The sequence below is a fragment of the Carcharhinus amblyrhynchos genome, chromosome 10 (genome assembly GCF_965287045.1).
Source record: "Carcharhinus amblyrhynchos chromosome 10, sCarAmb.v2.hapA, whole genome shotgun sequence".
NCBI classification, from domain to species: Eukaryota; Metazoa; Chordata; class Chondrichthyes; order Carcharhiniformes; family Carcharhinidae; genus Carcharhinus; species Carcharhinus amblyrhynchos.
Window position 1 is genome coordinate 76,394,458 of NC_137333.1, and position 263,971 is coordinate 76,658,428.

Genomic DNA, 263,971 nt, shown 5'->3' on the forward strand with positions numbered 1-263,971 from the left:
CACCTTAGATATATTTGTTAAAGATTATACATTATTGTGGTTGTTTTGTTTTCATTTGCAATTGATAAAAGTTATTGCTAATTTTCTTTCCATGCATGTTAACTATATTCTTAATTAAACTTTGTTTGATTAAAAACTCCCTAGTGGGCCATTTGAATCATACCTGAAGTGAATTATGTCACGCTTACCCTAGCTAAATTCAAGCTACAAAATTTATGATCCAGGCGGGCTTCATAAAACTTTAGAGTTTCTGACGTGAACCATAATGAAGAACAATGACGAGAACTGCCCAGAGAACTGAGGCAGTCCTTCTACTGTGCCTGCCTTTGCACTCACACTCCTGCACTGCATTGACTTGCCAAATGTGCCTTCTGCTCGACAATAAGCAATAAGATCATAGGATATAGAATTAGATCATTTGGCCCATTGAATCTGCTCTGCCAGTCAATCATGGCTGATAAGTTTCTCAACTCCATTCTCCCACCTTTTCGCCACAATCAAGAACCTATGTATCTGTGCCTTAAATATAATTAATGACCTGGCCTGCACAGCCTTCTGCGGCAATGAATTCCATAGATACACCACCTTCTGGCTGATGTAGTTCTTTCTCATCTTGGTTCTAAAAGGTCGTCCTTTTACTCTGAGGCTGTGCCTTTGGGTCCTTGTCGCTCCCTCTAAAAGAAACACCTTCCCAGGTCCACTCTGTCAACGCTTTACAGTATTCTGCAAGCTTCAATGAGATGGGTGGCCATGTCTCTCAGAGATAAAAATATGGTAGGAATGTGGTATGGAGGCAGGCTTGGGTTTCAGAAGTCAGAAATGAGCCTTTTCACATTTCCCAAGTCTGAGATGAAAGTCCAGGTCAAAGTGTCACATTTGTATCCCACACTTGTATAGGATAAAAAGAAATGGGAACTTCCGCAAAAAAGTCCTAAAAAATAACAATCATGTTGAGGATTTCCCAACACTACATATGATCCTGATAGTTGAGTTTTTTTGATTATAAAGAAATTTATGCTTTTATTTTACAGAATGCCTTGTTTAAAACCATAACTAAAAAATAGCTTTAGATTTCCCTCTGTTCCTCCCTCCCCTTCCAAGAATGTATTGGAAATGTGGACACTGTGAAAACGCTATTTGCTTTCTCCCGTTCACTTCGCTATGCTGCTCTGTAAAATTTTCCAGTTCGTCAAAGCACATTTTTGGAGAAGTTAGGAGTATTTTGAGATTCTACTTTCAGCAAGACTACATATTAAAAGACAATACTTTATTCAGCTACAAACATGCTTTAGATGTTATATATAATTATTTTACACAAAATTACTTTGGAGCTATATTTGCTGAAGGGGCTATTATTTTTACCACATGTAAAAAACTCTCAAATTTGGATATTTATATTTGCTTGATTTTCTGTTGACATTTGAATTCTGAAAAAGTGACATTCTTTTGTATAATTTTCTGATGCTCGGAAGAGCAAACTCATGAATATTTTGAAGTGTTTCCCACTATAAATAATTTGAAGTGGCCCTTTCACTTGATCGTACTCTCCAATTCCAGGAGCTGTTTATATTATACACTTCTTAAAAGTATTGGATGTCTGAGTATCTTGAAAAATTATGACTTTGTTATTTAACTAAAGTTAATACAATGGCATTGTCACTCAGTATCAACTTTTATGCCAAGTTTTTCTGCAGTAATCACAGAACTAGTGATTGTTGAGATTGCATCAGTTGCTGGGCATTTTAAGTTTGTTTATGCAGGAGCCACTACATCAGATGCTACAATTCATAGAAATCATAGAACCCTACAGTACAGAAAGAGGCCCTTCAGCCCATCAAGTCTGCACCAAACACAATCCCACCCAGGCCCTACCCCCATATCCTTACCTGTTATACCCACTAATCCCTCTAACTACACATCCCTGGACACTAAGGGGCAATTTCTTAGCATGGCCAATCAACCTAACCCACACATCTTTGGACTGTGGGAGCAAACTGGAGTACCTGGAGGAAACCCACACAAACACGAGGAGAACGTGCAAACTCCACACAGACAGTGACCCGAGCCGGGAATCAAACCCAGGACCCTGGAGCTGTGAAGCAGCAGTGCTAACCATTGTGCTACCGCGCTGCCTGGTATGAATACGTATCACTTGAATTATGTTTGGAATTCTTAGCAGCTCATATTGATGTAATCTAAATTTATATTAATTCCAATATAATTTTCTGTATCTTGCTTTAAAGAATGGACCGGATTCTCCAACCACACTGGCAGCCAGGATTCTCTGGTCCCACTGCAGTGAATGGAGATTTGGCAGAGTGCCAAATTCTCCATTCTAGCTGGTAGCAAGCGGCAGGGTGTGCGAGACTGGAGAATTCCAATCTATACATTTAGATCGAATACTCTCTAACGCATTATAGTTTGGAAAGTTCCTTTGTTGCCAAGATGAAAATGACCTAAAACTCTGAAATCAGTAAACCAAATTAATACAGGTTTGATGGCCAAAATCTGACACTCTTGGGACCTAGACTGTTCCAGATTTTGGATTTTCCCAGATTTTGGATTATCTGCTGAATCAGATGACAACAGGCAGCTGATAAAAATAAACATTTTAATTTCAATTTTCTGAACTGGCTTGAAATTGTTCCATCTTTTATTTCTGAGGTTGGCAATCCCTCCTGAACACCTGCATTAACCCAGGATTTATTTTCAGTGAGACGAGTTTAATCCCCATATTCAATATCCAGGTTTCAGGTTGATGGTGCCAGAAAATGCTCTTCAAGGGTTACAATGATTTTGGTAAGCTCCATTTAACCATATAATGGCTGGAATTCTCCGGCTGTTCATGCTGGTGGAATTGTCTGGTCCTGCCAGCAACGCACTCCTGCCTGCGGGATTCCCACCAGCTGGGATGACATCAATGGGAATTCCCATTGACAGCAGTGGGACCAGAGAATCCTGCCTCTAGCAAACAGTACACCACCTCCTGCTGGCAGGAAACACACTGCTGGGAGACTGGAGAATCTCACCCATTGTATTTCAAAGAACTTAAAATTATTTGTTTTTTTTGTCTCCATTGACCATGTTCTATGGGCTGACATAAAGATGCCTAGTTTTTGGATAAATTTGGATTTTGGACAGCCAGATTTGGGGCACTGTACCTGTATTGCTATTTAATGCATTTAATTACACCAGTGTTAATTTTAGCACACCAATTAATGAGCTCCCATTAAATTCTGTCAGTTCCTATTGCAGCAGAATAGTAAATGAAGAAGATACAACACTAAACTTCATTTTGTCTGTTCACGAATCTCAACACATACCTTCTTATTAAATACAATTCAACAACAAATAAAGCTGCCCATTCCTCATGTTAAACGGGTTGTATGTAGCTTTGTGAAAAGGAATAACATTTAAGTTTTTAAGCATCAGTGCCAAATTAGCTACATACATTTTTGATAAAATGCAGGTGAAAGGGAACACAGTTTTAAAATACACAAAAACATCCAGTGTCAGACTTGTCTCAATGATAGAACTCTTTGAATTAGAAGATTTGACTCTAAAGATCTGAGCCCTTAATTCGGCTGATACTGCAGTACAGTACTGGGAATGCCACTTTAAACAGGAATCATTTTTCAGATGAAACGTCAAACAGAAACATCATTTACAATCTCAAGGGTGCCAAAATGATCCAACTGCACTGTCTGAAGATATGGCTAGTTTACCAATGGCGAATTGTTACTCCTCAACCAATACCACAGTTCCCCACAAATGTCATCATCACTAAAATCAAGTAGAAATCCTGGAACGGACAAGACTTTGCACCTTTCTGCTATTCGGCTCACCATAAAAAACCCCGGAAAAGTTTGCACCTCATTGAATGTTACATTAACTGGGACTTTAACAATGTAATGGCAGCACGGCGGCACAGTTGTTACCACTGCTGCCTCACAGCGCCAGGGACCCAAATTCAATTCTGGCCTCGGGTGACTGTCTGTGTGGAGTTTGCATGTTCTCCCCATGTCTGTGTAGGTTTCCTCTGGGTGCTCCAGTTCCCTCCCAGAGTCCAAAGATGTGCAGGTTAGAGGCCATGCTAAATTGCCTCTTAGTGTCAGGGGGATTAGCATGGTAAATAAGTAGGGTTATGGGGTTAGGGCCTGGGTGGGATTGTTGTCGGTGCAGGCTCGATGGGCCAAATGGCTTCCTTCTGCACTGCAGGGATTCTATAAATCTATATAATATGTTCACAATTACTCTGAAAAGCCACACTGACTCTGGAAATAAATTTGGTATATGTGGAACGTGAAATTTTTCTGTTACGACACAAAAAAAATCACATCTTTAATTTTTTTAAACTGGATTTACAATATTTCAGCTTGTACTTTTCTGATTTATTTACTGAGGATGATGCTGTACATCGTCCACCCATAATCACCCTCGGAAAGGTGATGGTGAGTCATCGTGTTGAATGCAACATAGTGGCTTACTAGGCTATTTCAGAGGACAGTTAAGAGCCAACAATGCTGCTGTGGGTCTGGAGTCACATATAGACCAGACTGTGTAAGGACAGCAGATTTCCTAAAGGACATAACTGAACCACATGTTTTTTACAACAAGGTAGTTTCATTGTTACCATTATTGATATTAACTTTTTATTTCTAATTTGTTCAAATTAGAATTCTCCAGCTGCTAAGGAGAGATTTGAACTCAGGTCTCTAAATCATTTGTCCAGGCCTCTGGATTACTAGCCCAGTAACATAACAATTATACTACTATACTCTTAAATCCAGTTTGCCTAGCCCAATCGTTATTTTGTTCTCTGTGAAATGTGACTATAAGTAAGGCTAATGAGAGCATTTTACTACTTGGTTTGGTCTCTGTGAAAATACTTCAATTCGATTGGCTGCTTATCCCTTGTGTTGATACATCTATTGCTGGATGCTTGAAAGACACCTTGACTCGGCACCAGATTCAAACTGATGTCAGCAAGGGTAAAATCCATGCTATAAAGATTGCTAAATCTTTTTGGGAAGCTTTCTTCGAGATCAGCGCTGAACACTGTCACTTTGCCACTGACCACGAAATCAGGACCATTATCTTTGATGTCAATTCATTTAATGTTTGGATGCATTCAATAGCTGCTTATGGTTGGTGAGCAGTGCACTATGGTTTGATGTTGGTAAAGGCAGTAATGAAAAATTTTCTTTCAATGTGCGCTGCAAACGTTTGAATGTGCAGATTTACATTGCTGCCGTATTAATGAATGGCCCTTCTTTAAACAGGTGGTGAAGTATAAAAGTTTAGTGAATTGTAGTCTGGTGGAGGTGTACAGCAACTCATTTCTGTCTCAAAGGAATTCAGCAAACCCAAACTCTCACGCTCAGGCATTCGATTGCCTTCATCTCCAAGGTGGTAGCCAACACTGTTAGTGCTTGTTGGATTGACAGGTTCAGATAATACTGGCTCTTTGCTCTTGCTTGCTGATTTCAGACTAGAAAAAAAAGCACATTCAATGTCAGATATAACCTAAGAATTCATGCTTCGTTCATGCATTCAGTCAAAAAAAACCATTGTATAATGCCTATGAGATATCAAATTCCTGATATCTGTATGTAAATGTCTCACCAAAATACTGAAGGAAAATGATTAAATAACTGTAAAATAGCGGGATCAGAAAAAATGTGTCAGAATCCAAGTGAAAGCAGAACTTTTGTGCCCTGATCAAAGCAAGTACCTCTGCCTTCCAGTTCACTTGTTATTTCTTCACTTACACAATTTTATTCAAGTTAACAATAGTCTTGCTGCTATGCTTCCAATAAGAAAACAATGGGTGTATTTTTCCATTTGTCTGACTAAGTGTCAAGTCAAGTGGGAAAAGTGGTGCGCTGCCCTCAGTACTGGACTGAATGCAATGTAGATTTTGTGCACAGGTTTCTGCAATGAGATTTGAATCTACACCATCCCAGATGCTGCCTAAGCTGGAAGGCCTGAGCTATCAAGAAAGATTGGATAGGCGGGGCTTTTTGCTTTGGAGCAATGAAGGTTGAAAGGGGACTGATAGAGATGTATAAAATTATGAGGGGCAGAGATAGGGCGGATATGAAAACACTTTTTCCATGAGTACATGGGTCAATAACCAGGGAGCAAAGATTTAAGGCAAGAGGTAGAAAGGCGAAGAGGGAAGTTGAGGAGGAACATTTTCACCCAGAGGATGGTGGGAGTCTCAAACTCACTGCCTGAAAAGATGGTTGAGTCAGAAACTACATTAACATTTAAAAAGTATTTAGATATTCACCTGTGCTGCCATAACCTTCAGGGTTATGGGCCAAGTGCTGGAAAATGGGATCAGTGTAGTCAGATGTTTGTTGACTAATGTGAGGGAGGAAATTGAACCAGCGATAGTGAAGCAAAGGAGTCAGGATGAGTGACTTGGAGTGAACCATGGTTTTTGCATATTCCTTAAGGTGATGAAGCTTATCACTAAGATAATGTTTGAACTTAAATAATTCCATTATATCCTGTCATAGATTCTTTGATACTCCATGGGAGGCTTCTACGTAAATGGCCTTCCTTTTGAAGAGTATTGCGGTATTTCTAATTTTGTGGTATGCAGCACTACTCTGGGCCAAAGTGCCTTTGAACAAAAGTTGGTTGTAGAGAAAAGTGTACCTCTTCCTAAGGATCAGGAAGTTAGGAGTAAGAAAGGAAATTAGCAGAAGTTATATATACATGAAGCCAACACACTTATGTATAAGTTATCTGGAAATGCCATTAAATTGAATATTGTAAATGTGGTGCTTTTGTCCAAAGAACAGATTGCAGGATATGATCACAACATCATGAGATGGGGTTAAAAGTGTATGTTTGGTCAAGGACATTTTTCAGTCCTGGAAGATTGGTATGATTCCGTTTGCTCCCTGCCTCTGATCTCACTGAAATTTCTCTAGTGGACCTAATTAGAGAATAGAAATATGGAATTTCTTTTTTTGTATGTCATTCTATTTGATATGTCTCTATTGGGATCATGAATGAACAAATGTCATCTTACATAATACAATGCATCGCTATACATTTGAGTTAGATTGGCTTAGTAGCTATTGTGCCTGGTTTGACTTCAAGCACACACAATCTAAGCTGACATGTCAGCAGAGTACTAAGGAAGGGTTGTAAAGTTGGAGGTGTTGTCCTTCAGATGATCCACACAATTAGATACAAAATAACCTCCGATATGATTCCAGAAAGACTAGGGAGTCCTCCTGGGGATTCTAGACAATATTCTTCCTTCAAAAACAGCACCAAAGCAGACTATCTGGCTATTCAATTGTCTGCTATTTATACAGCCTTGCTGTCAAAACATTGACTACCGCATTTACCACAGTTATTGTATTTGAAAATCTATGTGCTGACATGAAACACTTGGAGGAGTTTTTAAAAACAAGCACTTTCTTACTTATAATGGATTGCTTTGCATAAACATAGTTTTCCTCATTTCTCATTCTCCTGTTTATGTGCTGTCCTTTATTTCTTTGCATAAATTGGTTTAGAAAAAAAATCAATGACAGAATAACCTGTTAGGATATCCTTTATTTCATGTTTAGTTCCTATTAATGGCACAACTCTAGCCAAAACATGAAAGTAAAGATGTTTAAATCATTTTACTAATGGTACAAGGCCATTATGGTTCAATGGTAATGTGCACAAGGCCTTTTTTATTACACCAGAGACCAATGTGCAGAATTACGTTCTGAAATGCATGCTTCCTTCAACTACAAAAAAGAATAGTGGGGGGAACCCTTCCAGCCCACTACACTGCTTTTGTAGTGCAGCAGGCCAAAAGACTCGAGTGGAGACTGTGTAGTAGGTTCCCCACTGGGCACCACAGCTTCCGCGAGTCTTCTGGTGCCATTAGCAGAGCTGCATAATTTATATTAATACACATTTAAATGTATTTAACATAAGATTAGCGGGCCCAGGACTGAAATCTCTAGGGTCGCTAGCGTCTCTCCCCCCCCCCTGTCAGGAGTGGTTTATTGCAGCGAGATTTACTATAGCTCCTCATTTGTGGGGCGTTAGCAGCCCGATCCCACTAATGTGAAGGGGCAGCAATTGAGGTTCCCCCCCCGCAAGACGGTGGGAGCAGGGGGTGTCCATGGGACATTGTCACCTTTCCCATCTCTAATTTCCCATCTCTATATTTGACTGCTTTACACTCTTCCGTTGTCTCTGCACAAAAAGGCCCATTTTTGTCAATTGGTAGCAGTTACAGCTGTTAAAAAAAAACTCGACAAGCTGGATCTATTTCTGTTTTGCAAAACCTCACTCACTGTACTGTCTGGAGACAATACACATCTCTTTAATCTGTGGTCAGTGCTCCTTCCACTCACATTGTCGGCCACTTTAAGACTTGAACAGCAGGTTAGGTGTAAAGATTCGCATTCTAATCAGTAATCTGTAAACTCTCTGTGCTTTATATGCTCTGTCTGAGGCCAGAAGTCTCTATTCACCTGATGAAGGGACTAACCCCGAAAGCTTGTGAGTTTACTATCAAATAAATCGGTTGGACTTAAACCTGGTGTTGTCGGACTTTTTACATTGTCACCTTAGCAGTGCCAGTGCCAAAAGAAAAGTGGCAATGCCCGGTGCACCTTGATACTGTCCACTGAAGGGGGTGGGTGCAATGGGGGTAGGGCCTCTAGAGGGAGATCTATAAGAATGGGGGGTCCCACTACCATTCTGCAGTCAGCGGTATCAGAGAGAGGGAGGCCAGTGATCAGGGTGGGGGTCAGTAGAGGTCAGTCTGCTGGGGGGGGTTTTATGTTTGCTGGTGTGGGGTGAGGAGAGGGGGTTGGAGATCAAGGCAGACTGGGAGGGCCAATGATGAGGGGCCGGGGGGCTAGCCAGCGATTGGGAAGCTGGCAGTACGGGACCATTGCGCATGCACTGATCTCGGCACTGACAGATCGGCGCATGTGCAGTAGCCCACTGAGCCCTACACTGCCAGCCTCTCCAGTGGGAATAAGCCCCACTCACTGAATTTCAGCATGAGGCACAATTACGCTGAGGCACTCTGTAGTGCACAGTGTGGGAGATTCATTGTGAAACTCCCGCTGAAAAAAATCAGTGGGGTTTATTCCAGCTTTTATGCGAATTCGACACTTAGAATTTTCTGGGAGAATCTCCTCCTAGGTCTTTTGACCATATACTATGTCTTTGTTGTTAGGAATCACTTCTGAACCATTTAACATTAAGTTTCTAACCTCTCTTTCATTTTTTTTGAAAAAAATCCTTACACCAATTTCCCATCTCTACATTTGACTGCTTTACACTCTTCTGTTGTCTCTGCACAAAAAGGCCCATTTTTGTCAATCGGTAGTAGCTACAGCTGTTAAAAAAAAACTCGACAAGCTGGATCTATTTCTGTTTTGCAAATAAAGTAAGGAAAAATGCTTTGGGAAACAGGAAAATTGCAGGAAGGATTTCACAAGAAAAACCTGCTGATATTTTTATTCTAAGTTTTGCAACCTAATCAAGTTAGAATGAATCACAAAGCTACCAGATAAGTAATGGGATACTCTTAAGCAGCAAAGGTTTACTAAGGAATTATGCTGCTACAGCAAATTTACTTGGCTATCACTATTTGAGATGATGTTTATGCAGCACAAGATTAGTCATACTTTTAAAAAGCACAACAAGGATTTCTCACTTAACCATTTTCCCACAAATTCAGTGCAAGCAAACATACTGTTAAATTGCATGTATTCTTGCTCTGGCCTATTTCAGTTGTTGAACCATGTGGTCGAGTTTCCTGTTATAGATACTGCATTTAACAATGATGTTGTACATGATGTTCATTTACCCAAAAGACTGTGAATGCTGTGATTTGCTATCCATCCACATTGGTCGATCCAATTCTTCTGATGCTAGAACCATTCCACTATCTGTCTGATAATCCTGAAAAAAAACCCAGTAAATTCACATCAGATTACTAATTAACTTTGTTATTGGCTATATTGTCTAATAGATCCTTCTACTGACTAAAGCTCAGAGGAACAGATGGATGCTGAAGTACTTATTCATTAATCCCTGAAGGTGGCAGAACAGGTGAATAGGATAGCTAAGAAGGTGTATGGACACTTGATTTCACCAGTCATGGCATAGAGTATAAGAGCAAGGAGGTAATGTTGGAATTGTACAGAATGTTGGTAAGGCCACAGGTGGAGTACTGTGTGCAGTTCTGGTCACCTCACTATAGGAAATATGTGATAGGACTAGAGGGGGTACAAAGGAGGTTCATCTGGGATGGAGGATTGGAGCTATAAGGAGAGATTAGATAGGCTTAGGTTGTTTTCTTTAGAGCAGAGAAAGCTGAGGGGGGACGTGATTAAGGTCTGTAAGATTGAGGGGTATGGACAGGGTGAACAGGAAGCAGCTGATTGAGGAATCATTCACAAAAGGGCATAATTTTATGGTGAGGGGCAGGAGGTTCAGAGGGGATTTGGGAAAAAAAACACAGAGGGTGGTGGTAATCTGAAATGCATTGCCTGCGAAAGTAGTTGAGGCCAGAAACCTTACAACATTTGCAAAGTATTTTTTAGAAATATCATAACATTCAAGGATATCAAAAAAAGTGCAGGAAAGTGAGATTAGCACACCCTTAGTGGTAGATATTGTTGGTGCAGACTAGATGGGCCAAAGGGCTATGTTGAATAAAAAGCATATTGAATAAAACTTCTTGAAAGACCCTACACTTCTTTCTCTGCTTCTCTAATTGTTCCTGAATGATTGCAGAGACTTGTATCAGCCAGCAGTCTAGTGTTGATCACTCTGGCTGAAGAGCATCCTGATATCAATGCTAAAATCATCGTTTATCGTTGAGTCCTACCTCTTTATCCTGCTTCCCAGATTGGTTTATTACTATGATTACCTCCTGTATTCTAAAGTAAAAAACCCAAATCACTCCAATCTTTATTCATAAATCAGACTGAAGCCAGGGGCTGGATTTTCCCAGCCCTGATCAGACAGGAACAGAGTGGCGACTGAAAAAAAAATGGCCACTGAGTCATGGAGTCAGAAGTCCCGCCTCTGTTTCAGCTCTGTCCCATTTTCCCAAAGGGTAGGCAGGGATTGGGCCCCATTACGTGGCTGCTTTTATTATAGACATCATTTATCTATTTTTGGACTATCCATCTCCAAAAAGTGAATTAATTTTCACTGAGGTTCAGCAGTTGATAGATCAATGGCTATCTAGAAACATGGAAACTAGGCCCTTCAAGCCTCCCTTGCCATTCAACATGATTATGGATGATCCTCTATCTCAATGCCATATTCCCATTTCCCCTGCCATACTCCTTGATGCCATTACAATCTAAAAAAATCTATCTCTTTCTTAAATATATTCAATGGTTTGGCCTCCACAATCTTCAGTAGTAGAGAATTCCACAGGTTCGCTACCCTTCAAGTGAAGAATCTTTTCCTCATCTCAGTTCTAAATGGTCTACCCTATCTCCTGAGTCCGTGTTCCCTGGTCTACACTGGTTCAACACAACAGCTGTTGATGATCTTGAAGCTATAAACAGGGGTTCTATTGCTAAAGCAAAATGGAATGGAAACAAAGGGTGCCCTTGATGGGTTCCTCTGGATTGGAGAAGTATTCTCAGCATAGAGAGTTAGTGTGCACACTTGTGGTAGGGGAGGTATAGAGAAATAAGTGAAAATTTATTAAATTGATTTTGTACAAAACCAACGGCCCCCCCCCCCCCAGCCCCCCACCGCATCTAGAGCGATAACAACTTCAGGACCGCAGAACCGTTGAGGCGATTGGGGAATGTATATTGTCAAGAAGACAATGTATTTTTAAAAGTAACTGGCGGTCCTGTTAACAAAGTCAGTTTGATGATCAGAAATACCAGGAAAACAGGGCTCCAAATGGCACCTCATTACCTTAGTTAACAGCTCTGCATCTGCCATTAAAAGAGAGTTAGATCATTATGGACAACATTCTACAGCATCAGCTCTCTCAATTCGCCTGTTGCCTTCTCACACCTTCTCCCCATAATTCTGCACATTCTTTTCAGATAACAGTCTAACTCCCTTTTGAATGTTTCAGTTAAACCTGCCTCCATCACACTTTCCGGCACCACACACTGCATGAAAAACATTCTTCATGTTGTTTTATCATCTTTTCCCAGTTATGTTAAATCTGTGCTCTTTCATTCTAAATCCTCTCAGAAGTGGGAACGGTTTATCCCTTTCTACTCTGTCCAGTCCCCTAATGTTTTTGAATACTTCAAATCTCCTCTTAGCCTTCTCTTCTTCAAGGAAAACATTCCAATCTACCTTCATAACTGAAGTTCTTCATCCCTGGAACCATTCTCAAGAACCTTTTCTGCACCCTCTCTGGTGCTTTCATATTCTTTGGAAAATGGTGTAACCAGAACTGGATGCAATACTCCAGCTGAGGCCATATACATGTTCAACATAACATCTTGTATCCAAGCACCTATTACTGGCATAAGGTATTGTATACTTTATGAACTACTCTCTCAACCTGTCCTGCCACCTTTAATAACTTACGCATATAAACACCCTGACTCCTCTTCTCATGCACACTGTAGAATTGTACCCTTTATTTTGTTTTGTTATTCTGTGTTCTTCCTACCAAAATGAATGACTTCACATTGTTTATATTGAACTTCATCTGCCACTTCTTCACCCATTCCACAAACTTGTCCACGACTTCTTTAAATTCTGCGCCACCACCTCACAGTTCAATGTTTCCAAGGGCTGATTCTCCAGCCGTGCACAGCCCAAGACTGGAAATTCCTGCCCAAGCTCAACGGACCTTCGAATGGTCTACCAAATTTTATTTCCTACCCACTACAGTTCCCGCGGAGGATGACACAGGAGAATTTCGACCCAAATTTCATATGATCTGCAAATTTTGAAATTGTACACCAAAGTCTAGGTCACTAGCATGTTAGGAAAAGCAAGAGTCCCAACACTAACCTCTATGGAACTCCACTAGAAACCTTCCTCCAGCCCGCAAAACATCAGTTAAGCACTACTCTCTGTTGCCTGTCACACAGCCAATTTTGCATCTGTGTTGCTACTGTTTTACTTTTTATTCTATGAGCTATAACGTTGCTTACGAGTCTGTTTTGTGGTACTGCATCAAATGCCTTTTGGAAGTCCAATTAGCAACATTACCTTCATCAGCCCTCTCTGTTACTCCTCAAAAAATCCAGCAAGTTATTTAAGCTTAATAAATCTTGGCACTCTGACTAACCCACATTTATCCATGTGGCTATCTGTTTTAATTAAGAACTAAGAACTTTAATGGTTTGGGGGGAGCTTCACTTTCTTGGTGTCATCTGGCAATGGACAGAGCAGTGGACAAAACCATTTGGACTCCATCTGAGCACCAGGATGATTACAACTGGAAACTGGTGATGAACCTTTAGAAACTGAGGCCAGTGGAGTTGAACAACATCAGTCTGCACAGGAAGGTGGAGTGTCAGGCATCAGGAGCTGGAAGAGAGGGTCAAGAATATGAGGAGGAGACACCAACCTGAACACAGGATCTATGACAGAGGCAAAAACACCTGTCGATGACTGAGAACCAATAACAAGGGAGACTAACTCTCTAGGAAGATGGGCACTGACATCTGTGCCTTTGTCAGCTGCGGGCCCATACAGTGCATCGCAAGAGGCTGTACAATGGTGCATCAACCAGGCAACTGATATTTATTTACTTATTTATTAGTGTCACTAGTCAGTTTATATTATCACTGCAATGAAGTTACTATGAAAATTCCCTAGTTGCCACACTTTTGTGCCTGTTCGGGTACACGGAGGGAGAATTTAGCACAGCCAATGCACCTAACCAGCACATCTTTGGATTATAGGATTATAGGAGGAATCCAGAACACCCGGAGGAAATCCACGTAGACACAGGGAGGATGTGCAAACTCCACACAGACAGTGACGCAAGCTGGGAATTGAACCCGGGTTGCTGGTGCTGTGAGGCAGCAGTGCTGACCACTGTGCCATCGTGCTGCCCACTTTTTACTGACAGCAAATCAGAATCACAACAAATGGAACATTGAGGGATCAGGCAACCCTGGATCCAGTACCTGGAGCAGTAAGGTCATGCCCTGAAATACTCCCAGGCGCCAAGAAGCTGGGAAGGGAGAGGTGCCCCTGCTGCACAATGAGCTGCATTCTGCCACTCACCTGGAATAGGACCTCCTGTCTCTCCCAATTGTTATATACCAGTGCCTTCCCGGATACCTTTTCTTCATTCTTTCATGGGATGTGGATGTAATTGTTAGGCTCTTGAACATCAAGGCTTCAGTCACTAATACATAGATAATTGTTGTCCATCCCTAACTGCTCTTGAGAAGGTGGTAGTGAACTGCTTTCTTGAACTGTTGCAGTCCATGGTGTAGATGCACCCATTGTGCTGTTAGGTAGGGAATTCCAAGATTTTGACCCAGTGACAGTAAAGGATCCCCAATATAATTCCAGGTCAGAATGGTGAGTAGCTTGGAGAGATGATGATCCCAAGCATCTGCTGTCTTTGTCTTTCTGGATGATAAAGGTTGCAGGTTTGGAAGGTGCTGTCGAAGGAACATTCAAAGTGCATCTTATAGATACTGCTGTCACTCTGCATCAATAGCAGAGTAAGTGATTGTTTAGTTAGATGGATAGCATGCCAATCATGAAGATACTTTGTCCTGGGTGGTTTCTGCTTCTTGAATGTTGTTGGAGCCGCACCCATCTGGAGCTGAGATAATAATTTTGTCAGAGTGCCTTGATTCCACATCCAGTCAAAAACTGCTCTAATATCACTCTCACATCAGCTTTTCCTGTCCGCATTTGGATCAAGGCTGTAATGAGGTCCGGATCTAAGTGGCCCTGAGGGAACCCAAACTGAGCATCAGTGAGCAGGTTATTGCTGTGTGAATGTCGCTTCATAGCACTGTCAACAACCATTTCCATCACTTTGCTAATGGTTAAGAGGCTAATGAGGTGATAATTTGCCAGACTGGATTTGTCCTGCTTTTTGTGGACAACACATACATGGGTAATCTTCCATCATGTTGGATACATGCTAATGATGTAGCTGTACTGGGACAAGCTTTGGTACAATTTTGGGCAGCACAGTAGCACAGTGGTTAGCACTGCTGCTTCACAGCTCCTGGGACCTGAGTTTGATTCCCGGTTTGGGTCACTGTCTGTGTGGAGTTTGCACATTCTCCTCATATCTGCGTGGGTTTCCTCTGGGTGCTATGGTTTCCTCCCACAGTCCAAAGATGTGCGGGTTAGGTTGATTGTCCATGCTAAAAATTGCCCTTAGTGTCCTGAGATGCGTAGGATAGAGGGATTAGTGGGTAGATATGTAGGGATATGGGAGTAGGGCCTCGGTGGGATTGTGGTCAGTGCAGACTCGATGGGCCAAATGGCGTCTTTCTGTACTGTAGGGATTCTATGATTCTACAATCTTTCTCCTTTAGGATAAGCAGTAGCTCAGGGATAGCTGCCATGGGTGTCTGAAACTTGTCTCCATTACTTCCCCTATTATGGGGAAATGGGCAGGAAACAAGTCTCCATCTCAATTAATGACTCACCCTCAAGAAAATCCGAAACTCAGTCAGGTTCCCACAGGAGGCAAGTTTCTGACACAAAAACAGACAGTAGTCATGATGTGGAGATGCCGGCGTTGGACTGGGGTAAACACAGGAAGAAGTCTCACAACACCAGGTTAAAGTCCAACAAGTTTATTTGATAATAAACCCACAAGCTTTCGGGGTTTGCCCCTTCGTCAGATGAGTAGAGAGTTCTGGTCTCAAACAGAGCATATAAAGGCACACACAGTTTACTGAATACTGATTAGCAGTTAAAGTCCAACAAGTTTACTTGATAGTAAACCCATAAGCTTTCGGGATTTGCCCTTTCTTCAGGTGAGTGGAGAGTTCTGGTCTCTAATCAGTATTCAGTAAACCATGTGTGCCTTTATATGCTCTGTTTGAGACCAGAACTCTCCACTCACCTGACGAAGGGGCAAACCCCGAAAGCTTGTGGGTTTACTATCAAATAAACTTGTTGGACTTTAACCTGGTGTTGTGAGACTTCTTACAAAAAGAGAACCCATTCATATTTCCCATCGCTAATGAGAAAAGAGTCATGGTTTTTCTCCACGCTGCCTTTAGTGAATGTGTGTCTCCCTTGTTTCTTGGCAAACAAGATGGGATGTAATATTGAAGTGCCTAGTTCTAGTCACTGACTAGGACACTGTACAGCGTGATTATATCTTCCTCAGACATGCAATATTTCAGGATTGTTCAATCATTTATTTTACACGAGAAACTTAGGGCATTGGTAAAATTTGGTCCTAAGCTTTTCTTGTAAAATTCGGGTGAAGGTGGGTCCGCTGCCTCTCTGCCTGAGATCAGTGAGGGGGGGGAAGGGGGTTCTCTGCCACTCTGCCTGAGTTCAGTGGAGGGGAAGGGGGATCCACTGCTACTCTGCCTGAGATCAGTGGGGGGGAAGGGAGTCTGTTGACACTCTGTCTGAGATCGTGGGGGGGGGGAAAGGAGACAGAGGGGAGTGGCCGTGATCGGTCTGAGGGTTGGGGGGGATAAGGGGGTCAGGAATGGGACAATATCTGAGGGGCCAGGGGGGAGGCATTATCCGGCCCAGGAGGGATGTGGCAGGGGAACAACATTCTAACTTTTTTGCTGCACACGAGCAGTTGGAGGCGCCGATCGGAGCTGCAGTGTTTCGGGTGCATTAAGCCCACAGACCTGTGCAGCGTGATTCGGAAACTTTAATATTTTTGCAGGCAGAGTGTGAATGGGGGTGCCTGAGAATGGGTCTAAAAGTTGGATCTGAAACACTCTCACTTTCAAATCCGCCCAGCACTTAGAATCAAAATGGTAAAATAGGACCCTTAATTTCAAGCGTTGGATTTTAAAAGCAAAATGGATTTCTATTAAAGGGAGACCACATGCTGCCATAATTTGCTGAACATATATTCAAGACAGACATAAGCAACATTACCAAGAATCATTGGAAGCGATTGCCTGTGAGTCTCCTGAATGATATCTAAATGCTGCCGCCAGTGGTAAAATCAGTGCATTTCCCATTGGTGCAGGCAGCGCTACTGTGGCAGGCTATAAGTGAAGTAAATGCAATGACACCTGCTTTAGTCTTAGTGACTGACCAGTTCAGATAGGTGTCCAAATATGGCCATCAAAGGACAAAGCTGCAAGTCAATATCTAGAGCTTTAGAGAAAGTGTCAAAGAAGGATGACTAGAAATCAGCTAGCTTCAAACACGATCTGAACATGTAGAGCTGGTTTGCAGGGACCAGTGAACAGCTATCTCATGTGTTGTTTGTGTTTAAAACAAACTTGTTGATTCTGGCCTTGGTGAAGTGAATTCTGTGCAGACATTAAATTGAATGAAGCTTAACTGAGCACAGAAGGATATGGAGTTGACCAAAGTAGGGCTTCCTCTCACCAGTCACCTGCAAGATCAAGTCCAAGTTCTGCTTCCTAGTCATTTCTGATCTTGTGAAGAGGAGAGGGACCTGAGGATAGCATGAGATCAGATAATCTTGAGATAAGACGTCTATGAGTTTGGGACAATGACAAGATCCTTTCTAACAATGTAATTAGAGGTTACTGAGGAAAGGATGAGCAATGAAAGCTAACAAAACCACTGGCATGAAAATAGCAGTAAAGACTAGATTGGGACAGATAACATTTGGCTGCAAACTCATTGAAATTGGCAAAGATCCTATCTACAAACAGCTCAGCAGAATGTTTAAGTCCCCCCTCCCTCCACAAGACAAACTCTGGTCAAGCTTGGAAGGCTAAGTGGTTGTTACAAATAGGACCCAAGAGAGAAATAGTAAATTTAAAATGTTAATGAAACTGTTTCCATATTTTTAAAGTAGAAATCACAATGGAGTTTGAATGGGCTTACCTTGCATTAAGGTGATCTTTCTCTATACCCTAGCTATGACTGTAATAGTACATTCTGCACTCTCTTGTTTCTTTCTCTATGAATGGTATATTTTGTCTTTATAGTGCGCAAGAAACAATATTTTTAATTGTATGTTAATACATGTGATAATAATAAAGCAAATCAAAATCAAATCATTCTCTGGCTGTAAATTGAATATCCATAAGACACCAATTTATACTCGGATCATGACACCATATTAAAACCTTTTGAATACTGACTGCCCAATAATAATGCGAGCCCTCAAACCTATCTCCCTCTCTGAAGTATTGCTCTACAGCTTCTAGATGTCTAGTCTACCCAGGTATCAGTCTGTTTATCATAACAGCAACAAATTTTGGTAAAAAGATAGGAGGACATTGAAAAATAAATATGAACCTGGGCAGAATGTTCCTTTTCATAGATTGAATTTTGCCAGCTAAGGAAAGAAAATACTTATCCCAACACTGGAAATCCACTCTAATTTTGGTGACCAGGTTTATAAAGTTTGTTTTATGAAGAGAATGTTATGTTCACACTTAAGTTGTGGAGGTGGGGTGGGGGGTGGTGGTGGGATGGTGGATTTGCTTGGCAATATTGATTGGGAAACATTCATTTCTGTCGATATTCAATTTATAGCCAGAAAATGATTTGATTTATTGTTATCACATGTATTAACATACAATTAAAAATATTGTTTCTTGCGCACTATGCAGAAAAATATACCGTTCATAAAGAAAGAAACAAGAGAGTGCAGAATGTCGTGTTACAGTCATAGCAAGGGTAGAGAGAAAGATCAACTTAATGCAAGGTAAGTCCATTCAAAAGTCTGACAGCAGCAGGGAAGAAGCTGTTCTTGCGTCGGTTGGTACGTGATCTCAAGCTTTTGTACCTTTTCCCGAAGGAAGAAGTGGAAGAGAGAATGTTGGGGGTGTGTGAGGTCCTTAATTATGCTGACTGCTTTGCCAAGACAGTGGAAAGTTTGACAGAATCAATGGATGGGAAGCTGGTTTGCATGATGAATTGGTATACATTCACGACCTTTTGTAGTTCCTTGCGGTCTTGAGTAGAGCAGGAGCCATACCAAGCTGTGATACAATCAGAAAGAATGCTTTCTATGGTGCATCTGTAAAAGTTGGTGAGAGTCAAAGCTAGCATGCAAATTTCCTTAGTTTTCTGAGAAAGTGGAGGCATTGATGGGCTTTCTTAACTATAGTGTTCGCATGGACACCAGGACAGGTTGTTGGTGGTCTGGACATCTAAAAACTTGAAGCTCTCGATCTTTTCTACTTCATCCCCATTGATGTAGACAGGGGCATGTTCTCCTTTATGCTTCCTGAAGTTTGTGACAATCTCCTTCAATTTGTTGACATTAAGGGAGAGATTATTGTTGCCACACCAGTTCACCAGATTCTCTATCTCATTCCTGTACTCTGTCTCATCATTATTTGAGATCCGACCCACTAGGGTGGTGTCGTCAGCAAACTTGAAAATTGATTTGGAGGAGAATTTGGCTACACAATCATAGGTGTATAAGGAGTATAGTAGGGGGTCTGAGAACACAGCCTTGTGAGGCACCTGTTTTGAGGATGATCGTGGAGGGGGTGTTGTTGCCTTTCCTTACTGATTGTGGTCTGTGAGTTAAGAAGTTCAGGATCCAATCGCAAATAAAGGCCCAGGCCACGGAGTTTGGAGATGAGTTTTGTGGGAATAATAGTGTTGAAGGCTAAGCTGTAGTCAATAAATAGGAGTCTGTCATCTGTATCCTTGTTATCTAGGTGTTTCAGGGTTGAGTGCAAGGCCAGAGAAATAGCGTCTGCTGTGGAGCTGTTGCGGTGGTAGGCAAACTGCAGTGGATCCAGGTAGTCTGGGAGGCTGGAATTAATTCATGCCATGATTAACCTTTCAAAGCACTTCATAATGATGGATGTTATGAACCACCGAATGATAATCATTAAGGCATGCGGCCTGGCTTTTCTTAGGTACTTGGATGATGGTCATCTTCTTGAAACAGACAGGGACCTCAGATTGTTGTAAAGAGAGGTTGAAGATGTCTGTGAATACCCCTGCCAGCTGATCCGCACAGGATCTGAGTGCACGTCCAGGTACCCCATCCGCGCCAGTTGCTTTCCATAGGTTGACCTTCAAGAAAGCTGCTCTGACATCTGAATGGTGACCCCAGATACAGATTCATCCAGGGTTTTCAGAATGGAGGGCATGTTCTCGCTGACCTCTTGCTCAAAACGGGCATAGAATGCATTGAGCTCATCAGGGAAGGGTGCTTTGGAGCTGGTGATTTTACATGCCTTCATCTTGTAGCCTGTTATGTCTTGCAGACCTTGCCATAGTTGGGGATCGTGTGGCTAGCCTGGGACTCTAGCTTGGTCTGGTATTGTCTTTTGGCATCTTTGATGGATCTCCTTAGATCATATCTGGCCAATGAGCCAAAGGTGCTGAGAATATTCGTTATATCATTATAAGGTTAATAATATTATAGGAAGTCATCAGCATATAAGGACACAGGATGTTCCACACCAGCTCGGTGGATATCCTTTAACAGTGTTGATGGCTTTGAGGCTACGAACAGAGGTTCTAACGCCAAAGCAAAATGGAACGAAACAAAGGGCATCCTTGATGGGTTCCTCAGGACAGGAGAAATACTCTCAGTATAGAGTTAGTGTGCACACTTGTGGTAGAGAAGGTATAGGAAAATAAATGAAAATTTATTTAATAGCGTACCAAAACCAAATTTACCCCAAATTATAAACAAATACTCCAACTCCACCCTGTCAAACTACACCCCCGCCCCCTGCATTTAGAGTAACGACAGCTTCAGGGCCAGTCAGGTGGTTGGGGAATGTATAATGTCAAGAAGGCGGCGTATTTTTAAATATAATTGGTCCCCTTTAACAAAGTCAGTTTGATCATCAGATATACCAGGAAAACATGGCTCCAAACGGCACTCTAATACCTTAGCTAACAGCTTTACATCTGCATTTAAAAGAGAGATAGGCCAATATGAGCCACATTTCACAGGGTTCCTGTCTTTATTGAGTATAAGTGAGATGGAAGTTTTAATAAGTGTTGGAGATTGAGAACCTTGAGACAATGGGCCTGGTTTTACCATTTACATTCTCAGTGTTGAATCTGGGCGCAATTCAGATCCGACTTGGAAATCTGTTTTCAGGCGCCCCCATATGCACTCAACCTGAAAAAAATGCGAGTCTGAATTGCACGTGGGCGGGGCTTATCACATCTGAAACGCTTCTGGTTTGATTGGAGCTTTGAACTGCGTACGCGTGGTGAAAAAAAAATTGAAAAACGCATTCTCTCACATCATTCCCAGGCTGCAAAAAGCAGATAAAGCAGCCTGGGACAAAAAAACAGGAACGATGGTCCTCCACAGACATTACTCCATGACCACAATGTAACTGTCCCCCTTATCCACTTATCCCCCCACTACCCAGACCAATCGTGAATCTCTGCCCCCCTTTCCCCCCATTGATCACCTGCAGAGTGGCAGCAGACCAGCCCTGACCCACCGTCCCCGGCCCCCAACCAGAGATCCATCTAGCCTCCCCACAACCAGAGAATGATCGGGCCTCCCTCCCGCCACCCCCTTCCACCCCAGAGAATGATTGGGCCGACCAACCCCCCAGAGAATGATTGGGCCTTCCCCCACCATCAGAGAATGATCAGGTCCCACCCCACCACCCTCCCATCCCTACCAAGCAGAGAGCGATCTGGCCTCCTTCTGCTGTCCCCACCCCCGCACCAGGCAATGATCTGGCCTTCCTCTGCCCCCTCCCCCACCCACCAGAGAACGATAGGGCCTCCCTCCTCTCTTCCCCCTCCAGCAGAGAAGAGGGATCAAGTCCCTTGCGCCAGGTGGAGGAAACGCCAAGGGTCAACACAACTCATTTGAGTCATAAATGTGAAGAGAGCTTTGGATATGCCGGAAGGGGCGTCTTTGGACCTGGGCAGTCCAGCCTTGGATCTATTACACAGTTTAGATCACCCCTGAATATAAGATAGCAGATGTCTAGATTGGAAGGGGAGGATAGAAGCAATGTAGTATACTTTGTATCATTCCAGTTAGGGGCATAGGGATTCACTAACACTATGGTATGCCACTAACTCTTGTGTAACGTCATCCAGGATCTGAGATTATGTTCAGGGCAAAAACTGTATTTTTTCAGAAATCAAAACTGCCGTCCCACTAGCTTTGTTGTTAAAGTTTGAATGAAGCATCTGGCCAACCTATGCTTTATGTAAATCTGTTGTGATCATTAACACGGACGGTCGTCTCCTGAAGAAATGCAATATTAGTGTTAAGGTTCTTGAGATGTGAAAACATTTTGGAACATTTTATCGGGCCATTCAACCCCCTAACATTCCATGTAACTAGTCTGAGCTAGTCATATGTATAAAAAGATTTTATTAAAGGATCAGTAAAATGAACGGAAAGGAAAACTAGGCTGAGAGGGTCCATTCCAAAATGGGAATGACCAAATACAAAAAGATCCCTGGTTTCCATCTACATAAAAAAAATCCCTCCCACTACTCTCCATCCCCAGAACAATCACCACACATCCAAACTGTTGGAACAAAAACTAAACAGTGTGATAATAAACCTTTGACTACATAAAACCACAAATCAAATCCTAAGCTCGCCATTATGAACAAGACAAGCAACAAGTATTCAATCTTACATAGCACCCGATAAACAACTTCATTAATGGGACATGCCCCGACATATGAACTATGTTCCATAATTCACCATTGAAAAGTTGCTTGTTATATTCACATCGTGAGATCTCTATTGTAGTCAAAGAGTTGAACATACCCTTAATTTTGATCATTATAAATGACCAATATAAACCAATTATTATCCTCTTGGTTAGCTCAGTAATTAAACTAGGTACGCTATGCTAAATTATGCATTTCTGTTTAATCCAGGGTAGCCTAATGTTCTGTCCATAACTGAACAAGGCAGTCCAAAATGCCTTCACAGGAACAAAGATAGACAACATTAAATAGCCATAAAAATATAAATTCTAAAAGACCAGCGCTCCCCATAGCCAGAAAACATCCGAGATGAAACACTGGTCCACAAATCCACATTAGCAGGTCTGTCTTTAGCCACCCAAGTGTAAACAGTAAAGTCCAGGTATTTGAAAAAAAGCACAATTTTAGTCATGATTCCCATAAAATCCATTGAGGTATCAAATAGTTACCAAGTATTAAGTATGCTGCTGAAGAAGGAAAGAATCCGTCTCGTGTGTCAAAGACATGGTGATCTCCATTAAGTATTAGTAGACACACGCAGGGTAAATCCCGAAGTTTATTCCTTTCTTCTACAGCATGGATTTGATGTTATTTAATGCTGCTCACCTCCTTGCCAGATATACTCATGTCCTGGTAAAACCTGACTGGATAGTCTTGCTAAGTGACATGGTGGTGCTCCTTTGCTCATCAAAGAATGAGCTCTTTCTCGTTGTAGTGATGGAACCGTACTACAATGGCTCAGGCAGGGTTGCCCTGGTGAGGTTTCGGTCAAAGTGTACAGTGGGTGTTGCCTAGCTCAGGGAGTTTGGGGAAAGTCTCCTCACCCACTACCTCTTAAATCTGACATGAACTCTGTTGGGGTTCAGCCCTCTGTCTCCCCTGGTAGCCCAACAATACGTAAGTTTTGTCATTTTGACTGGTTTTACGAGTCATCAACTTTAACCCGCAGTGACATGCTGTCTTTAATCATTGCAGTCAGCTTGAACTCTCGTGTACAGATCCTGTTGCTGTGGTCCAAGAGGGCTATCTCAATGTTGGTGAGGGTGTTGGTATGAGAATTCACAGCTAGACAACTGGTGTCATTGATGGATTGAATTGGATCCATCCAATGAACCTCTCAATTCTAGAACCAAACTTCATCAGGATTTGTTAGGCTCAGTGATAAGAATTTCATTCAGAAATTCAATTTGTCAAAGAAATAGGGGAGCTGGTCACTATTTTAACTGAAGCGGAATGTCCCTTACTTTCTCTGCCTATATGCTTTAATTTCTTAGGCATCCTTGGATAAACCTGAGTGTTTAAGTTAGCTTTTGAGGTAACAAATAAAAATATATTGGTGTAGTGAAAATGAATTTGCAAAACATCATCGGGAGAAACACCTCATCTGGTTCCTCTATATCACTCAACTGGGGAACCCTAATATGGCCCTGGGAAGGAGGGGAAAGGTGTGAAATAGACTGACAGAGGCCCTGCCAACCATGATGGGGTGAATCCTCCACTAAGGAAAATGGAAGCACCAATGTGGAAGGTTTCATCATCTGATCAGATGCAATGGAAATGGAGGAACTGGGAGTATGGAATACAGTCTGAGAGGAAGTCAGATGTGAGAAAACCAATATAAAGAACAAAGAACAATACAGCACAGGAACAGGCCTTTTGGCCTTCCAAGCCTGTGCCAATCATGACACCTGTCTAAACTAAAACTGAATGCACTTATGGAGTCTGTACCCTTCCATTCCCATCCTATTCATGTATTCATCTAAATGCCCCTTAAATGCCACTATCATATCTGCTCCCACCACCACTCTGGGCAGCACATTGCAGACATTCACCATCCTCTTATAAAAGACTTGCCTCGCACATCTCTGTAATCTTTTCCCCATTTATCCTAAACCTATGTCCCCTTATACTTAACTTTTCTGCCCTAGGAAAGAGCATCTGACTATCCACTCTGTCCATGCCACTCATTTCTATTGTTCCTCACTTCTGAGGAAGAGTCATCATCGACCCAAAATGTTGGCCAGATTTCTCTGGTCTCCCACACCTCGTTGGCCCTGCCAGTGAGAATGGAAAATCTGGCATTCAGCCAAATCTCTGTTCATTGCGGTGGGGCTGGAAAATCCCAGCTGCAGGCAAGGTCAGAGAATTCCCGCCATTAATTCGGTTCTCTCCACAGATGCTGCTTGACTTGCTGAATATTTGCTGCATTTTCAGTCTCTTTTAACATCATTTTTCAATGTGATGATAGACATCTATTTGTAACAATCCTGCAATTGTTCCCAAATATCTCTCTATGGATTCACTGGGTCGAACACTATTGACATCAGTGGGACTTGATGATTCCATTGTAAAATACGCCATTGAGGGCGGATGGGGGCGGGGGGTGAAGGGAGGGAATCCTGCCCACAAGCTATTCACCAGAGAATTAGAAACCATCCCCATGAAAGAAAAAGAAAATGAACTTAATATGAACTGGCACAATTATGATGAATAATTTCAAAGATTGCATCTGGATAAAGGCCTTCTTACATTTTCTTTCCTATTTTAATCTTCAGACAGTATTATCCAGACTGAACAATATTAACGAAAGGGTGGGGAGGGGCATGTGAAAATTAAAAGTTGCCTAAAGACATGTTGCTGTTTCCCTCCCCTTCCTCCCTGTTCTATCACACTGTGTGCAGCTCTTTTGATTAACATTTCTTTGTCATCAACCTGCCCTCCTGGGATATTGTTATGTCTGGCTCAGTTCCTTCCCACTGTCATTTTAGATCTTTCATTTTTGTACCTTTTGATAATTTTGACTGCAGACTCTATTTGCTCAACAATTTTGACTGAAGTGGATTAATTTTTGAGAGTAAAACTTACACCTTACTGCCAAGAATGAATTGTTTTTAATACTTGGCATAATGCTTATTGTGAATAAGTACGGAAATCAAATCTACCCCAACACGATTAGTCACACTTGACTCAAGTAGTGAACAAAAGAAAGCATCATTTATTTCAGAAGAACTCTTGGAGTTTAAGCTGAAAGAGTTACATCCTTTCCTGTTAGATTAAAATTAACTTTCAAAGCATGGGAAGAATCCAAAAATGTTGGGAGACTGTATTGGCTCTCATTCCCTGAGAAATCTTGCTCTCTATTTCATCATTATCATAAAACTTAAGGTGTTCAAAAATTCAAAAGGCAGAGGCAAAGATTTAATGGGAAACCAAAAGTATTTTGTGAAGTTTGTTGTAACACAGTTGATAACATCTGTCCATTGTAATGTGGGGAAGGATGCCTGCAAAGCTGTATTGTAACTCAAATTTTGAAATAGAGCCAAAGCTATCAAATCGACAAAGCTTGACAATCTCAATTCATAAGAAAACTTACATCTGCTAAAGTTGTAAGCTCAAGTGGTAACTCTTCAAACGTCTTTACATTCTGTGGTTGTTTCTTCATACAAGTATTAATATATCTGCGGAGACAGGAATACGTTACATGTTGAAATTGGGCCACATGTCAGAATTTAAGTCAAGGCAAAAAGCATTTCCTAGTTCATAACTGTTTACAATAATGGAAACATGAAAATGATTTAAATATGAGCAAAATTTTAAACTTTAAAAAAGAGGGGGGGGGCACGGTGAAACAGTGGTTAGCAGTGCTGCCTCACAGCGCTAGGGACCCGGGTTTGATTCCTGGCTTGGGTCACTGTGTGGAGTATGCATGTTCTCCCTGTGTCTGTGTGGGTTTCCTCCCACAGACAGAAAGATGTACTAGTTAGGTCATTGGCCATGCTAAATTCTCTTTTGGTGTGCTCAAACAGGCACCGGAGTGTGGCAACAAGGGGATTTTCACAGTAACTTCATTGCAATGTTAATGCCAGCCTACTTGTGACACTAACAAATAAACTTAAATCATATCATTAGATTCTGTTTAATGCTCTTTAATGACTTTAATGTTCTATGCAGAATACTGAATGACATCAGTACAGATACCTAAGAAGAATGGCTAAAATTGCATAGAGCATAAACATGTGTGAAAGCTGCATACTTCTGAGATTGACTAAATTCTACTGTATTGTTTGGTAGCAATTGTCAAGTCAAATCAAATGTAAATCCATACATCTAACTATATAGCTTAAAGAACAGCAAGACCATGGTTTAAACTGCATCCACAGCCCCTCCCGATCAACACGAACAGTGAATGGGAGAGACTAAAATTGGCCTAGTCCATTTATTGATCCTGAATCTGGGCCAATTCCACCCAGCAACATCTTTTCTCCACTGACTTTGAAGTCAGCCTAGACTCCTGAGGCAAGTCTGGGCCCTGTGACATCATTGGCACTAAATGTGATTCTTATGGCTCAAATGGTTCCCCACCCGCAGTCAAAACTGCCACAGAAATTCTGGCAGGAAGCAGCAGAGTGGCCAGACAAACCTGCGGGAAGTAATATTTTTGGATCTTCAGTAAGAATCCATGGCCCTACCATACCTCTTTCTCTCACTCTCCAAACCAACATTAATTTGGCGCAGCCTTCACATCATACTTGCTGTCTTCAAATGGATGGCATATTTTGAATATTAAAGTAAGACTGGTCAGTTAAAAGCAGTTGGGCTTTGTATCCTTCAGAGCTTCAAGCTATCCACGCACTGCAGCTGCCATTCTATTAAAATCTCCCCCTCCCTTGTAGTAAGTACTGAGTCACTTAGATTGCTCTACTTATGAATTATATGAAGACATCAGGTAGATGGCCAAAGAGAATAAGTTAGCTCTTAAATTGATGAACGATGAAGGAAGGCTAGCACAGGTTATATTTTAAAAATCTTGTAGCAAACCAAGTAAAATTTGCATGCAGTTGAAATGGATCTGCATTTGTCTGATTTTAAGATATTTTGAGGATGAAGCTCGGTGGCACAGTGGTTCGTACTGCTGCCTCACAGCACCAGGGACTTGGAGCCAATTCCTGCCTTGGGTTACTGTCTGTGCGGAGCCTGCACGTTCTCCCTGTGTCTGCGTGGGTTTCCTCTGGGTGCCCTAGTTTCCTCCCACAGTCCGTAAGATGTGCTGGTTAGGTGAATTAGCCATGCTAAATTCATCCTCAGTGTACTCGAACAAGTGCCCAAATGTGGCAACGAGAGGAATTTCATAGTAACTTCATTGCAGTGTTAATGTAAGTCTACTTGTGACATTAATAAATTTAAAAAAACTAGGCTTAATTATAGCACAATTGAAGAGACTGCAAACCTAAGCCCTATCCACAGCCAGCTTAATTTTCTTGTCCGGTGACTTTGATTTTGTTTAGGAATTCAGATTCATTGAGAGATTTTGCAATTGATGGAGAATATTACAGTAAATCTCATGGAATTGAACTCATATTGGGTGATTTTGCAAAATGCTCTCAGTAAGCTATCTCAATAATTACAATGGTCGTTGTATTGTTAATCTTTTTGGTAAAGGTGACTTTGGGCAATATTTAGTTTCAGTGATGCTTCTGTGTGGGAAGCCCAATACTATTTAAGTTGCACTCAGGCACATAATTGGCCAGTGCAAGTCTCCCACTGCAATTGAGATCCTCAGAGGGTTGGAAATCTCATCTCCAGAGAATAGACACTGGAGCCTTGGAGACAGACGAGTATTAGTGGAATGCAGTCATGGGGTTGGGATAGTCTGCCTTTTTCACAATCTAGAACAGGGATTAGAAGGGGTTTCCTAAAAGACGGAGAACATGCACCACATCCATGAATGGATGTGGTGCATGTTCTCTGTCTTTTAGGGAACCCCTTGTACATGCAGATTACAAAAAGATGCAAGAACTATACAGCAGTTATAATGGGGGACTTCAATTGTATCAATATAGGTAGGGGTAGTAACAGTGTAGGGAGAGGTCAGATGCAAGGACAAGGGTAAATGTCAGTGGCACCCCAACTCCCCACTGATTGCTTCTTCTATTAGGCATGGAATTCCTGTCAGTTACAGAGATCTCCCGACAAAACCATTTGTTAAGTGGCCTTTGGGAGCCACGGGAGACCCATGTGAGTTTTGTTAAATTCCTGAGCCACCACAAAATTCAGATGGGCATGGGATAATTGACTGTAAGTGGTTTGCCTATGACCTGATTGGCATCCTGCCACCAGCGGGCGGGATTTCCATAGCTGGCTCTTCCCACTCCCAATTAAACTGGGCGGGACAATTTTCCCGAAGCTGGGAATCAGTTACGGGTCTTCCTGCCTGAGTCTCCCAGCTCGTACCCCACCCCCGCATCGTGCCTGCTCCCCTGCGCTTCCATACATTCAGCCCCCTTTCAGTAAATACTTACAATTTTACAGATGAAGGATAACACATCTTACCCAATGCTTCCTGTATGTTCAGAAGTGAATTTTGACTTCTTCATTTCTTCTCTCAAGCAAGAATCTGGTGACGTTGGGACTGAAAAACAGAAACCATTCGTTCCCAGCATGGTACTCAGTGGGATGTAGTCCTTTCCATCCTACAAATGAGAACATTTCCTTTGTTATAAATGCAAAAACAAAAATGCTTATATTTAAAAGTAGTGAAAGATTTTGCTCCTTGCTGCTAATAATGGCATATGCCGAACTTAGCCAGGAGTAGAATCTGTTAACTTCAATCTAGGGCTGTATAAAAACGCAAGATTTCCTCTCATCCTTATATGAAGCAAGATCATAAATGAATTCTTCATAAATTTCTTTATAAATGGCAGGAGAAATATTCCCTCAATGTTGTGTAATCCCTGCCTCAGAATAAATACCTTTTATTGGACCAATGTGACATTTCCATTACTCCCAAGCTGGGAAACTGTGAGGCAGCAGTGCTAATCACTGTGCTACTGTGCCGCCCCAAAGCTGTAACATAAATTTGCACACTGAAATAAAACTGATACATTAAAAGAGTTATGCAAATCACAGAAGGAGGCCATTGACCAATCGTGTATGTACCAACTCTGCAAACAAGCATCTTGGCTTAGTGCCATTCCACTGCCTTTTCCCATTCTATTGAAATAATCATCGAATGTCCTCTTGAATGCCTCGATTGAACCTGCCTCCACCACACTTCCAGGTGGTACATTTCAGACCCAACCACTCATTGGCTGGAACTCTATCACCTCGCCTGCCATGGAATCAGCGCGGGCAAGGATCCGACGACAGAAATCTCCGTTACCCTCAATGGGAATTTCCGGTTTCATCCGAGTGAGGCCGTAAAATCCTGCCCAATGTCTGAAAAGGCTTTTTCTCACATCAGACCTGCTTCTTTTTAAAATCACTTTAAATCTGAGCCCTCTCATTCTTGATCATTTTACAAGTGGGAACAGTTGGTTTTAAACATAAATTATCCATAAATATTTGATTTTCAAATATGGTAACTTTATATCAAAGACATGTGATTAACTATTATACTAATGTTTGCTGTTACTAAGGGGCATAACTATAAGGTTCATGGTGGGAGATATAGGAGGGATGTCCGAGGTAGGTTCTTTGCTCAGAGAGTGGTTAGGGTGTGGAATGGACTGCCTGCTGTGATAGTGGAGTCCGACATTTTAGGAACTTGCAAGCAGTTATTGGATAGGCACATGGAGCACACCAGAATGATAGGAAGTGGACAGCTTGATCTTGGTTTCCGACAAAGCTCGGCACAACATCAAGGGTCGAAGCTATACTGTGCTGTACTGTTCTATGTTCTATATGTTTCCTTAAATTATATTTTTCTGGCATCTACATTATATATATTACACAAAATATAGATAATCCACTTGTCTGGATAAACTAGAGTTGCAAGAAAATTATTGTAATTAAAATCACCAAAAATAGTGACATGCAAATCACTTTTTTATAACAATTTGAATCTGAAACTTAATAATGAACATTTCAATTAAAACTTTTTAACATGATATGTAATTGTGAAAGATATGCAGTGCGTTGGCAGAAGACAAGTACCTGTTGAGCATTTGCTTGCAATAAATCTCCAAGCCTTTCCACAAGTTCAATGAAAGTAGGTCGTTCTTTGGGATTAACATGCCAGCAGTCAAGTAATGTTTGATAACTAAAATAGACCCAACAAATAATTAGAAATGTTAATTTATATTTTTAATGACAATGTAAAATAAATTCTAGATGCAACAGTACGGCCTGAAATCAAAATAATTCTATGCAGTTGATTCTTTACAGATCACTTTTGATTTGCTGGAGAAAGAAGTTTTTTAATATTAATTAATGTCCCCAGATTTTGATGTTATTAAAAGATTGGAGAAAATCTGTACACACCACTACGCAGGAACTCAAGTCAACCATTCAGCATGTTCTGCTATTCAGTTATATCCTGGTTAATCCATACCTCAACTCCGTTTACCTAACTATGCTTCAGATCACTTTCCTGACAAAAATATATTGCAGTTTTGAATTATTCAATTGACTTAGGGCTGGATTTTGGCTTTAGAAGTGGACAGTATGAGTCAGGAAATTTCACGAGATGGGGTGGTGTGGCAGGTGTGGGATTCAGTTGGGCCAACTTACCTCAGAGGCAGAACATAGGTGGTCATGGGGCCAGGCAGGTGCCAAGGTGAGCTGGTGAGAAGGCCTGTCTTAGTTCTCTAAGACTTTACACCTCTTGTTTCAGGAGCTTTTGACCCTCTAGCCTTCACCACTCACACGTCTTCACCCACCACCATACCCTCCAAGTCAACTCAATGCCAAGTTCCCACACACCAACCACCAAGGCCCCTCATACCTCCCCATGCCACCTCCATTAAGTGTTCATGCAGCATCCATATCATGCAGGCCTCAGAAGCCATATGCAGATGGAAAAAATAAATGTCTAACAATCTAATAAAGTCTCATACCTACATTTGATAGTGAAAATAACCCAATTTATAAAATCCATTCAAAGCTTTAAAATTTTCAAGCATAAATTTATTTAATGAAAACAAGCTTCTATTAAGACATCACATCAAGAAACCTCATACTTTAATATCATCCTTAAATTGCTAATCAAACTTCCTTAGAATTAGAATTTAGAATCCCCTGTTGAGATAATTGTAACTTTTGAAACTGAGATAAGCAGTCATAATGATATAATAATAGCCTTTGGGGAAATGTCAATAAATACTTTGAGTAAAATGAAATGATCAGAAGTTATTTTTTAATCCAGCACCAAATGGCCTGTCAGTGTTAGATTGATAATATTATCAAATAAATAGGTTGGACTAAAACCTGGTGTTGTCAGACTTTTTACTGTGTTTACGCCAGTCCAACGCCGGCATACCCACATCAGTGTTAGATTGAACAGAGTTTAGGGTGATGCGCACTAAGAAGTGCCCCGAAATGAAGGCTTCTGATCTTGTGTCACCTGCTGCTTCAGTTCAGAAAAGCCATAATGGTTTCTCCACTCAGGCCACTGAGTAAACAACAGTCAGTCTCAGAAAACCAGCATGGATTCTGATCTGCTTTTTAAAAAAAGGATCCTGACACTTCCTGGCAGCTTTCCTTCCCAACTCTCACAGAACAGGTTAAAATGAAAGACTGTGGGAAGAGACCAGGATGTTGACAGCTATTTTTCCCAAGCAATCTGAACTGCCCATCTGCCCATTTCCATTAGATAGGCAGGGATAAAATTCTCACTACAGTCTTTAGTTCAACTGTTAACTGCATTAGACACATTATTCTGTGTAAGACAGTTTCTGCTGTTCTCAGCCATAGCTGTCTTGTACGTAATTTTATATCTATGTATCCTCATTCTATATAGATTTTTAAAAATAATTGCATTAATTAAAAAACACCTTTCACCTACATCAGGTTTCCCAACGCATTTTGCAGCCAATCAAATGATAATGTAGGGATATGGCAACTAATTTGTGCTCACAAAACTCCTAGAAAAAATAGCAATGACCTTATAATATCCATGGCCAGCAAACCATGGATAATTCCCCTCTTCATAAGAGCACCATGGGATCTTTTATGTCCACTTTTTAGGACAAACAGGGCCTCAGTTTAACATCTCATTCAGAAGATAGCAGCTGATAGTGCAAACTTCCTCAGTACTGCACTGGAATGTCAGTCAAAATTGTTGTGCTCCAGTTCTGGTGTGGAACACAAACATACAACTTCCTTATTCAGATGCTCAAGTGCTATCAACTGAGACACAGTTAACACACAAGTAGTGGAAATTATCTCCAAATTTGATGAAATGAGAAGTGTGGATTGGCACAGGCTGCTCTCTGGTAAGGATGTAAATGGAAAGTGGGAGGCCTTCAAAGAGAAATTTTGAGAGTGCAGAGTTTGTATGTTCCTGTCAGGATTAAATAGGAATAAGGAACCTTGGCTCTCGAGGGAGATTGTAACACTGATTAAGAGGAAAAGAGAGTTGTATGTGATGTACAGGCAGCAAGGAACAGATCAGATGCTCGAGGAGTATAAAAAATGCAAGAAGATACTTAAGAGGGAAATCAGGAGGGCTAAGAAGACATGAGGTTGCTTTAGCAGACAGAGTGAAGGAAAATCCAAAGAGCTTCTATAGGTATGTAAGGAGCAAAAGGATAGTGAGGGATAAAATTGGTCCTCTTGAAGACCAGAGTGGTAGACTGTGTATGGAACCAAAAGAGATGGGGGAGATACTAAATGGTTTTTTTGCATCTGTATTTACTGAGGAAATGGACATGGAGTCTACAGAAATAGGGCAGATAGCCAGGGAGGTCATGGAACCTTTACAGATCACAGGGGAGGAGGTGCTGGCTGTCTTGAGGCAAATCAGAGTGGATAAATCCCGAAGACCGGACATGGTATTCCTACAGACCTTGAGGGAGGCTAGTGTTGAACTTGCAGGGGCCCTGGCAGACATATTTAAAATGTCAGTATTCACAGGGGAGGTGCTGGATGATTACAGGATGGCTCATGATGTTCCAATGTTTAAAAAAGGTTCCAAAAGAAATCCAGGAAATTATAAGCCAGTAAGTTTGACATCAGTGGTGGGCAAGTTATTGGAAGTGATAAGGTATAGGATCTACAAATATTTGGATAGACAGGGACTTATTAGGGAGAGTCAACATGGCTTTGTGCGTGGTAGGTCATGTTTGACCAATCTATTAGAGTTTTTCGAGGAGGTTACCAGGAAAGTGGATGAAGGGAAGGCAGTGGATGGACTTCAGTAAGGCCTTTGTTAAGGTCCCTCATAGGAGGTAAGTTAGGAAGGTTCAGTCACTAGGTATACATGGGGAGGTAGTAAATTGGATTAGGCACTGGATCAATGGAAGAAGCCAGAAAGTGGTTGTGGAAGATTGCTTCTCTGATTGGAGGCCTGTGACTAGTGATGTGCCGCAGGGATCGGTGTTGGGTCCATTGTTGTTTGTCATCTATATCAATGATCTGGATGATAATGTGGTAAATTGGATCAGCAAATTTGCTGATGATACAAAGATTGGAGGTGTAGTGGACTGTGAGGAAGGTTTTCAAAGCTTGCAGAGGGATTTGGACCAACTAGAAAAATGGGCTGAAAAATGGCAAATGGAATTTAAAGTAGTAAGAAGTCTCACAACACCAGGTTTAAGTTCAACCAGTTTATTTGATAGTAAACCCACAACATCACAAATGAAATTTAACGCAGACAAGTGTGAGGTATTGCACTTTGGAAGGACAAACCAAAGTAGAACATACAGGGTAAATGGTAGGATTCTGAAGAGTGCAGTTGAACAAAGGGATCTGGGAATACAGGTACAGAATTCCCTAAAAGTGACGTCACAGGTGGATAGGGTCATAAAGAGTGCTTTTGGTACACTGGCTTTTGTAAATCAGAGTAGTGAGTATAAAAGTTGGAGTGTTACGGTAAGACTATATAAGGCATTGGTGAGGCTGAATTTAGAGTATTGTGTACAGTTTGGTTACCTAGTTACAGGAAGGATGTAAAAAAGATTGAGAGTGGAGAGAAGGTTCACAAGGATGTTGCCTGGACTTGAGAAGCTGAGTTACAGAGAAAGGTTGAATAGGTTAGGACTTTATTCCCTGGAGCGTAGAAGAATGAGGGAAGATTTGACAGAGGTGTACAAGATTTTCTAAGTTACAGATACAGTGAACGCAAGCAGGCTCTTTCCACTGAGGCGAGAGGAGAAAAAATCCAGAGGGCATGGGTTACAGGTGAAAGGAAAAAAGTTTAAAGGGAATATTAGGGGGGATTCTTCACACAGAGAGTGGTGGGAGTGTGGAATGAGCTGCTGGATAAAGCGGTAAATGCGGGGTCACTTTTAACATTTATGAGAAACTTAAGAGGAGTGTGGAGGGATGTGATCCAAGTGCAGGTCAGTGGGACTAGGCAAAAAATGGTTCGGCACAGACAAGAAGGACTAAAAGGCCTGTTTCTGAGCTGTAATTTTCTATGGTTCTATGGCACAACCATTCATAATTAGAGACATGACTATCAAATCACCCCATATAACAATAGGGTTTTAATGAAATAATACCAATTTTTCAAACTGTGGAAGAAATTCATTTTGCTAATAACTCATTTAGCAAATAGATACTGATCATTATTGTTTACCAATAATATCCTTTTTAAGTGCTATGAAAGCACATTACAATCAAGATTATTTTTATTAGTGTTACATCAGTGTAATGACAATGTGTTATTGTTCTATATATGTTTAAGGGAACTGTTTACAGATTCAGCTCTATTCTGCAGGCAGTCAGTGGGCCCGATTTTGCCATCAAGTTGCGCCTGAACTTTGGTAAAGTTGGACATGAGGTGAGTAGCGTGTTCCGTGACCGCATCCGCACATGCATTTAAATTGACTTAATGGCTGCACACCCAAACTTACCAGCATTTCCCTCTCTACCACATGTTCACACGTCTAGATTTGGCGCGAAAAAGACATGGTCCACAAAGGTACGATTCGGGCGCTCCAGCTTCTGAGGTAAGTTCAGAGCTTCTGGCGGCTCTCTGACTCAGATTGGTGGTGGGGGGAGTGGGGGGAGGTGGCTCTCTGGTAGGTGGGGAATGGAGGTGGGTCAGATGGTTCTCTGGCAGGCGGGTGGGGGGGGTGCAAGGCAGGGGGTGTCTGCTGCCACTCTGCTTGCAATTGGTGGGGGGGAGGGTGTTTGGACTTTAAACTGGTGTTGTGGAATTTATCTCTGCATGCGATCAGTGGGGGGGGGAAGGGGAGATCTGCTGCCATTCTGTGTGTGATTGGTAGGCCGGAATGGGGGCCGGGGGCCACGATCGGTCTGGGTGGCGGTGGGGTGGGGAGATAAGGGGGTCAGAACATAAGAAATAGGAGCAGGAGTAGGCCATCTGGCCCCTCGAGCCTGCCCCGCCATTCAATAAGATCATGGCTGATCTGTCGTGGCTCAGTCCCACATTCCCGCCCTCTCCCCATAACCCTTAATCCCCTCGCTTATCAAAAACCTGTCAACCCGCGTCTTAAAAATATTTAGCGAGGCAGCCTCCACCACCTCAACGGGCAGAGAATTCCAGAGATTCACCACCCTTTGAGTGAAGAAGTTTCTCCTCAACTCCGTTCTAAACCGCCCCCCCTTTATCTTGAGGCTGTGCCCTCTAGTCCTACTGTCCTTTCTGAGCGGGAAGAGTCTCTCCACCTCTATCCTATCCATCCCATTCATCATCTTATACGTCTCAATGAGATCTCCCCTCATTCTTCTAAACTCTAACGAGTACAAGCCTAGTTTATTCAGCCTCTCCTCATAGTTCAACCCCCTCAACTCCGGAATCAGCCTAGTAAACCTCCTCTGCACTCCCTCCAAGGCCAAAATATCCTTGCGTAAGTGCGGCGACCAAAACTGCACACAGTACTCCAGCTGCAGCCTCACCAGTGCCCTGTACAGCTGCAGCAAGACCTCCCTACTTTTATATTCAATCCCCCTCACTATGAAGGCCAGCATCCCATTAGCCTTCCTGACCACCTGCTGCACCTGCAAGCTGGGTTTTTGCGACTCATGCACAAGGACCCCGAGGTCCCTCTGCACCGTCACATGCTGCAGTTTTTCGCCACGTAAGTAATAGTCCTTCCTACCATTATTCCTACCAAAGTGGACCACCTCACATTTGCCAACATTAAATTCCATTTGCCAGTTCCTGGCCCATTCGCCCAGCCTATCTAGATCCTTCTGCAGACTCTCCACACCCTCCGCACAATTTGCCGTTCCACCAATCTTGGTGTCATCAGCAAATTTCAACACCATACACTCGGTTCCCTCCTCCAGATCATCTATATAAATGGTAAATAGCTGAGGCCCCAGCAGCGACCCCTGGGGCACTCCACTAGACACCAACCGCCAATCCGAATAGCACCCATTGACCCCCACTCTCTGCCTCCTATTTGACAGCCAATCCTCTATCCACGCTAACACCCTACCCCCAACTCCATGTCCCCTGACCTTCTGTAATAACCTCTTGTGAGGCACTTGTCAAACGCCTTCTGAAAATCAAGAAACACCACATCCACCGGCTCTCCTCTATCCACCGCCCTAGACACATCCTCATAGAACTCCAATAAATTTGTCAGACACGACTTCCCCTTAACGAAACCGTGCTACATCTGCTCTACCAAACAATTCTCCTCAAGATGCCTCGCTATTTTCTCCTTGATCACGGATTCTAACATTTTTCCTACAACAGACATTAAACTAACCGGCCTATAATTCCCTGCCTTTTGCCTGCCACCCTTCTTAAACAACGGCGTAACATTAGCCGTTTTCCAATCTTCCGGCACTTCCCCGGAATCCAGCGACGTTTGGAAAATAATCACCAAGGCAGTTATGTTGTGGGGATGGGGCAATGTCTGTCGGAGCCGGGAGAGGCATTATCTGGCTTGGGAGCGGTGTGAGAGGGGAGCATTTTTCTATTTTATGTGCAGTTGGAGGTGCCAATCGGAGCAGCAGGACTTCAGGTGCATTAAGGTCCATCCACGGGCTTCTGCAGTGCGATTCAGAATCGCTGCTTTTTTTCAGGTAGAGTGTGTGTGAGGGCGCCTCAGATTGCGTCTAAAAGTCAGATCTGAAACACTCCCAGTTTCAATTCCACCCAGCACTTAGAATTAAAATGGTAAAATAGGACTCAATGTGTCTGGAAAACATTTAGCTTAGATGCTGGGAGAGCAGGATAATTACTAATTTTAGCCATGCACTGTTTACTTAGGATAGAGCCGCTGGGTTTTTATTTATAGATAGAGGTTTTTCCCCATTGTTTTGATTAAAGGAATGGAAGATGGGTTGAGGTAAGCAGGGTCATGTGATGATGTGGTTAATGGAAGGAGCTAGATCTGTAGCAGGGAAACAGCTTTTCAGTTCTGGCTGGGAATTGTTCAAAGACAGAGGTTTTCTAAAAGCTGCTGAAATTCATTCCCTTTCTCTGAAAGCTTCAAGAATTTCTACACTTATAGCAAGTATATTTGTGGTTGCTAACTGTATTTAACATGGCTTTTGAGTCTGTAAGAATCGCTTATTTGGAATTAAAATAGATGCAAGTTAGAAATTAAGGTGGTTTTCTTCCATTTTTAAATACTGTTCAACTTTTAGTAGTTTAGTTGACCCATTTGTTAGAGTTATATTTAAATTGTGTTATTAAATAAAGGTTGTTTTACTATAAACTAATTTGTTAGTGGATTTACTCCTGGAATGAAAAACCTATCCTCACTTTTATGCCAAAATAGAAAAATTGTTGCTGTCTAATCAGTCTTCCTAATGTAATTTTGGGTTCTGATCCATGATTCTAACATTAATTGCACACATACACATGTATAATGTGTGCTCAAACAGTAAGTTAACTGTCTTATCTCTACCTTAGCCAATTGTTAATTCATTGGAACCATTCAGTTTAAGGCCTCTTGGATTCAGATAAACTACAGTGAGTAGGAAAGGTTGAAGTTCTACTCTGAATCAGAGGTTTTATTATGCAATGCTCAGGATGTGAGATGGGCCTTGGTCTTTTTACTCTGTTCTATCAGTCAACTTACATTTCCGGAGTTGAATATTCAGGAGCTCGCATCCTTGTGCCCTCTTTTAACCTTCGGCAAAATTCCTCATCAATCTGAACTCCTGGGTATGGTGATGCTCCTGAATCCAACATGCAGATAAATCCATATTTTAAGTATAGATACACAGAGGTAACATTTAATTATGTCACTTTTCCCATGAATGCAGTGTTGAGTTGAGTTCTGTTTGCCACAATTACCTTTGGGCCGAATGTTTTATTTTGAGTGTCAGATCTAACAACTTCCGAAAATGGATTTTCAGTTAAATCGGTAGGTGGGGTGCCACAAATGTCAACATTTCTCCTCACCATTATCACCCATCAAGAAAATGTGTAGATGTTTGGGATGTTTAGTGCAATGATCATTGCAATGGTATTACTGAATTTCAAGGATCCAATATAGAAAATGACAAATAATGCTTTCTCATGGCTGGGTGCAGATATGTACCACCCAAAGTCCTCTTGCATTATCCATTTTGTTCATGGTTCAAACAGAGACCAGTTGAATTCCTAATTGCTGGGATCAACTCACGAGCAATCTTTTCTAAAGATTACGTGGGCTGAAGAAAACTTTTCATGTTCCAATATTTTTGTCATGACCCCATTCCCTTCAGGTTAATCTCAGATAAATTAGAAGAGTCAGTATTGGGCAGTCCCTGAAATATCAAAACCTTGAATCTTAAAGGTGGTCAACAGCCATGATGGGGCCATTTCCTCTCCTACAATGGTTGTGTTCTTCAGTGGCTCTGAACCACTGGTCAGAAGATGGTTAGTGGACACCCAGCAGGGCTGAGGCATTCCTAGGAATGGAAGTTCCCAGTCCTTCACGCTCCGCTGAAGGAGGCCACATCAAAGATAGATCAACATTCTGAATTAAACAAGACTGTAGGAAAATGAGAGGTGCAACCTGCGATCTGGCATATTTAGCTTCTGTCTTAGTTGTTGGATCTTTGCACATTCTGAACCAACTTGCTTTTGGAATGTGCTGCAAGACTTATCAGTACCATCAAGTTCATATAAAAGCAGAATACATAGAATTGACATAATAGTTGTGCCATGGAAATGTTTTTGATAGAATGTGATTGGTTGCCATAATTTTTGCAACTAACAAAATTTGTAAATTAAGTAACAGATATGGTTCTGGGATGTAGAGCGTATTTTGGTCTGGGATCATCATCAATTCTGATACACCTCAAATTTTTAACAGACGGATTTTATAATGAGTTGTGCATTCAGTACAGATCAAATTAAAATTAGAAACTTCTAGTAACACGCTACTAGCATCTGTAAAAAGAAAGCACTGGCTAACATTTGAAGAACAGGCCCCTTTTATGGCCGCTCCTTCTTTGGTTTAGTAATTTTCCCCATGGTTCTGTTTTGGAAATTTTTCCACATTAAAGGTATTTTATAAATAGATTTGTTACTATTCAAACCACTACATCTACATCCGTGGTGTCAATATGTCTTTTCCCTCTGGGTATTTTATGGACTTACTGCATATTTATGCCATGGGTACATTCCTTATCCGCTGCCCTCTGCTCCCATCTTGTGAATGACGTTAGCCTTAATAATGGCTGCCACTCGCCCAGAAAACTGGCTTGTCCCTATTTCCTTCTTGCTTCCTCCATCGCTAATTGGATAGCAAATGCGACTCGTGGCCAGTTAAGCACTTCGTGCATCAAAATTTCACACATGCATGTTTCCAGTGCAGTGTCAGAGCCCGGGAGTCATCACAATGTAAATGTTCTGGCTCAGGAATTACAATCCAACTCTTTATGCCTATATTTATGTTCTATCATCTTCACACGTTTGATTTTATTTTAATATCAGTATCTCTTGTACTATCATATATCCTGTATGTCAATCAAACATGTGCAGCCCTGAAGTATCCTGTATTTCAATGTCAGTGATAGATGTAATTATTATGACATACCTAAGGAAAATATTTCCCACAGCAAAACTCCATAAGACCAGACATCACTTTGAGTATTGTAAATTTTGTCAAATATGGATTCGGGGGCCATCCATTTGAGTGGGAGCCTTGCCTACAAATAGTGATCAACAACAGTTATTCACATGACTGGCTCATTATTTAAGTTCATTTTTAATTCTCAAGTTACAAGCAATGTAATTAAATAAACTTACATCTCCCTTTCGTACATAATCAGGATCTTTATAAATATCTCGTGCAAGTCCAAAATCACAGATCTTAACTACATTGTTCTCAGATAAAAGGACATTTCTTGCTGCCAGATCTCGATGGATACACTGTAATAAAAGAGTTGCACTCTTAAAACTCATTTCCTCAATCTTTGCCACGAATTTCCTGACATCATTATTTATACTGAAGCTTTTTTAGTAAAACCTCTTCCTTAACGATACAAAAAAATAATAATTTAACTTTTTTCCTGGGGAAATAAGTAGGAAGTCTGCTTGGGTTCCTTAGAACATGCGTAAGAAATGTATTTGTTTTCAGAAATCGCAGCTTGAAAGCAAGTCATTAAATGTAATAATCATTCAGTGCAGGTCTGGGTGTGAGGAAGAGCTGGGCGTCACACGTCCAGCCACACACACTGCACCTAAATGGTTGGAACAAGTGTTTCAGCTTGGTTTACATAAATGTTCCAAATTGGCAAAAGGACAACAGGTAAGAAAACAAACGCAAAAATTTGCACTGTGGTCTTTCCATTGCATTTTCATAGTATTTCAAAACAAAGCCCAAGATCTTACACACACACACACACACACACACACACACAGTCACACAAAGTTAATCGATGGACATAAGATGATACAGCAGATACTGAAAGAAACATGGCATTCACTCCATCAGCTATTCATTTCTTGATATAATTGTACCAACAAAATTAGGAGGTAAAAAGCTACATTTACAGATTTGTTCCGAATGACTGAGAGTGTAGGCACATGGTAATAAATTATTCCTCTGTTTTAAGTATAGTAAGATTTCAGTAGTGAGAGTTATAAATGCTGTAAACGTAAATGATCAGTATTGTTCCATCTGAAATTTTCATTGGATTTTTTTTCAATGTATATTTGCAACTTTTCTGTTTTTAATTTTATAGTTCTGTTAAAATAGTACCACGTTGATTAATTGATGCAGTTCTTATAAATTGAGGTGATTAATATACTGTAGGCTGCTATTAATGTTCATATTTTCAATAACTTATAACCTATAAAAATGTATATTTTCATGACAGAGTTTTTAAAATTAATATACATTTTTATCAACTAACTGATTAATCATAAAAGGCAGGTTTGGTTAGTGAAAGGAATCCCTTAAATTTTGTAATTTATACTTTATCACCTCAGTTATGCTGTAGAAAATAGATTTGCTTCTATGGCAGTTAGTGCCACTGTATTGAGTACCAATCACAACTCCTTAGGTATTAATCTATGCAAGTATGCAGCAAGATCTGGACAACATTCAAGTTAAGGCTGATAAATGGCAGATAGCACTTAAGAAGGAGGAAGTGACAAAGTGATATTGTCACTGGAATAGTAAACCAGAGACCCACCAGGGCAGATGGTGAAATTTGAATCCAATAAAAATCTGGAATTAAAAGTCTAACAGTTGTCATGAAACCATTGTTGATTGTTGTACAAACCCTGATTCACTAATACCCTTTAGATAAGGAAATTTGCTGTCTTCATCTGGTCTGGCTTGATGTGACTCCAGATCCATAACCATGTGGTTGACTCTTAAATGCCCCTGAAATTGGTAATAAATACTCCAGTAATGCCCACATCTCGTAAATGAATAAAAAAATCTTGTGCCAGACAAGTGCCATGCAATGATCATTTCCCCCTTCAGAGGGAATCTAACCATCTCTCCATGACATTCAATGGCATTAGTATTGCTGAATTCCCCACTATTGACATTCTGGAAATTTCTATTCACCAAAAGCTTAACTCAACCAGCCACGTAAATGCCATAGTTACAAAAACAGGTCAGAGGTGAGAGTAACTCACCTCTCCTAATCCCATCAACCATCCAGAAGGCACAATCAAGAGTGCAATGGAATACCCTCTACTTGCCTGGACAGACCAATTCCAACAATACTCAAGAAGTTCAACTCTATCAGAGCAAAGAACACCACTTGATCTGCATCCCATTCAACATTGGCATTCAGTGGCATTAGTTTGCGCCATCTGCAAGATGCAATAAATACATCAAGCAACTCACCAAACCTTCAACAGCTTATAAATCTGTGACCTCTGCCATCTATATGATAGGGGCAGCAGATGTATGTGAACACATACCATTCTAACTTGGAAATATACCGCTGTTTCTTCATTATTGCTGGATCACAAACCTAGAATTCTCTCCCCAACATCCAGGTATGCCTACGCCAGTTAGACTTCAGGGGTTCAATAAGGTGGCTGAGCACCACTTTCCCAAAAGTAATTAGGGATGGGTAACAAATGCATCTCTTGCCAGCAATGTTCACAGCCCATGAACAAACAAAAAACCAACAAGCTCTAGAACTGTTGGGATTTGTTGTCTATTTGCTTCCTTTCGAAATGAAATACCCAGATATCATATATAATATTGAAATAATATTTTTAAGCATCAGTTACATGAATGTGTTCAAAACCTTTCTCTTTCCACTGACATAGATAGCATCTGTAATATAATTGAAGATGCTGCCCAATTGATTGCTTATCAGAACAAGGTAGCTTCACAAAACTGTAACATAGTTGAAAACCAATCTGTTAAATTCAAAATTATAATTAAAATGAAATACTGAATGAATATTCATTATGTCACTCTGGACTTTGCTGTATTTGACAGGTCTGCACATTAATGTGACAGATTGCTGGGAGATGAGTAGTGATTTCTAATCTCAATGAACCAGAGTTTCAGAATTTCACAAACCTTTCTTGATGCCAGGAATTCCATGCCTCGGGCTACCTGGAAACTGTAACTGATCAGGTCCTCCATGGTAATTGGTTGTTTGTACAAGTCATCAGCATCTACCAATTATTTTAAAAAAGAGTGCACTGTTAATTTTGAATTGTTACTGCAATTAATGTTTCAGTAATAAAGCAATAACCATATAAGGTGCCTTAGGATTTAACTCTTTGGTGCTGATGTAAATTTTCTGTCAATGAAGGAAATGGAAGAAATCTGTATTAGCAGTTATCTGTATATTAACAGACTGTAATCCAACAGGAAAGCCTCACCAATTCCATTGAATACCATTGTTCCTTTGAACCAGGATGTGACCAAAAATAATTCAGGAAAAATGTTCTAATGAAGGGATATGCCTGAAACATTAGCTTTTTTCTCTTTTCTCTACAGATACATCCTGGTCTGTTGGATTTTTTGTTTTTTGTTTCAGATTTTAAGTATCTGCGGTATTTGATTTTTTTGGCTTGCAATAATGTTGGTTTGGGTGATCCAGTGGGGAAGACAAGTGGCTATTGGCCATAAACAACTGAAACAGACTTTTGGTGTATTCCCCTGCTTATCATGATGGTCCAAAACAACTAAATCCTTCCTAGCCATTCAGGAAGGACAAACATGGAATCAAAAGATGGAATCACAGGAGGTATAAATAGTTGCAAATTGACTGAATTGTACAAATACAGTGGAAGCGGGATTTTCACTCCTCGGGGAAAGGAAGTCCATTCTCAGAGAGCTGCTGGCCAGTCAGAAGCCAGCAGTTCTCCAGCACTTCAAGCATGTGGCACTGGATCACTTGGGTACGTGATGGGGGCCAGGCCAAGTGCCAAGCTGACAGTTCCCAATGACAGGAATGGCCTGGGGTTTAAGAGTCCATGCTGGAAGATAATCTTGGTGGGGGTGTAAGCCTTTGGAGGCTCTTTGATGAGTCCAGAGGCCCATGAAGGAGGGATTTCCTCCTGTTTGTAAGCACCCCCGAACCAGCCTATTTACTTGACATCTACCTTCCCATCACTGGCTAATTGCAGAATGTGGCCCTTAAGTGAAATTCATTGAATCACTCGTATAATTGCAGTGGGGGCAGGTATGGATGGGAAAGTGACAGTCGTGCTGCCAGTAGGATTAAAGAACCCCTCTCCCCATCCTGTTCCCCAAACCCCATCACCTTCAAATCCACAGGCAGTGGAGTATTAAACCATGTCAATATGTCCAAAATAAAATAGGTGATTAAGATCTGAAGTAATTCACCTCCATGTTAAGGCTAGGAGGTGCTGAACAGTAAGGTAAGTTCCTCGAGCTAGCATTGATTTTTATTGAAATGGTTTCGGAGGGGTGGGATTAAAGTGACCAAAAGTTTAGGATTATGCCTGAAATCCATCTTTCATATAATCAGCCTAAGCAGTATGTATTTAACCAACTGGACCCACACCACTCTGCCTCAGGCTTGCACATGAAGGTGAGCAGTAATTAACAATGTTGGGCACTAATTAATTAGCCTGGCAATCAATATCAAATATTTCATTGAGATAGAATTTGATATGCTCTTCTGTGATACCTATTGTCATCAGAGTTTGAGCGTTCATTGGATCTTTGTTGTTTTTTGATTCAAATGGTACAGTTTATGCTCAAACATGAGTCTGCTCAATAGCTATAGAGATTTGAAATGGATATGTGATTTGAGAAGGATAAATTATTCTGTATATTTGGTGGACTCAATGAGGAGATATATTCAGATCTGAATTTTTCCCAGTATATTGCCATCATTGACCAGCTGTTGCTTTGGTTAGAGTAGTAACATTTCAGATCATCTGGTGGAGCGCCAGCCCGACTAGGCAGCATTGAAGCTACAACTACTGCTGATGTTCACTTACTCCCTGTAACACCCTTTCACCAATTAGTGGCAAAATAATAAGGTGAGGTTTCCTCCCTAGTGTTCTGAAAACCTAGAGACAATCTGATAAGAACTATAATTGTCATTCAGAACACACCATGTATTTTTATTCCTTTCCAAACTTGAAAGGTGTGCCTCCTCCTATTAAGAATATCCCACGGATGTTTATTACATAGATAATCAGCAAGGACATCAAAGATACTCAGTCCGGAGTAAAAATAACTTTGAAGGCTGTAAATCAGGAAGAAATCAGGAAGGAATCTGATCTTACCCTCCTCTTCCTCTTCAACATCAGTTAGAGTTTTATCTTCATCAAACCCAGAGCTGGTGGAGCTCTCAGAACTGGTGACACTAGCCAGCCTTTTCTTTTTACCCTCCATGGAGGCCTTTTCTTGAACTGGGTCTGACTGCAGCATAGTTTCCTATGCACAGATAGAACACAGGAAGAAATCTTACAGAACTTATAAAAACAAAACCATGTTTTGAAAATACACAGCAACTCCTTGCTAAAGTAAACGTCATACATTTAATTGTGTTTTGCCTGCCTCCATCCTCTCTCAACCATAGTTGTTCATAGTGCAGCCAAGGGAAACAATAAATGGAGGACTAACTCCTTCAGAGATGACAGTGCTAAACTAACTGAAGAGAGTTCATGTTAGGAAAGAAAATTCAATTTCGAGAAAGTGAATACTAGATACAAGGGACTGCTTGGTTTTACCAGATAAACAACTCTATCAATTATGGTAATATTTGTGGTTTTTCAGCACCACTGAAGAACTTATAGTTGTGGACACGTCAAAACCTTGGTGTGAATGAGACCTAATTTCAAAGTCTAATTTCATCTTGAGCCACAAGATGCTTGAACAATATCCCAGCTGAAATTTGATCAAAACACGTTTGCGGTGTTCCTTTTCATAGGCCTGACATGCGTTTTAGCATCACTCAGTGAACCTAGGATGCCTTGAGTAGAGCAGGTGTATAGCCTACACCGCTAAGGTTTTCTACATGTGGATGTGGTCTAGCCAGCAACCGTCACTGTGATTATAAGTTTGGTTTTCATTTTAAATTAATATGGAGCCAAGAAGAGCCAATGTGACCAGTCCTGTACATATGGACAAGGCCTGAAGATCAGTTTCTCACAATCATTACACTCCTTCTTTGGGTGCAGGGATTTTCCTTGTGACAACCGAATGTCTGAAAGCCGCTGAAATATATTTCTAGTCCTGTGCCTCAAAGTGGGTGTGACATAAGTCTTGGCACATGATTCTCCATGTGGTCAATTCCTACTCATGCCAATGACAGTTGCTAAATAGAACAGAAGTCAAGGTTAATCAAGTTTGAATACTTAATAGTGTACTTCAGCCACTCGTTGACCAGAATTTTTAGTTTTTGGAAACAGGGACATTATGGAGAATTTCTCTGCTGTGAATGCAAATACTGCCCATGGACATCAATTCTCATTTATCATGTTCATTAGGCTGGAACTTCAATAATTCCATATTTAAAATAAAGATTTTTATGTTGCAATCACCTTATGCAGCACAAAGCTGTTTCTCTTGCTCTTCAGATAGTTGGAGAGGTTGCCATATTTACAATATTCAACAATCACCATCAAAGGACCTGTGATAGAAAATAAAAGCCCAATGTAAATCTAATGTAACTCTTTAAAATCATGCACTAGGATAAGACGTGGAGTAATTCTCTCAGCTTATGTTTCCAGCTGTTTGCTTACATCATCAAATCAAGAGCATGCTCACTATGATATAACCATATGCAAAACACAGAAGGTTTTGTGCCAGATTCACAAATCTAATCAATATTTCAAGATCTAATGACTATTCTTGCTAAAAATGTATTTTTAAAATGTAACATTCAACAACGGGTGCAATGATGGGACTATTCTATTTATGTATGTTTCTGTGGCTAGACAGTGATACATCAAGTTTCCTTTTTCCACTTCTACAGTCAGCACCCTCAGCTGCTCACCTTTTTGAAGCAGAACAGACAGGGTTTCTGATTCTCAGACTAAGCAGAGGGACTTCATAGACCTGATTTTATCATCATGTTGTGCCCCTTTTGGGTATGAAAACTTGATAAAGTCAGGCATGAGGCGAGAATTTCAAGATCTAATGACTAAGCTTTCTAAAAATGTATTTTTAAAAGTGTAACATTCAACACTTGATGCCTTGATGGGCTATTCTATTTGTGCATGATGCTTAAATGCATTTGTAGGCATTTAAAATGACTTAATGAGCTGCACAATGAACCTTACTGGCACTTCTTCCTTTACCATTGTGTTTACCCATCCAAAATTGGCGTGAAACAGACATGCTCCACGAAAGTCCGATTCGGGCATTCCAGTTAGCGAGGAGGTGAGGAGGTAAGTGCCAAGCGACTGACAGCTTGGTGGGAATGGTAGGGGGGAGATGAGTCCGACATCTCTCTGCGTGAGATCAGTGAGGGGGAAAAGGGGGCTCCACTGCCACTCTGCCTATGATCAGTGGGGGAAGGGGGGGAAGGGCCCATGATCAGTCTGAATGGCGGAGGGGGTGGGGGATAAGGGGGTCAGTAATATTGTGGGGGTGGGGCAATGTCTGTGGGAACCATGGGGAGGCATTAACTGGAGCAGGAACGACATGGCAGGGGAGTTGCATTTCATCTTTTTCTTTCCGTACACGCGCAATTGGAGGCACCGATCGGAGCTACAGGAGTTCTGGCATATTAAACCACACCCACAGGCTTCTGCAACACGATTCAGAATCGCTGATATTTTTTCAGGCAGAGTGTGTATGGGGGCACCTGAGAATGCGTTTAAAGTTGGATCTGAAACACTCCCAGTTTCAAGTCCGTATAGTACTTAAAATCAAAATGATAAAACAGGGCCCCATATTTCAGATGGGATGCAAAATTCAAGGCATCTAATCGAGAAGCCAACTATTGGCTTTGGAAGGTATAAAAAAAATTGTCTTGTGTGTTATTTATTAAATTAGCGAACTGAATTCAAGGAGTACCTAGGTTGCAATGCAATTGTGGCCTGCATACTCTGTAACTGTCACCAAATCTCGCAAGTGGTCAAAAACAGGATTTACGCTGGCGATATCTTAGTTTGAGATCTTCCCACCTCTCGCCAGTAACGTAATAATGTTCATGACTAGAAAGGATGTGAACCTTACTTCCACAATTGGCAGCCTGTTTTACAAGCCACATAATTTTCTTCTTCACTGAAATGAATGGAAAGTGGCCCACGTGGCTACTAAATAAATGTAAGCTTTTTGAGAAATATTTGAAAATAAACCAGTGTATTGAGCCAGGAGATACAGAAGTGTTCCTCCAACACTACATTTCTGGTGAATGTAACACTATATCCACCACCATTGCCACTGCACTCCCCCTCATTTTGCCTGCTGACAGTAAGGCATGGAACCCAGCATCCATGACCTACAATGTATTAATTCCTAAAACCTACCCTAATAAATTAAAGCAAAGCTACGATTAGGAAATTAAGGAAAGTTAGGGTCCCAAACTCAAGCATCTGCTTGAGTTTGCCAAATCTATTTGAATTATTACCATTATATTAAAGAGCATGTTGTCAACAAATTAGCATCTTTTATAAAAGCTAAATATTTTCACACATAACGTGAGATTTCTTCTGTTTGTTATTAGTAGCAAGGTCATAAATGTGTTTTTTTGTAGTTTTGCTGTCAACAGCAAACCGAGAGGATCTTCCATACTGGTTTACTTTGCTATGGGTTTGTCTTTCTAACAAAGCAAACTGTCATTTTACAGTCAAACCTTCATGAAGATTTGGTTCTGCACTATTATTAAATTCAAATTTCTATACTTCCTGCTGCTTTGGCAAAGCAGCCATCATTATTAAGGGCCCTACGCATCCCAGACATTTTCTCTTCCACTTCTGTCCAGAAAAAGATACAAAAGTCTCAGACTTTTGATTGGACTTAACTTGCATTAAGTTGATCTTTTTCTACACCCTAGCTATGACTGTAACACTACATTCTGCACTCTCTCGTTTCCTTCTCCATGAACAATATGCTTTGTCTGTACAGCAGGCAAGAAACAATACTTTTCATCGTATGCTAATACATGTGACAATAATAAATTAAAAATCAAATCAAAATTCAGTTGTAATCTTACGAACCTCCGTGTCTGGTGCATGCCCCCAACAAATTCACTACATTCAGGTGATGTCCAATATGAATCAAGATTTTTAGTTCTGACATTAAAGCTTTGTATTCACTGGCTGTGGCCCCCTCTGGGAAAAAAAAATTAAACAACTTAAAGAACTTTAATTATACTTTTTAGTTTGGGCATTTTCAAAACCCTGCCATTAACAAAAAATAAAGGTTTCATTGTCCTATATAGACATACAAAATGTAATTATGAACCATGTACATAAAGAACTGGAATAATTATGTAACCATCATCAATACTAATGATAAAATAAATGTTTGTTATTTTATAATCTTACCACTCTTTAGTTTCTTCGCCATACAGGGCACAAGCATCATGTGGCAAACACTCAGGCCTCCAGTTAGTACAAGGGGTTCTGCTGGCCTTCCACTGTAACCATGATGGATTAGTAGAATAGCCAGGAACACATTGAGACCAATGCCAGAATTCTCTAGTCTCACACATCCCCCTATGGCTGTCAGCGAGAACAGAGAATTTGGCGCTCAACCAAATCTCCAATCATTGAAGTGGGACCTGAGAATCTTAGTCGCGGGTGAGACTGGAGAATTCCTGTCCAGGTCTTTACTGTTTCTGGGAGATTCCTTGTTTTGTCTTGCAAACATGAAACTCCTGGACATTCACTACAAGATAAATGATGGTCAAGACGGAAGCCAGAGAGGGGCCTTGCTAAATTGGGGATTTCGGTTCTTTAGACTGACCTGTGGTGGAAGAGAACCATCATCCATAGGGTCACACACCCTGGTGGTCTTTTTAAAGTAAGGAGTCAGGTCCTTTTTAACCACAATGCCCCACAGCGTGGATGGGTGGATACTGAAGCAGACACTGTACATGCACCTAAAGTGCTGTCTTGTATCCAGGTGTCCCATGTATATAAGATGTCAACAATTGATTGCATTCTAGCAGAGCCAGTGCTGGAGGCCATCCTTGTGTGCAATTCTGGCTTAACTGTCGGGATTGCAACTTGAAGAATTTCAGGGCCAGGGAAATAATTAGCAGCAGATTTCCAAACACTTTCAAATATTTAACCAATAAGGAGATGTGTTTCTCATTTGGCACAATCACAAAACGATTCCATGTTTCGCAAGTCATAGTCATAGAGGTTTACAGCATGGAAACAAGCCCTTTGGCCCAACTTGTCCATGCCACTCTGTTTTTTACCCCTAAATTAATCCCAATTGCCCGCACTTGGCCCATATCCCCCTATACTCATCTTATCCATGTAACTATCTAAATGTTTCTTAAAAGACAAAATTATACCTGCCTCTGCTACTACATCTGGCAGCTTGTTCCAGACACTCACCATCCTCTGTATGAAAAAAATTGCCATTCTGGACACTTCTGTATCTCTCCCGTCTCACCTTAAATTATGCCCTCTAGTTTTAGACTCCCCTACCTTTGGGAAATGATATTGACTATCTAGCTGATCTTTGCCCCTCATTATTTTATAGACCTCTATAAGATCACTCCTCAGCCTCCTACGCTCCAGAGAAAAAAGTTCCAGTCTATCCAGCCTGTCCTTATAACTCAAACCATCAAGTCCCGGTAGCATCCTAGTAAATCTTTTCTGCGTGCACTCTTTCTAGTTTGATAATACCTTTTCCATAATAGGGTGACCAGAACTGCACATAGTATTCCAAGTGTGGCCTTACCAATGTTCTGTACAACTTCAACAGTATATTTTTACTATACTTTTACAGTCATTATCACAGTTCAGAAATATCCGAGTCAGGTTACCTTTTAGCATTTTAATCGCAACAGTTTTGCAGGTGGATGATTTGTTGATGCCAAAAGCAGAAGCTTCCACAACTTTCCCAAAAGCCCCACGGCCGAGGGCTTTACCTGTTGATCAAGACAAGCAAAGGTAAATAGACAGTTTCAAATAGAATTATTACCATGCTCTCTAAAACTCACAATACAATAATCAGCAATAGTAATTGAGATAAGCTGGTGTTCCAGCCATTTGATAATTATTTTTGTACTCTTCAAATGTAGATACCAGAACAAAAATCTTAGAATGTCAGCTATGAAGTAATACTTTCATCAGACGTGTAAGTAAGATTTCCGACCATCTTCTTGTAAAAAGTGGATATGTTAGGAGTGGTGACAATAATTGTACTATGTGTAATTAGTTGATAGGAAGTTAACACACCAGCTGCAAAGGGAAACAGTTAAAATATAATGTCACAAACAGGCAGTAGATATAAAATATTGGTGAAAATATTTAACTCCTCATCATATTGAAATTAAAATGTTTATTTATTAGTTACAAGTAGGCTTACATTCACACTGCATGATGTTACTGTGTAAAACCTGTAGTCACCACACTCCGGCACCTGTTCAGATACACTGAGGGAGAACTGAGCATGGTGAATCCACCTAATCAATCACTATACTCTCATCATAATTCTACTGTGGTGGAAAGATTAGAAAATTAGCTCAGGCACAGATGCAGGAGTTCCTTCACCAATCTATTAGAAGTCAGAGGCATGCGGGGTCAGAGCCAGCATGTGAACAGCCCACATCGTGAATTTCCATAATCTCAGTTTCATAAAAAGTTGGGATCATCATCAGAGGCCAGGTTTGGCAAGTGAGTAAAGGTGCAACTTTGGCAGAAGCAATGTAATTGTGCAATACCTTACTTGCTCCTTCATTAACCTTTAAGGAAAAGGGATTCAAAGAAACAATTACTTAAAGATAATCTAGCATAGCCTTGTGGAATTGTATTTTACTGCTAATTTAGCAAACCAATGACTCTTCATGGCAGTGAAGATGAAGCAAAAACCAATGCCCTCACTACGATTCCAGTAATTATATCCTGTCTCGCTCTGTAGGATATAGCTCACAGGAATTCATAGGATTCAGGGATCTTACCCAAAACTCTAACCCAAACAAACACAGTTGGAATGTGGTTCTGTTATCATCTTAACCTGTAACTTAAGCTTCCTGTTTTAAATAATATCAAGGAACCAATTCATTTTTGGCAAGGAAAACAGTTCAGTTGACTTTTAAAGACATTATGGGTGCAATTCTCCCAAAACATTTCTAAGTGTGGTCTCTGACAGGAAAGGCGGTGCGATTTCCGTCGGGTGAGTGGGCGCAATTCCAATCACAATCCACCCACACTTAGACATTTCTTTGGAGCTTGGGGTGATTTGCTCCATGAATGGGATGTGTGAGAGCCAAAGACGCCGACAAGGACAACTCCTCAGAGATCCCTGATTTCAGAATAATTCTGCAGTTCCCCCCGCCAACTTTGCTGGCAAAGATCCTGCCTCCCAATCACCAGTACCAGCACCACTCCACCCAAATCGCTGGCATCAGCCCCACTCCCTCCCAAAATGAGAGCCACCACACTATGGGGGTAAAGGGCCGTGCCCCCTTCACACCCCCATATAGGTCCCGTACCTTGGCAGTGCCAAACTGAAGCTGCCCCTGGCACCCTGGCACTTCCAACCTGACAGTACCAACCTAGCAGTTAGCACTTCAGGGTGTCGGGGGAAGTGCCAGAGCAGCTCTAGGCTTAGATTTTCTTGAAGAAAACTGAACATTTTTGGGCAGTTTAAAGGCAGTCTCACAGGATCACTAAAAATAGCCATCACAATTCCTTTTCCATATCTCCATACCCCACCGTGAACCTGATCCACCCCCGGAAGCATTTTAGGAGACATGGCTGAGATTTTCCTGAGTCTCCAGCTATTTTTAGCAATCTTGCAAATTACCACCACAGTAGGGGTGCTGAGCATACAGGGAGGCTGTGATCAGGAAGATAAGAGGGACAGATCAGATTCTGAAACATCAGCTGTTCCAAAGCTGGAGGTTTTGAGCCTGAACAATTCTTTGTGCAATTTTCTGAGAACTGAAAGAGACAAACAGAGTAAAATAACAGATTAAACCTGGGAACTAATTTGTTCCTGTACATTAAGGAACATAATGATCAGATAGAAGATAAAAGCCAGTAGCTGCATGTGAGTGGTAGTACCCTAGTGGTAAATGTGCCATAGATATCCAGACAGTAGGCATATCTAGATTTTTTATCTAGTCCATTTTGCCAGGCTGAAGGGCATCTCAGCCACCAGCCAGGGAACCAATGGGGAAGCCCTGTCAGTACTTTAGGGCAGGCCACACAGAACGTAGTGGCCTTCAGGCACTTAAATTGGCAGACATTGGGCCTTCTCTGTGTTTGAGACCAAGTGCGGCTGACCGCTCGGATCTTCCCACCTCTTTCTGCTGCCAACACCAACAGGAATGATGGCTTCTTGTGACATTGCACCCACTTGAAGCCTAGGATCATGGAGGAACCTCAGGTCACAGGCGACTGAAGGTGGAATGGGGAGCTGCAAGAGGGGAAGAAGGTCAGAAGCAAGGAAAAGGGCGGGGGGGGGATGGTGGTGGAGGGTAGCTCCCCCGCCCCCCACCTGATGTCAGGTTTCTCAATCAGGCACAGAGTTCCTGATAGTGAGATAATCCCCCCACCTGGGAGGCCACTGGCAAGGCTGATAGGTATTACTTGTTGGCCTTCTGAGGGCACAGGAGACACGTGCTAGTTAAGCGGAAGGATGGGAAAGGTAGGATTAGACAGCCGTGGATTACAGGAGGTATCGAAGACTTGGTCAGGAAGAAGAGGGAGGCATATGTTAGGTCAAAACAACTGGGTACGGAGAGTGCGCTGGAGGAATATAGAGAGAGTAGGAGGGAGCTAAAAAGGGGAGTTAGAAGGGCGAAAAGGGGGCATGAAATGGCTTTGGCTGATAGGATTAAGGAAAATCCAAAAGCATTTTACTCCTATATTAGGAGCAAGAGAGTGGTTAGAGGGAAAATTGGTCCTCTTAGGGACAAAGGAGGGGAGTTATGTATCGAGTCAGGGGGAATGGGGGAGATCCTGAATACCGACTTTGCGTCGGTATTCACGAAGGAGAGGGGTTCGGTGTCGTGTAGTGTCTTGGAGGGAGCTGTAGATCAGTGGCAGGAAATATCCATTACGAGGGAGGAAGTGCTAAGGTTTTTAGGTAGCTAAAAACGGATAAAGCTCCGGGGCCTGATGGTATTTATCCCAGGCTGCTTAGGGAGGTGAAAGATGAAATTGCTGGGCCTCTGACACAAATCTTTGTCTCTTCTTTGGACACAGGTGAGGTCCCAGAAGACTGGAGGGTAGCTAATGTTGCACCGCTGTTTAAAAAAGGTAGTAGGGACAACCCTGGTAATTATAGACCAGTGAGTTTGACATCGGTGGTAGGAAAATTATTGGAAAAAATTCTTAGGGGTAGGACGTATGAGCATTTGGAGCATTGCGATCTGATTAGGGATACGCAACATGGCTTTGTTAGGGGGAGGTCTTGCCTTACGAATCTGGTAGAATTCTTTGAGGAGGTGACAAAAACGGTTGACGCTGGGCGAGCCGTTGATGTCATCTATATGGATTTCAGTAAGGCATTTGACAAAGTCCCTCATGGTAGGCTGGTAGAAAAGGTTAAGGCACATGGGATACAAGGACAGGTAGCTAGGTGGATTGAAAACTGGCTGGGCAATAGGAGACAGAAAGTAGTTGTCAAGGGGACCTTTTCGGGCTGGAGGCCTGTCACCAGTGGTGTGCTACAGGGCTCAGTACTGGGACCTCTCCTCTTTGTAGTATATATAAACGACTTGGAAGAGAGCGTACGTGGTGTGATCAGCAAGTTTGCGGATGACACCAAGATGGCAGGATTGGCAGATACCGAGGAGGAATATCAGGTGACACAGCAGGATATAGATAGGTTGGTATATTGGGCAGATAGGTGGCAGATGGAATTTAATCCTGACAAATGCGCAGTGATGCATTTTGGAAGGAATAATGCAGAGAGGAGCTACGTGATAAAAGGTAGACCGATTAGGAGTATAGAAATACAGAGGGACCTGGGAGTGCAGGTTCACAAGTCTATGAAGGTGGCGACACAAGTAGAGAAGGTTGTGAGGAAAGCTTATGGAATGCTAGCCTTTATAGGAAGAGGTATAGCGTATAGGAGCTGCCGTCTAATGCTTCAGTTGTACAGAACGTTGGTTAGACCGCATTTGGAGTACTGCGTCCAGTTCTGGTCACCTTACTACCGGAAGGACATGGAGACTCTGGAGAGAGTGCAGAGGAGGTTTACCAGGATGTTGCCTGGCATGGAAGGACTGAGTTACGAGGAAAGGTTGGAGAAACTGGGACTCTTCTCCTTGGAAAGACAGAGATTAAGGGGGGACATGATAGAGGTACATAAAATACTGAAGGGAATAGATAGAGTCAATAATGGTAGGCTGTTCCCTAGATTGGGGACAATTACGAGAGGTCACGATCTAAGGGTGAGGGGGGAGAAGTATAATTTGGATATGAGAGGAAGGTTCTTCACGCAGAGGGTCGTGGGGGTATGGAATGCGCTACCGAGTAGGCTGGTGGAGGCAGGCACGTTGGACTTGTTTAAGGTTTACTTAGATAGACACATGAGCGAAACAAGGATGGAGGGTTATAATAGAGGGTATTAAATAGGGTCAGAGCCTCGGGAGACACCAGAAATGCAGACTTACATGTTAACGTTTTTGTCTTTTTATTCCGCAGGTGTCGGTCCACCTTGTTGTCAAACGAGGGGCATGCACACGGCGGGTCGTGCGTGGGCTGCTCTTGGAGGTTCCGGGAGTGGCCTAGTACTTCGTGTCGTTGTGCGTGCTTAATCCTGGACCGGTAGACGGGCGCCGCAACAGCTCAGTGACTAGCACTGCTAGCTGTGCAGATACATGGATTTGGGCCTGTGTCTGTGGGAGTTTGTGCATTCTCCCTGTGGTTGCGTGGGTTTCCTCCGGGCGCTCCGGTTTCCTCCCACACCCCAAAGGTGTGCTCTTAGGCTGATTGGTTTACCAAATTGACACTATTCTCCCCTGAATCTGGCTAAGTTCGGGGTTCCACTCACATACACACAGGGCAGGGTAGGTGTAGGAGGATGCGGCGGCGCGGGCTTGTTGGGCCGAAGGGCCTGTTTCCTGTGCTGGGTTGTTCTTTGTTCTTTTGAATCCTTCAGCTATCACTAAATTGTGGTGGATTCAAGGGATAATGGGTGTCAATTGGCTCATTAGTGATTCAAACTAATCTGCCAGGAATAGTTTCATTCCCTTTTGGCCTCCAATTTAATCAGGGGAGGTTTTCTTGTTGCCAGGAGTCTCTCCCATTAAGTGGGCCTGATCCGCCTTGGTTCCCACTAAAGTAAACTGCATAAAATTCAGTCCATTGTCTGAGAAGGCTTTCTCTCTGACACAAACACAGAGAACTGTTGCAATCTGGCGTGCACCTCCCTTTCACCAATAGCACGGCCTCTTTCATGAAGGTGATATGAACACGTAACTTTTTAAGTGTAAGGATGGTTTAGGGAGCACCGGGTTATACCAATCAGCACCATCAGTCAGCAGTTCTTTCCTGTATTAGATAGTTTAGGCACACTTCTGACTTAATTTACTTTCATTTGGATTCAGATCTGAGGCACCCTTGTCATCCTTGACATTGTTTTGGAATCCAATAGCAGAGGATGAAAATTGATTTGACATTGAGTACCACAGAAATATTGTGGAATAGACCATAGGAATTCTTAAGTTGCCTTTTTGGTGCCTGGGCAAGTCAGTGATACTTTTGCAGTAAAATCCACAGTTTCTGAAGATGGTGTATCTTGTTGAATCTTGCATAATTTGACCCTGACAAAGGGATTGGAACTTCCAAGAATAGAATGTGAAGATGAAGATGATGCTGTAACCACAACTCTCAGCTCATAACAAAGAATCTCAGTAGAGAGAGAAATGGGTCATGGCACTCTGCAACCGCTAGCAAGGACCATCAGACAACAGATCATCAACTTCAACCAATAAAGAATGTGTCTCCAGCTACGTAGAATTACACTGAATCTACATCATAGAAACAGACCATTCTGCCCAACTGGTCTAAGTCTGCATTTTATACTGTACAGAAAGAAGTCTCACAACACCAGTTTAAAGTCCAACAGGTTCATTTGATACCATGAGCTTTTGGAGTGTTGTTCCTTCATCACGTGAGATGCCACCTTTTGTACTGTACACAAACCTCCTCCTAGTGGGATTATTAATTACTTAGATCTTTAATCTCTTACACATTAAACCTCCCCTTAAATGTGACAGTGCTATCTGCTTCAACAAATCTACGTGGCAGCAAGTCTCATGTTCTTAGCATTCTGTGTGTAAAGATATTCCTCCTCAATTCTTTATTTGATTTATCAGTGACTATCTTATATTTATGTCTTCTTATTCTAGACTCACCCAGAGTGGAAACAGTTCTTCCACGTCCATCAATCTGAAACCCTTCAAAATTTTAAAGAGTCCTGTCTTACAGAGAGAATAGTTCCATCCTCTTCAATCTTTCCTGATAAAGTCAAGTTCGTTCAAAACTCCCATGGTGGGAGACCAAGGAGCTGGAATGACACTGGAAAAGCTGAGTTTGGAAGTAATGATAACATGGATGAGGATTTCAGCAGCAGATGGATTGAGTTAGGGATGAAAATGAGTGATATTATAGAAGTGCAAATATATGCTCACCTCTTATGCATGCTTTAATATTGGATGTGGAAACTGAGTCAACAGAAATTTTTCAGATTGAGACTATTAAGTTTTTGTTATCTAAGGATGTGGGGAGATGGTGGATGAGTGGTAATGTCAATGGACTGATAATCCATAGACCCCTGGGGGCATGGTTCAAATCCCACCACTGCAGCTACCATCCTTATCTGGATCTCCAGTCTCCGGTGACTTCAGACTTACAGCAATGGGGTTGACTCTCAATTGCTCTCTGAAGTGGCCTAGCAAGATCGGTTCAAGGGCAATTAGGGAAGAGAAACAAATGCTGGCCTTGCTGGCAATGCCCACACCCCTTGAATGAATAGAAGAAAATCAAGAGATTTGGAGAAAAAGTGGGTAACAAGTTGAGCTACTGATCGGCTATTTCCTAAAAATGAAAGGTTGTATTTATTACTGACAGAAAAAAATAAAACTGACTTGTGTGTCCTCTTACATTTCAAAGCTAGCATTCAAATGTTGCACTCATACCTAGTTTCAGTCTGTCTCTTGGAAATTCCCATTTGTTGTCATCATAAGGAAGGCGTTCACATTGCTCATCGAGTGGCACTTCATCTGGGTCCATTATGATTGACAGGTAGTCAGTTTTTATTTCTGCTGACCTAGGCTACAAAACCAAAACATGAGAAAACACGTTCATGCAAGGGTGGACCTGCATTTTCGTCCTGCAGATTTTTACAGTCTTCATGCCAATACCCATCATCTTAATGGTTAGTAGTTGGAAAGGAAAACATTGTATCATTAAGCATTTCAGCTGAAGTAACCTTCAGGGTTCACCAGTCTACAACAAAACCACCAGTGTGATCCATTCAAAACTAAATGGCATCTTTCACTGGACTAATTAGCAGTAAGTTATGTACCCTGTCAAACTGTCTTGATTAAACAGCAGGCACGGATAAAGTAATCATGCAGTGTTAAGGTTTATTTAACAAGAACAATTATATATTTAGAAATTTATATGGAAGCAAGATTGAAAGGGTTTTCAGCAAGAAAAGCAACCAGAACTCTGCAAGATATTTACTTTAAAAAGTATATTAGTCACATCCACAGACAATTCTCAATGCACGACAGTACCCACAAATATTTAAGGTTATATTTTCAGGTTATGTTTTAAAGAACTAAGTTAATATGAATTAATTTAAGAAACTGTTCTTCATAGACACTGAATAGATTTGGAAGACGTTTCCCTTTTCAAACTTTGAACATTTCTCACAGAATATCAACTTAACAGGGATTCATTCAGAGTTTTCATCTAACCAATTATTTTTAAGACTAAGGGCTCAGTGTAATTTATACACCCCACAGCAGCTATCACTGAGACTACTGGTTGTCCCGAGGGAGAGACCTGCAGCTTGTGCCGAAGCCTTCCATTTCACCGGAAAGAAGTGAGGAACTGGAGGCCTGGCACCTAAGGCAGAGCAGATCCTTCTGGGATTTGGGACCTGGGTATGCAGGTTCACAGATCCTTAAAGGTGGCAGCACAGGCGGAAAAGGTGGTGAAGAAGGCATATGTCATGCTTGCCTTTATAGGATGGGGCATAGAGTATAAAAGTTGGCGTATGATGTTGCAGCTATATAGAACATTGGTTAGGCCACATTTGGAATACAGCATCCAGTTCTGGTCGCCACACTACCAGAAGGACGTAGAGGCTTTGGAGAGAGTACAGAAAAGGTTTACCAGGATGTTGCTTGGTATGGAGGGTCTTAGCTATGAGGAGAGATTGGGTAAACTGGGGTTGTTCTCCCTGGAAAGACAGAGGATGAGGGGCAACCTAATAGGGGTGTATAAAATTATGAAGGGCATAGATAGAGAGAACAGTGGGAAACTTTTTCCCCGGTCGGAGGTGACAAACACAAGGGGTCACAGGTTCAAGGTGAGGGGAGCAAGGTTTAACACAGATGTCAGAAGGACGTATTTTACACAGAGGGTGGTGGGGGCCTGGAATGCACTGCCAAGCAAGATGGTAGAGGCGGACACGCTGGGATCGTTCAAGACTTATCTGGATTGCCACATGAACAGACGGGGAATGGAGGGATACAAACGAATGATCTAGTTGAATGCATGAGTGGCGCAGGCTTGGAGGGCCAAAGGGCCTGTTTCCTGTGCTGTATTGTTCTTTGTTCTTTGTTCTTTGATTCATCAATGCCAACCTGGACCTAACTTCTTAAAAATGATTTCACAGGAAATGCATGCCACTAACTAGGCTGGCATTTATTGCCCATCACTAGTTGCCCTTAAGAGGATGGCATTCAGACATCTTCCTGACCATTGCAGTCCATGTGATGTAGGTACACCCAAAGTGCTGTTAAGAAAGGAGTTCCAGGATTTTGACCCATCGACAGTTAAGGAATGTCAATATTGGAGGGGCATTTGCTGGTGGTGGTGTTCTCATGTGTCAGCTGCTCTTTTCCTTCTAAGTGGTAGAGGTCACAGGTTTGGAAGGTGCTGTCGAAAGAGTTTTGTGAGTTCCTGCAGTGCATCTTATATAACACTGCTTCCATCTTGTGTTGATGGTGGACGGAGTGAATGACCATCTAAGTTGTTGGATGGGGTACTAATAAGCAGGCTACTTTGTCCTGAATGGTGTTGATTATTGTACATGTACCTCTTGATAATACTGTTGACAACACCTTCCATCATTTTGTTAATGATCGAAAGTACTACTGTCAGGATGTTGTCAGAGCCCACAGCCTTTGCAGTATTCAGTGCTTTCAGCTGATTTTTGATATCACATGGGATTAATATAGTTACCTGAAGACAAGCATCTGTGATGTTGGGGACGTCAGGAGGGAGCTAGGATGGATCATCCACCTGGAACTTGTAGCTGATGGTGGTTATAAACGTTTCAGCCTTGTCTTTTGCACTGATGTACCAGGTTCCCCCATCATTGAGGATGGGGATATGAGTGGAGCCTCGTCCTCTAGTTAGTTATTTAATTATCTTCTGCTTGGAGAGGCAAGTGAAGGAATCATGATAGCTGTGAGGGACGAGTGCACAAACAGGTGAAGTTCTTGTAATCCTAGAGCAGTTGGATATTGAGAAAGTGGAAGTCCTTTCTGTTGATGGATTTCACTGGCTAGTTACTCAGTCTCTGGATAGCCACATGGGTGTGATTGATAATGCCCTGTACCTGGTGGAATTCAACCAGAATGAGGCAAACCCACTGCCCCCTGGCATCAGTGATAGATGTAATAGTGTGCAGCTGTTTTTGAGATGTCAGTAGGGTCCGCACTAATTCCTTGGAAGGAGCCTGAAGCAAAGAAGCTCAAGGCTATGTTGACTTTAATCAGTGTTGCAAGGTTCGAGATATTTGATGAGGAGGATATAATCTGCCTGGAGAGTTGCCGTCTCCGGAGCATTGGCACCTTGGCAGTGCCAGCTTATGCCTCAAGGCACTGCTCAAGTGGCAAAGTGCCAATGTCCAGGGGGCACCTTGGAATGTGGGCAGTGCCAAGGGGGTGCAGCCTATGAGGCGGAGCCTATGGGGGTGGGGAAATTGGTGGGGTGGGGTTTTGGGGGGTCCTCCTGCCCCTCTGCATAGGGATCGGTGGAGGAGAGATGAAGGCCAATGATTGGGGTGGGAGGTGTCAACCTACTGGGGAGGAGATGGAATTGCAGGGAGGAGTGATCGGAACTGTGTGGGGGGAACTGATTGGGGGAGGTGGAAAAACAAGGGGTGGGAGGTGTTAAGGATGGGCCAGACATGGTCTGGGGGTGGGGGAGCAGCAACCAGGCCATGGGTGGACAGCCAGTGGTGCAGGGATCACGGGGCTGGCCAGTGATTGAGCTGGCATGTGATCGGAAAGCCGGCAGACAGGGGCCACTGCACATGCACCAATCTCGGCACAAATAGATTGACGCGTGTGCAGTGGCCTGCTCAGCGCCATGCTGCCAGTCTCCTGGGCAAGGATAGGCCCTGCCCTCTGAATTTTAGTGCTATTCACGCTAATGAACTCTGCACTGCACAGAGTGTGGGAGATTCTTCTTTGAATTCTCACTGAAAAAAACAATGTGATTTACTCCAGTTTTTACACCAATTGGACACTTTGAAATTTTTTGAGAGAATTCCAGCCATCATTTCTGATGAAAGGTCATGGCCTGAAAGGTTGACTTTGTTTCTCTTTTCACAGCTGCTGCCTGAACTTTTCTGCTTTTACTTCGGATTGTAGCAACTGTAGTATTTTTCTCCTGGAATATGTTGTTGCTTTTTAGCTAAATTCCTATCTCTTTCTCTCCATTTCTTTGAATTGCAAGCCTTACATCAGTGGTGGGGAAATAATTGGAGAAGATTCTTAGGGACAGCTTGTAATCACATATTAGCAATAAGCAATATGGTTTTGTGAAGGGGGCATCGTATCTCACAGATTGAGTTCTTTGAGGAAGTAACAGGCTTGGATAGAGTGGATAGTCAGAGTCGTTTTCCCAGGATCAAAGGGTCAGTTACTCAGGGGTATAGGCTGACAGTGAGAGGAGAAAGTTTAAAGGAGATGTAAGGGATGGGTTTTTCATACAGAGGGTGGTGAATGCTTGGAACATGCTGCCGGAGGAGATAGTGGAAGCAGATTCTATAACAATGTTCAAGAGGCGTCTGGATAGATAGATGAATAGGCAGGGAATAGAAGGATATGGACCATGTAGAGGTAAGAAAATATTAGATTAGAGAGGTATCCATGTCGGCATAGGTGGGCCTGTTCCTGTGCTGTACTGTTCTTTGTTTATTAAGAGAGAAGATACCCTGAAGATTACAAACTCTAAGAAAGACAATGGGAAGCCATCTCAGCTCCTCCTTCTGAGTAAGTGACTCAAAGATCTTACTATGTGTGAGGTATGAGCCAGGAGAGATTTTCTCTTGTTAAAACATGCTTCAATCTAATCAGCAAATGTGTCTTTACTTTTAAAGATATGAAGTATGTTAGAGGTTAGGGCCTCATTGCTGTAATAATCTTTAGATACTACAGCATTCTTGAGAAAACCTTTTACCACTGGCTGACATGATGGTGAGGTTAATGCTGCGTTAGGTAAAAAAAGTAATGTCACTGTACTCCCAGATGACCATAGGCTGCCCAAGTGGGAGAGCTGACTGGTGGTGATTTAACCTAAGGGTCACCACACCCTCAGGGGAGGGGCAAGGTTGTGAAGGCGGGGCCTTCACAAATAACCTCAACCCGTCTGGGAATTAGTGTTGCTCTGCATCAGCTGATCAGTCAACTGAGCTAAACCGGCCCCCAAATCTGATGGTTCTGTCACATGTAGTTGTGCTGGCTTCGGCAAAAGCACTGCAATATAAATGAGGCCATACTAATGTATCTGGTGTACCGTCTCTAAAGGTGTTTTTCCTGCACTGTGCTCCACAGCAAAGGTAAAATATTGCAGTTGAAATGCTTAGGTAGCCCTGCAGTTTATTGTGGCCGATTTCAAAGCAGGGAAATCGCCAAAGCATTGGACATAGCTTTAAGATGTAAGTTGGCCATGACACTGCATCCTGAGGTTTAATGTGAAGAACAGTGGCCTTGAAACAAAAACAGAACGTGTTGGAAACACTCAGCAAATCATAAAGCATCTGTGGATGAAAGAATAAACGTTAATGTTTCCAAGTGGCTGGCCCTTGCCTTTTTGAGTTTCCGAATGAAGAGAGTCAGAAGTAGCCAGAAGAGTGCAGCAGCTGCACAGGTGCATGTCAATGTAATCAGTTCCAAATTTGAATTCTCTGTTGCTCCTGGAAATACACAATTAACATTAGAAAAAGAACAAACTCTTTCCTCCGAAAACCTTTAAAAGTTTCTGAAATATTGCATATTTAACCATTATATATTTTGTCAAAATGTAAGCTAGACCTTTGATTTGATTTGATTTATTATTGTCACCTGTATTAACATAGAGTGGAAAGTATTGTTTCTTGCGCACTATACGGACAAAACAACATTTTTAAAAATTTTTTCAATTTTATTGATTTCAGCTGTTCGTGCTAGTTATCTGGTCCCCACATTAACCCACTTTATTCATACTACAGTTCATAGAGGAGGAAACGAGAGAATGCAGAATGTGGTGTTACAGTCATAGCTAGGGTGTAGAGAAAGATCAACTTAATGCAAGGAAGTCCATTCAAAAGTCTGACAGCAACAGGGAAGAAGCTGTTCTTGGTACGTGACCTCAGACTTTTGTATCTTTTTTCCCAACGGAAGAAATTGGACGAGAGAATGTCTGGGGTGCATGAGATCCTCGATTATGCTAGCTGTTTTGGCGAGGCAGCAGGAAGTGTGAAGAGTCAATGGATGGGAGGCTGGTTTGCGTGGTGGATTGGACAACATTCACAACCTTTTGTAGTTCATTGTGGTCTTGGGCAGAGCAGGAGCAATACCAAGCTGTGATACAACTAGAAAGAATGCTTTCTATGGTGCATTTGTAAAAATTGGTGAGAGTCATCAATTTAGTAGTCCACGGTTTGTCTTCCATTACAAAGGCATAAACTTGCAGGGTGGAATTCTGTGCCCAACCAGTTGCTGGCATGGTTGCGGGGTCATTTAATCAGGCAGGTGGGTGGTGGTTAGGATCTCATCACTTCCCACCTCTACTTCAGTTAAGCCTGTTGCAAGAAAGCCCACAGACAGCCTTCCAACCTCATCACCAATTGAGATCCTTTAGTAGAAAATTACTTCCCACTGAAGGGTCTTGTCCTATCGCTGCTGACATTAGTTCAACAATAGGCAGGGGGCCGACCTTGCGATAACACAAGAAACAAACATGTGCCGCATTGTTTATAGGCAGTAGTACCGTTGGAGAGATGTTTGTCATCCAAAGTGCTAACAGAGGGATCCAGCATCAGAAAGGGGTGGCCCACTGAAAGCCACCCCACTTCCCTGGCTGCTGTCTCCCCTCACCTCCACAACAGCTACCCACCTTCCCTCATCACTGACACTCACCTCTGGCCTGTGATCCAGTGACAACCCTAGGCCTCCAGTGAGTGTCAGACTGGTAGTAGCCCCGCCTGTCCAGTGGTGCTGATGCTTAATCAAGTGGCAGCCAACCAGGCAGCAGATCCTCTACTATCTATGGAAGGCTGAACATGGGCCTGTCAAGTTCCTAAGTGGAACAAGATATTCCTAAAAGAGGCAACATGGGGCTCTCGCCAGCTCTCCAGCCTGCAAAGAAATTTGGTGCAGGCCCTTGAGAAGAGAAAAATTGGACAAACTTGCAACTTGTAAACTACATAGACTAGTTCTAATAGGTTTATGCCAGTGCTTATGAATCTCTTTTTCTCTACCTTATCAAACTTTATCAGCATTTTGAGTTATAGTCTGAGATTTAGTGCTAGCAGTGGGGGTCTAGCCTCTGCCATCACTTCCATGGGGGAGACCAATGCAATTTAAGTGCCCTCAGGCTCTTAACTGTCCATCCTTGGGTGCTGCATGCATTCAAGCCTTCAGTGTGGCAGAAATCCTACCCCAAGAGCTGTCGGTCATTCTGAGTTCTGCATTGCCTGCAGTTCCACTGAGACCACTGGCTGCCTGTATGGCTTCAAAGTCCAGCCAGAGGATCACCAATAGATCCTTGGACATGGTGACGCAGAAGGGGGTGGGGTTGGGGTTGGGGTTGGGGTCACCAGAGAAATGAGGGACAGGGGTAGTCATCAGTGGCCTCATCTCTTTCCTAATGTTGGATTCCTCAATTAGACCTGACAATGAGGGACACACTCTGCTGGCAAATAAAAGGTTTGCTGATTGGTCTTTGGGAAACACAGGAGTGCACATGAATCCCATTAAAACTCTGACTCAACACTAAATTCCCATGGACTCAAGGACAATTGAACCCAAGTGGTTCATTATGAGCCTGATTGACATCCTGCTGTCAGTTGGGATTCCACATAAGGTCCCTTCAACTCTCAATTTAATTGGAGACAATTTCCCCAATATTGGAAATCAAATGTGGGTGCTCCTGCTTGATTATTACTGTTACCCTCTTCTATTCATGACCTTGAGAGTTTAATTTCTGATTTAATTTATTTCTCTTGGTACCCTCTTCCTTGTTGAAATAGGCCTTGGTGTGTTTCCCAATTCCAATTTATGAGGTACAAAATTAATAATAATCCCACAGAAAATTCTTTAAGATTGTGACACATATTCACACTCATTAGCATACAAGATAGATAAGCAGCATAAGAAAGGGAAAGAAGTTACAAATTGTAAGTTATAAAAAAAAATGAAGACATTAATTCATGTGAGTAGAGTTCAGTAAGTCAACGTTCAATGAAGTCTCTTTTGGCTGCTTTTGACTGGCTAAACTTCTGGTTTGAGGAATGTTGAAGCAGGTGAAGTTGTAGAAAAGTATTCTTGTATTTCACTCTGTTGACGAAATATGAGATTCCTTCTGGAGATCTGACTTTGAGATAGATGGAGGTCAGAGGCAGACTGCTAGCCTGGAATCCAGTTTTCTCTGCTGAGATGAAATTGCATCTGAAGTCAGAGCTTAAAAGCTGTATAATTACAGCTTGAGTCTTGGTCATGCAGCAGGGTGATTTCAGGATGGGCCATTTAGCTAATTATGTACTTTAAGGACCCTTGTTAAAACCCATAATATTTTTGAGCAGGTAACTACAGAACTATTAGCACAATGCTGGAGATGAGGAATCCTGGTCAGTCTTTGCCAAGAGTTGCCTGATGCAGACATCCTAGTCCTTTGTGTTGACTTGGCTGGAATGGTCATACAATTCAAGTCACATTCCAGAAGGTTGTTGAGTTAGCCATTGTAATAGCTTATGAATATTCAGAATTACAAATATTTAACCACCTACCGCCATTTTATCAGCCCAGTAATTGTCCATTTTTTAAAAAGAATTTAATCAGGAGAATGTGAAAGAGAAATAAAATTTCTTATCACGACATTTATTTCTGTATTCCAACCTTTCTATTATTCTATAAACTTCTAGTCCCTTTGTGACGAAGGCTAATATTTCATTTATTAATTTAACTGTTTTTTCTACCTGTCCATTATTTCTTCCAAATTAGATGACACTGTACTTCTCTGCATTCGATTCCATCTGCCATCAATGTTTTTTTGCAACTTCTGCTGCCAACTTCACCTCTTGCTCTGCCACCAGCTTATAGTGTCATTGGCAAACTTGGAAATATCACTATCTGCTGCTGCTTCATCTTTAATTATTGATAAAGTGAAAGCTGAAGGTCCCTGTCCAAATTCTTCAGCAACACCAGTAGTTACATTTTGCCAATTGGCATAAGTCCTCATTTTCCCTACTCTTTGTTTCCTACCTCCTAACCAATATCCTACTCATGGCAAAATAACTTGTGGCCAACTCTTTGGATATTCCAATGAACTAGTTGTTAAAATATCAGTACCAGTTGAAAATCAGTCACTGCAAAATGACTTCATGCACGTAATGGTGATTTTACTCAGGTGGACGTTACAGTAGTGTCAATCACAAACCACTTCCTTTAAAAGTTATAACATTTTGATTCAACAGTTCAAACTTGCAGTTTACTTTAAAATGACTTTAACATCCTTCATATATTTTGTGCAAGTTACCTCGAACAGTGATGTAAGCAGAAGTCTCCACAAAGCCTTTCCTGTTTGTGGCTTGGCACTGATATAAGCCTTCATCCTCTTCTTTGACTCGTTCAATAATTAACGTTTTGCTTCCTGGTCCCAGGGTGATACCTTTGTATGAAGTATGTGACAGAGAATTAGACTCATGTATTTCACACAGCCTTATCTTGTTTATAGTTAAGTCCCATTTACTTAGATCTATAAGCCGAACAGCCAGACGGCAATCTAATACTATGACATCCTGCATGACACAGATACACTGTTATAATAATACTGTCTTTACGGGAAAAAAGACAACTTCCTATTTAGTCTATTTAGTCTATTCTTAACAATATTGCCCAAATCATACAGGAGGCAAATACAGCAATGTATTTGATTTGTTTTGCCTTTATGTTAGTGCAAAAATTATAGATACCCAACAGTGTAGGAGGCCATTCGGCCCATCATGTCTGCACCAACTCTCTGACAGAGTATCTTGTCCAGGCCCTTTCCCTGCCCTATCCCCTAACCAAGACTGACTCATCTAACCTACACATTTTTTTTTGTCTTTTAGGGCTAACCTACATATCTTGGAACACTGAGGCGGGCTGTTATGGCCTCATCCTGAAAACATAAAATCCCAACTGAGGCCAACAGATCCTCCTATTGTTCTCCCTTCAATCGCTTTGATTCCCATGCTGGGCGGGGCGGTAAAATTCCGGCCGAAGGGGCAATTTAGCATGACCAGTCCACCTAACCTACACATCTTTGGACTGTGGGAGGAATCCATGCTACCCAGAGGAAAGCCACATAGACACAGGGAAAACATACAAACTCCACACAGGCAGTTACCCAAGGCCAGAATAGAACCCTGATCCCTGGCACAGTGAGGCAGCAGTGCTAAACTCTATGCCATCATGCTGCCTTGTAATAAAGTACAAAGTTAATCAAATTATCATGCTGTTCATTTCAAATAGACATTATAGGGTATTTGAATAGAAAACAAGAAAAAGTCCATTATGTTGGTGGAACAATTTCAGAAATCTGTAAGGCTAATTTATTGGCTTCAGCAGAATACGGAATGTTATACACAGAAAACTCATATTTTTATATCTCTTTGGAAAGCATGTTGTAATTTTTTTCCCCCCAGTTCATTGCTTTTTTTCCATCCCCATTCCCCTCAAATGTGAGAATGGAGCCAATGTGGCAGATCACTTTAGTTGGTCACCAGAACTTGGAGGCACCCTGGTGTGACCCTGTGATCGATTTCCTCCAGCTTGTGGGAAAGTATCAGATGGTTACTCAGAACCTTTTCCCTGGCAGACAATACTTGTTGCATGGAAACTGTAGACATAGACCCATTTCCTCAGTGGCACAGCATTTTGATATGCTCATGCATTGTGCCATTTTATGAACCCAAATTTATCTTAAAAATCATGTTAAACACTAAATATTAAACAAGTACAGCATGAAGACAGTGAGAAACAAAATGATCATTGTGAAAACTACCTCTAACATTTTAAATCCTGATGCTGATGGAACTTCAGCATTGCCCTAAAATGCCAGGATTCTAATTTCTAACTGATGGTAAAGAAAGTCAAGTTTGCCACTTCAGTAATATCACTTCAGTTTTGAGAAAATAAGTGCAGGAATGTTTTAGGAATTACATAGTTTAGAAATTGTTTGTCATACCAGGTTACATTGATGTTGAGTGGTTAACACCTCAAAGGAGTGTCATAAATATATTAAGCATTTACAACACTGGTCTCCAATAGTAATGTCATATTGTAAACATATTGTGTAGAAGCCACACCTGATTCCACAAGTAACCTCTGGTTGTTTTTGTACCATATTATTTGGGGTACTGGTCTGCCCTCTGTCTGGCACTCCAAAGTAATCGCACTACTGATGTTCACCTCCTGGTTACTTAAGTTGCGCAGCAGGTATGGGGCTTCCTGAGCTGAAATCAAAGAGGTCATAGTTTTAAGTTGGAGATTTACTACACAAGATAGGTTTACTATAAAATATTCTATAGCCTTTAAAGTGATACTTTTGATGGCAGCTTATTCGACGTTCCCTCCTGACATTTTCAGATTACACATGGCCACTTAGAATACTTGATTTTCAGTGACCCGATTTTAAAAAAAAGGATAAAATGCAAGTTTTTCAATTAGATATATACATAAATATATCTTTACCCTTAAAATCAACATCTGAATTATAGAGTAAGTTCCAAACTTTCCAGAACTGAAAACTGTGTACTTCAGCACAGATAGGTTCAATGTAAGAACAACAGATATTCCGATTTGTATTTCTACTCTCAAAAAACAATAGAGAGAACTTCCACTTTGAAAAATGTCAAAATAGTTCTTAATCTATCAAAGGTAACAGAAGATAATGAATGCAATAATAAGAGAAATATGTATTCACTTAAGCGCAGTACCAGAAGGCTGGTGCTACTTGTGAAACTGTGCCAACGTAACAAACTACAGTAACAAACAAGTGGAAGCTTATGTGAGCATGGACTTACTGCGTTTGTTTGATTTAGGTAAAATAATCACACTGGGAACTTAATTACAAACTTACCAATTCTTAGCACAGAAACTTTCACAATTTCCATCTTTAGGTCTCTCCTTAAATTCTCTGTGAACCTAATATCAAGGGGGGAAATTCTATTGTTTACTTTTCTACCCTCCACAAAAGATATTCCCATGTGAAAGATAAGTTCAGTTTCAGGGCATTGTGCCACTTTTTAAAGGAGGAAGTCTGTTTAGAAGTTCACAAGCACGAGAAACTGTTTGGATTTTGTCAGTCTGGTTCCACCTCTCAAATGAGTAGCTTTTTTTAATGGGATATGCCTTACTACGTGCCACTGAAAGCTTTCATTCACAACAATGTTCAAATCTATAAACGTTTGTTTTTGTTTCCACCACGTTTTTAACATTGCAGTCCACATACGTCCAACAAAAAGAAGATAGCTGGGACGTGATTTCCAGCATGTAATAAAATTCATGTGGAGTTGAAGCCAGACCAACTAATTGCCAATCTGTCAATTAATCTTGCTTATTTTTAATTGATGCAAAATGGAATAACATACTAATCATCTTGTCATGAAGCCAGCTGGCTTAATGCAATACTGCAGCACACACATCTGAGACAACTATTCAAATCCTCTTCAGCTGAAGACTGCAGGCATTGTTTCATTAATAAAACAAACACACTAAAATATAATGCTTCAGTCCTTTTTGAGAAGCGATCCTAACAGCGGATACAATGCGTACATTTGTTAGTAAAATAATAAAGATTCACAAGCACACAGGATGAAACAATACAAAGAGGCCTGTAGCTGGGACAGTCTGTTTTGCAACATGCAAATCTGAAAGCTAGTATTGTATCCTCATCAGTCCTCAATAAAAAGATAAAAGTTTAAGACAAAACTACACTCATTCCTCTTGGACAGTTTTTTTGTTGTTTCTTTTTAACCACTTTTCATAAGCGGTTGCTGAATTGGAGGAATTACACTCAGCAAAAGGGCCAAATTAACAAACATGATCAAGACTGAAGTAATACTGTCTCTCCACACCATATTTCATCTCCCTCATACGGCCAGCGCCAGTAACTTAGTATTCAGATAAATCATTAGCGAGGAAAAAAATGATAAAAAATTAATGACTTTTTTATAATAAAACATAGCACTTAATTAACGAGTGATGTACAATTTAAGATACTGTCATCTTATGAACATACAAATAAAGTGAATTTTAAGAATTCTTTATTTGCAAGGAGCTTGATGAAGAATATCCTGCAGAAGCATCCATTGTCCATCATTGCTTCTTCCTGGTTTGTGTCATTTCTGGTAAATACTTCTTTAACATTTTATCAAAGTCTTATTACTTTTAGCTTTTTACATTAAATTTCATTTAATTGTAGATTTATCAATAATATATGACACTTTTGGTTATTTCACTCATGGTATTTCACGGTGGCACAGTGGTTAGAACTGCTGCTTCATTACTCCAGGGAGTGGGTTCGATTCCAGAATTGGGTCACTGTCTGTGTGGAGTTTGCATGTTCTCCCCGTGTCTGCATGGGTTTCCTCTGGGTGCTCCAGTTTCCTCCCATTGTCCAAAGATGTGCCGGTTAGGTGCACAGGCCATGCTAAATTGTCCCTTAGTGTCCCGGGATGCATAGGTTAGAGGGATTACCGGGGTAAATATTTGAGGTTACAGGGATAGGGCCTCGATGGAATTGTTGTCAGTGCAGGCTTGATGGGCCAAATGGCTTCCTTCTGCACTGTAGGGATTCTATGATTAAATTAAGAACCAGGTTTACTCATAAAAAATGGCTCAGCTAGTTTTAATAATAGACCCATAATATTGATAGATGCCTAGGAAGATGTTAAAAGAAGGGCTGCGCCACTCAATTCCAATAGAATTACCCCTTATGGAGGTGTTGTATAAGTATATATTTTAAGACAAATAAGTTTAAATTTTAGTTGTTCCAGTTGTCTTTCTGGAAAGTTTTTTTAGTCTATCTTGTTACAAAATGAGTAGGGCACTTCCAAGAGAACTAGATGCACCATCGACTCTATGGAAATTCAGCAAAAAAATCACTAAATAAAAAGTTAACTATTCAAGGATATTGGGGTAGCTTTAAGCTTGCCTCACAGGGGTCACACTGCTTTTGTTCAATTTTCATTTCCACAATTGTGTAGTGAAGGTAAAAGTCCCCGCCCACAAATGCCACAGATGGACTCCGATCTCAGGTAGATCGCTAAAATGAAAGAAAAATTCCGCCCAATGAGAAAGGAAATATACAAGAGCACAAAGCTTCAGAAACTTCCTAACATTTGGTTACAAAGTGGCATTGGCAGTGGCTTAGGGAAAAGTTTCAAGTCTGCTGTTTCAGCTGGGAAAGAGTGCATGGAGCAGGAGGAAACCTAATGAAGCTAAGACACAATGATAAAATGAAACAGAACTGAACAAATAAAAATTTATAATATATAGAAAAGACCAGATACAGCCCGCCCCACATTTCAGTGTTAGCTGCAAGTCTATTTTCTTTATCTATATGCATTTACTCAGTTCCAATCTGATTAACATTAATACAAAAATAGTTTTAAGAATTTTACAACAGGAGATTGCTTTATTTCAGGATGTTTCTACCTGAGTAAAATCATAATTATTTGTTCAATGAATTATCATGTATTTGTTGGTTGAAAAATAACACCAAAAGGAAAACAAATTTGCTGTTTATAAGTGGTGCAGAACAGAGGACGGAAGACTGAATGTGCTATTTATTTTTAAATCACAACAGACAGACATTCATTATTGTATAGCATCTGCAATTTTAGTAATGATCATATTTGAATCATTATCCTCAATTCATTAGAAATGAGAAAATGATCAGTTGACTTAATTTGCTTTGATTTAGTCAGGTGTTAACATTACATTTCAGTTAGGCAAATGCCATTTTAATTATTGCTCCCTTTTCCAAACAAATTCAACCAAATTTCTCTCTCAGCTTCATCAGCAATTTAATAGATTGTCCATAGCATGACTGTTGTTTAATTACCCATTTCACAATCTTTAACAGATATAGGCATTTTGGATTGCATGCCTAATGATCAGGCTTTATTTATTATGCAGCCTCTCGAACCACTTGTATAATGCAAAAATCTCTGAGGATAATTGTATCAAGGTAAATTGACAATTGATTATGCAACCAATTGGCCACCAAAGTTTAGTGACAGTGAATTTTATTGTACATATCTGAATCACATCATAATAAACACAGCACCAAAGTAATCCAGTGTAAATCTACAATTTTTAGATCAGGAAATGTTTTTTGTAACAAACAGAAAACTTACACAACAGATGGTCAGAATCACAATACACTGCTATTTAACTCGCGGTATTATTTATGTACTATTCACATTAGAACAAACACGTCTACTCACCTCTAATATCAATCCTCTGCTTTTGAATTGTCTCCTCCTGAGTGATAATGTTATTGGCTGTGCACTCATAAGTTCCAGATTGATCCAGAGACACATTTCTGATGGTAAAGTTCAAAGCGATTGAATACTCTTTGGTGTTTATCTCATTTAGGCTGTTGAGATGATATGTTGTATGATTGTCCCTGCTCAGAATACGGCAAGCAATATTCGAGTATAAAAATTTATTGGCTCGGCAGAACAGAATCAGGTCATCACCTTCAATAGGTAATGTATTATGTCCCATACCAATCTCAAATCCAAATTCATTAGGTACATCTAATAAAGCAAACAAAAATGTATAGTCAAGTAAAATGGCCATTTTCAACATCAATATTATTAAATCAAATTAAAAGTCGCAATGGAGCTGTTACAATGGTCTGGTTGGTCAATTCACCAGGCAGTGGTCCACTAAATCTTGGAAGATCTTTGGTTTGATCTTCTATTTAAATCAAGATTTCAATCAGTGCAGCAGTTGGAACACAATAATTGTGTTCAGTATCCTGGACAGTAAGGCAAAAATCAGCCAGGGTATCATCCCCATTCCCGCCTAATGCCATGCCCTCCATAATTTGTATCCAATGTTTCCTATTCCAAAATATCCATGTGTGAATGTCAAGTGAGGACAAGAAACAGACTTGGTTACAATAGATTACATTTTAATAGCCTACCAAAACTCTTTGCACAGGCTCTGACATGAAAAATAGTCACTTTGGCAGTTTCAACAGGGTTTCTTGGGACAATGGAACTGTGTCCTAGCAAGAAAACAGTGAGAACATTGCAGTGGAAGATCACAATTGGCTATATTTTGATTACAATAAGCCTAACAGTTTTTTCACAGTGTCTGTCACAGCACCCTCTAATGATGACTCACAAAAGTGGTCTTATTGGAAGGTTCTATAAATATACAGTGTGTGGTGGAAGTGAAGAAGAGGAGGCAAGTTGTTAATACACACTAGAATAATACAATGCTAATACTGTTCAATCTTGATAAACTTTTGACTAGTTTGCCAAGAGCTGTTATGTTTGGATCAGGATTGTGCTTAGATAAGGAGTCCTGTAACCCACAGATAAAAATAGGCAAGTGTCTAACCTTTGTACCACTGCTGCCATTTAATTGTTCATTCAGCAATTCAACCTAAGCACAACAGAAAACCCACAAAAAAAACAAATAAACTCATACAGAAGTGATTAAATGCCTAAAGCACTGGATGGAATTTGGCAGGTTCAGAATTTGGCTTGACTGTTTTCACTGTGCTAAGCATATAAAAGTTGTATCCTTTTAAGCCAGGATCAGAATTTTGTATTTATTCACGCCGTTTGGATCGATTTTGTCCAAAGGGGTGAACTGGAGGCAGTTCTGAAAACTGGACATCTCTTCATGGATCAGAAATTTGCCTAGATTAAGCCTGCATCCATTTGGAGTTGACTGTAACTTGGAAAGGCAAGTGTACAGGTACTGCCCATATCATACAAAATCTATCACCTCAGAGATCAGGGATACAAGTTCAATGATGCTTATTTTCAACTTTGTCCCTCAGCTGTAACTCCAACATACATTTCCAATTGTCTATCTTTCATCAACTCCATTCAATTATGTTAGGACAATTTATTCATAATCTGGTTATATATCAAAATTATGTAATACATCAGTACTTTGCCTCATGCCCTTGTCACATAACATACTGCTCATGCAGCTGAAAAATGCAGAAGCCAATCAATAAAAAAGTCTATTATATAATTAATATGACAAAAATTGTTTTTTTAAAACAACAATGTAAATGAGAACATCATTAAATTAGAATCAGGGTATAAGATAGAGTCAAAGTAGCCCACAAGAACAATAGTTTCATTTTAAACATAAACTAAAACTAGAATTTAAGTTTATTGGTTTTAAAAATATTTTTCAGGGAACCAAAAGTACCACACAAGCCTTCAGAAGGTTAATCCAACTTCTGCACTCGTGAAGGGTATTAATCAACTGCTCGATATTTTAGATATCTGAGCCATTCACATATTATTGGTTAACTATAAGACAGGATTAACTGATAGAAAAACAACAGCCTCACTGCTTTTTAAAATCTTCCTCCAAACTAACCAACACACTTTGAAATAATTTAAAGGGAATTTATTTACTTAAGCGATTTGAAACTTCCTCTGGAAATAGCTCGCAGGTTTCCTGATGGAAGATATTGTTTATCTTTGCCAAGCACCATCAAGAATCTCAAAACAAAATGCATTTAGTGACACTGGAAAATCTCTGAGATAAGGCAGTCCTGTTCCTGTCTCACCCGTAGTAATTACTAACACACCCACAGTCATGCTGAGTGCCAGCAGAGAAAGAAGGCTATGAATTAACAACTGAGAGCTTGCTATGTAAGATATGATGTGCATTGTGAAAACGTACGACCAACAGTACAGTGAACACTGGGGACTCAGTGACAGAATTTAAAATCTAAATTACATGTCAGCAAATGTTATGCTTTATTTTCAACTGCCTGGAAACTTGTGGGTCACACCTGACATTTAGCTTTAAAATCCTTAAACCAATGGATAAATGGAAGACATAACATTATTCCTCCAGTTTTATCTTGTCCTTTCCTAAAAGTGCTGGGTCTTTCGGAGGTATAGTTCCTTGGGGATCAAGAGACCTTTACAGTCCAAACAAAAGGTTATTCTCTTGGAACCTAGGGAGTGTATTGGGTGGGGGAACTTCCACTTCCACACTCTTGGCACACACATATTGGGAGAACATTTTGGGAAATTGCACAAGCCTTGTTCGTGATTTTCCACCCATAATTTTTTTGTGGATGGAAAACTGCCACGTATTATTTCCTGCAACGTACTATTTCCTGAGCCAGAAGTGGAAAATTCTACCTGAATGTCATGAGGGACATAACAACTGAACTCGAGTCAGTTCTAACTCTGAAACCAGCCTCAATGATGGCAAGCCCAAACAACTGTGCAAATGACAAGACTGAAGTGTTTGTAACCATCTTTATCGAGAAATGCCAGATGGATGATCAATCTCAGTCTCCTTTGGAATTTCTCACCATTACAAAAGCCAGTCCTCAGTCAATTCGATTTACTCCATATACCAAGTAACAGCACACTAGATATAGCAGGAACAATGGAATTCAACAACATCCAAGCTCTAGCACTGAAGACTTATGCTCCAGAACCAGACACGCTGCTAGCCAAGATCTCGCAGTATACCCACAACATTAGCATCTACCCAACAAATTGCAAATTGCTCAGGTATGTCCTGTCCACCAAAAAGACAAATCTAAATCCCAATGGTCTACTCTCAATGACCAACAAAGTGAGGGAAAAGGTTGCCAACAGTACTATCAAACAGCACTTGTTCACAAGCAACCTCATGGCCCCTGTTTAGTTTTGGTCCCACCAGCATCACCAGGCTCCAGAACTCATTCCAGCTTTTGTTCAAATATGAACAACAAAGCTGAATCCTGGGGTGAGGTGAGACTGAACACCTTGACATCAATTTGATCGAGTGTGACCATTCAGATTCAGAGGAAAACACTCAATTGACTGGAATCATGACTAGAACAAAAGAAGATGGTTGTGATCATTGGAAGCCAGTCAGCTCAGCCCAACACATCGCTCTTGGAGTTCTTTAGGATAGTGTCCAAGGCCCAACCACCTTTAGCTGCTTTATCAATGATCTTACCTCCATCATAGCCTACTCCTTCCTCTATTCCCAATGCTCCTATAGATCAGAAGTGGAGATGATCGCTGATGATTGCACACTGTTGTGTTCCTTTCATCACTCTTTAGACAAGGATGCAGTATATGTCCGCAAGACCTGGATAAAATCCAGATTAGTGGCAAATAACATGCACACCACACAAGTGCCATGTAGTGACCATATCCAACAAGGAAGATTGTAATCAACTCACTTGCTGTTCAGTGACATTGTCATAGTCAAATTCTCCAGTGGGGGCTACCATTGACAAGAAACTGAACTGGACCTACCACATAAATATTGTGGCTACAAGAGCAGGTCAGAGACTGGGAATTCTGCAGTGAGTAACTCATCTCCTATTCCCAAATCCTGCCCATCACTATATGGCAAAAGTCAGGTGTGAGATGGAGTACTCTCCAGTTTCCTGGATAAGTGCACAACGCTCAAGAAACTCAACACCATCTGGACCATTTTAAACATTCAAACCCACCTCCCTCCCCCCACCCCCCACCTCCACCTCCACCATTGATGCAAAGTGGCCACATTCTGTACCAAGCACAAGATGCTCTGGAACAACAGTGAAACTTTTTTTCTTTGATAACATATCAAATCCGCAACTTCTACCATTCATATGGACAGGGCAGCAGGTGCATGGGAGCAACATCACCTGCAAATCCCTTTCACACGCCGTCCTAATTTGGAAACATGTCACAAATCATTGAACTCCCTCCCTCCCTGACAGCACTGTGGGAGAAGCCTCACTATAGAGATTGCAATGGTTCAAGAAGACAGCTGACCATTACCATATCAAGAACAACTAGGATAAGAAATAAATGCTGGCCTTGCAATTGAAATCCACACCTTGTTAATTAATTTTTAAATCCTCAAATGCCCTTTCACAAGGCGGACTACATGTATAGGCTAGGAACAGTTCCTGCTGCACTATCCCAAATATGATAAGATCAATTGCAGCATTCCTACATAGGAGCTGTTTGCATTTCCCCATGAAGGCATTGGAAAACCCCCACACAATACAGGAAATTTTTAACTCCTTGGCAGAATCAACAATCCATTATAACTTCTGAGTTTCACTCCTTAGCTGTCCATATAAAATGGGTTTCAGTGGTTTCTCACTAACTTGGGGCAGTGCAGATTTTGTAGCTAACTGGTTGCCCAACTAGCACTCGGGTAAATTGGGTTGGTGATAGTTTGAGACAGTTGTCTCAAAGAGGAAGGAGTTGTGGGGCTTTAATGGCCCAATCACCCCAGAGGAACACTCCTGCTCCTCAAGTGCTTCACCCAGTAGACTGTTAAAGTGGCCTCACCATCCTAATGATATCACGGTTTTCCAACTTACATTTCTGAATCGCCAAGAAAACAGCAACTAAAATTCAGGAGTTAAATTTTAGCATCATTTTCACTTGGTTTACGCTGGGTGGGGTGAGCTAAGAGCTCCCAAATATTTATATAATTTTTTTATACAAGCTTGACAATGTTTGAGGAAATGTAATACTAGCAATGTAAACATTTGTCAATGAGCCAGGATTGGTGCCTCAGAAGGGTTGCTTCATAATTTGTTGCTGTTGCAAACATGTGCATGGTTGAAATAGTTCAACAGCCCATTAACTGATTTTAATTAACTATCTTTGTATTTAAAAGTGATAATGATATGGGAAAGTCCTGATCTAAACAAAATAATAAATAATGACAACAGTTTTCTGACTGACAGATGAGCCATTGCCACTCTAATCATTCTTGTTTTGTGCTTTTCAAGTTATAGTGAAAAATACTGCTTGATGTTACATACCAAGCATTTAATAGGTATTTCTATAACACATATTGAATGAAAATTTATTTTAAAAGAGTAATAGTCTGGAGCAAGCCAACAGTACTATGCTTTGCTGTTCAATTACTACTTGATAAGATGAGTGGACCTACAAGCTTCCCAACAGGGATGGAAATAAAAGTATTGCCTCACTCACATACAGACAGAAAGAACACATACACACATTTCACCTCTTTCAGCTAAATAAAATAAGTGGTAGCCATTCACTGACTCATTCCACAGGGCAATGCCTTGAATAGTCAGGGCCAACCTGACTAGTTTAAATTCAAACAATGCTTGACAGTTAGCTGTCAGTCACCTGGTACAATTTTTCATGGCAATGCCTTTACTAATTTGCCAATCAGCATTTACTTTTCATTCACTATAAATTATTGGTATTCTTGTGAGTTTCTTGGTAAGTGCAAGATGAAAAGCTTTGGCATGTCTGTTTTTTCAGAAAAGCCCAAATCTGTGCCACCAAATGATCAGTAAAACACTTTGGGTGGAATTTTCCTAAAAAAGCATAGTGTCAGGTTCTGACTGAAAACTGGCATGTTTCTCCCCAGAAACGCAGCCAGGCTTTCACTCCAAATCTCCTGATATTTTGTTAAAAAAAAAGCAGGGGAACATGTTTTTCATCATTATTCTTGTAGGGCGGGACATGATAAAGAAAGCAAGGCCAGCTCCACAGAGATTGAACATAGAACATAGAACATTGGGGCATAGAGGTTGGGGCATCTTCTTCAAACAGCATTCCGATCTCAAAGTCAAGGCTCCACAGATATGGGCACAAGGGAAACATCCCTAACCCTTGAACACAGGGAGCCAACTCCCCTCACCAGTCAATGGTCGGGTCACCACCCCCAGACCACGCAGGCATCAGGATGACCTGACCATCCCTACCCCAGTCTTTATCAGCGTCAGGACATACCTCCCCCCCAACAAAACAGGTCCATGAGGGGAGGGGTGCTATGGGGCCACAACAGGAAGGCGAGGGAGTTCTGTAGTGTGGGGAAAGAAGGGGGCAATCTACATGGGGAGGTGTGGGAATCAGCCAGGCGGCGATCGGGAAGGCAGTGATCGTCCAAGGCAGCAATCGGGGAGGGGGCACAATCGGCTGATGTGGCAGTTGGGTGGTAGATTGTGGGGGGTAGGGGAGTGACAAATCTCCTTGTGCATTGTGTACACACTGTTCACTGTGTCCTGGGAATTGGGGTGCCTGCACAATGGCACCCCTAGAGCTCAGCAGCCAGTTTCCTAGCATCAATAGGCTCCACGCACTCTCCTTGCTGGCAAGAATCACATCTGGCTCTTTTTTTAAGTGCTGTATGATTGCGCCTAGGAGATCGCTCCCTTCATGTTTCACATTAAGGTGACCTTTCATCAGAACAGATGGACAGATTAACCAGTTCTGAAGAGCAGTCATTTCGACTGACATAAAATGGCCTGGATTTTTGCAACAAGGGAGAACCTCTCTAATGAGGAAGATAAGATGTCTTTGGGAGAGATAAGGTGCCTTTTCAGATTAATAAAAGTGGACATGAGTGTACAAGAGTGACTGCTCTTGACATCAAGGCAGCATCTGGCTGATTATAGTATAAAGGAGCCCTAGTAAAATTGGAGTCAATGGGAATCGGAGGAAAACTCTGGTTGAAACCAAAATGGCTGTGGTTATTGGAGGCCAACATTTCAGCCCTAGGACATCACTGCAGAATAGTGTCCTCAGAATAGTGTCCTAGGCCCAATTATCAATGACCTTCCCTCCATCATAAGATTAGAAGTGGGGATGTTTACAATGATTCATGACTCCTCAGATACTGATGGAGTCTGTGTCCATATGCAGCAAGACCTGGACCTGGACAAGATTCAGACTTGGGCTGATAATTGGCAAGTGACATTCATAGCATACCAAACAATCAACATCTCCAACAAGAGAGAATTTAGCTTTCTCCCCTTAACATTCAATGGCATTGCCAACCATCAACACCTCAAGGAGTTCCCATTGACTGGGAATTAGCAATGTAAATATTGTGACAAAAGGGCAGATCAGAAGCTGGGAATTCTGCAGTGGGTAACTCATCTCCTTAAATCCCAAAGCCTGTCCACCATCTAGAAAGCAAAAGTCAGGAGAGCGATGGAATACTCTCCACTTGTTTGGATGTGTGCAAGATCAACAGTGCACAAGAAATTCTACACAATCCAGGACAAAGTAACTGGCTTCCAGTACTCTGTCCATGATCTTAAGTATTCATTCGCTCCATCATTAACATACAGTGGCAGTAGTGCATTCCGGGTGCACGCCAGCAAATCATCAAATCTTCTTCAACAGCACCTTCCAAACTTTTACCAACTAGAAGGGCAAGAGCAGATACACAGGAATATCAGCACCTGGAATTCCTCTCCAAGGCACACACCATCCTGATTTGGAAATATATCGCTGCTATTCACTGTCACCAAAATCTGGAACTCCTTTTCTAAGGGAACTGTTGGTGTATGTACACCACTAGTTGAAGAAGGCAACTCACCACCAACTTCAGGGATGGGCAACAAGCCAGCCTTGCCAGCAATGTTCACATTCCATGAAGGAGTACTGCATAATTTAAGGTGCTGTCCTCCAGAAGAGATACTAAAACAGTGACTTGAGGGCTTGAGTTATAAGGAGAGGGTGGATAGATTTGGGAATTTTTTTTCCTTGGAGCGCAGGAGGCTTAGGTATGATCTTATAGAGGCCTATACAAGAATGAGGGGCATAGATTAGCTAGACAGTCAGTATCTTTTCCCAAAGGTAGGGGAGATAAACTAGAGGGAATAGGTTTAAGGTGAGAGGGGAGAGATACAAAAGGATCCAGAGGGCAATTTTTTCACACAGAGGGTGGTGAGTGTCTAGAACAAGCTGCCAAAGGTAGAATTTTGACTTCTAAAAAGCATTTAGACAGTAACATGGGTAAGATGGGTATAGAGGGATATGGGCCAAACATGGGAAATTGGGACTAGCTTGGTGGTTAAAAAAAGGGCGACATGGATAAGTTGGGTCGAAGGGCCTGTTTCCATGCTGTAAACCTCTATGACTCCATGACTCCATAAGGGATGATTCTGATGACATCATGGGATGCTGCATGAGGCAATTTAACCAAAGTCCTGTTTACCTTTCCCAGTGTGTCAGTGGACATTAAAGGACAGACAGTTCTCTCAGTGTTCTGGCGGATGTCCCTATCTCAACAATCAAAAATCCTAATTAACTGATCATTCACGTCATCACTATCTATAATTCAAAATGCCCACCTTCAAATTCAATATATGTTAAGTGCTTATAAAAGTTCCCAAGGGTTGTGATAAAATGCTGTACAAACACACATATTTCTTTCAGATATCAATCAGTATTTTTTTGCTGATATCTCGGCAAACAAAGCTGGTTGTTAATCATTCCATTTCAACTCGTCGCTCTCTGTGATTTGTCCTTGTATTTAAAGCACACCTTTCCTCCTATTCATTGTGGCCTTTGAGGAAACTGTAGTTTTTACCTCCTTCCTTCCCATTATCTGAAGTACCATTTGACATAGCTGAGGTGAATTTGCAGATCATTTGCGACTTTCAATCAGATACGATAAACCATTAAATATTGTCAGCACAGTTAGCGTTGGATAAGTGTTTTTTTAAGACATCGAAATGTTAACGTGTGGCTCCTTATCTGGAATCTGTTGGTCAGCAGACTTCTTGCAACCATTCTCTTTCTTTTCAATCTGAGGTACTTAATCTCGGTTAGTTAATACCTAGTGCTGAATTTCATGCTTCTGTTAGGGGAAGGAACAGAAGTGGGCAGGAGATGAAAGTACTGGCGCTGGTTGGCGTACCTATATCCCATCGCCAGCACAGAGGCAGGTAGAAGGTGGCCTTGAGAATCCGCCCAATCTGGTAATGGTGTCAATTAAGATCCTTAAAGAGCTCATTGACAGCTATATTCAGATCTTGTTAGGGGCGCGTGAGATGCAAGGTGAGTTGGGACAAACATAGATTGGGTGTTTGGAGGCAACAATACAACAGGAAGCCAGTCCATAAAAATTAGGTGAATTCCATGACAGGAAGAATGGCTGAGAAGGGGATAAGACTAATGGCATCCAGGTGCCATCTGGCCATCTGGGCGGAGTGGTCAGTAAGCGTATGGGCAGTACAGGGGGCTTTCACCTTCCTGACAGAATGGAGGCATAAGAGGAGGGTCCAAGCCTTCCAAATAGAACTGAAATTCCTCTGAGTGCAAAGAAGCAATAGCTGTTAATGGGAGTACAATTCAGATTTAGGGTCCGGTGAAATCTTCTGCAGGAAAGGCAGAGCCCTGGTTAAGTGGAAGGCAATGGAGAGGGATGAGGGGCAGAAAGGCGATGGAGACTAAATCCTCAGCATAGGACTGAAAGCCGAAGACAGAACTATCTTGGGAGATGACAATAAAGCAGTACCAGGAGAGACTGTACTTATCCAGGCAGATGAACATAGACAGTTGTGTCCTTGTTGCTGAAGAATTCACATCTGGCAGCACTGCTCACTATGCCCTGCCAGTGGATATTAAAGTCACTGTAGCCTTGAGCTTCTTTGCCTCTGGTTCCTCCAAGGTTGAACTCTGGACCCTGGTGGCGTCTCGCAGCTGCCAACGCTATATCTTTCAGGTCACTGATGTCGTTTTTGCAAAAATCAGGCACTGCATTCAATTCCTGATAAATAGAGCCTCACAGGCTGAAAGACCATCCCTGGTTACTCTCAGGTGAAGGGCATCTATTCCATCCAGCCAGCTGCTCAGTAGGACAATCATCAAACAGGCCATCGGGCTTCAGGAGATGGGTTCCGGTGCCTAGACCATTTGAGTTGTGTCCTGCAGGGCAGTAATCACATGCATGGTGGTCATCCATTGCACCCCACTGTGATGCACATGAGCTGCTGGTCTCTTCCTTTAGACAATGTAGACCTGACAACAGTTAGGCCCTCAAAGGACACAATTCACCAGAGAAAGAGGAGGTGGATGAGGATAGGAAGGGGAGGGGAATGTGCAGAACATGGAGTTGCCCTGGCTGCACAGACAGCTGCCTGGACCCAGTGTGAGGCTCCATGGTTTTGTCAGGATGCTGTGACCATCAGGGATCATCTGATTCAGGTTTCTTTCGACTGAGCGTCTTTGACCCAGGAGGAATAGAACTGTCAAGAACTCACTCTGAGCTATCTGCGAGGACAGCTCACTCTTACCACCAATGAAGGACATCAGCCTAAAGATTGCATTGTTTCTATTCATTGATGATCCCCTTCACCGCCTCATCTCTTTTTTCCGTCCTACTCACCGTTTATAAAGGGTGGCTCAGGTGTCTGGCTTCAGGCCTCAATATTTACATGGTGCTCCAAAAGACAAAGTGTACATTTACAAATAACCCACTCACCGCTCTGCCTGATGGTCTTTGGTCTGTCTCTCCTCTACAGTTCTCTCCTTCTGATCCCAAAGGAAGTGGAGACTACCTGCATGCTGGTTTCGGCTTGCAGCTGAGATGCATGTGATAGTTGTCCTCATTGTGCAGGTGCCAGTGGAGGTATCTCCAGAGTCAGCAACATGGCATTGTTGCTGGGACAACATTGGTCACTTGGCCCTACTGCATAGTTACTCCCTCACTCAAACAAGGAGGCAGATGATAATAACGCTGTATTGTGAGAGGGCTGCATCCTTATGCTCTTTGATGACTGCCTCAGACCTCAGCTGGCTCTCCTAATGGCTGGAGGGGAATACCAACTGGGGCACAACTGACATGCCTTCCAGCCATCTGTGCACCATCAGTGCCAATGACCAGCCAAGGTTACATAGTGTACTATGCTTTCTCATCATACACTCTGTCCTGACACATATGTCGCACTATGAGGTTGACCTTTTACTCGATGGAGGAGCTCATGTTCTCTTAGCCCTGAGCAATTGTGATACAAATGAGCTGATGGAATCCTCCATTCTCTGCCAATGACCTTGCACTGCCTCAGGGAACTCTGAGATGTGGGGGCACATCTCCTGCTGGTCTAGGTAGAGCTTCCTTTCCTGTGCCTCCTGATGCCCTGTACTTATGGCCAGCTGAGCAAGGCTGTGTCTGTCCTCCATCCTCTGATGGGTACTGTCCACAGCTACCTCTGCCTCTGGCACCTCCTCCTGTGCATTTAAGACATGCTTACTGCCTATTGTTGCCTTGTCTAAACATGCGCAGGGACCCACTGAGATAGCTGTATCTGTGCTGGTAGTATGTGTGCCTATAAAGTGTGACGGTGCTTGGTCTAGAGTTTTGTTCTGGCTGTGCTTGGTCCGGTGATGATTCAGGAATTGGTATTATTGCCACAGCATCTGCATCTGTGGGAGATACAAGAAGAAATCAGGAGAATCAGCCATGGTGAGCAGAAGCCTCTGCAGTGCTGAACTTCCCAGTGTAACTCAGGCTGTGATTCTCTGATCTTGGCTATGGCTGGGACACTCCAGAGCCATGGCAGTGAATGGAGATTTTGCTGGGTACTAAATTCTCCATTCTTACTGGCAGCTCGGGTGGGGCACATGAGACCAGATAATTCCAACCACAGTCTTCAGAATGCTGTCAGATATGATGAGGTGCAATGCATCCACTTAATGAACACATTGCATTCATTAATCACTATCTCCAGAATGGTCATCCATCTCACCTTGCCCAACTTTCTTGTGGCCAGTGACGCTGGCAATGTCCCTGTCTCCCCCCTCCATGTGGTGATTACATGCAGGTATGGAAATTATTCTCCTGTCTAGATTCTCACTTGCATATTATGTGCCCTTTACCTACCAAGACAAAAGAGAGTGTGTGAAAAGCGTCGCTGGCTAGTATGGCTAATCACAACAACGTTGATTCATAGGATGCTGCAAGTCTGAATGTGGCCAGGTTCCCAATAACCATGAGCCTTACTGAAGGGTCAGTAAGTGCCCTGGGCACATACTTCTCCCATATTGAGGAGCATTCATTGCCCATCCCTAACTGCTTTTGAGAAGTTAGTGAGTCACCTTCTTGAATCACTGTTGTTCGCTTGGTGTAGGTACGTCCACAGTGCTGTTAGGAAGGGAGTGCCAGGGTTTTGAGTCAGTGACGCTGAAGGAATGATACAGTTTCAAGTCAGGATGGTATCTGGCTTAGAGGGGAACTTGCAGAGGTTACTGTGTTCCCATCTGCTGCCCCTGTCTTTTGAGGTGATAGAGATTGTGCTAATGAAAGAGCTTTATTGAATACATCTTGTAGATGGTACTGACTGCTGCCACCATGCATTTGTAGTGGAGGGAGTGAATGTTTAAGATGGTGAATGAGGTGCCTATCAAGTCCTGGATGGTACTGAGCTTCCTGAGTATTGTTGAAGCTGCACTCATTCAGACAAGTGGACAGCATTCCATCCCACCCCTGATTTGTGCATCGTAGATGGCAGACAGGATCTGGGGAGTCAGGAGATGAGTTACTCACCACAGGATTCCAAGCCTCTGATGTGTTCTTGTAGCCACAGTATTCATATGGCAGATTCAGTCCAGTTTCTGGTGAATGGAGGATTCAGCGGTAGTAATGCCACTGAATGTCAAGGGGAAACCCTTAAATTCTCCCTTGTTGGAGACAGTCATTACCTGGCACTTTGCTGGCTCCAATGTTACTTTCACACTCTTACTCACAGTATCACCGACCTACATCCAGGACTACTTATTTTGGGAGAATGCTTTTCTCGTGCTTCAAGAAAGATCTCTAGGTTCACATTCACCAAACTTCCCTGCCTTAGGTTCTAGCCCTCTGCCTCTTTGAGGCATCTTTCCATCAGCAGGTAATGCAATGAAATGGCAGCCACAGTAATTGTGACCATGATCTGCTTAAACCAAGCCTACTCCCTTTCAGTCGTGCCTTTGCTTCTCCCTGGCAGCTGCTAATTGGCTACCTTAAACACAATCTTGCCAATTATCGAACTGCCTCCATCCAAATCAGAGACTGTAACCCCTCGGGGCAGGATCAAGACCTGGAAATTTCCAACTCCTGGAAGGAAAATCCTGCCTCTATTTTCAATAGACAAAGAGCATGAACCAAGTTTCCCATTTTAATGCCTGCTCATTGCCTGTTACAGAGGACAACACTCTTTTTTGTTGTTAAAGAAAGACGAGATTCCTGGTTGCTGCAGCACTGGAACTAGGAATGTTGAGCGCGTATTCTCAATTGACATTTGCACTTGTGCTTCCTATTGGAACAGTTTCAAGTCTTGGCTAGGTCAACCATGAGAGGAAAGGAAAACTGATAGGGTGGAGTCCCTTCCGATATCACTCTAACTTGCCTTCTGAGTTGTTCATCAAGAAGCAGTGATGACAGAAAAAGAGACTAGAACTATCCAGGTATCCTAATAAAGGAGGATAATGTGCAAGAAGGGAATTAACTGGAAAAGGGAAAGCAAATAAAAAGAAAATGACTGAAGAGTTATTAGAAATCCTACAGTACAGAAATAGGCCATTCAGCCCATTGAGTCCACACTGACCACAATCCCACCCAGGCCCTAGCCTCATATCCTTGGATATTTTACCCACTAATCCCTCTAACCTACACATTTCAGGACACTAAGGGGCAATTTTAGCATGGTCCATCAATCTAACCCACACATCTTTGAACTATGGGAGGAAACCAGAGCACCCAGAGGAAACCCACGCAGACACAAGGAGAATGTGCAAACTCCACAGACAGTGACCCAAGCTGGGAATCAAACCCAGGTCCCTGGAGCTGTGAAGCAGCAGTGCAAACAACTGTGGTGCCATGCAGATCCAAGATAATAATGTTTTTTGATAGTGTAATAAAACTCCTTTGTTCTCCCCCAATGTGGCCATTAGCAGTTTTATTGCAGAGTTTTGTTTAACCAAACCATACCATAATTGCCTGAATAGAAATTCTTCTATAATCATTGCCTATCATATGATACTTTGAGTCTATGAATTACTTGAATACACAGGGGAAGTAACTAATTTTAAAATTAAAACTGTTTGATTCCAATTCAATCTCCAGGGGCGGCATGGTGGCACAGTGGTTAGCATTGCTATCTCACTGCTCCAGGGACCTAGGTTCGATTCCCAGCTTGGGTCACTGTAAGTGTGAAGTTTGCATGTTCTCCCCGTGTCTGCAGGGATTTCCTCCAGGTGCTCCAGTTTCCTTCCACAGTCCAAAGGATGTGTTGATTAGGGACATTGACTTGAACAGATGCTGGAGTGTGGCAATTAGGGGAATTTTACAATAACTTCATTGCAGTGTTAATGTAAGCCTTACTTGTGACTAACATGTACAATTTAAATCTATTAAACTCCAGGCCTATAATTTAATAATGAAAACTACCATTTTAACTAGTGTAAATACTTGATACTTATTTAGGTTTAGCAACTTTCCTACTAGACCCTGGGAATTACTCCCTGTCCCTTATAGAATCTGTGACAAGTCAGTAATGTCAATGGATGGAAATTGATGGGGATTACATGGGGCGATCCAACTTAACAGGTTACCATCCAGGCTGCAACATCAAAAATTATTCCCAATTTTCCCAATGTTTTCTTTGCCATTCACCATCCTCTATCAACTACAACTTGTTTCAACTCAAATGTTGATATCCTGAACTATACACAAACTTACATGCCCATTAAGAGTCAAGTACAATGGCTCTCTGTCCCCAAACGCATAAATCTCCTTTTCTTCAAATCGGTCCATGACCCCTCAGCAACCTCTTCAATTTTATAGCAGTTCCAATTCCCTTAATTTTCCAAACTTGGCCTCCCTTTAACCTGGTTTCCCCACCCCCCCCCCCACCCCCGTCCCTGACCCCTACTCCATATCTCACAATTTGTAGCAGGTTTTGCGGCTGAGTTGGCCTTACTCTCTTGATTATCCTCCCTGAATATCTTCATCTCTCCCTCCATGTTTAACCATCTTCTCACTATGTTGTTGTCAAAACTTTCGCTCATCACCTTAGCTCAGCCCCATTGTTTAATCCATCTTTCCTATTCCAAATTGTTTTCTGTGCCCTGTTGCCCCACGGCCCTCTGTATTAAAGTGTTTGCGGATGTTTTCTCTTTGACGTCAATATGCAATGTAATTCCTGTTTTAGTCTCTTACCTGATATAAAGAAGTTAATATTCCTTTCATCTTTCCCTACTTTGTTTAAAGCCAAGCAGCGATAAATTCCAGAAACATTAGCTTCAGCCACCACCAGAACACTAATAGTCTAAAAGAAAAGGGTGGAAAAACACAATAATGTAATACATCCTTTGAATCTTCTCATCAAATGGAAAATTTCCTTTAGTAGAGGTGTGACAGGCACAATTACTCAATAGTCCCACTTTTTCATTTACATAATTGCGAAATTGTTACGTTTCAACCCTTTGAAAATGTTTTATTTATTGGTAGAATAACAGGAAAGCTCTCCCTGTGGAACCATTACATCTTTATTGTTCTGTTCCTGCCTTTGAATGTGCAGGCAGATTTGGTCCATGTCATACTTAATGGTTTTGTAATCACAGAATCCCTAGAGTGCAGAAGGAGGCCATTCAGCCCATTGAGCCTGCACCAGCAACAATCCCACCCAAGCTCTTCTATATACAGATAGAATGCCTCAAATGCAGCAACCTTTAGACCGAATCCATGTCAGGTTTAAGAACTTGTTGGTTTTGGGGGGAAAAAATCAGAACCTCTTAATTCAGTGAACAAAGGAATCTTCTTTTGAGTAGGGCAAGGTCAAGGTTTGCCAAATTGTTCCAAGTGTGGAAAAATAATATGTGGTTTTCAGACAATGTCAGTATTTGGGGAGCAGGATTTGAGGCACTCTACTTGTAAAAAGTAATGTTAATTTGAATTTTTAGCTTGAATCAAATACATATTTGTTTACGTTTCAATGAATATGGTGGTCATTGTTTTGGGAACTTGCTTTGCATCAATTTTCTGTTTTTACCACTGTCAGCTTCTATCGATCCCCTCACCCTCCATTATCATTCAAAATCAGCAATGGTACATTTGAATTCTCTTGGTTGCAAAAAGTGCTTTACTTATTATCAGTTTAGCCATGGAGTATAATAGCATTAAAAACTGGACATCATTTGATTTGTCTAAAAGACGAATGACCTCAGAATGATCCCAAAGCACTTTAAAACCAATTAAGTACTTTTGGAGTGTATCACTGCTGCAATATAGCCAGCCAGTTTGTGCAGAGCAAGATTTCACAAAAAGCATTGAGATAACTGACCAGATTATTTGGGTATTGGTTGAAAGGTATGTTAATTAGAACATTGGAAAATTCCCTGCGATAACCTCCATGAGGTCCATGGGTATCACTAATTGATTTCCCTGTGGGGTTTATTGAATATGAGTTCCCCTGGTAATAGGCAGTAGCCTGCCCAGCTGGAAGTCATTACCTGAGCCTATTATAAGGCAGGCCCAGGACTCGGCCTGCTGAATGGCAGTCCCAGGCAGGGGCTAGTGTGGGTACACCATAGTAGTGGTTTTTCTTTGCATTCTGTAATAAACTATTTCCCTTCCAGTCAGGCAGCCTGCGTAATTACATTGGCGATGAGGAATAAGAAAAGTTTTAGACAGTATTGCCTTTCAATGACCCTGGTAAGACAGTGACGGGGAGATATTGAAAATGCCACTGTTTGGGAAACTGGAAACTTATGATGCAGATGCGGAGGATTGGCCTCAGTATACTAAAATAATGCAAAATTTCTTGTCAGCAAATGAGATAGAAGGGGATGACTGGCAAAAAAAATCATCCTCCTGACCACTTCTGGTGCCCCATAACCATCTGATTCAAAAACAATATTGCTGCCATTGAGCCAAGCTTGACAGTTATCGTTTAGAATTGAGTCGCTTCTTTATCTTATACTTACTTGGCACATAAAATTAGAATAAAACAGCCAATTTAAATAAACATATAGATTGCTTCTCCCCCAGTGGTATGTAATGTGGAAAACTGGACCAATAATCCAGAGAATGTGAGTTCAAATCTCACTGACAGTTTGAGGATTCAGTTAAAAAAGTTTGAAAATAAAAAATTGATATTAGTGAAGGCGACCTTGAAGTTGTGATTATTGCAAAAACTGAACTGCTTCACGAAGGCATTTTAGAGAAGGCAGTCCACATCCTTGGCCAACTTGGCCTATGTGAAACTCCAGCCCACATCAATGCATTTGGCAAACTAGCAAGCTACTTAGTTCCTACCATCTTCTCCGGGCAACTGCTGCTAGGTATGCTGAGTAATGTTCCCTCTAAGCTGTGTTGCCACACAAAGCCACAAAAAAATCTAAAGTCCTCATGTGTTTATGCGTAAAAAAATTTAAAGGAGCTTCATGCTTAAATATCTTGCCCACACACACACACTCCAGGAAGAATGAAAAGAAGTTTCAAAAGTTCCTACTATCTGCAAGGCATTTCTTAAAAAGAGCACACTTGCTTAACCTGTGGGAGGAATGTTTGTGATGACACAGTCTGGATAACATACGCTTTTATCTCCCTCCCATAAGCTATCCATCCAAGAAATGTTGAAATTCCTCCCATGTGTGGTAAAGAGATTTAAGTGATCAACAGATCTGGACCTTGAACTCAAAATCGTTTTAACATAATTCACAATGACAAGAGACTGGGTGTTTTGGTAACTGAATGATCCACAACTTTAAAATGTTTCGAGCATATATTCTGTCAGTACCTCTAACAAAATAGCATGACCTTTGGGGTGTGGGGAATGGAAACCTTATCTCTCAGGAAAACAGTGATGGAGTTTTTTTAATAGAGTTTAATAATTTAAGGACATTATCTTTGCTATTCTATAATTACTTTGTTCAACTGTTCTCATTTATGAAGTAGTTTATAAGGAAATGTTACCAAAACATTACGGTCATCATTCTGTTTTAATCAGAGTGATTTTGTGTTCATTTCCTGTTCTTTCCTTCAACCCTGATATGTAAAATCTTTAATTATTAGGAGGTCATATTAAGGAGAACATTAATTACATTACCATCATTATGCTGTCTACACTGATAAATCCTTTGACCTACAATTCCTTGATTTCAGGGACTTTTCATACAGCATTTTACAGCTAATGATAACAGATTGTTCATGGCTTTGAATAGAATTGCACTATTGAGATATCGTACACATGAAGAAACATTTCATGACATTGTGTGATATTAATATTCTTTTAAACATATGTGTGCCTTACTGCGATCACCATGCAAAGTAGAGATAACCAGTGCCAATTTGATCACTAATTTTCATTTTGAAACTTGGCGGAATTTTTCAAAACTGCATGTGCTACTGTCAAAAAGATTTAACCTTTTCAATGGATTTCAGTTTTAAAAGAATTAAATAAAGGCCACAAATTCTTAAAAACACTCAACATGTCAGAAGCTTCTCTGAGATTCTTAAAGAGTCATAACATTCATTTGATTCCTCTGCTAACATAACTCAGTAATTCATATAGTTAATTTTTAAAAAATGCCCTATCTCAGCGACCATTATGCCTGGGACTCAGCGTGTAAGAGAAGGGGAGGGGGGGAAGAAGCACCAATTTGGCTAATTTAATACTCAGGGCTTATGGCTCCAAGTCCCATTAATACTCAAATATTTTGGGGCGGAATTTTACGGCCTTGCTCAGGCGAGACTAGAAATTCCTGCCTGAGTTCAACTGAGATTTCTGTTGTCAGACCCTAGCCATATTGATTCTGTGATGGGTGAGGTGGTAGAGTTCTGGCCATCATCTCGAGTGAGATGTGAATATATTACTGAGGGAGTGCTGCACTGTCAAAAATACTGCCGTTTAGATGAAATATTAAACAGAGTCCAGGCCTGAATGTTTATATAGTCATAAAATATTCCATGATACCATAAAAAGAATGTGTCCCAGAGAAATTTGTGCCTCAATCAATATCATGAACAACATACACTCATTTGTTGTATGTGGGACCTTGCTGTGCATAAAAATGGTTGCTATACTTGTCTATATAAACATGGGTTATGATTCTCCCATCCCACTGCACTAATTTTTTGGGGCCACTGAGGGAGCTGGGCAGCAGGTGGGGTGTCCCCTGGAAATGGGCTTTCTGGCAGTTCCAGCCTGTGCCTCCTGGCTCTACCCAAGGGGCAAAGTACCCATGCCAGGGATACTTTGGCACTGCCCATATGGGGGGCATGGCCTAGGGAGGATAGAGTGCCTGATTGGTGGTTATTTTCCAGACGTTTGGTGGTTATTTTCCAGACGTCGCTGGATTCCGGGGAAGTGCCGGAAGATTGGAAAACAGCTAATGTTACGCCGTTGTTTAAGAAGGGTGCCAGGCAAAAGGCGGGGAATTATAGGCCGGTTAGTTTAACGTCTGTGGTAGGTAAAATGTTAGAATCTGTCATTAAGGAGGAAATTGCGAGGCATCTTGAAGGGAATTGCTTGATAGGGCGGACGCAACACGGTTTCATTAAAGGGAAGTCGTGTCTGACAAATTTACTGGAGTTCTATGAGGATGTGTGTAGGGCAGTGGATAGAGGAGAGCCGGTGGATGTGGTCTTTCTGGATTTTCAGAAGGCGTTTGACAAGGTACCTCACAAGAGGTTATTGCAGAAGGTCAGGGGACATGGAGTTGGGGGTAGGGTGTTAGCGTGGATAGAGGATTGGTTGTCAAATAGGAGGCAGAGAGTGGGGGTCAATGGGTGCTATTTGGATTGGCGGTTGGTGACTAGTGGGGTGCCCCAGGGGTCGGTGCTGGGGCCTCAGCTATTTACCATTTATATAGATGATCTGGAGGAGGGAACTGAGTGCAGGGTGTCGAAATTTGCTGATGACACCAAGATTGGGGGAAAGGCAAATTGTGCGGAGGGTGTGGAGAGTCTGCAGAAGGATCTAGATAGGCTGGGCGAATGGGCCAGGAAATGGCAAATGGAATTTAATGTTGGCAAGTGTGAGGTGGTCCACTTTGGTAGGAAGAATGGTAGGAAGGACTATTACTTACGTGGCGAAAAACTGCAGCAGGCGACGGTGCAGAGGGACCTCGGGGTCCTTGTGCATGAGTCGCAAAAACCCAGCTTGCAGGTGCAGCAGGTGGTCAGGAAGGCGAATGGGATGCTGGCCTTCATAGCAAGGGGGATTGAATATAAAAGTAGGGAGGTCTTGCTGCAGCTGTATAGGGCATTGGTGAGGCCGCAGCTGGAGTACTGTGTGCAGTTTTGGGCGCCGCACCTGCGCAAGGATATTTTGGCCCTGGAGGGAGTGCAGAGGAGGTTTACTAGGCTGATACCGGAGTTGAGGGGATTGAGCTATGAGGAGAGGCTGAATAAACTAGGCTTGTACTCGTTAGAGTTTAGAAGAATGAGGGGAGATCTCATTGAGACGTATAAGATGATGAATGGGATGGATAGGATAGAGGTGGAGAGACTCTTCCTGCTCAAAAAAGACAGTAGGACTAGGGGGCACAGCCTCAAGGTAAAGGGGAGGCGGTTTAGAACGGAGTTGAGGAGGAACTTCTTCACTCAAAGGGTGGTGAATCTCTGGAATTCTCTGCCTGTTGAAGTGGTGGAGGCTGCCTCGCTAAATATTTTTAAGAAGCGGGTTGATGCGTTCTTGATAAGAGAGGGGATTAAGGGTTATGGGGAGAGGGCGGGAAAGTGGAACTGAGCCACAACAGATCAGCCATGATCTTATTGAACGGCGGGGCAGGCTCGAAGGGCTAGATGGCCTACTCCTGCTCCTATTTCTTATGTTCTTATGTTCTTATGATGGGGCTGGGATCCAGGAGGCAATTGATGGGGTTGAGGTCCTGCTGCCACTCTGCCATTGAGATCGAAGAGGGTAGGAGGGAGGCCAGTGATGAGGGCAGGAGGGTCTCTGCTGAGGGGGTGGGTTCTGTCCAGAGGGTGTGGATCTGGCTGCGGGAATGTCTGAACTGTGGGAGAATGGGGAGGATTGGCACTGCTGGGGGAGGGGGGTGCTGGAGATCAGGGCACTCTGGCCTGGAAGGGGGGGAGGGGTCAAGGCTGATCCGGGAATGGTTGGGGGGGGCTGTGATCAAGCCATTGGGAGGTTTGGGGGGGCAGGACTGCAGGGGTGCTGGGCTGGCCAGCAATTGAGCTGACCAGCAATCAGGAGGCTGACAGTTTGGGGCCACTGCGCATGCACAGAGGCCCGCTGGTTTCAGTTTCCTGGATGGGAACAGGCCCACCCGGTGAAATCTAATGATATTCACGCTGGTGACCTCCACGTTGCACAGAGTGTGGAAGATTCTAGTATGAACTCCCGCTGAAAAAAACTGCAAGATTTACTCCAGTTTTCCCCCAAATTCAACACTTCAAATTTATTTCAGAGAATTCTACCCATAGTGTAAACTTCAAAAGTAACCCATTGATTGTTAAATGTTTTGGGACATCCTCAGAGTACAATAAGATGCTAAATTAACACAAATTAATTTCCCCAAAAGATGAGAAAAGGTCATATTGAGAGAAAGAATTAGTTAGTGCAAAAAAATCACTTTTTTATTTACTGATAATTTGTTGGTGAGTATAGAATTAATATATTGGCAATGTTTGACTGGGATGATATTCAAAATAACACTTTCAATTTTATTACAACACTTGGACTCCAGCTACACAAGTGCAGACTTCAGTGACAACAGTAAGAGTAGATGCTGTAGGACAAATAGAAAGCAAGAGAAAGGCTTAAGGCAGGCCTCAGGAGAGTAAATTGGGTGAATAAACAGTCAGCTATTTTTTTCTTCAAAGTTATCTGTAATCAAAGACCTGGGAGGTAAGTAAGCATGGGATGAACAGTGAGTGGCTGGTTGATTTTATTCAAGACCAGGGACAGGTCCTAAATCTATTTTTGTTCAATTTAACTATTTGCCTAATAAGTAGAGATGTGGCAGACACTTCAGTCCTTTGTATGCGTATCCTCTATGGGGACTCTAGAATGCTTCATGTGTCTTGAAAAACCACATGGGCATGAAGTGTTATCAGCTGGATGAGTTTAAGCTCCATGTTTTGGAGCTGGCATCACGGTGGTACATTCATGGGGACTATGTGCTATGTGGATAGTATGTTTCTGGAGGTGGTCACCTTGCTGCTTAAAAGCACACAGGTACCCAGGTAATCAATACTTTGTGAAAGAGGACAAGGGGTCCAAAGGGTGCATTTTGCTTTCTAACCAGTGTTCAGTGTTGAATACTGTTGAGAATGATGGTTCGTCAGACTGAATCTAATTTCATTACGATCATTGCATCCTGATCTACATTAATGACCTAGACTTGGGTACGCAGGGCATAATTGCAAAATCTGTAGGTGACACAAACCTTGGAAGTATTTTGACTGTGGCGAGGCCAGTGATAAACTTCAGGTGGACAGAGGCATGCTGCTGGACTGGACGGATACACGGTAGATGAAATTAATGCAGAAACATGTGAAATGATGCATGTTGGTAGGAAGAATGAGGAGAGGGATTACAAAATAGAGGCTACAATTTTAACAGGGATCTGGACAAAAATGTGTACAGATCATTGAAGGTGGAATGGCATGTTGAGAAACTGGTTAATAACTCATAGTGGATCCTGGGCTTTATACATTAAGGCATAGAGAACAAAAGCAAGGACGTTGTGGTGAACCATTACAAAAATACTGGTTCAGCTTCAATTGGAGCATTATGCTCAGTTCCACACTTGTGGAAGGATGTAAAGGCATTCAGAGAGTACAGAAAGATTTCCAAGAATGATTCCAGAAATGAAGAAATAGGTTAGTTATGTAAATAGACTGGAGAAGTTAGCAGCCAGAGAAATTCCAGAACAGGATAATCGATCTGGCAGCCAAACTGCAAACACTGCACAACATATGGGAGGGGGTGAAAAATCTGGACACTTTGTTTTAGAAGATGGTCACACCTCCTACAACAGATGTATTTATTTTGTCCGTGGTGATAGACAGGAAGATGTGACCGTGTACAACCCAGGTAAAGGGACCAGACAGGCAATAGTGGAGGAACCTCAGACTTTGCAATTGTCAAACAGGTTTGAAGTACTCATAATTTATGTGAACAAAAGCAAGGTCTGCAAAGCGGATGAGCAGGCTGGCAATGGCAGTATGGTACATAAAAGTATTCAAGCGGTGGGAGCAAACAGGAACGTCGTCAGAGTCAGGGACAGCATGAAGGGGATTGACACTGTTCTTTGCAGCAAAAAACCAAGATTCCAGATAGCTGTTACGTGGTACGCGGGTACCAACAACATAGGCAGGACAAGGGGAAAGTATCATCAGTATGCAGAGCTAGGCACCAAATTAAAAGCAGAACCAAGATAGGCTAAGCGCATTTCATAGTCATGCCTTATAGCCAATGGAAAGTGAAATATTTTCCCATTAATAAGGATAGACTTAAATTAAATTCGCAGAGAACAGACAAGAAGTACCATAGAAACATCAAGACAAAATATATATTCCAAAAACACAGAAAGCCTCAAATCAAAGATCTGTTAATTAAAATGTTAAGGCACTGTTCAATTTTATACACAGATAAAACGTGAGGTTTCCCCATGATGGAAGTACTCTTACTTTTGTATACCTTGCAAGGTATACAAAAGCAAGGTTCTAGAATGGCTTAAACATGGACGTGGAAATATATGCCCTGCCCTCTGTTATGTAAGAAGATAAATATGTGAAGAGATTAAAAGTCACAGTAATGTCCTAAATGTACCAAAATAATTGTATCTACAGATAAAATCACATCTTATAACATATGTGTAAAGTACTTGAAACAATATTGCTTAAAACTGATGTATTTGTAGATGCATTGTAATTCTGTAAATACCTTATATTTCCCATCCAGTAATTCTGGTCTTTCACTAATGGCATGAATCTTATTTCCAGACATATTGATGTTGTTGCCAAATACATCCAAAAAAACAGTGCTGCTATCAATCTCTGACGTTTCACATCTGGAAACAGCATTTAAAATTCATTATAGTACTGATAAAATGTTTACACATTTTCACTTAAAATTAGTTCACTGGCCATAAAATGAAAACCACTTACTATTTCAAAAAGAAACTAACTTTAAGAAAACTAATGTGCAAAAGATACCAATAATACAGTACAAGGTTTCCTGAGGATAAGAATTCCAGTAATCTGAGATTAAATACTTCTTCCCATATTTGTCTGCCCATATATTGTGGGTTAGTTCCCATTGAGAGATGTACCATCTAGAGCTCACCCAGTCATAAGTTTTATTTTGTCAGTAAAAAGGGATTGAAAGAAGGTGCCTTAGTTCTCTCAAGGGACACAGGAAATATTATTTGAACATGTAAATCAGACAAGGGAAATCCTCCTTGCATTTGAATTTTCTGATGGATTCTTTGAAGAGGCAAATGAAGTAGTGGATGGGAATGTCCATGGAAGTTATTGAATTGGACTTCCAGAAGACATTTAATAAAGTCCATGATATGTCTCTCACAAGTGTCCCCAGATGGAATTTAATCCAACAAACTTGAGGTGATCCACTTTGGAAAGTCTAATGCAAGAGTGAAGTATACAGTGAAGCAGCAGTCAGGCCCAATTGTTGACTGCGAGCTTTTCATAGTGCAAGCAATACTTCCATCTACATTGCATACAATGCTGCCTACCTTTTGTGACACCAGCAAATCTGGATCTGTGACTTTTTATCCCATCACTGAGTTATTAATAAGTACAACGAATAGTTGAAGTACCAATAGTGTTGTTTTGCAGGACACCACTGCTCACTCCCTTCCAATTCAAACTTCTGCCCATCGCCCTTATTCACACTCTCTTCCCATTCAACTATTCAGTTCAATAATTTGCCTTCAATTTTAAGTACTTCAAATTTAGCAAACAGTCCCCTATAAGGACAAAGAACAGTACAACACAGGACCAGGTCCTTTGGCACGCCAAGCCTGCATCAACACATGGCAACTGTCTAAACTAAACGCCTTTTCCCTTTAGGCAATCTATATCTCTCCATTCATGGCCTATTCATGTATCTGTTACTCTTCTTAAGTCATGTATTTGTTATACAAACTGGTTATCACATCTTTCATTTAGATACTTTACAGCCTTTAGGGCTCAACGCTGTGTTCAACAATCTCTGTCCCATTTTGTTTCCTTTTCTTTGCATGTTTTGGTCTTACTTCTGTTTGTCCCTTATTTTTGTCCTTGCAACTATTCTTTAATTCTGCCAATCACACACTCTCTTGACATATTTTTTGGTTTTTCTCTGGTCCCATTATCACCACAGTTGGCTCTACACTAACTGTTGTCATTTGATCTCTGCTATCCTCCAACCTGTTACAGACTTTACCTTTTGTTCTTTTATCACCACCTGCTTAAAACCTATTACATTTCTAACTTTACCCAGTTCCAGTGAAAGACTATTGATCTGAAGCATTGGAACGATCAGTAAGATCATTGTGCCGAAAAATTGGGCTCACTCCTGGTTTCTTGCTTCTCGATGTTACCAGCCCAATTCCGCCGACAAAGTCAATCGTGCTTAAGAAGGGCGAAAGGCTGATTTAAATAATCATCCATTAATTTAAATGTTATTAATGAGTCCTGGACGCAATCATCCAGGCTCATTTGTCCTTACTTGCTCATTGGTGGAGGTCATCACCAGTGAGGCTCATGTATGGTTACCACCAAAGGGGACCAAATATGGTGGTCTCACCAATGGGACTGAGGCCAATGAAGCCCCGTGAGTGGATAGGGGTAGAGATGGGTAGTGCCCCTTGCATAATGCCACTCTGGTACTGCCAGCCTGGCACCAGGCAATGCCAAAAGGGAGGCTTGGAGGAGGGGCTGGGCCTGGAGGGGGCAGGGCCTGAAGGAGGCAGGCCCGTGATGGGGGTGGGGCCATGGCAGGGAGGAGGGGGAGAGGTCCAGGGGGTTTGGAGTACTTTTGCATTGGGGGGCATTGAAGATAGAAACCTGATCAGCGTGGGGGATCGGGGATGGCAATCAGCTGATGGGGGGATGGATCTGGGGCAGCGATCAGCCACAGTGGGTGGGGTTCAGGGATGGCAATTTGCTAGGCCGGCAATCAAGGGGGAAGCGATATTCAGGGAGTGATCAATGGGAGAGGGGGCAATGTCCAGGGGGTGGAGGGCGATCACGGGGAGCAATGTCTGGGGGAGTAATCAGGGGTGGGGGAGACGATGGCTATGGAATACCCCCTGTGTACATGCTGGCTTCTCATCCCCCCCTTTCCCGGTGTACACACTGTACACACTATACACAGTGCACTGGGAGATTGGACAGCCTGCGCCATAGTGACCCTAGAGCTCAGCAGCCAACTTCCTGGCATTAATAAGCTCCTCCCATTCCCCCGCTGGCACGAATCATATTTGGGCTCAATTTTTTTCTAAGAGCTGTACGATTCCATCCAGGAGGTTGCCCAAAAAATGGGCACGATTGCCTCCTATTTTCACATTCCATTAGCATTTAGAAGTTTTTATGGTAAGATCACCCCCATTAACTTTTTCTCTCTCCGCTGATGTTGCTGATCAGCTGACAATTTTCTGATTTTTATTTACTCAGAAAATGTTGGTTCATTTCCCATGTGAACTCAATACAACCAAAGATTTTAATCAGTTTGTTTGTTGCTAATACCTGTGGGACATTTTGTGGTACGTGTTAAAATATGCAGTGGCTTGCCAGCTTTCTATGATTTCAGCCAACAATCACTTTGAAGATTTTTGAAGGCACATTGGATTTAATTTGTTGAATGAGTTTGTCTGAAGCCTTCAAAAATAAGTAGCTGAACAGATAGTTTATGGGAACACCGAGAAAAGGAAACTAAAAATTGAAGATAATATTTAGAAAATCAAGAATATTATTTGCTTCTTAATTTGGCAGAATATTTATGAGGTTTTCTTTGACCCAAGAAGACCTACCAAACAGGAGAGGTGTATGGGACCTCAGTGTCTTGACTTCCAATTTCAGCTCATTTTATCTATGCTGTTCAGCTTGTGGTATTTGTGATACGCAAGAACCTTATCTTGTAATTTTTCTCTCTCTTTCCCTATCTCTTTGATACTGTCCCTCAATTACTGTCTTTATCTTTCAGTTCAAAGATAATATCCTTGACCCTGTCCTTGCAAACTGCCAATGTGTTTGCAGCCTCCTTTCCTCTTTTGAATGTGTTGTCACCTCCCAAATATCATCTTTCAGACAACTCCATTTTAAAATCTCTCCAATCAGGTTCCCGCTCCTAGCACAGCACTGTAACAACCCTTTCAAAATGACAGATGCATCCTTTGTGAATTAGTACTTCATAACCATCTGCAACTGAAGGAATTATTAGCAATCTTAGCATTCTAACTGACCCTGAGCTGAACTCCCATATACCCTCAATCAGCAAGATTGCCTAATTACACTTTTGTAATATGCCTCATCTCTGCCATTACCTCAACCCCTTTGCTGCTGAAATCCTCATCCATATTTATGTTACCCCCACACTCAACTAACTCCAAAGCTCTGCATGGTTAAAATCCCCTCTTTCACCCTCCCAAGATTTGAGCTGATCCAAAACTCTGCTACCTGTATTTCAACTCACACCAAAGGCTGCTCAACCATTACCATTTTGCTTCCTGACCTACACTGGCTTCTGGTCCAGCAGCAGCTCAGGTTTAAAATTCTCATCCCTTTTACTTTGTTGATGGTGCTGTATCAGCACAAGTTGGTGTTTTATTTGTGAACCAAATAATGGAGTCATGATGTCTCAAAATTAAAGCAACATGACTACTGCTGAAGTGTTTCTTCCTATACATGGGACTCCACACAGGGTCAAAGGGGAGTTGTAGCCTGAGCTGCTGTGTTGTACCCCTTGAAACTCATGAGTGCAGGGCTATGTAGAGCTACCTGCTTGCAAACAAGTGTGTCAGTCCTTTGGTATTTGCTATCATTTGGAAACACGCGTTGAGCCCCTAAAGCAATTGGCAGTTTTGCATCGAATAGGTTGTCTGGCAACAATCAGTCATCTGCATAACCTATCTGTGAACTGTACATTGACTAATATCGATCATGTTCCCCCTGGTAGCCTGGAATGAGCCTAAGGTGAACAATTTCAGGACTGAAGTGCCTTACCCACCATTGGCTGTGCCATACTCTGTCATAGCTTCCCTAAGTACAAAAGTCTCTGCAAACATGCAAATAATTCCACACAAGTTTTTTAAAATTGTTTCCCAATCTACTTATGGAGCAGATGATGAAAAGGCATAATCTTCTGATAATGTAAGTTGTCTTTTACATTGAATGTAGCCCAATCCATCATGCAAACCAGTTTCCCATCCATTTAATCTGTCTACGCTTCCCAATGCCTCGACAGAGCAGCCAGCATAATTAAGGACCCCACGCAACCCAGACATTCTCTCTCCCACCTTCTTCCATGGGGGAAAAGATACAAAAGTCTGAGGTCATGTACCAACCAACTCAAGAACAGCTTCTTCCCTGCTGCCATCAGACTTTTGAATGGACCTACCTTGCATTAAGTTGATCTTTCTTTACACCCTAACTATGAGTGTAACACTACATTCTGCACTCTCTCCTTTCCTTCTCTATGAATGGTATGTTTTGTCTGTATAGTGCACAAGAAACAATACTTTTCACTGTATACTAATACGTGTGACAATATTTAATCAAATCAAATACTTTCTTCTCCCCCTTCATTGAAATAACACAAATATCGAGGACCTTCCACAGAATCACTCATTCTTTCACATGGTAAGTTGCTTTTAAACATGTGTGCACTGAAAGAGTTTCTAGAAATCCTTTCACTCTGAGTTTTCCATAATAAAGGAGAAAAATAAAACAAAAAGACAATTTTGAATTGCACTTGAAAGTTGCTGATTGTCTCTTCTATACATTTTTATTGGAAGGAGCAGTCCAGCAACCCTGGACTTCAAATGCATTTTATTGAATTTAAGAGCCTGTATTAATATTATAATGAAGTTTCCACCTAATTTTGGCAAGAGCTTCTGGCGCCTGATGATATCCTGACCGGAAATGCATGTCAAGCACAATATGGGAAGAGACCTGGCATGACTGGCCTCCACTGATTTGGTCCAATATATGCTGTGTCTGCCCACTTAGGGGTCATAACAGACAAGGTTAATATGCCTATGAATACTAATTGCCACTTGCAGTTTCTTTCTGTCATAAAAAATCTAGAACTTTAATATTGTGTAAATTAAATGAAGTGAAGTTGAATTCAGAAAAAAGCATAAACACTAAAATTTTACTCATTCATAGCACTTGAAATGAAATGCTCTATCACCTTTATTGTATCAGAGAATTGAAATGTAGGTCCAGTATAATATCAATTGTAAATATCTGAACTATACTGCAACTAAACAGCAACATATTGTTTAATTTAAACAATTTTTCGTCAATGCTGATAGGGTGTTGGATTAGGCAATGTTTTCAATAACAAGTTCTTCCAAATTATCAATGAAAGCAAAACGTTATGGCTGGAATTTTCCAATGGTTCACGCCCCACCACAAGCGAGAATGGGGAATCTGGCACTCAGCCAAATCTCCATTCACTGCAGCAGGACCAGATAACCCCACCAACTTAAATGGCCAGAAAAGTCCACCCTATACTTTCCAAATTGTATTGCGTTACAATAAAATCAGTTTCTTTTTGTACCTATCGCACCTTAATTGAACATTCATGCCACATTCTGCAACACAGTGCTGTTCATAACTTCACATACATTGAACAAACTTAAACTTTTGGGTTAAATGCTTTAATTCACTCATGGAATGTGGGCGCTGTTGCCTCGGCCATCATTTATTACTCATTCCTAATTGCCCTTGAGTTGCCCATTCCTAATTGCCCGGTGGTGAATTACCTTCTTGAACTGCTGCAGTCTATGTGGTGTAGGTACATCCACAGTACTGTTAGGGAGGGAGTTCCAGGATTTTGACCCAACGACAATGAAGGAGCAATGATATATGATCCAAAATTATGTGAGTGGAAAGTCACGTTGTATATACTGGACATAGTAATTTTGCATATGACTCCACTTTACTTTCTGCTATCTTTGAGAAGACAGACCAATAAACAGCCCAATGAGACAATTCAGAAGATTTTTCTTTACCCAAAAGTGTGAGAATATGGAACTTGATCCCACAAGAAATGATTAATAGAAGAGTTTTAAGGAGAAGATAGGCCATTATGTGAAAAAGGAACTAGATGGTTACGATGGTAGCTTTAGCTGAGAATAGAAGGGAAGATGTTCAAGTGGAGGATAAAGGCCAGCACAAACTGACTGGGCTAAGATGGCCTATTTTTGTGCTGTATATCCTATATAATCATATGTGCTTCAAGGCCAAATGTACACCAAAAGGTTGTTTTATGGTTAATGAGGAAAGAGAATAATGTTCACAATTAATTTTGATCCAATTCCAAATGCTCCTTGTTACATAGGAAATAAAAAACTGTACCATGCCATCACTGTTAGTGGGCTACAGGCTCTTTCTAACTAGCAAAGTCTTTGAAACTGGTTTGTACTAAAATTAAGCAGGAAGCTCTCTCTCTGCTTCTCACTCAACTAGATATCAGCTCATTCCCCAAGTGGCTTTTACCATTATAACTCTACTTTCCACCCACTCCCCATCACCTTCCCGCTTTCATCCCCTCTCCCCGCAGCCCCTCACCTCAAAACTGTCAAGGCCATATGCCCTAAATTTGATCACACACATTGCCTATTCTTGTTATTTAATCATCTGACATTATTAGATAAGAAAGTAAAACAGTGGATCGCCCTATCAGGACAGAATTTGATGACAAACTAGCTCAATTGTTAGGTTAACTAAATTAACAGCTGCATTCAAATGAGAGCTTAGCAAAGAAAAAAATATGAATTAAAGGGCATTTTTGTAGAAATCTTGCAGGAGTTGCTGGATTATTAGTCTCCCATACATGTTGTTGGATTTCCACCTAAACATCTTTTAATGAAAACTATAGATGAAATTTGTAAACTGTCACAATCTTACGTACAATAAAACCCATGCAAATTTAAATACCCAGAGAATTAAGTGAAGCCTTTTTATTGAATCGACCTCTAATTCCCCATTTATAAGATGCTTTTCTCATTAGTTGGATTAATTTAATAATTTTCACCGGTAAAGCTTATAGATGGGGAACCTGTAGATGTGCTGTACTTGGATCTCCCAAAGGTACATAAGGTGCCATATCAAAAGTTACTGCTAAAATAAGAGCTCATTGTATAGGGGGTAGTATATGGATAAAGGATTGGTTAGCTAACAGGAAGCAGAGACTAGGGATAAATGGGTCTTTTTAGATTTGGCAAACTGTAACAAGCGGAATGCCACAGGGATAAGTGTTTGGGCCTCCATCATTTACAATCTGTATCAATGATTTGGGTGAAGGGACTGATGTATGGTCACTAAATTCAATAAGGACACCAAGCTAGGTAGGACAGTAAGTTGACAAAGGGTTAAAAAGTCTACAAACAAATACTGATAGGTTGAATGGTCAAACATTTGGCAGGTGGAGTATAATGTATGAAAATGTGAAATTGTCCATTTTGGCAGGAAGACTCGGAAAGAAATATGCTATTTAAATGGAGAGAGACTGCAAAACTTGATGGTACAGAGAGATCTGGGTCCCCAGGTACATGAATCACAAAATCTTAGTATGACAACAGTGCAAGTGATTAAGAAAGCAAATGGAATGTTGTCATGTATTGCAAGGGAAATGGAATATAAAAGTAGGCACATTTTACAGGTCACAGATGAACTTCTGTGTACAGTTTTAGTCTCCTTATTTTAAAAATAATTTAATTATTTTGAAAGCAGTTCAGAACAAGTGCTACAGTGCACGGTGCCCAGGAGTAAAAGGGAATGTCTGGGTAGTACCAGAGCGTGCTCGGGCATTGCCGGAGAGAGTTCCGGAATTAACTGGTTTGGCCACTGTGCATTGGGGCTGCCTTGAAAAATGGTGTCCTGATCCTATCCTAGCATTTGTAAGTCGCTGGTGTAGTGGGCGAATTTGAGCCTGCCCACCTACCCCCCACCTCACCTCTTATCCCTACCCCCCCCACCTCTTACCCCTACCCACCCCCACCTCTTACCCCTACCCATTGCCCCCCCCACTGCCTCCACTGCCTCCGTCCGGCCCCCCACACCAACCTAGCAATGTGTTGTGGGATCTGACGCTTGAAATTTTTTATATTGTGCTGCACCATATTGTGGAGAAAGCCACCGTTGCGGTTAGCAGCTTCACGGATCCTTCTCCTGCACCCCCGACCCCCCACTCCCCACATCTGCATTTGCCATTTTGTGAAAAATCTCACCCTGTGACTTTATTGTTGGTAATAAACACTTTCTACAAAGGACTACCAGAATTAATTTTACATGAATTTCAGTGACATATAGTAAATAATCCAATTTTATTGAAAATCAATCAAATGGACTGCCAAATTCCATAATTAAATTATTCCATTAAGTACATTGCTTGATATGACATAATCACATTGCGGTACCTACACACTGATCATTTATTAAGATAGGATGTAACAGCAGAGCAAAATTTCTGTATACATGTAATTCTGAAAGTTCCAGCTGGTCTCCCCATAGTGTTGTCTGGCTGAAATTTCAACTTAAGATTCGTGTTAAAATTTTCATGTTTTTAACATGTTAAATGGGTGCAAAACTCATAAACACGCAGATTGTTCTTGTACCAACAAGTAAATCTGAGGTCCAAGTAGACATTATCTACCATATAGCCAGAATTCTGCTGTTCCTATCTCCTTGAAAATATAAATAACATAACTTCCAGTCTAATAGGGAATGATTTCTTTGTCCTTACGTCTTATAATGTTCCGCAGAATCCTTTAAAAGAATGGACATGGATTTTGTTGCACCGTAGTTACATGTCTAACTGCTGTTTTCCACGTAGCAGTGGCAGTGACTTCAAGGATGCTAATCCTTATGTTTTGTTCATCGAATATTTTGAAAGGACATTAAAGACTCTGGACTCTATTATTTCAGTTTAGAGCAATGTACTTGCCTGAGCTTTACTGTTTGAGAATAGGGTATTTTTCCATGTTTTGGAATGGGAAGAAGCATCTGATAAGTAAGCCAAATTGGTTTTCATTGCTTAACACTTTGGTAAAAGGGAAGCTGTTTAGACGTGCATTTTACCAACACATCCTAAAGTATTCATAAGATTAGAACTTTCAGATCATACGGGGACACCGTCTCCTGTTCTTTTGCTGTGAACACAAATAAAGTTGGGAAGCAGCCCAAATTGTAACAATTAGTGGTAATTAAACTGGGACACTTATCGCCTGCCAATTAACAGACTTTTCAAAGTTTAAAGTAAGTCACCTGCAGTAAGTACTAGCTTTCAGGAAAATGTAATCAGAGAAGTAGAATCAACCAATCAACAGAGTAGAAGACTCATTCATGCCAATTAGGAATACTTTAATGTAAAAGAGTGAAAAGATGACAAGGAGGTGATAGCATGGTGTCAATGCAAGCCAAATTGTGAAAGCCCTGGAAAATTCACCCCTGCAAACCTACAGAGCAAAAACTGATAGCAGTCATAAGATCTAAGTTTATTAACGGCAGTGTGCATGCAAACTTTCAGGCCCAAGAGTCAGCAGAAACTGGCTTTACCTTGTTACTCAGATTGAAGTGACCTCGAGAAATAAGCAAGTAACAAGATGAGGAAAAACCAGGTGTAAGGAAAATCTAATTTTATAATTGGTTAATTGAGCAATTTTGTAGGCTACTGAATGTTGGAATTAGATTTCAAAGTTATGTATAATGCTATATGTAAAACCTGTCACCATCATATAGGAGTTTTACAAATGGTCATATGGGGTATAATAAAAATGATAAGTACCCTTATTGCTTTTTCAATCGTTCTGGTACCTTTTAAGTGCGCTCTCTTTCTTTATGCAGGCTAAATGTATAACACTCCTTCTGGAGGAAACATCTGAAAGATTTATAATATAGTATTTTTATTGACACTGAAAAAGATTGGACATTGGGACAAAGGATAATTGTGATATTTGAAATAGATTATAAAAACATGTTAAGGAAAGCATAGCCAAGAACATATTGTTAAATATATAACACAATCTAATTTTGTTCCAGTACCAGTTTCTCATGGTACTGTTAAAGAACATGACTGTCATAGTAATTTAAACCTTGAAAACATATTCATAACTATTGTAGTTGTGATGGAATGTTTAGGATTGATTGAGTCTCAAGCACTAATCAAGCACTTAAGGGAAATACATTGCACCACATTTGAGGAGTGAGAGACAATTGTGTTGCTGGGAATGATCTTGTAGTGGGGGAGGAAACTAAAACAACAAGAGGAAAGCAGCATAAACTGTGATTTTTGCACAGGAAACTAGCAGCACCTTCTGCTGCATTGAGATAAGAAAACTCCCATGGCCCATGCAGGAGAAGGCCACTGCTATTTGCCTGCCAACGTGTTTAAGAACCACCTCTCAGCAATGTAACTTGCACAAAGGCAGTCAAGTCATATCAACTCCAAATTAGGATATGATTCAGAATCTCAAAACAACAAAGGGCCTTATCTGGATTCAAAATTTACCGTGCGCAGTGATAAATTTTCCACAAACTGACTTCAGTGTGAATTCAGATTGAGTTTGATTCAATTCGTGATTTAAACTCTGATTCTTGTCATAGTGAATTCCATTTTTTTTTCAACACTTTTCTCCAGCCAAACTGTCTCTTTGTGAATAAAGAAACAACAAAGAGGCTTGCATTCCAATAATGCCATGTGTGAGGGGCCTTAAACCAAGCTTAACTGCTGATCAAAAGGCTAAACACCACTCAGTTGACATAAACTTCCTTCATTGCAACCAAATTTTATCTCTCAAAGCTTACGGTTCACATTCAGATACAGTGTGGCAGATTTTTAATTATAGCACACAGCATGGAACCACCTATTCAATGGCATGAGCAAGAGGCCCAAACAAGTTCATGTTTGGCCCTGAATAAAAATACTTAGCATTCTCTGAGCTGATTTTTTTTTTTCTTTACTGCCATACAGTGCAAGGCATATCAGCACAGTATTAAAAACAAGAACAATTCAGTAGGTGCACAGGCCAGTAGCAAGTAGCATTTGCAAATGGAATTGAGTAAACCTCAGGCATCCAATGGACATTTCATTTGATTTCTTTCCTTTATTTTGGCACAAAGAGGGTGATAAAAATACAAAAAAAACGTCCTCACTCTGATCCTTGAAGTGAATTTTACATCTCCTTGTCAAAATATTTGAATGCACGGGGTCACTGTAAAATACTGCCTTCTTGCCCACCCGAGCTGTCCCCAATCTTATGGGGGATGGGCAAGGCGTCAGCCAGCCCACTTACCCTTAGGCTTATTGAGGTCCTTAAATTGTGAATTAAAGGCCTTATTCCACCTCTGCAACCATAATACATTGGGCAGGGGAAAGCAAAAGGAACATGTCCATCTCACAACTTTGCCAGCTTGTGCTAAAAGGTGGGAAGGAAGGAGGAGTAGTATCTACTTTCAGGGTGTCCCCCTATAACCATTAGATGCAACCCCAAGATGGGAATGGCCCACCATTTATGCCTCCCCTGCCCCCCAAACCTCTAAAAGTCCCACCCCAAACTTTAACCCTCCTCGCTAAGGTCCCTCACCCCTTTCCAACCAAAATAACCAGACTTACCTTAAAACCTAGTATTCATATTCTCCGATTCTGGAGACTGACTGTAATCCCAACATTGGCAGGTATGTCCTTCTGACACTGCTGGGGCTACTCAGCTGCCAAGCCAATCCGCCTACCAACGCTAGGAATACCATAGAAGTCAGCAGCAAGAATCTCTTCAGTCGCATGACATATCATAATCTCCATGGATCATGGATCAAGATAGTGACAATCTGTTCAGTGTGGCCAAAGAAAACTCTCTGCTGGTGATTCACTTCCACTCCAAATTTCGAATCACTCAAAAACCTTGAGACAATTCATGTGCAGCAGTGCCAACACTATTGGCACAATCTTTTGTCTCTTCGTGGCACCAATGGAAGTGGTATCTGACCATGGTACACAATACATGGGAAAACTGTTCTAGGGAACCACATTACACTATAAACCTGATATCTTGTTCAAATGGAATAGCTAAACGTATGATCATCTCAAAATCCATTCTTCAGCTAATTCAATTCACTCCACATGATGTCAAGAGAAGGTTGAGCACAATGGATACAGCAACACACCTGCAGTAGCACTAAAGACCTGTGCTCCAGAATTAGCTATTCCTCATACAAAGTTGTCCCAGTATATCTCTGTGACACCTGTAACCAATTAAGTGCCCCAGTATGAAAGGTGAATGGCTACCCCACTGTAACAAAACTAAATGTAAGCTTCAAAGCACAAATTAAAACGGTATTCCCAGAATTGATGATGCACTTCAGCAATCTCCCCCCAGACTCAGGGCTCACTGGTCATGAAGACCGCAAATGTATTGGTGGACATTGTGTGTTCCCTACCCCAAGGTCAAGGTGGCAGACAGGCAGGCAGCTGTTCCAATACAGCTACAATACTGCAATCCATTTGACACAGTGGAAAATTCCCAAATAAATCCTATCCATAGAAAGTAACACAAATCCATTTCTCAATTATCACCTGAGAAGTACACTCTCAATCATCAGCAGATGACATTGATAGTATTGGCAATGACTCCTGCCATTCTGGATATGACATCTTGGCAGCTGATGCCCTGGCATGTGAAATGTGTGTCATCAACCACGGTCTCATGTCCAGGATGATAGGTGTCACTGCCAAGGTGGCAGGTGGGGTGGTGCCAATCTCCAGTACAGGCATGCTAATCCAACATGAGAGGTTGAAGAAGACCTGTCTTCAGAGTCCATTTAGACTTTTGCTATTGGGATACTATCTGTGAAGTTTAGTGAGAAATTAACTCAAAGTAGAAATTAGCAACAAAGTTAAAAGAAAACAAATTATAACTAAGTAAATAAAATAGAGGTGCAGAGCTAGATGAAGTGTTGTTGCTGCATGATGTGGGAGTTGGTGGGCCCCATCTGGTTCTCAGTGACCACAGCTGTAGGTTGGCTATGGGAGGAACTCTGGCTTAGAATTGTGGGCTGGAGTTCAAGCTTCAAACATTGTGACACATCGGTGGGGAGGAGAAGTTCTTAGAAGCAGTCGTTTCAAGAGGCAATATCAACTACATCAAATTCAATCAGTGGCCAGGGACAGGACAGTATGACTATGAGTGAGGCAGATATAGAAATCCAGGAGGTAGTGTTTAAGGAACTTCAGCCCTTAAGTTTGTCGAACATGTTTTAGATTCTTGCTCCTTGTCGGTCTTGGACGAGACCGGGGGCTGTAGGAGGATGAGCAACCTAACCATGGCATATTGGTCCATGGAGCCATTCGAGAGTGGGGAGAAAAGAGAAATGCAGTTGTAATTGGAGATAGCATAGTCAGGGGAATAGACACTCTTCTCCGTGTCTGGGTCAAGAATCCCAAAGGTTGTATTGCCTACCTGGCGCCCAGATTCAAGACATCTCATCTGGGCTGCAGAGGAATTTGGAGCGGGAAGGGAAAGATCCTATTCTTGTGGTCCATGCGGGAACCAAAAATATAGTTAGAGAAATGAAAGAGGTTCTGCTGAGGGAATATGAGCAGCTAGGGACTCAATTAAAAAGCAGAACCCAATATGTAACAATCTCGAGATTACTATCTCAGCCAGAGCGAAATGGCACAAGATGAATAAGATTAAAGAGGTAAACATATGGCTCATAAGTTGGGATACAGTGAAAAAAAATTGTTTTTTACATGCTATAGAGACTCAACATACCATTCATACAGTACATAGGGGACAAGGAAAGGAGAGAGTGCAGGATGTAGTGTTACAGTCACAGCTAGGGTGTAGAGAATGATTAGCTTAATATATGGTGGGTCTGTTAAAAAGTCTGACGGCAGCAGGGAAGAAGCTACTCTTGAGTCGGTTAAATCGGTTGGGAGAAGTGGGTTTGAATTCATGGGATAGTGGCACCAGTACTGGAAGGAGGGAGCTGTTCCAATGGGATGGGCTCCCTGAATCATGCTGGGACCAAAGTCCTGGCGAATTCCATAACTAGGGTTGTAGACAGGGCTTTAAATTAAATAGTAGGGGGGGTGGGGTTCAACTGCATAGAAAATTATGAAAAAGTTAAAGGGAAGGAGAGCTCAGGAGAGGCTATTGACATCTTCAGAACAAACAATAGGATAGAGAGTGTGAAAAGGGTTATGAATCTAACTTCAGGCGCAGCAGATAAAGAGACAACTATGAGAAGGGAGGCAGTCAACGCTAGACCTAGGGTGTTATATTTCAATGCGCTATATACAAAATAAGGTAAATGAGCTGGTAGTGCAGATTGAAATTGGCAGGAATGATGTTGTGGGCAACACAGCGACACAGCTGCAAGGGGATCAGGACTGGGAACTAAATATCTAAGGATACACATCACATTGAAAAGACAGGCAGTTTGGCAGGGGGGTGCTTGTTAGTAAGAAAAGAAATTGATAGAAGCGACATAGGGTCAGAGGATGTAGAATCTGTGTGGGTAGAATTGAGGAGCCGCAAAGATCAAAAAGCACTGATTGGAGTTAAGTACAGGCCTCCAAGCAATAGTCAGGATGTGAAGCTCTAAAGACATTAGTAGATAGAAAAGATGTGTTGGGACCACAACCTTTCACTTTATACATCAATGATCCAGATGAATTAACTGAGGGCATTGTGGCTACATTTGCAGATGATGCAAAGATAGCTGTAGACACAGGTAGTATTGAAGAGGCAAGGGGGCTGCAGAAGGACTTGGACAGGTTAGGAGAGTGAGCAAAAGATTGGCAGGTGGAATACAAAGTGTGAGGTTATGCACTTTGGTAGGAAGAATAAAGGTATAGACTATTTTCTAAATGGAGAGAAAATTCAGAAATCAGATGACAAAGGAACTTGGGAGTTCGAGTTCAGGATTCTGTTAAAGTTAACTTGCAGGTTAAATTAGTAGTTAGGAAGGCAAATGCAATTCTAGCATTCATTTCAAGAAGACTAGAATACTAAATCAGTGGTGCATTTCTGAAGTGTTAAGGTTCTGGTCAGACCAGAATATTGGTTTGTGGAATAACGTGAGGAATTTTGGGTACCGTATCTAAGGAAGGAGGTGCTGGCATTGGAGAGGGTCCAGAAGAGGTTCACAAGAATGAAAGGCTTGATGTACCAGGATGTTTGAGGACTCTGGGTTTGTACTCAATGGAATTTAGAAGGATGAGGGGGGATCTCATTAAAACTTACAGAATACTGAAAGGCCTGGATAAAGTGAACGTGGAGAAGATGTTTCCAGTTTAAAGTTTATTTATTAGTATCACAAGTCGGCTTGCATTAACACTGCAATGAAGTTACTGTGAAAGTCCTCTAGTCACCACACTCAGTTTGGGTACACAGAAGGAGAATTTAACATGACTAATGCACCTGATTTGCACATCTTTGGAGTGTGGGAGGAAATCAGAGCGTCCAGAGGAAACACATGCAGACTGAGGGAAAACGTACAGACTCCGCACAGACAGTGACCCAAGCTGAGAATCAAACCCGGGTCCCTGACGCAGTGAGGCAGCAGTGCTAACCACTGTGCTGCCCACAGGAGAGAGTAGGATCTGAGGGCACAGCCTCGGAATAAAAGGGGCGACCTTTCAGAACCGAGATGAGAAAGAATTTATTTAGCCAGAGGGTGATGAATCTATGGAATTCCTTGCTACTAAGGCTAAGTGAAGGCTAAGTGATTGAGTACATTTAAGACAGAGATAGATATATTCTTGATTGGTAAGGGGATCAAAGGTTACAGGGAAAAAGTGGGAGAATGGGGTGGAGAAACGTATCAGCCATGAACAAATGGTGGAGGAGACTTGATGAGCCAAATGGCCTAATTCTGCTCCTATACATTGTCTTATTCTCAAAAAATAAAACAGTGAACCAAAGTCTTCAGAATAAAGCACAAGCCTGTGTGAAAAACTACATAGATAAATGGAAGTGCTTCAGATTCAACCAACCATGAAGGGAAATAAAAACAATCAAAACTATTGCCTGCTGTGAAATAATCTGAACTTGTCAACCAGGAGGCTATGAGAGCGAAACCGAATGTGAGTAGAGCATTTCAAAGCCTTTGAGCTTTACGAGAAGGCTTAACAACAAGAAAAAATGGTGTTCTAAGAATGGCACTGAGGGAGTGGCTGTGGTGAGAAGACAATGTTCATGAGGCTTAACAGCATGAACTAGTTGTATCAGCAATGAACTGTTTGATCTGCTCTGGAGTTGTCAATCAATGCAAAATAGCCAGATTGTACTTGTGGCTCATTCAGGCTACAAAAGGGAAACTCCTAGAGAAACTAACATCTTCAATTAGTCACAAGGCATCAAAGGTGTCTGCAGAGATCTGGGGCATCTAAGAGAGAGAAAGGGCAATCATTTTTGTAGAATGGAGTGCTGCTGTGATTTTAATGATTTCCAGGTGAAAGTGGGGGCATGGACATTTAAGTGACCAGGCCACTTCAAAGGTCCTGGACCGGCAGATGGGCGCCGCAACAGCTCAGTGACTAGCACTGTTAGCTGTGCAGATACATGGATTTGGGCCTGTGTCTGTGGGAGTTTGCGCATTCTCCCTGTGGTTGCGTGGGTTTCCTCCGGGCGCTCCGGTTTCGTCCCACACCCCAAAGATGTGCTCTTAGGCTGATTGGTTTACCAAATTGACACTATTCTCCCCTGAATCTGGCTAAGTTAGGGGTTCCATTCGTAGACACGCAGGGTAGAATAGGTGTAGGATAATGTGGCGGCGTGGGCTCGTTGGGCCGAAGGGCCTGTTTCCCGTGCTGGGTTGTTCTTTGTTCTTTGTCTCACAGTACACAGACAAGAGTGAAGATTTTTAACTGAAAGTTGCCTGAAATCACCATGCTAAGAGTACTCTCTACTTTTCCAGGGCTTTGAGGGGCAGTCCAACCTTGAGACATCCTATTCTAAGGGCGAGTCCCGAGGTCAATCCCTTTTCCTCAGTCCAAGCCCACCCAACCTTGCAGGACCCTGGGGGACCTTCCCTCTGCAGCCTGGCAGCAGCAGAGGGGCACATAACTTACCTTCTTGCCCATCTTAGAGTTCAAAGTGCCAGGTCCTCATTTGTCAGGGCTTACACTATTTGGCACCTGCTGGGGGGTTGGGAGCATAGCAGAAGGCTCGAGTAGCTGGCTCAAACCCGTTAATTATATTGAAATGACATTTAAAGAGTATTCATCAGATTCCTGTCCACTCTGGGTGGGAACCTGATTGGGGACAGCATAGTAGGCAGGGAGACTCGCAACAGATTTGATATCTTCACACATGATTCAATGGGCCAGCAGCAATCCTGGCTATATGGTAATATTTCCATTTCTCTTCTAAATGATGACTATGTCTTTCTTGTAAGAGACTACAGGCAGAATTTTCTGAGAAACTTCAATCTAAATAGACAGACACAAATGAGTGGATTTTTGGAAAATATTTGATGTGTCATGCATGGCCTATTGAGAAGTGATCTATGGAATGAAATTATTAAATAGAATCCATAGAATCCCTACAGTGAAGAAGGCCATTTGGCCCATCCATTCAGCACTAACTCTCTGAAAGAGCATCTTACCCAGGCTCAACCCCCACCCTATCCCCACAACCCTGTGCATTTACCATGGCTAACCACCTAACCAATACATATTTGGACACTAAAGGGCAATTTAGCCAATCCACATTTTTGAACTGTGGGAGGAAACTAGAGTACCCAGAGGAAATCCACACAAACACAGGGAACATGTAAATTCCACATAGACAGTTGCCAAGGAATCCTTGGTGCTGTGAGCCAGCAATGCTAACCACTGTGCCACCCCTACGTGAGGCCACTAAATAGTGATGATCTATGAGCAATCAATAGCTGTGAGACCACATCCCCTCACATTCCATCATCTATCACCCAAAGCCCCTTTACCTTCCAGGCCAATTCACCCAACACCACCAAACCACCGATGGCACAACCTAACACTCTAATTGCTTAATAAGCAGGTGACAGGACTGATTGATTCAATTCCAGATCAGAGAGGTGAAAGTGTAACTAATTTTTGTCATACCCCCTCCCTCCCACCCTACCCCATATGAACTGGTAAAACTCAGTTGAGACTAAGTCAGAGAAAAAAAACGGAAATCTTACTCAACACAAAAGCTGTTGGAAGCTGCATATACTGAGTTTTCATGTCCATTTGTTAGGAACACTAACATTAAAATTAGCATAACACATTAGATTCAAATGGATTACAAGACTCTTTATTTAAATTAAGTAATAAACAGCTTAATAAAGTGGCAAAAACAGCAGAAATATATCAAAGCTCTCTTTATCATTGGACAATAATTCTGTAAAATCTTTTAACACCAAGGGGAGATTAAACACTTGAGAAAAGGGAGATCCAGCAGAACTTATTTTTGACATTTTTAAAATATGCCTTAAACCTTTCCACAAAACGTTCACATTATCTAACAGACTGAATTCCTGTGTAGCCTTGAAAGTAGACATATTACATTTGATAAAACAAATGGATTTCTAATAATATTCTGAAACAGAACCAGGAAATGCATGACATGAATTTTCTCACAATGATTCTTGAATAAACCAACTCTTCCCAACAATAATTGTCTCGATAATTTAGTCAAAATTATTCTATCACAATCTTCATAGGATTATGTTCGTGCTTTTCCTGTTGTCTATTCAGGGAGTATCATTAAAAAAGACTGTATAGATGCTTTACTACTTTTGTATGTTGCATCTTTCTATTCTAAGTACACTAGCAGATCTAAGAATCTGCAGAAATTATGCAGATTAAATTACTGCATTTATAGGTGAGTGTATAGTCTGAAATCAAACAAGTTAAACACATAGGACCAGATTTTGGTCATCAAGACAGATAGTTAAAATTGAAACATTTCCTGACCTTCACTAGACCTGCCTCAGTAAAATGTGCCCTAATATGCACAATATTTGCTCCAGGAGCGCAGATGGGATGGAGTCGGGCCTGCCGACCTCAGGAGCAGGGCATTGGTAGTCACGGGCTATAGTTGAGTGTTGAGGTGGGCTGGCTAGAAGGCTCGCCCCTATTCTTTGGGACTTTGTCCCAGTTGTGTGAGAAAACTTCAGACCCTCTAGCCTTCATCTCTCACACCTTCATCCCCCACCCAACGGCCCCTTACATCTTCCATACCAATTCATGCCACCCAACCACCGCCAAAGGCCGCTTGTGCCCTCTCATGCACTTCAACCACTCCCCATGTCCCCTCATACTGTCCATTTCAGCTATTGCTTTTATTCATCTGGATTCACAGGCAAGCATTATTATGCATAATTGACTGTAAATTGAGGCTAATAAAAGTATTACCTCAGCAGAGGGTTCTGGTATGCTAAGTGAATTTTTGACTTTGCTTGATTGACATCTTTATGTGGATATAATAGGTTGCTCTTTCTGTGATTATTGATATTATACAGCTCATGAGTTGGCATGGAAAGTGTAAGGGGCTGTGGGAGTATGTGATGGCATGAATTAGTACAGTGTTAGAATGGAAGGATCATGAATTACCTTTCAAAGGGTTCCTGTATCCAGACAGTGGTTCACAACTCCGAGAGGTTGTGAATCATGAGTCATGGTTAAACTGGTCATATATGAAACTGGTCAAACTCCATGAAAATTGCAGAAGGCTAGAAGATGCCAACCCTTCTATAGAGATGGACATTTCAGGAGTGCCCAACTAGCATCCTTATCCCACATTAGTGAAAAATGGTGGCACTAGGAATAGGAATCTTGGAATTAGGTCCCGCCCACCATTTTTATTTGGCTCCCGAATTGTTCTGACTCTGAAAATACAGGCCATAGTAACAAACTTCTAAACTAAGAATGCTATGTTTGTTGCATCAATCTTATAGCAGTGTCAAAGAAAGAAAAAAAGAACAGACACAAAGAAAACAGAAAATCATAAATGTTTAACCATGATTAACTCTACAATAAAAAGATTCACATTAATCTTTGACCACTTAAATACATGCCTCCTGAAAATACCATAAGTGCAAACAGAAAGTGCTTACCATAGGCAGTTTGCTAACAGCTTCCAAGTGTGAAGCATTGTCCATTTGAAATCCCAGTTAAACACAGTTGTGTGCAATTCTTATCATTAATCTTTTGTATAGACTTTATCAGCCAATAGGCAAAAAAAGTACAAAAGTAAAGGGGAGTGTCTTAGAAAAAAAAACCCAGCCTCCAAAAAGGTTTAAATACACTTTGATTGAGAGGATTTTTAAAGTGTGTTCATTGGAAGTTGCTGAATAAAATGATTTTCGATAGTGGAGATAATACATGAATTCCATTTCTGATAACTTAAAAATAACGAAAAAGCCTGTCCAGGTAAACAAAAATATCTAACAGTTTTTAAACACTGACTGCCCTGAGGATTTTATTTGTCCTTAACACTGTTTCAATTCTTTTTTGTGTTTGGCATATATGCATTTATAAAAATATTCATTTGGCACTACTTGTAGCTAGCCACAATCATTAGGCATGAGAAATTACTATAATGAAATATATATTAAACACATCAACTTTTTTATTAAATAAATGTAAGTAAACCCATAACCTGCACTAAACCCAAACTGTTAATAGTATTTTACAATGTAAATAAATGAAAAGTCAAACAAACATCTACTTACTGTGCTTTTGAACTATTTTGGGCACAAGGTTGCCATGCCCATTGAATTCTAGGAATAGGGATGCCATAGGCAATGCATGACAGACTCTGTTTGCTGCCCAATGGGTAGAGATCAAAGTTCTGAGTGGACACTGCCTTTTCACATATATGTGGTTTGACTGCAAAAACAAATTAATTAGAAAACCAAAAGCCAAATAAAAAAGATATGAAATCAAAATGACACAATTTGCTAAATTACACACTAAGGCGTTATTCACATGCTCAGACCCTAAGCGTAGAGAGTACCATCTTGGCAGTGTAATCTATTCGTGTTTGTCTCATCATAATTCTTTCTTTTTGTGAGAGAAATAGAATTTTGCACGGTTATCTGTGAAGATACATACTGCAATCTCAAGAAAAGAATGCTGCCCTACAAAAAGTCTTTGAACAATCCTCAGGAGACATATTACAATATTAAAGCAAATGAATGGCTGTGAGAATAACAAGAAAGTGTTCTATGTCCCAATCAGTTCAGCATTGAGTTGCAAATCTTCTGCTCTTAATAAAGGCCAGAAGTCCTCTGCTATTGATTTTACAAGTTCTCTGCATGTAATAAACATGTTCATCTTCTGTATTTCTGATTTTAGCAATGTCTCAAGCTCCTTAAGGTCATTAAGTTGCTGGATAAGGAAGCAAAGGAATGGGATTCATACTTCTAGGCTGTGTTCAGACTCCTGCCATGTAGTGGTAATTGGATTCAGTTCTGTAGTACCCACTCCAGCAGCTGAACATGTTTTGTTTCAAAGCAGAATCTCGCAGTTTCAGCAGTGTCACAGGTAGCAAGATCCTGCTGCTATGTTGCAGACGTCTTGTGGAGCAGGCTGCGTTCACATGTCTCTGTTGAACCTCAATATACTTTTACGGTTGACTTTTCTGTTTGGTTTGACCTTCTTCCTCAAGGAATGGTGAACTTCACCATGGATCTTCTTTGCTCTCTCTGAGCAGGATTTTTTGTCTACATTGCTTCTTTTCCTGTACTTGTTGATAATGAAGTTCACAGACGACTTCGGTACTCCAGTCCTTCTGGATATTTCATGGGCAGACTTTTTACACAAGTGATAGTCAATAATGATAGATTTTTGAAACTCTGAAAGTTGCTTCAGTTTTTCCATTCTGAGTAAAGCTGAGGCACCTAGGATAGCAAGAATGTGTTTTTTTATAGTGTCCACAGTTGTTCTAGAACATTCCCTAACATGGCTTTATGGCACAGGGTGATAACTACACAGGGATTGTCCAAATACATTTTGTAAGGCAGTATATAGTATTACAATTAAAACATGTAATATTAAACTAAAATTTTAAAGTGCAAAATATTGCTTTTAACATATAATTGTGGGAAATTGGTCAGTCAGTGTTGGAATTTGCTAAAAGGTCTGCTAATTTATGGAAAAATTGAGAAACTGTTCACTGCCCTGATCTCTCTAAGAACTCTGCTTATATTATGGTTTTGTTGTTACACTGGGTTTTGCCTGGCCACATATTTAATCTTATACAGTGAAACCCATTAACAGCAATCATCTGTGGTTCTCACATGCAACTCCTTATTCACCTGTCTTCTTGTACAATTGTAAGTAACTGCACCTCTGATATAAAAATACTCCACACACTATTAATTTTGCTTTTATCACCAAATGATAAATTTTACAGTGTGACAAAAATCACATTTCTCTGATCATTCTTTCTCTTTCCTCTTCCATTACTCTTACTCTATTTTCCAGCATCAGAAAAGTTCCTGTAGCATTAGGAACTGAGTGCACTTAATAGCAGCCATTTTTGAAAGGATATTTAGTCACTACTATGTGCTGATCTAGATTGCCATTGTGCTCACTGGGGATAGTTTTAAAATCAGCGATAAGGCTGCAAATACATGGTGACAATTACATGTCATGTGGTCACTACGAAGAAGTTCTTTAATAGTACAAGTAAATGGACATTTTGTAACTCCCATGGTTTGTGGTCATTTTATTGGTAGGTATTTGTTGCTCACAGACAGTTGCTGTAATTGGTTTCACCGTATGAAGCACAGCTATCAGTTTCACAGATGCTATGTTGATTTCTAAAACCTAATTTTCCTCTTTTTCTAAGTCTGGGTTGTATGTTATGTTAAGCATCTCGCCATAGTATGTCCTACATTTTTACATGTAATTTTAACGTTAACTTTCTTGTGCTTAAACTCCTTATACTTTTCATCTGTTGATTATTAATGAATTGGTAAATTTTGGGAGATTCCACTCTGCACATCAAACCATATCTGACATAGGTGCAGATTGGAGAATCATGCCTCCTGTCCTTAGATCCCTGAATTTAGAGTGGCTGATCTTATTCATCAGAGAATCAGGAGCATTACAAATCAAATGAGGAGGTCAGCACGAGTATTTCTCTGATGTGTTATCTCATTCAGTGAGACATACACCAGAATTTTACCACCCCCGCCCACCACGGGATTCGGAGTGGGCAAGGGATGGACAACAGGAAGGTCCGTTGACCTCAGGCAGGATTTTATGGTTTCGGGACGAGTAAGGTTATAAAATCCCGCCCATAGTGTCATGATTGGATCCTTAGAAAACTTATTCTAATAAACTAAATATTATTATTTCATACACAAACTATCAGCAGAAACAAAAGGAGCATCTTCACAATTATACATTTGGAATTCTAAAAATGCTTTGAAATATTTCTTCTGGAAATGGTGCATGAGTGGAAATTAGGTAAAGATTACAATGAGCCCACCTCAGCAGCAAGGAAACAATGGCTATTAGAGGAGTCATGACACCATAGAATCATACTCTGAAAATCACTGCCCCTTAAAAAGATCCCTGGAAATGGAGTCAGTCAGATGGCCCTTTCCAAAGCCATTCACAAAAAGACTTTGATTGACCAGCTGACAATGTAACTGCAGTTGGATGTGTTAATTGTTATAGTAGCTGGCACATTGTATGTTTCCTTTATAGATTCTTCCAGGATGCGAAAGCAAAATGTTCATCATACAGCAAAAAATTTGACACTTGGAAAGATAGCTGTAGGAAAGGGGTACTAACATCTGGGCACAAGAATATATGCTAATACATCCATGTCTCAGGTTGTCCAACTTGGGTTGTCAAAGAACAAAGAAAATTACAGCACAGGAACAGGCCCTTCAGCCCTCCAAGCCTGCACCAACCATGCTGCCCTACTGAATTAAAATTCCCTACTCTTCCACGGACCATATCCCTCTATTCCCATCTCATTCATGTACTTGTCAAGATGCCCTTTAAAAGTCATTACCATACCCACTTCTACTACCTCCCCCAGCAAAGTGTTCCAGGCACCCACCACTCTGTGTAAAAGATCTACCTCGTACATCTCTTTTAAAACTTGCTCCTCACACCTTAAACCTATGCCCCCTAGTAATTGACTCTTCCACCTTGGGAAAAAGCTTCTGACTCTGTCCATGCCTGTCATAATCTTGTAGACTTCTATCAGGTCTCCCCTCAACCTCCGTCGCTCCAGTGAGAACAAACCAAGTTTCTCCAACCTCTCCTCATAGCTAATGCCCTCCATACCAGGTAACATCCTGGTAAATCTTTCCTGTACCCTCTCCAAAGCCACCACATCCTTCTGGCAATGTGGCAACCAGAATTGAACACTATATTCCAAGTGCGGCCTAACTAAGGTTCTATAAAGCAGCAGCATGACTTGCCAATTTTTAAACTCAATACCCTGGCCAATGAAGGCAAGCATGCTGTATGCCTTTTTGACTATCTTCTCCACCTGCTTTGCCACTTTCAGTGACCTGTGTATCTGTACACCCAGATCCCTTTGTCTACCAATATTTCTAAGGGTTCTGCCACTGACTGTATATTTCCTATCTGTACTAGACCTTCCAAAATGCATTACCTCACATTTGTCTGGATTAAACTCCACCTGCCATCTCTCCACCCAAGTATCCAAGAGATCTATATCCTGCTGTATCCTCTAATGGTCCACATCGCTATCTGCAAATCCACCAACCTTTGTGTCGTCTGCAAACTTACTAAATCAATCCAGTTACATTTTCTACAAATCATTTATATGTATATTGCAAATAGCAAAGGTTCCAGCACTGATTCCTGAGGAACATCACTTGTCACGGCCCTACATTCAGAAATGCACCCTTCCACTGCTACCCTCTGTCTTCTTTGACCGAGCCAGTTTTGCATTCACCTTGGCAGCTCACCTCTGATCCCATGCGACTACACCTTCTGAACCAATCTGCCATGAGGGACCTTGTCAAAGGCTTTACTGAAGTCCATGTAGACAACATCCACTGCCCTACCCTCAATCATCTTCGTCACATCCTCGAAAAACTCAATCAAGTTTGTGAGTCAGGCTCTCCCCTTCACAAAACCATGTTGCCTCTCACTAATATGTCCACTTATTCCCAAGTGGGAATAAATCCTCTCTCGAAGAATCCAATAATTTCCCTACCACTGATGTAAGGCTCACCAGCCTGTAATTACCTGGGTTATTCTTGCTACCCTTCTTAAACAGGGGAACAACATTGGCTATTCACCAATCCTCTGGGACCTCCCCTGTAGCCAGTGAGGATACAAAGATTTCTCTCAAGGCCCCTAGAGTGGTTCACTCCAGTGGGGATTACAATAGCTCCCCATTAATGTGGAACTAGCGGTCAGGCCCCATTGGAGTAAATGCAGGAGGGGGCTTTCAGGGCTTGGGTAGCAAGGGGGTGACCCCTGGTCATTGGCACTTGGCCGTGCCAGCTGAGGCCCTTGGCACTGCCAAGGGGCCAAGTGCCAATGACCAGAGAGCTTCTTGGCACTGCCCATTGGGCATCAGGCAGTGCTGGGGGTAGGGCCTATGCAGCAGGGCTTATGGGAATGGGGCAGGCTGGGGAGGTTCAGCCTGCTGGGGGGCTCAGGACTGTGGAGCTTGAGATCAGGGTGGGCGGGGGGGGGGAATGTAGGGGTTGGCCTGGGAATGGTTGGAGGGGGCAGAGATGCAGGGGCACAGGGCTGACCTGCAATCAGGAAGCCAACAGTGTAGGCTACTGCGCATGCGCTGATCTTGGCACATGCGCAATGGCTTGCTCAGCACAATGCTGCTGGCCTCCTGGGCAGGGATAGGCCACACCCATTGAATTTTAACGATTTACATGTTTGTGATCTTTGCAGTGCACAGAGTGTGGGAAATTCTTCTCTGAATTCCCACTAAAAAACCAATGTGAATTACTCCTGTTTTCACGCGAATTCGACACATGGAAGTTTTTTTGGGAGAGTTCCAGCTCCAGTTGGCCAAAAAAAGAAAATAGGGAAAGGGAGCAAATAACAAAGGTCAGATCTTGTAATATAACTGCAAATGTAAGAGATATTTCATTCAATTAATCTTGTCTACTCCTCTGCTGTAAACATGTGCCTGATACCCTGCATTCCTTAATTGTTTATATCCAGTGATACTGAAGAGCAACCCAGAAACTTGAACACCAAAATTACGCTAATTCACTTCAGAGTTATACTTCAGCAATAATCCTTTATCTGCTCACTTTCATTTATGTAATGAATTCTGGAAAAAGAATGTTCTACTTGGATCACACTTTGATAATTAAATATTAACAGCTACTTGTTATGCTGGGAGATGAGACAGGAATTGATTATTTTTCTTGTTCAGGTGGGGGCTAAAAATCATCTTCTCAAGAGAAATTAGGAATGGTCAATAATGACCTTGACATCACAACAAAGATGTTTTTAAAAAATCAAATATCTGACTTAATTTAACTTTTAACAACAAAGTATCCATAAAAAGTGTTTATTCATTCAGAACACTGAAAAACCTATTTGCATTGCAGTGTTCTTATCACCTGCCTACTTCAACTGAACCAAAAACCAACCATCTAGAATTCCACCCCACACTTCATTTCCTATGTTATGTCCATTTCACCCAATTCCTTAAATTCCCTAACCTGCCATGGCTCCCTTGTTGAATGGTTGCCCTTTTTACATTTTTCCACTGTTAGGCTTTACCGCATTTCTAGAAGCTGCTCCATCTTCATGTTCCAAATTATGCTCTCCAATCTCAGAGTTTGGACTTCTGTGAATTATGTTTCCTTGTATTAGTTGATGATGGTCTCTTGCACCTGGGCACCTTTGACCTAGGTATGTGCTTGGGACAATGGCTAGCTTTAAAAGGAGCTCACCAATTTTCTGTCCTTTCATTTTTTCAGATGGAGAATTGAATGAGCAGGAGAGTAAAACGCCTCATGATTAATTAGTTTTAATGAGCTTTGAATATCTGTGGCGATTTCTGTTTTTTGATGTTACACCTCTGGTGCATTAGTAGCACCATCTACTGAAAGAGGGCAGCAAGCATACTGTTATGCTATCTTAAGAGACTAAGTGAACGAGAGGGTGACAGAGTTCAGTTAAGTTATACAATACGATGTGCCAGCCCTGAATTTTGCAAGTGAATTTCCAACTGATCAGAGGGAAGTAATCGGCAGTTTTTTTGAATAATTTGAAGGACAGGAGGCCACTTAAGTTTTAAGATAAAAAAGGACTGCACCAGCTGCAGCCACTTTGTGATTGTAATAAAGTTAAACCACTGTCTGGTCCAAGCTGATACTTTCATTGTTTACCCAATTTATAGTGTCCTATTGAATTTCTAATACCAATGAAACAATAATCAGATGTATAATTGTGATTAAAATTGAAGAATTTTCAATAAAAGGGATCCTGGAGCTTCTTGCTGAATGTACACTGAGAAATTAGTCTTTGTTTACTCACCATTTACGTTAAGAGAGAATGTGAGATTCTTGTGAAGGTTCCATTGTTTGAGCCTCAATATAATACTATAACTGCCAATATCTTCTTCTGAAATGTCTCTTATAGTTAGTGCATAGCCAGTGATCTTATAACGAGTAGACCTTTCTGTAATAGGCTGTCCATTCTTTAACCTGTTGAGAAAATAATGATTTATACTATTGCGTATATCATGTAAGTGGCTACTCAGTCCTGGATTTTATAATCAGCTGTGAAGCAAACACAGTCACTGCTGTTCTTAAAAGAAGCTACCCACAAAAATCTAGCAATGGCTGTGCTTAGATTCCCCTCTCCCTGCCTTTTCCCTGTATCCCTACATATTTTTTCTTCTTCCGATAATTATCCAATTTTGTTTTGAAGCTATGGTAGAATTTGCCTCCACCACAAAATCAGGCAATGTATTCCAGATCCCAGCCACTCACTGTACAAAAATGTTTTTCTTTCATGTCACCTTTCGTTCTTTTGCCACACACTTTAAACTGGTGTCCTCTGGTTCCCCATTCATCCGCCAATGGGAAGTTTCTCCCTATCTACTGTCAGACTTCTCATGATTTTGAACACCGTTATCAAATCTCCTTACAACTCACTTCTCTAAAGAGAACAGCCCCAGCTTCTCTAAGACAGATTCCCTGCTCCTGCACCCATTTTAGAATTGTACACTTTACCTTACGCTCCCTATCCTTATCCATGCTTCAAATTGTATCACTTCACATTTCTCCACATGAAATTTCATCTGTCACATGTCTGCCCATTCGCCAGCTTGTCCACACCTCTCGAAGTCTATCACTATCCCCCTCACAGTTCATAATACTACCAAGTATTTTTGTCATTCGCAAATGTTGAAATAGTATTCTGTACACCCAAGTCTAGGTCATTAAGATCAAGAAAAGCATTGGCCCTAGTAGCAATCCCTGCATAACTGCACTGTATACTTTCCTTCAGTTCAGAAAACAACCATTCACTGCTAGGTTCCTGTCACTTAGCCAACTTCGATGCATGCTGGCATTGTCCCTTTGAGTTTCAACTTTGCTGACAAGTCTGTTATGTGGTACTTAATCAAATGCCTTTTCGATGTATGCCATCTTAATCACTGTAGCCTCATCAACCCATTCTGTTACCTCATTAAAAATAATAATCAAGTTAAACAGATATTAATTGCCTTTAACAACTCCACATTGACTTTTCTTAATTAATCCATATTTGTTTAAATGCTTGTTAATGTTGTTTCAAATTGTCATTTCTAATAGCTCCATTGAAGCTACAGTCACCATTGAAGGAAAACTAGCTGGTCTCTAGTTTTTCTAAATATATTTGGTCAGGGGATGTGGACATCACTGGGTAGACCACCATTTATTGCCCATCCCAAATTGCCCTTGAGAAGGTTGTGGTGAGCTGCTTTCTTGAACCACTGCAGTCTATCCAGTGTAGGTTTACCCACAGTGTTACTAGGATGAGAGTTCCAGGATTTTGTTGCTGGGTTTATCCTTAAGCCTTTTTTTAAAACAAGGGATCTAATATTTTCAATTCTCCACTCCTCTGGCACCACACCTGAATTTAAGTGAATTGAAAGATTATGGCCAGTGTTTCTGCAATTTCCATTCTTTCTCCCTTCAGTATCCTTGCTTGTGTCTGATTCCGTCCTGGTGACTCATCAAATTTAAGTACAGTCAGCCTTTCTAATACCTCCTATTTGCATGGAAGTCTTTATACAATGAAGAAATTTGACATTCCACAAATATAACATTTGTTGTTCAGGACTAATGAGGATGTTCAGTATTGCTTAAAAACTTATCAAAGTTACACCTCAGTCACAAGTTGTAGCTTTTCCAAAGGTTCGTTTACAATAACAGTAATTGCATGAAAATGGTATTTCTTGTTAATTCAGTGATTTCTACTTGAATGCACTCTGCAGGGTCTTTAACTCTGGAGATGCACAGAAACACTGACAGCAACATTTGGATTCCTGGACGTAGGTCACAGCGGGGTGGAAGGATTGGAGGGAAGTTGGGGATGAGAATGTCAGAGGCAAGGCTAGAGGTAGCAAAACCATATCCACTCAATGCCGGTTCCCCTAATTGGACACAGAGTGCCTATGAGGCACAGAACCCCCCTCCCCAAGAAGCAGCTGGCAAAGCCTGCAAACCCTTCCAAAGCCATGTTGCTGTCATTTAAGTTCTGAGCCACCACAAATTGGCAATGGGAACTGGGATAATGGTGTCAACTGGCTTATTAAAGAGTCTAATTGACATCTTTCTGCTGGTATTAGCCCATCTCACCTCCACTGCTAAGAGACTGACATTGGGTTTCTCCCACAATTAAATGGATCTGTCTGCTATTTTTCCTGCTTTGACAGGCTGCATTGAATCCAGCCCTATGTGTCTGAACACTAAAAAGCTTCTTTGCATTTGTCACCAGCCAGGCTCCATCCTATACAAACATCTATAATTCTACCCCCTCTATCTTTACCCAAGGCATTTCTAGCTCATCCAGCTCCCCAGCCTAACTAAGCTGCATGGACATTGCATATTTGCTTCACAATCTTTGATCTGTTCCAAAATTTCCTCCATTGCTTCATTTTACCCTGTTTCTTTCTGCAACTTCATGTCTCAAATCACACCCTCCAATCTTCTGCTTCAGAATCACAAAACAATTACAAATCAGGAAAACTATTCAGTTGAACTTAATCCATCCATATAGAAAGACCCAAACTCACACTTTCTGAAGCATCAAAATGTTTCTCAATTGATTCTAGGGTATTTGAATTTTATTCTGTAAATTGATTACTGCGCATGGGAAGAGATTCTTCCTTATTTAAGTAAAGCATTGTTTCAGATGATTAACAAATCATTAATCACTGCCTGGCCATGTCCTCTTCTCTCGGGGGCTATACTTACCTCTATGGCCTTGGTGAGACCCCCCATGAGAGGCTCACCTCCAGGTGAACCTGCTGCAAATGGTGTCAGTGTGACATCATGCAGACACCCACTGAATACTGGTGATAGGAGAGATCCCAGTCAGAGTGCTCACTAAAGACATGCTAATATTTTAAAATAAGCTTTCTGTGATCCTATGGCATGTTGGAAGGTGCCAGTAAGATCGGAACTCATTGGCACCGATTCAGATTTTGAGCACATGCCGCTATTTCCACAGACGGATAGTGGACTCAAAATCGCCCCAAAGGATGGGAAATCGGATGACATGTATTCATTTTGAGATATCGCCACAGCTTTTCCTGCCTGGTATTATTGGCAAGTTTGACTACTTTGCCCTATTCCTAACTTGATATAATTCATGTGAATTATAAACTCATGATTCTAGTACCAAACTTTTAAGAGATCCCACTCAGTAATTTCCCACAATCTGATATTACTCATTCAATAAAGACTTCTTTCTGATTTTTCCCAGTTTTTAATCCATTCCTAGCATTTATCATGAATCCATTAGGCTATGAATTTAATTAATAGTGTTATAAGTGAAACTTTATCAAAAATCTACATCCCACAGAGTTTAAAAGAGTATGTGGTGATTTCATTGAAATATATAAAATATATAAAATTCATAGGAGTTTTTGCCAGTTGTTTGCACTGAGTCATAAATTAGGAGTCACAATTTCAGGATGAGGAACCGACTGTAAGGCGGAAATGAGTAAGTATTTTCACAGAAAAGGCTTTGGAATTCTTTACCCCAGAGAGTTGAGAATATTCAAATATTGAGTATATTCAAGAGAAGTCAGTAGATTTTTGTGTGCTAATGGAATCAAGGGAAATGGCAATTACTGTAATATTGGCTCTTACCCTGAATATACCCTACACCATAAAAGTGATTGATAAATTAAATGAGGAGTTCTTTATTGAAAGATGATAGGATTCCAGGAGAGCTCTTCATGGATGTATTACCTGCTAATCAACACTGTTCTGCCTACATGTCACTTTGCATAATTTCCGTGATAATGTATACCAAGCCAGTCACATATTCAGCAGTATGTTAATCAATATGTTAAACTACATGCACTACAAAGCAATATTGCAACAGGGATAGGGTGAGAAAGTGGAGTTGAGGCCATGAATTTATGGATGGGGGACAAGGCTCAAAGGGAAGGGCCAAAAAGCCTATTTCTTCTCCTATTCTATCCTTATCGTCTTATGGAAATTGAGGTAAACCTATGGATGGGCAATTCATTTGGCTTGTCACTTCTTCAGCGTAATTTTGCACTCCACTTTGCTATATTTCTCCCTATTTTTAAAAGCCTCCTAAAAGCTCATCTTTCTATTACATGGAGATGGAACACTGATATCATAGTCTTCCTTCCTCTTTAAATCTAGTGCCATTATAGATGGGGTAGACAGCAACAGGAGTTTCTGAACTCCACAAATGTGATTTAAAATACAAATATGAAGAACGACAAATCCTTTATAACTCTTTCTCTGAGATGAGTCACTAGGGCAGATTTTAATTTGCAACAGGAGTCTTCAGTCTGGGGGAGGGGGCTGACAAATTCTCTGAATCTTTACAGCATGAAATGAAGAAGGATTTTAACTCATAGTTTTCATCTACACAATTCATCTGAGTGTCATTGCTGGCTGCTTGACAGGAATTAGATTTCGGGAGCAGGAGACACCATGGCTGGAAAAGTGGGAATCCAGGATTAGGGAGGTTAAGTTTCTTGGTCGGCCCAGTGGAGCACTCCTACTAACTGCCACATGGAGTCAGGGTGAGATCACCTTATTTAAATATTACTTATGGGTGCCTGAGCCTGGGCTGAAAAGTGATTTTCTCCCAGAATGTGCTGTAAGAGGCCTTTCATTGCAGAAAAAACATATTTCCAATAGATCCACTGGGAATACAGCAGACTTCTTTTTCAGTCCATCTGCAATCCTAGCTCATCTGCAAAATATAAATATCAAGCAGATTTCAACAATAAAAGAATTATTTCAGGCCCGATTTTACCATTTTGATTCTAAGTGTCAAATCTGGGCACAATTTAGAGCCATCTTCGAAAGCTGCTCTCAGAAAAGTGCCCCATATGCACTCAGCCTGAAAAAAAATGGCAGGTCTGAATCGTGCTGTGGGTGGGGCTTATTGCACCCGAAATGCTGCTGCTCTGGTTGGAGCCTTCAACTGCGCTTGCGCAGTAGGAAAATATTTGAAAAACGCGCCCCTGTTACATCAAAAAGTGGAAGAAATGGCCCCTACAGATATCACCCCACCCCACAACAGCATTTCGGGCGCAATAAGACCCGCCCACAGCGCAATTCAGACTCATTTTTTTTTAGGCTAAGTGCTTATGGAGGCGCCTGGGAACAGTTTTCCAAGTCGAATCGAAATGCACCCAGATTCAACACTTAGAATCAAGTGGTAAAATCGTGCCCAATGTAATTGTTTTATTGTTGAAATCTGTTTGATATTTATCTTTTGCTGATGAACTCGGATTCCAGATGAACTAAAAAGGAAGATCCCAGTGGATCCAAAGGAAACATATCTTTTCTGCAATGAAAAGCCTCTTACAGCACATTCTGGGAGAAAATCACTTTTCAGTCCAGGTTCAGGCACCCATAAGTAATATTTAACATAACAGTCCCCCTTATCCACCCACCTCTCCCTGCTACCCAGACTGATCGTGACCCTCGGCCCCCCTTCCTTCCCACCGATCACCTGCAGAGTGGCACCAGTCCTCCCCTGCCCCCCCATTAATCGCCCACAGAGGGGCAGCAGACTGCCCCTGTCCCCCACCCGCGTCACCAGAGATACATCTGGCCTCCCTCCCCCCCAGCAGAAAATGATGGGGCCTCCCTCCTCCGCCCCCCACCAGAGAGCGATCGGGTGTCCCTCCTTCTTCCCCCACCACCCCCCCACCACTTCCCCCTCCACCATGGATACATCTGACCCGCCTCCCTCCCCCGACCAGAGAACAATCTGGTCTCCTTCCTCTCCCCCGCTCAAGAAAACCATCTGCCCCAACCCGCCGCCCCCCCCCCACCCCCTCCAACCGCCACTGCCATCAGAGAGCTATCTGGCCTTCTCCAGAGTGATCGGGCCTGCCTCTTCCCTCTTCCGCCACCAGAGAATGATTTGACCCGCCTCCCTCCCCCTTCCTCACCACAGATCTGAGTTAGAATGCCTTTGGAAGCTCTGAACTTATCTCTTCAGGAGCTGGAGTGTCCAAAAAAAACCTTTGCCAAGCATGTCTGTTTCGCATTGAACGTGGACGGACGAACACAATAGTAAAGGAGGAAGTGCTGGTAAAGTTGGGCAGGCAGCTCATTAATTGAATTTAAATGCATGCAAATTCATTTTCCAGTAATTACCCAACTTTACCAAGTTTTCATGCCCGTTTTCGGGTGCGACGCAATGGTAAAATTGGCCCTTAAAGTGCATTTAGTGGTCTAAGATTACGTTCCTCACCATTCTGTATCACTTCCTCAAACACTTATTTGTGTATCCTCAATAATGATTCAAAATTGTAAAGCAGTTCATTCGTCCATCGTCGTCGATGAAGATCTCGACACCATGAGTCATTTTGAGGCTGGATGCGGTGTATCCGAAGATGACTGATCAGGCCAATTCGGGCATGAATGTCCTGGCACATATTGGGCAGACTTGTGTAGGCACTGTAGTTGTTACGCTGGTGGCTCTGGACTTGCGCAGCACATGCTTAAGTTGTGCTTCAGCAATACACCTTGCTTCGTAAGGTGGATGAGGCAGCGCCAGGTAGTGCAGTTTTGTGCCAGCGTTTCCCAGGTAGTCATGTCTATGACAAGCGACTTCAGCGAGGCCTTGAGTGTGTCTTTGTAACGTTTCTTCTACCCTCCATGAGAGCGTCTTCCAGCAAAAGTTCCCCAGAAAGGAGCTGCTTGGGTATGTGCTCATCCAGCAAACGGATGACATGACCTACCTACCGGATCTGTGCTCTCATCAATAGTGTGTGGACTGATGGTAGACTTGCTCTGGAGAGAACTTCAGTGTCTGATATTTTGTCTTGCCATCTAATATTCTGTGAAGACAAGTCATATGGAAATGATTGCGCTGTCTTGCATGCCTTTGATACACAGTCCACATTTCACAGGCATACAGGAGGGTAGTGAGTACCATGGTGCTGTAGACCTTCAGTTTTGTTGCTGGGCTGAATCCTCGATGTTTCTATACAGTGGAGCGTAGTCTACCGAAAGCAGAACTTGCCTTTGCTATTCTGCAGTTAACTTCTGTATCAATAATCACTGCTCAGGAGAGGGTGTTGCCACAGCCTGTAGTTTCTGCCCTTTGCTTGTGATTACGGGTTCTGTGTACGGTGCATAAGGAGCAGGCTGGTGCATAACTTCAGTCTTTTTAATGTTGATGGTGAGTCCAAAGTTGTCACAAGCCGTGGAAAATTTGTCCATACTGACTTGCATCTCTGGCTCTGAGCCAGTAAGACGTCTCACAACACCAGGTTAAAGTCCAATTGGTTGGACTTTAACCTGGTGTTGTGAGACTTCTTACTGCGTTTACCCCAGTCCAACGCTGGCATTTCCACATTCTGAGCCAGTATACAGGACGCAATCATCGGCAAAGAGGAAGTCTCTCAGAACAGTCTCCTTCATTTTGGTAATAGTTTGAATCTCTTCAGATTGAAGAGCTTCCCATCCACTCTGTACTTGAGGCTGATTCCAGCAACACTGTTCTGGAAAGCATCATTCAGCATGGCAGTAAACATCATGCTGAACAGTGTGAGTGCGAGCACACAGCCCTGTTTGACGCCATTGGTGACTGGGAATGCCTTAGAGGATTCTCCACCGTCCAGTACTCTGGCCATCATGGAACTGGCATACCATCTGAATGAATTTGGGGGGGCAGCGAACTTTGACATGATCCTCCACAGGCTTTATCGGCTGACAGTGTCAAAAGCTTTCACGAGGTCAACAAAGGTTGTGTAGACTCGTGATTCTGCTCCTGACACTTCTCCTGAAGTTGGCGTGTGGCAAAAATCATGTCAATAGTTCCACAACCTTTGTGGAAGCTACACTGTGACTCTGGGAGCAGGCCAGCTCCAGAGGAGCGACCAGAAAATTTAGCAGGATTCTTGCGAGGGTTTTTCCTGCGATGGAGTTCAGCGAGATTCCTCATGGTTGTCGCATACTTGCCGATTGTCCTTCCTCTTGTAGAGATGTATGGGGCGTCAGGGAGAGGTAGTACCGCTGTTGTGTCCTTTTCAAGGCAGTTTGTCCACCTTTGGTCCCCAGCTGGCATTCAGCTCTCACCTGTGGCTCCCCATAGCTGTTTGCATACGACAGCGGTCACACAGCTGGCAACGGTTTTGACAAGCCAGCTAAACCAGGTGAGGGTAGCTGACAGGTCTCAACCCTCGGTGAGACACGGAGATGTCTATCCCAGCATGGAAAGACAGACTCCGGCGGATTGAGCAGATGAGACTGATGGAAGGTCAAGAAGGTGGTCTCTGCAAGCATCGTGGAACACAAAGAGCAGGGCAAGACACAAAGACTCCCTGGTCATCCACTGCGCCCAGTCCTACCTCCAGCTGTCTCGACTCTTATCCTGCCACTGGATCCAGATGGGAATTGGGAAGAGAGAGTGAGGCTGACGCTGTGCAACTCTCCCTTACTTTAATCCAAATCAAGCGCTAATCTCAACATCATCATCGACACCAGTTCATTTATTTGTTCGTCCATCATCGTCGATGAAGACCTCAACACCATTTACCAGCACTTCCCCCTTTACCATTGCGTTCGCCTGTCCAGATTCAGTGCGAAATAGACATGCTTGGTAAATGTTTTTTTCCAGCTTCTGAAGACGTAAGTTCAGAGCTTCAAATGGCACTCTAACTCAGATCTGTGGTGAGGAAGGGGAAGGGAGGCGGGTCAAATCATTCTCTGGTGGGGGGGGGGGGGGGTCAGTAAAACAAAGAAGCAAGGCGGTCTGGTGGGTGGAGGGGTGGGGTCAGTGGTCAGTAAAACAAAGATGCAAGATAGTCTTGTGACACATTGGATAGTGTCCCTGTCTCTTAACCGGACTCTGGGTCCAAGTCCTACCCCAGAATTTAATGGTTAAGGAAGGTGCATTCTTAACCTGGCCAAATAGGTAGAGTATCAAACTGTGAATCCTTTCAACACGTGTCAATGGTAAGCTGGAGAGATTACTGGTCAGCCAAATAATGGAAAGAACATTGGAGTCTATTCAATAGCTCTTGGCCACAACATGTGTGCAAAAGTACATGTTGTCATTCCACCTTAGATACTCTGAACTGTAACCCAAAAAAAGAAAGCTAAACATTGAGCCTACAATTATCTGTTCGAAATTTCATACCCACGCCTGGCAGGAGTAACTTACGTTGCAAACCGCTGAATACATTTCATTCTTTGTGAATTACAAATCTTCAATTCTTACTTGCATACAATTTTCTGACCTGTGTCCTGACTAAATTGTGAAGTCATGTAAAGACAAAGCTTTTTAGGCACTATTTCTTGTGGTCAGTTTCCAAGTCATAGCAGATTAATTTTAAACTTACCAGAAAACCTCTGGTGGTGGAAATGCTTTGACTTTTATTGGAAAACGATAGGCTGCCTGCCCAGCAAGTACATCAACAATACATGATTTCCGACATCTGGCATTAATAAATGGTTTCTCTGTTAGGGATAGAAAATGTGAGGAAAGCAACATTTTTAGTGATATTAACATCTTTTTAGGGATTGTTTATATGTGATTTATGATATGGGATGATGATTCATCCATATTAAGTTATGAAATGCAGGTAAAGTAGATTGATGAAAACTTCTGGTGCAATCCAATTTAAAATTAAAATTCTCAGTTTGTGTGTGTATACAAATGATATCAGTAAAATATTTATAAATGTTGAGGAACATCTGAGAATTTGCTTTTGTTTTTTCAAAACACAAATTAGAATCATGTAGCTGTGTCAAGTTAACAGACTTTTAAAATAATGGTTGATTGGGAAAAGGTTACATGGGTGATTATTGTCTATCCCAATATTATAAAGACTATCTTTTTAAATACATTTAAAATGTTGATCAGATGGGATGTTACAAATTGTATTAAAGTATATATACATGACATACAATGACTAGTTCTCCAGCACTTCTTATATTTTAAACTCTTCTTACTAGAAAACAGAGTGCCTAAAAAAGCAACTTACTATTGAGCAAGTGCTGCACTGTGAGAGGTGTCAAACTTTTGGTTGTGTTGTAATGACTTTATGACATTAATCTAAGATGCTATATATTAGTTTAGACAGTGTTACAACTGCATGATACTATTTAAAGGAGAGGTGGATGTTTTTACTCTTGCATTGGTCAACATTTATCCCTCAACTGGTAGCTTCTCAAACTTGTGGTGCTCCTCAGGTTAACACACCACCAATCAGCTCTCCCACTCAAAGGGGAGAACAGTCTATGGTCATCTGGGACTATGTGATTTTACCTTTTATAAATCAAAAGAGATTAATTAGTCATTTGTTTGATAGCTATTTGTGAGACCTAGTGGTTTGCAAATTGGTTGTTTATTTACCTACAAAACATAGTTATTACATGTCATAAGTAATTAATTAGTTGCGAAGTACTGTGAGATATTTTAACAATATGAATGGCATTATTAAAAAGATTTTAAAAATCTCTGCTTCTATTCAACTGCTACAATGAACTTTGTCAGTGTTTAATTTTAAATTATTTTCTTAACATTATTGTTCATAATTTCTTCTAGCAGGTTTTAGAAATCCATGCCAATAAGGAGCAGATGCCGGGATTTCCTGCTCAGGAGACCGATAGTCAGGATTTTCTGGACAGCCCCCACACCCTGTAGCATGTTTTCCTGTGCCGATGCAGTGAGTTATAAGCTGCCGGTGGGATCTTCCAGTCCCACCGGAGTCTATGGGCTTTTGCATGGCTCGCCTACCTCAATGCTGGGGAATGTGCCATGAGGGGTCAACTTAGCGGGACCAGACAATCCCACTGGTGGGAGGGGCTGGAAAATCCCACCCATAGAATTTCCCATCCATTAATTTTGATGAAACTTTTTCTCATTGACTATGAAATTAAGATTATTCTAATCAAGTTCAGAGAATGGTAGGAAAAGTTGATTTGGAAGAATATGATGTACTCAGAGCAATGTAAATCTAACCTGACTAAGCTCTGAAATTCATTTGAAATCAGGAAATGGAAGTGTTTCTTTCAAAAACTCCCTTGAATTGGAGCTCTAATATACAGAACACAAATTCAGGTGTCAAGTTTTCTGGCCTACATAACGTTTTTGGGAAAGCATAGCGTAAAGGAGAGATCTCTAGGATAAGTATGATAAATGAACACGTTAACTTTGAATATTGATTTCATTTTCACTATTTCTTACCATAAACTTTGACTGTTGTTTTCCTTTTTTTCACAGCTTCCCCGCTTTTCACCTGACATATGTAGTTCCCTTTGTCAGATATGAGCATTTTGTCAATAACAAGAATGCTGTAAAATGTATTTATTCTACGGTCTGTCTGGTCAATTCTATTTGTTATAGATGGGCTTCTGTTTCCCTGGAATAGACAGAAGCAATTCAGATTATATATAACTGGCTTGTAATTTCAGTGATGGATCATCAACTTTAATGACAATGCCAATGGGGCCAGGCAAATAAATGCTGGCCCAATTTCTCAACCACACTGTGCTTTCTAGCAATGTTGACTATTTAGGGTTCAGCAGCTGGAAAAAAGGCTTTTCACGACCCAGCTGTGCGATTGAGGCTAGTTCTAACATTAATTCTCCATTCATGCCTGTATAAATTAGGTCAGATAATTGAACATGATCCAGAGATCAGATGGGCAGCACGGTGGCACAATGGTTAGTATTACTGCCTCACAGCACCAAGGACCTGGGTTCAATTCTGGCCTTGGATGACTCTCTGTCTGGAGTTTCCATGTTCTCCCCGTGTCTGTGTGGGTTTCCACTAGGTGCTCTGGTTTCCTCCCACAGTCCAAAGATGTGTGGGTTAGGTTGATTGGCCATGCTAAGTTGCCCTTAGTCTCAGGGGGATCAGCAGGGTACATTTGTGAGGTTATGGGGATATGGTCTGGTTGAGTTTATTGTCGGTGCAGACTTAATAGGCCAAATGGCCTCCTTCTGCACTGTAGGGATTCTATGTATGGCTTGGTGTTACATTTTGCAACACATTTGTGAAGCGAGCCATTAAGTGAGATAAAGCAATTTTTGAAATAATTTTCTTTCATAGGATGTGTGTCACAGGCAATATCAGCAGTTATTAACCATCCCTAATAACCACTGAAGGCCATGGCAGGCCACCTTTTTGAATTGTTCCAGTCCATGTGGTGTAGACTTTTTGAAGGGAGTTCCTTTAAAACTCCCTTCAATGAAAGGACAATAAAAAATGGCAACATAGTTCCAAATCAGGATAGTTGATGACTTTGAGGGGAAATTGCAAGTGGTGGCATTCCCACGGAACTAGGGGATACAGCTCACAGGTTTGGAGTCACGGCGAGTTGCTCCAATGCATTTTATAGATGATATACACTGCTGCCACTACGCACCATTGGTGGAGACAGTGATTGGAAGATGGTGGGTGGGATGCCAATCATGTGGTCGGCTTTATTTTGAATGGTGTTAAGCTTCTTGGGTATTTTTGGAGTTGCATGCATCAAAATAACTAGAGAGAATTCCAATGCCATTCTGTTTTGTGCCTCTTGGATTGTCGAGGGGCACTGAGGAGTCAGAAGGCAAGTTACACACTGCACAATTCCCAGCCGTTGGCCTACTCTTGTAGTTACCATATCTATGTGGCAGGTTCAATTAAGTTTCAGTTATGGTAATGCCACTGAATATCAAAGGGAGGTGATTAGATTCTTTCTTGTTGAAGATGGTCATTGTCTGGCACTTGTGTGATGCGAATGTTGCTTGCAACTCATCAGCCTGGGTCACATCATTCATAAAAGCAATGAACATCAATTTTCCTTCAGGTAATTGCACTTTAAAGAGAACGTTCTAGTCATATCTATAACCGAGGGCAAGAGACTGTAGCACTGCAGGGAACCAATACATCATATGTTTTCATTACTATACATGAATATTTTCTTTTAAAATTCATGTAGCATAGGATTTGCTTTTGTTTTGGTGTAGATTTTGTTTGTTTAAGTAAATATAGTTAATGTACTATTCATTTTGCGACAGCACATGAAATGTAATTTGTTACATTCAGTGGGTATAGTGCACACAATACACTCTTCCTGTGAAGCAATTCATAATGTTCTTCACATTAATTTCAACAGGAAGGGAGGAGGGAAATATGAATTTCAGATTAGGCTGCTGCTGTGATGACTTGCACACAACCAAGTTCCTAAAATGAAAACAAAATAAGCAAAATGTTTCTTGTAGCACGTTTTAAACGCAGTACACCATGTTACAATCCCTGCATGTGTTACTGCTAGATTAGAAAGTCCCAGAATGGAATCCAGGCTCAGAAGACGATGACGTTTTACTTTTTTTAGAAAACAAGAAGGAACAGAGTCACAGGAATGCCAAATTATTTTTAACAAAAAAAAATTGAACATGAAAAGTTTGATTATAATACAATACTCCTTCACACCGGCCCCCTTATTTTCAGAAATGTACACAGATTTCAAGGATAACACTCCTCTCTGAAACCAAATAGCAGATGCCACTCAACTGATCTTTTGTGCAATGATCCTCAAACTCCCCTCCACAAGATTGTCACATGAGTGTTTCCAAGCTCCACTCTTAAAAAGACATAATTTATATCATAATAATGCTTTCCATTAGTTGTTTTCATCAAGAATACATCTCCAGGTTTTCCACTTATCCTTTCAATCAAAGCTTCCTCTCCACTGTTTTAACAAAGATCCACTTCCAAGTTTGCCAGTTCTCTATCCAGGGTTTCTTTGTCTTGAATGCTTTTACACAAACTCTGAGATCCAGCCACCTGTTTCCATAATTATTTCAACTAACATCTCACAAAGTGCAGTAAGAAATCACAAACCTTAGAACCACTTCATATATCTTTCTGGCTTCTCACTAGCCAGTTCCTTCTGAGCACTGTCTGTCTTCACTGAACAGTACTCTGTTCTAGTTCTAGTTTCCTTTTTTTTAACTTCAGGCTTCCTGGAAACATTTGCTTATTTCTTTGGTTTCCTTAACTAGCTTTTCTTTCAAATTCTGGCACTGGTTTTCTTAACCATTGCTCCATTGTATGGCTTTTCTTCTAACAAAACTAAGAGCTGCTCATCCTTGAGCTTCCTCTCACCAATTGCTATGAATGTAATTAAACACACTCACAAAAAGCCTTCCTATCCTAAAGGTGCTCCTGGTTGCTAGACAACATTTTTCCTCTCCAAGCTTCTTTACTTTTCATACCGTTGATGCTTCCAGCACAATAGAAACACAATTTTAATTTAAATCAGAAACTCCAGATGCAAACACCTATGTTTATCATGCATCTACCATTTTTTACACAGAACCACGAAATAAAACCTACTTAAATATATACCTTGTGTGTAATATTTAACAATATAAATATAGATCACTTAAAACTATGTCTGCTTTCCTGACAGCAAGACAAGTTATTTACAATGGTGAGTAGTCATTATACAATTTTTTCACTCAAGAAATATGATGAGAATTTCCTCATTATCATATCAAAAGTATTTTCTTTCTGACATTTTAGATACGAAGACGTGATGAATGACATTGCGATAATTTCCCAAAATACATCCAATGTGGGAGTATGTATACCCGACAGTTTCTTTTATGAACGTGCTGAAAAAATTGTAGTCTCTAAAATCACTACATTACAAAATAATAGTCTGATAGCTAAAATATGGTAGATTTCCTGCAAGTGATTAGATCTTTGCAGTGGAGTAGTTCCAAAAGAATGAAATTTTAAAATGTTTATCCGATACATGTATTTCCTTTAATGATTCTGTGTATTTGAGGGTGTGGAGGGTGAATTCAATATGTACTTCAAAAATAATTCATTTTTAACAGGTGGCACAATGATTAGCACTGCTGCCTCACAACTCCAGAGACAAGGGTTCGATTCGCAGCTTGGGTTACTGTCTGTGTAGAGTTTGCACATTCTCCCCATGTCTGTGTAGGTTTCCTCTGGGTGCTCCGGTTTCCTCCCACAGTCCAAAGATGTGTGGGTTAGGTGCATTAGCCTTGCTAAATTAATGTCCCTTAATGTCCCAGGATGTGTAGGTTAGAGAGATTTGCAGGGTAAATATGTGGGATTACAGGGATAAGGCCTAGGTGCAGATTCGATGGGCTGAATGGCCTCCTTCTGCACTGTAGGGATTCTATGATCCTATAACTGATACTTTTCCATAAATTGAATGTAATTGTATTTATAGTTTACCCAGAAACATGCAAAGATTGTTTTGTACGATTCTCTGCTTAAATTCATTTAATTTTATTTTATTCAGCACTCTGTTACTTTTGTATTATTTTGTGATTTAAAACAAAAGGTGAATGTCACTATGCAAAGATGTAAAAAAGTAAAATTAAAGGCTGTGCAATAGCTTTTCAGTTTCCTGGCTCTCTGCCAAGCTAAATTATTCATTCATACTTTTGATCTTAAAGTGTGACATTTTTCAACATTTCCCGGTTATTCTGAAGGGCAAGAGAGAGATCCAGAAACAAAAGCTGAGTTATCAACAGAACTTTGAGTCTTTCAATGTCTTTGAAGTATATATCCTGCTTAAGGTACTTACTTTGCCAGGGAAATCCCAAAGAATCTCAACCCTTGAATTCAGTTTTGCTGTCACTGTGCACTTGAGAGCAAGTGTTTTTCCACTCAGCATTTTGACTGGATTGGTCACATTAAGCTGTACCTTGTTGATGCCATCAACTATATTTCAACAATAATAAAAGAATATTAGTATTGTAAGAAAACTCAGATCAGGATACCATGCGTACTGTATGCACCACCTCACATTGTTCTATAATCAATCAATTTTTATTTGTATTATTTTATAAATTAACTGAATACAAATTACCCTAGTAGCTAGTAAATACAGCATGTTTACACTAAATTATGTTCTGCAATAGTTTTCTTTCATAGCAGATTTATCTATTATCAACTGCAGCACTTGCATCACCGAATACTAACACTCCCAGCACCACTTCTTTGTTGCAAATTACATCCATTGGTCTTTCTCTCCCTAGCAAAACTATTATCACAAGTTTTTTTTTGTTCACATATTAGTCAAAACTAGACTTACATTAACACTGCAATTAAGTTACTGTGAAAATCTCCTAGTATAAAATTGACAAGAGACTTTTGGTGTCCATACCTGCACAGTTAAATGTGGAAATCCAGAAACTGCTGTCAGTGATTCCCTGATGTTCCACATTGTGCATTGTTCAAACCTCCAAAGATAGTATAGAAATCACTTAACGGTGTAACATTAAGTTACACCAAGGTATTTGTAAATTTGATAAATTTTTGGAAGAAAGAACAAAAGCAGCAGAGAGAGTCCCAAACCTGCCTTCCCCTCCCTCCAGTAACTCTGCTCCTCTGACAGTGCCTTGTGAAAGTGTAAAGAAACCAGACCATACCAAGAATATGCTCTTTGCTTTATAACTGATATGTATATTATTGGGTGTATGTATGTGCATGCAGTTAATCTGTTATTGGGCAGGATGCTGCTGTACCATTTGATATGGCTTCTCAATGCGTGGCTGGTGATGCACTTGAACCTTGTACATTTCCTTTACTTCTCACCCATGCTACCAACCACCCCCCCCCACCCCCCCCACCCTCCATCCCCAACCAAATAATTCATAAGCTGGTGTGCACTCTTCAGTTTGAAACTGATATTTTTAGAAAATGTCTAACCTATTTGTAAACCCACCCTCCCAAAGGAATCACATCTTGCTGAATGAGGTGAAACTAGGTTTTAAATGTTAATACTCAATGATCTCTCTAGGCCTAAAGGCTGATTGTATGGGGGCGATTCTCCCATTGCAACCCACAAATTTTCTGGTCGGGAGAATCATGTGTTGGCCATTTCGTGAGATTCGCACATCTCCCACAGCCAGTGAACAGTCACAGTCGGGACTGTGCTGGAAACCAGCAGGAAGAGAAGTAATTGATTTAAAACCATTTTTATATGTGATTATCGGGTCCAGCACTGAACTTACCAAGCCCAATAGCACTCCCACCCTGCCAGTACAATTTCACTCCGGCGGGGTTTAGAGTAGCTCTCCACATTCGGGAAACAAGCAGGAGGCCCCACGGAGTGAACAGGGGCAATCGAGGCCCCCCCAAGGAGGTCGGACAACAGTGGGTGGTGCTCCATGGGCATGGGCACCCTGGCAGTGCCAGTCTGTGCCCCTGGCACTGCCCAAGGTGGAAAGCGCCCATGCCCCTTGGGCACCATGGCACTGCCCACTGCGGGGGGAGGGAGGGGGCTGGACATCAGGGCATTCCAGCACAGGGGGGGGGTCAGGGCCTGCCCAGGAATTGTCATGGGGGCCACAATAGGGCCAATATGGGGAGGGGGGTGTTGGAGGGGCAGCACAGCGGGGGTTCCGGGCTGGCCAGTGATCAAGCTGGTCAGCAAATGGGAAGACTGACAGATGGAATCCACTGTGCTTGCGCAGAGTTCCGGAGCTGTCAAACTCCAGTGCAAGTAGGCCCCCACCTCCCCCGGGTTTTTAATGATATTCACGATTGTGATCTCTGCATTGCACAGTGTAGGGAGATTCGAGTCTGAAGTTGCATTGAAAAAACAGTTGTGATCTAGACCAGTTTTCTCGTCAATTCAGCACTTTTAGGAGAATTGCCCCCTATATTTGTAAAATGTCGAATTTCTCCATTATGATAAAAAAATTTGAGAGGTTTTTCAATAAAATTACTTTTTCAGTTTATTTATGATATTTCAGCTTCTGTCTTAATTCTAGTGTATATCCTAATCTTTATTTTGCTGTTTGTGAAATGATTCAAAACTATAAGTTCTTTAATGTGATTCTCTGCTTAATCTGCTCAACGACATCATCTGAAGTTCCTGTGTCATTGATGCCACAATTAAACTAATGTTTGAAAAGGTATAATCCATGCCTCACAGACTGGCTTTGTGGGTACCTTCCTTCAAGACCATATTGCCACTAACCACAATATCCGAGCCAATGGATATTTAAAATGGAGAATGTTTTGCTGAGTCTATTGAGGCTGCCGCACACACTTATTATGGAGCATTTCTTCAATACACATTAGTAAAGAAGAATTCATTGTAAAACCATAAGTAATGAGATTTATGCTGATAGCAAAACCAGTGCACTTCCCCAATCAGGTCAAATGAGGTCATTAGCTTACACATTTTAAAGCACAATATTTCAAGGAAGTAGACACAATCCTTGAAAAATGTTGAGATTTCTATTTCAAATCAAAATTCAGAGAGCTATCTTTTCTTTCAGAGTAACTACTGCATAGCTCTCAAACTGAAAAATGCATATTTACTAGTCCATGTTGGAATTAGAATCTAAACAAAGTGTACCTCACAAATTTTCCATTCAAATATATATATCAGAATTTATAAATACTGCATATCTAAGGGAAAAGCACTCAGAACTGACTGGGGAGATTTCTTATCTATGATGCTTTGCTTAACGGAAATGGACTGCGGGACAATAAGTGAGTGAGTTATCTCGTAAGAAGTTGCATACATTCCAGCAGCTAGTTACACTCACGCAACCTAACAGGAGTATTTGTAAAATAATGCATGACTTGGATACTGGTAGAAGGGTGGGAGACAGAAAGTTGATGATCACAATGAGGATGGCATATTTATATTTAAAAAAAGTCAGCATCAGAAATTCACAACAACTCCGTGTAAGCAGTAAGCTAACAAGTTATTTTAAAAGTTACAAGTTATATGGTCTGGGCTTAAAATGGTTTTGCAGCAATTAAAAGATGCTGCTACAGGATTAGCTTAAAACGAATATGGTTTAAAACAAAATAATTGCAAAATAGAAACATTCGTAAGGATGAACACTTGTCAACCAAGAATATGGTCAGCACCAAAAACAGGATAGATTTCCAGCAAGCCGTTAGATTCTGGCAGAGATCTACTGATCTTGGGGATGTGGATTTCACCTTTTCCAACATTAATTTCATTTTGGCACCAAGGATCGAGGAGGTTCTGAATCTAGTAATGTGATGCGAGATACAATCAAATTGGTCAGACAAGGATTATGTTTTATTTTTGAAACAAAATATACCAGTGAACTGAACAGTCCTCATGAAAGATCTTTGACTTGAAAAATTAATTCTGCTTCTCTCTCCATGACTGTTGCCTGACCTAGATTTCAGATTTCTGATAGTTAATCAGAGCTTTGAGGGTGTCATCCTAGAAATGAGGGCAAACTGGGGGTTCAGTGGCCGAGATGGAGGGGAAATTTAATGATCCAGTCACCTAGTCTGATCCTACCTTCTCCTATGAAATTCACGAGCAGCACAACAGAAAGTAAAGGTGGAAATTTCCCAAAAAATGGGTAAGTGTCAGGTTCTAACTGAAAACCTGTGTCGTTTTCCTGAAAGAAACAGCCAGGTTGGTTGGCAGCAAGCATGACAAGAATAAACAGTGGTGGGGTGGAGGTGGGCATGTTTTGCACTGCCATTCTTGAGGGCATGTGGCTTAAAGATGCTGGCACAGAAATTGAGAAGGGCGCACCAATCTTAAAGCTAAGAAGCTAAGAGATGGGCCCACACTTGCCCTCACCAAGGACATTGGGACCCCCTCCCCCTACCTCCAATTCCCTTCCATCCTCACTGGGAATCTCCTCTCACCTCATCCATCCTCATTGGCAATTCATCGTCTATTGCATTCCGTACCATGTCACCGACCACCCAAGGGTTACACTGGCCTCCAACATGGTCAACTCGATTGCTGCAGAGCATCTGATATCCCAGAAGTATGTTATTAAATGCATTTAAATTGATGTTAATCAGGCTCATTGCCTTGCTGGGAGAGTTATTGACCGTAATGGGATTTGTGCCTACATTGATTCTTGGCCTAAGAGTCAAAACTTACCAACCAGCAAGTGGCATGAACCCTGATATAGTGGGGAGAGAGAGGGAAGGTAGAAATAACAAAAAGGAGGAGAGATGTTTACATGTTTCAAGAAACTCAGATGTAGGATTTGAGTGGTATTCATGCCGTATGAATACTGGAATATAGAACAACATTTCTAAATTTGATATCAAATTTGAGAAGGAGGAGTAAACAGTGAGGATGATACTAATAGGACAAGGTAAGAGAGGACAAGCGGGAGGTGGAATTTTATACAGAAAAGTGTGTGGTGATGCATTTTCACATAACGGATAGGTAGAGACAATACAGATTTAATTTGCTTTAAGTTTATTTATTACTGTCACATCAACACTGCAATGAGATGACTGAAAATCACCTAGTCTCCACACTCCAGTACCTGTTCAGGTACACTGAGGAAGCATGGCCAATGCACCTAATCAGCACATCTTTCAGACTGTGGGAGGAAACCAAAACAGTTCTAAAAAGTCTGCAGGAACTGAGGGACATGGGGTTCATGTCCTATCATCTTTGAAGATGACAGGACATAATGAAAAAGTGATTAGCATAAACTTATGGGATCTTGGACTTCATACCGGGAGGCACTAAGTACAAAGTTTATGTGGGAACCTCAATAAAGCTCTGTTTCAGCCGCAATTAGAGTCTTGTATCCAGTTCTGGTCACCACATTTTAGGAAAGATGTGAGGCGACAGAGGAGACTTAACAGAATGGTTCCAGGGATTTGGCATTTTAGCACAAGAGTAGGTTGGAGAAGTTGAGCTGTTCTTCTTGGAGCAAAGGAGATTGAGGGGAGATTTGATAAAGGTGCACAAGCTCGTGAAAGGTTTAGATAAAGATAAAAAAGGAAAAACTATTTTTATTAGCCAATGGCAAAAAGCCTAGAGGACACAGATTTATGTTTTCAGGAACAAGATGCAGGGGGATTGGAAGGAAGAACTTTTTTATGCAGTGAGTAGTATCAACCTGGGACTCGCTACCTACAAGCATGATAGAAGCAGATATGATCCAAAATTTCAAAAAGGAAAATTAATAGGCACTTGAAGAAAATAAACTTTGTAGTACTGCAGGACTACTGTGGGGGAATGCAACTGACTGGATTGCTCCATGGAAAGCTGACATAAATGCAATTGCCATAATGGCCTTCTTCTGTACCATAAGTGGCTCTAGGACATCACCACTAAATATCTAGCATACTAACGTCATTATTTGTGATCAGGCATTTGTGGCAAAGAAGTGGTCAGTGGTTACTAAAGTACAACAGAATAAATATACGCAGACCAGTATTAATAATGCAATAATGAAAGGAAATGCAGCTACAAACCCTGTCTGTGTGTTAAATAAATAGAACGAAATGTCTTTCCATTCACTCTAGTTTCGCATGTCAGCAGGCCAATAAATCTGTATGTTGGTTTGGGAATCACAAAGCCTCGTTTGCTGTCCCAAATAACCTCCTTTCCATCAACAATAAAGGATAAGGAATTCTAAAAGTAAAAGACAGAAGTTTTGTCATTATACTAAATTCACTCAGGGTGAGAAGAAATTGATGTGAGCATTTCTATGATTTAGGGCAAAGTGATTAAAATATTACCTCAAATTTAATTAATTGCTACAAAATCAAAAACAATAATTTCGAACACTACATCTGATAATTAGCACTTTTATTTAAATAACTGTCTATGCCTTCTGGATGTCTACTAACACAACATGGAATTTATCCACAGTGAACATAGTAACTCTGAAAAAAACTATTAAGCATTGAGAAAACACACATAGGGTAAAGATTTATCTGAAGAGAACCTTTCTGCAACTTTTTCCTCTCGTCTCTTCCATCTCAGTTTGTTCCTTCTGATATAATCTTAAAAGATGTTAATTTTCTAGAAGATTAATGCTTTTATTATGGCACTGATTTTTAAAAACATATCAAAGTACAATTGTATAATTTTGAAACTTAGAGTTCCTGTGCCTAAAATTATACCTTCATATGATTCAACTTTATCCATTCTTAACTATGCTTTCATCTTTCATCTTTTCTCCTTCAATGTTAATAAATGTGATGCACTATTTTATCCAGCTAAATTTTTGGTTCCCATGGGTTCATCCAAATAAAGGCAAAAAGGTTGATCAGTCACTTTCTTCTTTGAAGCACTGAAAACGCAGAGTATTTTTCAATCCACAGCAGTTTCTGAATATTCAGAGAAATTTTAGTTGTTTATGACCTAGTTATGTCCAAAATGGTCACTGCGTTAACGTGACCTTGACTTTTCCTCATATGATTGTACATTCGATTGCCATTGACAGGAATCAAAGTTTAAATTAACACTATGGGAGTTGATATTTTGCTTTACTTAAATCACCACAAATTGCATTCAGAGATTCTGGTGTCCTTTAATGTGACTTATAACATAATAGGCTAGTCTGAAATTCTACATCATTCTACAAGTATAAGTGTGAAGTGGTTCATTTTGGCAGGTTAAATAGGATGGTAAAATATAATATTAATGATAGGACTCTTGGCAGTGTGAAAGATTAGAAGGATCTTGGGGTTCAAGTTCATAGGACACTCAAAGCAGCTGCGCAGGCTGAAGCTGTGGTTAAGAAGGCGTATGGTGTACTGGCTTTCAGGAATCGAGGAACTGAGTTTAGGAGTCGAGAGATAATGTTGCAGCTATATTCGACCTTGGTCAGATCCCACTTGGAGTACTGTGCTCAGTTCTGGCTGCCTCATTACAGGAAGGATGTGGATGCCTTGGAAAGGGTGCACAGGAGATTTACAAGGATGTTGCCTGGATTGGGGAGCATGTCTTATGAGGATAGGTTAAGTGAGCTTAGCCTTTTCTCCTTGGAGAGACGAAGGATGAGGAGTGACCTGACAGAGATGTATAAGATGTTGAGGGGTATTGATCAAATGGATAGTCAAAGGACTGAAATGGTTGCCACAGGTTTAAGGTGCTGGGGGGTAGGTACAGAGGAGATGTCAGGAGTAAGTTTTTCACTCAGAGAGTGGTGGGTGCATGGAGTGGTGGGTGCATGGAATGGGCTGCCAGCAACGGTGGTGGAGGCGGATTTGACAGGGACTTTTAAGAGACTTTTAGATAAGTACATGGAAATTAATAAGATAGAGGGTTAAGGGTAAGCCTAGTAATCTCTATGGTAGGGACATGTTCGGCACAACTTTGTGGGCCGAAAGGCCTGTATTGTACTGTAGTTTTTCTATATTTCTAACTAATTATTTTAAACATGAGGCATTTGAATTTTATTTTTAAAATAGCCACTATTTAAATTTTTTTTAAGTTACATGTGTCATGACAAAATTCTGCCAAACAACTTTCTCCTCTGGAGACTAAGCACTAAACACAATGTTAATTCATTCTACAATGAATCAATTTGTCAGGGGACGAATAGAAAGATAAATTTTCAAGAGCACCTGTTGACCTCAGTTATCATAGTTAACTTTGGTGATAAGCAGCTTCGAAACATGGTAAACCTAAATTATAACAAGCTTTTACTGATCACACTTTTTCAGCACACCACACTTTCTTCCACAAAACAATCTTTATGTCTGTATTCCACCTATCACTAATAAAATGCTCACGTGAGGGTTTTCTGATGTCTTGGTCAATTGCTTCTATACGGAATGCTACACTACTGTAACTAGCATCTCAAAAAGAGGAAAAGTTATGGTCGTCCCAGTTCTATTATCTGACCAGGGACTGGCATTAAAAGCAGTTATTAAAAAGTTGACGTCACAGAGAATTCCACCCTCTCAGCGGAAGGCAGTTTCATTGTAGTGAGTAGCTCTCTTGGGAAGAAAAGGGTAAAAAATATATAAATAAATAAAAAGGCCCATTGATCAGATTGTGCCAACTAAGTGCTTTGATGCAAAAGGAAAAAAAAACAATATGAAACAAATGTGATTGTACAGACTTTTCTCATGTAAAGGACTCTACAGGGTGGGACAGGAGGGATGCCTCAAGTAGGATGTAATAAATGTGACTTTGGGTCTATCTCACTGACTTCCTGTCAACACAGGATACAGACTGACTGTCTGCTCTGTGCTGCCAACTTGGGTATTATATGGAACTCCTGCTTGTCGATTATACTGCTTAATGGGAAATATTTTTATCCTGTTACCCAGACTATAACATCCTTTGAAAACATATATGCATATTTACACCTACAAAAAGGCAGTGCAATTAAATGTACTTTTGAACACTCCAAGATCCTGCAGTTTAAGTTACTTGCAGAGTAGATTGTAATTATTCTTGGATCGCGATAAACCCAGCTAACCTTGAAGTTCAAATTTGTTTCAAATAATAATTGTACCGAAATTACTCAAACTGAATGGGTTAGAAATATTTAAGATTATTGATTTGTGTAGATATTTTTAATTTAACATTATTTAATATGGTCAGGGCTAAATAACTGGATAAATAAAAATCTTTCAACTTTTATTGATAGATGCAAATTTCTTTTTTTCAAATTTATATCATTTCATTCTTCCTTTCCATTTATTTAATGATTTCTTTTCTCAATTCCTAACTGAGTATTCTTACTTTGCTCATTATAAAGATTTTGCCTACACAAAAGCAGTACTACATTTCAAAACAAGTTGCTGTTCAAGAAGCACTTTAAGCTGTTTGAAGGATGCAATAAGACACTATATAAATCCTTCTTCTTCATGTTTCTTAATCAGATTTCTTAGAAACATTGAAGATAGAAAAAATACAGCACAAACAGGCCCTTCGGCCCACAAGTGGCGCCGATGGTATCCATACCTACTAGGCTTACCTATAACCCTCAATTCTATTAAGTCCCATATACTCATCCAGAAGTCTCTTGAAAGACCCTATCGAATTTGCCTCCACCACCACTTACTTTCTTTAATATTTCCATTACGCAATTTTTTAAATGTTTTAGGTGGCAGTAAAAACAATTGAGTTAGACCCTAACAGTAGTAGATGCTGGGAAAGGGACAGAGGCAGCAACATTCATGAAATGTTCATTGAATGCGGCCCTGATCCCTGCTTAAAATGCTGCACTGTATAACAAGCACTGCATGCCCTCTGCCTGCACTGTCTGACTTTCTCCCCAGCTTGCATGATATGATACTGTTTGTAGATAATACAGAAAATGTTGCCAGAATTTGAACCCAAGACCTTTTGGCACCAGTACAACACTCAGATCACTGATTTAGTCAAGCTCAGCAGAGGAATCACAGGTCAAGGTTAGTGGACATATGAAGAGAAGATTGCAAAAACAACAATAGAAATTTGGGATTAACAGGAAGGGAGGCTAGGAGGAGCATTTCAATAAGGCTGACTGAGGAGAAAGCCTTGAGCTACAATGGCTCAACCCAATGCCATGCTTGAAATTTCTGGCAATTCACTGTGACAGACAGTTTCACTATATGAGCCTATCTGTCTATAATTGCAAGCACTGCAGGTGTGCCCACAGCTGATAAAAGTTACAAAATGTTCTATTGAGGAAGTGCAATGACCAGTGCACAGCACCTAGACTTTCCACTAAAAAATGTTTTTTTCAATCTTGGAGGGAATATTTGTAGCAACAAAATTAAAATATTTTTCAGATTAATCAAAATTAAGCAAAAGAAATATAAGAACAAACATTTCAGACAGCAAAGTGTTAGGATCTAGAATGCACTGCCAGTCAGTCTGGTGGATGCAGGTTCAACTGGGGCATTCAAAAAGGAATTGGACAGTAATTTGAAAAGGAACAACATACAGGGTTATGGGAGAAGGCAGGAGAATGGCACTAAGTGAAATGCTCATTTGGAGAGCCAGTGCAGACACGATGGGTAGAATGGCCTCCTTTTGCACTGTAATAATCAGGGCTTACTAATAATAAAAGTCATATACATTTCTTGCACAAATTATATAATAAATACTCTTCAAACAGTACACAGGTTTAGCATGCATTTCAAAAGTTGTAAAGGCAAAGCAGTACTCAAAAAAAACATGCAAAAGCAGTTTCTGAATTTAAATTCAATAGAAACTGGTAGGCCAGCATGATTAGCATATAAAACTGAATTCAACCATATGAGTGAGCAAAATTTGTTATTATTTTCAGCTTTTTTCATTATTATAACTGTTATATTTGTTGACAATTTGGCCTGAAGCAGGTTGTACACTTGTTCTGAACTCTTCCAATACGAGCTGTTTATTCAGTTTAGTAAATAACCTATCATTAACAGCATCAATTACTATGGATTCAGAAAAACAACTCATGAAATAAATGCTTGAAGCAGCGATGCGCTACAGGTTGTTAGCAATCTATATAAATGCTCCATTCAACCTACCGTTTTCAAAGTGACAGTGAAATCTGGGGCTGTGACCCTACATGGAATAATTAGCCTCTTCCCCTCCGTCATGTACACAACTTTGGGAACATCTGTGTGTTGCTCTACAAATGGACTGTGTTTGTCTGAAACAAAAATTGATATTTTTATTCAGTGGAAATGTGAGGCAAAGATTTTGTAGTGTGGAAAGTTGCCAGCCTAAAGAGTCTAGTCAGAGTTCACCAAAGTCGACATAAAAGTAAAATCAACTGAAGTTACAGAACTGCACTGACCTTCTTCCAAAGACTTATCAGAATAAAAACTAAAGTTTGCTTGTGTCAACGTTTTTCACTGAAAATGGCAGTTGTCTCTAAAATAGCCCACATCTGCAGCATAATCATTTTGCAAAAAAAATCTTTAAGCAGAGGAACAGAAATCTTTAATGTAATTTCTCAAATACATCAGATAGGGTAAAGCTTCACAGACTTCCTCTATTCTTGCCACAATTGTGAAGTTCAGTGACACTGACACCCTTGTTTCACTGTGTCAATAATCATAGAATCCCTACAGTGCAGAAGGAGATCATTCGGCCCATCGAGTCTGCACCAACCACAATCCCATTCAGCCCTATTCTTGCAACCTCACATATATATCCTGCTAATCCCCCTGACATTTGGGTCAATTTAGCATGTCCAATCAACCTAATACGCACATCTTTGGACTGTGGGTGGAAACTGGAGCACCCAGAGGAAACCCATGCAGACACAGGGAAAATGTGCAAACTCCACACAGGCAGTGATCCAAGCCAGGAATCGAACCCAGGTCCCTGGAGCTGTGCCACCATGCCACCCAATAATCCACTGAACTGAAAACATTTGTCATTTGCACTATAGTTTCAACTAAATTATGTGCCAGAAACAAAGCACATTATCATTGTTTGATGAATGCTGTGATAGGATAATTCCAAGGGATTACATGGGCAGAATTTCATGGTAACCATCTACATACCTGTAGGCAGGGACCCATAAAATCTTTAGGTGGTCTTCCAGCTGCCTTCCTACCCAGCCACCACCTGTTTGCAGTTTTATCATGGGTCCACCCTCGCACTAACTGAAACTTTTAAGTGGCCAAATCTGAGGCTTGCAGAAGGAGTCAGGTGCAAGGGGAAGCCCTGCAGGTCATGCTGTTTAAGGTTCACATATCCCCCCAATGTCTGTTCCTCTGTGCGTGTTTTCTCCCAAACTAGCCTTTCCATCAAGATGTCCAACTCACTCTACCCACTCTCCCTGGCCTCAACTTCCCACTGTGGGGCACTCTGCACTTACCTGGTGCTGGACTCTGGGACTTAGAATCTGGGGTCGCCATGGGCTGTTGGGACTATTATCTCTGGCCAATTAACACTCCTCAGGGCATTAAATGGCTGTGGGGCTGCTGTGATCGGAGGGATGGATCCCTCGTCGACTTTTCAGGTGGTGGTGTGGGCAACCCCAACTGGCCTCTATTGGAATATTATTAGATTTTCAGAAGTGAACCAGACCAGATATAGTCCTATGATTCAGTTATTCTGGGTGGACAGTCGAAATGCAGCAACCATAATCTGTTTTATCTCTTAGAATGGGCGTAATTGCACAAATACTGCTTGTAGCAATGTGAATATTGACTCTGACTCATATTTTTGGATCAAAATTACTGTTAGGTAAGAAAAAGCAAAGGTCTGTGCAACAACGCTTGCAACTTACACAGAACTTTGCTCTTTGACATACATTTAAGTTTAAAGATCACCTGGGGACTTAAAGCCAAACTTTTTTCTGCTCCCTTCTAACTTGTTTCCTTTAAATGATCCTCTTTGATATTTTTCCCCTTTATGCTTCCACTTCCACTGAATACCCATTTACTAACCACAGCCTTGTAAAGTTGTGTGAAATGTCTCTTTGTGCATGCTTAATTCTCCAGCAATGTAAATTGCTTTTAAACTGCTTCATGCAGCAACTTTACAGGCAACATGTATGTTAATGTAAAGCCAAAATTACTTTTCAGCAAGGCAAACCCTGCGGTTTAATTGGACTACAAGTCACTTCATAATTCTCAACCAAAACTAGAATCACCTCATCCCATAATTATGGCAATTTAGCCACGGAATGGCAATTCTATTTAAAGCTACAGATTAGGCCAATCTTTTTCGCTCAGTGGATTCAACAGTTCACATCTAATCAGATAATTCCCAAATTTATCTTACAGGCTTATTCCCAAGATGTTTTAGTGTATTTTGAGCAAGACATTTCTATTGTTTGTGATCCCACACAAAGCAAAAAGCCAAAAGGAAAAAGATACCCTGAGAACCATTTAATCAGATCAAAGGCTAAATATGTTTTCTTTCCACTTGAGGAAAGTTGTATTCTTAAATTTTTTTTTAAATGTTGTTACATAATACACACCCTCGACGACCATTACCAGGGAGAAAAAAGTAATTATTCCCTTGTGGACTATTCAAAAATGGCACAAAATGAAAAAAAGAGCTGCTTCCATGTGTAAAGATAATTGATTGCCATGTTGTTTCCTCAGACTCACCATCTCATTGTGGAGATTCTGAGAAGTATTAGAAAGAGGTGCTGGATATTGCAGCTTGCAGACATAGTGTCACCAGCAACTGAAGCTATGGGACTGCTATTTACTTTAACCTCAATGCCATCACTGCTGAGAACTGGAGCCAAAGAAAAAGCCATACATAGCAATAGTGAGAGCGAGGTCCTGTACTTCTGTCATAGGCAGTTTGCAAAAAAACTAAAACTCTTTACAAATTTAAAATAATGAAATTGAAGATATTTTATGCAAATCAAAAATCTTCACAGAATGAACATTCTTAGAAACGATGATTCACTGAACTGAGTGCAATTATTTTTCTTCTGAATTTATTTTGAAGCTTTATTTGGATATCTTAAATTTAAATAGCTTACAAATTAAAGATGGCAGAATGGTAGCACAGTGGTTAGCACTGCTGCTTCACTGTGCCAGGGGTCTGCCTTCGATTCTGGCTTTGGATGACTTTCTGTGTGGAGTTTGCACATTCTTCTTGTGTCTGTGTGGGTTTTCTCTGGGTGCTCCGGTTTCCTCCCACAGTTCAAAGAATTGCAAGTTAGGTGAATTGGCCATGTTAAAATTGTCCCTTAGTGTCCAAAGATGCGTAGGTTAGATGAATTAACCATGCTAAATGCGCAGGGTTACAGGGATATGGTGAAGTTTGCAACTTTGTCGCAATTGGCCGCAACACTCCTGCTTATGGTAAAATCAATCACGGTTTCCTTCATCACTGCTACCTAATGATGCCTGCTAGAAATACATGTGTGGGCCAATGGATGAATCCATAGAGTCCCTACAAATCAACTCCACACAGTCACCCAAGACCAGAGTTGAACCCAGGTCTGTGGCATTCTAAGGCAGCAATACTAACTACTGTGCCTTAATGCCAACCAGAAGGTACAACTGGGTTTAACTATGCTGCTTCCTGCGAATAATATAATAATGCAATAATGTGTCGCTCTGGGAATATTTCTATATCCTGTAAGGTAATGACCCAACTCACTAAACATCAAATGGCTTGCATTTATACAGCAACTTTCACATAAATGTGTGAAGATATTGCACATGAGCTTAAGAGACAGAAATTGGCTCAGGCTTGGTTAAAGAGGTAAATGTTAAAGATGGTCTTGAAGGAAGAGAAAAGGTTGGATAAAGAGAGAAGTTTAGGAGGGATTTCAGAGTTATGGCTGAGTTAGCTTAAGACATTGACACGATCGTGGAAGAGGTGTGTGTGGGAGATGCCGAAGAGGCCTGAGCTAAAGCAATATAGAGTTCCTAGGAGGTTGTTAGCATGAAAGAGATTACAGAGATTGAGGCCTTGGAAGGAACTGAACTGGAAGATGAGAATATCCAGTGTTGGTCCTTATGGTAATTCCCAAAATGGCATTGTTAAAAATAAAATAAATGGCTCCTCCGTTGCTGAATACATTTAAACATTAAAATCCTGGAAAGCTCTGGAGTTCATCCTCAGGCTGTACTGAGTTAATTGACCTCCTCCAACGTATATATAGGGGTGCTATGTTTGGCTTCAATACCAGGTGTTGAGGAGAGGAATACTTATTAGGATGTCTGCTGCTGATCACATTTCAGCAGTCCTGATGGAAGTAAAAATGAATGGACATCAAGTGAAGGCAGGATCAGATATAGCTGATACGCCTTCCTCTATCAATAAGACACCAATATTCATTTGCAAGATTCACACAGTAATAGTTGAACATCCACAGAACTATAGGCCAGCAAGTAGCATGCAGGAAATAGGAAAAAAAGGATATAAAATCACTAAATTTTTAATTCAAAAACAATTGGAAACCCCGTGCAGGACTCAAAGATGACTTAGAGAACAGCTTCAGTACTGCAAAGGAATACATTTGTTAACTGTGTTGATGATTAGGAGAACTATGTTTTCAGAATGATAGAAGAAAAAGTCTGATATTGGTTAATTGTGATTGGAGATTATACAAGAGTGCAGTATTTTTCATTATCTCCTTATTCATAATTGCCCAATGATAAAAGAAAAAATGCATGTAGCTGATAAGGACAGGAAATATTAAGGCATGCATTAATACTTCCACTTTAAACAGAAGGCCCTTTTGGTGTGGTTTATTTATTTACAAACAATGCAAACACAGAAATTTCACGCTAAACCTGGGAAAAAGGCAGATTAGTGGTCCTCATGGAGCTAATTTGGGAAGTTGACTAAACAATGTCCTGCCACAGGAAACAATACAGAACCACTAGTGAATCTAATTCTACCACAATATGTTTCCCAAATTCTGATATATATTGAAAACACTGGATGAACTTTTTAAATGAAAATCAGCGTATAATCCATTAATATTTATCAAATATACGATGTGCTGTTTACGTTATGATATATATCCATTATGTATCTCACAAGAGCCTCGTTAGAAATACACAAATGTGTTTTTTTTTCATTTTCAGGATAGGGTCTGACTGGTTGCATTCTTATTTGTCCACCAGAAGATAGTGGTGAACCACCTTCCTGAACCATTTTAATGCCTTGAACAAGCAACCTTCCCAGTAGCCCACAAGCAAGATTTGATAAGGTTTGCTTTTTGGACTTCCTGGGGCAGGCAGAATTTAATGTCCTCCCCTTGACAAGTTTGGTGTCATTTATTCAGGTGGAGACCATGCCACTTTCCCATCTCTGTCCCAGGAACATTCTTATAGGAAGGCTCATAGACAGCATCCTGTCTGATCACCAGTTGAAGTCTATTTAAGGACCTCATTCCTCTGCTCAAAATCTTTTCAAGTGTTGAAATTTTTAATAATGCAGCTGGAGTTTAGCACTTGTCTGGCTTCAGAACAGCTGCAGAAAAGAGACAGGAATGATGATTTGGAGCTGAGGAGAGTTTAAAAGGGAAGTAAAAATAGTTTTTAAATTCAAAGAGCTTATCCTTCGGTTGCTGAATTTCACCACAGGTCATTGGAGGAACCAGAATTAAGAAATCAAGGTGCCCTCAACCTTCTGACATTATACAGGTATTAATGTAATGAGCGTAGTTGTTCACACTCCAGCTGAGCACCAGGGAGGATGCTGATGGAAATGGGTTCTGCATCCTCAGAGATTAAAGCCATTGGAGTTAATGAACAACAGCCTGCATAGGAATGGCAGAGTATCCATCATCAGGAGGTCAGAGGAAAAAGACAAGGGTCTCAAAGGAGGAGACATCTGAATCTATAGGCAAGAAAAAAGACACTTTTTTGGTGTGATGGTGTAAACCTTTGACAAAGAGGGCTCCAATTCTCTAGGAAGATGGTTACAGACATTTGTGCCCTCTTCAGCTGTAGACCTCTGTGGCATCCTACAGGCAGCTGTATCACCCAAGTAACAGATGATCGACAACATCTCAAATTCACAATGAATGAAATATCATAGGCTTAAATGGTACTGGTTCAAGTGCAGGAGTGGTCAGGTGGTGCTTTGCAACACCCTCAAGCCAAGGGAGATGACCCTGAAGAATGTGGTTTCCCTGTTGCATGATGATTTGATTCCCCAATTGACACCCTCTAGGAAAAGGACTGCCCTCCTCTCCTTCGTGGGTGCCAGGCTTCTGGTTCCCCTATGCCATTTGGAGTCCATGTGGTATAATGGGAGGCAGTAGCACAGACTCTTTCCCTTAAGACAAGCCACAACCACAGTTATGACTGCTGTGGGTGTTGAATCCTGCCTCCTTTCATGATCCCATTAGTTTTAATTGGATGCGAACCCCACCATCATCCTAATTAAGGGCTCAGCCCTGGGAAAATTGAAAACTTGACTCCATTTGGAAAATCCTGCCCAATGGCTTGAATGGCCTACTGTGTGGTGTTAAATCTTATGCATGTTTGATCCCAGTGTATTCCATCTTTTAAACTCCATATCAGGTGTTCCTAAAATTTGGTTTAAACCTAACCTGTTTCCTTGCATCTAATGAGTCATTATTCTGTAACACTTCATTTCTAACAAAATCAATAAATCTTTGAATGTAAAATGTTATAAGCTTAACAGAACCAGAAGGAATATTTTAAAAACAGTAAGTGTGAAGTTTGTCTTACCCTTGACAAATATATATAGTGCAGTCTTTTTTTGTCGAGCATTTGCAGATGAGCTATTGCAGTAATAGTATCCTGTGTCTTTAGCTTGAGCTTTGCTTAAAGTCAGGTTACTACAGTAAGGTCTATCGCTGTCCCAACTGTTAAAATTAATTATACTTATTCTTTCAGATCCGTTCATTACATGATTTGGCCAGGACCATGATATGTGTGATGCTCCCCTGTGAAAATAAAAAGGCAAACAATATATTGTGCAGCTTAATAAAATTGGATCACCCTAGAAATATTATCTCTATATTGAGCTTCAATGTTACCATCTTATTAACTTGGATGTGCAATCAAAAGGTAAATCTATGCACGTTTTATTCATGTATTTTGTTCATTTGAATGAAAAGACTGGAAGTGTGGAATAAAAGCAACAAATGCTCGCAATAAACATCAGGTTAGTCTGTATCTGTAAACAGTAAAGGCCAACTGACAAAGCCATTCATGTTACACTGCACTGTTCATTCACTGAGTAGAGGAGGAATCGGGAACCAATCTTTCCTTACATAGGTTTCTTCAAAAACCCCAAGTATACAGACACAACATCCTTTTCCTTCCCCTCCCCCTGGTGTAAGCCATTTCTTATATATACTTAAGAATAATGTCCTAACCTTTCTCTAATTAGTAACTGTTGCTCTCACTTACAACTAGAGCATGTGGTTGGATTGCAACGTTAACAGTTAGGGACATTTTTAATCCCCTGCAGCCAATGAAAAGACAAATGGGAAATCATACTGGAGGAGATGGTGGTGTAGTGGTAACATTTCTGGATTAATAATCCAGGCCCAAGCCAACACACTTGAGACATGGGTTTGAATCCACCACAATAGCTACACTATCCCTTATAACAATAAACACTCTATTCAATTATATAGTCACTCCTAAAAACAAGCACTGGATTCATTGTTCCACTTCAAAAAACCTATAACCACTTGGAGCTGTCAATCAAACTGTGAAATGGCACACATCGCACTATGGTAATGGGCTACTGTGAAATCACTCATGCAGCATTAATCAAGTGATGGTAGCCCTAAGGATTATGTCAATAATCCGGAGATGAGGGGGTTGGACTATGAAGAGAGACTGAATAGACTGGGTCTGTACTCGCTGGAGTTTAGAAGGATGAGGGGGGATCTTATAGAGACGTATAAGATAATGAAAGGGATGGATAGGGTAGAGGTAGAGAGATTCTTCCTGCTTAGAAGGGATAGCAGGACTAGAGGGCACAGCCGCAAGATAAGGGGGGGGCAGTTTAGATCGGAGTTGAGGAGGAACTTCTTCACTCAAAGGGTGGTGAATCTCTGGAATTCTCTGCCCATTGAAGTGGTGGAGGCTACCTCGCTAAATATATTTAAGTCACGGGTAGATAGGTTTTTGACAGACAAGGGAATTAAAGGTTATGGGGAGAAAGCAGGAAAGTGGAACTGATCCACTTCAGATCAGCCATGATCTTATTGAATGGCAGGGCAGGCTCGAAGGGCTAGATGGCCTACTCCTGCTCCTATTTCTTATGTTCTTATGTTCTTATGTCAACAGGCAGAGTGAAATAGCAAGCAATCATTTATTTTTTAAGAACATAAGAAATAGGAGCAGGAGTAGGCCATCTAGCCCCTCGAGCCTGCCCCGCCATTCAATAAGATCATGGCTGATCTGTCATGGCTCAGTTCCACATTCCTGCCCTCTCCCCATAACCCTTAATCCCCTTGCCTATCAAAAACCTATCAACCCGCGTCTTAAAAATATTGAGCGAGGCAGCCTCCACCACCTCAACGGGCAGAGAATTCCAGAGATTCACCACCCTTTGAGTGAAGAAGTTCCTCCTCAACTCCGTTCTAAACCGCCCCCCCCTTTATCTTGAGGCTGTGCCCCCTAGTCCTACTGTCCTTTCTGAGCGGGAAGAGCCTCTCCACCTCTATCCTATCCATCCCATTCAACATCTTATACATCTCAATGAGATCTCCCCTCATTCTTCTAAACTCTAACGAGTACAAGCCTAGTTTATTCAGCCTCTCCTCATAGTTCAACCCCCTCAACTCCGGAATCAGCCTAGTAAACCTCCTCTGCACTCCCTCCAAGGCCAAAATATCCTTGCGTAAGTGCGGTGACCAAAACTGCACACAGTACTCCAGCTGCAGCCTCATCAGTGCCCTATACAGCTGCAGCAAGACCTCCCTACTTTTATATTCAATCCCCCTCGCTATGAAGGCCAGCATCCCATTCGCCTTCCTGACCACCTGCTGCACCTGCAGGCTGGGTTTTTGCAAAATGCACAAGGACCCTGAGGTCCCTCTGCACCGTCGCATGCTGCAGTTTTTCGCCACGTAAGTAATAGTCCTTCCTACCATTATTCCTACCAAAGTGGACAACCTCACATTTGCCAACATTAAATTCCATTTGCCAGTTCCTGGCCCATTCGCCCAGCCTATCTAGATCCTTCTGCAGACTCTCCACACCCTCCGCACAATTTGCCATTCCACCAATCTTGGTGTCATCAGCAAATTTCAACACCATACACTCGGTTCCCTCCTCCAGATCATCTATATAAATGGTGAATAGCTGAGGCCCCAGCACCGACCCCTGGGGCACTCCACTAGTCACCAACCGCCAATCCGAATAGCACCCATTGACCCCCACTCTCTGCCTCCTATTTGACAGCCAATCCTCTATCCATGCTAACACCCTACCCCCAACTCCATGCCCCCTGACCTTCTGCAATAACCTCTTGTGAGGCACCTTGTCAAACGCCTTCTGAAAATCAAGAAAGACCACATCCACCGGCTCTCCTCTATCCACCGCCCTAGACACATCCTCATTGAACTCCAATAAATTCGTCAGACACGACTTCCCCTTAATGAAACCGTGCTGCGTCTGCTCTACCAAACAATTCTCCTCAAGACGCCTCGCTATTTTCTCCTTGATCACGGATTCTAACATTTTCCCTACAACAGACGTTAAACTAACCGGCCTATAATTCCCCGCCTTTTGCCTGCCACCCTTCTTAAACAACGGCGTAACATTAGCCATTTTCCAATCTTCTGGCACTTCCCCGGAATCCAGCGACGTTTGGAAAATAATCACCAAGGCATCCACTATCACCTCCGCCATTTCCTTCAGAACCCTTGGATGCATTCCATCCGGTCCTGGGGACTTGTCCACAATCAGTCCCTCCAGTCTGTCGAGCACTGCCTCTCTAGTAACAATAATGTCATTCAGGCCCTCCACTCCTACCATCTTTCCATCGCTAACACCCGGCAAATTACTCACGTCCTCCTCCGTGAAGACGGAAACAAAAAAGTTATTCAGGGCCTCAGCCATTTCCCCATCCCCCACCACTAAGTTCCCCCCTCTCATCCTCTAAGGGTCCAACGTTCACCCTAGACAGCCTCTTCCTTTTTATGTATTTATAAAAACTCTTGCTATCCTTTTTTATATTAAACAGAACAGTCCAATTTTTAAAGGGCAGAAGTTTTAGATGCCTCAACAGTTTGACAGCTCCCTTTGACAGTTCAGCTTGACACTTCAGATAGTTCATCTTGGCATTTATAACAGTTGTTTTTGACAGCTCCAATAACCTTCACAGTTTCAGTGGGCTCATACACTTTTTATTCATTTTTCTGCCTACATTTAGCAATCTCAGAGTGTTCCTTACCTCTCCCAAATGTGTCCCAGGACCTTATCTTTCCAAAAGAGTACTCTGGCTATCCAAAAAAAAACTACAAAGTTCAGATCTGATCCTACTAGGTCGAATCAGCACATGTCGAGTTTCAGGCATGCTTCACACCAAATTCACACATGATTGGAGGCAATGGACAGGGGCCTCTTCAAAATATGCATGCATAAATCCTAACCTGGGCCCATTCCTACACTCATGAAAACAGTAGGTGCCATGTTCAGGAATGAGACTTCCAGATTTGGGCCTCTCCATTATGTTAGAAATCCAGGCCCTTGACTCAGTGTGAGAGTTCCTCGGACTTCCAGGAGGCTGAGTCAAAGGGCACTGGATTGATTTGGGAGATGTTTTGTGTGTGTAAAAATTAACTGAGCTGAGATTCTTGAGGATGGAACCTCAGGCAGGAAGTACTGAATCCAGAAGTTCTGGGTCCAAAATTTAATGGGGCAGTGCACAACTGAGGCGCAAAGGAGCCAGCCCTTAAAGTGGCATTACAGATCGGGGTCCCTCAGAGGAGGACACTTAGGAGGCTGCCTGCAAGGAGAGGTAGTGGCAGCATGGGTATCATCCACCCCCTCCAGCTTCATCCTTGATTGCTGGTGGGAATGCAGTGACTGGACTGTGACATCTCAAGACCTCAATGGAACCTGCTGATGCCCTCAAATTATCTTGTGCGATAGCTGAGGAATCTTCTGCCTGGACTTTGAAAGATATTTTTGAGCTAGAACAACAGCAATTCAGATGTTGGAGACATAAACTTCAGAACTTTCTTACAAGGTTGTCGGCTCTTTAATCATGGCATCAGATGTTGCTGAGCCATCAGATGATGTAGGCTTGCAGATATCAGAGCCTCTCCCTGCCACTTTGCCGCTGTGCTGCCCTACTCTACTCATGTCATGCCTTTTGAAAATTGCTTTTTTAGGGCAAAATTCTCCCATTCTGAGACAAGGTGCCGTGGCAGGAATGTGGAGTGTTTACCACTGCAGTGGCCAGCGAGAAAATATGCCAAATCTTCTGCATATTCCGAATTAGTGATTATGCACCAGGGTGTTTCATGCCATACTCAGTGGCAGAGTGGGCTTGGATGGCGCATAATTCACCATCGTATCCAGGTACCATATCGAAAAGGTGCCCATCATCATTGACCCACTATTGAAGAAAGGAGGCAAACTGCCCAAAAATGAAGATAGATCTCTGGAAGCACTCTGAGATCAGAAGATGGATTTCTTAACAATGAAGGTGGGTCTCTAGGAACACACTGAGGCTGGAAGATAGATCCCCTGAGGACGCTGAATCTGGAAGATCCATCGGCAGATGCTCCCCCAACCCACTGCTGTGGTGTTCCAGGATTAATGGCAGCCTCCAGCTGAACTCCAGAGACAGACCCAGGTATTGTTCAGATGAATCATGACATTTGCACACCATGTTGTTTCAAATGTTTCCCACGTCAGCATGTTTGCCCATCTACATTGCGGAGAATTTAGCATGGGGGTGTCAGATTTTAATTTGCATTCCAATAATGAGGTCCACGCTGGCCTCTGGCAGGTTTCTGACCCACCATGGTGGGCACAGTGGAAGAACCAGCTGTAAATTCATGCCCGTGTGAAATCGATTTCTGAAATCTGCCATTGAACACACCAGGGAGAATTCCATCCTTAGTATGGTAAGGAGGCCCAGAAGTTAAAATTACCCCTCTTGCCTTACTTCCCAGGTTAAAATTGGGTCTGTTGTGCATCTCAAAATCAAATATTGACAATACCATCTATAGAGAATTCAATCATGCCATCAACATTTATCTTTACTTTCTTTCAAACTAAAATGAAATGACATAAAATAATGCAATGGTAATATATGTATCTTAGATGACAATGGCTACAATTAACAATCTGCAGATTGATTAGATCAATTATACTCCTAGGCAGACATTTAATACTGACAATTGTGAAGAAATGTATAGTGTAAAAAATGAGCAAAATATATATGTAGTGATAGAAATACAATAGCATGAGTAAAGTTAGAAAAGGACACAAGAGCAGTAAGTAATTACACTGGGTCTGCAAGTAGAAGGCAATCTTTTAAGTATGATCCTGGAAAATGCATTCCCCATAATGCAGAGAAGTGAGATGTCCCATAGTTGGCAGGACAAAATCTCTAATGTGGCAGTCCTGTCAAAGGCAGAGCTCTCAAGTTTGTTTGCACTCTTAAAACAGAAGTGACTCCATTAGTTTGGGCATATCCATAGGATGGAAGATAGACATATACTTTCTGTATGGTGAAGTAGCAGGAGCTAGACAACCAGTAGAACAGCCTAAGCTCAGCTTCAAGGATGCTTGCAAGACATTGATTATTATACCTGGGAGTTACAAGTTGATGACAGAGGAAAATAGCAACATGCCCTGAGGGCTGGCATCACGACCATGCACCATCACGATCACAATGGCTGTAGCAACCTGGCAACAGACACCAATACTGAAAACAACAACCCACAATAACACTTGGAAGCTTCATGTGCCACATTGTGGCAGAAACTGCCACTCAAGAATTGGCCTCCAGCCATCAGCAAAGGTGAACCATTCGAAGATACCCCATCTGAAGTAGTTATTTGCTGCATGTCCATCATGTTGAAAGATGGAAGGATGCCAATGACGTTGTCAGAGGTTAATAGCAATACACCACTGTTGCACAGAAAACATTCACCCACAAAGAAAATGGATGACGTCAGTTAAATATTTAAAGAATATGTAAATAAAGCATTGAACATATATATATATATAAAAAACATAAAAGAATTCTCCTAAAATGTCATTTTTCACTTTATGTATAAAATATATTGTTTCATTATGCATCATAATCTAATTTTTTGATTAACACTTTTATTCAGTAGTTGGATAGTCTAATCAGAAATAATTCAAATTAAAATGTTTCATAGGTATGCATAATACTGTAAAATTACCTGCATGTCACACGTAGTGTCTGATTGAGACTGATGACATGTTGATTAGCTTTGAGGCTAAGTACAGGTGTGAGGAGGTCAGGTGAGTCTGAAAAATAGAAAAATAGATTTTTATTTTCCTCATTGTGTTTCAAACTAATGAAACAAATCCAGGGACAGAATCTTGTTGCAGCAACTGTGGGTCTCGGCCACCATTAGAGAGCTGGGAAGATCAATCTTTTGGAGACCATCTACTGCATTGTGTGCTATTCAGGCACTTGATAAACTAGGAGTGAGCCTTCCCTCAAGATCAAGGATTCCAGAGGCAAAAGTCATGCCCCCCAGAGAGCTGTTGGCAATCAGAGGATAGCAGCTCTTTTGAATGGCAACACCTCTGGGATAGCAGTGACTGCTACCAATACATCAGTCACCATTGAGGTCTAAGGTGATCAGTGGATCCCAGGCCAGAGGTGAATGCTGGTGAGTGGGGAGGAGAGATGCCAGCAGTAAGAATGGGGGATGGCTCTCAGCCATCACTCCCCCAAACTTTTGCCACCCCCTCCCCCCACCCAACTTCCCAATGCTGGGTTACTTGGTCACGCTAGAGTGCCTATGAACATAAGAACATAAGAAATAGGAGCAGAAGTAGGCCATCTAGCCCCTTGAGCCTGCCCCGCCATTCAATAAGATCATGGCTGATCTGAAGTGGATCAGTTCCACTTACCCACCTGCTCTCCATAACCCTTAATTCCCTTATCAATCAGAAATCTATCTACCCATGACTTAAACATATTCAACGAGGTAGCCTCCACCACTTCCAGACTCAAGTCTGGAATTCCAGAGATTCACTACCCTCTGAGAGAAGAAGTTCCTCCTCAAGTCTGTTCTAAACTGACCACCCCACTCTTATTTTGAGGCTGTGCCTCTAGTTCTGATTTCCTTTCTAAGTGGAAAGAATCTCTCTACCTCTATCCTATCTAGCCCCTTCATTATCTTATATGTCTCTATAAGATCACCCCTCAGCCATCTAGACTCCAACAGTTTAGGCCCAATCTACTCAATCTCTCCTCATAAGCTAACCCCTCATCTCTGGTATCAACCTGGTGAACCTTCTCTGTACTCCCTCCGAGGTCAATATATCCTTTCTCAAATGGATGAAGGACGCCCTCTTTGGAGCCAGCAACAAACCCCATATGACTTGATTGTCATGAGCAAGACCCCTGCCTGCTGCTGAGTTAATACCAGCACCAACAGGACAAGGCTGTTAAGTACGTATTACCTGCCCATTTCAGGGTGGGAAAGGATGGCCTGTAGAGGGCCTTCATGCCATGGAATTAATGAGGGTTGAAGTAGGAAGGCAGCAGATTGCCACTCAGCACCCTCCTGCCTGATTAAACATCCGCTGCCATCAAACTTGCCATTGGGGATGGCATAAGATTCTGCCTTTGAATTTTTTTTACAATTCTGAATACCCAATTCCAGCTGAAATTATAAAAAAGTACAGTCATAGATGTTAAGTACTTGAGTTGAATATGGTGCTAATGCGTACACTTAAGTAAGGTCATAAGGACAATTTCCCAGCTTCAGAAAAATCAATTTATCAAGGGTAGTATATTTTTAAATTATTTTTGCAATTATAGCAACATAAATGGAAACAATACCAATGAGTTATAATATCTGGGTTCTGTGAGAGTTATAGTGGGTAAGTATGAAACAATGAAGGCCTGCTGTTCACATTTGATTCAATGCAGGAAGTCTTATTATACTGTACTTCCTTGAGTCCCAAAAGGCTGCAGAAAGATAAAAATCTAAATTCAATAGAGGGTTGCCCCATATCCTTTACAATTTAATAAAGTTTGCCCTGTGTAACAAAATGAAATATTGTTTCATTTTCAATGTATTTATATTTTAAGTCCTCAATCTGGACAATTGTTCTCTGCTTTGACCCTGTACTAAAGAACTAAGAGTTAAAATTTTGAGATAGTCCCATAGCAAGAGGTGCAAATACCAAAATGCAGCAAGTTAAAGGTCTGAAGTTTGTATTAAAGGTTTTATCATGCTTTCAAATCCAACACTTAATAAAATAAATATTTTTCTCCTGGCTTGCAAGTAAGTAGTAGTACATTAAGAATGTGTTATCCTGTTCTTCAAAATCTACAAATGTTCTTCAATAATTGAAAATTAGATTCTGTCAACAAAGCATTGTATTCACAATTTAAGTATCAGCTTTGTCCAGATCACCAACAATCTGTCCTGGTCTCTCCACATTGACGCTATAGTTAAGAAAGCCTACCAATGCCTCTACTTTTTCAGGAAACTAAGGAAATTTTGCTTGCCCGCTATGACTCTCACCAATTCTTACAGATGCACCATAGAAATCATCCTTTCCAGGCACTATCCTGAGCGTGTATGGCTCCTGTTCTGACCAAGACTGCAAGAAACTACGAAGGGTTGTGAACATAGCCCAGTCCATCACACAAACCAGCCTCCTATCCACTGACTCTGTCTACACTTCCCAATGCCTCAGAAAAGCAGCCAGCATAATCAAGGACCCCATGCACCCCGAACATGCTGTCTTCCACTCTGTTCCGTCAGGAAAAAGATACAAATGTCTGAGAACACATACTAACCAACTCAAAAATAGTTTCTTCCCTGCTGCCATCAGACTTTTGAATGGACCTACCATATATTAAGCTGATCTTTCTCTACACCTTGTCTGTAACTGCAACACTATATTCTGTACCCTTTCCTTTCTTTCTCCCCATGTACTCTACAAAAGGTTTGTTTTGTCTGTATAGCACATAAGAAACAATACTTTTCACTGTGTCACAATAAAATTTAAAGTTTTAAAGTTTGTAGTTAGTTTATTAGTGTCACAAGAAGGCTTACATTAACACTGCAATGAAGTTCTGTGAAAATTCCCTAATCGGCACACTCGACGCCTGTTTGGGTACCAAAATGAGAATTTAACATAGCCAATGCACCTAAGCAAAACGTCTTTCAAACTATGGGAGAAAACTGAAGCAACCAAAGGAAATCCATGCAAACATGGGGAGAATGTGCAAATTCCACACAGATAGTCACCCAAGCTGGGAATCAAACCTGAGTCCCTGGTGGTGTGATGCAACAGTGGTAACCACTGTACATCTTGCTGACCCTATCAACTCAAACAAATATATCTGTCATCATTGGCTTATTGTTACTGATTTTTAACTGGTGAGGGTTGTTAATAAATCCTATGTGTCAGAGGCATATCATTTGTTGCAAATCTCTTTACTGTGATTTACTCAAAAGTTATTATCAATAATATCTTTTTACAGTTTACTTTCATTTCCAACCAAGCAATATTAAACATTTAGGATTTGTCATTACTCAGTGATAGAGCATCATTCTATCACCCATCTAATTGCTTTCCAATACTCTATGCTCCAAAATGTTAATGTATCATTGATCTTTATGTATCAGACTAACAAACCAAAAGTATTTTAGTGTACTTGTAGCTATTTCAGTGCAAAGAACTATTTTATGGGGTATTTGCTTTCTGTATTTTTGTGTAAAAATGATACTTCTATTAAACAATCAGTTTAAAAAAACTAATGTACCTAAAAGTTCTTATTTTCAATATACAGAGCTTCGCGACCTATAGATTTTACAACAATATATTGTCCTTCCCCTTTCTTGCATTCTTGTTTCTTAAAATAACTCAAAAATTAAGGCTTAAAGTCAACATATTTAAATTAGCTCTCTCTCTTTATTATTGATATGAAAATACAATCCTCTCAATATTTCTAACTACGTCATCTTTAAGCTCTCTTGCCTAAGGTAATCTAAGGTAAGGGTACAAAGAACAAAGAACAACACAGCACGGGAAACAGGCCCTTCGACCCAACGAGCCTGCGCTGCCATTACAACGTTATGAGTCCCCTCTCCACCCGTAACCCTTGTCTATGCTTATGGCATTCTGCATTGAGGGAAGACAGCTAGATTTCTGGACAGTGATTTTGTCAACATGTTCATAAGTAATAAAATAATTATTTGCTTTCCAGTTTTCCTTTCCTCCTGAAGGTAAGCACCTGTCATCTGCTAGGTATCTCTCATTGTGTCAAGACTGAAATTGGAAATTTAGCATGTGGAGAAACCAGGGCCTAAATGTAAAGGATGGTGAGGGTTCTGAAGAGTCAGCATGGAACACATTGCTACCGACTCCAACAGCCCAGATGCCATATTACACTCTTGCAAGTATTGATTGACATGGGCTGCACATCTGCCCCTCACTTGGAAGTCTCACCTTGGAGAGCTGTTAACCAATCTGATTTGCTGGCAGCTAACTAGTCCTTCCAGATACAGCACTGCTGTGGCCGGAAAAGGCACAGCAGGGAGCTGCTTGGCACTAAGCCGTGGACTTGGGGACAGATAAGTGGCAGAGATCCCAAGTTGGGGAGAGTAGGAAATGCCTGGGAGTGTTGCAAGCAAAGGGGAAGGTTGATTGGGGTTTCAGCAGATAGGCCAGGGGAGGAAGGTATGGAGGTCTCCAGGCCCTAAGGGGACAGCACCACGAGTCAGAATGGGGCGTCAGATGAAAGTGCCCCCACCCCATGCCCTGCAGAGGAAATTGCATCCAAGCAAATTTCCACCCCCTTCCACCCAGCTATCTCAGAATCTGCCATGGTTGAGGGTAGGGGGCATAGATTTCCAGCCCATTGCTTTATGCTTTATTATGCAGCAAATAAAAGTTGTGCCTCTTCGGAGACAAAAATCTAAATTATTAACTTTCTCTCATTGTGACTCTTTAATTTGCATTAACAGCACAGCAATATGCAAGAACAATATCACTTCTATATTATTTCCAATACAGTCACAGTTTTAGATAACGATCTTCAAATTTGAAGCTACTGAATACTTTAAGAAAGAAAGTAAATAATTTGATGGGAGTTGCCAAGTCAATAAAATTGATTCTGATTTTTATCTGCTAACTGACAAAGTTCAACTGGAGGTTGTTCTAGATCATCTACAGTTCAAACTATTAACCAACAAAATCGAGCAACCACTTTAAAAAAAATTGATTATCAAAAAATCGTTCCGTGTAAGTATTGAGTCAGTTTCAAACTCTCCCCAAGCATGATATTATAAAGCACACCTACACCAATAAAAAAAGAGAACCATCTAACTTATATATACAAAGAACAAAGTACAGCACAGGAACAGACCCTTTGGCCCTATAAGCCTGTGCTGATCATGATGCCCTAACTAAAAAAAGAACCTTCTGCCTTTACTCGGTCTGTTTCCACTATTTCCTCCCTGGTACCCATCCAGATCCCTCTTAAATGTAGATAATGTGCCTGTTTCCACCACCTCCTCTGGCAGCACATTCAAGGAGCCCACCACTCTTTGCGTGAAAAACATCCCCCGCACATCTCCCTTAAACTTTCTCCCCTCACCCTATACCTGTGCCCCCTTGTAACTGACAATTGCACCCTGGGAAAAAGCCTCTGACTATCTATCAGGTCTCCTCTCAGCCTATCTTTCCAGTGAAAACAGTCCTCGTTTATTCAAATTGTCCTTGTAGTCAACATCCTTGAGACCAAGCAACATCCTGGTGAATCTTCTTTGAACTCTCTCCAAAGCTTTCACGTCCTTCTGCTAGCATGGTGATCAAAACTGCATGCAATACTCCAAATGCGGCCTCCCAAGGTTTTATATAGCTGCAACATGATTTCCCAACTCTTGTACTCAGTGCCCTGGCCGAAGAAGGTAACCATGCTATATGCCTTGTTAATCACCTTGGCCACCTACGTTCCACTTTTAAGCAACTGTGAACCTGCACGCCCAGATCCCTCTGTGTGTTAATGGCAAAATCCTAACGATTTTGCCATTTACAGTATAATTCACACCAAATTTGATCCTCCAGATGCATCATCTCACATTTTTTTAATTCATTCGTGGGACCTGGACATCGCTGCCTGGCCAGCATTTATTGCCCATTCCTAGTTGCCCTTGAGAAGGTGGTGAGCTGCCTTCTTGAATCACTGCAGTCCATGTTCTGTGGATTGACCCCCAATGCCATTAGGGAGGGAATTCTAGAATTTTGATCCAGTGACTGCAAAGGAATGATGATACATTTCCAAGACAGTATGGTGAGTGGCTTGGAGGGAAATTTGCAAGTGGTGGTACTTCCATTTATCTGCTGCTCTTGTCTTTCTACATGGAAGTGGCCATGGATTTGAAAGATGCTGTCTAAGGATCTTTGGTGAATTGCTGCATTGCATCTTGTGATAGTACACACTGCTGCTACTGAGTGTTGGTGGTGGAGGGATTGAATATTTGTAGATCTGGAGTCAATCAAGTGGGTTGCTTTGTACTGGGTGGTGTGAAGTGTCTTGAGTGTTGTTGGAGTTGCATCCATCCAGGCATGTGGGGAGTATTCCATCACACTCCTGACTTGTGCCCTGTAGATGGTAGATAGGCTTTGGGAAGTCAGGAGGTGAGTTACTCACCACAGTATTCCTAGCATCTGACCTGTTCTTGTAGCCATATGTATATGTGGCGAGTCCAATTGAGTTTTTGGTCAATGGTAACCTCAAGGATGTTGACAGTGAGGGATTCAATGATGGTTACACTATTGAATGTAAAGGGTGGTGTTAGAGTGTCCCTTATTGGTGATGATCATTGCCTGGCATTTGTGTGGCGCGAATGTTACTTGCCACTTGTCAGCCAAATCTGGATATTGTCCAGATCCTGTTGCATTTGAACATGGACTGCATCAGTATCTGAGGAAACGCGAATGGTGCTGAACATTGTGCAATCATCGGTGAATATCCCCACTTCTGACCTTAAGACGAAGGGAAGCTCATTGATGATGCAGCTGAATATTGTTGGGCCTAGGATACTACCCTGAGGGACTCCTGCAGAGATGTCCTGGAGCTGAGATGACTGACCCTTCATAACCACAACCACCTTCCTATGTACCAGGTATGACTCCAAACAGCAGAGAGTTTTCCCCAATACCCACTGATTCCAGTTTCACTAGGGCTCCTTGATGCCATACTCGGTCAAATGCGGCCTTGATGTCAAACGTCTTGATGTCAACTCTCACCTCACTTTTGGAATTCAGCTCTTTTGTCTATGTTTGAATCAAGACTGTAATGAGGTCAGGAGCTGAGTGACCTTGGCAAAATCCAAACTGGATATCACTGAGTAGGCTATTGGTGAGCTGGTGTTGCTTGATAGCACTGTTGATGACCCCTTCTATCACTTAACTGATGATCAAGAGTAGACTGATTGGGCGGTAATTAGTTGGGTTGGATTTGTCCTGCTTTTGTATACAGGACACACCTGGGCAATTTTCTTCCACATTGTTGGGTAGATGCCAGTGTTGTAACTGTACTGGAAGAGCTTGGCTATGGGAGCAGCAAGTTTTGGAGCACAAGTCTTCAGTATTATTGCCAGAATGTTATCAGGGCTCATTGCCTTTGTAGTATCCAGTGCCTCCAACACTGACATCATGTGGAGTGAATCGAATTGGCTGGAGACTGGCACCTGAGGTGCTGGGGATCACTGGAGAGGGCCAAGATGGATCATCCACTCGGCACTTCTGGCTGAAGATTGCTGCAAATACTTCAATCTTATCTTTTGCACTATTGTGCTGGGCTCTTCCATCATTGAGGGTGGGGATATTTGTGGGGCCCCCTCCTCCAGTGAGTTGTTTAATTGTCCAGCATCATACTTCACAGGATGTAGATGGACTGCAGAGCTTAGATCGGATCACTTAGCTCTGTCTATCACTTGTTGTTTTTGCTCTTTGGCATGCAAGTAGTCCTGTTCAGTAGCTTCACCAAGTTATCGTTTCAATTTTAGGTATGCCTGGTGCTGCTCCCAGCATGTCTTCCTGCACTTTCCATTGAACTAGGGTTGATCCCCTGGTTTGATGCTAATGGTTGAATAGGGGATATGCTGGGCCCTGAGGTTGCAGATTCTGCTGGAGTACAATTCTGCTGCTGTTGATGGTCCACAGCGCCTTATGGATGCCCAGTCTTGAGTTGCTAAATCTGTTTGAAGTCTGTCCCATTTAGCATGGTGATAGTGCTGCACAACACAATGGAGGTTATTCTCAATGTGAAGGTGGGACTTCGTCTCCACAAGGACTGTGCGGTGGTCACTCTTACCAATGCTGTCATGGACAGATGTATCTGCAGCTGGCAGATTGGTAAGAATGAGGTTAAGTATGTTATTTCCTCGCATTGGTTCCTTCACCACCTGCTGCAGACCAGTCTGACCGTTATATCCTTTAGGACCCGACAAACTCAATTAGTAGTGCTGCTACTAAGCCACTCTTGGTGGTAGACATTGAAATCCTCCATCCTGGATACATTTTGTGCCCTTGCCACCCTCAGTGCTTTCTCCAAGTATTGTTCAATGTGGAGGAATACTTGATTCATCAGCACAAGAAGGACGTACATGGTAACCAGTAAGAGGTTTCCTTGTCTGTGTTTAACCAGTTAAATGTTAACCATTCCTTGCCCATGTTAAATGTTAACCTGTTAAATGTTAACTATTTCCTTGCCCATGTTAAACTATGGATAAATGTTAACCATGTTTAACATTTGTCTGGATTATATTCCATCTGCCAATTCTGTGTCCAAGTCTTCAATCTATCTATATCCTTTTGTATCCTCTGACAATCCCTGATGCTATTAACAATTCCACGTGCTTTCCTTTTGCTCCTAATATATGCATAAAAAATATTGGGAGTCTCCTTGAACCTGTTTGCTAAAGACGTTTCACCTGGTTAGGTGGAATGGCCCTGCGAAATTGCCCCTTTGCATCAGGGGGCCTAACTAGGGTAAATGCATAGGATTATGGGGATAAGGCCCAGGTGAGATTGTGGTCGATGCAAACTCAATGGGCCGAAAGCTTCCTTCTGCACTGTAGGATTCTATAATTCCTTTTAGTCCTCCTAATTCTGCATTTAATTTCCTTCCTACTTTTATTTTACTCCTCAAGGGTTCCATCAATTTTTAGATGTCTAGGCCTATCGTATGACATTAGCAACTTCACCAATCTTCATGATATGCGCAAACTTATTAATCAGACTACCCACATTTTCTTCCAGATCATTTATATACAAACAACTGATCCCTGCGGAACACCACTAGCTACAAGTCTCCATTCTGAAAAACACCCTTCCACCGCTACTCTCTGTCTTCCATGACAAAACCAATTCTGTACTCATCTAGCCCGTCCACCCTGAATTCCATGTGATCTTAGTTTTTGTACCAGTGTGCAATGTGGGACCTTGTCAAACGCCTTACTAAAGAACATTTAAACTACGTTCACAGCCCTTCCCTCATCAATTATCTTTGTCACCTCTTCAAAGAACTAAATCAAATTGGTGAGACATGACTTTCCTGTATAAAATCAAGAAAAGTCAATTTTCTTCCAAATGTGCATATATGCTGTCCCTCGGTATCTTCTCCAAAAGCTTCCCCACCACTGATAGCAAGCTCACTGGCTTATAATTTCCTGGATTACCCCCACTACCTTTCTTAAATAAGGGAAAAATACTGGCTATTCTCCAGTCCTCTGAAACCTCGCCTGTGGTCAAAGAGGATTGAAGATATCTGTTAAGACCCCAGCTACTTGTCCCCTTGCCTCTCATAGTAACCTGGGATAGATCCCATTCGGCCCCGGGGACTTGCCTACCTTAATGGAATTTAGGATACCCAAAATTTCCTCCTTCATTCACACACCTATCCCTAGCCTCAACATCCGTCATGTCCTTCTCCTTGGTGAACATGGATACAAAGTACTCAACAAGGATCTCACCCACTTCCTGTGGCTCCACACATAACTTCCCTCTATTGTCCTTGAGTGGGCCTACTCTTTCTTTTGCTACCCTTTTGCTCCTAATATATGCATAAAAAGTCTTGGGAGTCTCCTTTAGTTCGCTAAAGACATTTCACCTGATTAAGTGGAATGGCCTTGCTAAATTGCCCCTCAGTGTCAGGGGGGCTAGCTAAGATAAATGCATAGGATTATGGAGATAAGGCCTAGGTGAGATTGTGGTCAGTGCAGACTCAATAGGCCAGGCTTCCTCCTGCACTGCAGGATTCTATGATTCTATGATCTCTTTTAGTCCTCCTAATTCTGCTTCTAATTTCCTTCCTACTTTTTACTCCTCAAGGGCTTCGTCAATTTTTAGATGTCTAGACCTATCATATACTTCTTTTTTCCTTTTGACTAAGCTTACAATTTCCCTTGTCATCCATGATTCCCGAATCCTACCATTTTTATTCTTCATTTTTGCGGCGACTTGCCCGCACTTCAGTCAACTGGCTTTTAAAAGCCTCCCACATGTCAGACATGGATTTGCCTTCAAGTAGCCACTCCCAATCCACATTCCCCAGTTTCAGTCTAATTTGGATGTAATTGGCCCTCGACCAATTAAGTATCCTCATTCAAGGACCACTCTTGTCCTTATCCACGACTACCTTAAATCTTGTGAAATTATGGTCAGTTAACTCAAAATGGTCCCCCACTGAAACATTGATAACCTGGCCTGGCTTATTCCCCAATACCAAGTCTAGTATGGCCACCTCCCTGGTTGGATTGTCAACATACTGTATCAAAAAGCCCTCCTGGATACAAGTAACAAATTGCTCTCCATCCAAGCCCCTATCTGTAAGGGAATCCCAGTTAATATGGGGGAAGTTAAAATCACCCTCAACAACTACCTTGCTTTTTTCACATCTTTTCAGTATCTGACTACACAACTGCTCCTCTGTCTCCTGCAGGCTGTTGGGAGGTTTTTGGTACCACTCCCAACATTGTGATTTCACCGTTCCTATTCCCGAGTTCCATCCATAAAGCTTCACTACAAGATCCCTCCAATGTGTCATCCTCAACACAGTTGTGATGTGCTCCCTAATCAGCAATGCAACTCCCCCACCCCTTTTGTTTCTCCTTCTGTCCCATGTAAAACAGCGGTATCCCAGAATGTTAAGCACCCAGTCCTGTCTCTCCTTTAACCATGTCTCCATAATTGCAGTGACATCATAATTCCACACAGCAATCCAGGCTCTGAGTTCATCTGTCTTACCTGTCATACTTCTTGCATTGAAGCTAATGCACTCCAGACCACCAGTCCCAGCAAGCCCCACAGCCTGCCTCTGCCAGCTCTTACTCTGTGCTATGTTTATCTCAGTCTCACTTTTTTCCCCAGTCCTGACACTTACTGGCCAGTTTTCACCCCCTGCTGCACTAGTTTAAACCCATTGGAATTCAAAGTGTGAAAGAAAATATATTTGGAACTGCTTTTGATCAACAGCTCAACATAAGCAAATAGACAAAGACATACTTAGGTGAGTATACCAGAAAATGTAATATATTAATCATGGGAAATGTCAATACTAAAAGCAAAAAGGACAGGTTAAGGACCTATGATAAAGAGAGATACATTTACAAACAATTTCATACAAATAGCCAATTATCTCTGCTTAATAAACAAATGAAACAGAACTAGAAGTGATATTACATTTGTTATAGTGTTTTGCATTATATCAAAACTGGTTGGTAACCTTGAATCAGATATACAATTCTCAAGGGCAATTAGGGATGGGCAATAATTGCTGATCTTGCCAGCATCCCATGAAATCATAAGGAAAATAATAATTCCTATGAAAAGATAAAGACATGTAGCAAACTCAATGCCATTGTGCTAAATAAGGATGCCAATAAGGGCCCAAGGGTAAATAGAAATATTGAAGAGACTAAAGAAACAAAAAAGTGTGAGCGAAGGTCACAGAAAGTGTTAACTAACTAGAATGCTTTGCATATAAGAACAAAAGAAACAGAAACAGGGGTAGGCCATTAATACATTAACAAGGCAGTCGGCCCAACCAGTCCATGGTCCACAATACCTTCCTTCCATCTGTCTTCATCTAACCCTATCAACATGTCTATTTCTTTTCTCCCTCATACCTTTATCTATTTTCTCCTTAAATACAACTATGCTAATCATCTCAATTATTCCATTTTAACAAATTTCACACTCTAGCCACTTACTGGGTGAAGAAGTTTCACCTGAATTGCTTACTGGGTTTGCTTGAGTCATTATTCGTTACAGCCCTTGGTTTGGATTGTACCACAAGTGGAAGCGTCATCTATATATCTACCTATCAAACTTTTCTCATAATCTTAACAAACACTATCAGGTCCCACCCTCTGTATTCTTGAGATTGAGGCTAATAAAATAAAATTCTACCGGAAACAGTAAGAGGACAGTTGAAAGCCAGGCCACCGAGAGCAGCAAGAGCAATCCAAATTATTGTTATTTTAAAACTATATGCATAGCAGGAAACAAAGGAAATAAAGAGATAAGAATGTGTGTGGCTGCAATTTGTAGATCAAGAAATGCCAAAAAAATTTAATTGAAATGTCACATCAGTCTTCACACATAGCCAATTACTTTGGCACAGGCATCAGTAAAGCACTTGTGCTATAGAATTCACACAGGTAGAAGGAGGCCATTCAGCCCATTGAGTCTCCAAAAGAGCATCTTACCTAGGGATACCCCACTTCCCTACAATCCCTGTAAATCTGTGCATTTACCACGGCCAATCCACCGAACCTGTACACCTTTGGACTGTGATAGGAAACCGGAGCACATGGAGGAAATCCAAGCAGACATGGTGAGAACATGCAAACTCCACACAGACAGTGACCTACGGCCAGAATCAAACAGGGTCTCTGGTGCTGTGAGGCAGCAGTGCCACAATTATATCACCGTGTATGAAAACACATCAAGAAATGGTGCCACCCATTGTGTCACCGTGTATGAAAACACATCAAGAAACTAAACATTCCTAGACAAACTGCATGTACACCAGAATATTTGGAAAAAGAGAGATGAAATAAATGAAATTCTGGACAATGTGTTTTAGGAACTTCCATAAATATAATTAATGATTTCAGTAAAGGGAATGTTATCCTGACTTTCAAAAAAGATCATGTATCATTGTTATTGCAGATTTAAAATTAAAAGCAATTTTACAAGATGCTGCAAGAAAATCAATACATAAAAGCAACATGTGTTTACCAATCTTCGGAAACTATTTCAAGGTATCAATGAATTGGTTGATGAGGAAAATCTACTATGCCTACAGTTTTTAAAAGCATCATAAAAGTCCACAGTTGCAGAAGGAAAGAGGGGGAAAATTCTCCAAACTGTCCGTTGATCTTGGGCGGGATTTCCTGGCTTTAGGGCGAGTGCAGCAGGAAAATCCCATTCAAGGAGTTAAAGCAATTCTCAGAGTAATTTGAAACAGGTCTTTAGTTTTGGATTACTTCCATTAACTTGATATCAATTCTTCAGATATTTAACGAGAGGGACTGGTATCGATATTTACAGATTGTATTAAAATACGAGATACAGTAGTAATTCTAAGGACTAAAGGAAACTTATCTGATAAAAGTTTTTAAATGAGGAAGGGATGAAATTTAGTAGTTAAAACAGACTGCTTCCAATTTTGAGGGGTCTAGTTAAAAAGTGACATACATGTGGTGTACTGGGTAGCACTACTGCCTCTCAGGACTAGAGGTCCGGTGTTCAATTCTGACCCTGGGTGATTGTCTGTGTAGAGCCTGCACATTCTCCCCTTGGCTGTGTGGGTTTCTTCTGGGCACCTCGGTTTCCTCCCACACTCCAAAGATATGCAGGTTAGGTGGATTGGCCAGGCTAAACTGTTCCTTAGTGTCCCAAAATGTGTAGGCTTGGGGGATTAGCATTGGGTTACAAGCCTAGGGCTTGAGTGGGATGCTGTTCGGAGCGTTGGTGCAGACTTAATGGATGAGGAATGGCCTCTTTCTGCACTCTAGAGATGCTATGATCCTATAAAGTTAAAAGCAAAGAGATTTACAAAGCAGGATACTACTTCAAACAAAACATTGTGCACTGTACTAACCAGATTTGTCGACTAGAATACAGACCATGATTGAAAGAAAAATAGATAAAGGAATATGGAAACTTGGTGGAAACATGGAATTCGAATTATTGCCCCAGTGAAGGATTAATTCCAACACTGACAGTTTAGGTTGGATAGTCTGTTTCTGTGTTGTTCTTTCCAGGTAATGCTGAGTATTAGAATGACCATTAGGGCCAATAGGATTCAAAATAAATTTATTGATTGCATCAAAATTACATAACAATAGGCTTCAAGTGGATAATAGATTGGAAAAGCTTGAGCTGGAGAGAGCGGGTAGTGAAGTCCTGCAGGATTAGTTCTAGGGCAATATAAAAATGAGTACTGGTGTATTATGAAAATTCACTGATAATATCAACTTCAATATAACTTGAGAAGTATAAGAAAAACTGACAAAGTGAAAGACTGATGGGTCAATTAAATGAGTGGCTAAGGAATTATAAATATCAGTAAGTTGAACAAGAAATATGAGATGTACAAATATGATGAAGGGATTCTATCTTAAGTAAGTCAGATAAACTAAGTCCCATGGGGCCATAATTATAGGAACACAGAAACTGGAGTAGGCCATTCAGCCTCCTAAAATCTGCCTCAACATTCAAGTAATTCATAGCTGTAAGATCTGTATCTTAATTCTGTATCTCTCTTGATCCCATAATCCTTTTACTATTGTTTGTATGAGGAAGTGCTTCTTGGCATCACATCTGAATTCCTGGCTCTAATTTTAAAGTTACTTTTCCTTCTTCTGGACTCCCTCATCAGAGATAAATCCCCTTAATCATTTTAAGCAGCTCAATTAGATCCCACTTTCATGTCATCTATCGAACATAAGCCTACTCCATGCATCCTCATAGTTTAACTTTTCTAGCTTCTGGATATTCAGGTGAATATTCAATGTTTCCCTTCCTAGGTCCCTGTATCCTCCTTAACTAAGGTGCCCAAAGCTGAAAACAATATACCAAATGGGAAGTCACACCAGAGGTTTACATAGCTACAAGTAACGTATTCCAGCCACCAACTGGAGTCCCACAGTCCAACTCCCACAGTCTGAAAGATACGCTGGTTAGATACATTGGCCATGCTAAATTCTCCATCAGTGTACCTGAATAGTACACAGAGTGAGGTGACTAGGGGATTTCACAGTAGCTTCATTGCAGTGTTAATATAAGCCCACTTGTGGCAATAATAAATAAACTTAATAAATAAACTTAAACCTAATTACCTGAGATAAAGAATATTCTCTTTATTTTTCTTTTTTTTGTTGTCAGCCCAGTATCTTATAATATTTATTGAGGGTAGATCTGGTGATCATTAGAATAAAATTAATTAACAAACTAAATAAGAAGTTAAAATAAATAATTTATTTCTAAATGAGATAAATTAGAATAAATACTCAATGTGAACTGATCCACACCAGTTATTTGCGGCCAATGGCAAAGGTCGCTCTAGGGCGTGAGTGCAGGTCATAAGGCACACCTTTTGAACATTGTATCAAAAAATGTTAAAGGTACTGCACGTTTAATTGAACCTTACTTAGTAATAAATACAATTACAGGAGATGTTGCCCAAAGGTCTCCTGGACACAAACTGTTGCTTGAAATATGGGTAAGCAATGAGGAGAAACATACCAGCAATCCGATATATCCTGGTTAGCTTCAAAAGAAAAGAAAAATGTTGGATTTATGTAGCACCCATTTCATTTCTCAAAGTACTTCATAGTCAGTGAAGTACTTTTTAACAAAAACAGAAAATGCTGAAAAATCTCAGCAGGTCTGACAGTACCTGTGGAGAGAGAATAGAGCTAAAATTCAAGTCTAGGTGACTCATTGTCAGTGCTACTTTTGAACTATTGTTGGTAATTGACAGCTCTGGAACAGACCTACCTGGTGGTCTTCCAATTTGTTGATAATCCACTCTACGTAATGCTTACATAATGGAATGAAAATTGTTTGAGTTCTATAGCCAGCAGGTATTTCAGAATAAATATCAACACTGGCCAGATTATCATGCAGAAGTGAAGATTTATCCAAGCAGGTGCTTAATTAACTGAACTGATACATTTAAAAACAACTCACATTTACCAGTTACAAACAGCTAATGCGCTGATTCGATATTACTGACTTGAGAAGCTAATTAAAATAGCCTGAGAAACTAAATAATCCTTATTCAACTTGAACTAAGAAACACTACTTAGTGTATTAGTTGTTCTATCTGAATACATTTTCCTTCTATCTCATGCTTAGTACATACCATCCACACCAGCTCTCAAAAGTATTTTTGACATTTTCAGTGTGCACTGTATTATTTTCTGTTAAATGATATAATATCAGTTTACCAGAACACTTTCCTGAGAACCACCTGGGACAAGGAAGGAGAGCAGTATAACATTTTAGTTTTCTTGACTATTACGACTTTTAGATGGCCATAGTGAATTAACTAATATATGTTTTTGAAACTGAAAATTCAGTTGCTAGACAAAGACCACAGCATACTCTGAAAAATTTTGAATGCTTCCAAAAGTCAAATAGTCAAAATGAACTCCTCCTGTTCATATTCTGTATTGTATTTTAATGACCTACTAACTTTAACAGACGGTTTTTTGTTAAGCCAAAAACACTGCAGTCACGCATATAGAACACATTTTTGTAAGTTGGACAACACAACTATATTCAAATCATCATCAATCATAAAGTCACAGCCGCTGGTTTAAGACAACAGAACCCTTTAACCTTCAGGTTCTGGATGTTTGATTTGTAATTCTCAGAGAACAATCCTTACAAAAGTACATTAATCATTTCATACTATTATAGCACAAACCAGCTGTAGGCTGCTTGCTTATCTCTTCCTTCTACAGCTTCCACTTGTGAAACAAAGCACCTGTTCCACACCACTGGTAACATAAGGATCAATTTTAAATTCAAAGCTGCATGATCTTATTTGTTAAGATCTCTGGTAAACATGGAAATGTGGTTATTGTAGAACCTATCTGTTTTTTTTATTCCTGGAATAAAACAAAAAGAATGAAAATAAGTTGGATTATACAATGGGCAGGTGGTCCATTCCATCAGACAATGAGGATGAAAATATGCACCAAATTATTTTAAATTCAAATGCAGCAAATCTCCATTGTAATATCAAAAAAAATAATAGATGTATTTACTGAAGATCCATATTCAATTCAATAGGATCAAACTGCAAGATGGGGGCTGGTGTGGTGAAACTATACTGCCTTTACAGTGAAAACTGTTTCCACTGGAACATTATGCATATTTTATAGTAAGAACATACTTTTCAAAGAATGAAGACCACTTGATTTGGTCTTTCTGGAATACCTCCTTCTTTCCATATGGTGTCTAGTTACATAGCATGGACCATTATTTCTTGCAACTATTCTACTTGTTGATTACCTACAGTGTAAATAAATACTTTCTAATGTCTGTCCTAAATTATTCTTTTTTTAATTAATTTGCAGGTTGTGGGCATCATTGGCTAAGCCAGCTTTTATTGCCCATTCCTAGTTGCCGTTCAAAACGTGGTTATGAGCTGCCTTCTTGAATTGCTGCAGTCCCTGAGGTGTAGATGTACTCACAGTGCTGTTGGGGAGAGAGTTCCAGGAATCTGACCCAACGATAGTGAAAGAACAGCGAAATATTTCCAAGTCAGAATTGTGAGTGACTTGGAGGGGAACCCACACTGATGATGTTCCCATGTTTCTGCTGCCCTTGTCCTTCTAAATGCTAATTATCCTGGGTTTGGAAGGTGTTGCCTAAGGAACCTTGGTGAGTTTCTGCAGTGCATCTTGTAGATGGTACACATGGCTGCCACTGTTTGTTGGTGCTGGAATGAATGTTTGTGGAAAGTACAGTAATCATGCAGGCTGCTTTATCCTGGATGGTATGAATTGTAGAATCCTACAGAGCAGGAGGAGCTCATTCGGCCCATTGAGTCTGCACCGATCATAATCCCACCCTGGCCCTATCCCCATAACCCCATGCATTTACCCTAGCTAGTCCCCATGACACGAAGGGACAATTCAGCATGGCCAATCTACCTAACACTGCACATCTTTGGACTGCAGGAGGAAACTAGAGCATCCAGAGAAAACCCACACAGACACAGGGAAAACGTGCAAACCCCAATTAGACAGTGACCCAAGTCAGGAATCAAACCCGGGTCCCTGACGCTGTGAGGCAGCAATGCTAACCATTGTGCCACTATGCTGTTTCTTGAATGTTGTTGGAGCTGCACTCATCCAGGCAAGTGGAAAGTATTCCATCATACTCCTGACTTGTGCCTTGTAGATGATGGACAGACTTCGAAGGGGTCAGGAAGTGAGTTACTTGCCGCAGGATTTCTAGACTTTGACCTGCTCGATAACCACAGTATCTATATGGCTGGTCCAGTTCAGTTTCTGGTCAATGGTGACCCCCCAGGATGTTGATAGTGGGGATTCAGCATGGTAATTCTATTGAATTGAATTTGTTGAAGCATTTATTACAACACCACAAATGATCATTATTAAGTTTAATTAGGTTATAGAAAATGCTGACCAAGAAGACAGCATTATTTAACTGAAGTACGTTATGCCATTTCCAAATCCTGCACCAAAGTAAATATACACAGATGTAGAATAAAGGAATCTTGGAAGGAAAACTAGGTAATACTGTGGCACAGTGGTTAACACTGCTGCCTCACAGTGCCAAGGACCCAGGTTTGATTCCAGCCTTGGGTCTGTGTGGAGCTTGCACATTCTCCCCATGTCTGTGTTGGTTTTTTCCAGGTGCTCCAGTCTCCATCACAGTCTAAAGACGTGCAGGTTAGGTTGATTGGTCATGCTAAATTGCCCCTTAGTGTCCCAAGATGTATAGGTTTGGAGGCTTAGTGGGACAAAAATGTGGAGTTATGGGAATAGATGGTAAGATATTCTGTCAAAGAGTCGGCGCAAACTCGATGGACAGAATAGCCTCCTTCTACACTGTAGGGATTATATGATTCTAGCAACAGACTAGGAAGATGTCCCATAAGGTATTTTTTATAAAAATAAACAAGCATATGTTGGATATAAATCATGATGGCAGGTAGGCCATAGGAGATCATAACGCAATCATTATGTCCACCAAATCTCTAATGATGATTAAAGATAAGATAGGTTCATCCAGCATTTACTCCTGTATGTGTCTTCTCCTTTACATTTTAATTTTTCAAAAAACTTAATGAACAAGGATGTGTAATCAGCAAAACAAGATTTTTAAAAACTTGTAAACCTATATTTGGTTTGGTGGAATTGGCCTTGACATATTTACATTTGAGCAGCCTGTCCAAAGACCCTAGGGCATGACCCCAGCTTAGAAAAAAATCAGAAGAGATTCATCTGACCATCACTATTGCACCAACTAACAAACAACAAAAAGTATGGTCAATGGAAAACAAATAGTTTATAAAACACATCCCAAAGGAAAATAATTCAGCCAGTTAAATAAGTAGCTAATGTAGCGCATATTATGTGGATGTAACACTTTTAAAATAGCAGAGTATAAACAGGAACTAATCCTTTAGACAATAGAGGTAGATGTATTACTCTCAAATTTCTAAAGTTAATTTGTTTTAAATGCAAGACAAAAGGTATTTCCTCAGATCATGCAGTAATACAATCAAATCTTGGCCTCCGGGCTGCAAAGTGGTGGCACCTATCATAGTTTGTCAGAATAACCCCTACTATAAATCACTGAACCAAAAGATTTATTATTTTTGAAAGGGCCGCATCATAAATTATTCCATTTCTAAAGCCCAATAATATGCATAAATCACAATATCAATGCAAAAGATCATTAAGTACCTAAGCAGCCTGAAACAATTCATGTTTAATTAAATTCCATTCAACTTTTCCATAGCTCTAGAATTGAGTTGTTTCTTTAGACTCCAGTGAAGGGACAGCTGAATCTTTTGGGAAAATCTTGGCTCGTGTTAATTTTAATATGGAGCTAAAATAGCTGTTTTTTATATAACCTAATAACTTCACTCACACAAGTTATAAGATTAAAAAAAGACAAATTGAACCTCAAGATGTATCCAATATTGAAAGAAAATGTTCACCTTGTGTCATAGAAATATTGTTCTAAATTTATTTGTAAAGGAGGAGTTTTGGCTCTGGATTTCAGAGTGACAGACAGGGTACAGAGAACGTATACAGGTGGTACATGCAAGTTAATGTATGTGACAATGCATTTTGGGAGGAAAAACAAGTGGGAATATTAACTCAAAGGAATGTTGGTGAATATGATGTAAAAACAGAAAAGCCAAGGAGTACATAATTCATGGAAAGCAAGCACAGAGTCAGCCAATGCCATTAAAAAGGATGGTATTATTTTGGATTTTATAAATTGCAACTTAAAAATACCGAAGCTTCTGATAATTTTTCACAGAGCAATGGCTAGCTGGTGGAGTTCTGTTGATGGCTTTGGGCATTCTTTTATAGAAGGATGTTGAAGCCATAGGAATTACACATCACATATTCACCAAGATGATACCAGGGGAAAGAACTAATAAGCAAAAGAAAGCTGTTCCACTGAAGGAGAGGAGGCTTTGTCAGTGTATCATGGAAGGTTCAAGAGTGCATTAGGGAGCATCTCCTTCTTCTTGATTCTCTTCCTGTACCTACAGATGCATGAAACACATACTTATGTTTGTTTCCAGTTTTTTTCTGGAAAGGTCACTAGCCTATCACCAAAGGCTAGAGCTTGAGGGGTGGCACTCAACATCAAACATGGCTAACCAGAAAACTCTTCTGTGCTTACCATCAATCATAGGCACAGTGAAAATCTTTCTAGGCTGATGGTCAACTTGATCAGCCTCATTATGAATGCACCATCGGTGATCACCAAGCCCTGGAGTGGGTCTTGATCAGGAATTTATGGCTCAGAAGCTTGATGCTATCTACTGTGCCACAAAACCTGCATTACTAGGGAAGAATAGGGGAAGACTATTATCTCTTTACGTTATATTCTGTGTGGCCAGCTTCTGGAACTATTATGAGAGGCCTCAGATTTTGTTAGGAACTGGAAGTATTTATTGATATGAGAAACATGGTACAGAAGTTCGCAACCCTTGGCTGCCGACATGCTTTTAGAACACGGTTTCTAGAAGATTCTGCCTGAGGTCTCCACCCTCTGATGTGATCACTCACTCAAGGTAGCATTTTCCCATCCTGCCTGCCACAGGAATTAGGGCTCAGACAATGCAAAGGTCTGTTGACCTTGGGCAGAATTTTCCGCTCTTGGGGCAAGCATGACCAGAAAATCTCGCCCTCAGTTTCTATTGGTCCCTCAAATCAGATGACTCACTTCTGCTGTACTGTCTTAAAGTGACAGAAATCACATACACAACTGACAAATCAGTGAAGAAAAGTCATCAGTTTAAAACTGATATTGAACATTAAGAGAGAAATAAGGAGTTATTAGAACAATTTGAAAACACTGCATTTTCACACATTCCTGGCTTGCAGAAGTCCTGCCCCTATTTCTGGCAGATCCCATTTTTGCAGCAGGAGGGAGTGGGTGGGGTGTGAATCACACAGGAAACCTGAATCTGCTGAATCATTTGATATTAATGTATTTGTCCAAACAGACCCCAGTTTGGCTGTTCAAATAGCCTTAACCTACAATGTGGGAACCACAATTTTCATGAGAGATGCATAAATGCTTGTGAAGGGCAGATTTAAGTGAATTTAAATTGCCCTAATAGCAGAACTTGACCAGTTAAGACACATCTGCAATAACAATAGGTTCACACGTGTCTTAACTAAATAAAATGGAACCAATTCCAGCCATCCAGCTATCAAGAGTGGAAATCTAAAAAAATTAAGCCCTTGTATAGCCTAATCAGCTACTTCTGGATTTTTAGAGTTGTGTGTGTATAATCAACCTTGGAGTTTTGCAATTTAAAACAAAAAGTAAGCTGCACTTTAAAAATATAAAAATCTATTTGTGGTTTACAATAAAAATGATTAGTTGGTCCTAACTTCACTATGCTTGTAATGATTAACTGAAACATCCAAATCATGAAATCTTTGATTTCCAATGAGAAAAAAATACAACCAAGTAGTGCGTCAGAGTTTTACAGCACTTTGCTGATATTTAAGGTGACTCTTTTCAGTTGATGAATGCCAGTGATCAGCAGTTTGAAAGTAATTGATAGAGTGGGTGCTTACTCTTCAGTCAATCCAACATTCCAGGACAGTTCCATTGCAACAAGTTAACATCACAACTGTATCAAATATTTGCCGCTGGGATAGTAAGTATGAGCAAGGAAGAGCAGATATTTTTAAATTTCACTTTCTCTTTTTTGGAGTTGGAAAACAAAAAAAACTGTACGGAAAAAAATAACTAGCAGTTTCAACTTGTGTTCATCAGCTTTAATGACAAGAAAACATTCCTCATTAAAATAAAAAGTTTCATATCTGAACTATGAGGCTGAATTTTCTTTCTATCATTGGGAGGAAATACAAGTCAGTAACCCACAAATGCCACTGCTGGGACCTAGCGGGTGAGTTTCAAGGAGGCGGCACATGTCCAATTGCAGATGAAAGCTGGGCTCTCAAGGTGTGAAGCCTTCCAGCATTGAAAGATCTGCAGCTCCATTGTAAGAGGTGGGAGTTACCATTATAGGCAGGGAAACAAGAGGGTATCTCAAGATGAGGGGCCCACTGAAGAAAATTCAATCATTAAAAATAAAAAATGAGCATAGGTGCCCCATATCATCATGCAGGGGCCCCAGCTCAGGGCAGCTTGTGGCTGCACCTGTGGCCCTCTAGCAATTGCAGCAGGAGTGATGGATGATTTAACTTTAACAATGGAGCACAGCATCCCCAGCTGGGAGGCTGTCCCTGCACCCCCCCCACCCCACCTCATCAACTCAGTTACAGCTTCAGTGGGTGTCCATATCGCGACTGGAAAATTGCATTTGCTATCAATGCCTTGATAGGTTACCTGACATTATGGGAACATACCAGCAGTTCAGCCGGATGTGCACAATTGTTACCCTCTGGCCCCATTTCTGCAGTCAAATGAAAGGTCAGCCCTTGTATTTCTCCCAAATTTAGTTTCATGGTCACTCCAGTAAATAGGCTAAGCATCCTCTGCAATCTGTAAAATTCTCAACTATCCAACACTACAAGCATAACAATGATAATCTCTGTCGGGCTGATACTTTCCATCCAATCAGGAGGTCTAATGAAATCACTCAACTGAGACAAACAAAATGATTTATATTACATTCAATATAGAAATGACCAAATATCACTTTCACCAAGAAACTTACCTATTTACTATCCATTCCTCATAACACTAAAATAGTAGATTACGTAACGTTCTCTTTTGGTTGTGGAATAAATTGAACCAATTGGATGCTGTTTCACAATAAAATTGACAGCATCACACAGTGAAGGAAGTTGCATTTATATAGCACTTAATCGCATCCTGAGAATATCTGAAAGCAGTTCATAGCATATGAATTAATTTTTGAGTGCAATCACTCTTGTTTATAAAGGCAAATATAGCAGTTAATTTGCAGTAAGGTGCTTCAAACAGGAAATTAGTTTAAGCATCTTACTGTGAAACTATTTTTGGCTGGGAAAACTTTGACTAAAAGATCTTCCTATTGTTCTTCAGATAGTTCTATATAATCCTTTACCTCCAACTTCACAGGCAATTGATGTTTAGATTTAATATTTTATACCAAAAAAAATGCAATGTCCATCAATACATCTTTCATTCAGTACTGTAGTGAAGTAACAAGGTTTGAACCAATTACCTACTACTGGGGGGAGGAATAGTGCTAAGATTGAAACAAATTGACACTTCGGGACAGAATTTAATGCCACCTCCTGTGTGGGATTTAATCAGGTGGGAGGGTGGTTTGTAGGGACCAATAAAGTTTTGAGTGGGAAAAGCTATGAACAGCTCATTTAAGGGTCTCATTCAGCTGATGTGCATACTTAGGCAGCTACAGTGGGAACCAGCAATGCAGGAAAGCCATAAAGTAAACTGTGGGGCTTGTGGGCTGCCAGGAGGGGCTCCTTGTTCAAAGTTACATGGTATCTGATCTAAGGACCCAACGCCGGGAATGGAGAAGAGCCACTGAAAGCCACCCTCTGTCCTTGCTGCATATTTCCCTCTACCCTCCTTGAGATTTCCATCCCACTAGCACTCACATATGAGCTTGGATCCAGCAATGATCCTAGGTCTCGGGTGGGTGTCATACCAGCAGCAGTTACTGCCTCCCCAATGGTCCTGCCATTCAATAGAGTTGCCAGCAGCTCTCAGCGGGTGGGACTTCCACCCCTGGGGTCCTTGATCCCCGGGAAGGCCTGACACTGCCCAGTTGAGTGCCTTATGGTCAGCCTTAAAGAGACAATGTAGAGATCTTGCCCCAATGTCTCCATTAAATACTGTCCTATTTAAATATCTTTGATGTAGTATTTAGTGCCTTGCATTTAGAAATGAGTTCTAATTTGCAACAATGTAAGAATATTTTCTCTAGTTTAGCTGTAGTGTTAATGATTTAACCACAAAGATTAAAGAGATCCCCAAGATGTAAGAAATATTAATTTGCAAAAGTTTTGTTTTACTGTTAAGTGTTTTGATTGAGTACAGCAGATTACTACCATATTTCTTCCCTTATTTCAATATTAAACACAGATATATTCATTTATATAATTCCACTTCAATGATTATTCTACTTTTTCTCACTGTGCATATCAGGCCTACATGTGACTCCAGATCCACAGCAAGCGGTTGATTCTTAAAATTCCCTCTGAAACGTACTCAGTTCAGGGGTAGTTAGGGATGTGTAATAAATGCTCGTCCAGCCAGCAACACCCACAACCTATCACCAAAAAATCTCTTCTGATTTACAGCTGAAATTATGTAAGCATGCACATTTTTTTACTGTCTTCCCCCAACCTTACCCTTGTGCCTGGCCTAACGTAATGGAAGAATAAGAAATGAAGGAGCAGGAAGGCAGAGATAAAGAAGAAATATTGTCACTTGTTTTCACATTACTAGCCACCGGCTCAGGTATCTACATTGACCATACCTTAATGGATAATGTAGAGGCATGATCTCAATCTGGTAAGCCATCAGGCACAGGACAAGGGGACAAGGAAAGCATAGCTATCAGCTCACAAAGAGTGAGGTTGGACATGAATTCTGCTGCAGAGACAGATGAGGATTTAATGGAACAGCCTACAGAAGCAGGCAAATGGGTATGGATAAGGAAATGCCTGGTGTATGGGCAAGTCTGCCAGAAAGGCTTCAGCTAATGCCAAAGACCATGGAGAAGTCTGTAGCTAATTTGGCCACTGCAGGAAGTGAGGACAAATATATCAGCTTGAGAGCAAGTCGGAAAATTAAAATGAGAGATGACCTAAAGCTCAGGGTCATGCTTGCAGACTGAGCGGAAGTGTTCAATAAAGAGTTCACGCAATCTGTGTTTCATCTTATAAATGTAGAGGAGACCATATTGTGAATAGTGACATCAGTACACTAAACTGAAAGAAGTACATGTAGATTGCTGTTTCACTTGCAAGGACTGTTTCGAGCCTTTAATGGTAAGAGAGGAGGTAAAAGGACTTCTGTTACACTTTAATGGAAAGGAGTCATGAGAAGAGTTAGGTGCTGGGAGTGATTGAGGATTGGGCCAGGGTGTTGTAGAGTGAACAGTTGTGGAGTATTTGGTGCTGGCATCACATTGGAGGTGACAGAGACAGACTGTCCTCTTGAGAGCAGTTCAAGCAGCAAAATTTACCAACAGCTTCCTCTATCACATTTTATGTCATAACATGGCTTTGGTTATAAGCATGCTGTGCACTGTGGTCATGTTATCAGAGGATACCCTCCTTGAAGTGTCACATTGATGTGGTGAAGAGGCTATTGCACTTTGCCGATCCCTTGAATGAGGCAGTCCTACCATCCAGGCTGTGCTCATAATTCATAGGGTGCTACAGTGGTTAGCACTGCTGCCTCACAGGGCTATGGACCTGGGTTTGAATCCAGTCTTAGGTGACTGTGTGGAGTTCACACATTCTCCTCATATCTACATAGGTTTCCGCCAGGTGCTCCAGCTTTCTCCCACAGTCCAAAGATGTGCAGACTAGGTGGATCAGCCATGCTAAAATTGTCCTGTGGACTGCTGGAGAAATTCCATTACCAATACATCCACCGCATCCTCTGGATTCAATAGGAACACCACCAAACAATGCTGGTGTCCTTCTTGAAGTCAGCTCCACAAGCATTCATATAAAATTCCTGCAAAATCAACTTCAATAGGCTGGATGCTGTATCCAGATGGCTGAAATTTTCTCAACTCTCAAATGGCCAACATTCCAGGGGAGGACCAAGAAAATGCTTTGAAGACATTATGGAGTTATGTTTGAAGTGTGGCAGCATTGACATTAATGACTGGAAGCAGAATGCTACCAATTGTTCAAAATGGCAACAACTTATCCATCAAGCTGCATCATGCTTTGAATCCCAGTGCATTAATAATTGCACAGAAAGGTGACAGTGAAGTAAAGAAGCAAATCCAGCACTCTGAGTCCTAGTACATTATATGACATCCTGCCCCTAAATATCTGTCGGTCAAGAATAGGCCTGTTCAGTCATATGAGGACCACTGACAGAAATTCACAACCCTCAGTAAATGTCATCCTTGAATTGAAACTGACGGAAATCAAAATATCACCCTTGTCACCGAGTAGACACCTTCTAGTTCCTGCTGGCTCAAATATAGATGGCATAGCAGACTGTGTGGAAATGTAGGCATCTGACAACTGCCAGGACACAGGACATGGACCTACAAGAAATGCATTATGTTTATAAACCAGCTGGATGCTGACAGTTTGATTGCCATTGATCTCACTGACTCAGTAACATATCTTCAGGATGTGGACAAACAATCTCTAAATCACCAAGGGACAATGCCAGGGTTACCTGAAGATGTACCAGATGCCAGTCACTGAAAACCGCAGTAAAACCTGCAGTTATGTGGAATTGGCAGCAATTCCATGCCAGTAGTCTTCATAATGACTGAGTCACTCAATATTTTCACCATCAGCCGCTATCAGGGCTCCACAAATGACTTGTGTGGCATGTCGCAAGCTGCCACACTCAGATGCAACAAAGAGTTGAACAATGCCCTCTTCCATTGTGCCAATGTGTTCATTAGGTTCATCACTGATGATGACAGCCAGGCAGCCAGCAAAATGGGCTTTGCAATCGTTACACATTTCTGTGGCATGCAAGGAGTCGTACTGATAACACCCTGGAGTTCTTTTTGAAGCTTGGTAGCATTAACATTAATGACTGGAAGGAGAATGCTCATGTTGTAAAACAGCTCCTTGGAAACAGCCTGTGGCATATGGGATGGCACAATGGCACAGTGGTTAGCATTGTTACCTCATAGGCCAGGGACCTGGGTTTGATTCCTGACTTGGATCACTGTCTGTGCAGAGTCTGCACATTCTCCCCATGTCTGCGTGGATTTCCTCCGGGTGCTCTGGTCTCCTCCCACTGCCCGAAAAAGATGCCTGTTGGGTGCATCGGCCATGCTAAATTCTCCCTCACTATATCCAAACAGGTGCCAGAGTATGGTAACTAGGGGATTTTAACAGTAATTTCATTGCAGTGTTAATATAAACCTATTTGTAACGCTAATAAATAAATTTTAATGTGAACCGCAAGTGATTTCACTCTCTAATTGGTCCCACTGGTTGGCAACCATGGGCCAAGAATCATGCAGGCCTGTACTCATTTGCCAGTGAGTTCTCATAACTTGTATATCTTGCAGAACTCATAGCATCCTGAACTTTTCAAAGTCCCTGCCCAGATTGACGACTGGAATATGGATGACAAGGGTTCTCCCCTCCAAACCTGGTTGATGGGACTATGAAGTTTCTGCACAGAGCAGTGGAAAATTGCTACAATGAAATCCACATCCACACCAAAGTCGACATCAAACAGATCATTGGCATGTTAAAGTGCAACTCCACTGTCTTGACAGATCAGGTGGGGCTCAGCATTATGAACCACACAGTGTCCACAGATAGTCATCGTATGTTGTGCTCTGCATGATTTGATGAAGATGAATGGGATCCTCAGGAAGAACACATGAATGTGAATGAGCTTCTAATGGATGCCGGAGCCATGGATACCAGGAACAATCTCACATACATAGTATTCAACAAAGATTGAGGAACCTGCATGACTATTCTCCTAGCTGTGAGACAGATTTGCCTGTTCAGGGTGTCCACCAACCCATGCCAACTTCCACCAACAACACACCCCCATCCCCCCACCAACATCCACCCCTCACCACCACCTTCATGTACCCCCTCCAAGAAATTATATCTGAAACTGCATCTTCTACTACCTGGAATAGCAAGTGGAGTGGATATCTGTCACACACACACTTGCGACGGAAGACTGTTAGTCTGGAGAACTGATGTGTCAGTGGGCGTACATCAAAAAGCCTATAATCACCAAAATCCCAGAATGTGCTGCATCTTTATCATAAGGCAATTTAATTATTCCTGCAGAACAGAATCTCAGGCCTTGGCACTTCATATAATGGAGTGTGTGCGGAACCTGCATCTTCCCTGAAATCCGATTGGTGAACAGCAAAACTGACACACACATAAACATTAAATAGAGACTGGGCATCAACAAACGACAACATAGTCTCTTATACAATAAAGTAGATGTCTAACGTTCCACTGCAGCCACTAGTGCCAACGATGTGACATTATAGTATAGTTAGGCCACTGACCAATCAAGTCCCTAAAAAGGATAACAATGGACCCCACGAATAAGGTGGAAACAATATATTGTACAATATTTATATGCAGAGAATGTCAAAAAAAATCTGTGCCATCTTTGTGTTCATAAATTGTTTAATTTTCTTTTCTTACCACCATGTCTTGGAAGGGACCCAACATCAGCAGGCTGATGAGTGTGATGCCCCATCCTACTGGGGGTGTCTCACATGGATGCAGAGGCAACCTCCTTGGTCTTGTCTGCTGGAAGCAATGGGATCAATGGTAGCGGGGGCGGGTGGACATAAGAAGTTGCTCACCCTGAAAGTGTCTTGAGAGAAAGCTCTAGGGTAACTGGCTCACGCTCCTTTTCTATCAGAATATGCAATGTTACCTCCCTGGAGAGAGGTGTCTTGTCCCTTTCTCACCTATCCATTGCTGTATGGAGTCAATGGCTAGAACAACAGAGTGCAGGTCACAGTGCATTTGAATTGACTGCTAAACCTGGCTCTCCATAACAATCACCAAGCTCTCCATGGAGGAAACCATGTGCTTGCATGTCAGAGAGAATGCAGAACCATTGGTATGGATGAATCCCTCCATACTCAGCATAAAGCTGCAAATAAACTCTGGCAACTCTACCACATGTTCCTCTAATCTTTGCTGCATTTTCAGCAGGATTTTGTGGTTGCAACCAGAGGCCCACCATTAGCATGGAGCTGTCATAGCCTCCCTTAGTTGCTGGGGTGTGTCTTTACTGCGGTCACCAGGATGTGTCCCAGATTCTAAATTTGATCTCTTCATGACATGGGTGGGTGCAGTTGAGCCGGTGTGGGGGAGGTGGGTGATGGTGCATCCCCAGGGTAGTGAGTGTCATTATACCCAGAGGTGGAGTCTTCAGTCTCCAGTGGATTAGGCCTGGAGCCTGGATGTGGGTAACTGTAAAGGAGAACAAAAAAAAAGTTAAAAGTTCCACAGAATATACGACCACAGCAAAATTCCTTTCAGGGTCCTAAGTGCTCAACATGGCAGCACCAGGCTGGGTGCATTCTCATTCTGCTGCCTTGCCACTTCAGCCTTGCCATCAGCAATGGGTCAGCCTCCCCGTATCCCAGCAATCTAGAGGGCTTCTTCCTCAACAGGGGTGAGGATCTTGAGATCAAGTACCACTGGTCTTGTCCTTTGCTTTTGATTATGGGCCTGCTTGTCCTGCAGGAGAAAGTGAAGATTATTGACTTAACAAAAGCTTAACAACTCCTTTGCCAGCACGTATTTTCATCACACATACTGACCCATCAATGTGATGGTGAGGATCAAATCACTCAAGCCAATTTGTGACATGCTCAAGTACCATGTGGTCCTGAGGCTGACCAAACATTTGCCTGCTTAATCTAGCAGCACACTCATATACATACAAGGCCTGATGCCCACATAAGGGACAATCCCGTGACAACTTGCCACTTACCCGGGCAGATTGAAGGAGCTCATTGACTTTTTCTGGCACTGCACCTATAATGGTGGACCCCATAATTGCTTATCTCCTCTGTGATCTCCACCTGCAACAATTTGGACAGGCAGGGGTGTCTCCAGTTGTCATTGCCCAGAAAAACACCTCCTGCCGCTGTCTGACACCCTGGTGGAGAATCTGCAGGAAGGCCACGCTGAACTGTGGACTGTCTATGTCTTTGTGTGGACAATTCAAATTATACTTGTGAAGGAAAACACATGATGATGTTGGGGGAGTGGGGTTTGTGGTGGCAGCTTCGAGAACAATAAATTTTAGTAGATCAGTGATTGGGGTGGGTGGGGGAATACAAGGAGTCTAGTTATGAAGAGTTGCAAAAACTGACCAGAGTGAATGAAAATGCGTATGCAATCTAAGGCCTTGATACAGAGCTTCCCTGCTTGTCCACACAACTCTTGTATCGCCTATCTGGATTTGTTGAACCATAGAACATTACAGAACAGAAACAAGCTTTTTGGCCCTTCTCGGCTGTGCCGAACCATTTTTCTGCCTAGTCCCACTGACCTGCACCTGAACCATATCCCTCCACACCCTCGCAACCATGTACCAGTCCAAGTTTTTCCTAAATGTTAAAAGTGAGCCCACATTCACCACTTCATCTGGCAGCTCATTCCACACTCCCACCACTCTGTGTGAAGAAGCCCCCCCTAATATTCCATTTAAATGTTTCTCCTTTCACCCTTAACCCATGCTGTCTGGTTTTTTTCTCCTCTAGCCTCAGTGGAAAAAGCCTGCTTGCATTCACTCTATCTATACCCATCAAAATCTTGTACACCTCTATGAAATCTCCCCCCATTCTTCTACGCTCCAGGGAATAAAGTCCTAACCTATTCAATCTCTGTCTGTAACTCAGCTTTTCAAGTCCCAGCAACATCCTTGTGAATCTTCTCTGCACTCTTTCAACCTTATTTACATTCCTCCTGTAACTAGGTGACCAAAACTGTATACAATACTCTAAATTCGGCCTCACCAATGCCTTATACAACCTTACCATAATACTCCATCTTTTATACTCAATACTCCAATTTATAAAGGCCAATGTACCAAAAACACTCTTTATGACCCTATCCACCTGTGACCAGATCCCTCTGTTCAACTGCACTCTTCAGAGTCCTAGCATTTACCCTGTACATTCTACTTTGGTTTGTCCTTCCAAAGTGCAATGCCTCACGCTTGTCTGCGTTAAATTCCATTTGCCATTTTTCAGCCCATTTTTCTAGTTGGTCCAAATCCCTCTGCAAACTTTGAAAACCTTCCTCAATGTTCACTACACCTCCAATCTTTGTATCATCAGCAAATTTGCTGATCCAATTTACCACATTATCATCCAGATCATTGATATAGATGACAAACAACAATGAACCCAGCACTGATCCCTATGGCAAACCACTAGTCACAGGCCTCCAATCAGAGAAGCAATCCTCCACTACCATCTCTGGCTTCTTCCATTGAGCCAATGTCTAATCCATTTTATTACCTCTCCATGTGTGCCTAGTAACTGAACCTTCCTAATTAATCTCCCATGCGGAAGTCCCCACCTTGTCAAAGGCCTTACTGAAGTCCATCCACTGCCTTCCCTTCATCCACTTTCCCGGTAACCTCCTCGAAAAACTCTAATAGATTGGTTAAACATGACCTACCACAAACAAAGCCATGTTGACTCTCCCTAATAAATCCCTGTCTATCCAAATATTTGTAGATCCTATCTCTTAGTACTCCTTCCAATAATTTACCTACTACTGGCGTCAAACTTACCGGCCTATAATTTCCCGGATTACTTTTTGAGCCTTTTTTAAACAACAGAACAACATGAGCTATCCTCCAACCATCTGGCACCTCACCTGTGGATACCGACGTTTTAAATATATTTGCCAGAGCCCCTCAATTTCAACACTAGTCTCCTTCAAGATCCAAGGGAATACCCTGTCCTGTCCTGGGGATTTATCTACTCTGATTTGCCTCAAGACAGCAAGCACCTCCTCCCCTTTAATCTGTATAGGTTCCATGACCTTCCTACTTGTTTGCCTTATTTCCAGAGACTCCATGCCAGTTTCCTTAGTAAATACAGATGCAAAAAACCCATTCAATATCTCCCCCATTTCTTTTGGTTCCATACATAGCCGACCACTCTGATCTTCAAGAGGACTAATTTTATCCCTTACTATCCTTTTGCTCTTAATATACCTGTAGAAGGTCTTAGGAGTATCCTTCCCCTTGACTGCCAAAGCAACCTCATGTCTTCTTTTAGCCCTCCTGATTTCTTTCTTAAGTAGTTTCTTGCACTTTTTATACTCCTCAAGCATCTTATTTGCTCCCTGTTGCCCATACATGTCATACGTCTCTTTCTTCTTCTTTATCAGAGTTCCAATATCCCTTGAGAACCAAGGTTGCCTATTCTTATTCACTTTGCCTTTAATCCTGACAGGAACATACAAATTCTGCACTTCTCAAAATTTCTCCTTTGAAGGCCTCCCACTTATCAATCACATCCTTGCCAGAGAACAGCCTGAAACAATCCATGCTTTTTAGATCCTTTCTTATGTCTTCAAATTTGGCCTTTTTCCAGTTTAGAACCTCAACCCAAGGACCAGATCTATCTTTATCCAAGATCAAGTTGAAACTAATGGTATTATGATCACTGGAACCAAAGTGTTACCTTACACACACTTCCATCACTTGTTTTAACTCATTTCCTAATAGGAGATTTAATATAGTATCCTCTCTAGTTGGAACCTCTATATATTGATTTAGAAATTTTTTCTGAATACATTTTACAAACTCTAACCCGCCTAGACCTTTAACAGTATGGCAGTCCCAATCTATATGTGGAAAATTAAAATTCCCTACTATCACAACTTTATGTTTCCTGCAGATTTGCTCCTCCAATTCTCGCTGACTATTGGGTGGTCTATAATACAACCCCATTAATGTGGTCCTACCTTTCCTGTTTCTCAGCTCCACCCATACGGCCTCTGCAGATATGCCCTTTAATCTGTCCTGCCTGAGCACTGCTGTAACGTTTTCCCTGACTAGCAATGCCACCCCCCACCCTTCATCCCTCTATCACATCTGAAACATTCTGCTGCCAGTCCTGTCCCTCCTGTAGCCAAGTTTCACTAATGGCTATAATGTCATAATTCTATGTGTCAATCCATGCCCTCAGCTCGTCTGCCTTCCCCAAAATATTCCTGTCATTGAAATAGACACACCTCAGAAGATTATTACCACCACACACAACCCTTCTTTTCGTGATTTTGCATGAATTCTTAACATCATTTATTTTCAACCCTGCTCCACTATTTGCTCTGGCACTCTGGTTCCCAACCCCCTGCAAATCTAGTTTAAACCCTCCCCAATAATGCTAGCAAACCTCCCTGCAAGTATATTGGTCCCCTTGTAGTCCAGGTGTAACCCATCTCTCTTGTACAGGTCCCACCTGCCCCAGAAGAGGTCCTGAACTGCTACCTAATAGCAGGATCTTCCAATGGAAACACATACCTCCCCCCCATGTTACCCATTGTATGTGTTTGGCCGGCCCTTTAAATTTTAATATGAATACCATGGGCATCAGTTCCCAACAAGAAAGCAGAAAACCACTTTCAGTTTCACCCTCGGGACTGTTATGCAAATACTTAAATTCCACCTGCTGTTCCTGATTGAAGTTCCTGTTGTCCTGGATGGATCTGACCTCCTGCTAAAAACTCTTCTCTCCACTCTTTCTCCTCCCTCTTCCAACAGATTGTCCTGCTTTGTCACACCCCTGCTCATTCGCACTACTATGCTGTAGTCCAAGGGGAATAAATACAGCTTCATTTATGCTGGGAGAAAGTAGTTTGCTGATTGATGTCAAGTTCGGTCTATTCTGAACTTCTGGCAGACAATCCCTTCCGTACACTACCACCCTTACCAAAATGATGTCCAGTGCTGCTAGTACCAGAAGTATGCTCAAGCACAACAGTTGCTATTTTGAACACAATACTGAACTTGTGGGCTTTGAAAACCAGACACTAGGGAGCCAAATTTCACAGCCCTTTGCACAAAAACTATGTTTTCGAAGGCCTGTTGAACACTTAACATGAAAACTTGAAATGAAACAGTATTACTTCTCTTAGCACTGATCTCCTTTAACTTGATAAGCAGAACTGTTTTAGATTATAATTCTTGAAAAAGAAGACATCCAAAATGTACTTTCAGCAGAGAAAATATTGGTGCATATCATGTATTCTTCATGGAATATGTGAGGAGAAATAGATAAGAATAATGACAGGATTTTAAAAACATTATGTGATGTTCTTTATAGAATCCGTACCCTACATACAGTCATATGTAAATAATCTTAACCAATTGTCATTTAAGTATAGTAATTGTGAGAATAGTAAACCATCTTAGCTGCATAATTGGCTTTGGGAAAATGCTTCTACTGCCAATACTGTGAAGAGGTTAAATCCTATCGCCTCTATTCTAGCACAAGCTTCTTTAAAAGGTCACTATTTGAAAGTACATTGTAATTTATCAGCTTGTCTGTCACCTAGTGACCATTAGCAGCCTACCCTGCAATGACCTACATCCAACTGATTTTGTGGTTGCAAAGAAGGCTGAGAAAAACACAGAAATGTTGAAGCCACATAAATAAATTCCAATATTACTCCTTCTCTTAAATAACCTGCACGGGTGTATTGATTCTTCATTACTCAGGAAAACTTTTCATCATTCACTCAAATAAAAAATAGTCCTGAAAATGGTGAGGACTAGACTATTGGTGCAGATTCACCTATTCAAAGTCAGTTTTGCATGTACGCATTTAATTAATGGTGTGTGACTGTAAGTAAGAGTTTATTTTCAAATCTGCAGGACTTTAATTTTGTTTTATTAAAATATGTAACACACTGTAAAGGCTGATATTATGTACAGACAAAAAATAGAAGTACCTTATGAGCAATATTGATATTATTCAGCACATTCTATCTATGTATCACTGCCCTGCTATTATATCAGTAAATAAAAACAATTGATTAAATTACAAAGTTTACTTCTGTCAAAATTTCTCATAGCAAATTTGACAATAATATAATCTCCGAGAGATGCTGTATTTTGTCAATCAATGTATTTTGAATCACATTAAAGTAGTTTTAACAGAACACAAATCTAATTCACTTTAACAAATCATGATGTGTACAGAGCCCCTGACCTTTAAGATCTAAATAGCCATCAGCTCGCAATAAAGTTATCAATCATTCAGCAATGCTTTTGCACAGTAGTCCTTCTGCATACATTTCAAGCCTCATTAGCCATCTTCTCATGCATTGTCCATACATTGTCAAATATAAATCCTTCTATAATCATAAAGGTGAAAAGCTATCAGAGTTCTATTGCTGAAAAAAAATGATGGCTACTTTGAATCTTAACCTGCATAAAACTGAAGGCCAACAGGTATGTCCATTGTAAGCCATGTTGCCGAAAAATATAAGAAGACAGTATTTAGATAGATTATTCTATCTCTCTGAGCACCCTGTAGCTTTAGCTCAAAGCTGTGCAATGGAGTAAAATAAATCCTTCTGAACTCCTGAAGAAATATAAAGGAAAGTCCTGAGGTCTGAGAACAGAACAATCAGAAGTGAAAAGCAATGACATACATTGACATACTAAAAAGGCCCTTTCGCCATACTGTGAAATTTTTAGATGCAGTGACCTCAATTTAGGGTAAATTTTGGTAAGCTCCAACATGTTGCAGAGTTTGCACAACAGAGCAAAAAAACACATAAATATTGGAGATTGTCACTCATGCCACATTCTAATCCCACGTCTAGTGTGCAGCGAAATGTTGAAAGGAAGACAAACTAAACTCTGGATAAATATTAAGAATGTTAATTCTAAATTAACTTAATTGTTGTTTAATCAGAGTGGAACCAACTGTTTGTTTTAATCTGTTTTGCCTAGGTCCGCTTGATTACTACAATGGAAGTGAGAAAGAGTAAAAGTGCATTTAATTGCTGTTGTGACTGTGCTGATCAATCACTCATTAATTTACCAAGATTTCACTCTCAGACAACGAAACAATGCTCCTGCTGTGTGTGTGTTTCAGAATGGGGACTGTGGCTCCACATTTCCTGGTTCCAAAGTAAAGTTTCTCTCTTCCCTTTTGTTAAAGCTTATTGTGGTGCTATACAGCTCAAACTGAATAGTGGAGGTGCCATTCTATCAAAAAGAAATGCGGGAAATTTAAAATTTGCAGTGATTATTGGCATAGTGCTCAGGCCCTCCTTGTAAGTGGTATAATTTAACAACTGATAAAGATGACTTATCAAAGCCTAGCGTTCAAATTATCACTGGCCAACCCAATTATTTTAGCTGGCCGACAATCTCAAGGGTCAATTTAAAATATATGTTTCTGCTAGGGAAAATAATCGCACATCCACAAATGTCAGAAATACAAAAAAATCTGTTTTCTCTTTCAAAGTCAGCACTGTTGCCTTGCTGAGTTGTATCAAATTATATAATCACTGTATTGCATGAAACAGCAATGAAAATGTTTTCTTTAATGTAAAGCACTTATCATTTTTGAACTATAGATATTCAAGCACATGCATCCCTATTTAGTGTCCAACCTGTCTCCATTCTATATAACCATCACTACATTCATGCTTGTTACTGGAGGAAGCTGTCTCACACAGACAGCCCCCTCCCCCCTTTAGGAAATCCTTTCACACTGCTGGACTTGAAACCAACTACAAACTCTAGGGCTGTGTCTAGTTTAAAATACTTAGGGAGCCCTTTAGACTTGTTCTGAAAGAGTACATGACTATGTATCTGCAGAACTCTCCGCTGGTTCTGAGAGATTAATTCACAACAAAACTGCATGACTCGGAGTTGGTCAGGTTGGAATGGATCGTATACCATCGCTACGTTCCAAAACTGACGCTATAGGTACGCCGAAAATTGCTGAATGCTGCTACACTGAGTCACAGCTACAGTGAGCATGATTAATTCCTGATGTGAAAGAAAGCACCACTGATTGAGGAGAATGAACAAACACGATAGAAGGGTGGCTTTATTCTCCATTTTCATCAATGAAGCACAGATGTGATATGTGCCTGAAATTACATTGGATGAATGTTGGTTCATTGCTGACCCTTGGACTTCGAGCCTATGCTAAGAGGTAAGACCTCTTACTATCTGACATATACACAAAGACTAAAAAGTACGGTTTGTGCCAGATCCCCGTTGAAATTACCAGCAAATTTTGAAACATTTCCCAGTGGTTTTATTTATAGATTGTTAATTCATTCAATTTAGTTTCACTTTACTATAGTAGTGCAACAGAAAATAAGTAAACAATGAATTTAATTGGTATTGGTACATTCACTCAGCTTTCTGGGATAATGTTTTTTATTCATTTGTCAGTTATGAGTGTTGCTGGCTGGTCAGCATTTCTTGCCCATCCCTAGCTGCTCTTGAGAAAGTTCTGGTGAGCCACATCTTGAAACACTACAGTCCATGTGCTGTGGGTTGACCCACAATGCCATTTGGGATGGAATTCCAGGATTTTGTGACTGCGAAGGAAAGGCAATATATTTCCAAGTCAGGATGGTGAGTGGCTTGGAGGAGAACTTGGTGGTGTTCCCATGTATGTGCTGCTCTTGTCCTTCTAGATGGAAGTGGTTATGGGTTTGGAAGGTGCTGTCTTAAAGATTTTTGGTGAATTGCTGCAGTACATCTTGTAGCTAAAACACACTGCTGCTACTGAGCGTCAGTGGTGGAGGGAATAGATGTTTGTAGATGTGGTGCCAATCAAGTGGGCTGCTTTGTCCTGGATGGTGTCAAGTTTTTTGAGTGTTGCGGCAAATAAATAAAATCGCTGGGGAGGGTGTGATGTACCTATTTAATTAACTGTTGATTTCATAACAGAAGCTGAACCCTAGAATAATTTACTGTATTTTACTTATGAGGGATTGAACTTTAAATAGAATCTAGAGTCCCTACAGTGCAGAAGGAACCCATCAAGCCTGCGCCAGCAACAATCTCCGTAACCCCACCTATTTACCCTGCTAATCCCCTTGACACCAAGGGACAATTCAGCATGGCCAATTAATCTATCCCGCACATCTTTGGAATGTGGAAGGAAAGCAGAGCACCCGGACGAAACCCATGCAGACACGGAGGAAACGTGCAAATTCCACACAGTCAATGACCCAATCCGGGTCCCTGGTGTTGTGAGGCAGCAGTGCGAGACATCACATCGGTGAATCTTATATATAAGTAAATGGTTGTTCTACGAATGAATTGCAGTTCAATCTGCAATATTAAACATATATTCATTCTAATTACGGGCAGGACGGGGAGTGCTGATCGCTGCCGAGGTGCTGAAATTATGATTTTATTTGGTTTTGGGCATCTTTACATTGGCCTGATTTAAATGTGATCCGAGTCCATTTCAGATCTTTCATTCATTCTATTTATTGTCTCTTTGAAGCTGCTGTTCATGCACAGCGACCTCCCTCAAAACAAGACTACCTGAGCTGCGCCTGAGCGCATACCAGCCGCAATGAAGGACTACGCGGTAGATTGGCCTCACTGGCTGTGAGTGCGAGTCCTTTGCCACATCTCCTGCCTTCATGTCGCTCAGAATGTCGCCGCTTCTTCAACCCACCCGCAGCGCTGCAAAAACTGCAACCTACACCAACACTTTCCCCCTCCTACCTGCATCTCCAAGCGGAAGGTTAACGTTATCCTTCAATAGACCAGGCAGGAGGTTAGGTGGATGCGCCACTTCACGTTAATTCTATACTCTGCCTGTAGAGCGACTAAAGTATGTCATGGAGAAGTAAAAATAGAAAATGCTGGAAATATTCAGCAGGATCAAGCATCATCTGTGCAGTATTTTCTGCTTTTATACGTCGGCTTGTGAAATTATATCTAACATCACTGATTAAAATAAGGTGCTAAAAATAATTACTGAAAATAATTCTACCGTTAACCAATTAAGTGTCCTATTGCCTGTGTTGGACATTACAAAGTATTAATGAATACTCCGGCACTAATTATCTAATTACAAGAGTGTAAGGGCAAATACTAATAATATCTTTTCCACTATATTCACCATTCCATCTTTGGAAAGAAGCAGCGAAGCGTGCAAACGAATGTAGCTCTCCGCTTCCAAAAATGATAGGACAAGGTCCAATTGGCAATCTTACAATTCAGTGCAGATGAATGGTTAGCAAAGAGACAGAGGCAAAGTTTAAAGAAAAGTGCTGCCTCCCTCTGCCCAGGTCTCAAATCAACCCGCGACCTTTAAAAGGTAGACTGCGAACCTGCAGGCGATGCGGGTCGAGAGTTACAAGTCTACAGCCGATTTGCAGAAGCTATGATGGGGTGACCGCAGGGGAGTCCCGAGGGCAGCAATCCAGAAGCCAGCTACTAACCATTGCACCCTTTGAAATCGCTCACAGAATTGCCAATGCTTTAGTAATGGGACTCCGACGAGGCCGAGTGAGGTTTACTGTACATCAGGTACCAGGGGATCAAATAATTTAACATAAGGTTAAAGAAAACGTGAGTGGGATTTGTCTACCTTCGCACATTCCCACTGAGGAACACGGCGTACTTCAAGAATTACGAGCTGAGTTTTGTGAAATGAAGCGCACTTACTTCCTTTTAATACTATCCATTAACTAAAACATTAAAAATACGAGCTGCTATGCTGAGAAAGTAGATAGCTTTTTCCTCGTTCCAACTCCAGGCACCACAATCTGACCTACAGCGCAGGCTACCCACACCTCAAATACCGAGAAATTTCAGTTCCTGGAATAGTCAGTTCCCGTTAGACACTCCTTACTGCAATCGGGAGCATGCCGCTTTCGAAATCAAGTCATCTGTTTCCCTGAAATTGGTATAAATAAGAATTCATCCTTGCAATAAAATAACTAGATTGCTTCAACATCTGGTTATATTGCCGAAGGAGAGACAAGCAATTTGCATATTTCACACATTGGAAGAAACTACATCGTTTTGCCAGGTTTTTTCCAGAATTAGTAAAATAAAATATTACTTACGCGCTAAAACTAAATTTTCGATCTGACTATAGAGCAAGAATGTTATCAAAACATGGAACATCTTGAAGTGAAACAAGTGCCTGCTTCTTGTTTGGGGATGAATCATGGACGTTTTCTTGAATGAAGACGACTTTCCCCGGAGAGATTATTTATCGTTCCTCTTGTGTCAGCACGATGGAGATCTGGTGTAAAACAGCCACGGTGTGAAGTCGGCTACATCTCCAATGCGAACACCCCAGGGCTATCCTAAAGCTCTGCTCTTCACATCAGCTCCGGTTTACCACAACACGTTTCACAAATAACTAGAATAAGACAAAATCTCAGGTCATGAACAGTGCATCCAATGCAATTTGAGACTAGACTCGAGTAATTTCTACTCCGCAGTCAGCATCCTGTGCTTTTATACCGTCCCTGCCAACTCGCCTCGGAAATGTTACACCCCAGTGACGTCGCAGCAATCTGCTGACGGACAGCACGGACAAAGTGACTGAACATTTAACTTTTTCTTTTCTGTATGAATTGATCCCAGATTAACCAGGGCTCGGAAAGTTTACGAACTGTGCAAATCCTTTAACTGTTCCTAACAGCTACACACTGCCAATCAGTTACATTGTCCCTTTTCATTCACAAGCAGCGATCTCTCGTGGCCTGAATGCCAAGACTGGGCAGATTATTCCTGGGATGTCTTAAACTTTCGCTTGGAACAAGTCAAAATAGACGCGTTTCAGAAGCAGTTGGATTATTTTTATTTAGCCTGCAAAGCAGAACCATCAAATTGGGTCTAAAACTATTCCTTATCTTGGGGCAAACATTTCCTGTCATAAGAAGTGTTTTCCCAAAACTGGCCACCGGCTACTGGTTTACCCGGTACTATTAAAGCGTTTATAATCTACACTGAAAAACTGAGCCTTCAAATCCGGGAATAAACGGTTCCCACTGCATTGTCACTCACTGAAACCGTGGGACAATCCTTTCAAGATTAAGTATCAGTTCTCTGGAATTTATATAAGGAGTAATTCGTTTTTCCAATATATTAAACATTTACTTAAAAATGCTGAAGGACGGGACAATTGGTTTAAAACGTTATGGTGATGTGTGTAATGCTGGGATTGGAGTATGATTTCGATAAGCATAGGTAGTGGACACGTTTCGTTGCGTGTTTCCTCATGTGTTTGATTCCTCTGTTGGAACTTTTGCCATTCTCACGGTTGGCAGGAAGGAAACCACGTTATTTGCGTGTTGAGAAGCATTTAAACATTACACAAATGTGACGGGAGCGAGGAAGTTACTGCACATATCGGAGATCTAAAACTCAAGTAATCAAAAGTTGAATCCGATGTGTCACATATTCTTGCCAAGTTAAAAACTGAGTTTTTATGCGCACAGATAAGCTTTTAATGTACTGGATTGTTTTTGCCTTGACACAAACCAAAGTAGAAAAGACGCCTTTTCACATTCTTGCCACAAAAAGATGAATCTGCACGTTTCTAACCAAAAGTGACTGAGGGATCACTTGCACACTACTGAACACAAGCACGGAGTTAATTTTAATCTGACAGTGAAAAGTTTCTTGTATTTAGTGCGACAATGGAGATGGCATTGAGCCTCCAATACTTGGCTTTAGTTACACAATTAGAAACATTTAACTTTATCTGTCTAGATACAATTGGGGTTAACCATCAAAATGTATTTATTAGGCTTGTACTCGTTAGAGTTTAGAAGAATGAGGGGAGATCTCATTGAGACGTATAAGATGATGAATGGGATGGATAGGATAGAGGTGGAGAGACTCTTCCCGCTCAGAAAGGATAGTCGGACTAGGGGGCACAGCCTCAAGATAAAGGGGGGGGCGGTTTAGAACGGAGTTGAGGAGGAACTTCTTCACTCAAAGGGTGGTGAATCTCTGGAATTCTCTGCCCGTTGAAGTGGTGGAGGCTACCTCGCTAAATATTTTTAAGGCACGGGTTGATGGGTTTTTGATAAGAGAGGGGATTGAGGGTTATGGGGAGAGGGCGGGAATGTGGAACTGAGCCAAGACAGATCAGCCATGATCTTATTGAATGGCGGGGCAGGCTCGAAGGGCTAGTTGGCCTACTCCTGCTCCTATTTCTTATGTTCTTATGTTCTTATGTTCTTAGTCACAAATAGGCTTACATTAACACTCCAATGAAGTTGCTGTGAAAATTCCCTAATCGCCAACTCTGGCACCTGTTCCAATACACTGAGGGAGAATTTAGCATGGCTAACCAGCAGGCCTTTTGGAATCAGGGAGGAAACTGGAGCACCTGGAAGAAACCCACGGTGACATGGGGAGAACATGTAGATTCCGCACAGACAGTGACCCAAGCCCAGAATCAAATCTGGGTCCTCTGGAGCCGTGAGGCAGCAATGCTAACCACTGTGCCACCCCATCAGAGATGAGAATTTCAGAAAGGGAAAGACCACACTATCTGGGGATCCTGCTTTGTCATTCAATAGAAACAAGAGTAGGCCATTCGGCTCCTCGAGCCTGCTCCACCGGTTAATAAGATCATGGCTGATCTTCTAGTCACCTCAAATCTACATCCAACCTACATCTCCTTCCATAATCTATCACCCATAGCAAGAATATATCCACCCCTGCCTTAAAGACATCCAAAGACTCTGCTCCCACCACCTTTTCAGAAAGATAATTCCAAAGACTCATGACCTTCTGGGAGAAAAAAACAAATAGTCTAATCTCCCTTTTAAATGGGCTACATCTTATTTTTAAACAGTGATTCCAAATTCTAGATTCTCCCACAAGAGGAAGTATCCTCTCTAAATTCACCATGTCAAGACACCACAGGATTTTATATGTTTCAATCAAGACATCGCTTACTCTCCTAAGCACCAGTGGATACAAGCCTAGTCTGTCTAATCTTTCCTGATAAGACAACCTGCCCATTGCAGGCACAGGTCTAATGAACCTCTCTAAATTGCTTCCACCACGTTTACCTCATTCCTGAAAGAAGATGACCCATACTGTTCCAGGTGTGGTCTCATTCATGATCTGCATAACTGAAGCATAACCTCCCTACTTTGGTATTCAATGACCCTTGCAATAGAGGATAACATTCTGTTAGCTTTCCTAATTACTTTTTGTAGCTGCGTACTCGCCTTTTGCAATTCATGCACTAAGACACCCAGATCCCTCTGCAGCTCAGCTCTGCAACTTCTCACCATTTAGATGATATGCTTCTCTATTATTTTACTCAATGAAATTGACAATTTCACTTGTTTTGCCAGATATTTACCAATTCATTTAACCTACCTGTATCTTTTTGTTCTCTTCACAACTTACTTTCCGACCTATCTTTGCGTCCAATACCGGCATCTCCACATCATATCTTTGTGTCATCAGCAATTTTGACAACTATTCCACCTGTTAATTATAATAAGTAATTTATATAAATTGTAAACTGATCCCTGTGGCACACTACTCATTACATCACCAACGTGAAAAAGTTCCATTTATGCCCACCTGTTAGCCAGCCAATTTTCTATCTGTGCCAATATGTTACCCCCTACACCATGAGGTTTTATTTTCCGCACTAACCTTTGATGTGGCACTTTATCAAATGCCTTTTGGAAATCTAAGTACAGTACATCCACCAGTTCCCTTTTATCCACAGCATGGTTACTTTCTCAAAAAACTCCAATAAGTTGGTTGAACGTGATTTCACTTTCACAAAACCATGTTGAATCTGCCTGATTATTTTGAACTTATCCAAGTGCCCTGCTATAACTCATTCAATATTATGTCTAACATTATCCCGATGACAGATATTAAGCTAACTGGCCTTTAGTTTCCCACTTTTTGTCTTCCTCACTTTTTGAATAATGGAGTTACATTTACTGTCTTCCAATTTAATGGACCTTTATCAAATCAATGCATTAACCATCGCATTAACCACTTCTTCTAAAACTGCAGGATGAAGTTCATGAGAACATGAGTATTTATCAGCCTGCAGTTCCAACAATTTGCTCAGTATCACTTCTTTGGTAATTTTCCTGAATTCCTCCCTCCTTTTCATTTCCTGAATTATTGCTGTTTCTGGGATGTTAATCCTATCTTCTATAGCGAAAACTGATGCAAAGTACTTGTTCAGTTCATCTGCCATTTCATTGTTTTCCATTATCAATTCTCAGGACTCATTTTCTGTAAGACCAACGCTCACTTTGTTAACAAAAACAAAATACTATAGACACTGGAATCTGAAACAAAAACAGAAAATGCTAGAAAAACTCAGTAGGTCTGGCAGTATCCATAAGGAGAAAATAGAGCTAACATTTTGAGTCCATATGACTCTTCTTCAGAGTTTGATTTGTTTGTTATCTAGTTTATTTTCTAAATACTTATAGAAACTTTTATTATCAGTTTTTAAATCTCTGGCTAGCTTTCTCTTGCATTATAAATTTCCCCTTCTAATTAATATTTTTGTCATCCTTTGCTGTTTCCTATATCCTGTCCAATCTTCTGACCTTCCACCTATCTTCGTACAATTATATGCTTTTCCTCGGGCTTCAACTCCACTTTCATGCCAACCTTCCATATTGCTTGATTCCCTGAGAGATTAAAAATCTGTCTACCTCAGCCTAAAATGTATTCAATGATGGCACATTTGCAATCCTTTTGGGTAGAGAATTCCAAAGTTTCACAACCCTTTGAATGTAGAAATTTCTCCTGATGTCACCTCAATGATCAGCCCTTATCCTGAAACTGTGCACCTTTGTTCTAGTTTTCTTAGCCAGGGGAAATAATCTCTCAGTGCTCACCCTATCAAGTCCTTCATCATCTTGAATGTTTCAATAAGATCTCCTCTCATTCCTCTGAACTCCAAAGAATATAGACCCAATTTACTCGACCTCTCATCAATGGACAAGCCAACCGTCTCATCTCAGGAACCAATCTAGTGAACATTCACTGTACTGCCTGCAATGCAAGTATATCATTTTTTAAATATTGTGGCCAAACATTTTGCATGGTTTTCTATACCAAAGCCCCATATAACTGTAGCAAGATTTCTTTATTCTTGTACTCCAAGCCCCTTGCAATAAAGGTCAACAGTAATTTGCTAAATTTTTGAGTTCTTAGTACAGGTACACCCAAGTTTCTCTGAACATCAAACTTTACAAGTTTTACACCCTTTAAAAAGTATTCCTTGTCTTCCTTACAATGAAAGTGAGTAATTTTACATTTCCCTATATTGTATTCAATCTGCCACTTCGTTGCTCACCCACTTAACCTGTCTATATCACTTTTCAACCTTTTTATGTCTCAGAACTTGCATACTCACATAGCTTTGTATTGTCAGCAAACTTAGATACATTATTCTCTACCTCTTTGTCTATTTAATTAATATAGATTGAAAACCTATGCAGAACTCCACTAGTCACAGCCTACCAATTTGAAAATGCTCCAGTTATCCCTACTCGTTGTTTCCTGTCCATTAATCAATCTTCTACTCATGCTAGTATATTACACCCAATTCCTTGTCATGTAACAAGCAAAGTGGATAATGGGCATCCTGTAGATGTAGTATATCTGGACTTTCAGAAGGCATTTGACAAGAAGTTAATTCACAAGGTTAGATTGCGTGGAATTAGGGATAATTTATTATCTTGGATAGGTGACTGGCTGATTGACAGAAGACAGAGAGTCAGGATAAATGTTTTTTTCTGGATGGCAAAAAGTAACTGGGGGGGTGCCACAGGATTCAGTCCTTGCACCCCAGCTATTTACAGTCTATATCAATGCCTTGAAAGGCTCTATAGCAAAATTTGCAGATGACACAAAATAAGCAGGATAGTAAGTTGCAATGAGGAAATAAGAATCCTACAAATCAATATAGATAGGTTAGGAGAGTGGCCAAAATGTGGTGGATGGAGTTTAATGTGGATAAGTGTGAGGTCATGCATTTTGGTTGGAAAATTGGAAAGATGACTTATTATCTAAATGGGGACAGACTTCAGGGTGTTCCAGTGCAGAGGGATCTGGGTGTTCTCGTTCATGAGTCACAGAAAACTAGCACGCAGGTACAGCCGATAATAAAGAAAGTGAATGGAACGTTGACATTTATAGCTAAAGGAATAGAATATAAAGGGAAGGAAATTTGTTGCAATTATACAAGGCATTGATGAGACTGCACCTGAAGTATTGTGCACAGTTTTGGTTCCCTTATTTAAGGAAAGATGTAGTGGCATTGGAATCTAGAAGATTCACTAGATTGATTCCAGAGATGAGCGGCTTGTCGTATGAAGAGAGATTGAACAGCTTACAGCTATACTGTCTGGGAATTTAGAAGAATGAGGGGAGATAAATTGAGGAATATAAGATAATAAAAGATATGGGTAAAGTTGACATGGAGCGGATGCTTCTTCTTATGGGGCATTCTAGGATGAGAGGTCATAGACTCAGGATAAGAGGTGGTAAATTTAAACAGAGTTGAGGACAACTTCTCCCAAAGGGTTGTGAATCTGTAGAATTCGCTACCCCAAAGTGCCATGGATGTTGGGACAGTAAGTAAATTAAGGAGGAGTTAGACAGATTTTTAATTGGTAATGTGTTGAAGGGTTATGGGGACAGGTAGGAAAATGGAGATGAGGAGCATATTAGCCATGATTGAATGGCGGAGCAGACTCAATGGGCCAAATGGCTTAATTCTGCTCCTATATCTTATGAGCTTATGAAATAATGTATTAACTTTTATGTGACGCCTTATCAAATGCCTTTGGGAAATCCAAATATATTACATCTATCAGTTCAGCTTTATCTACTCTACTAGCTACATACTTAAAAATTTAATAAATTTATAAAATAGTTTTTTGTAACGATTGATGCAATGGTGACACCTCTAGCAATCAGAGTCCACTTGTCAACTAACTTGCAGTCTCTTCTCATGAAGTATAAATTCCCTTTACAGTTGGTATTCTTGCAAATGCCTTGGTGAGCTCAAGACAAAAAGCTTTGACATGTGTCTTTTCTCAGAAATAACATTAGCCAGCTGTCCCTGCATACTGATGTAATGGGTTTAGTTAAATTTAGGACTCTTGTTTGAGATTAGAGCATGGCATTTTCAAATTTAATGTGGAATTCAATTGTATTATGTTTACTATTTCCTAACAGATCTTCTACTATGACATTGCTAACTAGCTCTGCCTTCATGCACAATATTACATCCAAAATAGTTTTATTCCTAGTTGGTTGCCTTTGTTACAATTTCAATAATATCTTGTTCAATCATCTGTCCAATGGTATAAACATTGTTATGGGGCCCATAAATTACTCCCACTGCTGTATATAACTCTTGTTATTCCTAATCTTCATCTATACAGATTTTACCTCCTGATCTTCTGAGTCAAGTTCCTTTCTCACTAATCACCATATGTTATCCTTTATTATTAGGTCTAATTCATCTCCTTCGTCAATCTGCCTGCCTTTCTGAAATGCTTGTACCCTGGAATTTTTATTTCCAAAATTGGTCACTTTGTAACTATGTCTCTGTAATGGTGATTAAATGGAAATCATTTGCCTCTAATTGTGCCATTGGTTCATCTGTTCTATTACTGATGCTCCATGCATTCAGATAAAGTGATTTATTCATTTTTTTACTACTATTCCCTGCATGGACCTTCCTCTCCAATTCATCAATATAATTAAATTCTCTGTCCATTCCTGTCCCAATCAGATTTTCTTTACCCACATTAATTAACTTTTCTGCTGCCTTAATATTTACTTTGAATTACTGCATCGGAAACAGACTTTTGAATGACCTCAAGCTTATTCATCATTAAGTTGCTCACCAATGCTCAAATTAGATTCTACCAGGACTACTTGGCTTCAGATCACATTATAACCATTGAAACTTGAACACAAGAGCTAAATTCCAGAGTTCCTGAATTGACATCAGGGCAGCATTTCAAAAAGAGCCCTAGTAAAATTAAAGTCAGTGGCAATTAGGGTGTGATACTCTCTAGTGGCTGAAATCATTCTGATAGAAAGGAAAATAGTTGTAATTGCTGGAGGCAATCATTGCAATCCCAAGACATTGCTGCAAGAGCTCTTACAGCATTCTAGCATCAACTATCTTTAGCTGCCTTTCTAATAACCTTTTCTCCAACATAAGGTCAGAAATACAGTTGTTCACTCATAACTTCACAGTGTTCAGTTCTCTTTATAATTCTTCATATAATGAAGCAGCTGATTCCAAGACCTGGACAACATTCAAGCCTGGCTAATAAATATCAAGTAATTTCCACATCAAACAATTGCCAGGCAAGTTCCAGCAAGAGAGAGCATAACCTTTTGCACCACCCTTGATATTCACTATTATTATCATTGGCATGTCCACCACCGATTAACATTCCAAGGGTCACTGTTGTTCAGAAACTGAACTGGACCAAGCATGTAAATAAGGTGACTATTAGACCAGGTCAAAGGCAAGTTGTTCCTGTCCTGACTCCTCAAAGCCTCACTATCATCTAAAAAGCACAAGTCAGGAATGGAATGAGATCATGGGTCCAACAATTAAGAAGTTAAACCCCATCCAGGATGAAGTAGTCTGCTTGATTGGCACCTCATCCACAAGGATCATGATTGATTTGATCAAACAGGCCATAGTTTAACTGTGTACTTTTTATGATACATTGTAAAGACACAAAAAAAAACTCCTTTGGTAGCATCTCCCAAACCTACAACCTTTAGCATGAATGCATGGAATACCATCACCTCCAAGTTTCCTTCAAACTCACACATCATCCTGATTAAGACACATACCATTGTTCTTTCATCATTCCTGGATCCAAACACTGACACTCCCTCACTTAGCAGCATTGCTGAAGGAGTTTCACTACATGGATACAGGGATTTAAGAGGGTCAACAATCAACTTCACAGAATAATGAGAAAAGAAATAAATACCAGCCTTGTCAGATATGCTCTGTTAGGAAACCGAAGGTAATGAATGTGTGGGGGGGGGTGTTGATTAACTTTCAACTGTGATAGCAAGAGCAACAGCGTGAAGAATAGATATAGCTTAGAAACTAGAGATCCTTGTAAGACAAAAAGATTTTCTTTGTTCTTCAGGTTTTAGCCAGAAGCTAGGCCAGATGCAGGTATGTCACGGAGCAGTGAAAAGTCCTCTCTCAACCCTTTTGGGAGAAGCTAGAGAGACAGAGAGAGAGAGAGAGACCAGCTCTCTCAGCTTTGTTAGAAGCTATATAATAGAGAAATGTGCAAGAAAGCAAGCTTCAGAGGAACTAAGGGACAGTTTGGTCTAAAAACATAAAAATAGACCAGGATACTGGACCCCAGGCAAAGCTGAGAAGGAATTTGTTGGTGAGAATTCTAGAAAAAGGTTTCTAGAATACTTCTAAAATTTGGAATGTCTTACTACCGTCAAATTGTAAACCAACTGGGAAGAAAGTATTGACTGGATATCAGGATTTGTGTAACAGGTTAGGAGAGTGGGCAAAGAAATGTTAGATGGAACACAATGTGGAGAAGTGTGAGATTATGCACTTTGGAAGGAGAAATGGAGGCATAGGCTATTTTCTAAATGGGGAAATGCTTAGGAAATCAGAAACATAAAGGGATTTGGGAGTTCTTGTTGAAGGTCTCTTAAGGTTAATGTGCAGGTTCAGTCAGCCGTTAGGAAGGCAAATGCAATGTTAGCATTCATGTCAAGAAGGCTAGAATACAAGGGCAGGGATGTACTTCTGAAGCTGTATAAGGCTCTGGTCAGACCTATTTGGGGCATTGTGAGCAGTTTTGGGCTCTGTATCTAAGGAAGGATGTGCTGTCCTTGGAAATGGTCCAGAGGAGGTTCACAAAATTGATCCCTGGAATGAAGAGCTTGTCATATGAGGAACGGGTTGAGGACTCTGGGTTTGCACTCATTGGAGTTTAGAAGGATGAGGAGGGGTCTTATTGAAACTTACAGGATACTGCAAGGCCTGGATAGAGTGGATATGGAAAGGATGTTTCCACTCGTAGGAAAAACTAGAACCACAGGGCACAACCACAGGCTAGAACAGAGATGAGGAGGGATTTTTTTCAGCCAGAGAGTGGTGAATCTGTAGAACTCTTTGCCGCAGAAGGCTGTGGGGGCCAGGTCATTAAGTGTCTTTAAGACAGAGATAGATATGTTCTTGATTAATAAGGGGATCAGGGGTTAAGGGGAAAAGGCAGGAGAATGGGGATGAGAAAACTATCAGTCATAATTGAATGGCAGAGAAGACTCATTGGGCCGAATGACCTAACTCTGTTCCTATGACTTACAGTCTTACAGAAAGTCAATCAAAGCAACAAAAACCTACAGGAGTTGGAACAAAATCCTGGAACAGATTCATTGTGAAAAGTGGAGTGGAAGCTCTGGTCAAAAGAATCCTTTGGAAAATGTGGACTGGGTTTGGAATGTGAACCACTAAGTGATCTACCTAACTCACAGTCAGACCTCATGTCCATGACCATAGACCAACTCTAAAATTCTGCCTAACCTAAGGGTGTGAGGTATGTGGGGAATGACATTAAATGGTATCACAGTCAAAAGGCAATGGCTAGCATTTAAACAATTAATACATGGTTTGCATCAAATTTACATTCCTTTAAGCTACAAAAATCCAGTAGGAAAAGTGATCTAACCATGGCTAACAAAAGAAGTTAAGGATTATATCAGATCAAAGGAAGAGGCATATAAATTTGCCCCAAAAAAGTAGCAAGCATGAGGATTGGGAGCACTTTGAAATTCAACAAAAGAGAACAAACAAATTAATAAAGAAAAACAGAATATGAAATTAAATAAGTGAGGAACATAAAAACAGACTGCAAGAGTTTCTATAGGTATGTAAAAATGATACTGTTAGTAAAGACAAATGTGGGCCTATTACAGGGATAGTTATGATGGGAAATGGCGGAGAAACTAAACATACTTCATGCGAGATTTTCTGCCTATCTTTGGTGGGCAAGACAGATGAAGAGGGCAGAAGAGTGTGTCCATAGGTCTAAGGGTAGTCAAATAAATGGCAGGGTCCATGGGGAGACGTGTCAGCTGTGTAAGGTGCAATATGTGGGAGTTCCTGGAGACACAGCATCTTCGGAAAGTCCACATCTGCACCAAATGTCTGGAGTTGCAGCGTTTGAGGGCTCAGGTTAGGCAACTGGAGTTGAGGCTGGAGGATTTATTTTTAGTGAGGGAAAATGAGGCACTAATGAATAGGAACCAGATTCAAGAGGGAATCCCAGAGCCAAGGAGGGGGGATGGGTGGGTTACAGTTAGGAAGGGGAAAAAGAAGAGGAGTAATGTTCCAAAGGCTACCCAAGATAGCAGGGGTAAGGCACCAACTGAGGTGGAAAGGGCACGAGGGGAAGAGGAAAATGCCTCAGAGGGAAGGAAGGGGGCTGGATGTGAGATAGTGGTGGGGGACGGGAGGGTTAGAGGAATTGATAGGCGGTTCTGTGGGCAAAAGCGGGACTCCAGGATGGTGGTCTGCCTCCCTGGAGCTGGGGTACAGGATGTGTCGGAGAGGGTAGAGGGAATCTTGAAGGGCCAAGGGACCCAGGCAGATGTAATTATACATGTAGGAGAGAAGGACATAGGAAGGAAGAGTAGGGGGGAAATACGTACGCAGTTCAGGGAGTTGGGAGCCAGGCTGAAGTGTAGGGCCTCCAGGGTGGCGATCTCTGGGCTGCTGCCAGTGCCCAGCAATAGCAGGGATAAGAATAATGATCCTGCAGCTGAATGCATGGCTGAGGGATTGGTGCAGGACTGAGGGTTTTAGTTTTGTTGACCATTGGGAAGTCTTTGCAAAGGAAGGGCACTTCTATAAGAGGGATAGGGAACACTTAATTGGGAAGGGGACACATATTTTAGCTGGGAGGTTGGCTGGAGTGTTTAGGCAGGGTTTAAAATAGTATGGAGGGGGGCTGGGGAGGAGAGAGACAGCTCAGGCACTGGGAGTGAGTTGGAGGTCAGGGTAAGTCTAGTTGATAGGAAAATCCCCCAGGAGAAGGAGGATCCGAGAGGGCCTGAGGGTCTTAGGTGCATCTGTTTTAATGCGAAGAGTGTGACGGGGAAGTCGGATGAACTTAGGGCCTTGATGTTCGCGAGGAATTTAGATGTGGTGGCAGTGACAGAGACATGGTTAAAGGAGGGGCAGGACTGGCAGCTAAATGTTCCAGGGTATAAGTGTTTTAGGCGTGATAGGGGAGGGTTGAAAAGAGGAGGGGGAGTGGCGCTCTTAGTTAGCGAGCGGATCACAGCGGTGCAGAGTGAGGATAACATGGAGGGGTTGGAAATTGAGTCTCTGTGGGTGGAGTTGAGGAATAGGAAGGGGGCCATTACTATGCTAGGAGTGTACTATAGGCCGCCTGATAGCCCACGGGCAGTGGAAGAGGGTATATGTAGGGACATTTTGGATAAGTGTAGGAAGAATAGGGTTGTCGTAGTGGGAGATTTTAATCTCCCTGGGGTGGATTGGAAGGTGCCTAGAGCTGGGGGGGTCTGATGGGGAGGAATTCGTAAGATGTGTATTGGAAGGATCCTTGCAACAGTATGTAGATAGCCCGACTAGAGAGGGGGTGATACTGGATTTAGTTCTGGGAAATGAGCCGGGTCAGGTGGTTGAAGTTGCGGTAGGCGAACATATGGCTAATAGTGACCACAACTCCGTCTACTTTAGGATACGAATGGAAAAAGATGAGAGCTGTCCTAAGGGGAGGGTGCTAAATTGGGGGAAGGCTAGATACAGCCGGATTAGGCAGGAGCTTAGGGATACAGACTGGGATAGGCTTTTGGAAGGCAAGACCACGTTAGGCATGTGGGAGTCTTTCAAGGGAAAACTGCAAAGGGTGCAGGAAAGGCATGTGCCAGTTAGGAGAAAGGATGGGAAAGGTAGGATTAGGGAACCGTGGATTACTAGAGATATAGAAGACCTGGTTAGGAAGAAACGAGAGGCGTATGTCAGGTCTAAGCAGCTGGGAATGGAGACAGCGTTGGAGGAATACAGAGAGAGTAGGAGGGATCTCAAATGGGGAGTTAGGAGAGCAAAGAGGGGGCATGAGATGGCTTTGGCAGGTAGGGTTAAGGAGAATCCAAAGGCGTTTTACTCCTATCTGAAGAACAAAAGGGTGGCTAGGGGTAATATCGGTCCTTTCAGGGACAGACATGGGGAATTGTGCTTAGAGGCAGAGGGAATGGGGGAGATCCTGAATGAATACTTTGCATCCGTATTCACGAAGGAGAGGGGCTTGATGTCTGGTACGGTCATTGAGGGAGCGGTAGACCAATTGAAAGATCTATTGATTACGAGGGAAGAAGTGTTAGGGCTTTTAGATGGCATTAAAACCGATAAATCTCCGGGGCCCGATTGCATTTATCCTAGGCTGCTTAGAGAGGCGAGGGATGAGATTGCTGGGCCTCTGATGCGAATCTTTCTCTCTTCTTTGGACACAGGTGAGGTCCCAGAGGACTGGAGGATAGCGAACGTGGTACCGTTGTTTAAAAAGAGTAGGAGGGATAGCCCGGGTAACTATAGGCCGGTGAGCTTAACGTCAGTGGTAGGTAAGTTGACGGAGAGGATTCTTAGGGATAGGATGTATGCGCACTTGGAGCATTGCGATCTGATTAAGGATACGCAGCATGGCTTTGTCAAGGGGAAGTCTTGCCTTACGAATCTGGTAGAATTCTTTGAGGAAGTGACAAAAACGGTTGACGAAGGACGAGCCGTTGATGTCGTCTATATGGATTTCAGTAAGGCGTTTGACAAAGTCCCTCATGGTAGGTTGGTACAGAAGATTATAGCTCATGGGATATGTGGTCAGGTATCTAGATGGGTAGAGAACTGGCTTGCAAAGAGGAGTCAGAGAGTAGTAGTGGAGGGGTCTTTTTCTAGCTGGAGGTCTGTCACTAGTGGTGTGCTGCAGGGCTCAGTACTGGGACCTCTTCTTTGTAGTGTATATAACCTCCCTCTAGTATCTGTGTTGTACCTCTGCCCCCTCACCTTAAGTCCATGGCCCCTTGTCCTACGACAGGCACATGACTGAGTTGGAGATGGGTGGATATAGGAGATCCTTTTAAATAAGGGTAATTAGCATTGGGGCGTCCCTGGTAATGTAAATGGGTATAGTATGATAATAATGCTTTTTCTCTTTTCATTCACAGGTTTTAAGTCGGTCCACCTCGTGTCCAATGAGGGGCATACGCACGATGGGTCGTACTGGGGCTGCTCTTGGTTGTTCGAGATTGGCCTAGTGCTTCATGTCGTTAGTGTGTGCCTAAACTGGACAAGATACTGTGCAAAACGACAGCTCAGTGACCATCGCTGATTGCTGTGCAGACGCATGGATTTGGGCCGGTGTCTGTGGGAGTTTGCGCATTCTCCCCATGCTTGCGTGGGTTTTCTCCGTGTGCTCCGGTTTCCTCCCACACCCCAAAGATGTGCTGTTAGGCTGATTGGCAGGAATAAATGGTCCCTAAATCAGTTTCCCTCAATCTGGATGGCCATAAAACATTAGACAGGGGTTGTGGGTAGAGAGGTGGACTGGTGGTGTTGAGATGGCGGCGTGGGCTCGATGGGCCTAAAGGCCTGTTTCCCGGGCTGATTTTTGTTCTTTGTTCTTCTTTGTTCAGAAAATCCACCCACAGTCCCATATGGTACTTACACTGCGGGATTTCCCATTGAGATAGACCCCACCCTCCGGTAATGACACAATGTGATCTCCACTATGAAGGGTTGGGAACCCCAATACCATATATTCAAATGTCATTAGTGGACTCCAGCTGTATCATCTCCCCACCTAAGGAATCATCCCTGCTGATGTAATGTCATGTTGGCAGGATTTACAAGTCCAAGACAAATGGGAACCTGGTGAAGAGAACCTATGGGGGGGGGGGGGGGGGGGGGGGCACACCTGTGCGCAGGCCCCAGGTAGGACAGGGTCATACCCAGGCAGTACCCTGGCAGTGCCTGGGCACTGCTGCGGGGTGCACTTCCATTTGGGAAATTCAGTGTGAGAATGGAGGAAGGTTCCCAATGGTGACATGTCTGTGGGGGGGTTGGATCTCATATCCATGAGGGAATCCTTTTCATATTTTTATTTTTTTCAGATCAGATTTCCCAATCTGTCAGGGACCAAGTTTGCTGGTGGAACAGGCTCACTCAGAGCCCGCCCAGTCAGCGTGATGTCATGACACCAGGGTTGTTTTTGATTATGTCAAAATATATGGTGGGGAAAGCCAGCTGTGCAGCTAGTGAAATACACAGTGTTTATAGAATATAATGCAGAAATTGTAATTATCCACTTTGGCATAAAAAACAGAAATGTAGAGTATTTCTTAAATGGGGAGAGATTTGGGAATGTTGATGTCCAAAGAGACCTGGCTGTTCTTATTCATACATCACCGAAAGCTAAGATAATGCAGATGTAACAAGCAATTCGGAAGACAAATAGTATGTTTGCATTTAATGCAAGAGATGCAGCATAGGAATAAGGAAATTTTGCTGCAGCTGTAGAGTCCTGGTGAGGCCACACTGTGAATACTATGCAGTTTTGGTATCCTTGCTGCAGGCTGGATATACTGGTCTTAGAGGATATGCAACAAAGGTTCACCAGATTAATTGTAGGGATGGTAGGACTGTCCTTTAAGGAAAGATTGAGGAGACATGTATTCTCTAGAGTTTAGAAGAGAGATAATCTCATTCAAGAGTACAAAATTGTTGACATGGTAAATGCACAACGATTTACTTGGTTGGGGAGGGAGGGGCGGAGGCAGCTATGTCTTGTGGACATAGTTTCAGAATACGACATAGGCCATTTAGGACTGAGGTGAGGAAGAATTTCTTCAGTCAGAGGGTGATAAATCTTTGGAACTCTCTACTCCAGAGGGCTGTGGAGACTTAGTCCTTGAGTACGTTCAAAGCAAAAGTTGATAGATTTCTAGATATAGGCATTATTAGTTCCTTTGCTGTCGTGTGAAGTTTTCCTTGACTTTACAATTCTGTAACTCACTCAGCATAAGACTCCAAGGAACTTTAATATCAGAAGTAGAGAGCAAAAGTGCTTCACTTGCCATGAGTTGTGACCACCAATACATTTATCTCCTGTCTAGCACACCTAATGTATTCCTAAAAAAGACTACTAAATGAAAACGTGCTAGATTATCACTTACCTATTAGAAACCCATGTGTTAAGAGTGAGTTATATTTCCTATCTGAGTCATGCTTACATAATACAAATTATGAACCTTCAATATGAACTTATGTAATATAAACAAGCAATGTCAATAAAATAGTATCTGTGGTTGTGGTGCACTCCTTATGAAAAAGAAACTTAAACTTTTGTTGTGACCAACGGAGGAGATTGAATAGAGGCGAGCCAGTTCATTCCTTCTCAGGTGGTCATGACATTAGAAAAATAAGAGGTGATGTTATTGAAACATTTGAGATCCTGAGGGAACTTGACAGGGTCGATGCATGAAGAACATTTTCCCCCTTGGAGGAGGGACTAAAACTAAAGGATAGTTTAAAAATATGGGATCTCCCGTTTAAGATGAAAGTGAGATTTTGTTCTCTCAAGGGGTCAGAAGTCTTTGGAACTCTCTTCCCCAGAGATGGAAGCAGGGTCACTGAATATTTTTAAGGCCGAGGTAAATAAGGCTAGCAAGGGAGTCAAAGGTTATTGGGGACAGATGGGAATGTGCAGTTAGGTCCATGATATTATTGATTGGCAGGGCAGGCTGAAGGGACCCAATAGCCTTCTCCTACTCCTGCTTCATAAGTTTGTATAAGCCCAAAATGGACACTTTCGTGTGACACAAAATGGAGTGAGGTGAAGTGACATTTTTCCTGCCAATACACATGGAACTGAGGTAACTTTCATGTCTGGGCAAATCTTGGCAAAGCCATTAAAATGCAAATGACTTGTTGTGATAACAGCAACATTTCTTCAACAAATTTTTAAAAATGGGTGCACAATACTGGTGCAGCCTTTTTAACTTCAAACTTGAAATCCAGAAACAGTGTGTGTGAAAAACTATTATATCAAGATGAAATGTGGATGAGTGATGTTATGGTCACATGACAGGGGCAAAGGTTAGAATTTTCTAGCACCAGGTTAAAGTCCAACAGGTTTATTTGGTAGCAAACACCACTAATTTTCGGGACTCTGCCCCTTCGTCAGAGTAGAACTCCCCACTCGCCTGATGAAGGGGCAGAGTCCCAAAAGCTAGTGGTGTTTGCTACCAAATAAACCTGTCGGATTTTAACCTGGTGTTGTGAGACTTCTTACTGTGTTTACCCCAGTCCAACGCCGGCATCTCCACATCATGACTAACGTGGCCAACCATTCAAAGGTGCATTGACTTTAACAGGACTCGAAGATCCTACTGGCGGGAGAAGCCAGAAAAATCCAGCCAAGATTTACAGTAATGGTTCTAATATGGCATATTCTGGTCAAACAGGCAAAAATGTATGTCAGCAAAGGAATAATGTCCTAGAATTATCTGCTCTTTCACCAAATATTGGCTGAGATTTAAGTTGGCCTTAACACTCTACCTGAGGAACTACATCAGGCCTCCAGTATCACACCTTGACTGGAGCATACAGTAATAAGAGAAATCTGCCACAGTGTTTCATCTTTTACTGTTAAGTATTAAATCAGTATCAGTAGAGTTGTACAGCAAGATAAAAGGATGAAAAGCTTGCCACATTGTGGGTTACTTAAGCAAGTAGCTGAGCTTTATTACAGTCCAGAATGGAAAAGAGGGGAAAACCTGTGAACGCTTCTGATGATGTCAGGTGACTAATCAGAGATGCACTGGTTACTATATATATCCCTGCCCCTTTACTTCAATGGTAAGACAATGGACTTTAAATGGTACACGTTATCACTTATCCACTATGAACATTGGTTTACATTACCAAATCTTATATATATGAACAGTTAATCCAAGAATCTTTTTGGCAGACATTGATTTAATTTTGTAAAATATGATGTTCTGGAGTCTTATCTTCATTATCCTCGGGAGTCAGTTCTTCACTAAAACCAATTCTTCGTTTTGTGAAGTTGCTTCCTTGTCGGCTTCCATAGACATGAGGTAGCCAGAGTAGAATCTGAACTCAGTTCTGAAGTAATTCTGGGTTCATAATTTCACAATCTTGGAATACAGACTCCCAGTTATCCACTCTTCAGAGCGAGGATTAGATCTGTGTCTCTCCTCCAAATTCTCGCATCAAATTGTATAGTATAAGAAACCGGATATGTCTTAGCTAGAATTAATCATAGAGATTTACAGCTTGGAAACAGACCTTATGGCCCAACTTATCCATGCCACTCTTTTTTTTAAAGCTACTCCCAATTGCCCACATTTGGCCCATATCCCTCTATATCCATCTTACCCATATAACTGTCGAAAAGCTTTTTCAAAGACAAAATTGTACCTGCCTCTACTACTACCTCTGGCAGCTTGTTCCAGATGCTCACCGCCCTGTGTGTGAAAAAATTGCCCCTCTGGATCCTTTTGTATCTCTCCCCTCTTGTTGCATGTATCCATTTCTCATAGTTTCTTGCAAAAACACTTTCTCTTTAGTTGAAACTCCTCTGTTTTGATGTTAGTTTATGGCAAGTAACTTGCATTTGTTGTTGTCACTCTACTATTCTAGTAGTATAGGTGGTATGAGCAAATTAAATTTGCTTCTCAGCTTCCTTCTCAAGAGCAGTGTACTGGCAAATTTTGTGTTGTCACATGAGCAGTCATAGAGTCATACAAGTTTAAACATGGAGACAGGCCCTTCGGCCCAACTTGTCCATGCTGCCCTTCTCTTAAGCCACTAAACTAGTCCCAATTGCCCGTGTTTGGTCTATATCCCTCTATACCTATCTTACCCATGTAACTGTCTAAATGCTTTTTAAAAAATTGTACCCATCACTAATACTACCTCTGGCAGCTTATTCCATATACTCACCACCCTCTGTGTGAAAAAATTGGCCCTCTGGACCCTTCTATATCTCTCCCCTCTCACCTTAAACATAGACCCTCTCGTTTCAGACTCCGCTATCTTTCGAAAAAGATGTTGACTATCTAGCTGATCCATAACCCTCATTATTTTATAGACCTCTATAAGATCACCCCTAAGTCTCCTAGGCTCCAAGAAAAAAAGTCCCAGTCTACCCAGCCTCTCCTTATAGCTCAAACCATCAAGTCCCAGTAGCATCCTAGTAAATTTTCTTTGCACTCTTTCTAGTTTAATAATTTCCTTTCTATAATAGGGTGACCAGAACTGTACACAGTGTTCCAAGTCTGGCCTTACCAATGTCTTGTTCAACTTCAACAAGACATCCAAACTCTTGTATTCAATGTTCTAATCAATGAAACAAAGCATACCGAATGCCTTCTTCACCCCTGTCCACTTGTGACTCCACTTTCAAGGAGCTATGAGTCTGTACCCAGTGTTCCAATAGGATATGAAAATGTTGTTTATTCTCCTAGATAACAAACCTTCGTCTTTTGACGCTTTAATGGCATGCTTCAGTGACTGTACAAACCTCTCTGCAATTAGCAGATGGATGACATGGTACAGTGCTTGTTTGCTATATACCATTGCTTCTAAGGTAATCCACAAATTCCTTAGATGTAAATTGTGTTCTTCAAGCTTTCCAAATCTTGTGAATAGCTCATCTAACTTCTCTATGGTTCTTTCCATTGTGGTAGATTTCATTATCATGACTTTGGGCCATTCCAAATGCAAGTCAACTAAGTCACATTTTTCTTTCTTCACTCGAAGATTGTGTTTTTCTAGATGCTGCAGGGTTTCTTCTAAGTTTTGTAAATGTCCCTGTTCATTTCATCCTTGATTAGAATGTTTTCTAGATAACACTGACACCATTGAGGCTACTTACGATTTGATCCATGGAGTTTTGAAACAAGGCCAGTGCCGATGTTATTATGAATGGTAGGCATTTATACAGGAATAATCCTTTGTCAGTTACAATTGTTAGCAGTGATTGCAACTCAGTTGCCACATTCATTTGGAGGTCGTCTTGGGACAAGTCTATCTACCTGCTGACCCTGGACAATCCAGCGAATAGTCCTCAATTAATGGTAAGATGTACTGGTTAACACAGAACACTAAATTTATCATTGTCTTGAAGTCACCACAAATTCTTATATAACTATCTGGTTTAATGACAAGGACAAATAGAGTTGCCCAATTGCTCATGTTTATAATCATTCATCCTCTAATTCCACTTCTATTTTCAGTTTAATTACATGCGGCCAAATGGGCCACCTAAAATGACAGTTTATAAAGCAACCTGGGACAATTGGGCAAAAACTAAAACAGCAGGCTACAGCCTAAAAGACAGAGATAACCAGGCTGCAGCTCAGACGACTGAATACACAGGATATTGGCCATGTCTAGGACAAAGGGGACTTTCTGTCAAACTGGGTTGTTTAACAGACACAAGGGCGCCGTAACTCCTTATTTGGGAGGGAGGCATGTGTCCTATGTGTCCCCAGCACCTACAGACATGGCTGTTGGGAACACACCTAGAGATTGGAGTAGCAGCACCCAATTGGACTTTAGAGTGATCAAATCCTGATCGATTGATTGGCAATAGCCAAAAGGGGTGCGAAAACCAACAAGGTATAAAGGGTGCTACACAATCAAGAATGTCTCTCTCTCTGACCCCACGAACGAGCTACAGGAACAGTGACCATCACCAACAACGACCAGCACGGGAAGAGCCACCATACCCAAGAAGAAAGGAAGACCAGAGCCAGAGTACCAGAGTACAGACCAAAAGTCCAGACTACGCAGAGGACTACAGAGACCAGCGCACAGATAAAGGCCAATATCTGCTTGGGTACTTGCCAGTCACGCAAAGTTAAGTCAAGGTCTAGTATTGGACTTGGACTTTAATATTTTCTATAACTTATTATTGATTATGTATTTTAAATAAAAGTTGTGTACTAATAAGAAGTCTCCTTGCAATTCTTTGTCCACCGTATAAGGGTTAAATCAGGCTGTGTGGCAGGCACAGCATGCATGTGGCATAGTTCTTATCTTTAAGCAACTAGGGGTGCTATCAGGTTTGATCTTGAGCCTTACTTCGACTCCAGTCACAGAGTTTAATGTATTCTCAAACTCCTTTCTATACTTCTCTAGAAGATATTGTTGTGTGTTCTTGTCATCAACCAATTGGTTAATTGCTCCCTGAGTTAAACTTGATTTTGTTTAACCACAGTCTTTCAAAGGGTGCAGGAAAATAGCATTTTACTGTGGGCAGTGGCAATTCTGCTGATTGACTATTAGGTTCTACTTGAACCATGATACATCCCTTCAGTGGAACAACCTCCGTGGTATAAGTTCACAGGATTATGTTTGATGGTTTTAGCGGTAGATGTTTGAGCTTCTGATTATATATATTTTCTGAGGTGCATGATACAGCTGCTCCCATATCTACTTCCATCTTTACTTCTTTCCTGTTCAATTTTGGATAAAACTAGAAACTTTGTGTAAGACCTTGCATGGACAGGATTCCTAGTTTAAGTTCTTATGTCTTCTCCAGTATGGTATCATCTTGGGAATTTTCATCTCATCAGACATTTTGTGGGCATTTTTGTAGACCTTTTGCACACTTTCAGGATTTGAGAAGTCTGTCAGGTCCAATATGCCTTTGTTATATGGCATTTCTTGCCACAGTTTCTACTTTTCTCTATTCCAACATTCATATGGAGAGTGCCCCACCTAAGCACATCTATGGTATGCTTGCATTTTAAGATATTTCTTTGAGTCAGTTCCCATCTTGTATATTTTGGTGGCAGCTTCAATTTGGGAAGCTTTCTTCACAGTCAATTCCATGGACACCCTGATCTCAACATCAAGTTTTAGTGTTAAAGAACTTTCGTTGAGCTATCATCTTTGAATTGCTCCATTTTGAAGTCCACAAACAAGTCTATCTTGCAAAGTGTCTTCGAGGGTCAGGCCAAACTCACAATTTTTCACTAGTCTTAACGTAGCAACAAACTGCAATACATTTTTGCCTTCTTCCTGGCTCCGTCAATGGAGTCTGAATCTCTCAACAATTATTAGTGGTTTAGGTGAAAAGTGATTTTCCAGAATCTTGGTCAGTTCCATCAGGCTTCTCAGGATGGAAAAGAGTCTGTAGTAGTGTAATGGTTTTATGATCTACTACACTAGGGAAAGTGACTATTTTAAGTTAATCTTGTATCCTGTTTGCTGCAAGATAACATTGAAATCTCTCTTTAGAAGCATTCCATGTTTCCATCGAATGCTCCCATGGTGCTGCCTTTGCCCACCATTGCAGTCACCAGTTCTTAGATCGTTGTACTTTGTTAACTTCCTCCCCTATTTCTTTTCTCTTACTTTTCAATTTGCATTATGTTTCTTTAAAATTGTTATTTTTATGGAACTGTAGTTTTTTAATATGCAATCACAAATCCAATCTAAAACAAAAATATTTAAGGTGTAATTCCTGCTTAGTTTCCTTAGTATAACTTTATTTCTGGAGTAGTATATTTCGCTTTCTTTAAAAAAGAATGCAGGATCTCTCCCTCTCTCTTTTCAAGTGCAAGGATCCTCGTGCTGCAGCCCACCCACTTATGAGGACTCACAATTCAGAAAAGTCTCTCCAAATTTATCGATAATTAATGTTTTAAAAACATTTTGTTGGATCCACTGGTTTACTTTGACTTATTTTGCAGTTGATTCTTACATTTTTTCTGGTTTACCACCTCTAACTCTCCGGAGTCATGGTTAAAAGAAAAAAAAGTGTTAGGATGGGTCCAGTGTACTTTCTTTTAATTTTAAAAAGTAATAGTACTCCTAGCTTTTGGTACTATCCGATTCCCACAACCAGTTTTACTGTAATGTAATCAATGATGGTGTGGTCTTCTAGAAACCATTCCTTGATGCCAGGTCCAGTTAGAGCTCATTTCCTTCGTTTATTTTGTTGGAAAATGCTTCTCATCTCTAGTTTTGTCTAAAACTGGTCTTTGTCGATGACCTTGCTGTAAAACACACCTTGTCACCAGTTTTATCTTTTATTGTTACATATTAATGTGATCAGTTCAAAGCAAGATAAGGAGATTGCCAAAAGGTAGCTTACTTAACCAGTTAGTCAAGCTTTATTATAGGTGTATGCTTGCTTACAGTCCAGGATGGAAGAGAGGGAAAAACTCATGTCTCTGATGTCACTACACATCATGTGACTGATCAGACATGCATTGGTTTACAATAAACGACACTGAACATAAAACATTAGCGATTCTATCCTTCTAAACCAAAGTAGTGGACAAGAAGAACTATAGGCCTGCATAATTTCAAGTCTTCAACTCAGGGAAACCTCTGTTGCATCGTTGATGATGTCACCTTCAAAAATGGTACTTCTGATGTGTCTGTTTTTTCCCTTAAACCAGGTTTCTCCTACCTATGGTTAACAGGGCACTCAATTGGATTTGACCCATTTCCCACACCACTGCCCTCAACCCTTCCCCTCCCTCCCAGAACCATGATAGAATTCACCCCACTAGCCTCCACATTCTAAAGATCATCCTGCACCATTTCCGCCAACTCCAGCAAGATGCTACCACAAAACACATTTCCCCCTTGCACTCCATCAGCATTCTGCAGGTACTGCTTCCTCCATGACACCCTGGTCCACTCCTCCATCATGCCCAACTCCCCATCCCCTTCCCACAGTGCCTTCCCTTCCAATTGATGAAGGTGCAACACCAGGCTTTTTACTTCCTCCCTCCTCACCATTCAAGGCTCTAAAACTGTTTTTAGGTTAAGCAGCACAGCACTTCCTTCAATTTGATTGATTGTATTTGCTGCTTCCAATGCAGTCTCCTGTCTTTTCCTAACGGTGTGTGTATCTCTACTCTAGGGGAGTAGAGACAACGCTGGTAATTATAGACCAGTGAACCTTACTTCTGTTGTGGGCAAAGTTTTGAAAAGGATTATAAGAGATAGGATTTATAATCATCTAGAAAGGAATAATTTGATTAGGGATAGTCAGCATGGTTTTGTGAAGGGTACATCATGCCTCACAAACTTTATTCAGTTCTTTGAGAAGGTGATCAAAGAGGTGGATGAGGGCAAAGCAGTTGATGTGGTGTACATGGATTTCAGTAAAGCGTATGATAAGGTTCCCCACAGTACGCTATTGCAGAAGATAGGAGGCATGGGATTGAGAGTGATTTAGCAATTTGGATCAGAAATTGGCTAGCTGCAAGAAGACTGAGGTTGATGGGAAATGTTCATCCTGGAGTTCAGTTACTAGTGGTGTACCGCAAGGCTCTGTTTTGGGGCCACTGCTGTTTATCATTTTTATAAATGACCTGGATGAGGGCGTAGAAGGATGGGATAGTAAATTTGCAGATGAAGTCGGTGGAGTTGTGGACACTGCGGAAGGATGGTGCAGGTTACAGAGGGACATAGATAAGCTGCAGAGCTGGGCTGAGAGGTGGCAAATGGAGTTTAATGCGGAAAAGTGTGACCTGATTCACTTTGGAAGGAGTAACAGGAATACAGGGTACTGGGCTAATGGTAAGTTACTTGGCAGTGTGGTTCAGCAAAGAGATCTCGGTATCCACGTGCAAAGATCCCTGAAAGTTGGCACCCAGTTTGATAGGGTTGTTAAGAAGGCATACAGTGTGTTAGCTTTTATTAGTAAAGGGATTGAGTTTAGGAGCCATGAGGTTCTATTGCAGCTCTACAAAACTCTGGTGCGGCCGCACTTGGAGTATTGCATACAGTTCTGGTCGCCACATTATAGGAAGGATGTGGAAGCATTGGAAAGGATGCAGAGGAGTTTTACCAGGATGTTGCCTGGTAAGGTGGGAAGGTCTTATGTGAAAAGGCTGAGGGACTTGAGGCTGTTTTTGTTAGACAGAAAAAGGTTAAGAGGTAACTTAATAGAGGCATATAAGATGATCAGAGGATTAGAAAGGGTGGACAATGTGAACCTTTTTCCTTGGAAGGAAATGACTAGCACAAGGGGACATAGCTTTAAATTGAGGGATGATAGATATAGGACAGATGTCAGAGGTAGATTCTTTATTCAGTGCGTTGTAACAGCATGGAATGCCCTGCCTGCAACAGTAGTGGATTCGCCAACATTTAAGGGCATTTAAATGGTCATTGGATAAACATTTGGATGATACCGGAATAGTGTAGGTTAGATGGGCTTTAGATTGGTTTCACACGTCAGTGCAACATGGAGGGCCGAAGGGCCTGTACTGTGCTGCAATGTTCAATGTTATACGTGTGGGTATGATTGTGAATATTGGGCTGTTGAACAATAAATGTTTCTCTTTCTTAGAATCTGACAAAAACCTGTCACTTACCTGTTCCTGACAATTAAAGCACTCTGGAATTAAAACACTTTAAAAAGAAACACACTGTCTTCAGTCAGTGGATAGGTGTGAGAAAAGGGAACTCCTGCCAACATCTCTCTCCCATCTGTAATTTGTACATTAAAAATTTATTGGCTGCCTTGAACCTGACTGACCCAAAATCCCTCTTACGAACTCTTACAAACCCTTTCAACTAACCTTTCACCGATTACTGCCTCTTCAGCTCACTGTCAGTCTCTTTTCAAACATTCCCAAACCAATCCACTTAACAACTCTCCCACTTACTTCTTCTCTTTCCGACCCTCCCACTCACCTCTTCCTCCTCTAACCCTCCAGCTCGCTGCTTTCCTCCTGCCTGCCTCTCCCTTCTCAACACCTCAGTTCACCACTTTCCTCCCCCGGCCTTTCCACTCACCTCTTTCCTCCCCAACCCTTCCGCTTGCTGCTTCCCTACCGGACCCCCCTGCTCGCTACTTCCTCCCTGATCCTCATCCTTGCCATTTCTTTCCCCAACCCTCCTGCTCACCTCTTCCCTCCCGCTCGCGGCTTTTCTTCTCTGACCTTCCCACTCGCTTCTTCACTCTCTGACCCTTCCACTCGCTGCTTCCCTTGCCTATTCTCTCACTTGCTTCTTCCTTCTCCTATCCTTTCACTCACCTTTCCTCCCCTCACCCTCAAGTTCGTCTCTTCCCTCCCCCGATCTTCCTGTTCGCCTCATCCCTCTCCCAATCCTCATACTTCTGTCTTCCCTCTCCAACCCTCCTACTCGCTTCCCTCCTCGTCCTTCTCACTCACCGACCCTCCTGCTTGCCAATGCTCTCCCCTGCTACTTCCCTTTCTGACCCTCCCACTCCCATCCCTGCCTCCCTCCATGACACCCCACTTGCTGAACAACCCTCTCCTGTTTGTCGACCTTCCTGCTTCCCTCTTCCTCCCAACCTGTCTATTCAACAACCCTCACTCTCACTGCCTCCCCATTTTCTGACCCTCTCACTTACCATTTCCATCTGCTTCTCCCTCTCGCTCATTGCATCCCTCTCCCGAAGCCTCAGTGTGAGTGATGGTGTAAGAGAGTCAACGAGAAGGGAGGGAGTGAATGAGGGAGCAAGAGAAGCTGCTGATGGGAACAAGAGAGTAGAAAAAGTTGGGGAACAGTGAACAGAAGGTTCATGGAGGGAAACAGGGAGGCCCGAGACACAGCATATTGCCAAAGGCAGTGAATGGGGAGGACGACAAGCAGTAGAAATGATGTCTTAGGAGAGGCAGCAAGTGGGAGGGTCGGTGAGCATGAGCATTGGCGAGTGGAAATGGCGGCTCATCAGGAGAGGCAATGAGTGGGAAGGAAGCAACAAGCAGGAAGGTTTTTAAGGGAAGCTGCAAATGGGAGGGTTTGAGAGGGAAATGGCAAGTGGGAAAGTAGACAAACAGGACAGGAAGGCAGTAAGTGGCAGGATTGGGGATGGAGACAGGAAGCAGGAGAAATGGTGAACGAGTGGATCAGGGAGAAACAAGACAGTATGACTTTAAGAAAAATGCACATTAACCGTGCTAAAAATAAAACAGCAGCAACATTACTGAGGAACATCCCTAATTTACCAACTGCACTAAACAGAAATGCACTATTATATAGTTTAAACATGGGACAGCTGTATTTGAAAAACTGGGGCTAGTTATGGTGTTGTTCATGTTTTGTTTCCAAGTGGCTGCGTCAAAGAGATGGCTTTCAGCTGCGTTTGTCAGAACTTTGACATATAATACACACTGCAGCTGAGGGATTTTACCAGCTCCAGTACAAATAGATCTTATTTCAAAATACTTTTGTCATATTCATGTCTCTTTAATGTAAATCATATTAGCAATAATACTGTGGCAGATAAAGTCCTGGAGCATGCATCAGACAGTATTTTAGACCCAAATATCGAGGAATCAACATGCTTTCCTAGATCTGGTCATATGCAGCAAGAAGGGTTTAAAAAATAATCTTGTTGCACCCTTACAAAACAGTGACCATAACTGATAGAATTCCTCATTAGGATGGAAAATGAAGTCCAATCTGAAATCAGGGAATTAAGTCTAAGGATAATATTAGATCCAAAAAGGAGTCACCTAAAGTTGCTAGAAAAGTAGCAAGCCTGAGGATTGGGAGCAGTTCAGAGTTCAGCAGTGGACAAAGAGATTGATTGAAGACAAAAATAGAGTATGAGAGTAACTTTGCATGTCACAATAAAATTGGACTGTAAAAGTTTCTATGCATGTGTAAAAAGAAAAAGATTAGTAAAGATAAATGTAGATCACTTACAGTCCAAATCAGAATTTACAGAATGAGGGAATGGCAGAGTAATTACACAACAACTTCAGTTCTGTCTTCATGGAGGAAGACACAAATAACTTCCCAGAAATGCTACGGAACCAAAGGTCTACTGAAAAAAGAACATAAGAACATCAGAACATAAGAAATAGGAGCAGGAGTAGGCCATCTAGCCCTTCGAGCCTGCCCTGCCATTTAATAAGATCATGGCTGATCTGAAGTGGCTCAGTTCCACTTTCCCGCTTTCTCCCCATAACCCTTAATTCCCTTGCCTACCAAAAACCTATCTACCAGTGTCTTAAATATATTTAGCGAGGTAGCCTCTACCACTTCAACGGGCAGAGAATTCCAGAGATTCACCACCCTTGGAGTGAAGAAGTTCCTCCTCAACTCCATTCTAAACTGTCCCCCCCTTATCTTGAGGCTGTGCCCTCTAGTCCTGCTGTCCTTTCTGAGCGGGAAGAATCTCTCTACCTCTACCCTATCCATCCCCTTCATTATCTTATATGTCTGTATAAGATCCCCCCTCATCCTTCTAAACTCCAATGAGTACAAACCCAGTCTATTCAGTCTCTCTTCATAGTCCAACCCCCTCATCTCCGGTATCAGCCTAGTGAAAGGAACTAAAGAAATTACTAAAACAGTGCTGGAGAAATTAATAAGACTGAAAGCCAAAAGAATCCCAGGGCCTGATAATTTACATCCCAGGATACTAAAGGTCACACCTGAAGTACTGTATGCAGCTTTGGTCTCCTTATCTAAAAAAGGACATACTTGCTATAGACAGCGCAGTGAAGATTCACCAGGCTGATTCCTGAGATATCAGCATTGCCATACGAGGAGAGATTGAGTCAATTCGGCTTGTATTCAGTGGAGTTTAGAAGAATTGGAGGGGATCTAATTTAAATGTATAAAATTCTGGCAGGGCTGGACAAACTAGATGCAGGGATGTTGTTTTCTCTAGCTGGTTGGGGAGGTCTAGAACAAGGGGTCACAATCTCAGGTTGCAGATTAGTCATTTAGGACTAAGGATGAAGGGAAATCTCTTCACTTGGAGAGTGGTGGATCTGTGGAAATCTCCACCTCAGAAGGCTGTGGAGGCCAAGTTCCAGATTCTAAAGATATCAGAGGTCTGGAGAGAGTGGGAGTTTTGCATTGAAATGGAGGATCAGACATGATATTGAATGGTGGAGCAGACTCAAAGGGCTGAATGGTCCACTACGCTTCTATTTTTGCTGTTTCTACAATGAAGAAAATCTTAGTTCTGAGATCAGTTAGACTGGGCAACTAAAATCACACTGTTGTGTATGAAGATTGGGTGTGAGCTTCAAATGTCATTGTCTCCTTGTACCTGTCTTTTCATTAGTTCATTTCAAAATAAATTAATTTGTTTACATAAGAAATTTCCACATAAGTTTAAAGCTTCATTTGAGTAGCAAATAAAACCCACCATGAGACAATTTCTCCTGAGTAACTTCCAGACCTGTCTCACATACATATGACTTGGCAGCCGCTGTTACCAATATATAAATACATCATTTGCCTTTCGTAATTTTCAGGATTGTCTTCCTCCTTACCATTTCTCCTCACTTAAAACCTACCTCTTCCACCAAGCTTCTGATCACCTGTCTTAATATCTTTCCTTTGGCTCGGTATCACTTTTTGTCTGCTCGCCTTCCTGCGAGGTACCTGACTGCATTTTTAACAATGTTACTAGTGCTATACAAATGCAAGTTGTGGTTGTCATGTTAAGTGATCCAAATTGGTCATTTTTCATCCAAAATGAGTGACACCTCTCTGAGCCAGGTAGTTTTTTTGGGGGGAGGGGGCGGAATGTGTGAATCATTGAACTTTTGCTTCCTGAGAACAGTATGTTGATGTTGGAGGCAGATGGTGATCCGAAATTCCATGAAAACATCTTCCGCCGCGCACGGCAACAAGAACGAACCGCCGGAAGTGACGGCGGGCGGGTCACAGGACAGAAAGTGACGCGACGTTTCCATCACGAGGCCGGAAGTTGTCGTTGAGTGAAGGCAGGGTGAAAAATCGGGCTTTGGAGATGGTGAGAAGCGGAGAGAGAGTGGGGGTGTCCTGAGGAGGCACTGCGGGAGGGTAGAGGAGCCTGGGGCTGGCGGAAGAGAGGGAGGGCCAACGCCTGAGAGACGGCGGCGGCGGCGGGTAGCCGGCCGGCGGATCTTAATTTTGATTAGTCACCGGCCGGGCCGGCTGCAGCCTCCGGCCTGCTCAAGGTCACAGCGCCGGGAGTGATTTCCCTGGCCTCCGGGACTGAGTTCCCTCAGATCGCCTCATTCACTTCACTGTTCCCTCTGGACCCCATCGGCCCAAAGCGAAACTTTTCATTAGTGGGTTCCTCCATAAAGCAGCACCTAGAGTTCTATTGTATTGTATTTCAGTCCATCTTGGCCGCAACAAAATTTGCGGAAAGCATAGAATCCCTACAGTACAGAAGAAGGCCATTTGGCCCATCGAGTCTGTACTGATTACAATCCCACGTAGGCCCTATTCCTGTAACCTCGTGCATTTACTCTGCTAATCCGCCAGACGCAAGACACATCGTCCAACCTAAACTAAACATCTTTGGACTGTGGGAGGACAGTGACCTGAGGCTGAAATTGAACCTGGGGCCCTGAAGCTGTGAGGCAGCAGTGCTAACTACTGTGCCACCATGCCACCAGCATGTTTTATTTTTCACCCACTTGCATTTATTTTTGAGGGGGAATCCTGATCTTGTAAAAGAAAAATACCTGCATTTATTTAGTGTCTTTCAGAACCTCAGGGTAGTTCACATAGCTTTATAACCAGGTAACTAGAGGAAACTGCTGTACACAACCAGCCATGTGGCAATGACAAAAGATCGTGTTTATTTTTGTAGTTATGTTTGAGGAATAGATGTTGGTTAGAACTGTGTGATTTCAGAAGAAACTAGATATAGTTCTTGGGGCTAAAGGGATCAAGAGATATGAGAAGAAGGGGGATCAGGATATTGAATTTGATGATTTGCCATGATCAGAATGAATGACAACAGGCTTGAAGGACTGACTGGTCTACTCCTGCTTCTATGTTTCTTTCTGTTTCTACGTTAGAACTGACCTTCAGATTTGTTAAATTTTCAACTGTGACGTATGGAAGCTTTGTTTAATTTTGCCTCCAAAAGATGGCACTCATTCATGAGCAATGGACATATTGGCAAGGCCAGCATTTATTGCCCATACTATGTTACATATAGATTGTTTGGGCTCATATGACTGATTCAGGGTGAGCTTGCCACACCCTATATGTTACACTACTACAATACTTGCAATATGACATGCAATATTTGATGGACAGCATGACTGACTTTCAAGAATTGGATTCCATATTGTGGGGAGTACTGTTCTGCAAATTGTGATACCAAAGGTTGTTGAGGATAAGGGTATGCCAGTAGTTTGTTTGTATGACAGCATCTCTAGTCACTTTTATAATAACGTTGCATCCAAATTTTAAAAGGCTTGCCTTAAGGTAAAATAGTAAAGTTTGTAAGTAATTGTATTGTCAATTTACTAACAGCTTGATCAAAAATTCCCAATCAAGTGTATATAACATTGGGTGTCCCTTATGACGTCCTGTGAATTGAGAGCATGAACAAATGGAGGATGATGTGCATTGTGCTAAGTCATACAGGTGCTGTTGGCTGCTCTTAGTACATTAAGTACAATATCTATTTATTTACACCCCCAAAATCTGTACACTGGCAACAAATCTGCTCCATTATAAATGAAGTGCTCCTCTGGGAAACTGGGCAGTTGCGTAGCATTTCACTGTGCCTATTGTAAGCTGTATAATATTTGCAAATAAAGCCCACATTTTAGGTATTTATATTGTTTGTTACAGTATACCAGAGGACTTAAATCCCAGCTGAAGGACAGTGTTCCTGTTGGTGAACTTGCTCCTCATGCAGGACCCTATGGTGTGCATGATACATTGCGCCGAGGGTAAGTATTGTATGTAATTTTTGGATGTTAATAGCTGACTAATACTGAAATTACACAATTGTAGCATGACATCATTAAGTATTTTGAAACAAATAACTTGATGTGAAGTTCCGTTAAATACCTAGCCAGTTTGTTTGTCTAAGTAGTTTTTGTCCTTCCAAGTTGACACCATTACTGCTTTGTTTGTCTTCTGGTTCTCCATCTTTGTCACCGTGACCCTTGCGATCTGTGAGGACCAAGGGACATGAGTTATTCTGTTGGATGAACATAGAGTCTGACATTACTGTTGGACATAGTACAGCACAAATAAGTTATGTTCTGAACTATTGATTCAGAGAATGCTGCTGAAGTTGAAGCACCTTCTCTTCTTTGCAGTCCCAAGCCAATCTGCTTTCCTTCTCCAAAATATAAGTTATTTACCCTGAGTTTATATTATTTTGCTGCATTTTTCCAGGTGTCAGCCTTTGAGGGAGTATTGCCTGAAAAAGCAGGAGAAATGTTGGGATTTGATTGGTGTAATATTTTGTGGGCATAAGAACATAAGAAATAGGAGCAGGAGTAGGCCATCTAGCCCTTCGAGCCTGCCCCGCCATTCAATAAGATCATGGCTGATCTGTCGCTGCTCAGTTCCACTTTCCCGCCCTCTCCCCATAACCCTTAATCCCATCTCTTATCAAAAACCCATCAACCCGCGTCTTAAACATATTTAGCGAGGTAGCCTCCACCACTTCAACGGGCAGAGAATTCCAGAGATTCACCACCCTTTGAGTGAAGAAGTTCCTCCTCAACTCCGTTCTAAACTGCCCCCCTTTTATCTTGAGGCTGTGCCCCCTAGTCCTACTGTCTTTTTTGAGCGGGAAGAGTCTCTCCACCTCTATCCTATCCATCCCATTCATCATCATATACGTCTCAATGAGATCTCCCCTCGTTCTTCTAAACTCTAACGAGTACAAGCCCAGTTTATTCAGCCTCTCCTCATAGCTCAACCCCCTCAACTCCGGTATCAGCCTAGTAAACCTCCTCTGCACTCCCTCCAAGGCCAAAATATCTTTGCGCAGGTGCGGCGCCCAAAACTGCACACAGTACTCCAGCTGCGGCCTCACCAATGCCCTATACAGCTGCAGCAAGACCTCCCTACTTTTATATTCAATCCCCCTCGCTATGAAGGCCAGCATCCCATTTGCCTTCCTGACCACCTGCTGCACCTGCAAGCTGGGTTTTTGCGACTCATGCACAAGGACCCCGAGGTCCCTCTGCACCGTCGCCTGCTGCAGTTTTTCGCCCCGTTACCTTGAGTATGTCGTGATTAGTCTGTCATTCAGCTGGTAGCCTTGTGTTTTATCACCTGGTTACTTTGATAAAGTCCCTTTGCAAGCTCGATGTGACTGAACCATTGGTCTAAAAGTCGCTCATATTAGCCAAATAAAATATGCTCTCGTACAAGTGTTCATGTATTAAAGGCAATGGCATTGTTTTATTTTTAAAATTAATCTACATACCAAATAATTATAAAACAATTTTGGAAGTGGGTGGTGCAGGAATCATTTTTATTTAAAGATATATTGACTATGTCTGAAAAAGTCATGATGAGCAATTGCCTTGAATCATTGCAGCCTGTGTTCCCACAATGCTATTTGATAAGCTGCAGGATTTTGACCCAGTGAAATGGAAGGTATACATCATAGTTCAGATTGTGTGTAACTTGTGTGAGGACTTCAAGGCAATAGTTTTCCCAACACTTCCATTCTTTTTCTTATGGGGGTGAAAAGTCTCAGGTTTGGAAAGTGTTGTTGAAGAATCCTTGGCAAGATGCTTCTGTACATCTTGTAAATAGTACACATTGCAGACATGATATGTTGTTGGTGAGGATGTGCTTTTAGGCTAATGGATCAAGCACCAAACAAGCAGATTGATTTGTCCTGGATGTTTTCAAAATTCATATTACAGCTGTACCCATCCAGGCAAGTATTGCAAAATGGAATGTGATACCGAGCCCCATAAGAAATCGAAGGTTAGATGACCCAAAGATTTAATCAAGAAGGTTTTAACAAGTGTTTTAGAGGAGGAAAGTTAAGTAGAGAATCTGATAGCTATAGGGCATTCCAAAGCTTGGGGCCTAGGGCACTGAAGAGACAGCCACAGATATTGGTATCAATAAAATGAAGGATGCTGAAAAGAGAGGTTATCAACTGTTATTAAATGTTTAGTATGGTTTATTTTGTTAGTGTCACAATTAGACTTGTATTAACACTGCAATGAAGTTACTATGAAAATCCGCTCCGCCACACTCTGGCGGCTGTTCAGGCACGCTGAGGGAAAGTTTAGCAGTGCCAAACCAGCACGTCCTTCAGACTGGGAGGAAACTGCAGGAAAAACACACAGACACGAGAAGAACACTTCGCAACGACAGTGATCCAAATCAGGAATAGAATGTTCTTCCCCTATATTCCTAGAAGTTTTGTCACATAACTTGTTTAGGCATTTAGCAGTTAGCTGGCCAGCACATCCATCCTTGTGATGTACTGCCTTTCTACCCTTACGTGGACAGCAAAATGACTCATTACTCGATTGGATGTTGCTTGACTGTTAGTCATGCAGCATTTTTCCTCATTTTCAATATTTTTATTCCTGGTAAAGAGAAATGTTCAAAGAAAATAACAACCCCTTTTAATGTACCAGTGGTATTTTTTCCAGGGTTACGCACCCACGATTGGTGGCACAGTGGACAGTGAAGAAGGTTATCTAGGATTACAATGGGATCTTAATGGGCCAGTGAATGGCAGATGAAGTTTGATTTAGATAAATGTGAGGTGAACCAGGGCAGGACTTACTTAGCTAACGGTTGGACACTGGGGAAAGTTATAGAACAAAGAGATCCAGGGGTACAGCTTCAAAGCTCCTTGAAAGTGGAGTCACAGGTGGATAGAGTGGTGAAGAAGGCATTCAACACGTTTTATTTCATTGGTCAGAACATTAAATGCAGGAGTTTGGAACATCTTGTTGAAGTTGTACAAGGCATTAGTAAGGCCCCAGTTGGAATACTGTATACAGTCTGGTCACCCTATTGTAGAAAGGATACTATTAAACTAGAAAGAGTGCAGAAAAGATTTACCAAGATGCTACCAAGAATCGATGCTTTGAGTTATAAGGAGAGGCTGGGTAAACTGGGACTTTTTCCTGCAGCGTAGGAGGCTTAAAGGTAACCTTATAGAGGTCTATAAAATGAAGGGGCGTACATCAGCTAGATAGTCAATACCTTTTCTCAAAAGTAGGGGAGTCTAAAAATAGAGGGCATAAGTTTAAGTGGAGAGATACAAAATAGTCCAAAGGTGCAATTATTTCACAAAGAGGGTGGCAAGTGTCTAGAACAAGCTGCCAGAGGTGGTAATAGAGGCATGTACAAATTTGTTTTTTAAAAAGCGTTTAGACAGTTACATGGGTTGGAGGGATGTGGGCAACTAGGACTAGTTTAATGGTTTAAAAAAAAAGGTGATATGGGCAAGTTGGGCCAAAGGGCCTGTTCCATGCTATAAACTCTATGACTCTATCTCGGAGCTCTCAATCTCATGCCATTTACATAATAGGCTTTTTTATTCTTCCTGCAAAAATGGGTGTTACACATTTTCCCATATTATATTCCATTTAATATTTAAACCTTCAACCAATGATTCTTTTATAAATAGTGACTTATTCACCCATAGTTATTTATTTGTTCTTGGAACATAGGTATTATTGATGCAACTACATTGGTTTTGTCTGTTATTAGCTATTACCACTGGAGTTTGATCCAAAGATGTGCAGATTATGTGGATTTGCCATGCTAAATCATTTGCGTGTTAGGGGAATTAATGGGGTAAATATATTGGAGTTACAGAGATAGGGCCAGGGTAAGATTGTTGTTGGTGCAGACTTGATGGGCCAATTGATGATCTTCTGCACTGTGGGGATGCTATGATCTATGATATTAAATGCATGCAAAAAGCTCCTTGTGCCAATATTGCCTATTGTCCTGTGATGTTTAGGTCAGATGGATTTGCCATGCTAACTAGCCTCTTTGTATCCAAAGATCATAGAAATATGAAGCATAAAAACCCTACAGTGCAGAAGGAGGCCATCTGGCCCATTGAGTCTGCACTGACCACAATCCCACCCAGGCCCTACCCCCATATCCTTACACACTTACCTGCTAACCCACACATCTCAGGACGCTAAGGGGCAATTTTAGTATGGCCAATCAACCTAACCTGCACATCTTTCGACTGTGGGAGGAAACTGGAGCACCTGGAGGTAACCTACGCAGACGCGAGGGGAATGTGCAAACTCCACACAGATAGTGACCCAAGCCAGGAATCGAACCCAGGTCTATGGAATTGTGAAGCAGCAGTGCTAACCACTGTGCTAGCGAGCCGTTTAAGTGGATTAGCCATGGTAAATATGGGATACAGTGGAGGATCTGGGTGGGATGCTCTTTTGGAGAATCAGTACAGACTTGATGGGCTGAATGGCCACTTGCTGCACTGTAGGGATTCTGTGGTTCTATCCTTTGATTCTATTTTTGTCTTATGTATTTTTCTTTGTATTTCAGGGCTGAAGTTGTTTTAAAATGACATTTGTCATCCAGAAACTAGTGTATTTGTTTTTAGAGTTAAACAAATCTGCAGAGTGCTGAAATTGACATTGTCATGATGTTCTAATTATGTAATTCTAATTGAGTCAAAAAATGTATCTGCAACAAGGTGAAAATTGACGTGCCTGGTATTTGTTACATAATCATAGAATTATTACAGTACAAGAGGACGTAGTTCAGACCATCATGTCTGCACCAGCTCTCTACAAGAACAACTTGGCGAATCGAATTCCCAATGGCCCTGCAGATTTGTTTTCTCTTACAATTGTCCAATTCCCTTTGAGAACCCTGATTGAACCTGCTTTCACCACTCCCTCAAGCAATGCATTCCAGATCCTAACTATTGTCTTAAAAAAAATTGCATATGTTACTTTGCTTCTTAAATTTATGTCCTATAGTTCTCCACCGTCCCACCGCTGGAAACAGTTTCTCTCCATCCACGCTGTCTAAACCCCTCATGATTTTAAATTTTGAAAATTTAAAATGGCGGGAAACAAGTCATTCAGTCAACTAGTCCAATTTGTTCTTTGTATGATCATTAGTAATAATCTGGCCAATGCACTTGATTTATTTGATTCATGATAACGAAGGAGATGAAGGAAAATGTTAAAAAAGCAGAGGCGTTTAGAGTAGCTAAGAGTAGTGGGCGAGAAGAGGATTGGGAGAGGTTTAAATGTCAACAAAGATTGACAAAGAAGATGATGATGAAGGGTAGGAGAAACTATGAAGCTGGGCTAGCACTTGATATAAAAAAGGATACCAAGAGTTTTTATAAATATATAAAAAGGAAGAGGCTGGCTAGGGTGAACGTTAGACCCTTAGAGGATGAGAGGGGGGACTTAGTGGTAGGGGATGGGGAAATGGCTGAGGTCTTGAATAACTTCTTTGTTTCGGTCTTCACAGAGGAAGACGTGAATAATTTGCCGGGTGTTAGTGATGGAAAGGTGGTAGGACTGGAGGGTCTCAATGACATTATTGTTACTAGAGAGGCGGTGCTCGACAGACTGGAGGGAGTGATTGTGGACAAGTCCCCAGGACCGTTTGGAATGCATCCGAGGGTTCTGAAAGAAACGGCGGAGGTGATAGTGGATGCCCTGGTGATTATTTTCCAAACGTCGCTGGATTCTGGGGAAGTGCCGGAAGATTGGAAAGCGGCTAATGTTACGCCGTTGTTTAAGAAGGGTGCCAGGCAAAAGGCAGGGAATTATAGGCCGGTTAGTTTAACGTATGTTGTAGGTAAAATGTTAGAGTCCGTCATCAAGGAGGAAATAGCGAGGCATCTTGAGGGGAATTGCTTGATAGAGCAGATGCAGCACGGTTTCGTTAAGGGGAAGTCGTGTCTGACAAATTTATTGGAGTTCTATGAGGATGTGTCTAGGGCGGTGGATAGAGGAGAGTGGTGAATGTGGTCTTTCTTGATTTTCAGAAGGCGTTTGACAAGGTACCTCACAAGAAGGTGAGAAGGTAAGGGGGCATGGAGTTGGGGGTAGGGTGTTAGCGTGGATAGAGGATTGGCTGTCAAATAGGAGACAGAGAGTGGGGGTTAATGGGTGCTATTCGGATTGGCGGTTGGCGACAAGTGGCGTGTCCCAGGGGTTGGTGCTGGGGCCTCAGCTATTTACCATTTATATAGATGATCTGGAGGAGGGAACCGAGTGTATGGTGTCGAAATTTGCTGATGACACCAAGATTGGTGGAACGGCAAATTGCGCGGAGGGTGCGGAGAGTCTGCAGAAGGATTTAGATAGGCTGGGCGAATGGGCCAGGAAATGGCAAATGGAATTTAATGTTGGCAAGTGCGAGGTGGTCCACTTTGGTAGGAATAATGGTAGAAAGGACTATTACTTACGAGGCGAAAAACTGCAGCAGGCGACGGTGCCGAGGGACCTCGGGGTCCTTGTGCATGAGTCGCAAAAACCCAGCCTGCAGGTGCAGCAGGTGGTCAGGAAGGCGAATGGGATGCTGGCCTTCATAGCGAGGGGAATTGAATATAAAAGTAGGGAGGTCTTGCTGCGGCTGTATAGGGCATTGGTGAGGCTGCAGCTGGAGTACTGTGTGCAGTTTTGGTCACCGTACTTACGCAAGGATGTTTTGGCCTTGGAGGGAGTGCAGAGGAGGTTTACTAGGCTGATACCGGAGTTGAGGGGGTTGAGCTATGAGGAGAGGCTGAATAAACTAGGCTTGTACTCGTTGGAGTTTAGAAGAATGAGGGGAGATCTCATTGAGACATAAGATGATGAATGGGATGGATAGGATAGAGGTGGAGAGACTCTTCCCGCTCAGAAAGGACAGTAGGACTAGGGGGCACATCGTCAAGATAAGGGGCGGGGGGGGGGGGGGGGGGGCGCGGTTTAGAACGGAGTTAAGGAGGAACTTCTTCACTCAAAGGGTGGTGAATCTCTGGAATTCTCTGCCCGTTGAGGTGGTGGAGGCTGCCTCGCTAAATATTTTTAAGATGTGGGTTGATGGGTTTTTGGTAAGCGAGGGGATTAAGGGTTATGGGGAGCGGACGGGAATGTGGAACTGAGACACGACAGATCAGCCATGATCTTATTGAATGGTGGGGCAGGCTCGAAGGGCTAGATAGCCTACTCCTGCTCCTATTTCTTATGTTCTTATGAGCTACAAAAAAAGACCTTTGATCTGAAATAATATCTAAAAAGCATTAGGAGAAAAATTGATAATTTTTTTGCTTGTTTTCAAGAAAATCTAGTTAGATATAAAGTATCAATATAATAATGGTATTTTACTTAAGAAACAATGCTTGTAGTCAAAAGGTTGAATTGCAGTGTGACTTGCATTAAACAAAATCATGAATAAATAATCAAGTTAAAAATTATGGCAATGTGACAATGATGCAGTGACAAATTCAGGTAACAGGAAATTGGTGGATGGGATATTATAAGAATAAATATTGTATTAAAGTTGCAAACTAATACACCATTCTTACATCACATGCACTGAAGAGTTCATTGGATTTCATAGAGGATCTGAGTTATGTAAGGGATATGAGTATATCAGTATCTCTCTGCCCTACATTTTTATTGGGTTGAGTTTAGTCAAATTTATGAGTTGTCTTGATTGTAGATGTGCTGGTAACGGTTCTGAAACCTGATAGATTGCCTAAGGGATTTTCCAAACTTGGTGCAGGTATGATTCATGAGAATGCATATTCTTTGGAAAAAGTTATTAGACATAGCTTGGAATATATCATACACTAATCTTGAAAGAGCTAGTGATGACATAGTTCTGTCTCTGTAATTTATATCTTGTAACTTCTGCTTTAACAAAATGCCCTTGAGCAGTTTTCAAATGTAATCCTACAGAACAACAGAAATGAGATCAGAAAGGCAGTTTGGAATTTATTTTGATATGACAACATGTTAATATATTTGTATCTCAGCTTAGTTTTGCAAAAACACCATTTAGTTATACAAGTTGTTATTGTGTAAAGCAACTGAGTGAAACCAAAAAGGAAGTATTTTTGATTTTGTGTTAGCATGGACCTACCTTGTTATTCAAACAGCCATCATATTTCAGTACTTGTCTTTCCTGGTTGTGGAGCCAAAAACATCAGTTCTGCAGAAACAAACAATGAAATGTTATTCTGGAGAATTAATTAGTGGTTTCTGGAAATGGGTCACGCGGTTACTATATATAGATGCACATTTAATGATTAAGCACTGAGAAATAGATTATTTGAAAATGTAGGTTTTAAACTTTGACATGATAGCTGACTCTGTTCTAGGTAACTCGCTTGTGCTTTAGGAGCATAAGGAACAGAAATGAACCTAGGAGCCTAAGGAACAGGAATGGACCATTTAGCCCCTCAAGCCTGACTTGCTATTTAGTTAGATCATGGTTAGCTTCATTTTTTATTCATTTGTGGTTCATGTGTGTCACAGGCTGGCTAGCATTTATTCTAGGAAGTCTCACAACACCAAGTTAAAGTCCAGCAGGTTTATTTGGACGAAGGAGTATAATATCAAGGATATTATAGCAGTGTGGAGGAGCAGAAGGACCTTGGGGTCCGGGTCCATAGGACTCTTAAATCGGCCTCGCAGGTGGAGGATGTGGTCAAGAAGGTGTATGGTGTGCTCGCCTTCATTAATCAAGGGATTGAGTTTAGGAGTCGGGAGGTAATGCTGCAACTTTATAAGACCCCACTTGGAGTACTGTGTGCAGTTCTGGTCACCTCACTACAGAAGGATGTGGAAGCTATTGAGAGGGTGCAGAGGAGATTTACAAGGATGTTGCCTGGATTGGGAGGCATGCCTTATGAAGCTAGGTTGAGGGAGCTAGGTCTCCTCCCTGGAGAGACAAAAGTTGAGAGGCGACCTGATAGAGGTTTATAAAATGTTGGGAGGTATAGATCGGGTGGATTCTCAGAGGCTATTTCCCAGGGCTGAAATGGTCACTTCGAGAGGATACAGGTTTAAGGTGCTGGGGAGCAGGTACAGAGGAGATGTCAGGGGTAAGTTTTTCACTCAGAGGGTGATGAGAGAGTGGAATCGGCTGCAGTCGGTGTTGGTAGAGGCGAACTCACTGGGGTCTTTAAAAGACTTCTGGATGAGTACATGGGATTTAATGGGATTGGGAGTTATAGCTAGTTCTATGGCCTGGTAGGTGTGGGTATGATCAGCACAACTTGTGGGCCGAAGAGCCTGTTTGTGCTGTAGTGTTCTGTGTTCTATGTTCTATAAATGCCACTAGTGGCATTTACTACCAAATAACAAGTCACGTTTACTACCAAATAAACCTGTTGACTTTAACCAGGTGTTACGAGACTTCTTACTGTTTACCCCAGTCCAACGCTGCCATCTCCACATCATAGCATTTATTGCCCATCCCTAGCTGCCCTTGTGCAAAGGGCAGTTGAGAGTCAACCACATTGCTGTGGCTCTGGAGTCCCATGTAGGCAGACAAGGTAAGGACGGCAGATTTCCTTCCCTAGAAGACATTAGTGAACCAGACAATTGCTTTTCTGACAATTGACAACGGCTTCATGGTCATCAATAGATTCTTAATTCCAGAGATATTACTTTTCTGTACTGAAAGAGATGCTAACATTGTGTAAATTGTCCTCATAATGTAACTTCATAAGCCCTGATGTTCTGGTGAATCTAAATTGCACCCTCTCCAGGATCAGTATCGTTCCAGTGTTCAATGCCCAAAACTGAACATGGCATCGCAGATAAAATTTGATCAATGCTCTGTACAGTGCTCTTAATTGTTAATAGTCGTTCAACTCTTAGCAAAGAAGCATTTGGCTTTTGTACGTTTTTAAACGTGACAACATTGCCACCTAAGTGAAGGAACTAAATAGAGATATGATTGATCAAGGACTGAGCTGAAGAATGTGAGCTACAATTTCCTTTCAGGCTGGATAAGCAGGAATTTCTCAAGCACCAAAACATTTTTAATCTTCTTGTAATGGTTCAATGTCAACACAGTGGTGGTCTTTCTGCATGGCAGTATAGTATTGCATTCTACCCACTGGTTTTGGATTGAAACACAAGAAATTTGCACTTTATAGTGTTATCTTATAGTTGCAATAGTACAGCAGTTACTACAAGGAGCTGATGATTGGGTGATTTATGATCTATTTTGTATTCTCTTTGATGTCTATGTTTAAAAGTATAGTTTGTCAATTACTGTTCTGTTTGCTAATATCAAAAGATTGGCTGGATTGAATGGACCTTTCCGTTTTGAGTTATGTGTATTGGAGCAAATAAGAACATAAGAAATAGGAGCAGGAGTAGGCCATCTAGCCCTTCGAGCCTGCCCCGCCATTCAATAAGATCATGGCTGATCTGTCGTGGCTCAGTTCCACCTTCCCGCCCTCTCCCCATAACCCTTAATCCCCTCTCTTATCAAAAACCCATCAACCCGCGTCTTAAAAATATTTAGCGAGGCAGCCTCCACCACTTCAACGGGCAGAGAATTCCAGAGATTCACCACCCTTTGAGTGAAGAAGTTCCTCCTCAACTCCATTCTAAACCACCTCCCCTTTATCTTGAGGCTGTGCCCCCTCGTCCTACTGTCTTTTTTGAGCGGGAAGAGTCTCTCCACCTCTATCCTATCCATCCCATTCATCATCTTATACGTCTCAATGAGATCTCCCCTCATTCTTCCAAACTCCAACGAGTACAAGCCTAGTTTATTCAGCCTCTCCTCATAGCTCAACCCCCTCAACTCCGGTATCAGCCTAGTAAACCTCTGCACTCCCTCCAAGGCCAAAATATCTTTGCGCAGGTGCGGCGCCCAAAACTGCACACAGTACTCCAGCTGCGGCCTCACCAATGCCCTATACAGCTGCAGCAAGACCTCCCTACTTTTATATTCAATCCCCCTCGCTATGAAGGCCAGCATCCCATTCGCCTTCCTGACCACCTGCTGCACCTGCAGGCTGGGTTTTTGCGACTCATGCACAAGGACCCCGAGGTCCCTCTGCACCGTCGCCTGCTGCAGTTTTTCGCCTCGTAAGTAATAGTCCTTCCTACCATTATTCCTACCAAAGTGGACCACCTCACACTTGCCAACATTAAATTCCATTTGCCATTTCCTGGCCCATTCGCCCAGCCTATCTAGATCCTTCTGCAGACTCTCCACACCCGCCGCACAATTTGCCGTTCCCCCAATCTTGGTGTCATCAGCAAATTTCGACACCCTACGCTCAGTTCCCTCCTCCAGATCATCTATATAAATGGTAAAAAGCTGAGGCCCCAGCACCGACCCCTGGGGCACTTCTTGATTGCCACTTTTGTATGTAATGATGGCACCTGAAGGCTATTGTAGCTTCAGTAGTGTTGCGAGTTATGAATAAAAGTAAACATTCCATAGTAAATTAAAATTGTTCAATTTTTGTTGAGTAGTTTGTATCTTTGTTTCTTATCCCTAAAACAGTCTCTTGTTCATTTTTCGATCTGAAAGGATAACAGCCATGAATGTCAGGAGTTAATAGTATATAGAGAGATGGTTTTAGATTGATGGAGTATAGATAGTGCAGTCTCCTTGGGATTTGTACTGGAAAATTATATATTCTCTTATATAAATGAAATTCTATCATTCCTGTTGTGCTTGAGGTTTAATAATGCCAACCTTGGAAGCATGACAGACTGCAAAGCAAGAGACAGGAACATACCTTAGACGGTAGATCTAGTTAAAGTGAAACAAATGGACATATGAGAAAAAGACACAAACACTGGGAGAGTATGTTAGGAAGCAGAAAACAAGGAAAAATTGAAGGCTGAGATTTGGACCACAGCCTTTTATTAAGTCAGAACCCATCAAGTATTAAATACCATAAAAATTACAATTTTTTTTTTACGCTAGTTCCATATTTTCTTATCTTTAAGGTTCTCCAATGTAAAGTCTGAACTTATGCCAAGTCACCCGCTGGAAGTTTTGGAAAACAATGTAAGTCCAGAAACTTTAAGTTCTACTTTAAATACATTTTAATGCCGTATATATTTATATTCCTTAATGATCTAGTAAGTACAGGTGCGGTACAGTGAGATGTAAGGTCACAATAACTACAAACTCCTAGATTCCATGCGTTGCTTCATATCGGATTTGCTAGTCAGTCACAGCAAAGGTTGGGGTACTTTGGATAGCTTCACTGCATTTGAGCTGACAGGAAAAAGTCATGATTCCTGTTCCTGCATTTTATTGTGATTTGTGTTCAAAAATGTATGCATGATAACCTCATGAGGGCAGGGTCCACACTTCAATGAGAAGAGATGTGAACAATGATTTCCACTTGTTGTTTAGGCATACAAGATATTTAAATGCTACAGGACATATTTCCTCATGGTTAAGAAACCCAAGGTCAATGTTATTGTCTAACCACTTCGCAGTTTGCCTAAGGTTATTGGGATTGCATCCCAAAGTAGTGCATCGGTGTTTGTGATAATCTGTCTTTATCTTTCTTATGGCCTGAGTACATCTATTTCTAATTTGACTGAAGGAAAGCCAGTCTATCTGGGTCTTAGTAGTTTTTGCTATTCTTCAGGGTACATTCTTTTGCTGAAGTCAGGCAGAGAGCAAAGAGTTAAATGAGGGGCTACTACAGCTTTTAATTCTGAACATCTTCCTTGATGCATGTTTATCAATAATGTAACTAAAAGCGTTTTTTAATAAAACCATGCATCAGCTGCAGAAGGAATTAAATTCTATACCAATTTACCTGAGCTAAATTATGTAAAAAAGCTTGTTCATTAAAATTTCTAAGACGACATTTGCTTAAAATCTGAACATGCACATCAAACTTATGCAATCACTCAAATCCTGGCAAAAGACTGCAGGCTTGTATTTCAGGGGAATGACATCAAGAATTGTTGATTTATCAGATGACTTAACATCAGGTCTAGAAGGTTCTATTACAATTTGAAAAAGATGCAAGGAATCCAACTGGCACCTGACATTAGGTTTATTCACATCTGTTTAAATCTTCTAGTAAAACAAACTCAGAAGTAATGAATGGATTCCTTATTGGGAACCAGATTACTACCCCTGATGGTTTAGCATGATATCCTTTAAAGCGCATGCAAAATAGCCACCTGATTGAAGTGTTAACTTTCAACAGTCAAAGCAGAAAATGAGAAACCAAAAAAGAACAAACTCCATACAATATTAGGAGGAAAGAATCAATGCACATTTTAAATTTCATTATAGTTACTAAAATATGTCCTATGTCCATTAATATTTGGTAATGAGTGCCAAACTATTGATCACTAAGTTTTTAAAATGTATTCTAGTTTAAAAAATTTGATTTGACAGTTAAGTTAATAATCCATGAGTTTATAAAATTTATAATTGAAATGTATTTAGTTAAAACCCAACGACTTAATTCCAGCCGATCAAATACATTCTGTTTTTCTATTGATAGACTTTGGTCTAAATAATGTTGAGGTTGCTTATATGTTCATTACAGCACATATGCTGTTCCAATGGATCAGAAGAAAAGAGAAATCCCAGACGTGGACGAGGAAAGACCCAGCTTTAATTGCCGATTAAAATCATGAGAGATCAGGACAGAATAGATCAGGAAAATCTGTTCCCATTGGAAAGGTTGCAAAGAGGGCACACGTTTTCAGATAATTGGCAAAATAAAATGGCGTCATGAAGAGAAGCTTTCACACGCTGGTTGGCATCTGAAATATGCACTGCTCGAGAGTATGGAGGAGGCAGATTCAATCCAGGCATTCGAGATAATTCGACTACTATCTGAAGAGGAAGAATATGTAGCCAATACAGGGGAAAACCAGTCTCTGTACAAACAGCTATGTAGTGTTTTTTTGAATCTTGTGCCTCAGCCTGGCCTCCATTGGACCCTCTGGATGCATCCAACGGAACCCAGTTTGGGAAATTGTCAGAATTTAGTCTGCTGTGTTTCTTGCACAAGAGCACCAAAAGCCCCCTGAATGCCACCATCTTATGGTTTTTCGCCAATTAATAAATATTGTTTTTCTGCTCTTTGTGCCTCATTTCCCTAAGTTACTCAACTGTCTACCTTCTTGCCAGTTCACTTAACCTTTCTATATCAGCACCAGCCAAAAGATAGATCTTTGTAACAAAGCACAAAAGGAAATTCACTTTCTGCTAATTTTCCATGGGTAAAGCCACAGCTCACTATTATATCCAGCTTTGTATCGTCAAACTTGAATGCATGGTATTCAATCCTTTCGTCTAAGTTGTTTATTTGCATTGTAAGTAATTGAGGCCATTCGGATTAGCTACCTCTGCGGTGTTGCTGCTAGTCCTGGTCGCTGAAAGGATTATTCTAACATGTTCCCACCTTTGAAAGCGTATATAAAAGATTATATTTCTCACCCAACTGATCAGAAATTATCAGAGTGTGAAGATGTGATTTTCTCCTCATTTCCTGTTCTGTGCCTCCCCCACTTAGCTTCTTATGGATCAGGGTTCAGTTGTTCCTTTCTAACTTTTCTTTAACACTGCATCTAATCTTCATTGTTCAAGTGCAGTGGGATGGAGATTGGTATGTATGCATGTTATGTGGCTTAAAAACTTAGTTGAAAATGAAAAGTTTGTACCAAAACGTAGCTATGAAAAAGGCAAAGCTGTATTTGTTTGAAATAAGAGAAACATTTGGATGAGTGTCATGAATCAGGTCATTCTGATTTCACAGTTTCATAAAAAATATGTACTTTGTGCATTCAGTTTCAGCTCAATCGAGATAAAATGAATTTTACTACATTGAGAAATATTCAAGGACTACATGCTCCACTAAAGTTGCAAATGGAATACAAAGCAGTAAAACAGGTAAGGTGGTTTATTTAAATACTTCAATACTAAACGCTTTGTCAGGTTTTTATAATGTATGTAAACAATGCATGGCAAGGCTAATATTTACATTAGTTCTGAAAGCATGCATGCAGAACTTTTACTGTAGTACGAGGCACGTGCAAATTCTGCTGCAGGTTGAATATAGAATTTTGCATGTACATCGCTAATTAGCTGCAGACTTGTTTTTACAAACTCTTGCATTTATCTGCAAGGTTCATATAACTTCCCAGCTTGTTAACAACAAACATTTGGTCACTGGTGTGAATCTTCTGTGGCTTTACCCATGGAAAATTAGCAGAAAGTGAATTTCCTTCTGTGCTTTGTTACGTAGACCTATCTTTTGGCTGGTGCTGATATTGTGTTTGTCTGCGTCTCACATTTAATGAGATGCATGCAGAATAATAAAGAAAATACCATCAACAAACGGCAGGTTGGTCAGCATCTGGAGAGGACAGCACAGTTGACGTTTTGGATGTGAACTTTGTCAGAACTGGAAGTAGAAAAGTACAGTACTTTAATAGTGGAGGGAAATAGTATTTGTGAAAAATAGAAAATAGGAGGCATAATGAGACAAGTAAGTCAACAAAAATGGACTGGAATAAACACTAGTATATATTTCCATTGAAGACTACAAATAATCTTTGCTTGACACGAAGACAAGTGGAAAAGCAAATTGTGTGGAGGGTGTGGAAAGTGTGCAGAGGGATCTGGATAGGCTGAGTGAATGGGCAAGGACCAGGCAGATGGAGTATAATGTTAGCAAGTGTGAGGTTATCCACTTTGGTAGAAATAATAGTAGGAGGGATTATTATTTAAAAGGCGAAAAGCTGTAGCGTGCTATGGTGCAGAGGGACCTGGGGGTCCTTGTGCACGAGTCGCAAAAACCCAGTCTGCAGTTGATCAAGAAGGCGAATGGAATGTTGGGCTTTATAGCGAGGGGGATAGAATATAAAAGTAGGGAGGTCTTGCTGCAACTGTACAGGGTACTGGTGAGGCCGCAGCTGGGGTACTGTGTGCAGTTTTGGTCGCCGCACTTGCGGAAGGATATATTGGCCTTGGAGGGAGTGCAGAGGAGGTTCACGAGGCTGATACTGGAGATGAGGGGGTTGGCCTATGAAGGGAGACTAAATAGACTGGGTCTGTACTCGGAGTTTAGAAGGATGAGGGGGGATCTTACAGAGATGTACAAGATAATGAAAGGGATGGATAGGGTAGAGGTAGAGAGATTCTTCCCGCTTAGAAAGGATAGCAGGACTAGAGGGCACAGCCTCAAGATAAGGGGAGGGGACAGTTTAGATCAGAGTTGAGGAGGAACTTCTTCACTCAAAGGGTGGTGGATCTCGAATTCTCTGCCTGTTCAAGTGGTGGAGGCTACCTCACTAAATATATTCAAGTCACGGGTAGATAGGTTTTTGATAGACAAGGGAATTAAGGGTTATGGGGAGAAAGCAGGAAAGTGGAACTGATCCACTTCAGATCAGCCATGATCTTATTGAATGGCAGGGCAGGCTCAAAGGGCTAGAAGGCCTACTCCTCCTATTTCTTATGTTGTGTTTGAGGTTAAAAATAGGACAGCAGGCATTGACTTTATCCTCTATCTGGTTGTCTCTGAAATTTTGCTAAAGTCAGTGCACCCAGCAGCAAGAATTCCAATTTATTTCTATCAGTTGTTGTTGAGTGTTGCTTTTTTCTTTTCAGCACTGAGATTTAAATAGCACCTTTCTCTACTGACTTTAGTCCAGGTTTCTACAGCCCACAGAAAAAATAAGAGGGTGGAAATTCTGATCTTTCTGGCATTGTGGAGTGATCTGTTCCAAGATGCTCTTTGGGCGATGTCTCAACTATGTGGTGTGGAATTAGGTTTGTATCTAGATCAACTGAGTAGGAGCCTTCATGAGCCAGTTGTTAACCATCCAGCAGTTTTTGCAATTGCATTTTAGTTATAGCCGAGTTGCTAGTTTACTGTGGTAAGATTTGCACTTTTGAGCTTTAGATTGCTATACCAATGATTGTATGAGATTTAAATTAAGCATGAAACTTTGGGAATATTTTTGAGTAGTCGACAGGAGATTGCAGACACATTCATGATTTCCCAATATGTGCTGTCAGAACAAGTTTCCTGCTTGGGTAAGTAATTGGAAAGAACCTCAACTCCTTGTGGTGAGAGTACTGAATCAAAGTGGAGGTCAGAAGTTGTAGCTTTAAGCTTCACTACAATACTTTTACACATGAAATAGTTCTGATAATTCACTACCATGCCGAGAGCACACTGTGCTAACCAAATCTTAATCCCTGTTCAGGCAGATCGCATAGAGTTTTCTGTAAAAGAGCAAGGGAGTTCTCCCAAACCTGACCAATACGCTTCTCTTGATTATTATCACTAAAACAACAAATGAATTGGTCATTCTTGGTTGCCACATTTGCTTACATAAGTGATTACAGTTCAAGGCAATTATGCATGAAATGCTATAACTTATTGCAAATGGCATGGTAAAGCACTATATGAATACAAGCTTTTTGCTTTTTTTTTGGATGGTTGACTGTTGATCTCAAAATGCTGTTTCAAAAAACTGTCATTAAGATACCTCTGCTATTTCACATTAGGCACAACGTTTGCCTTTCCTCATAAGCTCAAACATTGCACTGGAAACCCTCCAAGGAAATGATGAAAGCATTGGCTTTGAAGACATATTGAATGGTAAGTTATTTTACAAGACTTGATGTTTTCTTTTATTTAGATCTGAATTTATACAACAAATAAAAGTACGTGTCTTTTAAACTTGATTTGATTTCCTGGCTTTAACTTTTATATTAAAAAAAAGCAATTGGTGTGAATCTTAAAATATCTGAACAGAAATACAAATGTCTGAATGTCAATAGTTTGTCGACTGTTATTTAGTTTATTAATTAGTTACTTATCAAATAGTCTTTGTAGAAGTATCCATATTGAAAGAACTGCCACTTAATTCCCTTTTCTTTTTAGATCCAGCCCAGAGTGAAGTTATGGGTGAACCACATCTTATGATGGAGTACAAACTTGGCCTACAATAATTAACTGACATTGCTGAAAATTTTAGAGACAAGTATTGCTTCCTGTTGCTCTGCATGGGCTGTTCTGCATGTTACAGAAACAACAAACATAAAGACCCTTCTCACAAGTGACTGGTCCAAATGAAGAGAAATAGAACACGTGGATTTCAAATGCACGATAAGAAAATGTTAAAAGTTTATGGGTAAACAAAAGTGGACTGCCAACAAAGGCCAAGCTCTTCCAGAATAACTCCTTATTAAAATACTTAAACACCAGTTGCATTAGTGTAAAAACATAGCAACGTGTTAAGTTGCACACACTTTAAAATGCCTTGTCATTTATGACATGACTTAAGATGTGAAAAATGTCCCAAGATTATATCAGTTATTCCAAATGTGGATTGATTTTGTCTGTAAAGATTTGATATCCAATAGGGTTGCAGTGCTATTAGTCACTTTTATAGATCATCAGAGATTTTGTACCACAGCAAATGCTGAAATACTTTGATCTAGGAGTAGGATACTCCTAGTATTTGTTGAAAACCAAGTTCGCTGTGCATTTCGTTTAATGCCAACGTTATTGCCAGTTGATCAGAAGGTTGTATTCTTAAGTGATTTAATGTACCCATGATGCTTCATAACTTGTTTACTTGGTACAGTGTACAAAGTATATTTTGATTCCTCAGTTTTACCTTTTAAGTCCTATTGGGAGAGTCTTGTCTCAGAACGTGTTTCTATATTGAAAACTCATCTGCTAAAATTAGATAAAACTCATCTGGCAAGTTCCAACAGGGACTCCAGAATCCATTAATTTTGCTGATAAGCAAAAAGAAAATAGCATAATTTTTTCAGATTCCATAAAACTTGATGCTGGTTGGCAAATAAAGAGCCAGATTGTGTCAGAAGGGGAAGCAGAAGAGAAGTTAAAATGTCAAGTTACTATACATTTTGCTTCCTCTCCTTTCCCACTCTGTATCCCCATCTAAAAATGTGTTATCTGTAAAATAACAAAAGCCTTGAATTTATTTCAAAAATGGTGGATTTTTTTTAGGATTGCAATCTTGTCACTTTGAGCAGTAATGTAGTTGATTCTGTTTTTTTTTAATTCCTGAAATAAAAATGCGTATGATATTTGAGTTTGGATTTGACTCATTATTTTATCACTACTTAGATGGTTAATCTTTATAAGGAACATGAAGCAGTAAATTACTCAGCAGATTTCACTCATGCAAGCTTGGGTGTCTGAGGTAAAATTTTATTCCGTATTATATATTTTCTTAAAAATTGTGCTTAAGTGTAAATATAATTGTCCTGTCATTTCAGATGCTCTCCAGAATAACATACATTCTATAATAATGACCATTGCAACCTGTAACTATTCGAACTAAATTTTGGTTCGAAAATCCATTTTGAAGTGAGTATTTGTTTCAAGGCATGGTACAACAATATCCTGATTGAATAAGCCCTATCTGGAAGAAACTTAAACATTTTCATTATTTCTGGATCTCTATTCAATTTTTTAAGTTCATGTCCTACATGATCCTGTTTCACAGATTAAACTTTATTTTTAAAGTTACTGCTGTGGAATTTGGATTTTGCACCTACAAAACATGTTTTCATTTTGGGTAGTTTGTACACATTTCTAAGACTTTAACCACCAGTAGGTGCTAACTTTACACACTATGGGAAATGCCACTTGTTGAAAGCCACTCTAGAATCAGAGTTTATGGTGTACCAGTAATCATTGCTGCTCACCATGTCATCATCCTTGAATTTGAACTAAGATTATGGTAGCAATAGAGCAAATAACTCCAAAGACCTCTACATGATTAGCATGATTTTCTTTGCAGTAAATAAATCAACCAGACAGATTCATATTCGCAAGCTTTTCCTTTGATATCAACATAGAATTCCTGCACTGCAGAAAGAGGCCATTCAGCCCATCGAGTTCTGCACTGACAATAAGCCCACCCCAGGCCCAATCCCCACCACTTACTCCACTAACCTACACATACTGGGATACTAAGGGCCAATTTAGCATAGCCAATCTACCTAACCTGGGCATGTTTGGAGTGTAGGAGGCAACTGGAGGAAATCCATGCAGACACGGAGAATGTGCAAACTCCGCATAGACTGTGACCCAAGCCAGGAATCGAACCCAGATCCCTGGAGCTGTGATGAAGCAGTGCTAAGCACTGTGCTGCCCATATAACACATATAATAAGCATTGTTTGAACAATTTTATGCAATTGTGGTAGACAATCACTCAGAACAAAATGTACAAATTTGTCATGATTGAAACACCTGACTATTCCTGCATGGGCTGCAAAACAACACAAGTAAACACGACCATAAAAAATCTATTAAAGTACTCGGCTTTTATGGCAAGGGATAAAGAACACAAAAGCGAAGTAGTGATGACAAATCTAAAACCTAGGAGTGAAACCATTGATGAGTTACTGTGTACAGTTTGGACTGCAAACTAGATGTTGCAGCAATAGGGAGGGTACAGCATGGACTCACTGGGATGTTGTCAGGTTGTTAGAAATACAAATACAAAGGAAGATTTGAAAAATTGAGTTTAGAATAGATTAAGAGGTAATTTGATAGAGACATTTAAAATTACAAAGCGAGGGATGGACCATGTACAGTAATTGAGGCATTTAGAACAAGAGGACATGGAGACATGATTAAATGAGGAGAATTGAGAGAAACCTATTTTAGAAAGATGAATTTTGAGGCTGGAGAATGACCTGATTTGTATATAGCACAGTTAAGTAAAATGCCCCAAGGCACAGCACAGGAGCGCTATCAAAAAAGATCCAACACCAGCAACATAAGATGCTCAAGAACATGATTAAATGCTTAGTCAAGGTTGGTTTTAAGGAGTCTGAGGGCTGGAGAGATGAGGGGAAGGAATTCCAGAGCTTGGGGCCTTGACAGTTGAATGCATAGCCACCAATAGTGGAGCAATTAAAATTGGAAAAACACAACATACTAGAATTAAAAGTGCACAAATATTTTGGAGGATTGGAGGAGGTTAGAGCTGAGGAATAACTACATGGAGGGTTTTGGGAACACAGATGAAAATTGAGGTTTTGCTTAACTGGCAGCAGAGTCAGTTAATGAACACAAGGCTGGCTGGACAGGATATCAGCAGCAGAATTTTGGGTGACTTCAAGCTTACGGAAGCTTTAGAATATAGGAAGCCAGTGGGAATTTAATGGAATAGTCAAGTCTTTGATTAAAGAAAATAATGTTGTTACCTTGTAGTCTGGCTTTCAGTTAAAATTAAACTTAAAATGGTCTTTTCCTGAAAGGTTGCCCCTGGTTGCTAAGTAACATTGCATTCTTTCCTCCAATCTCTGAATTACTTCACACGCATAAACTCTCAGCGCAATAGAAACACAGTTTCATGTTTACTTGTTGTTTTGCAACCCCTACAGAAACAACTAACAAATTTCCACATTTTGCTCTGAATGATTGTATACCATCACTGATTTGATTTATTATTGTCACATATGTTAGTATACAATGAAAAGCATTATTTATTGTGTGCTATACAGAAAAAACATACCATTCATAGAGAATGTAGTGTTACAGTCATAGCTAGGGTGCAGAGAAAGATCAATTTAATGCAAGCTAAGTCCTTTCAAAAGTCTGACAGCGGCAGGGAAGAAGCTGTTCTTGAGTCGGTTGATACGTGACCTCAGACTTTTGTGTCTTTTTCCCGAAGGAAGAAGGTGGGAGAGAGAATGTCCGGGGTGTGTGGGGTCCTTAATTGCTGCCTGCTTTGAGGCAACGGGAAGTGTAGACAGAGTCAATGGATGGGAAGCTGGTTTGTGTGATGGATTGGGCTACATTCATGACATTCTGTTGTTCCTTGCGGTCTTGGGCAGAGCAGAAGCCATACCGAGCTGCGATTCAGCCAGAAAGAATGCTTCCTATGACGCACCTGTAAAAGTTGGTGACAGTCATAGCTGACATGCTAAATTTCCTGAGTCCATTGTGCAGGTAATGCCTATTATATGCTGATATCAAAGGAGAAGTTTGTGATTATGAATCTCGTCTCCACCTGATTTATTTAATGCAAAGAAAATCATGCTAACTATATAGAGGTCTTAGGAGTTATTTGCTCTAAATGATGGCTGAGACTTTTGTGAGGTGATTGATGATAGAGCTGTCAGAGTTGGCCTTCATTGCTCCGTTGGAATAGTAACCGCCAGAGGTCACACATGTGGAAATGCAAAAATTGGAATACTCGAGGAGGCCATTTGGCCCGTTGAGCATATGCTTGCTCTTTCAAAGAGTAACCTGGTTAATCTCATTCCCACATTTTTTTTCCCCCATAACACTGCAAATTGTACTTCAAGTATTTATCCAATTCTCTTCTGAAAGGTATTACATATTTGGGGCTGTTGTTGCACTGTCACTTAAGAGTCGAGTCATGTGTATAGTTGAGTTCATTGGCTGCTTTGTGGGCTTTTGCCCAGTCTAGATCAAGCCTCTATAGAGTCAACAGTTAATCAATAAACCTGCGTTGCTGTTGTCACCCAATTCCACGTGCTATCACTTTACATTCTTTTATCCAACAAGTGCAGAATGTAACAAAGGGAAAGGATTGCTGAATGTATACCCACCACCCTTTACACAGTGTGTTCCAAATCCTAACAGTTCACCGCAAAAACCTTTTTCTCATGTTGCCTCTGGTTCTTCTGCCAATCACCTTATATTTGTGCCCTCTGGTGGTTGACACAGAACAAGTCATGTCAAAGTTGTCTTGAAAAAAAAACCAAGGTTTACTGTTAAGTGATATTTAATTGAATTTGTAGCAGCAACGATTGCCTCAAAATGGGAATCTTTCTCCCTTGAACTAGTCTTTGTGGCCTGGCCAAAGGTTTGAACAGCCAGGCTTTTCCTAAGCATTTGCAAATACAATCGTCACTGTGATCTACCATGATATCATAAAATCCCTACAGTACAGAAGGGGGCCACAATCCCACCCAAGCCCTATTCCCATAATTTACCCTGCTAATCCTCCTGACACTAAGGGTCGATTTAGCATGGCCAATCAACCTAACCCACACATCTTTGGACTGTGGGTGGAAATCAGAGCACCCGGAGAAAACTCACACAGTCATGGGGGAATGTGCAAACTCCACACAGACAGTGACCCGAGACAGGAATTGAACCTGAGTACCTGGCATTGTGAGGCAGCAGTGCTAACCACTACGCCACCGTGCCGCCCATGTTGTTGTGTATTGCTTCTCTTGCTCAGTAATCATATAGTGAGACTTCTTAGCTGAGTCCTCCTCAACGAGGATGTCGTTTTTCAGTTTTCAGGTAATTCAACAAATCAATCCTGGAGCCACAGGTCTTTGGGCAGGGAGGACATGAGTTGCTCTGAGGAAGGGAAGCTCTTAAGGGGCAAGGTTCTGTTCTCTCTCCACTTTTGCCATTTCTCTACAACAGCATTTACACTGTTTCCAACTGTATTGTATGAGACATCACCACGTGGCACCTATAGAATTCCTAATGTTCTGGCCCATTTGGCCAACCAAGTCTGCACCAATTCTCCCCACCCCCATGCCCTATCCCCATAACCCTTCGCATTTACCATAGCTAATTCATATAACTAACTCATTTTTGGACACTAAGGGGCAATTTAGCATAGCCAATTCACCTACCCTTTTCGATCAATTTCTTCCAACAGCATTTTGATGTTCATTTGTGCTTTATCTAATGAGGTTTTCAGTTTTCGTGCATTTTCCCTGTCCTCCTTGAGATTGAAAGCCACACTTTAAGTTCTAAAAAAAAACCTATTTCAGAAGCTGATTATTTGACATATGGATTCGTGTCCAGAGCAGTAGAGCTTATGTTGCATGATCATGGTTGCAGTGAGAATTGACTTTTGTGAAGATGCTGAAGTTTATTCACCTGTCTTTCCCCTTGCTTTTAAGCATCCTGTATCGTGCTCACAATCTCTTTTACTGAGTGTCCAGTGGATGGCGTTATAAGCCAATCAATCCCACATCAAGCAGAATTAAATCTCAGAATTGCAGGGAATAAAACAGAGCCAATACCTTAGATCACAACAGCCACCAGAACCAGCAGCATCCAGATTCAAAAAAAAAGTTTATTTATTAGTCACAAGTAAGGCTTACATTAACGCTGCAATGAAGTTACTGTGAAATTCCCTGAGCTGCCACACTCAGGTGCCTGTTTGTGTCAATGCACCTAACCAGCACGTCTTTCAGACTGTGGGAGGAAACTGGAGCACCCAGAGAAAAGTCATGGGGAGAACGTGCAAACTCCACACAGATAGTGACCCAAGCCAGGGATCCGTGGCACTGTGAGGCAGCAGTGCTAACTACTGTGCCGCCCCTCACTCCTCAAATCAAGCAGGAAATGTGGGAAGGGGAGGAAGGACCAAACAAGAAGCCCTATGATAGGGTGGAAAGCAAGAGAAACCAAATGACAAAAGGGATAAATCCAGAATTTCCTGTCAGTGAATTTACTTCCCTCACCGAGTGTGCTGTTGAGTTCTCTGCATTTTGCAATGAATTAGAAATCACTGAACTGATGAAACCCTAGACTTTGCATCATGATTACAAGCCTTTGGATAAGGTATAACTGGGTTTTAACTATCATTTATGGTGCAGGAGGAGGCCATTTGGTTGAATTCCGGTGGGGCCTTCCAATCAGTCCTATTCCCTGTCCTGTCCCATAGCCTTGTATATTTCCTTCAAATCTAATAACATCCTGAGGATTACCATTTACCAGAAACTGAACTGGCCTAGACATAAATACTATGGCTACAACGGTCAGCCAGAGAACTAACTCATGTTCTGACTTCCCAAAACCCATATACTATCTACAAAGCCCAAGTCAGGAGTGAGACTGAATACTCGTCACTTCCTAAATGAGTGTAACTCCAACAGCACTCAAGTAACTCAACGTCATCCAGGACAAAGCAGCCCACTTGATTGGCACCTCGTCCATCGCAATCAGCATTCACTCCTTCCAGCACTAACGCACAGTGACAGCAGTGTGCAGCATCTACAAGATGCACGGCAGCAACTCACCAATGTTCCTTCTACAACACCTACCAAACCCATGACCACTGCCGTCCAGACAGACAAGACATGCAAGATCCCCAAGCCACTGACAATCCTTGCAAGCAAAGCATTCCAGACCTTTAAGAAATATATTTTTAATAATGTTCTCCGCAGTTTGGATTCAAACCTGTTTATTTTTGTTTTTGGCACCAAGCTGCCTGATTAGATGTGCTTTTATTGCTGTTTAAATGGTTTAAATGTTCATTTTTAATCTGGACCTAATACATTCTCTGGGAGTTTATGACATTTTTTGAAGGAATGGTGATATAGTTCCAGGCCAGGATAGTCAGTGGCTTGGGGGGAACATGTATGTTTTGTCTGTCTAGACATTAGTGGTTATGGGTTTGGTAGGTGCTGTAGAAGGAGCATTGGTAAGTTGCTGCCATGCATCTTGTAGATGCTACACACTGCTGTCACTGTGCATCACTACTGGAGGGAGTGAATGTTGATTGTAATGAACGAGGTGCCAATTAAGTGAGCAGCTTTGATTGAAGATTGATTGGCAGTTCAGGTGAGACAGTTTGTTTCTCTCAAGAGGAACTGCTTTCAGTTTTGGTTGGTGGCAAGTTAGGTGTTTGGACTTCAGGCTGGATGCAGTGTTCTGCCTCTCTTTTCCTGGTGTTTAGGGAAGCTGTTCTGACTTCACTCTTGTCTGGGTGTGTGTCAAGGAAGCTGCAGAATCCAACAACAAAATGCGAGCATAAATTTCTGTGCTAATCCCAAAAAAGGGTATTTTTTTGCAGGGCTTCTTTTGGTTGGAAAAGTGCATTTAGTTGTTAGGTTTATAAAACATCATGGTTGTGTTTCATTTCTTGTTTGTAATTGTTAAAAGTTATTGCTAATTTTCTTTCTATGTGTTAACTGTATTTTTAAATAAACTTAGTTTGATAAAAGTTCCCTAGTGGGTTATTTGAATCATATCTACCGTGAAGCATCTTATGCTTACCCTAGCCAAATTCAAAGTGCAAAACGTATGGTCTAGGCTGACTTTAGGAGTGACCTTAGGGTTTCTGATCTGGATTATAACACCAGATCTCAAATTTTTGTTTAAAAAAATGTTGCCTCATATCAGCTCAGTTTTCTTTACCT

The 263,971-nt window shown here is 41.3% G+C and overlaps 2 protein-coding genes across 2 annotated transcripts; one reads left to right on the top strand and one right to left on the bottom strand.

Annotated features, from left to right (window-relative positions):
• Positions 1-2,551: 2,551 nt before the first annotated feature.
• Positions 2,552-206,451, bottom strand: flt1 (fms related receptor tyrosine kinase 1). The gene is made up of 30 exons (XM_080197406.1): positions 206,101-206,451; positions 165,766-165,853; positions 159,101-159,318; positions 152,486-152,610; positions 147,491-147,650; positions 141,828-141,964; positions 137,453-137,627; positions 135,603-135,720; positions 126,068-126,237; positions 119,275-119,431; positions 98,285-98,411; positions 89,584-89,692; positions 73,884-74,198; positions 69,738-69,884; positions 67,925-68,056; positions 63,997-64,103; positions 58,858-58,993; positions 51,523-51,627; positions 49,736-49,849; positions 47,111-47,199; positions 45,851-46,001; positions 43,659-43,756; positions 40,907-41,029; positions 40,695-40,806; positions 38,745-38,844; positions 30,730-30,835; positions 29,128-29,267; positions 26,171-26,255; positions 9,857-9,951; positions 2,552-5,491 (listed from the first exon to the last, which is right to left on the bottom strand). Exons 1-30 carry the CDS (start codon positions 206,204-206,206, stop codon positions 5,275-5,277), a joined length of 4,062 nt encoding a protein of 1,353 aa, XP_080053532.1. The 5' UTR covers positions 206,207-206,451; the 3' UTR covers positions 2,552-5,274.
• A 29,340-nt stretch (positions 206,452-235,791) lies between these two features.
• On the top strand, positions 235,792-256,900 carry pomp (proteasome maturation protein). The gene is made up of 6 exons (XM_080197407.1): positions 235,792-235,866; positions 237,696-237,796; positions 249,782-249,842; positions 252,609-252,710; positions 255,339-255,432; positions 255,718-256,900. Exons 1-6 carry the CDS (start codon positions 235,864-235,866, stop codon positions 255,783-255,785), a joined length of 429 nt encoding a protein of 142 aa, XP_080053533.1. The 5' UTR covers positions 235,792-235,863; the 3' UTR covers positions 255,786-256,900.
• The last annotated feature ends 7,071 nt before the right edge of the window (positions 256,901-263,971 follow it).

What these genes read in the sequence shown, in the direction of transcription:
- flt1 (XM_080197406.1), bottom strand. Translation starts at nt 206,206, where the DNA reads ATGATTCATCCCCAAACAAGAAGCAGGCACTTGTTTCACTTCAAGATG. An exon ending in GAGGTTACTTGTGGAATCAG is followed by an intron (nt 68,057 to 69,737) that starts GTGTGGCTTCTA and finishes CTTCATACAAAG; the next exon opens with GTATCACCCTGGGACCAGGA. An exon ending in GAACATACAGGAAGCATTGG is followed by an intron (nt 26,256 to 29,127) that starts GTAAGATGTGTT and finishes CTGTCTCCGCAG; the next exon opens with ATATATTAATACTTGTATGA.
- pomp (XM_080197407.1), top strand. An exon ending in CATGATACATTGCGCCGAGG is followed by an intron (nt 237,797 to 249,781) that starts GTAAGTATTGTA and finishes CTTATCTTTAAG; the next exon opens with GTTCTCCAATGTAAAGTCTG. An exon ending in CTTTGAAGACATATTGAATG is followed by an intron (nt 255,433 to 255,717) that starts GTAAGTTATTTT and finishes TTTTCTTTTTAG; the next exon opens with ATCCAGCCCAGAGTGAAGTT.